General features: G+C 39.5%; 4 protein-coding genes across 7 annotated transcripts in view; 3 read left to right on the top strand and 1 right to left on the bottom strand.

Annotated features, from left to right (window-relative positions):
• Positions 1-61,803: 61,803 nt before the first annotated feature.
• Positions 61,804-179,973, top strand: ank2b (ankyrin 2b, neuronal). Its single transcript, XM_088015971.1, has 45 exons — positions 61,804-61,818; positions 63,057-63,158; positions 66,804-66,902; positions 70,536-70,634; positions 70,774-70,872; positions 71,021-71,206; positions 86,099-86,197; positions 86,904-87,002; positions 87,946-88,044; positions 88,695-88,892; positions 89,004-89,102; positions 99,612-99,710; positions 99,798-99,896; positions 100,005-100,202; positions 106,674-106,772; positions 107,139-107,237; positions 113,022-113,219; positions 113,302-113,400; positions 114,774-114,872; positions 114,950-115,048; positions 115,126-115,224; positions 115,942-116,014; positions 119,765-119,944; positions 121,217-121,422; positions 121,799-121,902; positions 126,517-126,555; positions 128,532-128,756; positions 135,051-135,205; positions 136,198-136,409; positions 136,488-136,692; positions 136,787-136,883; positions 136,979-137,207; positions 137,700-137,825; positions 137,941-138,063; positions 139,177-139,198; positions 145,882-145,959; positions 146,093-146,224; positions 148,700-148,852; positions 148,989-149,193; positions 158,727-158,787; positions 170,931-171,014; positions 171,104-171,268; positions 175,452-175,640; positions 175,785-175,909; positions 179,781-179,973. Exons 1-45 carry the CDS (start codon positions 61,804-61,806, stop codon positions 179,971-179,973), a joined length of 5,763 nt encoding a protein of 1,920 aa, XP_087872097.1.
• Positions 158,797-168,511, top strand: LOC148153840 (uncharacterized). The gene has a single exon (XM_088015983.1). It carries the CDS (start codon positions 159,094-159,096, stop codon positions 168,169-168,171), a length of 9,078 nt encoding a protein of 3,025 aa, XP_087872109.1. The 5' UTR covers positions 158,797-159,093; the 3' UTR covers positions 168,172-168,511.
• LOC106909019 (uncharacterized) lies at positions 168,351-170,146 on the top strand. Its single transcript, XM_088015404.1, has 2 exons — positions 168,351-168,395; positions 168,731-170,146. The coding sequence occupies exons 1-2, from the start codon at positions 168,351-168,353 to the stop codon at positions 169,685-169,687; spliced, it is 1,002 nt and encodes a 333-aa protein (XP_087871530.1). The 3' UTR covers positions 169,688-170,146.
• Positions 179,974-185,973: 6,000 nt separating the features above from the next.
• camk2d1 (calcium/calmodulin-dependent protein kinase (CaM kinase) II delta 1) overlaps positions 185,974-288,358 on the bottom strand; it is a 117,686-nt gene continuing 15,301 nt past the window's right edge. For 2 of the 4 annotated variants that reach the window (XM_088015985.1, XM_088015984.1), the window contains 16 exons: positions 266,002-266,061; positions 250,718-250,772; positions 246,568-246,633; positions 242,275-242,347; positions 232,687-232,789; positions 230,650-230,733; positions 229,304-229,398; positions 220,648-220,770; positions 220,449-220,532; positions 220,263-220,305; positions 216,102-216,142; positions 208,659-208,707; positions 190,103-190,178; positions 189,922-190,016; positions 187,176-187,404; positions 185,974-187,089 (listed from right to left, as the gene is read on the bottom strand). In XM_088015985.1, coding sequence (XP_087872111.1) covers positions 187,086-187,089; positions 187,176-187,404; positions 189,922-190,016; positions 190,103-190,178; positions 208,659-208,707; positions 216,102-216,142; positions 220,263-220,305; positions 220,449-220,532; positions 220,648-220,770; positions 229,304-229,398; positions 230,650-230,733; positions 232,687-232,789; positions 242,275-242,347; positions 246,568-246,633; positions 250,718-250,772; positions 266,002-266,061 — 1,280 coding nt within the window. In that variant the 3' untranslated portion in view covers positions 185,974-187,085. The remainder of the gene's footprint in view (positions 187,090-187,175; positions 187,405-189,921; positions 190,017-190,102; positions 190,179-208,658; positions 208,708-216,101; positions 216,143-220,262; positions 220,306-220,448; positions 220,533-220,647; positions 220,771-229,303; positions 229,399-230,649; positions 230,734-232,686; positions 232,790-242,274; positions 242,348-246,567; positions 246,634-250,717; positions 250,773-266,001; positions 266,062-288,358) is intronic. The other 2 variants (XR_015766206.1, XM_088015986.1) reach the window with 2 other exon arrangements.

Genomic DNA, 288,358 nt, shown 5'->3' on the forward strand with positions numbered 1-288,358 from the left:
CCGTTTCTTAATGTGATACTTCAAAATGAGCATAAACAACTTTGATTTCAGAAAGGCAGTAGCTATGTTTCCATCATGGACTGGATGGTTGAATCGAACTCTCAATGTGACTCCTGACACCACCGGTTATAAAGTTGTTTGCTGTTTTGATTCCTTAATTTCTAAGGTGCGATCTAATCAGAGAACTCTTGGTGTTATTTTTTTTTGTATTATTCTGAAAAGAATTTTGTTAAAGTGCAGAGATTGAAAACAGAAGTTTGCATACACCTAATAGAGACTTATTAGACGGCTAAATTAGCTAATTTATCCTGACATAGAGTTGCTGGAGCTCAGAGACAGTTCTGTGTTGTGACAAATCAGAAGAAGAAGCAGTGAGTTTACTCTGAATATCTTTTTGCATGACTCTTAGACTGAGGGAAAGCAAGGCCTCTGGCTGAGACAGGTAAGCAAGACAATAATGCTGAAACTACAAATTAAATTGTTGGCGAAAGCAGAGGCAAAGCATTTGGCAGCAGGGAGCATTCAAGATCAATGAATTAATTATTGATATACTCTCCTCCCCCATGCTTATGTAGGCTCACTGCATCTCACAAACACACCATTATGGTGACCTACTGCATTCACTTCCCTGTCTGCTTTACATTGGGACACAAAGTGTGCTCAGGTTCCTGTTGTCAGAAAGCAGGAAGTTGGAGGTTAATACAGTGTTTTCTTCCTGACAGTTCAGTAATCTTAAGCTATTTCAGTTAAAACTCATTTCCCTCTACCGCTGATCCAAAATACGTTTACAACACAGCCTGCAGTATCTCTGCTCCTTCGCTGGATAAGAGACAAGGAGAAGTCAGGAGAGATCTTTAATTTTTCTGATGAGAATAGGGAGGTTTTAGGTTAATTAACTGTCCAGGTAGGTTAAGACCATCTGAAAAACACAGATCAGTGCTGTTTTTCAGCAGAAATTGGATTTTGAGACTTGTCAGGGTGACATTTATCTGTAACTTAGCAGTGTCTGTTTCAAAACCTGTACAGTCATAATCCATCACATGAGACCTCTGGGAGTGATGCTTCTCTTTTTTCTACTTTGGGTTGAAAAGCAGCCCCTAGAAAAATTGATTGATTGTTTTGAGCGACAAACTTTTTTTTCTTGAGAACATCTAAAATATTCAAAAGAAATTGCAGCTTTGGTAGATGACACCCTTTGGCAAAATTCTTCTTGACCATACTATTGGTGGCGCTCGGAAAGCAACCAATCCAAGAGTGCCATTTATTTTCTTTGGTGCTGATTGAATGTGCCACCAAGAGCAGACATAAGGATAATCATGGATACTAGCTACTGCAGTAGCGCCAAGACAGTTTCCACTTAAAATACATATTAATACATTTTCATGTAAATTTGGTGTTTAAATTATTAAGGTAGGAAGTTATGAGTGTTTTTAATTGGAATCTCAAGTATTTTGGGATTTTTGCTATTTGAAGGTGATTGTACTTCCTAACCTACTACGCCAATACAGAGGCTATAATATTTACGTTGTTTTTATGTTACCATTAGGTCTTATTAAAGATTGATATTAAGAACAGATGTTGCTACTCAAGTGTGTGAGAGAGATTACTTTAAATCAGGGTTTTACTGATTTACTGCTCGGTGTTTGCGGAAGTAATGTGTACTTTTCTCGTCTGGAAGTGAGAACAGCCTGTTGAATGTGACAGGTGGCCAATCAGAAAGCACAGATTCTCCTCCATGCTTTCCCCTCAGAAAGCACGGAGGAGAATCCCAAACAGCTGACAAGGCGGAGTGGACATCGGAGGTGATATGTAGAAACAACATGACTGTTCATTCAACATTTCCTGCAAAGAATATCCACAGAAATGACAAGGAGAGGAGTTGGAGCGAAGTTGCTGCAGTTGATAAATCCAGTAACTTTTCAGCTGTTCATCATTAACATGACATAAATAGGCTATAATGATAAGGTTATTCATTCAGTCAGGGCTTGAAGCTGACACTAGCCACGTATTGCAGGTAAATTGTAATTGTCACTAGTAAAACATTGATTAATGCCTGGTTTTAAAATTATTTAACTGGACTTGTAGCCATTATTTTGTGCCTATTGTTCTCAATGTAATTGTAAACATTAAAATAGCAAATACTAATTAACTGAAGCTTAAGCAATCTAACAGAAAACAATCTAAACACACAAATGGTATAAACAAAAAAACACAACTCGCCTCCATAGCATTGTGCACCAAATAGAGTCGCCACTCTATTTGCTGTGGCTCTTTTATCCACTCTATTGTCCAACACCTTTTCCTTTCGTTACATCACAGTGTGTTGGCCCGTCTGACTCAGTCAGCTAACACGGTTGTCAAGCACAATAAAACCATCAACTTCGGTCTCTTCAACAACTGCTTGTTCACAAGTAAGGGGTGTCTTGTGCAGGATATAATCTCTGACCAAAAGTTTGATTTTTTGTGCTTAACTGAAACGTGACAACAGCTGAATGACTTTGCTCCACTGAATGACACTACTCCTCCAGGGTTTGCTTACATCGCTCAACCTTGTGATATCTCACGATTATCACGGAATAATCACAGTAGATTATCTTTTGATAATCTACTGTGAGAAGTGGAGGGTAGAGCCTGTAAACTGTTCCTGTCTGTCATTCATTTGAAGCAACGATGTGACAGCTCTCTGGACCAACTCCCACTACAATTGCCGCCTTGTATCGCCCTCCTAAATATAATAGATATTTTATTACTGAGCTTGCTGGATTCCTTTCACATCTTTCTACAATCTCACCAAACATAATACTACTTGGGGATTTTAACATGTGAATAAATGAACAGACTCCTCTTACCAAAGCCTTCATATCCTGCTTGGAGAGTTTTGGACTCCAGCAATACATCAATTTCCCCACACCTTTTAAATGAGATGTCTTGGATTTAATTTGTTGCTCAGGAGATATTACCCATTGACTGCAAAGCAGATTCCTTGCTCTTTTCAGATCACATGTTTCTATCATTTGGAGTTAATATTTCTCATTCTAAATCTAACCTCCCATGCAATATAACCTTTCATACTATTAAGGACATCAACCTGGACAATTTATCTTATTGTATTAATAGTCTACCCAATGTTGACCGTTTTCCTTCCCCAGATGAATTGATTGCACACTACAACAAAAACCTTCATAGCCTTCTAAAGAATCTTGTTCCACTTAAAACCAGATCTGTCTCATTCACTCATACTGCACCTTGGTTTACTTCCACTTTTAGACAGTTGAAAGCAAAAGGACGTCAACTCAAAAGACTACAGGAAAACTGGTATTAGGTTTATAATCTCTGAAAAGATCACAAGGACACAAAGACTTGTCTTTTGCAAAAGCGGAGAAATGTGTCAGACTTAGCAGTTCAGCCAACTCCAACTAGCTAACTCCAACGAGGCTTGCAACCCTTCAGTATTTTTTTCCTCTTCAGATCATAGTGATAAGTTTCAGCACAGGTAAGTGCAAACAATGCATTGCACACATGACAGCCTTTTAAAACAACTTGCAAATCAGGCCTTTTACACAAGATGTTTTTCAGGTCTCTTATCTTGACACAGCTGCAGAAACATCTGCACATTATCCAGGTGCCCAATATGTCAATCGAGGAAAGGTTTTGAGTTGATCTCGGCAATAGGTGACAAACTGAACGCCGCCAGGATGCCGAGACCAGCACTTCATCTTCTGACAGGCTTATCAAAAATATTCACTAAGATCCTAAACATTTGTAGCTTCATTAAAAACGAATAATTATAAAATATCAACGAACCGTGTTAAAATTAATAATCTCAGTAATTATTGTTTCAACAAGGTGTTGCGTAATTCAGTGCGTTTTGGTTCCATTAACAAAAAAAAAGCGACTCAAAGACTGACTGACGAGCAGAGCAGGAGTTTAAATTAGTTACTCAACTACCGCTGTGTTCATGAGAGGCTTATTAATAATCGAGAAATAAATATCAAGCCTAGAAACCTGATATCGTAACGGACTGAATGTTGTGTTTTTAAAGTAATCTCTGCTCGACCTGAATGGGGGCGGTTGCCACGGCAACGGGTGTGACAGAGAGTAAAAAGGTAGGAGTGGTTTTGAGTAGATCGTTTGTTCGGGTTGTTTTACCTTTATTTACCTTTGCTGTGGCTCATCACACCTGCTGTAGTTTCTGAACATTCAATAAATGACAAACTTGGACTAATTATGTCTTTCGTTTGTGAGTCTATGTCACAACAAACATCAAATAGGACAAATATATGTCATTAAGATTTAACAAATTCTACCGCAATAATTATGTGAAATTAAATTAATTATATCCCGACTTCAGAAGATTTGCCTTTACTGGGCTCTTTGGTTCCTCCCATCAGTCTGTAGTTTCTCATATTTCAGTCATCAAACCAAATTTCAGATCTACCATGACTGACTGACACCTGTTGGTGTCAGGTTTGAAACCAGCTTCTGACTGAGAAACCAGTAACCTCCTCCCAGTGTCAGAATCTCACTGAGGAAGAAACTGCATTAAGTTTTCTGTCACTTTATTATTTCTGCTATAACTGATGTATATTTGCATATAAAATAAGTCAATAGAGTTTAATTTGCAATTTTTATGTCTTTGTGTCGTGAGGTAGATCTCAGGCGGCTGGTGAGAGAAAAAGTAGATCTTGGACTCAAAAAGTTTGGGAACCCCTGACGTAGGTGGTTTTGACTACAACACTAGTTAATGGTTAAGCGACTGAATATATATAATACTGGAAGCTGGAATTGAACTTGCAAAATCTTGAAATCAGAAAGTAGTTCAACTTGACCTGTTGAACTACAGTCAAGTTGGGTTCCAGCAATTAGTCTCAGTGAATTAGGTCTTGATGCTTCAGCATGCCTAGAACTTTTAAATGATTTCATGCTCCCAACATTGTGGGAACAGTTTGTGGCAGAACTTGACTTTTCTGCACAGACTCCTGACCTCAACCCAGAAGTCAGAATTAGAGCAAAACAATGACTCCATGTCCAACATCACTTTGTAGATGATCTCCTGACAGAATGGTCAGATATTCCCATAGCTCACCACTTTGCGTGACCACACCCAGATGGATGTGTAATAAATAGACAGAATAATGCAGGACAGAAGATGAGCAGCAGCTACTATGGCAGGTTGGACTTCCTGAGTTGCTGCAGGAAGTCCAGTCTGCTGGATTTTTGTCTCTGTTTGAGGATCAGCTCAGCCTTGCTGAACTGAGTTTAAATTCAAATGAAATATTTGTGCAAATTAGTGAAAAGGCAAACTGACCAACAGACAGGAAATATTATGCTCCAACTATTCATTCTAAATGTTATTTTTTTGTGACAGGCTCTACAATGACTGCTTCGGTTGAGATAAAAACATGTTTGCTTTCACTCTTTAGCCAGGTCCTCCCTTCACTTAATCTTCCCTTTAATCCCTCATCCCCACTACTCCATCTCTATCCTAACATCTCAGTCATACGGCTCCTTCCATGTCATCTTTTTACACTTTCCCTTTCTGGCACCAGAGTCCATATGTGGGTTTGTAGGCATGAAGCCATGAGGCCTTAATGACAGTCTGCTTGCAGTGGTTGAGGCTAATCCAGTTAGCTCAGCTCTGTAGTGGATGTGCTCATTGTGCCCTGCCGCCCAGCATAATTTTGTTCCCACTAATCCCATTGGCACACCTCATGCAAGCAAGAATCTGAAAGTAACTGCCCCTTTCACAGAACACCATCCTTCCTGATCTTTTGCTTGCTAATAAAACCTGCTTATTTTCCTTGTGGATAAAGGATAATTTAAGTAAAACCCTGTGTCTGTTTTAAATATTTGATCATATCATAAAACCATCTGTTAGTCAGTCATAAAGGAAGACTGATGTTCTAGAATAGACTTTTTCGTACTATAATTTAGTTATATTGGTCTACTTTTGCATTAATGTTGATTTAAGATCAACCATTGTCAATTCTATTCATTTGAATATTGTATAAATGTCAGGATCCGTGTTTTTGTGTGTTTATTTTTGAGTTTTTCCTGTGTAGTCCTGTTCCTGTGAGTCTCGGTCCTGTCCTCCCCGTTGATTGCTCCCCATGTGTGTCTCATTTCCCCTGATTACCCGTGTGTATTTAAACCCACCTGTGTCTGTGTTCGTTGTCGGATCCTTGTCGTAGCCAGTGTCGTCGTCAGAGTCTAGTGTGGTCATGCGTGTGTCGCTCACAGTTGAACTGATAAGTCCTGTGTCGACTCAGCTCTCGTTTTCAGTCTTATATTCAGTTGCTACTAGTGACGGGTAAATGAGGCGTCATGAGGCGTTTCGAGTCATAGCAACACTGTATTGATACTGTGTCGCTCAATACTGACACCTGCTGGACATTAAAAATTCCTACAGGCAACGTAGTGATTTGATGACCTAGTCTATACAATAAGATTTAAGTCTTTGTATTTTATTGAATATTATATGTTGTATTATGTCATATCTTCAGTTACATTTAAAATATATTTGATATACAGTCAATAAAGAATGTGAATATGTACCATAAAGTGAAAATTTAAGTGAATGTGTTTGGAATATGGACTGTTTTTTCCCACACATTTTTATTTAAAAAAAAGTTTTTACAACATTTTTGAAATTTAGCCTGTTACGCTTTTTTGACAAAACTTCTGCTGTAGAAAAAAATTAAGTAAACATTACATAACATTACATTTACAGCGAATATTTTTCTTAGGGGTTGTGTTCCGAAAATAACCCGTGATAGGCGAAATCCGTGAAGTAGTTATAAAGGAATTTAAATGTGCTATACTCATGAAATGAGTTCCTTTCTGACTTCTAGGTCAGATTGACCCAGCACATTTGACACAGTACATTTATTTTCAGTCTAAACATATCTTAATGTGAATCAACCAACAACATGCCTTTTAACTATTAGTAGAATTATATTCGTCTACATAATTACCTTCATTTTTACAGTTATTACACAGCATAAATAAATACTTTACATTGAAACCAAAGAACAAAACCTGTTTTCAGGTCAGCGGATGTGCGTGTGCATCAATCGGGCCTTAATGTGATCCGCAGTCATGTCATTAAAGCGTCTCCTCCAAGCTGCCCCGCGAGATTCACAGCTGTATCTACAGCAGAGCGATGGAGCTCATCAAACGAGCCTCCGGTCGGGTTTTGCGCTGCCTCTGGCCACAGTTTTTTTTTTTTTCCAGGAGACATCGAAAGTTTCAGTTTCCATCTCCTGAGTGGCCAATCTGTATTAAACACCGTAACGTTATTGGCACTCAGGTAGCGCGGAGACTGTTTTTAACAATCATATGGTCAATCAGGATGAAGAACACTGTGGGAAAAAAAACTGCACAAAAAAATCTGCGAAGCAGCGATACCGTGAAAAGTGAACCGCGTTATAGCGAAGGATCACTGTATATGAAATAATTTATAAAACGCAACTGAGTAATTTGTAGAATGGCTGTATATCAGAGTTTATTCTAGGTGTATCTGGGACTTCATTCTCATGCCTCATGATACCTCAGCATTGAGGAGGAGGATTTATTTAAATAAGACAGCTTAGTTAAACAAATGCGACACTTAACCTGCAGAACATAATATGAAAGTAAACTAAGAGTCAGTTTCAGCTGAATTTGGGTTCAGATAGATCAAGTAGAAACTGACAAGAACCGGATGAAACGACAAAAACGAAAACAAATTTATTTTCCAGTATAAGATCAAAATGGTCCCACTCTGCGGAAACCTTTTCTTTGAAGCTGCTCCGTAGTTGATGCTGTAAAAGATCAAGAATTTGTTTGGCAAATGCTTTTGACAGATTCGCTTCCTTATAAACACAGTTTGGCATCCAGCGTCATTTTGAAACAGTTCCTGTATTGGTCACGTGACTTGCTGAAACCAATACGCGCACCGACACGAGTGTTGGTCTGTGAGGCTTGATACATGCGCCGACGCGTCGGTGTTGCTGGACCCATCACCAGTTGCTACCGGTATTAGCTGCGTGCTACTTGCTACCGTGCTGCCTGTGTTTCTGGACTGTAGAGCTCCATCCATTCATTAAATTATTCACTTTCTTCAACATCCTGGGTCAACCTGCGTCGTCTCCTCACCACCAACAATCACACCTCATGACAGAAGGACCCGACCAGTAAAGGTGAGGATCGCAGCATACCATCATGGACCCAGCAGACCGGCGGTTAATGATGAGGAACATCCAGCGCTATGCTGACGAGGTGGCGAAACCGTATGTTCCGGTCAGCCGCCTCAACGCCGCCACCCGGATGCTAGTCTGGCTGGAGGAGTGGATTTCGCGTTGCCCTCATCCAGGTTTGGAGCTGCTGCGCCAGGAGGTCGAGTGGGAATTCTGGACGGCGAGAGCGGTGTTGAGAGCGGACCCGCTGCCGCCAAGGCCAGTCAACTCAATGTTCCCAGCGTCCAACCCAGCTCCGTCTTCCTCCGCGTCAGCTCCTGGTCCAGTCCTCACTCCACTCTCTGCTCCAGCTCCAGAGCCTCCTCCAGCTGTCACCGTTTCCTCGTTGCCGCCTAAAGCTGCCGCAGCTGCGCCGCCTGAACCTGCCGCAGCTGCGCCGCCTCCCAGTGTCCCTAGTGGTCAGTCCCAGCGCCGTGCCGGCCGGCCCCTCTGCCAGCCTTACGGGCCCGATCGCCTCCTACTGCGGCGGCGACCGCCTGAACCGCCGCCACGTCTCTGCTTCCTGCTGCTCCTGCGTCGCCGCCCACCGCGCGGCTCAAGCTCCGGCTCCTGCGACGCAGGAGCCACCGCGGCTCAAGCTCCGGCTCCCACGGGAGCTCTGCCTCCTGTGCCGTGGGCGGCCCCGGGCTGTTTTCTGTTCCTGTGAGGATTTAGTTTTGGACTCTAGCCTTGTCGCCCCTCCGCCCACCCTGTTGGGTTGTTTTTGGTTTGGTTTTGTTTCTGGACTCTTGCCCTCCTCCAGTCGCCCCTCCGCCCACCCTGTTGGGTCGTTTTGTGTTTATTGGGACTGTTTTCTTTTGGGGCGTCTAGTAGCCGCCCTTGAGGGGGGGGGTACTGTTATGATCTGTATTTTCTGTGTAGTTATATTTGAGGTTTTTCTGTGTTTTAGTCCATTTTCCCCCGTGAATCTGTCTTCCCTGTTGATTGCGCATAGCTGTATCCACTTCCCTGATTACGTTCCCTGTGTCTTTAACCCCACCTCTTGTCTTTGTCTCTTGTCGGGTCCTTGTCTAACATCCGTCTAATGTGGTACCAGTCTGTCTGAGCCATCTTGTATCTCGTCAGTCAAATAAGTCGTTTTTGTAGCTTAGTTTAAGTCTTCACAGTAGAACTGGAAAGTCCTGTGGCGGCAATGGCTCTTATTTTGTCAGTCTTTGTTTAGTTGCTGCCGGTGCTGAGTTTTTGTTTCCACTCTGCCGTGCTGCATGTTCTCGGACTGCTTTGAGCTGAATTTGATTATTAAAGACGTCAACTTCACTACATCCTGGGTCCTGCGTTCAACCTCACCACCCCTCATTCTCCGTACATGACAATAAAGAGGTGAGCAAACTGTCTAGCACTTTTTTATTTTACATTTTATTTAAAAGACTTCCTCAGGTATGATCGTAGGCTGGGAATCTCAGGCCTAAATTCCTAATCCAAGATTAGACTTGAAAAACTTGTTGGAATAAAGCTGAGAACCTTTACAATGGAGTACTAGAGAGAGATTTTGTTTTTAAAAATTACAGGAGTAAAGTCATAATATTCTATCAAAAAGTCATTCTATCAGAAAAGGGGAGGCGTGACCATGGTTTATGCTTCTGCATGTTGGTGTTCCCGGCCGCTAAACTCTTTTCTTTTCTTTTTTTTTTTTGCCCAGATTTTCCCTTTACGACAATCTTGCAGTGTCCTGCCGTATGTGATGTGTTACGTGGTGGTGTGTTGAATATGCCCAATCTAACATCGGGCATATTCAACATTGTCTTGGCCCGATTATCTCAGCCTGTGGGGTTTTCCCTGACTGGGAGCGAGAACGCAGCCTGTTGAATGTGACAGGTAGCCAATCAGAAAGCGCGGTGACGTAAGAACGGAGGGGAATCCCAAACAGCTGACATAACGCGCAACTGAGAGTCCGGGGGATATCAGACATATGTGGAAATGTTTATTATATGTAAAGGTCGTTATTATATGCTTATTAGTGGTTATGTTTATTCAGTTAAAAATGTTAACTATGAAAAAGCATATTCACCTCCAAATCATAGTGCAGTTTGCTGCACTAGAGCGGCTGCTCCCGCCGTCTTTTATCCAATACTTTTTCTTTTTGTTACATCTTTTATCGCTTAAAATGAGTCCACAAACTAACACTACTGCTTTCATATCATCTGTGTTTGGATATTCTAAATTCACGTATGGTAGGTTGGGGGTTTTACTGCATTATCCTCTGGAATCGGGATGTTGGTGACTGGAATCAGTTCCTGCCTTGCGGCTGGAGACACGTTGTACTGTTGTACTTTTACCAGCTCTGTGGTCACAGAGGTTTGGAGGATCGGCCGACAGTTCTTAAATCTTGCCGTCTAAACCAGACTTAAGACTCACAAGCTCTACTCATCTCCTCTCACCACTGCCCAAACGCTCTCTGACTCTGGTCGCTATGGTAACGTTTACATATCCCTTCAAAATTAGACACAGATGCGCCACAAAAACGAACATTTTACTTTTGTGAAAATTTTAACTCATGATAATGACTAACGGAGCCCTGAGCTTGTTTCTCTGCAACGAGACAGTCCCACCTGGGAGTGATGGAGACAATGACAATGACCCGAAGTGTTGCTTATATCCAAAGCCTGCTTGGTCTCTACGTGGCGAAGCAGTTTGAAGCTTCATTGACTCATTAGCAACGCGGCTTGTGATGTGGGGAGTCACCTACCGGGATATATCAATTCTCCTGTCTCTTCTCTGGGCCTTTCCCCCTTCGCAAAGAAACTTTCCAAAGACACCAGGAGCCTCATGCATAAAGTGTGCGTGCGCACAAAAATTGTGCGGAGCCATATTTTACACACAAGACTGCATGTACTTTGCGTCAAAGTTTGCGTAAATATAAGCACACTTTATCGCTGGCGTGAAAATGTGCGGCAGCCACACAAACTTTTTCTGTGGACAATATCAAACTACAAAGCGTCAAAACTCACCTAAATACACTGAAATCTGACTACATTCAGTTATTTAGACCAAGAAGCATCAAACCCGATGTTTTTCATGATTTTAATATTTTATTGTTTAAACATAAAAAACTGAACCGCATTTATACTCAGATAATAAGCTAACATGAACACAAAATAAAGAAAATAAAAATAAAAGTATGTGAATACCTCGCTCGAAAATAGTACTTTTCCTGTTTTTGTTTCATAAAGATGTAACGCGTCGGTCTGTGGCCGAAGCAGTTTGTTTTTCTTTAAAATGTATTTTTATATTGTGAGGTGACATTATGTGCCCATAAAGCACCTTTTAAATAAAATATATAATAATTATTATCAGGCACGTGCAGGGGGTGGGGGGGGGGAGGCTGGGGGTGCTTGAGCACCTGCCCCTTTTGCTCCTTGCCCCCAAGTGCCCTTTTGGTCAAACTTTTTATTTTTTTTGGTATTATTTTCTAAACCCTTTTCTGACACACAATAAAATGTACTAAAATTATTTGTTTTTTTGTAGGGTTTTTTTTTTTTTTTTTTTTTTGTAAAAACATAAGCCCTCCGGTCACCTTGTTACCTTTGACCTTTTGCCCGTGACGCATGACGCAGTTACCTCTCGCGCAGTGAGATAAGGCGGCTAACTGGATCTCAATGTAGAGAACGTTCCAGATTACAGAACAGTGTTTGGTGAATTAAAAAAAACGTTTTTGGTGAATAAAGTGGAGTAGACTTGCTACTTGTCAGATGACGGAAAACGTTGAAGTCTCGTTTCTGCTTCAGCGGTTTAAGCAGAGAGGTAATGAAATACAACAGACACTGACAGGCCTCTGTCTGCTTTTCTCTGAAGAACTACTGAGCGGGAGGAGACAGCCAGGTGAGAAAAAACTGTTCTTATCTATCGATTCAGTATTTTTATCATTCAGACATTAGGCTGTTGTTGTTGTGCTATTAGCTAGCTGCTAGCTAACGACTTTGCTAGCAAAGCTAGATAACAAAAAAGCTTCTTCCCTGTGTCTTTAATGATGGCAGTCATTCTTCAGTATCGCTTATGCAATAGGGGCACATCGACTGTCCAAAACCGATCATCTCCATAATGAATATATGTCTGATCTTCTAATTTCCTTTGCTGCATAATGTACATTGCATTTATTCTGGCGTTAGGTAAATGTATCTTGAAGGAGAATAGCACTTAAATAAAAGTCCAACAAGGATATTCATTTAGAATTAAAAATAACTCACCCTAAATTACCATGATAGATATAATGTATGTAATAAAATGAAGGGGAAAAAACTCAATCCAGACTTTAAGTTTAGGGTCTATTTCGCAGAGTATGAAGTTATTTTTTTTTCTCCCAATTATTCAATAAAAAAAAACTAACCTCAGTTAAGTAAAATAAAATTGTAATCAAAACTTTTGGAATTGTAATGATTTCTTTTTTAAAAACAAAATGTTTTGTTTAAAAAACCTTTTTTTTTTAAATTAAATAACTCATTTTTGTCTCATGAACTTAAAAAGTTATTTGCCAAACAAACTTTTATTTGCACACATCAGAAATTTTTTCATGTGAGAATCACAAGCAAAACTTTGAGTCACAAACAAAAAAAACCTTAGAATAGCAAGAAAATATTTCTGACATGCGCAAATAAGTTTGTTTTGCAAATAATTTTTTCACTTCATGATACAAAAATGTGTGATTTTAATTTTTAAAAAAGTTTTTTAAGCAAAACTCAGTAGGCTTTTCTCATGGTGACATGCATTAACAATTCAATTTTTGCTTTTGTTTTTTTTTCTTCCGTTTTTCTGAAGTTCCACGTTAAAGTTTGATGCAGCTCTGCTTTCCTGAATGGACCATCTTCATCTCCACTGCAAGTGTAGCAAACAGGCAGCTCTTTTTATAGATTACAGTCCACTAAAAGATTGTATTGTGCCCTTGTTTATATTTTTAATAGTGTAATTCTGTAAAGACAAAAAATGTCTGGTGGTCCAGCTCTGATTTACATATCTTGCTAAATTGTGGGTTTGAATATGACAATACTTTCCTATAACAAAATAGACCTGCAGAAAGAAATTACTAATAAAATATCTCACATATGCATAGTTGTATGCTCTATATAGAGATTTTCCTTAGCTTTGATTGTATATCTCACAATTTTGTAAATTATCATTGTTTATTAAACTCTGAAAGCTGTGTGGCTTTGTTCATACTTTGTCCTAGAATGTGGTTAGATGTGCCCTTTTTTTTGAGCACCTGCCCCTTTAGTGGTCTCTGCACGGCCCTGATCCCCAGAACAGAACCAGCCTTCTTTATCAGACTCTTGAGCCTTTTTAGGTCCCTGGTTCTGATGCTGCTGCCTCAGCAGATGACAGCAGAAGAGATGACGCTCTCAACAACAGACTGATAGATCTGCAGCATCTTGCTGCTAACCTTGAAGGATCTTTGCTTCCTCAAGAAGTTCAGTCTGCTCTGCTCCTTCTTATAGATTCTTCACTGTTGTGTCTCCAGTCCAGTCTGTTGTCAAGGCCAACACTGAGGTATTCATATTCCTCAACACCTTCACTTCTTCTCTCATGTTGGAAATATGATTTTATCTAACCCTGGTTGTTCTGACATCAACAATCATCTCCTTTGTTTTGTTTTCATTCAAGAAGAGATCATTGTTTCTACACTATGACACAAAGCAGCTCTCCATTCAGCTTCTTGTACGTCTGTGATACACCCAACATCCTTGGATCCAGCTGCAGAGTTATCTGAATATGTCTGTAGATGACAGAAGTCCAAACTTGTGCTGGAAGTCTGAATCAATCAATCAATCAATCAGTCAATCAAATTTTATTTGTATAGCACACTTCAGCAGCAAGGCATTTCAAAGTGCTTTACATAATTAAAATAAAAACAGCATGTGACATTGAAAAACAGTGAGAAAGAGAAATAAAAAAATTAAAGTAAAGATAAAGAGATTTAATAAAAAATTAAATAAAATAAGAAATAAAAACATTATCCACATGAGGACTTGCCCTTATGGTGTCTCCTCCAAAGTAAGAGGCTCTGCAAGCCTTTCCTTCTGTATGACTTTAGTCAAACCACCATTTGACAAGGACTCAAACCTTTAAAACTTCTTTACATAAAGAGATAAAAACAAAGATAAAAAGTAAAGATAAAAACATCAAAAACATTGAAGACATCAAAACCCACTCTCTAATTCTAATTTAGCCATAAGCAACTCTAAACAGGTGGGTTTTAAGTTGAGATTTAAAGGCTCTCAGTGTTTCTGTTGTTTTACAGTTTTCTGGAAGTTTGTTCCAAATTTGTGGTGCATAGAAACTGAATGCTGCTTCTCCTCCTTTGGTTCTGGTTCTGGGGATGCAGAGCAGAACCAGAACCAGAAGATCTGGGGGGTCTAGACGGTTGGTACAGCAATAACAGATCTTTAATGTATTGTGGTGCTTAACCTTTCAGTGATTTATAAACTAACAGTATTTTAAAGTCTATTCTTTGAGCTACAGGGAGCCAGTGTAGGGACTTTAAAACTGGTGCTATGTGCTCCATCTTCCTGGTTTTAGTGAGAACGCGAGCAGCAGCTTCTGGATCAGCTGCAGCTGTTTGATTGATTTATTAGTCAGACCTGTGAAGACGCGGTTGCAGTAATCAATGCGGCTAAAGATAAATGCATGGATGAGTTTCTCTAGATCTCGCTGAGACATCAGTCCTCTAATCCTGGAGATGTTCTTCAGGTGATAGAAGGCCGACTTTGTGACTGTCTTAATGTGGCTCTGGAGGTTCAGGTCAGAGTCCATCACTACTCCCAGGTTTCGGGCTGATCGCTGGTTTTCAGTTGTAATAACTGAAGCTGGGCATTGATTCTAGATCGCTCCTCTTTAGGTCCAAAGATAATAACTTCAGTTTTGTTTCTGTTCAGCTGGAGAAAGTTTTGGCACATCCACACATTTATCTGTTCTAACCATCTGTTAAGTGATTGGATGGGTTCAGAGTCACCTGGTGACATCGTGATGTAGAGCTGTGTATCATCCGCGTAGTTATGGTAGCTAATCTTATTTCCTGTTATAACCTGAGCCAGTGGGAGCATATAAATATTGAAAAGAAGGGGTTTCTGTACACTCTGAAGTGTACAGAGTGAAAAGGAATGGTGCAACTACAGTCCCCTGTGGTTCTCCTGTGTTGCTGATCCAGGTGGTTGGACACACAGTCCTTCAGTTTCACAAACTGTGGTCTGAGGTAGTCAGAGATCCAGGTGATTGTTGAGGCCTCCACCTGTGTCTTATAATCTTCATCCCTAGCTAATGGCCGGTGAGTGTATATGACAGTAGGGATTTGCCAGTAAGTTATCCCACAATGCATTGGGCCACCAGCCGCAGAAAATGATTAAACCACTTTTTTATCTGTCACAAAAAGTAATATATTTCAAATCCATAGCCGTGTCCAAATTCAGGGTCTGCAGCCTTCGAAAGACCTGGTCTACGTAGGACAGGTCCTTCGCAGACCGCAAATAAACAAAGACTGGAAGAGAAAGCTGTAAATTCAGACAGGTCTAGCCTTCAGTCAGTTGTCTAGCGTCCACCTCAGCGTAACTTATGTTGCCTAGCAACTGTGACAGCGTGAAGCACAGAACGGCGAAGGAAAAAAGCAGCTAAAGTTTGTTCTTTAGGGATGTATTACTCCTGATTTCTGTATTTTTATTCACCGGTTGTAGTAAAGGCTGTTCAAAGTAAAAAGGAAATCTGTTAGTTTGATTCTAAAATGTTCAAACATGTTTAGCACGTTTCTACAAGGAATCAATATAATCAAATTATTAATTTACAAATTTAATACTCTCCAGATCTCAGATAAGACATTATAGTTAAATAAAACTACTATATTTGAAGGCTTAAATTTAATCAGTCAAACCGATTTGCTCAGAAATAAATTAAATCCATTGGTATGGACCCGCAATGAATCATGGGATATGGTGGGTTGTGAAGGATACACCAGACCATTGTTCAAATCTGAGGAAAAGGAAGGCCGCATTTGAAAGAGTCTTTGAATTTGGACAGGACTTGTCACTGCACTGTCACATAAGCGGTCTACAAATTTGGCCTTTGAAGGATGCAGCCCTTGAATTTGGACATGGCTCATATGTGAACCTCCAAGAATAGCCAAATATATTTTCATAGTTGGTTGTAATAATCACTGTGGGCTCTAGAAGTTGATGTGACAGTTTCATCCAGCAAACCCAGGGGGGAAAAAAACTAAAGGTTTTCATTGGAGCCTGTTCCTCAGTATAAACTCCAAACGATGGTGTGACGCAATATAAATCCCATGATGCAGGATAGGCGGTTTTGATTAACATGTTCCCTGAACACTAATCTGGTCCTGAGATATGGAAGGGAATTAGACTCCACTTTGTGTTTGCTGTGGTTTAAAACATGAACATCTTTACTAGATGGAAGTAATCTCTGAATGGAGCAAAAAGAGCTTCAGATAAAGAAATTTGCTGTAAGGAACTTAAGTAAATTCACTTAGCTGTGTTGATTTAAGCGAATGATTTAAAAGTCAAATCAGTTACATACACAAAACCTTTGCCCCAGGTCTGAACATTTATTCTGATATTTTCACTTTTTTAAGACAGATAGAGATCTCCAACTATAAATATTTATTTCTATTGAATTTGCTCCTTCACTCGCTAACTATGAACATGTTTACATGGTCACTCTTCCCTTTATTGTTTCTCTGTCTCAATATTTGAATTCTAGGTCAGTTGAAAAGTCTTTTCTATTTTTATCCACCTAATCCCCTTTAAGAATGCACACACCCTCAGAGGTCGTGCATAGACATGTGTGTTTGTGTGTGAAGTCCACTGCAGTGTGTTAATACCTCCAGCATGTTGCGCACTAATCCACACACTACCGGCAATACTGTTCTTCCTACCCCCAAACCCATCACCAACACACACATCTCTCCATCTCACTCACATGTCAGTAGCGGCAGCCACACTTCCATGTTGGCTTGGAAACATTGGATATATTTGACCTGGGGGAGTTGGAGCCTGGTTGGGAGCATTTATGAGCGCAGCCATGGTGGTGGGAGCAACAGGCCAGGCAGGCTCTGACAGACAGGTTAGCAGCACATTTTCACTGTTATGGATAAAGTTGACTTGTGTGGCAGACTTCACTACAACTGTTCCCTTAGGTGTAGCAAAGACTGACACCATTCTTTCCCATTTAATATGTGACTTTTTTGTTAACTGAGAATGACTGCATATTTTCTGCAGTTTCCATTGAGCTCTTTGTTTGCTCTTGGCACTTCATGGTTTCTAATTATAAACAGCAGTTCAGATTTCTTTTTGTACCCTCTGGGTTTACAGCCCCTAATCTCTCATAGCTGTCTTTTTCCCCTGGATTAAAATCCTAGAAACTCATTAGCTGTGCAGCTAGTTAAGTAAGTCTTTGAATCACGTTTGAAACTGTAGTCTTTATGAGGTGTCGTAGAGCCAAACTGGCAGAAGAGTAGACATTCCAGTTACAGGTACAGAATGTGATTGCAGGACAAGTTTTTAATTTTTACCCTGTTCACGAAGAAGTCTGGGATAATTATCTGTCTCTTGTTCTTTTAAATCTGCATAATAGACTTAGTGACTTAGTGAAAGCAGGATTTTTTTTTACCAATATTTGCCGTGAATGTGGGTGATAAAACCTCCAAATTGCAGTGAAGCATTTTGCACTTAAGTCACTATGATGTCACCACAACTTTTATCATGTTGTAGTTGATCTTAAAAAATATGAAGTCATTCAATCCCTAATTCTGATACAGATCCCACTGTTATGATTCTGGCTCGTCTGCCTGCTCTGTTTTCTTCATCAGGTCTACCTGCATGCTGCTGCGCTGCAGCACAATTAGGCTCATGTCATCCACCTGTCCTTCAGCAGTTATATTCAGCACTCAGGCAGAGCTCATGCAAGGCCGTTTGAAAACCCTTGCGCGAGTTAACAATCCAAAAATCAAAGGACTGAATCAGTCTTTAGCAGATTTAGATCAGTGTTTCTCAATACCTGTCCACACCAGAAATCCAGTTGTGAAATTTCCTCGCTTCTAAATATTCCTCATTCAACTGTCAGCTTTATTATAAGAAAATGAAGTGTTTGGGAAAGACAGCAACTTTCTGCAGATCGGAGACTGAGAGCCAGGCCTTCTCATCCAACATTAGTATGTGACCTCACATATGCACTTCTGGAAGAATGGTCAAAAATCCCCATAAACACACTCTTAAACCTTGTGGACAGCCTTCCCAGAAGGGCTGAAGCTGTTCTAGCTGCAAAGGTGGACCAGCATCATATGGATTAGTCACTTATGCTCATATGTGAATAAAGGTGAATAAACATCGTGTGTTTTACCATGTGTACACTATGGTACACATGGTATATACATGCACATGTATATACATGTGAAAAGATATAAAACGTGACACACAAAAACTTGCATCTCATGTGACACACATGAGATGCACGTTTATCACATGTAAAATATGTGATACACATGTGAAAACATTGGAATTCCATAGATTTTTATCACTAGGCATTCCGAAATCATACTGATATTATGTTAAATTATGTAAGGTGACCACATTGCATTATTATTATTAGATACATGTGGTTTTATATGTGATTCACGTCTTTCACACATCGTTCATATGTGAAAATTTGTGAAAAACACATGCGGTTTTTATGTAGTACATGGTTTTCATGTGTATCTTTCACATATAAATGTCATGTGAAATGCACATCTAAGCCTTGCTTCGTCCAGAGGTTCTGGTCTCTCAACTAATGACAAACGATTTCTTTCTGGAGACGTGGACTGTATTGAGACTTTAAAATATACCCAGTCGCTAATGTTTGTCCATGACTTGTGTAATGTGCAGTTCAACTTTAGGAAGCTTACCTGAAATGTCTTGTGCTGCAATCAGCCGTCTTCCACTGTGGAAAAAAAAAGTGCTGATCAAAACAAGGCAATGTTAATTCAATATTTGGAAGTGTGACTGACATGGACTGATCAGTTTCCTTCACTTCCTTTGATGCAATTGCTAAAACTACAGGCAGAGAATCAATGTCATGGTTTACTACTACTCTTAAAGGGCCTTAAAGAAACTGCATATACTTCAGCTGAGCACAAACCCTGTATTTTGGAAACCTGATGATGGAATACTACATGAACACTGTAACTTTTATCTTTTTTTATTTTTAACCATTTTTTGGACAATACTAGCACTGCATGAAAAGTGGGATTTTTGACAGCTATTGACACGTAGTTCTGCCGTGCGCATGGAGATTTAGGGCTATCAGCAAGAGGTTTTTGTCAGAGTGGAAAATTGTAGAGGACTGCCAAGAGTGGTCAAAAACGCTGTGTGTCCGTGTTCCCCTATCACCCCCCTCCCCTTGTGCCTAGCAGAGGTTTTCGTATTTAAATGAAGTTGCTGGGAGCCATGCAAATGCAAATCAACTAAGCACCGGCCTTTTGACTCTCATTCCTGTTGTAGCTAAACCATTTTACCTTCTGTTCACCTGTTTACTAGACCCAGGATCTGGACAAAACCCCTCAGTGTTGTTAATTGAGAAATAATGAGATTTAAGTATAAAACAGGCATTAATGCTGAAAATGTTCTAATGTTACAAAGTCACACAAATGGAACAAATTTAGTGTGACATTCACCATCCAGCACTGAACACACTTAGCTCAACTTAGGGATGTAACCTTAACACTTAAGTGTTCATATCAAAGTAGAATTTTCAGGGTAAATCTGATGATATATTGTCAACATTGCATGTCTGTCAAGCTCATCCAAGATTGTGTGGTGGAATGCAGACAGAGCCACCGCTGTACACATTTCCAAGAGAAGTGTTTCTGCCAACGTGAAAACACTGAGCTTTACATAAAGCATCAGTTGTGTCATCATGACAAAGTTCCAATCATTTGCACATGTAAAATTTTGGTCATTATAGTATCACAGGCAGATGTTCATGGCATACTAAATTGATGTTGACTCTTCAGAAATTGTCTCCTAATCTGGACTTTGTGATTAAACATTCTGGAATACTGGCTCAAAAAAGCCTGTATTCCAACATCTACTCCTTCAAATGGAGATGTAAATACATGTTGGTGTTGCAGTGCAATGGGCCAAACAATTTAACACATTTTGAGACGTCTATAGGTATTGTTCATAGAAGTATGCCATGAAGAAGTATGTTTGGAGAAAGAATATTAAAACAATAATCTATCTTACTCATTAAAATATATTTTGCATGTGTGTTAGGACCACTGAAAAACTTAGTTTTGGTTGAATTGATATAAAAGAAGAATATGCATGAATACATACAATAGACTTTTGTTAAACGTGATCTTACTTTGACATTCCTCCCATTTGAAGATTTATCATTGCACAACTTAATCAAAAAGAATAATAAAAAACATGTTCCATAGTGGTTCATTGTACATAAAGTATTTTTGTGAATAATATTCAAACTAATGTTAATGTTCACTGATTGCTTTAAAGACCCAGCGTCATGCTATATTGGACCCAGAGTCATGCTACAGGACTTAAGAAACTACAGATGATTTATCAGTATTCAGTTGCTTAACTCTCAAGTTTAAATTGAAGAACAAAATGGTTGAAAGTATGCGATACCTTCTGATAGAGTATAAACATTTGTATTCTTTTTTTTAAAGTTTTGTTAGTTAAGTACTCAATATAACTCATGGATGATGAATCATTATATTCTATATAAACTAAAAAGGAGACAGCTCAAAGTAGAATTGAGTAAATAAACAGCTACACATTTAAAAACATTTTAGCAATTAATTGTCACGTAACTTTTGAAAAAATAACTTTTTAGAATGTTTTTTTCTGTCAACTTTCATTTAACACTCTAGTCCAGTTGGTGGCAGTAATGCGCTTTCATAGTCGGTCAAGCAACCGCCATTAAACTCCAGAGGAAGATTTGCACCGGTGCAAATGGCAATGTCGATCAGGTCACAAGGAAAGGAGCCACAGCCAAATACCTCCAACGAATAAGGCAAGTCCTGAGAAGCCAGCTCAATGGCAAGAACAAGATCCGTGCAATAAACAGCTATGCCTTACCAGTAATCAGATACCCTGCAGGAATAATTAGCTGGCCAATGGAGGAGATAAAGACCACGGATGTTAAGACTCGGAAGCTACTCACCATGCATGGAGGGTTCCACCCCAAATCCAGCACCCTGAGACTGTACACAAGCCGTAAGGAAGGAGGCAGAGGACTAGTGAGTGTGAGAGCCACTGTCCAGGATGAAACATCCAAGATCTATAAATACATCAAGGACAAAGCCTCAACGGACGATGTACTCAGCGAATGTCTCAGGCAATGGGGAACAGAGGACGAGGTGCTAGAGGTACCATCATGGGAGGACAAACCCCTACATGGGATGTACCACCGACAAATAACTGAAGTGGCTGATATCAGGAAATCCTACCAATGGCTGGAGAAAGCTGGACTCAAGGACAGCACAGAGGCTCTCATCCTGGCTGCACAGGAACAGGCCCTAAACACCAGAGCAATAGAGGCTCAGATCTACCACACCAGACAAGACCCAAGGTGTAGGTTGTGCAAGGAGGCCTCTGAGACAGTCCAGCACATAACAGCAGGGTGCAAGATGCTGGCAGGGAAAGCGTACATGGAACGACATAACCAAGTGGCAGGCATAGTGTACAGGAACATCTGTGCAGAATATGGACTGGAAGCCCTGAGGTCAAAGTGGGGAACACCCCCAAAGGTGGTGGAGAATGACCGAGCTAAGATCCTGTGGGACTTCCAGATCCAGACAGACAAGATGGTAATGGCGAACCAACCGGACATTGTGGTGGTGGATAAAGAACAGAGGAAAGCTGTTGTGGTGGATGTAGCAATACCAAGTGACTGCAACATCAGGAAAAAGGAGCACGAGAAACTGGAGAAATACCAGGGCCTCAGAGAGGAACTGGAGAAGGCCTGGAAGGTGAAGACCACAGTGGTGCCTGTGGTCATCGGGGGCCCTCGGGGCAGTCACCCCCAAACTGGAGCAGTGGCTCAAACAGATCCCAGGAACAACATCAGACATCTCAGTCCAGCCCGAGCTCAGAGGATGAAAGAGACCACCCGCGGAGGGTGAGAAGGGAATTTTTTTTATATGTAGGAAATATTTGTGTATTTAATGTTGATCTATTGGTATGATTTGTTCTTTAAATGGCCACTTATTATTTTGGCTAATGCTATTATATATTAAATGTCATACAAACTCAACATCCTAAGCAAATAATCAAACCACAATAGTCAACTAAAATCACAATAAGAAACTTAATCATAGCAAAATGTTCTGTACCATATCAGCCTCAGGAGATGTTTGAGGGATGAAGAAACTGATTTCTGATTCATTAGGTTCTAATGGATCTGCAGTTCCTCTCCTGATCCATTCTGCCTATTACAGCAGCACACTGCGCCATGATGGACAAATTTTTTGTCGATCAATGTACAGTATCCATCCTAACTGAAATTATTCAGCTTATAATGCACGTCTTTTCACTCACATCTATATTTTTAAAAGCGTTTGTGCTTCTAAGGACATGGAATCAGGTAGAGGACGTTTTAAAAAGACGCAGGTTAATAGCAGCTCACCGCAGCTGCGTAGTGTCCGTCTCTAGGCAACCGTGATGGCAGCGTCGGTCTGTAGCATTCAGAGGGTCCTGTTTAGCTCCCGCCATGAGAATTTAGCTCACCTCAATATTTCCTGTGTTTTATTTTGGTCATTATTGTTACACTTAGTGTTGATGTGTGTATGATAGGCATGTCTATCAGACAATTATGTATTGGTTCAATATGGGACGCACATTTAACGGTCAAATATGGGACGACTCCGTATTTTGCTTTAGCATCCCTAAAACAGGGCTAGAATCGCCACTGACTACTACAAGGGTTATGGTGATGATGGTGGTAGGAGTTCGCCCCACAATCGGTGAATTGCTGGTTCAATTTCCATTCCATCCTCCTGTATCGTTGTATCCTTGGGCAAGACACTTCACCCACCTTGGCTGCTGGTGGGGGTCAGAGGGCACATTGGCGCTGGTCCATGGCAGCCTTGCTTCTGTCAGACTTACTGAAGCCATTTACTACCAGTACCTAAACTAAACCATTACCAGTAGTACCGGTACTACCAGTACCCTAAACTCTATCATTATATCAAATACAAGAACACACCCACACAGGCACACACAGAGCTCATTAAGTGAGGAGAGGTTGTAGAACAGGGCTAATGAAAGCCATGAGACCAGGTTATCCAGCAGAGAACCTCTCCCCTGTTGCCGCTGGCAACACACTTTTGTTGCTAGGCGACAGGTGGAACACAGTCTATGTGTTAGAGATAAGTGGAGTATTTTGCTTCCTGAAAGTTTTGCTGTATTGTCTAATCTGTATCTCCATTCTAAGGAACCACAATGGCATAAACCCTTCATCATTGTCAATTATTAAAATTAAACGAGAGGATTGTTATGCCAGGAAATTGCAAACACCTTAAGAATATTGCTTTAACATGTTTCCTGGTGCACTGCACCAGGAAACATGTGGCGCAGTTGGTAGAGCTGTTGCCTTGCAGCAAGAAGGTCCTGGGTTTGATTCCCGGCCTGGTCTTTCTGCATGGAGTTTGCATGTTCTCCCTGTGCATGCATGGATTCATGACTCATGCGTGTCAACTCTCCCTTGGGTTGAGAGTGTGTGTGCTCGTTGTTCGTCCTGTCTGTCTCTGTGTTGCCCTGCGATGGACTGGCGACCTGTCCAGGGTGTACCCTGCCACTTGCCTGAAAAGTTCGCTGGAGATAGGTACCAGCAACCCTCCCAACCCCACTAGGAACAAAGGGTGTTAGAAAATGGATGGATGTTTCCTGGTCAGATTAATCTGTATTGGCCCCATGGGGCCCATCAGCCAACTGAGACAGCAACTATTGCTGCTGCTCTCTGTATTAGTAAGATGAAGTGGCTAAGACTCCACAGCAGTGGATTTAAATGTTATTGTTAATGAATAACCAATCATCAGCCCCAGAGCGAAGGGCAAAACACCAAAAGCTGGCTGTAAAATCTACATTTATACTTTACCCCCAACAGACCAGCTTCCCTCATGCATGTCATTGTGTGATGCATTGTGTTTTAACGGTGCAGATTAAAAGAGCATCACACATGAGAACATGTGACATAATCAGATTGTCACAGATGAAGATTTTAATAAATGGGTTAATGATGATGTTTTGCTGATGTTCAGCCTCCAAATTAATAGCTCCTCCTTGTCTGTTCTACAACCCCTGGCAAAAAGTATGGAATCACCAGTCTTGGATGAGCACTCATTCAGACATTTCATGCTGTAAAACAAACTCAGATCAAAAACATGATACAATATTAAGGTCGTTCCAAAGTGCAACTTGTTGGCTTTCAGGAACACTCAAAGAAATGAAGAGAAAATATTGTGGAAGTCAGTGAATGATACTTTTATTGACCAAGCACAGGGAAATAAATATGGAATCACTCAATTCTGAGGAAAAAAGTGTGGAATCACTCAAATTGGAGGTAGAAAAAAAAGGACACACCCAGTCTATTTCCTTTCCCTAAATGGACACCTGCCCCAGATTAGATGTGCCCGTTAGTGTGCAGTTCAAAACACCTGCAGTCATGACACCTTGGAGGGCTGCTGGACGAAGTGGAGTGGTGAGAACCATGGCTCCAACAAGAGAAATGTCCCTTGAAACAAAAGAGAGGATTGTGAAACTTCTTGAAGAAGGTAACCCGTCACGCATGGTTGCTAAAGATGTGGGCTGTTCACAGTCAGCTGTATCCAAGATATGGACCAAATACAAACAGCATGGAATGGTTGTTAAAGCCAAGCGTACTGGTAGACCAAGAAAGACATCAAAGCGTCAAGACAAACAACTTAAGGCCATTTGTCTTGAAAACCGAAAAAGTACAACTAAACAGATGAAGCATAAATGGGAGGAAGTTGGAGTCAATGTATGTGACCGAACCGTAAGAAATCGCCTAAAGGAGATGGGATTTCAATACAGGAAAGCTAAACGAAAACCAGCATTGACACCTAAACATAAAAGAACGAGACTCCAATGGGCTAAGGAGAGGCAATCATGGACTGTGGATGACTGGATGAAAGTTGTCTTCAGTGATGAGTCAAGAATCTGCATTGGACAAGGTGATGATGCTGGAACTTTTGTTTGGTGCCGATCCAGTGAGATTTATGAAGAGGCCTGCCTGAAGAAAACAACCAAATTTCCACAGTCCTTGATGATATGGGGCTGCATGTCAGGCAAAGGCACTGGGGAGATGACTGTGGTTAATTCTTCTATCAATGCACAAGTTTACATTGACATTTTGGACAGTTTTCTCATCCCTTCAATTGAACAGATGTTTGGTGATGATGAAATAATTTTCCAAGATGACAATGCATCGTGCCATCGGGCAAAAACAGTGAAGGCATTCCTTGAAGAAAGACACATTCAGTCGATGTCATGGCCTGCAAATAGTCCAGATCTCAACCCAATTGAAAACCTGTGGTGGAGATTGAAAAAAATGGTCCACAAGAAGGGTCCAACCAGCAAAGCTGATCTGGCAACTGCTATCAAAGAGAGTTGGCACCAAATTGATGCAGAATACTGTTTGTCACTCATCAAGTCCATGCCTCAAAGACTGAAAGCTGTTATAAAAGCCAAAGGTGGTGCAACTAAATACTAGTGATGTATTTTGAATGGTCTTTTGTTTATGCGTTTTTCATGATTCCATACTTTTTTCCTCAGAATTGAGTGATTCCATATTTATTTCCCTGTGTTTGGTCAATAAAAGTATCATTCACTGACTTCCACAATATTTTCTCTTCATTTCTTTGAGTGTTCCTGAAAGCCAACAAGTTGCACTTTGGAACGACCTTAATATTGTATCATGTTTTTGATCTGAGTTTGTTTTACAGCATGAAATGTCTGAATGAGTGCTCATCCAAGACTGGTGATTCCATACTTTTTGCCAGGGGTTGTACATCAGAGAAAACTCACCAACCCCCACAAGGACAGATATTTCCTCTGAGCAGGTCCCCACTCAGCGGCTGAAAGGATGTTTCTTTTTCCTGAGACATCTGTAGTTGGAGGAGGTGTGAAAGTTGCAAACAGGCAGAATCAAAACAATTACATTCCTTTTATATAGTTGTATGCAAAAATACTTGGTATTTTTGTTTGTACTTTTGAATACAGTAGAAATATATCGTCCAACTTGTTATACATCTAATATATCAAGATCAAATTGTTTTTGTGCATTTATCTTTAATGGGGTAATATTATGTAAAATCTTTTTTTTTTAGCTTTACATCATGTTATGTTATTCCTTCATCATAAACAAACCTGGAGTGTTGCTTTGATTATTTAATGTGTTTTTGAGAAATCCTTTAATAAACCATTCAGCTGAGCATAACGATTGACTGGACCTCTTCCCAATTTCAAGGCACAGCTCCTCCTCAATGCTGCAGTTTCCAAGCTTCTGAGCTTCTGCCTCACACAGCATCCCTGCACCACAACTGCCCATTCAGCTCCTTCAGACTAGTCAGCATCAAATAGCAAACATTTGTTGGAACTGCACATCAGTGTAAAAAGTAAACATTTTCCTTCATAGCAAAATATGAGTGAATCAATGCTGAAATATCGTTAGGCAGAAACACTGAATTCACGTTGAAGCCTGACATTGAAACGATACTGAAGGTGGTTGGTGACTTACATGTTGAATAAATGTTGGGGTTTCAACCATAACTGACACTATATCAATGTTGATTCAACCATCATCTACCTTTGGATCTAAATGCACATTTGTGTTCATTTTACATTGAATCAAAGTTAAAGAATCAATACTGATTCATGTAAATATTTTGGTCTGATAGGTTTACACATCATAACATAACATTAAAAGTTTCCTCCCTGATAAACACATAATTTTGTTGGCAGACAATGGTTGTCATTCAAAGTTATCTTAAATTACCATATTTCCAAAAATGTGTGCATATAAAGTTAAAAATGACAACATTGTATTAGTCTTGCATTTTATTTAAGAAAACAGGCATAGATCTTTAAACATATCTGACTCCTTTTTGAACAACAGTCTCTTGTTCATGGTAGAACAGCATCCATGAGGTTAAGCCTGGTACTGTATGAACCAAGGAAACAGTATGTGTTGAGGTAACCCAAGTTTGACTCTGGTTGGCGTCACTCTGGTTCCTCCCACTGTGGTGCATAACAAAGCCACTTCTTGACAGTTTCGCTGTAGTTCTTGTCGGTCAGCTTTGGCTCAAACTACCGAGCAGCAGCTGAAAAACACAAAAATAAGAGTGAGCAAGGCACTGGGCTGGTCAGAAAGACAATGAAAAACATTTGAAAAGTTTTGAAGCACATTGAAATATTAAATAATTTTCTGGTTATAGGTCTGAGAACAAACACAAACTGTACACAAAAATAGCTTGATAGCAACCTTGAATGGTCCAGTTCAACAGCCAAACGTTCATGCTAGCGTCTGCGTGAAGCTGAGTTTTAACTTTAAATGAGTTGATTCTCATGGTTGGCTCTTGATCCGTACTAAATTCAAAACCACAATTAGGCCATTTGAATCAAGACATGTTAAGTTTTAAAACTAGCTTATTTTAAATTTATTTTCTCAACACTCTGTATATTTCTGAGATTTTTTGGCTTCAAAATGCCGTGTTTGGTAATGTTTGACGACAATTAAAATTTCTCAATGTTTGATATTGTCTAGCAAAACATTTTTACATCAGGCTATATGGCTACTGCATTAAAAAAATCGATGAGCTACTCAATGCTGTAGTTGGCGATATGTTTTTTGCTGCTGATAATTTATGCATCTAAAACAAACAGGTTTTTTACGTCAACTTCTAAGTTATGTTAAACACCTGTTAAAATCATTTGAAGGCTGTCAGTCAGACTTCTCACTGTAGAGCAGAAGAGGACAGAAGCTGATTTTTTAATCTTTGCTGATGAAGATAAGATCAGTGGATAAGATTGGCTTCACATGTAAGTATCCAAAATTAAGAAAATCTGTGCTCAGAAATTCACTGACCAATAAATGTATCCTATATTATACATGCATAGGATATAATGCAAACAGTACTTTCAGAGATGCTTTAAGTTTATAGTAGGTGTGCTACTATAAACTGTTGAATTGATTTTAAAATCATCTAACTGTTGAATCCATCAATCCATACTGTTAGCAGAAATAGAGGGCCCCAAAACCAAATTTCACTTATGACCCCATGGAGGCTTGGGCCGGCCCTGATCCCTGCTGCCTTCGCTTCCAAGCATTTGTGTGGGAAATTGCAAAAATAATCAAAATTGGTTAAGATAAATGAAAAATAATTACTTCATTCTACAAACCACTGGGTGAATGTATCAATATAAATTATTTTACCATTCTATATTATTTTTCCATGGGGGGGGCGTGCGGTCGCCCCCCCCGGCGACCGCACGCCACTGGTTGACACATATAACGATACATTTACCTATCGTGAACAGCGGAGAAAAGTCTGAAAAGTTTCACAAAGTTGGGTATGAGGTATGAAAGGTTTGTTTTCCCCAAACACTGGCTGATACTGATGATCACTGGATAGCTGCACATGTAGGAGTCTAATTATTACACTGACCACAATGTGCTTTTTTACACACACACGTACAAGTACATACACACACGCACACACACACACACACACACACACATATATATATATATATATTATTGGTGCTCAGAAACCCTAACCCCTAATCCTTGACTGCTCCAAGATGCCTACCCTAAATCTCGCCAGTGACAATAGAGAAGAGTGGTCCATGAGGCCTCAACATACTCTCTGCTATATTATAAGGCTTTCAGTTAATATGTTGTTGTGAAATATGTAATATATTTTTTAACATAGAAATGTACCACAAACGTATGATATAAATACTTTCCGTAATTGCGAGGGGACGCAAAAGAAAACTTTTTCCCCATGTCCCCTAGAGCAGTGGTCCCCAAACCTCTTTATCACCACGGATCAGTCAAGGCTTGGCAATTTTACTGTGGCCGGGGGGTGAACCGTCAGAGAAGGCTTCTGCATGTCTGCATAATTAAATGTAAATGGTCATTTAATCTGTTTGCATAATTTGATCCTGAGTGGATTACATTTCAGTTCATTTTTCCCCCCCGATTTTCCCCTTACGACAATCTTAGAACGTTCCGAGTTCTAAGATTGTCGCTTGCGATAATCGTAACCGATCATCCTGCAGTGTGTGGTGTGTTACGTAGAACGTCGGACCTCTCCAATCTAAAATCAGGCATATTCAACATGTTGGATTGTCTTTGTCCAGCGTGTGGGGTTTTCCCCAACTAACACAGTAAACTCATGATTATACATCAATGTAGCATTCAACAACGATCATTTCATAATATTATCTCCACACCAATCACAACTCTCTCTCCCCCATTTGTTTCCAGTTCTCTTTTTGATCCAGCCATTGTTTCATGTAGAGATTAAGACTATAAACAGAATTTATGTATCAGAATCACAAACATTTACTTGTTTATTCATCGTCAGGCTTCATGTTGTTTTCACATTGCCTATTTTACATGCATTGTCCATTTGATGTGCATTAGTTCATGAGTTGAACAGTTGGATGGAATGCCGATTCCATCCAACTGCTTTATGCTTCATAAAGCTTCATCTCACCATCACTACTCTTCACCCCCCGCCCCCCACACTCGGCCGTGTCCATTGACTCCGCCCACTTTGCTGGAATTTTCAGCTTTCAGAGGGGAGATTATTTAGATTTTAAAGAATCATGACATGCTTTCAAAAGAATGCTGTTGATTTTTATCAGTTTAATGGTTTTGTAATAATAGATATCTATCTAATAATCCAGGTAGATTGACAGATCATTGTAGCACATGCTCTTTCAGTGCAGGAAGAGCATGTGCTAAAATCAATAGTAGTCACACCCACTAGAAAGAAACAAATGCACCCTAGAGAAAGCTCCCAACCTCATGGGACAGTTGCCAGGCAACGGTACTTTTTGTTCTGCCAGAAAGTAGAAAAGAATTTGCAAGCCAGCAAAGAGGTTTACAAGTGGAGAGTTAATCTGTGCAGAATGAGGAGAAAATCTGAGAGTGAACACAAAGATTTGAGAGAGCACAGAGAATATTTGAAAGAGACCAGAAATTTTGAGTCCAAGCATTACAAGTTTTGAGAACAAAGAGATGAAATGCTGCTTGCAACTGAAAATGTGTGCTCTTGACTTATGGCAGTAAAATTTCCCCATACATATCTAGGAAGGATACCCAGGCACGCCTGTCCCTTCAGACACTCTTTGAAAAGCAAAGAAATGATTGAACAGATAAATGAAAGAACAGAAGGAATAATAGATTGATTATTTTTCTGAGGGTTCACTGAAAAGAGAAATAATAAAGTGAAGTAATGTACAGACCAGAAACAGAAGCCTCTTTCAAACCCAAAAGAGTTACTTAGAAGTTAAATGAATTTGCATTCATCTATTTGCAATGTGTATTACAAAAAGATCTGTACCGCTCCACAGGTGAGGCGCCACAATCTTGTAATGTTTGTACTGACCAGTAGATGGCAGCATTGAATAAGAACTAACAAGGGTGGCGCCATCAAGAAAAGAGCAGTAAATGACTTCACAAAAACACTAATGACTTGCTAGAGCAGCACATAAAGGCCATGTTCGCACCATTAGTATAATGCTAACATTGTAATGGTAGTTATAACAATAATAACAATGCAGGTTTAGGCTTCATAGAGGTCATTTGCAAACAGTTTCGCTGTTTAATGTTGCTCACAATAATTTTGTCACTGCATTACACTGTTGTCTTAAACTGAGCCAAACTAACCCAAATCACACATTTCTTCTGGTGATGGTGGTTTCAGCATAATGGACAGGGACTGGCTGATGAGTCTGTGATGTGAAAAACATTCATGTCTATTGGATGCTTTTTGCAGCAGCACTTCATCCTGTTTTCCTTTTAAATTTAAACAATGTGTGACCTTTCACCACATCCGCAGACATGTGTGGATAAGCCTTTAGAGTAAAGGGATTGATGTATTTTTCTTTGTGTTTGCTCCGGAGCTGTGAGATCTCCAGAGCAGCCAGCAATCAGACGATACCATGATTGGTTTTAGTAACAGGGGAGATCTCAGAAACAACAGAGCTCATCTTATCCCCTCTGTCTTCTGTCAGAGTGGCACCTCCCTACCTAGCTTTCCAAAGGACAGACGCTGATACTCCCTTGTCCTCTGGCTCCTCCCACTTGCTGTTTCCTCTGGCATCTCCCTCTACTGTCTCCTTACCATTTTTCATACCGTGCCGACTCGTGCCTGATCAGAGATCAGAAGGGAATAAATAAAAGGTTTCCTACGTTTCCATGGCACCCTCTCCTTTCTCTGCAGACTGAGCTGGGAGGGAGAGGTGGAGTTCCCCCTTCCTTTCTGTCTCTTCCGAGCTTCTGGATTGGTTGTTGGGCTTACCTCTCTGTGATGTGTGCCAGAGCAGCATTCTTCCTTTTCTGACCTTGTCTCAGATGCAGTTGCCCAGGCACCAGGGAGGGAGGCTTTCAGCACACACTCACACTTTGTGCCTGGGTGAGGAGATCTGCTGGGTTAGAGGACTAAGCCGGACAGTTTGTCCTTGGAAACTGCCCCGGTGAGGTGAGGCTGATATCCGTGGACTGGCAGGTCCTTGGAGCTATTCAGACAAGGTTTCTGAGAAGACTTCTGAAAGTAATCTAAAGGTCTTGTCTCTGTGGGAAGAGTGAGAGGCCATGGCTCATGCTGCAGCTCAACTTAAGAAGGCCAGGTCCGAGATGGACCAGCCTCCGGACCTGAAGGCTCTGGAGAAAGCTAGAGAGAAGAGGCGCCGTTCCCGGGAACGGGCTGAACGCAAGCGGAAGGTAGCGCACTTAGAACCATCCACCCCTTCCCACTCTTATGGACAGTCAGTGCTTCCATGTCAGTGGTCATTAGTTCAAGTCTTATCATCATCAAATGTCACCTCACCCTTTGAAACCAAAGGAATCTTTGACAAAGTCATATATAAAAGACTTAACATGAGTTCTCATCATTTTCTGTATTCTGGCTGAAAATGTCCATTTCCACCCTCATGATTCTGTCATCATCCAGGTAATTGTTGGGGAATTCATGGGGATGTAAACCTGAACATAGTCAAGGGTCTACTGATCAGGAAAAAAGCAATATCCAAATGCTGCAAACTGTTCAGTGATGAAAACCATTTGCCAACCATTAAACCTCATCCAACACACATCACTGTCAGCTTAGATTCCAGCTCAAGTAAAACAACTGAATCAAGCTGCGTGAACCTTGATGCTAATATTGTGGCTCTTTCTCTGGTGTCAGCTATAGCCTGTTTTGATCAAACCCTGTTCATCTGTAGGCATATTTACGCCGGGAGGTTTGTGGTCCATCATACACTTTGAATGCAGGTTCATTGTTGATGTCTGCATTTTTGCAGGCGAACAGAATAGGTTCCCTGCTGTGCTTTCATTGGTAAAGGTTCACCTCTGACATCATTTTAATGCAGTGTTTCCTCCAATATGCCAATTCAGGCAATATGGTCTTTTTCTGTGTTTTGACAGGACAAGGCATGTTGTCGTTAAATATAAACTATAATCAGCCTGGATCACTGCATGCTGAGCTTGTTTGATAAAAGGAAGAACAGCAAAGTTTGCTTCATTTTCTTAGCCTAACATCTGATTGAATAGAACTACCTGAATGAGCTACACTTTTGAATAGGAACCAGTTAAATTGAAGTAAGGTAGCCTTTCTTTTTGCCAGAACTGAATCACCTTTATCATCTCTGTTTGAATGGACTGAGATGGCAGGGTTTCTCCCAGAAAACTTGCTCAGCGCGGTGGTCGGGGTGCAGAGGTGGTCCACCGTGGTTTTGTATTAAAAGATGTTAAGTAGACAGGAAATGTAAAAGTATTACTGGGTAATTATATGTTACGGGAAAACATTGCCAGCGAACCACTATTTAAGCCCATAACTACTCTTAAAAACAATAAATAAATAAAAATACAACTAAAATGAATATCAATTATTTGCATTTGTGTTTAATCCAAATTACGTCAGTGACTCTACAAGGACCCTCGGGGATCCAGGGACCCCATAAATGCTAATATTTTAACACAGACTACAGCTTCATGATTGTAAAAAATTTTTTATTGAGATGATCAATGCTGCTAAATTTGATTTAGCAGCATACATAGATTAAAATATTTTAAATCGTTTAACATTAAAATGTAAGATTTTAAGGAGCTGGCAAGTTTACTTTGTAAAAGTTCAAAGAACAATATTCATAGTTAGATTGTTTTGTTACCATAGTAACAATCTGATGCTTTGAGTTTAATCTTTGAGATCTGTTTGTTCACAAATACAAATTTGTAAACTGCAATTATAACTTATTGTTTTTCATGTTGGCCAGTTAAACTACTCCCCGTCTCCCAGATTTCACTAAATCTAACACAGAAGCTGTTAGAGGTGCTGATGATTTTAGCAGCAAGAGGGGCCCCTAAGTCAAATTCTGTTCAAGGCCTCATACAGCCTTGGACCGGCCCTGCATGATGAGTTAAATCTGCTGTACTACGCAGAGATGCGCAACAAATGGGAGGTTTGTTTTAATGCTGCTAAAGTGGCGTTAGTAGCTCTTCCATGAGTTTTTAATAAATCACAGAAACTGTTTTGGTTATGGGACCAGTTTTTCTGATCTCTGCGCGCTGCATGCATTGACTCTGTCTGACTAAGTGGACAAAGCTTTTGATATGGTTTGATTATTCGTGTAACCGGGAAAAATAATAATAAAAATAATAATAAAGTAATATAAAACCAGAGTGAAGGGTGACTACGAGGAGAGTGCGGAAGCTCCTCACTGGGCTGAACCTGCATGATGAGGTTAGCGCTGGTTGGTTAACCGCTAACGTTCCGGACAACCGGGAACATATACATAAAGTTTATAGCGTAGACAGCCAGAGCCACATCCTGGGCAGCGTGTTAAGATGTCACAAATATAAATCATTCTCACTGCTCCCTCAACCCTCACCTCTGAAAGCGCGATTAAAAGTTAGTCCTGCGGTTCACATTGAGCTGCGCAACCAGAGCTAACGTGGTTAGTTTTAAACTCCTACCTTGATGCAGAGTGCTCCAAAGAAACATAATTCCTTGCAGGAGGTTGATGTAAATATCCTCACAGGTCAGCTTGTGTCGAGTTTGAGTGAAAGGAGGCGCGTGATCCACGCTGAGATAAACTTTAGACATTCAGCTGCTGCAGCGCGCGAGGCAACGCGCAGAGGCGCCAACGGTGTGATTGGCCCGCTATGCCAGCTTTAAATGCATAAACTATAAACCTATCTTCTATAAACTTATCTTTTAGGAATAAATCTGCTTTGCCAATGAAACATTTAGAGCAACAGAGACGCTTGCAATCTGACTTTAAAAAAAAGAAGTGATTATTATTATTAGTTTTTTAATTATTATTTTCCTAAAAACAAAAGCAAGCAAGCAAGGGTGCTAGTAAAACATGGCTTGCCGCCAGGCTTATAATACACTGGATGGTATTAAGAAAATACATTTAAAATATGCTAGTTTTAAAACTTAGCAACATGTCTTGATTGAAATAGCCTAATTATAGTCTTCAGATTAATAACTTATTCTGCCCTATTGACCTTTATGTTACATGTAGTTACAGCAGATTGTTTGCTAAGATCCTCTGATCTGCCCTTTGTCTGTTTGGGAAATAATCAGGAGAAGTTCCAGCTTTCACACTGATCTGTGAAAAGCCATAAAACAGTATGAGTTCAGGCCAGTAGAGGAGAAGCTCTGCTTCCACTTTGTTTACATAAAGGAGACAACTGGTGTTTGATCTTGAAAACAAATTGCAGGGAGTTTCTAACTTTTAAGAGGGTCCGAGATAGCTCCTGGTTGGATGAACAAAAATATGCCTTATTTGAATAAATTAAAGAGAAGAATACGCCTTTACTATAAAAGTTTGTACACAGGAGTAACAAATCAGATTTTCCTCTTTGCAATTTCTCCAAAGACGTCTTTGCTTTTTGTTTGTCGTTTCCATCTTTTGTCTTTTTCCCTCTCAGGTAAATTCATGTGTTTGTGCTCTGAGTTTTCTGATGTTTTGTGATGTGTTTGTCTGGTGATAGTATCCATCTGTCTTGAATAAATGCTGATTATTGTGACGCTGTTATCTCTGCGTGATCTCAGTCTTTGCGCACAGCATTTTCTGAATCCGGGCATAAGAGAGGATTTAACGAGTAAAAAGGTTTTAAAAAGGGTTAATAAGTTTTAGAAATTTTCCTCTTAATAGTATGCAGGGCTAAATGAGTTTCAGTCAGGTTTTGGAGCTCCTCATAGCACCTGGTGGAAGGGTAGGGTAATTGGGAAGTATGGGCCTCCCTTCTGAAGCTGCTGCCCCCATGACCCGACCCTGGATAAGCGGAAGAAAATGGATGGATGGATGGATCAGGAAGTCTACAAAAAACAGCTGATCCAAAAACCTGCAGATTTCTCTTGAAAATTAAAAAGAGGGATCATATTTTCCCTCTTTTAGCTTCATTGGTTCTCTGTTAAATCCAGAATACAATTTAAGATTTTACTTCTTACATATAAAAGCCATTTATCTGAGTAATCATCTGAGTGTCTCGGAAAATTTTAGAAATATGAAGGACAATGCACTTGAGTGCTGCAAATTATTTTATCAGTTTACTGGTGGACATTGTAGTGGTCTTTGAAATCTACATATTTTAAACTTTCAACATCATGGATCAAAATCAGAATCACTTATATTGCCATTGCCAATAAACAAGTTCACAGGCTAGGAAACAGTTTTAATGTATTGATGCAAAAATAAATAATGAAATAAAACATGACTATGAAAAAGAAAAATATGTATGCATGTGCAGAGTAGCACGTGGATAAAGTGACTGTGTTAATTAACTATTATTTATCAATCTAATGGCTGAGAAAAAGAAACTGTTCTTGTGGTGGGAAGTTCTGGTCTGGCTGGACCGTAGTCTTCTACCTGAGGGCAGGAGGTTACACAGGCTGTGTTCAAGGTGAGAAGGACCGATCCTTCTCACCTTGAACACAGCCTGTTTAACCTCCTCCGCAGTCCAACCTGCATGACCTAAAGTCCTGGAGGAATACAGGTTCTGTAAAGGTCAGAGGTTGTAGCTGATCACCTTCTCAGAAGTGTGCATGTTTGTCCCTCGTTGTGTCATGAATTGCGGTTTGTAGTGATGAGGATGATAAAGGATAAGAAAATGGTTGGTTTAATGATCAGATAATACAGAGAACAACAGGGAAGAACAACAGAGGATCCAACAAGGAACAGGAGGTACAGGTGAACTTAAATACACACGGGGGAAAATAAGGGAACAAGGGACAGCTGGGAACAATAAGGGGCTAGACACGGCAGCACAGGGACTAATTTAACTAACGCACACAAAAACCCACATCCTTGCAGGTTGTGGACCCAGTGTACCATGTGGTGATGGAGTAGGTGAGGATGGATTTAATGATGATTGTATAACACTGCACTTAATGCTAAAGTTCTTTTTTTTTGTTGAAATTAAACAATGGCAATTTACATTTAAATTTAATGTAGCCTTCATTAGATGTCAGTGTGAACAGTTTATTACTCTGACAGAAGTGCATTCACAGAAGAGATGACATCACATGCAGCATGCTGTGGCATAAGAAAGTCCCCCTTCACCTTATTTAGTCCCACTGGATTATCAGTTTCTGAAATTGTATTCCTTGTCTTAAATAAAAAAAAATAGGCCAGCAATGGAAAACATTGGCTAGAGCGATTTTGACACATCTGATGAGCTTCCACATAGACTTTGATTGCAAACCAGTTAAGTGTGCACACCCATCGAACTTGAAATGTCGGAGGCGTTTTTGACGCGCGTAACGCGTTTAGTGTGAGCGCACCATTACAGTAAAGTCTTCCTCTGGCTGCCTTGGGTTCACATTTTGTCACCATCTCCAGAAGAACAGCAGGCTGCTTAGCTGTGACATGTTCTTTCGCTGTTAACCTGTCAAAATGAGCTTTACAACACATATAGTTTGGACTATGGAGTAGAGCATAGGTGAATTATCAGGAAAAACTACTTTAACAAGTAAACTACAGCTATGAATCCTGAAGGCATCGTTCATATGGCAGATTCAAACTCTGTTGCTTGTCTGCAGAAAACATCTTATCCAGAGTAAGTCACCTTGACAACAGAGCTAGCTGTTACATTACAAACTTGTCTGACTCTCATGTTGTGCCTACTTGGTTCATCATACCCCCAAAGGAACTGTTATGAAGCTCCTTCCTTCTAATTGAAATGGATCGAACGATTACATAATACCCCCGTTTAATCTTTCCCTCCCCTACTTCTTTTTCCTGTCACTATCTCTAAATGATAGCAGCAGATTGAACGTGTGGTATAAATCTGCTACAGGGCCCCGTTTGTGGTAGTAATCCATTTGCTTTTTCTTCAGCACAGCTTCTGTGCCATTTGTGCTTTTCAGTTTTAACCTCCTCACATTACTCATTTAGTAAATACACTTCAACTAAAACATTGGAGTTATTTTTAGGGAGCTTGAGAAACAGATTGACACAAGAGATTCATAATGGATGTTTTACATAACACCTGCCCCAGAGAGCTTTGAAGGCTGAATGACAAGAGTTTTGAAGGGCAGAGACTGGCAGATCATTCTAATGAAATGGCCTGTCTGTTCAACATTATGCTGCAAGGGGTACTTGGTATAGAACCTGTGGTTAAAGTGTTTCTCCTTCCTTCCTCTGTTTCCTATTGCTCTGTTACACCAGAGTGGAAGCTTTTCTGTTACAGTGAAGAGACAGCAGGATTTATGAGATCTCTAAGAGATGAATGTGTACATATTCAAATCAGCTAAAGAATCCTGATTCAGAGTGAGATTGAAGACAATGCTTTGGTCCAGTGACATGACTGGTACACAACTTTATATGAAACCTAAAATAGATGCTTACGTTTCGATTTTGACGTGTAGATGTTTTGAAAGTTTTTAATTGTGCTTTCATAAATTGCATGTTGCTCCACTGTAATTTGAAGCAATCTGCTGGGTTTCTTTAGATAAAAAACTAATTGGAATAATTAATTTGAGCATACTGTACTGTTTGATAACTAGGATCAATGGGAATATGTGCATAATTAACATGAAATTATTTTTTGTAAAGTGCCTGGAGACATTTGTTTGTGAATTGGTCCTATTTTTATTATGTCAATATAGTTTTCTATTAAAATGTCATTAATTGCAACTAATTAATTAAAGACCCTGCAATTAACTCAATTAAATATGTTAAAGGAGCCCCACCACTAATGATTTTAGGTGGAGTTTTGGGCTCTCTTGTTGTAGTTAAAATTGAAAATAGTTTAGCTTACTTTGAATTTATATGTGAAATCAATGTGCCTATCTTTCTCCATGAATATGTCTGTCACTCTGTTGTTAGAATCATCCTTGTTTTCATTCATTTTTAAAAGGGTCTGCTTCATTGGATCATCTTCAGGATGATCCTGGAGATCATCCATTGCCAGTTGAAACATAATCACCCATGCAGTAATTATCCAATAGGAGGCTCGTACCTATTTCCTTAGTTAAATCCAGGCGGCCGCTGTCTTTTTGGCCAGGGAATGTAATGTCCCCATAAGAGGCTAAATTTAGATGTAATATTGCACCTGTTGTGGCTTTATTGTCGGTTCTAATCCATGTGGAAAGGTATTACAAAGTTGATGGCTTTGCAGTGATTGGATCAAACAATGTATCAATAAAATTGAGGGTTGTTTATCAGGCCCCAAGTATGTTGTCTCTGTACTGGTTTGTATGGCACATTAAACCTTCCACCCACTTCCATTCCATTCCAATATTGTGTTATCCCAGTGGCAAAGCCTCTGTACCTCTGGTCTAATCTGTGGCCATGGTTGACCGCACAGCTGATAGTCTTCATAATAGATGTTAATCTCTGCTGTTTACTCGGCCCCGCACCTCCCTGCGTTCTTTTACAGCACCTGTCTTGTGCTACATGGTCCGTCTTACAATTTACCTTTTGGTCTTCATAAGGCATTATTCAAAAACCTAAAACAGTTTGAATGTTCCAGAAGTTAATTTACATTAATGAACAACTTGAACTTGTTCTGCAATAAAAGAGTAAAATTTTCACCCTAGCTACCCATGCATGCAAACCACTTCACTGAGTGGTACGTGGATGCTGGTCATGTACCACAGTGTGATGCTGAACTGGGATTGGGAAAATCCCGGATTAGAGCATTTATAATCTGGCTGCTGTGGCACTGTGGGACCCTGCAGCTCAACAAAAATAAAATACCAATCCCATCACTATTAGAAACGTGTGGGGGAAAGGGGTTCTGCCGTGGACATATGTTGAGACAAACTAGTTAACAGCACTATACGTAGCAGCATCAGAAGGAGGAGTAGAGGTGTCACTTTAGCTCTATTCTGGGATATTTCAATATTTTCTCATGTTTCCCATGTGATGTCTGCCGCCTACCCTACATTAATGCAATCTGTGCTTATTTGTGAAATGGCTTAGTAATTTTGCTCATTATTATTATGCCATCTGGGTATCTGGAAGATCTGAAAAAACAAGGTTCAGTGAGAATTTGCATAAAACTGGTCTGATGTTGGGATCTAACAGTGGCAGAACAGTTGATGATGATGATGATGATATGATGCATAATAAAAGTGGAAAAGATAACCCAAAAGTGCTTAGTTGAAGAGAAAACTGTTAGGAAATATGTCTGCCTTGCAGTCTTTCAGTCAAAATGTTATTTGGGGTCTTCTCTACTTAGTTCTGCATTTTGGGGGCATTTGTCCAATTTTGGTTTTGCATTAAATACATACAGCTGTCTAAATTCCAACTGAAGGTACATAGTCTTTCTGTTTGGTAAATTTAACAATGACTGTATTGAAAGGTTGAAGTCCATGACAGTTGTGACACCAGAGGAGCCTCTGACAGTCATAATAGTCTGTTGGGCTTTATGGATGAACAATAATCAGCTGGCTAGAAACTGAAAAATTCTATCTTTTTCCAAACAGTGAAGTCATCAGTATGCTCAGTATGGAAGTTCTTTCAAGAAAACTTGAAGATAGCAATTTTCATTAAAGGTGAGTTCTGTAAAAATTAAGTCAGAGGTAGCACAGCTGTAAGACTAAAAAAAAAGAACTCCCCACATATCAGCAAATTGGTGGGTATCTGATGTTTTTTCCACATATCTAACCAATCCTCATTTGTAATTGTAACGTCAAGCTCTGATTTCCATTTTTCTTTTATAAGCTTAGTTGATCACTTACTCATGATCAATTTTGATATAAAGTAAGTATAATTTAAATTTTTATTCCATTGAATGAATTCATCACAGTTTGAATCACACCACTCATTTCCACAGAGGGATCCCATCAGATTTCTGTCATGGTAGTCTCTCAGTTGTAGGTGTCTGTCAAATTTGTGTTCATCTAAATTATACTTGAGCTGGAGAGTTTTCTGAAAACTCACCAGCTCCTTGTTCTTCTGTAGAGTATACCATGCTGTGACCCCCTTGTTTACTCATTGTTTGAATTATATTGCTGGCTTAAAATTGCTATTATATGCTACCCATCTGAGCACTTTTATGTCCTTCTTTATCCTGTTGTTTTAGTATTTTGAACCATAGTTCCAGTGTAAATGCTCTAATTTTATCCATGTACTTTTTAATCTTCTCATGTCTCTCATAGTCTCAAATAACACACTGAATTTGGTATTCTCCATACTTTCTTCATATCCTTCCACGTTGCTGTGTGATCTGCTTTGTCCCAACATATAAGTTGTCTGAGCTGAGTTGCATTGAAGTACTCCTTTAATTTTGGGAGATCCATACCCTCTTTGTCTTTTGATAGCTGGAGAGTTTCATATCTAACTCTAGGCTTTTTGACATCCAAATGAATATCTTGTATTATCTTGTCCCAGGTCACAAAATTTGTGTCCCAGGTCACAAATTTTGTTTGAGGGACCTCTATTGGTAATGGCTGGAACAAATACAGAAGTCTTGGCTGCACATTCATTTTGATAGTTTCAATTCTTAAGGTCAGATCTAGAATTAGAGTATATGTTTTTTGTTTTGTTTTTTTTTTGTTTTTTGTATCTCATGGCTTATTTTATCATAATTTGCTTTGTAAAATGTAGATAACCCTTCAGTGATAACTCCCAGGTTATCATATTCCATTTGATTGGAAACAATTCCTGAATTTCTTTTGATGGAGTATTATTGAGTGTTAAAAGGTGTGTTTTGGTTTAATTAATTTTGTATTTTCTCTATGAAGAGAGCAAACAGTGTAGGTGATAGACAGTGCCCCTGTCTGGTTGATCTCTGTCAACTGAATTTGTCAGGCTTCCATTTATGTTGATTCTCGCAATGGGATGGTGGTATAATGTCTTTCTACTGTTGCGTCCACCAGGCTCTATTAATTAAAGGAGACCACACAAGGATTTTCTGATTTCAAGAAAAATGATTTTATTAAATTACACTAAAGACATAAAATCTGAAAAGGGAATACCTGAAATGAGAAATCAAATTAAATTAATGCAAAACCCATAAATAACCAAAAATAAGCAAAGCCAAAACAACGCTAACAAAAACCAACCAGAAGATACGATACAAACCAAACCAAACAAGGTTCTGAGGAGGGAGAGGGAAAAGCCTTCCTCTATGCTGCATGCATTGCAGCAGCTTTAAAGCAGCAAAGCAGCAAATCAGCAATCGGCGCAAAACACAAGACTTGCAAAAGGCCTGTCTCCAGAACCCTGCAAGAAAAAAGGTCAGAGACCCACTGCAACCATAAGAACTCCCCCTTTTAAACAGAGGGGGACCTCTGCAGCCATTAAGCTTGTTAGTCTGGTACATCAATGGCACGAGACAATGCATCAGGCAGCACGTTTTCAGTGCCTCGAATGTGCCGAATCTCAAGGTTGTAAGGTTGAAGGAATAAGACCCATCACATCAACCGCTGATATGGACTCTGTAAGGAGTGCGGAAAGGTCAAGGGGTTATGATCTGAATACACCACAACAGGAAAAGCAACCCTGCCCACAGCAAAATGTTGCAGTGCCCAAATAAGAGCCAAGGCCTCTTTCTCAATGGTCGAATATGTTGATTGAATTTCTTTGAAAAGAAACACAGTGGATGGTCAACCCCTTCTTCATCAGTCTGCAACAAAATGGCTCCTTCACTCACTTGACTTGTGTCAACCTGTACTTGGAATGGCTGATCTAATCTTGGAGCAGACAAAATAGGCACAGTGCTTAAGAGGAGCTTGACATTTTCAAACGCCTTCTGACAGGCCAAGAACCACTTAAATTGGACTTTACCCTTTGATAGGTCAGTTAATGGAGCCACTTCAGTAGAAAAATTCCCACAAAAGTTTCTATAGTAACCCACCATCCCCAGAAACCTCATCAATTTCTTTTTTGAGGTAGAAGGTAGAAAGCTATTAATGGCTTGGACTTTAGCTCTTACTGGTTTCACTTGTCCTTGCCCAACAACTTTTCCCAAATAAGTCACCGTAGCTCTTGCAAACTCACATTTAGCTAAGTTCACAGTTAGACAAGCATCCTGAAGACGCTGAAACAACTTCCGGATACGTAGCATGTGTTCAGTCCAGGTGTCACTGACCACTACAGACCACTACATCATCTAAGTATACAGCACAACCTTCCAGCCCGGCAACCACTTGGTTCATCAACCGCTGGAAAGAGGCAGGTGCATTCCGAAGGCCAAAACTCATTACAGTGTAAGAGTATAATCCAGATGGTACAATAAAGGAAGACAGGTGTCTTCCTTTAGGTGGAAGACAGGTGGGCTCGAGCAGACAAGGGTACTTGATAGTAACCTTTGAGCAAATTGAATTTACTCACATTTACTCACATACTCAGCAGTTCCAACCCAATCAACACAATCTTCCATCTGAGGAAGTGGGTAGGAGTCAGGCTTTGTAATGCTGTTCAGTTTCCTATAATCAGTACAGAATCTATAAGTACCCTCAGGTTTTTTAACCAACAAACATTTACCCCATTATGGGCGCAAGGTGAAGGAGCCTAAGGAGCGCAAGGGCATGATCTGCGCTCTGTTGATGACAGTGGGTGAAAAAAGGCTCAACTCCGGTGGTCTCCACTGACCCTCCCTGCCTCATTTCCTTAGTGTAATGCCCAGCTCACACTACACGATTTTGGAATTGTCGGCCGATTGTCCGACCATTTTCAAAACATGAGACCACACACTAGTCGACAAAAAATCGTAGGTATAACGGCCGTGCCTTGTGGTGTTCAGCCACAGGACAAGAGCAACACACCACACATGAACCTATTTCTCTCTCCGACATTCAGATTTCAGACAGAAAATCCTGTAAAAGTCAACTGTATCACATGTAAATTTATAATAAACAAACATGGCTGATGATGTAGAAGCAATAGCGATAGTTCACAAGCTTATGTTAAGCAATTAAAGATATAACAAAAAGGAAAGGAGTTGGATAAGAGTGGAGGACGGGGCTTTATTTACTGCACTATGATATGAGGTTATTCTGTTTTTTTCATCTTTACCAGTCGTGTGTTTAAACTTCATCAGTTAATTAGTATTGATTTAATGTTTATTGTGAACAATAGGCACAAAATAATTGCTATAAGTCCAGTTAACTCATTTTAAAACCAGGCATTAATCAATGTTTTACTACAATCTACCAGCAATGCATGTGGCTAGTGCCAGCATAAAGTCCTGAATGAAAATCATTATAACCTATTTATGTCACGTTAACGATGAACAGCTGAAAAGTTACCAGGTATATCAACTGTGGCACCAGTTTCGCTCCAACTCCTCCCCTGGTCATTTCTATATTCTTTGCACGAAATGTTGAATAAACATTAATGTTGTCCACTGGACTTGGGGTTGCGCTGTGTCAGCTGTGTGGGATTCCTCTCCATCCCTTCCCCTCAGAAAGCACGGAGGGGAATCCGCACTTTCTGATTGGCTACCGGTCACATTCAACAGGCTGCGATCTCGTTCCCAGTAGGGGAAAACCCCACACACTGCAGTGATAAACTGGCCAGGACAATCCAACATGTTGAACATGCCTGATTTAGATCAGAGCGGCCACGAGACTCTACCGACTGGACCTGATCAGTCACACACTACAGGATGATCGGTTACGATTATCACAAGCGACAATCTTTGAACGTTGGATGTTCTAAGATTATTGTAAGGGGAAAATCAGGGCAAAAAATGTGTAGTGTGAACTGGGCTAAAGGGAGGAGTGAACTATTGCATCAGGTAGTCGGATATGCCCATCTTCTCTATCTGAATCTAATGATTATTGAAGGGCAATATAGGATTCAAGGACTTTTTATTGTCATACCAGCTTGGTGATGTGGTACAACATTTGTACTCAGGTCCCAGATTAAGAAATTTTCAACACAAAAAAATAGATAAATAAAAAAATAAATGAATAATAAAGTAATTTAAGTTATGTGTCTGGGTAGCAAATCTATGTGCAGAAGCTGCATTTGGTGCAGCTTGAGTTCAGCAGTCTGATGGCTGAAGGGAAGTTCCTCAACCTGGTGGTTTTGTTCTGGATGCTCCTCAGCCTCCTGCCTGAGGGGGACAGCTGGAACAGTCTGTGTGCAGGATGGGTGGAGTCCTTCATGATGCAGACCACATTCCTCCTGCATCTTGATGTGTGGAAGTCTATCGTAAAGGAAAGGCTGCTCCCCACAGCCCTCTGTACAGCCTTAACCACCCTCTGCAGAGCCGTCCTCTTAGCAGCAGTGCAGGTGCAGAGAACGCTCTCCACCACACAGCGATAGAAGCTCCTCAGGACTGAGTTCCCAAGTCCAGCTCTCCGTAGCTTCCTGAGCAAGTAGAGACACTGGTGGGCCTTCCTGACCAGACAGGAGGTGTTGGTACTGCAGGTGAGGTTACTGGATATGTGCACTCCCAGGTACCTGTAGCTGGAGACCACCTCCACAGCTGCTCCTCTGATGTACAGGGGCTGAAGAGGATCCTTGTCCCTCCTGAAATACAACACCATCTCTTTGGCGGGTGGAGAAGAAATCCTGATGTCTATTGAGGGCCCCTTCCTAGATCTGGTACTACTCTCATTTTGTGGGGTACCAATCCATCTAGACATGCCCAATCTCAATATCTTCACCTCTCAGTCAAATATAACGAAATAAAGAAGCCTGAATGATTTCAAATATTTTCTCTGTGAGTCTCTTCTTCTTCCAGTCTCTTTATCCATTCTATGCGCATAGTATCATACAGTGTTTAATAACTAGTCTTTGGTGAATTCTTACCTCTTTTCTTGCAGTTTTGTAGCTTTTCTCTCTGAGTGTCGTGTCTGGTTTTGGTTCTTCCCTCTTTGCTCGCTGCCTCTCCTCTGCTGCCATGGTGTCTTCTCCTGGCTCAGCAGTGTATCCCCTTTCCTTCGTGTCCTGTGCTGCTGTTCTGGCACTTTTGTATGTCTTTGTTTCGTTATCCCAGTGTATCCGGATTTTAGCAAGAGGTGTCTGGAAACATATTCCTTTCTCCTTCAATCCTATTTTTTTAATACTCACATATGCTTTTTGTTTCAGAACAATTTCTGTTGGTTAATCATGATCAAAGTAGATTTGTTTGCTCTTTACCTGAATCTTTTTCTGCCAGGCTTTCTTCAAGATTGTTTCTTTCGTCTCTAATTGTAGGAAGTTGACCACGATTGATCTGGTTGCCTCTCTTAGGCTTGGTTTCTGGGTGAGGTCTCGGTGGCTCGTTAAATCTGGAGATTGGCCCCGTCTGAAAGCTCGAGTTCCTTTTTTTAAAAGTTTCTCTAGATATCTAGCTGTGGAGCTCTACATCCGTTGGTAGACTGAAGACTTGGATATTGTTCCTCCTTTTTCCGAAAGGTTAGAGTCCTTGTCAAACGGCGTTTTGACTAAAGTCCAAAGGGTTGGAGTCCCAGTTGACGGTGTCTCAACTAAAGTTATACAGCTTTTTATTTCTCTTTCTCACTATTTACATTTTAATTATGTTTTTTAAATCTCTCTCACATGCTCTTTTTATTTTAATTATGTAAAGCACTTTGAAATGCCTTGCTGCTGAAATGTGCTATCAAATAAAATTTGATTGATTGATTTGATTGATTGATCTCCCTTCGAGGTCGATTAGTTTTTCACGCATTCACTGTGTTTGCTCCAACATCTTTGTTAGTATCTCATTATTGTCCATCTTTCACACCTCCACCTCAACTATGCATGTCTGGGCCTTGCTGATGTTCATTTCCTGTGCCTGTAGCTATTGGTTGTTCTGGAAACAAGAAATAGACTTAAGTAGTTAAGTCTATTTCTTATCTCAGACAAGAAATAGACTTAAATACTTAAGTCTATTTCTTGTCTGAGATTTGTTATTTCTTTCTTCATTTCTTTCTTCAGCTCATCCTTAAGTACGGTTATCTCCAGGCATAGCTCTTTTTTAAGGGCTCTAATATGTCCTCTAATAGTAGCAAGCTCATTTTTGCAGTCTCCTTGCTATTGTGTTCTTCCATTTTCTTGTCTCTTGCTTTTTATAATTTTTTTTCTTCTCTTTTTTTATCCCACTCATGCTTTAGTTTTGTCTATTGAGTTACTATTTCACTGTGGGTATTTTTTTTACCCGATCTATAAAAGTCAACAACACAGAAAAAGAGTCACTAGAATTATCACAATTCTGTACAAATATTGCTGGAGGAGCCTTAAAAATCAGTAAACAATAGCAACGAAGTGAATTAGTTGACAACAGTGCTTCTTTCGTCCTTATCACACCCCCTCCGCTTAGCCCCATGTTTAGCTTTGCCCACTGTTGTGACAAAAAAGAAAGTTTGGCTTATTCACTGGGGAAAACAAAACCTGATCACAGAAGTTTTCTAAGAAGTTATTATCTTTTTGAACTCTTGAACTGTTGTACCAGGTCACACAGCTGCTGTGCCAGAGATGTGAAAAGACATCTTAGTTAAACTGACGGAAAGTCCCATGCTTACGTAACTGGTGGATATTAAAAAGCGACGTGTCTATTTGTTTCTTTTCTCCTGGATTTGACGAAAGTTTCAATGGTCATTTTATTTTACTTGACCCTTGAATAAAATAATGATAGAATATATTCTGTGTTATTCTTGATAAATTTTTAATTAGAACAGTGTCATATATCAAAATAAGATTATTTAATAAATCTCCTTACACCCACTTTGCTGGAATCTTTCAAAATTTGCCCTAGGGTGAGGTTTAGCTATCAGAGGGGAATTTGTTAAACTGTTAGCTGCTTCTGCATACTCCTTAATAATTCCCTGTCTACCTTCTGGAAGGCAATTTTTTTTCTTAGCAACTCCTTCAGGTTACCAGTGGTAAGGCAGGACCACCAGGCTTTACTTCCATCCCCACCAGGCTAAGCATTGTTTATTTATTTATTATAAGATTTTTTTTCTTATACACTGCTTGTAACAGTGATAGCAAAGATGGGTTAAAGAATCTTTTTGGTGAAAGGGTTGAAAGCACAATGGCAACAATATAGTCAGTATGTGAACACACAAGGAGACTGAGGTCAGGTGTTTTTTAGTCACTGGAACTCTGTAACCACAGACTTTTACTGGTTTACACACTAACAACTTCAGTGAATAAACTAACAAGTAAGAGCCAAAAATTTTCAGATACATGAAACAACTGAAGTGCAAAATTCTAATAATTATTTTCATTGTATTTTTTATGGTTGTCTTTTTTAAGATTTTATAGTTGGTGCTTGGGTATCGGAATGTCTTCCAATAACACATAATAACGTAGTTATTATTTCCTGTCAACTTTCAAAGTTTTATTAACTGGAAAACATGGTAGATTTATTAAATAAGATTGTTTAATAAATCCATTGCATGACTGACATAGCGCCCCCATCATTGGGCTTAGAGAGTTCTCGGGTAAACCCTGATAAAAACTTTGTTAGGGAAACATTTAACAGTTCTGGTGGGGATGATCTTGTTCTCATAGAGGTTTATATCACCGGTCACTCTTTTAGTCCATTTTGCTGGCACAGAGCCTCCCAGTCTGTACCCTCAAGATAACCCTGCAGGCCTTCTTCAATTTCCTTTAAACATCTGTTATTTAGTGACAGTTTACCTCTGACCAACAGGTTTATAGCCTGAGCAGAAAAAAACAAGGCTGTCATCTTATTTGCCAAGAGGAGCTCATGCCTTGGAGGAGTTTGGATTGCTGAAATTTAAATTAAACAAATAGTGTTTTGTTTTCCCTGGCAGAACAGCTGACAAACTGTTGAAAAGTTGAAAGTGTAGCTGAGAGCATGGCATGATCAAGATCACCAGAACCACCACAAACACACTGATATGTTGTGTTAGCAACAACGCAGCCGATGGCATCACATGCATAGTCAGCAACTGCTGTAAGCGGTTGCTGAAATAACACAGCTGAACCACTGCCCATATTATTGGCAAGTAATGTGGACAAAACTTGCTATAGTTCAATATCCAGCCTACATAGATGACACTTTACTTGTATTACACAGTCTCTTAATGACAAGCACAACAATTTGTGTTTTCTGCTGATGCTGTCAGATTAAGAGGTCAGGCCTTTCGCTGGGAATGGTGAGACATCTGGTAATTCATCCAGGCATGAAAAATCTCTGTTTCCATGGTAACAGTTTTCAAGTTTATATAATTCATGTTTTTATTTTTCATTTAGTTCTTGTTCATAGTGCTGCAGAAACCTCTAAGTGAGATTTACTGAGTTTAATACTGATTGTTGCAAACATCTGAATGTTTCTCAGCGGGAAGACTTTAAATCCCAGATTTTAAGCTTGATTGGATGTTGAACTACTGTATCATATTACTTTACACCTCTGTGGGTTGCAACTCCTTCCGTGTCTCAGTTCAGCTACTATTAGAACTAGGTATTGCCTGATGTTTTGTGTTAAAGTAAATGCAAAACAAACCAGACTGCCTCTTTTGGGACATAATTCATTGTGTTTTCTGTTAGGGTAGGGGTTGTGGGCTAATCCCAGCTTTACTTATTGAGGCAGAAATGTAACAACATCATGATGTTTTTTCATGTCAGAAAAGCACAGCATTTTACCTTAATATAAGAAGGGCATTGGGTTGTAGCTAACATCTCTCCCTCATCTCTTAGCCATCAAGCCATATGGCCCGTACAGATTAAAAGGCATTTGTTGTCTGCGCCTGCCCCGCCTGGTGGATTACCCACTGGGTTGGGCGTGTTTGTGTGTTGGATGTAAGGAAAGATGAAGGGCTGTGTTGGCAAACTAATGAGCAAAAAAAGGATAGAAACATTCTTGTTCAGACTGCGTGTTGAAGGACTGCATGACCTCTGAGTTAAATGTGAAGTGTGACCTTTAATCAGCATATATTATACTGGCTACTTTATCTGAATGAAGATATTGGCAAAGAGGGTTCTTGCAAGATTGGCTTGGACATTAATGAAATTACATGGATTGGAAGTGAATGAAATTGAAAAGGGTTGTGCTTGTCAGAACTGGTTAATCTGGCTATATATTAAATCTGACAGAGGATTAAGGATTTTGTGAGGATTCCGCTTGATTCTCATCTCCCTTCAGTGCTCCATCTGGGATTTTTCCCATTGAGCTAGATTTCTTTGTTTGATTTTCAACAGGACCAATCAGTGAACAGAAGGAGTTGTGAAGGATTACGTTGGTTTTCTGCATTATTTTAGAATTCCAGTCTGGCTAAATAGGGTTGTAGTGTGGTAATAGCAGTGGCCCATTTACTTGGTCTGGTGAGATGACTTTGCTGCAGAGCACTGTGAACAGCTTGAAGAAGGATTTGGTGGAATTAAAGGAAAAATGCAAGGATATGGAAAGACAAATGATTAGGTGCAACATCAGAATCCTTAGTGTCCCCGAAACAACTGGCTCCAGCTCTGCAGCAGTGATTGCTAAGTTATTAGCCAAGGTGCAGGGTTTCCCACCCAAAACTTGCTAAGCCCGGTGGTCGGGGCACAGAGGTGGTCCTCCAGTGGCCCACGTGTTTTTGTATTAAAGATGCTAAATAGACAGGAAAAGTAAAAATATTACTGGGTAATTAAATGTTACGGGAAAACATCTCCAGTGAAATGCTATCTAAGCCCACAACTAGTCTTAATAACAACAAATCAAAATATACAGTTAAAATTAATATCAGTTATTTGCACTTGTGTTTAATCCAAATTCAGTCAGGGTTCCAGGGGCCCATAAATGCTAATATTTTAACACAGACCACAGATACATAAATGTAACATTTGTTTGAGATTATCAATGCTGCTAAATTTAATTTTATGGTTTCAGCATACAGGCTGCGCAGTTGGTAGAGCTGTTGCCTTGCAGCAAGAAGGTTCTGGGTTCGATTCCCAGCCTGGGGTCTTTCTGCATGGAGTTTACATGTTCTCCCTGTGTATAACGGGTACCAGGGTTCCGGACCCGTTAGCAGCAGATGCTGAAGCTGAAAAGCAGCAATTAAATGAGCAAATGGGAGATGCAGTCTGTGTTACTCCAATTTCTCTCAGCTTATTTATTGAACAAACCAGCTCATTTTACTATCAATACATCCCAATTTATAGTTCAGTAATTTACTGTATATATAGTCTATGTAGACATATTCCATCATAAACATTAGCTTTTCTTAAACCAGAAATAATCACATCATATTTTGTCACAATTTCCTCAGGTAACATGCACCTTCAATTGACTGCACTTTATATGCATAATTAAACACACAGTGACATTTAATGGGCATGTATGTTAAGCTATTGTAAACTGGTATAACCATCTTTGAAGACAAACTACTTTAAGTGAATGCATTAAATCACAGCTTAACTTTCCAAAACTATGGAGGACCAAAACCAACATAATAAGAAATAAAAGAATAAATATATATTTTTGATAAGAATTAAAAGCATAAATATATATTTAGTTTTTCCTTTTACTTACACATGAGTTTCTGTCAAGAAAAATAGATATTTTGCTTTGTCTTTTTTCCCTCGATAACAACAGCTCTATCGGACTCTGCCAGGGGCGTTCCTTTGTGGTTCCTTGTGGCCCTTTAACGTCACCGCCTTCACTCGTATTTGTTTTGCCCCTTTGTTTTGTCTGAATGTTGCCACCTGCCCTAATGTGTCCTTTCCTCTTTTTTGTTAGAAACGGTGGAGTACTCCCTATTTAACCCAGAAAAGGATTATTTTAGTATATTAGTACCGTATTTTCCGCACTATAAGGTGCACCTACAAACCTTCAATTTCCTCAAAAGCCGACAGTGCGCCTTATAATCCGGTGCGTCTTATATATGAACCAATATTGAGCCACAACAGGTCTAGCAACTACGGTAACCAGCTGCCGAGTTCATTTTCGCCCACAGAAGAAGAAGTGCGCGGTGCATGCTGGGATAGTTGTCAGAACACTGGTTTGTTAATAAAGTTTGACTGACTTATCTACCTACCGACCGTCTAGAATCAGGTCGCCTGCAGGTCATTTAGCACCACTTTCTCCATGAACATGCTCTTCGCCAACGGAGAAGGGTCACCATCGTCCAACCACGCCCCGGCCCAGTCGCGGAAGGCTCTCCTCGCCAACCTGAGTCGGACTGTTTTGTTGATATTCCGTTTAGTCCAGCTCCATCTAGTGGATGGATAACATAACTCCAGCCTCTACTGTAGCGTCTATTCTATGCGCCTTATAATGCACATAGAATAGCCTAACCCTTATATATGAAAAAAGTTTTAAAATAGGCCATTCATTGAAGGTGCGTCTTATAATCCGGTGCGCCTTATAGTGCGGAAAATACGGTAATATCAGAAATTGTGGAGTACGCACTATTTAGATCAATATTATACAGCCCAGAAATGGAATCAGAATCAGAATTAGAATAACTACGAACTTGGAATCCAGAAATACTAAACAGGAACAGTCACTGCTTAGTTTATATTACTTTTAACCCAGAAAAGGATTTAGATCAGTCATTCTTTAGCTTATTTGATCAGAAACTGTAGAGTACTCACTATTTAGAAATGGAATTAGATACTTAGCAACACTGAACAGGAGCACTTAGTTTACATACTTTAGAACATTAGATTAGTTTTCTTTCCTCTTTTTTCTTTCCTTTGGTTTGCTATTTTGTTTGTATTTCATTTTAACTCATGTAAAACACTTTGAATTGCCTTGTTGCTGAAAAAGTGCTACATAAATAAAATTACTTTACCTTATGAGAAATGGCAGAGCAACAGGCAGCTCAGAGACCCAATGCGCCACCTACCGGTGAAACACCATTACTCCACCCATCGTCATTAAGCTCTGTTAAATAAAATATCTTCTTATCATAACCCCATAAACGTTTAAAGAAATGCATGCTCTTTTTTCATTTTTGTGGGTACACACCAGTGGGCATTACATGTGGGTTCTCTCTGGGTACTCCAGCTTCCTCCCACAGTCCAAATTTGGCCTCTCGAAATTCTCCCTAGGTGTGTGTGTGTGTGTGTGTGTGTGTGTCTGCGTGCGTGCGTGTGCGCGTGAGTGTGTGTGCATGGTTGTTTGTCCTGCCTGTCTCTATGTTGCCCCTTCAACAGACTGGCAACCTGTTCAGAGTGAACCCCGCCTCTCATTACCTGGAGATAGGCACCGCCAACCCTCCCGATCCCACTAAGGGATAAGGGTGTACAGAAAAGGGATGGATGGTTTCAGCATACATAAATTAAAAGATTTAAAATTGTTCAACATTTAAGTGTAAAATTTTAAGGAGCTGACAAGTTTATTTTTTAAAAGTTCAAAGAACCATCTTAGGTAACACTTTATTTGAAGGGGGTTGAATAAGACTGACATGACACTGTCATAAACATGACATAACTCCTGTCATGAACATGAATAAGCCTTCATGAATATTTATGACTGTTGTCATAAAGCGTCATTCGGTAAATTATGACACTTTTAATACAAAGTTGACATTATTCAAAATGTCTTTGCTATGACAGCTTGTCATTAACCAAGAAATCATCAATGAACATAATACTTTGAACATACCTTTAAAAAGTTTAAATCTACATTTGTTTACAATGATTGCATTTTTTTCACACATTTCAATGTTGGCACAATGTTCATTGTATTATTTGATAATCATAATGCATCTCCAATACATTATTGAACCTTCAGACAGAATGTCAAAAAGCATTAATTGCCCAACATAGTACCAGAAAACCATAATGGTTCTTCATTGAGCATCTTACTCTTCAAATTATCTTTGCATTTGAGTCCTCATTAGACTGCATCATGCCAAATTATGCATAACAGTGGCAACACGATTTTTTGTATCAGGGTACAGTGTATTAGCATCTCAAAAAACGTATTGCTATGGCGGTGCTCAGAGGTGTGTTGGCTTCTCCAGCTCCTGGAATTAAGCCTTATTTTAATTCATAAATGGCTGATTTAGACACTGATTCAATGCCATATTCAAGGCTAAAATAGAGCTCGATTGGACTGATAGCTTTTGGAGACAGTTTGGCTGTTAATGTCACCGAGGCTGAAATCCACACTTGGCAGACCGCAGCTCTTAAGGACTGGTGCAGAGTGTGAGGAACAACGGTAAAAAAAAACATTGTCCCCGAAAACTAAAGAGGGGGAAGTGGGTGGGCACGTTGGCCCAACTGAAGGCTAGTAAGCCACAGATTCCAGCTCTCTTTCTGGCCAATGTCCACTCATTGGATAACAAAGTGGATTTGTTACATATGAGGCTGCATGTTTCTACATAGATAAAGAGCTGTGCTGTCCTTAGTCTAATAGAAACCCGGCTTCTACTATCAACCAGCCTTCCAGATCAACGGTCTTCAGTTATTCTGAACGACCCGAGATCGTTGGTCGCAGGCCGTTCAGATTAGACCAATGAAGAAGACAGGTCTCCTGTAGCTGTCAGTATTACAGTGAATTTGAAGAAGCCTTTGACTGAAGATGCCTCAATGTTTTCCACCCGGCTCTTAAACCATATGCCCAGGCAGAGTTTTAAAAAGGAGCAGGAAAAGCAAATGAGGAAGATTAGCAGTGCTTGTCATCAACTGTTGGTGTCATCTGGGACATGTTCCTGTGGAATATCTGTTCTGCTAGCCAGAAATTGAGTTGTTTGCAAGACATAAGTCACGAGACTGTCCTGAAGTCTTCAGTCAGAGCCCTCTTCAAATTTATTGGAAGACTGACTGCTACCAGAGATTCCCTCTTGCTCCTCAGCATCACCATCTAAAACGACTATTTGAAAATACTTGGTTGAAAGGAGCATAAATATTGCATAAATATTCAATTTCACTTTGGGAAATACTTCTTTAAATTGAATTGAGGAATCCCAGACGGAATTCAAAGTTGATTTTTAATTTGCTTTTTTTTTTACTTGATATACCAGCAAGCACGCACACAACTTCATGTTGCATAGTTTGTTAGTCATGTTTCATTGAGTACGAACACACCAGCTGTTTTTCAGTCGTAGTATAGGCTGTATAGGTGACAGCTAAAAAATCAGTGCTATCTGGAAATAAAGAGACCAGAATGCCAAATTTCATTGCCTATATATTATACAGTATTGAAGCATTTGGGTCTCATATACTGTTGCAGATTTAGGCTGTCTGTGGTGCCACCTCCCCCTGGGTTGGCTGGCTGCTATGTGGACTACCCTCTCTCCCTTCTCTCTACATACACAGTTTGGCCTGTGGGTGTAAAAATAGCCAGTCACATAGTTGGTGGGGAATGGGGGAGGGGAAGGTAGAGGTTGTTAGTCAATGGTCAGAGTAGGAATCAGCATCGAGGAAAAGCTTGCACTGCTGGCTGTACAGTGTCATTTGACTTGATTCCAGTTACGTGGTACATCAGGGAAAGGCAAGTTGAGTTCTGCTAAGACTGAGGGGTTTACCCCCTGGATGGCAACTTGTAGGGCTTTAAGGGAGAGCCAGGGTAAATGAGTGGATAATCCGAATGATTAAATGCACTCTCATAGATTCTTCTACTTTTGGTTGGGAACGATCTGAATGTCGTACACCATGGGCAACACAGCCTTGTGTAAGGTGTGTGGTACAGACAAGGGCCTAAGAACTGCTGGGAACCAGTTCAACCTGGACAAGAACACTTTGCCAGAATACTACTGCCCTGAACATTTTCCTGTGCAGCCTTCACTAATGCTGGTAAGAGCTTGCATTAACAGGTGCAGCACAGAGAAATGCATGTTTGAGGTATTTTAAGACATTTGTGCAGACAACATTTCAACTGTTTTTTTCTGCTTTGAACGCTTAGAAGTTACCGTCAGCTCTTCTTTTAAAATGTTAATGCTATTTTTACTTTGCCTGCTTGCAATCTTTCATTTCTCATAAAAGTCCTGTGGTCTTCAGCCCTTTGATGAAAACACTAATAATAACATCTAGAATATCTACAGTACACTCATCTATTGTCTTGTGCTCATCAAACCTCACAGACAGAGCAGCAGTTATTAAAGCCATTGCCAGAAGTGTTTGTTCCAGCCTTGGTGTGTAAAAGTGTGTATGGGTTGGGGTGGGTAGTTTTATCTACAGCAGCATGCGGACTCCAAATGCTGCTGTTTGTTGACTGTTTGTGCTATGGAGCTTAATCTCAAATGCACCAAACATGATTCACAAACAGAACAACATTTTTACTTGTATTTTTGATGCAAGCACAAATAAATTTGATTTACAAGCTGCTTCTGGCCTGTGGGCTTCACTGCATTTGTGTGACTTTTGAGACTCCCCGATCCAGAAATGTCTTTTATTTAACAAGGAATGATCAGTAGCCAATCAGATATCTTCCTTGTTTCACCTAATCATATGAACAGAGCCCACGTTGGAGAAACTTACCCAATCACATTAACCCATTTCAACTGTGCTGTAACCATGTGATGCATCTTGATGTGTGGAAGTCTATCGTAAAGGAAAGGCTGCTCCCCACAGCCCTCTGTACAGCCTTAACCACCCTCTGCAGAGCCGTCCTCTTAGCAGCAGTGCAGGTGCAGAGAACGCTCTCCACCACACAGCGATAGAAGCTCCTCAGGACTGAGTTCCCAAGTCCAGCTTTCTGTAGCTTCCTGAGCAAGTAGAGACACTGGTGGGCCTTCCTGACCAGACAGGAGGTGTTGGTACTGCAGGTGAGGTTACTGGATATGTGCACTCCCAGGTACCTGTAGCTGGAGACCACCTCCACAGCTGCTCCTCTGATGTACAGGGGCTGAAGAGGATCCTTGTCCCTCCTGAAATCCAACAGAATCTCCTTGGTCATCTTCACGTTGATGCAGAGATTATTTTCTCTACACTACTGCACCAGGTGTTCCACAGGAAGAACCGCTCCACTGCTGACGCCATTTCATCGGTGATCCACACAGCCCTCACCCACCTGTAGAGCTGAAATCCTTACATCTCTCTGCTCTTCCTGGATTCCTTCTCAACCTTCAACACCATCAACCCACAGACCCTGGTGCAGAAGCTCTCCTCTCTTGGACTGAGTTTCACACTAGGGAACTGGATTCTGGACTTCGTTCCTTGAATGCAAAGTTGCTTTAAAAGTACATTAAAAGTGCCAACTTTGCATGATTTTGTAAATAATGACAATTTAATGCAACGTTGGCACTTTTAATGGACTTTCAATGCAACTTTTAGAGCAACTTTGCAATAAAAGTGTCATTACTTACCGAATGACACTTCATGACAATAGTCATAGACATTCATAAATACTCGTTCATGTTCATGACAGATGTTTATTTATATATATATATATATATATATATATATATATATATATATATATATATATATATATATATATATATTAGAGATGTGCCGATCAGGTTTTTTCCTGCTGATTCTGATTCCGATCACCCATGAGAGCTGATCACCGATACCAATCATATCATTTTTTTATTTTTTTTTATCATAAACACTACCGGTTACATTATGTGGAAAAATGAACCATGAATTCACCTTAATTTAGACAAAAACTTGTTTTTAATAACTTTTTTCCCAAGAAAAAAAAAAAAACAGGCATTGTGCAAATTGTACTGCTATCAATAATACTATCTTTAACAGACTGATAACATATGAAGGCTCTGAAGAGGCTAAATAAATCAAAAAGTCAAAATAAAACCTCTCAACATTGCCAAAGAATTAAAGTATAAAACATTCAAAGGCAAAAACAGGTTCCATAAAATTGATTATTTTAAGTTAGATGCTGCAGCTTTAAACAGGTTCGGTGTGAGAGTCACTACCAGGTGGAGCAGAACCAGTATCTAGGCACAGCCAAGATACTGGAGGAGAACCTCAAGCTCCCAGGCCTCTGGTAGAGGACCTGAGCTCAGAGGATGAAAGAGAGAGAGAGAGAGGCAACCCGTGGAGGGTGAGAAAGGAATTTATATATATATATATATATATATATATATATATATATATATATATATATATATATATATATATATATATTGTTAAGGAAGAATTTCTAAATTGGTTAACTTTGGTAAAAGTTTGGCTCTCTCTCTTCCTTTAGATCCCAGGTCCTCTCGGCAGGCCACGTGTAGCCACAAGGAAAACAACAATGCGTGTTGACGTCACAGAATTACAGAATTTAATCCAATAAGAAACAACTTATGAATTAACAACAAAACTGCAGAACAACAGAAACATACATTCATTACCTGAGACAAAAAGATAGAAAAGGCAAAGACGCGTCTTTGGAGAGAGCTGGTGCAAAAAAGGCAAAATAGTGGCAGCTATCTGACTCATTACTCCTGGGCACGAGCTTTTATAATGTAGGTGTGTCTTTCCTTTTTAATATATTCAATTAAGGCGTACCTCCGCTTGACCAACTGGAAACTACCTTGGACACTCAGAAAAACTTAGAACTTCCCCTAATTTACTGCTGTGAACAAAGGCCATTTGCTCTTTTGTTTAACAAACGAAGAGGAGAGCCTCATCCTGAACTCCTGCGGTTTTAAAACCATCTAAATAAAAGATATACTGAGAAAAGGATTTCACAGATATGTGTGAAAGCCGGAGTCTCTCCCGCTATCTCTCCCTACAAACTTAAATTTTGTAATTAATTTAAGGAAAGTTCATGTTAACAAACTCAGTTTTGCTCTTCCGCACTCAGCATCCCAAAAGATTGAGTCCTGCCTTAAACCAAAAATAACACATAAAATCAACAGAACAAAATGAGGTACAATTCCTTTTTTCTAACCTATGAAACATAATATTCAATCCTAAGTATACAAGTTAACACAATCATTCTTCAAAACCCCATTTAGCATAAATCCTGAGTAATTTTCTAATACTAAACAAAACATTTTCATTTAATTCTAACAGTCAGAAATAATACAATTTTCAAATCCATTCACCATCGTCTAAATTAATTCTAAAACTAAGTAATGCAATTTCCATCAGAGAATGCTATCTATAACTAAAAGAAATATCTTGTAAATTAACTGTTAGTGGTTCAAAATCTTCACACAACCCTGATGTTCACAGAAGGATTCTGATCTCCTGTGAACTCGGTAAGTTCCTGTTTCCCAAGGTAATGTAAATGATACTGGCCTCTACCTTCCTGCATATGTTAATCCATGGCCTCCTGTCCTATGTGTTACAACCACAGGGGTCCAAGGAGAAGCTCTGCAGATCACCCCATTTTCCTTGGTATTTTTGAATACTTACCCAGCCATAGTTTAATTTTAAATCACTAACAGAAACCTGTTCAAAGTTTAAAGATTTGTTGAAAAAGATTAAACTGTATTAAACACTAAAAATAATCATTTTTCTCAACAATATATATATATATATATATATATATATATATATATATATATATATATATATATATATATATATATATATATATATATATATATTAGTAACTAGTAATGTAGATTTTAAAGTTGCCATGAAGATCACAATTTGAAATTGAAAGGTCATCTTGTTCATGTTCAACCGTTCTGTTGGAGTCATGTGATACCTGTGGACAAACTGTTGTGTTGATTGAATTGCTGTCATAATCTCAATTTATGGAACTATAATCACAGACTAATGTGCGCTACCCAAAGGAGCTTTTAATATCATAAATGCAGAATGGGGTGACAAGAGACACTGTTATTCTGTCCAGATCCCTCTGATCTTGTTTTTATGCAACTGTCTATGTGAGCTAAATCCTGAAATAGTTTTGGTTTAAATGATCAGGCCGATTAAAGATAAACTTGGATATTCAGGCTTTAACTTAACTGCCAACTCATTTGTCGATTTATTCAATAATTTAGCTGGAGCAAGGTTGCTTTGCATTGAAAATGTTGCTTCTTTTCTTTATACACAGTTTTTTGATTAAAGTTCAACTAATTACAGCCCCTGCAATTAATGGAATTATATCATTCTATGGAGTCCCACCACAATTCTTTTATGTACATATTTAGATGTAAAAATATGTAATAATCGGTTTGATGTGACATCTTTCCATACAGACTGGAAGAGAGCTCTGACCTTCCATGTTTTCTGTGCTTACTCTGCAGGCTTCTCTGACAGACAGAAAAGCCAGTTGTCATGGTTACCTCGTTAGAAGGCAATGCTTGTCTCTGTGTTAAGTGGGTGGGGGTAAGATGCTCCCAGGCTGAACACTGGTCTCTGAGAATGGATATGCTGGTGACGACTAAGGCGGTGGCTTTGCATTATTGATGCATTCCACAGAAACAGACAGTGACTTTGTAAATGAATGTTTGATGGAAAATGTTCATGCTCAAGCTTAAGAACAGAGATTTGTCACACTTGGCAGGTTTAATTAAGCCAGAAGGTAAAACGTCCAGACACAAGATGAAACATAAGCAGGAACAAAGAAAGGGCATGTTGGAGGAGTTGTGAAGGACGCCGGGGTGCGAATGTTTCCTATGTACCTCATTGTAAATGCCTTTAAAGTGTTTGTATTTTCATTCAGCCCAGTCGTGATCTTCAGGACGACCTGATCAAATACATCTACATTTTATCTAGAGAGGCAAACTAAGCCACATTTCATCTATTACTTATGAAACATTTTCTGTAGGATTCAGTTTATCTCCATTTATCTGCATTACCATATAGTTTTTATTTAAAGACATTGCTTGAGGGTTCTCTTGGTCACTATAGCAACCAGTCTGTTACACAAGGATGATTAAAACAAGGTTTCATAAACCGACTCTGCTGCTATGAAGAGGAAGTATGTATTCAGCCAGGTTAAGCTGTTTTTACAGTCATTCTATGGTAACTATGTGACTCTTTTTTCTCGATACTAGAATGAGTTTTTTTAACATGTTTTTTTCTGGTCAAGAAGAAGATGAGCATCCTAGAAAATAAAATATATTTTTGCACCTGTATTTTAGAAATGCTAGTCGAAATGATATTTTCAATGCATTTACTGAATACTGCAGTTAACTGCATAATTTAAAAAGTTTGATGGAGATGCATGTTTACCAGTCATGTTATGAAATTAAAATGACTACTTATTTTACTTTAGACCAGTGGTGCCCAAAGTCGGTCCTCGAGGGCCGGCGTCCTGCGTGTTTTAGTTCTCTCCCTGGTTTAACACACATGGATCAAATGATGGCTCATTAGAGGCCTAAAGACAACAATGACTTGCTGAAGAGGTTGTTACTACTAACACCAGGGAGAGAACTAAAACATGCCGGACGGCGGCCCTTGAGGACCAACTTCGGGCACCACTGCTATAGAATAATTTAAATTCTTGTTTCAAATGACATGAATGTAATTTCTGATCTGACAATGAATTTTATTAAACATGAGTGAATTCTGCTCAAAAATATTTAGTGTGAACAGGACATTATCCCCACGCTTTGCATTTTCTGTGTAAAATGAACACACAGAAGAGTCTGATCAATGTAACACACTTCCATCTCACTCACGATGTAACCCAAGATACACAAACATGCCGCTAAGCACTCTGGGAAATAGTTCCTGCTCCTGTCTTTTTCTTCTTCCAGTTTTTTTAAGTGCTAACCTAAAAATTGGTGTATTCAATTCTTGGAGGTTTGACAAAATTCATAAAGTTAACGCAACTTACTACTTTAAGATTATCTTTCACGAACTCACAAATTTAGGTTCAAAATCTAACACTCACTACATTCATTTGCCCTAAAGAGTAGAAGATGGTAGACACAACTAAATGCAGCTCAAATGTTTTACAGTGCATAAATAGCAAGATAGATTAACTATGAACCTACACTATAGATAAATGACTAAGCACAACTGATGGTTATTGTCAGATTGAGCTGATGCATATTCATTTACTGCATATGGGTTTATTAACTTCAAAAGTTTACTTTATAACAAAAAACTATTTAAAATGTATGTTGCCTGAACTGGTCAGCTAACTTCATTTGAAGTTATCTGCCATGTCACCAGCACAGGTATAGCTGTGAAAAAGTCCATTTAAAATCACTCAGTCTCATTACCAGACTTATATTTAAAAAAAAGGTACACTTAGTGCATTTATGTTAATTAAATTTACAGCTTCTCCTACATTGGTGTTCAATTTATGGCTGTGGCAGCAAAACCACATTTACATTAAAACCTCCTAACCTGCAGCAGAATGCTGGGGGTGAGTGTAAAGGGGTTTTAAAGTAGACATATTTATCTCCATATTTAACCATATTTAAAAGTTCTAGTAGTATAGAAAACATCAAGGGTAATTTTTTCCATGAGAAAGAAAAGAGAAAAGTTTGTGAAGTATAGAGAAGTACATATATTATTAGTTCAAAGTTGCTGATTTTTTGTGATGCAGTGCAGTTTTCTGCAGCAAGCAAACAATAGCTGACTGCGGGTCAACTTGAAAAGTCAGATCACTGCTGTTTGTATGTGTGTGATGTAGACATCAGTGCTGCAGTGTCAGTACTGCATCCTTTTCTCTGATATCAGACTGCAGTATTGTGGACAGCCTAGGATAAAGAAGATGGTTACATGTTTCATGCAATCCTTAACCTTTATTAGAGACAATGTTTGTGTTCAGATACCATTGGCGATGCAAAACCTATCTGCTCAGCCTAAGTGAGGTGTTTCAGGACGTCTGTAGCTGACTCTGGGCTCTCTGGTCAAAGCAGCATGAATGCGGTAAAAATAAGCATCACACAGTGCTTTTCCACAGGAGGAGGAGAGTTCTGGGAGCTTTGAACAAGCTGTGTGTAAGCCAGGATTTAGCTTGGATGAAGACACAGAAAGGACAAAACTGCTGAATCATTCTGGACAGTTTCCAACTGTAGCTCACCCAGCATCCAAAAAGAGACAGGAGACATGTCCTTCCCAGTTGGGGATGCACATACATTGATAGGCTCATAGGATGATTTACTCATAGTGCATGTACAAGCATACATTTGCTATACATGAATTGTACAGAAGTATATTTGATGTACAATACATCAAATAAAGCCTCTAATGCTGTCAAAACTGTTTTAAAAAACTTGTACTTAGTCAAACCATCACTCAACATTGTGATGCATGTTAATGCCCTGTGAAGTAACTAGCACCAATATAGATTATTCATGTCTGTTGCAAAGCTTTGATAAAAAGTGACTAAAATTTGTACAGCATCTAAATTAACTAAATCTGTGACCTAAATATGTTCTGTATGTTTTTTTGGTGTCTCTTTCAGTCGGATAGCAACACCAGTTTTCTGCGAGCAGCAAGAGCAGGGAACATTGACAAAGTTTTGGAATATCTCAAAGGAGGTGTGGACATCAGTACCTGTAACCAGGTAGGAAATAGAACTCTGTCTGTCCGTCCGTCCGTCCGTCCATCCATCCATCCACCAGTGTATTTATGGCAACTTTAAGGGCACTGTCATCTGAGCCTAAATTCCTTCATACCTACACAGTACCGACTACATACATTATTTCTGTTTACAGAATTGTTTCTACTCCTCTAATGATGAGAAGTTTGGTAGACTCAGAGAGATTCTTTATTTAGGCCCGGTCATTATCTAGTCTCCTCTAAGCCCATTAACATTCCCAGGAAGGAGAGAGATGAAACCTGATGGCGTGTAAACAGGCCTGGCCTAGCAACAGCTATAATGAGTAGCCAAGTAAACAACGGTCACATGAAATGGAAGTGTAAAATCTGTCATTGGCTCTGTGGTGTGTGGAAGATTTTTTTATTATCAGCTAATGTAGTAGGAATGATGTTGGCACTGCTCGTTCTTACCCTTGAAGATATTTTAAACTGTAGTTTTGTTGCATCATTCAGCAACAAGGCAATACAAAGTGCTTAGAACATGCTTTAGACAAAGTTGACCTGATAGAAAATTGCAAAGTACAACTGAGGTACACAGAAGTAAATACATAACAGGTCAGTTTGCAGCTGCAGGAGATGCAGCAAGAACTTACATTGTTTTTGAAATGGCCTACTGAAACACTACAAAGAATTGTAGTATGTTGCTGTTTTATAACTTCATGACTGACTGTGGAATTAAAACTATGTCCAAAAATAGTTTTAACAACAAGAACTGTATTGATGTGTTATGTTGTTGTTGTTGTTACACAGCATTGTTAGTGTCAACATTATCATTATTATCATTGCTAATACTATTAGAGCTGTTACTAGCATATCATTTTATTGTATTAAGCAAGAATCTGAAAGTAGAATGAAAGTATACTGATACAATACATATAAATAGGATGAGATCATTTTGTGATGTTTCTGGAGAAGGAGTGGTTTTTAATAAGTATATATTTCTTCCCACTCCTTTGAATGTTTATTGTGTATTGCATTGCTGTAATTTTATTTGTAACTTGCCGTATTCAATAAATTTCAAAATACGAAAGTCACTGTTGTGATTTCCTACTAATCCATCATTACTGTTTTCTTCAAAAAAAAAAAAAAATATATGTATGCTGAAAAACATCATAACTGACAAACTTCTGTTAATTGTTTAGTACTTCCAACTTCACTGAGATAAGAACTATTTAAGTCCAGGACAATAATACCTATAATACAGGCATTAGTCAGTTTTGTGGTAGTACATGCTAGGATACAAACAGTTGTGTGATAATTGAGTTCTGTGTTAGTATGTCATTATTTCAGTGATGCCCCAATGTGACTGTGATAGTGTGAGTCTCTGTACAATCCATCTTTCTAGGGAAATGAGGAAGATCAGTTCAATGAGCCTGGTTGGCATAAGGCTGAATTAGCCAACTTAGCTAAATCCATCAAAAGCTTTTTTTTTAGCGTTACCAATGTTACAAATCTCTGACTTGGTAAGTTTTTTGGTAACACTTTATTTGATGGGGTGTGAATAAGTCTGACATAACACCTGTCATGAACATCAATAAGCCTTCATGAATATTTATGAATGTTGTCATAAAGTGTCATTTGGTAAATTATGACACTTTTAATACAAAGTTGACATTATTCAAAATGTCTTTGTTATGACAACTTGACATTAACCAAGAAATCATGATCTGTCATAAATATGTTATAAAAGTATTACTGATTAAACTTTAAAAATTATGTAGATAAGAGATAATATTATTGACATTATAATGACACTTAATGACATCGTCATAACTGGTGCCACTTGTTTCACTTGATGTAAGATGAATTTGTAATGACTGTTTTTAAAGCTTAATGAAATCTTTATTGTTGGTCCTACTTGTTCCGCTTTATTTCAGGTAGGGGGAAATAAGTACTGTTTTGTTAATGTTTTTGACAGTGTAATAACACTTAATGACGTTATTATGACTACTATTATGACATATTTATGACAAATGATGTTTATTGGTTAATGTCAAGTTGTCGTAACAAAGACATTTTGAATAATGTCAACTTTGTATTAAAAGTGTCATAATTTACCAACTGACGCTTTATGACAACAGTCATAAATATTCATGAAGACTTATTCATGTTCATGACAGGTGTCATGTCATGTTTATGACAGTGTCATGTCAGACTTATTCACACCCTGTCAAATAAAGTGTTACCATATTTTTTATGGAATTTATATACCCAAAGGAGAAACATGAAGATAACTTACCCCAGTTGGAGCTTCTTGAAGTCCATTGGAAATGTAACTGTTAAGCATTTACTTAACCTTTCCACATCATGATTCTACACCATCCATGTTTCACTGTAGGGGTTGTGGTGATGTGCAGCAGAGGTGGATATAGTAGACATAAATTGTTCTCAAGCTTAAGTAGCATTTCCTCAAAGAATATAGACTAGACAAGTAGACATAGCAGTCAGGTCCAGTAAGACTATTTCTATAGTTTTTCACAAAGTTACTAAAGTAAATATTCCTAGTTAGTAGTTTTGGGCACAACTGACAAAGAAGTTAGATTCTCTAACCCCATGCAGTAATCATAAATGTTAGTTCTGCAAAAGTGTGAAATCAACGTAGTATTTAGAAGAAACTAATACTAAAGAGCTAAAGTGCTAACTTCAGTTCATATTATATTTTTCTTAGAGGTGTCTTTGAAAAACTATTATCCTCAAGTACAATATAATTTTGACATAATTTACATGTTCTATAATGGTCTTAGATATTCTCTTTATGATTATATCTCGGTCTCTACTGTCCATGTTTTATTTTGTTCTTGTGGGTTTCTAACTACCTGAATAATTCTTAACAGTCAATAACAAAAGTTTACAGATTTTATTCAACTGAAACTTTACACCTCAGAATTTATCTGAAAAAAAAAAAAAATCAGGGGAAGCTAGGTGTGCTAATTGTTTTCAAAATGAGCAGATACTCTAAAGCACTAAGCAAAAACGACACACAAATAGATCTTCTGAATTAGGTGGATTCAGAAGAAATCACATTAATGTTGTATCACACATCACAATCAGACTTTTTTTAATCACACTCCCTTTTCCTTATCCTTAGTATCATTCTTGTGTTTGTGTCATTTGTGAGCTGCTCCAACATCACATGACACTGCTGTGCCCACGGAAGATACTAACAGAGGTCTTAAAAACTACTACAAGGTTGAAATCAGTAGGATTTGCCCATTTCATTCTTTGTTTAAAGCTTTACAGGTCACAGATCAGTGCCAGTGCAATAACATTACAGTTCAGATATTATAGCTAGTGCGTAACTGTGTGTGTGTGTGTGTGTGTGTGTGTATCTGCACACACAGAATCACAAACACAGTCAACTATTTATAGCTTCATTCCCAGTAATCGCTCTGGTCCACTGCAGCATTACAAGGTTCCACATGTAATCTAACGTTGATAAGCAGCTCTTCACACTGCTCCTGTGCCCTAGAAAGATGGACACAGATGACAATCATGCTTCTTTAATGATAGACTTAGAAGATAAGGTTGTAACTATTTTGTCCAAATGTGACAGTTTGTCTTTGCCTTGTCTTCGAACCTCAGCTCTGATATTTCTTTCTTTTATCCCCAGAATGGTCTGAATGCTTTGCATCTGGCTGCCAAGGAAGGTCATGTGGATCTGGTCCAGGAGCTGTTAGATCGGGGTGCATCTGTGGATTCATCCACAAAGGTAAGATATAATATATCCATGCATAACATCCAACATCAGCTGTAGTCGTTGTACATGTTTACATATCCAGTCTTAACATGTAATATTGTTCTATAGATAAACCACCTGTTTTCATTCACTGTTTCAACATAGCAGTAAACACGTTGTTGTCGGCTTGTGTCAGAAGCTCAGTTCTTTAGCCGAGCTTGACCTATAGCTCCATGACCGCTGATCTTTCCTCTGTGAGTCTGAAATCTGACACCAGACAGAAAAGTCAGTCTTTATCGAGCTTCCTTTTTAAAAAACTTCTAGTGATGTTTAAACCAACTTATTAATTTAAAAGAGATTTCCTCTGCAGTTATGACAGATGTTATTCATTGAGAAAAACAAGTTCTGCATGTTTTTACTCCCGAAACAGAGCTCCAGAGTAAAGGTGGAGGGTTAAAGGAAAATGATACGTAAAGTGGGGTCAGTGCCATGGGGCCAGGCCCCTCCTCAGAGAATACCGGTCTTGCCATAAGCTGCAATAAGAGAAGGAGTTACTTCCAGTTTGTCATGTTGCAACTAACCTTGGTGATGCTCCAAAGTGCAAGTGTTAGCAAACATTATGCCGGAAAGTATTTTTAAATGGACGAAGAATGTTAAAGTTACACAAAAGATTACTGTGAGTATGTAGTCTTTTGTATATTCAACTGCAAACTTTTTGCCATTGTATCTTATGACATTGACTGTGTTTGTGAGACATACTGTAAGTGGATTCTCTCCTTTTGGATTTGGTGAAGGTGTCATGGGAGTTTAATTTCCTATTCAGTTGTTGTGGTGACCTGGCAAAGACTATGTCAGGGCCGTGCAGAGGCCACTGAAGGGGCAGGTGCTAAAGCCCGCCTAGTCCCCCCCTCTGCACGTGCCTAGTCCTGTGTGACATTCTGTGTGTTGTGCCACAGTCAGTTTAAAAGTTGTGCAGTCCCTGTTTAAAACAATTATTTTAGTAATCAAGTAATCTATTCATTATTCTGATGATTAATCAAGTAATCGACAAAAATATTTAGTAAAATAAAATACTGACAAATATTCGCATAACAGCAGTATTAATATTGGATGTCAATATCGGCACAAATTCTCATATTTATGCATTCCTAACAATTATTTTTCTGAAGTTTAGAAAAAATAACCTGTACAGCTTATGTACTCACCAGCCAATTTAATAGGTACGCCTTGCTAGAACTGGGTTTGACCCCCTTTTGCCTTCAGAACTGCCTTAATCCTTTGAGACATGCACTGTAAAAAAATAAACGGCCTCAATTTATGGTAAAAAACTGGCAGCTGAGTTGCCAGAATTTTATCGTCTTTGTACGGTAAAATTCTGGCAACCAAAACTGACAGTTTTTTACCGTGTTTTCCAAATACGGTAAAATACCGTATTTCCTAAAATATTTTTAAAAAAAATTAAAATGTCGTTTTGCCGTAGTAATTATGCCTGAGGCATAATATCTACATAAGTGAAAAACACGGCCAGACTGTATGATATATTGACACTTTATTGTAAGAAAAAAACAACAACCGAAAACCTTATGGTAAATTACTGGTCACTGTTTTTACCAGAATTTTACCATAAAAATTACAGTACAACACACAAGGAAGTGTAAATTGTCAGCATTTCTATACAGAAAGTTATAAAGAAAATACATTCAAATTAAACAAAAATACAGATTACGAGTAATCCACTTAAAGAAACAATTTCTATTTAAAAATTCAGATAAAAAAAGAACCAATTCTATGTTCTGTCCAGTTTCCTCACGGTATTACTGAGATCTGGAAAACAAAACAAACAAAAAAAAACAGCATGTGTCCACATAAGAGAACCTGTTGTAGAAGAAAAACCGGTGATAAAACGATTCTTGTTCTGGGTTGAAAGTCACTGAGTTCAGACTTTGCTCAGGATGGTTTTCTTCCCAGTCACAGGTTGAAATTGAGACTCACATGTTGTCAATCAGGTGTTTCCTCTCTGCTGGAAAACAAACAAAGCAAAAGTTAGAAAGATGCACTACATGAACATCATATAAATGCACCATTCGCTTAAATGTTTGTTTCATCTTTGTTGACTTGCGTATGGAGACTGGTACTTCAACCAGGAGGTGTGATCATTTCTGACTGAAAAGCCAGTAGTTCTTAAACCTGTTTGTTGTCGACAGGTGTGATCCTCTCTGGAACCAGACAAAATACACAAACAAAAACCACAAATAAAAACAAATATAACAGTTTACGCAATTTATGGAATAGATACTCACCATTTATCTGAGTCTCATGAAGGCCAATAAGTTGTCTTCAACCATTTATGTAAGTTACAATTCCTGCAAGCTAGCAGAAATAAAGCTGTAAACGTGAACATGTTTCATAGAGGCAAACAAAGGAGTAGGAGTTTGCTTTGAGGAAGGGGACCACTTCATTATTCTTTTATCTTTAAGGCCTTCCATAGTGGAGTACTTTGATGCATGCGATGGAGCATTGTCCTGCATAAAAATCATGGTCTTCTTGAAAGATGCAGACTTTTTCCTGGACCACAGCTTGAAGAAAGTGTCTTCTAAAAACTGGCAGTAGGTTTAGGACTTGATTTTGAGTCCAACTTCAACCCGAAAAGGTCCAACCAGCTCATCTCTAATAATACCAGCCTATACCAGCGCCCTGCCTCCACCTTGCTCGTGTCTGATGTGAAGTGGAACTCTGTGCCTAGTACTGATCCAGCCACAGGTCCATCCATCTGGTCCGTCAAGACTCATTCTCATCTCATCAATCCATAGAACCTTTGAAAAATCTGTTCAGATCTGTCTTGGCCCAGGCTTGATGTTCCAACTTATGTGTCTTGCTCGATGGGGGTCGGGTTTCAGCGTTCCTCATCTTGGCCATGTCTCTGAACATCTTGTACTTCTGGGCACTGCAGGTAGGTTGCAGTTCTGGAAAATGACAGGATGGGTTCCTGTAGCTTCACGTTTGATTCTTCTCAACTCTTTGGCATTTAATTTACATCTTTTTTCCTCAACACGTTTCTTGTAAACCTGTTAGCTATTTGCAGCAAAACGTTTGATGGTTGTGTGATCACGCCCCAATATCTTAGTAATTTCAAGCGTGCTGCATCCCTCTGAAAGACCTTTTACAATTTTGGACTTTTCAGAGTCACTTAAATGTCTTTATTGGCCCATTTTGCCTGAGGAAAAGAAGCTGCCTAATAATTATACACATCTTGATATTGGATGTTGATCTTCTTAGCCCCACCCTCCCTCACTAAACAAATACACATCAGCTGATATGTTTAGATTCAACAAGCATTCAAGTTTATGCAGCCTGGAATTGGAAAATATGCATACAAATGATGATATCATCAAAACTAAGTTATAATTGTGCACACAGTGTACTTACAGAGCATACAGTTTTGCCTTTTGGCTGTTAAAATAACGAAAAATAATTTGAAGAATAGAACTTAAGAAGAGGCATCTAACTGTGTGGAAGAGAAAACCTTCTCTGCATCCTACTCTTGTTGCCTTGACCAGTACTCATTGATGTGCTTCTTATTAACATTTGCTGCATTCAACAGTTAATGTTAATTTGAAGTCAGGAAAAAATATCCTTCTCACCTGAACCTATTTCCTGTTTTTTCAGAAAGGAAACACAGCCCTGCACATATCCTCTCTGGCTGGTCAGGCAGAAGTTGTGAAGATCCTGACCAAACGAGGAGCTGACATCAATTCACAGTCTCAGGTAAACCCCTGTTCTCATCTTCCACAGCTGTTGATTACATTTCTCTCTCGAGCCAGGACCTTACTGCTGTAACTTTTTGAGAATTACTAAATAATGGTGTAAGACCTTACGAGTAACCATTAGGTTTGGGATGTTCCAGAATGGATTCACTCCTCTCTACATGGCGGCCCAGGAGAATCACATGGATGTAGTGCGCTACTTGCTTGAGAATGGAGGCAACCAGAGCATTGCAACAGAAGTGAGTAATCTGAGGCTCCTCCTTTTGCCAAATGTTAAAACCACCATCACTTTTTGTGGATATTTTATTAATCATATTCCTTGTAAGTATTGGGCATGGATATGTGGTAAGTAACCATTCCATTTTTTCTCCGTCTTCTCTCATCTAGGATGGTTTTACACCCCTAGCAATTGCCCTCCAGCAGGGACACAACCAGGTGGTTTCCATCTTACTGGAAAACGATACCAAAGGCAAGGTTCGCCTGCCCGCCTTGCACATTGCCGCACGCAAGGATGATACCAAATCAGCCGCCCTGCTACTTCAGAATGATCACAATGCCGATGTCCAGTCAAAGGTATGGCCGTTGTTCATTGTGATGGGTTAGGCTTGGCATGTGTGGAAGTATAGTAGCTCATGTGGTACTTGGTGCGTTGTCAGTGTTTTATATGGAGGGTAGATAGAGCTAAGTAAAATATGCAGAGCTATTATGATGAAATGAGTTGTTTGAGACGTTCCAGGCTTTACATCTGGTAGCCAATAGGGAAATCATTGGACAATTGTGAGGTAGCGCTAGCAGCTTTAGCTCACTAACTGTAGGAATTCACCACATAAGTGATAACTATTTTCCTTCATCTATCAAACTGTGGTCGGTATCTGGATAAGCTCTGCTGATGGTCAATAATCTTATTGTTCTGTTGTCTTAAAAAAAACTCTTCAGAATCAAATTCAATCATTCACTTTATTTTGGTAAATTGTCCACATTAAACACAGGACACAAACAAACAAACAAACAAACAAACAAACAAACAATAAACAAACCCATAATTTACCAAAAAGGGAATAGGCTGAAGCCAAGCTTATTCTTGCCTACCCTATTTTGTACCCAACAACCTACCAAGATATCTTCGCAATACACATATAAGATTTTATCATTTTACATTTTAGAGCTCTTTTAAAGCTCACCAAGAAAGGACATAACTTAAAATCATCATTCAATTCATTCCATAGTTTCACACCAATAACTGAAACACATCTAGACTTTATCTGGCTTTTCTTTTTTGCACATTCAAATTATATTTATTCTCTCTCAATTTAAATAATTTCTGAATACCAGAAGGAAGACTTTTGTTCAATGCTTTATACATTATTTCTAGTATTTTTACATAAACAATATCTTTAAATGTTAAACTCTTCATTCAAAATAATATATTATCAGTTGGTTCACAGTATCCCACCGTATTAAAAAGCCTTATAGGTTATTTTTGCAACTTAACTAATACATCAGTGTTGGTTTTACTTGCATTTCCCCAGATTCCTGAGCAATAAGACAAAGAAGGCATAACCAAAGAAGAATATATAGTATGAGGGTCTTTAACATTTACTAGATCTATAAATCTTTGTTATACTGAAGATTTGATTAACGTTTGTGGGTGCATCATAGCTGAATAGTGATCACAATACCCATGTTTTCCTTCTTACCCACAGTGATGCTGCAGAAATTACCCTTTATAGGGGCTTGATAGTTTCATTAAAAGTGTAAAAGATCACCCAAATTTTCTACCAGGGCTTAATTAGGTCTAACCCAGTTTTGTTTGGGATCACAGTAATGAGATTACTTGTACCTACAGTGATCATTATCTACAGTCTTGATCATATATAGTTGTAGCCAGAGGGAAATGCGTATCATGCTATAGTTTGTTTGATGCTTTTGTATGAATGTAATCTCTCATCTTAAAAAAATATTTTCATAAGAACGTAAATATAACTGCAAAAGCAAGCCTGTCTTTAATCCATCTCGTCCTTCCACAACTCTACCAACTGAGCTGGTTATGTCTCGTGTCAGTGTGTACTTCTATCAGTGAAGCTGACATTGCAGACACAGATTCAGATTTGATTTGCTCTTCATCCCTGGATGGATCATTCAGCATGCTAAAAACATGAACAAATTAAGTTTCATTCGCAGGTCTAGCATAATGCAATTCTAAAATTACTATTAAAAAGGTGTAACTACCAATAACATTAAAACCAAGTGAAACAAATAAAAATAGGTTTTAGAGTTCCTGAGTCGAGGAGTTGAGAATTAGCTTTACCGAGAGCAACAGCAGCGGGGCTGGTTATAATGCTAACATCATCCCCTACTTCACACCTACTCACAAACTCCACTCAGTGGCAAACTCTTGGCACCTTTCAGAGATACTTCAACTTTCCACAGCATATTATTGCCTTCCATTAATAATGAGGCTTGCACAACTCACACAGATCCTGACATAAAGGTGTCTTTTAAAAAGTACACTCATCTCTAATGGGGTCATACAAGGGAACTTTTAAAGTGTCACTCAAGACTCACAATCAGCTCTGTTTGCACCTATTAGTTGCAAATAAGATCTTTGGTACATGAGTTGGTACGCACATGACTGCAGGCCATCTAAGAGGGAAAACAACTTTGATCTAAAAGGTTCTTGTTTCTTACAACTGCAGTGGGTTTGAGCAGCATTCATTCAGTCATTACAGCTTAAATGAAACCACAGGACGTAATCAGACTGAAGATATTTAGCAATCATTGTTTCTTGTCGTTGCAAGCACATTTCTTTTTCCTTTCAGATTAGTTCAACCCAGGCCGAACGTGAACTGATATTCTTTCTCTTATGACAAAGTGTTGAATCATAAACAGAATGTATTTGAAATTAGCATATTATCCAGATACTAATCACAGTATGTTTATGACCAAGGTTTCTATACTTAGTTAATGCCAGCACCTCTAATTTGTTGTGATGTAGTTTTTGACACAAATCTGCTTAAATGTGTGTAGCGTCTGGTTTCCCATCAGTCTCTATGCATCTCTTTCTCCGTTTCTGTCATTCAGTGTCGCTGTGCCTGCCACGTCACTCCTGGTCCTGCCACTAACCGGGTCTCTCCTTCTTTTCCTTTTTCTCTCTTTAAATGCTCCCTTTCACACATTTCCCCTCATCACCTCTTCCTCCCTTTCCTCGCTGCACCGATGTCTAAGTGTAGCAATGTCCAGTGCATGGAGTGTGCCACTGTCTGCAGGTTGTATCTAAGGCTGCATGCTAACAGCTGGGGACAGATGATCCTAACGAATGTTTTGGACCATCAGCTAGGGGTGGGAGGGGTTAGGAAGACAACCTGAAGTTGATGGGGCTTTACTTACCAGTTGATGAAACAAGAATGTAATATTCTTTTAGTTGGGACTTTTTTCTGACATAGTTTTGTGGTTTTAAGTCACGTGGCTAGAAGAGGGTTTATATCAGTCCCCACATGTCCATTCAGTCTTTCTACATTGAAGCGCCTTATAAATTCCTGCTGAAACTCAAGTTCTTTACATTACAGTTATTGACGGTAATCATAAAAAACTTTAATTGCTCTATTTACTTCAGTTACCAAAAAAATTCTAAGATAATTCATTTATTTTGTTTGAAAAAACAAATTTAACAATTAGTTACTAAAGTTAAAAATAAAAACAAACTAAAAACAAATTAAAACAAAAGAAATAAATTCAATTTAAAAAATCTATTTGTAAATATGTATGTTTTCTTTATTATTTGTTTTAATAGCCTCTTTGAAATATTGACCACAGCTTAGAAAACAGTCTGAAAGGAAATCAATGTGATGTTTCCTTTTAGTGGGTTGAAAAATCTACTTTTTTCTACTTTGTTTCAGTATTTATTTTAGCCCAAATTCAAAGAAATGAGAACATGTACATCACCCCTTTAATACATGCATATTAATACAATATGCATGTATTAAAAAACTTGTTCTGAAAAAAGTTCACAAAAAACATAGAGTCTCATCTTACAGTTTGAAATCGATCCTACATTTATAGTTTTAGTCTACAAAGATATTGTTATGGATAACCAGCAGAAACTTTTATAGAATAAATTTATTTTCAGTTACATTTTTATCATACGTTTTCATGTGTAAACAGATATTTGTGTTACTTCTCATCTTGAAGTTGTAGAACCTTTTTATCCAAAGCCATTGTAGTAACCAGAGTGATACCAGCCAGGTTGCTTATTTAGCAACTCAACACTAATTGTAGATGCTTTTCTATCACATCCTGTCAGTGTTGTGTTTTAGTAATAATACTTCATAAAGCCACAGTTATTTCCCAGAATTTATCATTTACTTTAGTGAACGTTCTCTCCTGTAACACAGAGAATTCACAGGATAGAATAGAATAGAAATAGCCTTTATTCTGTCTTAGATGGCAAATTCAGGTATAACAGGAGCAAAGATATAGGCAAGTCAAATCATGTAGGTTCACAAAAAGATTAAAAAATAGATAGACAAATAGTAAGTACAATAGATTGTAAAGTAAGGACAAGTTTACAGCATAAAAAATAACATATTGACCCTTTGCATCTACGTCACTTAATTATTCGAGGCGCCATGACTTACACATTGGAAGTGAGAGATGGGAGTATTGAACAGAGCAACTGAACTTGTTTTTCCAAGTTGTTTTTGCCAGTTTATTCATGGCTTCTACTGGTTCAAGTCAAGCTATTTTGTCTGTAAACATAGCACACCTACTAGGGGCTTGTAGATTGCAATATTTACAAAAGTTGAAAATAGCTGGCTTAGAAATCGACCCATGCCTCCTCCCTCCTGACGTGTTGATCAAATGACTGACTTTGCCTGAATTCATACTGCATGATTTACAGTGGGAACAGAAAGTATTCAGCCCCCTTTAAATTTTCCACTTTTTGTTTCATTGCAGCCGTTTGCTAAAATCAAAACAGTTCATATTATTTCTCTTGTATGTACACTCAATATCCCATCTTGACAGAAAAAACACAAATTTATTAAAAAAGAAAAAGTGAAATATCACATGGTCATAAGTATTCAGACCCTTTGCTGTGACACTCATATTTAACTCATGCTGTCCATTTGTTCTGATCCTCCTTGAGATGGTTCTACTCCTTCATTGGAGTCTAGCAGTGTTTAATTAATCTGAATGGGCTTGATTAGGAAAAGCACACAGCTGTCTATACAAGACCTCACAGCTCACAGCACAGGTCAGAGCAAATGAGAATCATGAGGTGGAAGGAACCACCCAAGGAGCTCAGAGACAGAATTGTGGAAAGGCACAGATCAGGCCAAGGTTATAAAAGAATTTTTGCAGCACTCAAGGTTCCCAAGAGCCCAGTGGCCTCCATTTTCCTTGAATGGAAGAAGTTTGGGACGAGCAGAACTCTTCCTTAACCTGGCTGTCCAACTAAACGGAACAATCGCAGGAGAAGAGCATTGATGAGAGAGATAAAGAAGAACCCAAAGATCACCACTGAGCTCCAGAGATGCAGTGGGGAGATGGTCAACAATAACTGCAGCTCTCCAGTCGAGCCTTTATGGCAGAGTGGCCTGACGGAAGCCTCTCCTCAGTGCAGACATAGGAAAGCCTGCATAAAGTTTGCCAAAAAACACATGAAAGACTCCCAGACTATGAGATTTTCTGGTTTGATGAGACAAAGATTGAACTTTTTGGTGGTAATTTTAAGCGGTATGTGTGGAGGAAACCAGGCACTGCTCATCACCTGCCCAATACAATCCCAACAGCGAAACTATGGGGGTGTTTTTCAGCTGCAGGGACAGGACGACCGGTTACAGTTGAAGCAAAGATGAATGTGCCAAGTACAGAGATATCCTGGAAGAAAACCTCTTCCAGGAAGCTCGGGACCTCAAATGGGTCGAAGGTTCACTTTCCAACAAGACAATGACCCGAAGCACACAGCTAAAATAACAAAGGAGTGGCTTCGGAACAACTCTGTGAACATTCTTGACTGGCCCAGACAGAGCCCTGACCTAAACCCAATGGCTTCACAAACATTCACCATCCAACCTTACAGAACTGGAGAAGATCTGAAGAAAGAAAGGCAGAGGATCCCCAAATCCAGGTGTAAAAAAGGGTGCTTCTAATCAACACTGAGCAAAGGGTCTGAATACTTAAGACCATGTGATATTTCAGTTTTTCTTTTTTAATAAATTTGTAAAAATGTCTACATTTTAGGTTTTTTTTTTGTCAAGATATGAACTTTTTTGATTTTAGCAAATGGTTGCAATGAAACAGAGTGAAAAATGTAAAGGGGTCTGAATACTTTCCATAGTGACTGTATGTCATAAATGGCCTTTTCCCTTACACCAGAGCAGCCTTAAAAACGTACAAAAGACTAGATGCTAACCTTTTTTTTTTTTTTCTTTTGACGGTGCGGCATTGTCTCCATATTATTAAAGGTTAGACGCATACCTTCTCCATAAAGCAATATTTGGGATCTTTCTAATCATACTCACTTCTAAAGTATATGAATGTTTGTTTTCTCTGCGATTACACCGAGAGCTGACACTCCTTAAGACTGACAGCTCCTATCCATCAACATGTCATTCCTCATTCAAAGTTATGCAATAAAATCACAAGATTGGTTTGCATCCTTGTCTGTTTGTGCAGCAAACTGCACAGCATCCTTTGACCATTTTTAAAGTGAAATCACCAAAAAAGCGATATTAAATTACAGATGTGTGTTCTTTTGACAGGCTTTTCATGAGTGCATGGGTTGTTTTGACGTCTATCATGGCGCAGTGGCCAGAGTTCTGAAGAGCGTAACATCACATGCAAAAGGTCAATAGGTTAAATATTCCAGGAACCAGGGTATAATGAGTTGACCTCTAAACTGGTAGGAACTGCTGCATAGACAATCTTCACCCACTTTAATATAAGAGCATGAATATAAAGAAGTAAAAAATTCTTAACAGTCGATAAGCAACACAGATGTCAAACTTTATTCAGCTGAAAGTTTGCAAAACAGCTAAATAAATTAGTGCTTTCAAATTTATCCAGAAAAATTGATTTAGGGGAAGTTAAGTGCACTAAATCTTTTCAAAGTTAGCAAAAATGCTAAACAAAAAATTAGCGTTGCTAATAGTGCATTAGCAAAGAGTACCTACAACTGGGCTGCCTTGGTCCTTGAAGGTACACTGCAAGTTTGAGGAAAATCATCTTTGAGATGTGGGAAAGCAACCTGTAATTTAAAATAGTTAATATATTATATTAATATTCTTTATTGTATTATATATATTATATTATTCTATATTTAACTATTTTGTAGCATTTCAATGTAGTACTTAAGTCTTTTCACTATAATATGTGTTGGTGAGATAAATTTTGACTTAATGTCAATGAATTTGAAAGACAAACCACAGGATGTATCTGAGACAGGGAATAAAATAAGCCACTCTAGCCACGTCACTGCCCAGATTAGAATATGGCTGCACAGCCTCCTCTGCTGTGCATGGACTATAGTGGAGTTATGTGTAAAACAAAGCTAACTGAACTGGTCTTTCCCTCCCTCATTCCCTCTGCAACAGATGATGGTCAATAGGACTACTGAGGTATACACATCCCCCTTTAATTCACACAGATTTATTTCTTTATCATCCCCTTTTCTTTCTGTCCACCACCGTACCTTGTCTTGCAAAGTAACCATCGTTTGGGTCATTTTATACTTTCTCTGTTTCAGTTGATTTGGTACGGTTTATTCAGATTCCACCCTGTATGGCTGACAGGAATGGCTAAAGTTGCTGTCCCCTGCACAGTCCACAAATTTCATTACGTTGCATTAATATCACTGAATCTTTATTTTCCTTTATTATGTTCATTCCCCTGAGAAATTCATTTTCCATCTGGAATCCTCAGTGCATTTTTAAATATCATAAGCATCTCTGAGTAGCATAATGAATTGAAATGAATGCACTTTCCTTCTGTGATATCCTAATTTGATGCATACTGTGCTGATGCCTTCCCGAGAAAGCTGTCTGTTAGTCTGTTATATAAAGTAATAATGTCTGTTTGGTGTTGCATGGTCTCTCTTGTCTCTCTTGTCGCACTATTAACTAGTTGCTGAAGTTAAAGTAGAAGCAATGTACTGACACATGTCTGATATAATATTACACAAGTGCTTTAAATGAATGACCAAGGCTGCCAAAATGAAACTGAAATATTTTAAATTCAAACTATTTCCCAGCAGGGTTTGGTGAAAGATCATTTTAACTTGAGGTTAAAATGAAGAGTGAAGGGTCAGTTTCCCCTTCAAAGAATGAGAGTTTGTTCCAATAACTAGAGAAAGATTAATCTTTGTCTTTATTTTTTATTCAAAGGCAAAAGCGTTCGAAGACCCATTTCACTGAACACAGTAGAAGAGTCCCAAACAACAAAGACCACATGATTATATAGTCACAGCAAAAAAGAACACACCCAAAGTCTGAACTTATCTCCATTACTAGGTGGACAACAGAGCCACATCTTTATCCACTGTCATGCAACTGCCCAATTTTTAGTTAAGACTTTTCATTGGAAACCCACACCCTACCTGTATGGCAGGAAATGATGGCTGACAAGGATTCCAACCCCAACTTCTAGTTCTTCATCAGTAACTCATAGTTAATGTAATGTAATTTTATTTATATAGCACATTTTCTGCAACAAGTCAATACAAAGTGCTTTACAGGAATTAAATTGAAATGCAAACAAAATAACAAACCAAAGGAAAAAGCAAAAAAAAAAAAAAGTAAAGAAAAATAATCTAATGTTGATCTAAAGAATGAAAACTAAGTGCTCAAGTTCAGGGTTGCTAAGTATCCTCTGGTCTAATTCCATTTCTGGGGTGGAAGAACAGGAGTCTAAAAAGTAGTCTCGATCCAAAAGAGTCTCTGGGCTTCTGGTCTCTGGATCTAAATAGTGAGAACTCCACAGTTTCTGAAAAAAATAAGCTAAAGAGTGACTAATCTAATTCATTTTGGTTAAAAGCGAGTACTCCTCCGTTTCTAAATAACTGATAATAATCTAAAGATGAATAGCTAAATTCTAAGTTTGTTCTAAGTCCTTTTCTGGATTAAAAGTGAGTAGAAACAGTTTCTAACAAGTAGTAGTATAAAAAGTAACTAAATAGTGACTGTTCCTGTATTTCTGGATTCTAAGTTCGATGTAATTCTAATTCTAATTTTAATTCCTTTTCTAAGCTGTAGTAGAATGAGTCTCTCTGCATAAAAGTTATCTAGGAAGCATAATGTTGATCTAAATCATGTGTACTCCACAATTTCTAATATTACTAATAAACTAAAATAATCTAAAATTATCTTTTTCTGGGTTAAAAGTGAGTACTCCACAGTTTCTAACAAAATAAAAAAATAAAAAAGAGGAAAGGACACATTAGGGCAGATGGCAACATTCAGACAAAACAAAGACATGAGTGAAGGCGGTGACGGGCCATGAAATCACGTTGCTCAGCCTCCTGGCAAAGTCCGATAAAGGTGTTTGTTATCGAGGAATGATGTCCTTGGGAGCGCTCAGCTCCACAGCTCCATGGAAACAGGAGGGGGTGAGGAGGGAAGGAGCGTTGTGTTTACATATCTTCAAGGAGATTAGAGATGCGCAGCCCTTCAAAGGCCACATGGGGAAAGCCAATTCATAAACAGAATGTCTTAGGTCGGGAAGATTATAAATTTCAATCTTCCCTAAAGTCTCTCCGATACATCTCAGTTCCCAATCATCCAAATTAGTTTGGTGGTTCCACTGAACCAAAACTAGCAACTTCTCCAAGATCGATTTCAACTCTTTAGTGAGTTTTAGAGTCCTCGTCTCTGTCCACACCAACAGTCCGAGTGTTCGCTTGTTCGGCCAAGTCTGTCATAAATTTGTAGATAATCCAGGTATCTGTAAACTCCAAACAGCAGAAATCCTGTTATCATGAATAAATCCAGGGTGAATCCCGCCGGGTGTGTCCCCACAGGACAAGAGGGCTATCCTGTGCCCAGACTTCTCGTCCAGAAAATTTTATCAATTGCTTTGAGATCGATTGACCAGATCCATAATTTGTAGATTTGGATGATGTGCAAAGAAAGGCTCCAAAAATATAGAAAAAGACAAAACAGAGCAAGCAGGGCAGACAAGGGCAGGGAGGGAGCAGAGGAAAAAAGTGTCCGCCTTCATCGAGAACAAGAGAGAAAGTATTCAGGCTCTCTCACACTTATAGTGTAACAAACATTAAAGAAAAACATTTATATACACAAAGCACTACTTATCCTTACTGAGATAAAATTAAAATGAAATAGGGGGTGCTGTGGTGGTCCAGGGGCAAAGCACAACCCACGTATTGAGGCCTTATTCCTCGTGTCGGTGGTTGTAGGTTCAATTCCTGGCCTGGCAACATTTGCCGCATGTCTTCCCCCTCTCTCATTACCCTGTTTCGTGTCAATCTACTTTCAAATAAAGGCCACTAGAACCAACAAAACCTTAAAAAAAGAAAAAAAAAGAAAATGAAAGAGTTAAAATCAAATTTTCTATTACTCTTAAGTTCATCCACACAACAATGAACTTTGTTTGATTCAGTATTTCAAAACACCAAATACTACCCATAAACCATCAGAGTTCCCAGGCACCAACAGACCAGTTGTCACTTGAAGTAAAGGCAATTTTCAGCTAGCAGAAGTCATTAACGTGACTTTTTAGTTTATGTACAGCTAAACAAAATCTATAAAGTTATTTGTAATATTTAAATTTTAAATTACACAACATGAATTCATTTGTTTTTATGGGTTGCAATAATTGATATTTTTAGGACATTGATTTATATGTGACAGTAGGGATTGGCCAGCAAAGTATCCCACAATGCATTGTGCCAGCAGCAGCAATTTATTAAACCACTTTTTTATTGGTCACCAAAATTATTTTTAAGATGTTTAAGGCGAAAACGTGAGTTCATCAAGTATGAGGCTACTTTCAGCGCAGCAGAGCACTTATTGGCTAGTTTTTAGCATTTACATTTGTATGAAACATCACAATGAGTGTATACTCATTCTTATTCAAGGATATTTTTTTTCATTGTCATACCACCTTACTTGTTTGTGGTACGAAATACGGATTTGTGGTACAAAATTTGGACTTTTATGATATATGATTCAATTAAATTTAAATTTATGACCACCCCACTCTGCCTGATGGTGTAAGCCTTGCAAATGTTCTATTGAAAAAAGTGAAAAAATTATCACTGCTTTCCATATTTTCTGCCAAGTTTTGAGCAGAGAAACAAAAACCAAGCAGTAGCCAGGAACTGTTTCAATCAAGTATTTTTTTAGGTAGTTTCTAGTTCATAAAAACTTGACTTTGGTTGTTCATTATATAATCACAACACACTAAGATTTATTAAATTAAACATAAATAAATTATGCAAGTAGTTGCCTTATTCTAAGGCCAATCTTAGTTGGTGGTTTCCATGGTAACAGTAGGACTTTAGCATTCTTTAGGTTCCAGTGGAAGACATTCTTGTAGCATAAAGTCTGTCCACTCAAGATGTCTCTGGGTAATCTGTGATCAACATGTCCCACTTCATTTGTGTTGATGCTCTGGAAAGGATAGCAGAGTTAAAGTCCTGTTAGCATTTTGCTATTCTCATTATGTCTCACAAACTACAGTGGATTGTGTCTGCTGACTTTGTCATCTGGAGGTATTCTAATCTCGCTATTTGTTCTTTTGTTATTTTTTTGTGTTTAGCTGAGTACATTTTAGGATATAGGCCTAACCCCAGCCATCATCAAGTTTAAAGCATAATAACAAGAGATTGGCTTTAAAGGTACAGTATACAGTACAGTATCATTGAAAGTGTAAAAATGTACTCCATTACATAGGATGTAAAACTACTCTTTGTTCTGCATCACTGCAGTCTGGAAACTAGAAAAGATCCTGTTCTTTTTCACAGATTAATGCACAGCAACATTCAAAACTCAACCCTGTTGTTATATTGGCAGCCCTGGTCATTCACATTTAAAAGATTACTGATAGAACCTCTTTTTAAAATACTTTTTACTTATTATTTTCTACTTTTTAAAGAAAATGAGAAAATAACAGGTTGTTATTGTTTTCTGAATAGGAGACATGTGACACTTAATGTGAATAAAGCATTTACACTTAAATGGATCCACAATTAGTTGAACATGTTGGCCTAAATATGTTGCAATTTTGCTATTAGCTAAAAAAATGCTATTTATGATGTGTCAAAACTCACAATTACCTGAAAATATTTATGTTTTCCATTATATTTTCACCCATGGAGGTCACCATTTTTTCATCTGTGCCATGCATGGTGGGCTGGTGACCTGGTTTGGTCTGGAAACGCAGGAAGCTCTGTCTTTACTGTAGTTATTTTTTATCACTAGTTTTATCACTATATTTATGATTGGTGTAAGTTAAAATTCACAGCGTCGCTGTTGGCTGTAATTAAAATAGAGAAAAAATAGTGAGGTGAAGTCTGGACTGCTTCCCACATGAAAAAAAAAAGAAGAGCACAGTGGGAAAGAGCTGAGCACAACTTCCGAAGGACTCGCATTTGTGCTCTCAACATTTCTCTCCAGAAGAGTTTGAATCATGTCTACAAGCAAAATTTATGAAAGATTTAACAGGTGGTTGTTACCCTTGCAAGCTAAAAACATATGTCGTCCTGACAGTTTTTATCCACAAAATGTCTAAACTCTGGCACCGGCTAGCAAGACAAAAATACTGGGAGAAACATCAGAAACAGGCAGCACTGCAAGCTCCTTTAAACAGTAAAGAAGCTATCGCCACTGCCACCAGTACCGAATGTGAAACCACAGACCCAACACCGAACCAAAGACCAGAGCCTAACCAGGTGTTACTGGACTGAAGACTGGATCCAACACAGAGCTACTTAGTACCACTTACTGGATCACACAGTCTGGACCAGAGAGTCATGTAATTCATTGTTTCATTTATGAAGCTGAAGGCAGCATCACAAACACCAACTTTTCTGGCTAACTGCCTCTTCATCCGTTTGGTCCTCCTCATCTTCACTGTGATTTCTACATTCCCATCAATTTCAATGTGCTCTGGTTCAAATTGAAAAGGGTCAACAAGGTTACTTGTTGCTGTTTTGACTGGATGGAGTTAGCAAAATTGGAGCTAGCATATGTCATTTACCCAGAATGCATTGCAGCGTAAACACCATGGCAACATCCGTGTGACAATATTTTATTAAAATTCATAACAGTCTACAGTATTATTACTGTATTGATTTAACATCTAAAATAAATGTTTTTCAAATAGTCTATTGTTACAACTAATCGTGGATCCCTTTAAAACCTGATGTTTACATACACTGCGTGCAACAACAACACCGTTTTTTTCACAATAAATTTTTCCTGAAATTGTATCTATTTGCTAAATGCCAGAAAAATAACAGCAATTTAAAATTTCTTTACATTTGGCTAAATGGTTAGTCACTGTCCAATTGGAAGACACATTTGTATCCAACCTTTAACTGCCTGGCTGATATCTTCAGATGTTGCTTAACCCTTGTATGTATAAATGGGGTCCAACTGACCCCACACACGTAAAACGTGTATCATTTGCCATAGTCCTCTACGTTTGCCTCAGTCCTCACACACACAAGGGTTAAGTATTTCCATATAATCTTCTTCATCTTGTTCAATTTCTAAACCCTCCTGTTTTTTCTTCCAAATTTAACTTTTGCTATAATGAAAAAACACTTCAACTTTTGTTTTCAAGACATGTCTTGTGGTCTGATGAAACTAAAGGTTTGTCTGAGTGAATTTGCAAATCTGACTTTTTATGCTGCTTTTTGAGCAATGGCTTCTTCCTGTCTGAGTGACATTTCAGCTGAGGTTGCTACAGGTCTCTCTTAACAGCCTCATTAGCAGTTTTACTACCTTTTGTTCTGGAGTTGATTTGTACATTTCCCACCAGAATCCGTTCATCTGTGGAACAGAACTCCTCTCCTTTCTGAAAGACCTTGTGGTTGAATGTCCGCATGATGTTTATTCTCGCATATATTTGTTTAAAACTGACTTTCCACTGAAATCTAATTTTGTGAAATGAAGCCTAGGCAGAAATTCAAACTGGAAGTCTCTCTTCAGCCTCACCTGCATCATCCAGTCACTGGATCATGCGCTTCTACCACAGCCTATCAGCAACGGACCACTCCTCATTGTAACCAATCATCGAGCAAGTCTCCATTTATAAGGCCCTCCATCCGTGGCTCTCTCTGCCCACCAGCTGAGCTTCAACCCAACTCCACCCCTTCTCCACTCTTGTGCCTCATTCAGGCTTTCATCCCCTCTTTGGCTTCCACCACCAGTGTCCCGGCCTCGGGGGGGAAGACGTCTCTGGTTCTCATCCTGAGCTGCTTATCCAGGCTTATTGCGGTTCACATTTACAAGAAGTCAACTGCTGGGATCAGAGCGGCAAAACTTTAATTTATTCATGGCAAATAAAACTTTCTAATTGGAGATTTTTGGAGAGACTCACAAGTTAATTGAACTTGTGAGTCCATAAATAACATCATCATCCAGGTTTGCATTAACAATTTAGAGGCACATAAGATTTCGACCTTGAAGAATGTAATGACAATCTCATGTTCTGGAATTTATCAAATACAAATGATGTTGGTAACCCTAATTGACAATAACATTTAAATGTATCCAGTGTATGTAAATACCCGGCTTCATTTATTTTGCCTAACAGCATTGCACTGAGGAGCATGATGCATCCACAGTTTTTTAATTTGCACCATTCTAAGCTTTTAACTGTGTAATGTTTGAAACCATCTCGTTAGTCACTGTTTTCTCCACACTCTTGTAAACAACTTTTTCATATTAAATCGGACCAACACTTACAGAATGGCAAGGTAAGGCAAGAATTTCACAACTCCTCCAACCTGCTCTGCAATCTCTAACTTTCCCCATGTATTTCTCATTGCTAGCTCTAATCACTCTATGATGTACTGTCAACATAGTGCACTGGTGTTAATGGGAACCATAAATTTTGCTTTGTGCCATCTATTAAGTTTTATTATTAGCTGCTTGTAATTTTGACTAGATAATATTTTTGTCCATCTTCATCTCAGTCTGGATGACAATCTGTTTAGCTTTTTGGAGGAGGAGGTCTTAATTTCTATAATGTTCACCTTGCATGAAAAATGAGTTTGTCTTTCCAAATTATTTGTAGTTGTTACATGTGTGACTTGTATATATTTTTTGGGGGGTGTTCTCTTTTCCAGTTTACTTTTTGTTGATAACTGATGCTTGAAGTGACCACTGCATGCTGGGAAGCCTGAAGCCACTCAGGGTCAATATTGCAGAACCTGGAAGCAGAACTGATGTTTACTTTTGTTTTCCTTTTTGTCTTTTTCTATTCTTCATGTCTCTGTCCCAGAGTGGATTTACCCCGCTGCACATTGCTGCCCACTATGGAAATGTCAATGTGGCCACTCTCCTACTCAACCGTGGAGCGGCTGTGGATTTCACAGCCAGGGTGAGATCTTACACCACCGAGTTTTTACTCAAACAAAACAGTTTAAAAATCATTTTAGTTTGGTATCAATTCACATACTGTACACCGCAAAAAATCAAATTTCATTTCAATGCAGACAAGCAGGTCCAATTAATATGAAATTACATTGAAATATAATAAAATCCATACGAAGACAGCATGGTCATAGACATACTCAGATTAAGTTTACTTTATATATACTGCTCAAAAAAATAAAGGGAACATTTCACTTGAATTTTGTGTGTGGCTCCAAATCCAGGCCTCCATTGGTTAATAAATTTGATTTCCATTGATGATTTTTGTGTGATTTTGTTGTCAGCACATTCAACTTTGTACAGAACAAAGTATTCAATGAGAATATTTCATTCATTCAGATCTAGGATGTGTTATTTGAGTGTTCCCTTTATTTATTTTTTGAGCAGTGTACAATAAATACAGTTATATTTAACAAAAATGCTTTCTGTTGAGATTCATTTATCATTTAAAAATTGACAACATTTAGGCGGCTATTAAACATACGTTTTATTAAGGCTACATTTCTGTGTTAATTAAAATCTAAAAAAGTTTAGATTTTAATTAGTTTTATTTTAATACAGTTTTGATAATAAAATTTGAAAATTTTTGGCACCCTTAAGCCCTTAATTTTTCTGTCAGATTCTCCTTCTTTAACCTGTCCTCTCTCCTGCAGAATGGAATAACTCCTTTACATGTGGCGTCTAAACGTGGCAACACCAACATGGTTCGCCTATTGCTGGATCGGGGCTCTCAGATCGATGCTAAAACACGGGTTGGTACCACAGACACAGAACCAAAGACAAAGTTGTTTCCTTCCTGACTGTATCACCAGTCAGATGAACATCCTTTCCTTACTGCTCTCTAGCTTTTCAGGTTCATTCCTTCTCTCAGAATTCCAGGGAACTCCAGTAACATTTTAGCAGTAGTAAACAAAGTTTAGTATTTAGAGCAGATGTGAAAAATGTTGGGGGATTGGGGGTGTGCTGTGGTGGCGCAGGGGTTAAGCACAACCCACATATGGAGGCCCTAGTCCTCGACGCAGCTGTTGCAGGTTCGATTCCCGGCCTTGGTGACCTTTGCCACATGTCTTCCCCCTTCTCTCATTACCCACTTTCCTGTCAATTAAAGGCCACTAGAGCCAAAAAAATGTTGTTGTTTTTTTCAGTCTGTCTGGACAGCAGTGGATTAAATTTTGAATCTTAACCCAGCTGGTGTTTGGTTGGATGCCAGATGGCTGGCGTCCAACCATGTTATTAGCTCTTTTTGGTTTGTAATATGTAGAAACATCATGCAGTCTCTGGCAGCATCTGAACTGAACCACCTGACAATTTTATAGCAGCTGTTTTAGGTTAAGTCATTATCCATAGTTGGACTGAGTTGATAATCCTAAGCTAACATCTCTGCAGCATTTTGTATGCTGATGTAACAGACCCAGTATCTGAGCCTGTCAAACAGATTAAATGTTTCTGTAAAACACAGGGAAATGATGAGACAGGCAACTCTTAAAGTTTATCAATGCCTGGCTTCTGCCATATTGGAGAGGGACAGCCTTTGACCTCTCTAGACTCTTACAGAGCACAGTCTAGTACAGCGGTGGAACTACAACTTAAAAAGTCATTCCCAAAGTGACTTGCTGTACTTTTGTCTGTTTTAAATAAACACAAATATTTTATGTGATGTCACACTGAGACATTTCTGTCCAATGTGTGATGCAGGATGGTCTGACCCCCCTCCACTGTGCAGCTCGAAGTGGACATGAGACAGCTGTGGAGCTACTGCTGGAGAGAGGAGCCCCTTTACTGGCCAGGACCAAGGTGGGTCACACTGTATTTACGCTTATCTTTCGGGTCTGTTGTGATCACACAGAATCAAATATCAACCTAAACCTCTCCAAATAAAGTCTTTGGGATTTCATCAAAAATGATAAAAAGCCATGAAGCTGCTGTGGAACAGGAGAGCTTCTTCACTCCAACTGTGTTTCTGTCAACATTTTTGTATGCACAAACAGCAAAATTCAAAATAACTTCCTTAATTTCACAAAAAAAGTATATATGCATGATTTAAGAGCATTTAACTCACCTCTTTTTGACTTTTCCAAAAAATAGTTAATGTTCTAAAGGGGAGATGGAAACAAGTGTTGAATTAACCCACTGTCGAACAATAATTTCAATCTTCTATCTAAAAAGGATCAACAATGCTGTATTGCCCAAGTCACAGTCCCAGGTGGCAATAATGTCCACAAAATAAGAGTAAAATTCAATAGAAGAAGATCTTAAAGACATCAAAGCAATGCTAAGTCAAGAAAAGAGTTATTGCTCGTGCTGTAAGTTGATGAAGCCTGATAGTAGAAAGGAGCCCCTGGTTCTACGCTTTGCTCCATCCAGAAGGTCTGGACTCTTGGCTGCTGAGAAACGATTCACCTCATGACATTTCTTTTCTATTTAATCACTTGTTCATCTCTCAGAATGGGCTGTCCCCACTGCACATGGCGGCACAAGGTGACCATGTCGAATGCGTCAAACACCTTCTGCAGCACAAGGCTCCTGTTGATGACGTCACACTGGACTACCTGACAGCGTTGCATGTGGCAGCTCACTGTGGTCACTACAGAGTCACCAAACTGCTGCTGGATAAAAGAGCCAACCCTAACGCCAGGGCTCTGGTAGGTTAGAAAGACAGAGAGGAAAGATTCAGCAGGTAGCAGATTTACAATGTATGGGTGAAATGTACCTCATGGCTGTATGTACTGTTGCTTGTCACACTTCCTCCACAGAATGGCTTCACTCCACTGCACATAGCCTGTAAAAAGAACCGGGTAAAAGTGATGGAGCTGCTGGTTAAATATGGAGCGTCAATCCAGGCAATTACAGAGGTGATTTAAACAACATCCAGCTTTATATTTTATATATTAGCTCATTTCTAGTGATATTAATTTTTAGGTTTCACTGCCAGCTTGCAGTTGTAAATAAATATGCAGTATGTTCTTATGTGCTTAATGGAAACACGCCAATTTTGAAAAAACTTGTTTTTTGATAAAAAAGGTTTTGTGGCCAGGTTGTAGTGTTTTTGTGGCAATATAAAAATTGGTTTATTTCACAAAACTGTAATGGAAACACTCTTTTTGCATCACGAGTCACACAATCAGCAACTGGATGTTGCTACTAGAGAAAACGACAGGAAGAAATTGGAATATTATGGCACAGCATGTTTTTTAATGACTTATGTGAACAAACTTATTCACATGTGATTTTAATTGCATTTCTTCTTTAATGGAAACACCACAATTGCTTAGTTGTCTTTCTTTGACATTAATCAATCAATCAATCAAATTTTATTTGTATAGCACATTTCAGCAGCAAGGCATTTCAAAGTGCTTCACATAATTAAAATAAAAGCAGCATGTGACATTGAAAAAACAGTGAGAAAGAGAAAGACATTTTGAAAAAGATCAAAAAAGATAAAAACATTAAAACCCCTTTTAGGACTTCAGTTAAATGTCGTTTAACTGGGGCTCTAACCCTCTGGGACTTTAGTCAAAAACACCGTTTGACAAGGACTCCAACCTCTAGGTTTTTAGTTGAAATGCCATCAACTGGGACTCTGAACCCCGTAGGACTTTAGTTAAACGTCATTTAACAAGGATTCTCACACCCCTAGATATAGATTCGTTGAACTGGGACGTTTTAAGGGGGGGCTTTACATAGACAGTGTGAAAGAGAAATAAAAAGAAGTTAATAACTAGATGAAAAGTAAAGATAAAAACATTAAAAACATCGAAAACATAAAAACTAAAGATAAAAACATTAAAAACATCGAAGACATCAAAACCCGCAATTTAGCCATAAGCAACTCTAAACAGGTGGGTCTTTAGTTGAGATTTAAAGGCTCTCAGTGTTTCTGTTGTTTTACAGTTTTCTGGAAGTTTGTTCCAAATTTGTGGTGCATAGAAACTGAATGCTGCTTCTCCTCCTTTGGTTCTGGTTCTGGGGATGCAGAGCAGAACCAGAACCAGAAGATCTGGGGGGTCTAGACGGTTGGTACAGCAATAACAGATCTTTAATGTATTGTGGTGCTTAACCTTTCAGTGATTTATAAACTAACAGTATTTTAAAGTCTATTCTTTGAGCTACAGGGAGCCAGTGTAGGGACTTTAAAACTGGTGCTATGTGCTCCATCTTCCTGGTTTTAGTGAGAACGCGAGCAGCAGCTTCTGGATCAGCTGCAGCTGTTTGATTGATTTATTAGTCAGACCTGTGAAGACGCTGTTGCAGTAATCAATGCGGCTAAAGATAAATGCATGGATGAGTTTCTCTAGATCTCACTGAGACATCAGTCCTCTGATCCTGGAGATGTTCCTCAGGTGATAGAAGGCCGACTTTGTGACTGTCTTAATGTGGCTCTGAAGGTTCAGGTCAGAGTCCATCACTACTCCCAGGTTTCGGGCTGATCGCTGGTTTTCAGTTGTAATAACTGAAGCTGGGCATTGATTCTAGATCGCTCCTCTTGAGGTCCAAAGATAATAACTTCAGTTTTGTTTCTGTTCAGCTGGAGAAAGTTTTGGCACATCCACACATTTATCTGTTCTAAGCATCTGTTCAGTGATTGGATGGGTTCAGAGTCACCTGGTGACATCGTGATGTAGAGCTGTGTATCATCCGCGTAGTTATGGTGGCTGATCTTATTTCCTGTTATAACCTGAGCCAGTGGGAGCATATAAATATTGAAAAGAAGGGGTCCTAGGATTGAACCTTGGGGTACCCCACATGTGACCTTTGACCTCTTTGATGAGAAGTTTCCGATTGAAACAAAGAAATCCCTGTTCTTTATGTAAGATTCAAACCAGTTGAGCACTGGACCGGAGAGTCCGACCCAACTCTCCAGTCGATTCAGTAAAATGTTGTGGTCAACAGTGTCAAAAGCTGCACTGAGGTCCAACAGAACCAGCACTGTGGTTCTCCCACAGTCTGTATTTACATGGATGTCATTGAACACTTTTACAAGGGCCGTCTCAGTGTTGTGGTCAGACCGGAAACCAGACTGGAAGGAGTCAAAGTGATTCATTATTGTTAGGAAGTTATTTAATTGTTTAAAAACTGCTTTTTCAATAATTTTGCTGATGAATGGGAGGTTGGAGATTGGCCTGTAATTCTGCAGTAGTGATTTGTCCAGGTTGTTCTTTTTTATCAGTGGTTTGATAACTGCTGTTTTCAAAGCCTGGGGGAAAACACCTGAAGACAGCGATGAGTTACTATTTGGATCATCAGATCATTTGCAACGACAGGCAGGACTTTCTTAAAGAAATGTGTGGATAGGACATCCAGACAGCAGGAACTGGAGCTTAATTGACTTATAATTTCTTCTAGGGTTTTATAGTCAAGTAGTTGAAATTGGGTCATTTTTCCTCCATTTCTTTTGTTTGGGCACAGCATTGGTACTGGCTTTGGAGTGGAACGTTGACAAAGTTTTGCGTACATTTGTAATGGAAACGCATCCAGTGTTTCACAGCCCTGTTGTTAAACATTTAACAATTACTTTTACACACAGGTAGATTAATTCAGTTGTCTTTTAATTCAGAAATGTTTTAAGTTGTCATAGACTACTATTAAGAATGATCAGCATAAATAAATACGTTCACTTTAGAAGCTTTTTATATGCTTCTTCTGACAGCTAACTTTGCTCAGTGACAACTTTTAAAACAAAGAGTAGCTATTGTTGTCAATGTGGCAGCAATTATCGTACACTCACTGACCAAAGGCAAATCGTAAAATAGGCCAGCTTTGATCATTAGCTGATTTCTCAGAGCTTCTCTGCTTCGTAATTATATTAATATCTGAAATATTTATATTTTTTATATGCATATGCAGTGGTGAGCACACTTCTAATAATAGCAGAGCAAGATTTTTGTTTAGTACTTTAGCATTTTGCAAACTTTGAATAACTGTAAAGCTGTAACTTACTTGACTGTTTTGTAAACATTCAGTTTACTAAAGCTTACCTAAACAAAAAAAAAGTGTAAGACCAGACATGATATAACCACAAAAAGTGATCTGAGAACTTCCGGTTGGACCATAGATATAATATAAGGATAGACCCTCATGGATCGCTCTCGCCTATTGTCGCTGACGAGATTTAGGGCGGCCATCTTGGAGCGGTCCACCACTCCACTCAGCGTTATGTGTCTAGTAGGCATAATGATGTATCAGCGCATTTAATCGATCATACCACGCTTTTCTTTTACTGGAAACCATATTCAAACATCTATCAAAGCTACATTTATAACCAATTGTATTTTTAATACATAGATCATCATATTTAAATATGCTTAGTGGCTATAACAATAGAATAGGAATGGAATATTCTGATATTGATGTATGAAGATCATATTAAAAAGCACACAGCCGTTCATAATTTATTTAATAAATTATTTAGTAATATCAATACATATTTATATAACTATACAAACACAAATTAATAAAGATTAATAATGGCACAAATAGATAATGATTCATACTGAATAATACATACATGTTATATATATATATATATATATATATATATATATATATATATATATATATATATATAATTTTTTTTTTTTTTTTTTTTTTTTCAGCCGACGAGATGAGATTCATCTGTGCTGCAGTGAATCCGTCTCTCTTTGAAGATATCTCCCACTTATTCCTCTCATCGTGTCTTTAGGAAATTTTCAAAACAAAAACGGAAGATTTGGGATGTATCTTACTTTTGACAGTGTGAAAGAATTACATATAAATAATAGTCTTTACCACCTGTGTAAACTTTGCCGGTGAATGTTATAACACATAATATAAGTTTTATAATATGTGTTATATTGTTTCATTTCTAATATAGGCCCTTGTGTCAGATAATCTAAGTCAATGTTAGAGAATAATTAATTTTTTTAGATTTACGGAATCTCAGTTAGCCTTCATAGAGGGGCTGAAACCGTATTACACAAAGCACTGTAGCTAATATTAGCTGGTATCTCGCCGGTGCACATAAATACAGTAAAGTAATATTATAATCACAATATATACACAATAATATGTCCATCTTACTTGTGAAATGTTGTCTGTGGAGCCCTCACATCAATAATCCATCGACCAGAACAACAATATCCCTCAGTGCTGAGTCATCTTCTACTGTTTTGATTGAGCAAAGTAGGAGGGTATACCGCTCCAAGATGGCCGCCGTATTTCCTGCGCCGGAGCAACCAATGCGGGGTCTACTCTTATATTATGTCTATGGGTTGGACTACAAAATGGAGCAGACGCTTTTTCTGAAATTCCGCTTCGAGTTAGTTAATTCAACATTGACTGTAGTGTGGTATTGGAACCGCGACCAGTTATGACCAGCAGAGCCATAACTGGTCGCTAACGGCTGTGCTAACGTAGCCGTTAGCTACGTTAGCTGACCACAAGAAATCTCTCAGCGGAGTTCAATGCGGCGTTCACTAAACTTGAATCAAAACTGGAGCGCTTTGAATCTATCATTTCTACCCACCACCAGCGTATTTCATTACTGGAAACTGTGGCCACTACCATGAGCGACGACATACAGGCAATGCAAGTTGAGTTAGCTACGGTGACCGGAGAGAACAACAGGCTGAAAGCTAAGCTAATGGACTTGGAAAGTAGGAGCCGCCCCAACAACGCTAGGTTGGTGGGACTTCCTGAGGGCATAGAAGGTTCGCATCCGACAGCATTTTTCTCTCAACTACTTCTGGAGATCTTCGGGGAAGATACGTTGAAAAGGGCTCCGGAGCTGGATCGAGCACACCAGATGCTAACGGCGAAACCGGGCCCCGGTGAGAAACTCAGAGCCGTAATTGTGTGTTTCCACAACTATCAGGAGCTCGTTTCACGCAAAGCCAGAGAGTTGCGAGGCAAGTTGAAGTATAAGGGTACCCCGTTTCATATTTTTGGAGATTACTGCCCGGAGGTTTTACAGCAGCACTCAGCTTACCGCGGGATCATGGAAGAACTGTATGATCGGGGACTCAAGCTTGCATTGCGCTACCCAGCCAAACTGTTCATCATGACCGAGAATGGGAGTCGAAGTTTCTGGATTCACCTGACGACGCCAAGCGCTAACATGGACTCTCTTCATCCATCCAGCTCAAGCACGCCAGGAGGATAAATTTTTAGTTGGATCCAAGCGGTTTACTAGTAGTGTTAATCATTCCACTTGCAGAACTCAGACGGTTCTTTATAGTTTGTTTAATGCAAAGTTGTCTCTAGATTTGTTTTACTTTATTATTCATCTGATTAACAATTAAAACTAGCCCTGAACTTGATTACTTCTACAGATACTGGAGTAGAATGCTGTGATGACCAATGGACTACTCATTCAGAGCCAGCAAATCTGTCTTGATGTGTATTATGCTACTAGGTTGATTTAACTCAGTTATGGAGATTTTCAGAAGTTCTTCTTACAGTTACATTGGTTGAATTTGTAGTTGACTGGTTTGAGCTGATTGCCTTCTGACAAGTGACCATTCTGATTTTGGGAGGAAGAAAATGTTAGTCTATAATGAAGGAAGTCTCACAGGGGATAGAAGATGGCCTGCTGTGCGATGGACACTTAGATTTTTGTTTTTGCTTTAAAGGGGGTCTGGGTCTAGATGTGTGTTTTTAGTGGAATTGTGTATGTGTGTGTCTTTTCCCGTGTTTTTTCTCTCTCTCTCTCTCTCTCCTTTCTCTACAGCTGCCGGCCAACAATATGCCAAGTACCAGTCTCCTTTCAGTCAAAACCGGACTGCCTTACTTCAATGTATATACTTCTTCGGGAATAGTAAGATATGGCCAGCACAGGTAATAATTTGAGGGTTGTTTCGTGGAACGTGAGAGGTTTGGGGAATGCCACCAAGACATCAAGATTGCTAAGGTTATGGCTCATTTGCAGCAACTTAAAGGGGACATACTCTTTTTACAAGAAACACAACTTTGTAATAAAGAGATAATGTGACGTAAAAGAAGTTGGATTATCCATGTATTTCATTCTAGATTCAATGCTAAGGCTCGAGGAACAGCCATACTTATTCGTAATAATATTATGTTTGAACAGCACAAAATGATAGCAGACGCGGAGGGCCGTTTCATAACTGTGTTTGGTAAATTGCAAAACTCTCTGGTGATACTAGCTTGTGTCTATGGTCTAAATTGGGATGACGATGCCTTTGTGTCCAGACTCTTCAACTATGCCTGATATTGAAAACTATTATTTAATTTTAGGGGGAGACTTTAATATGATCCAGGATACTCGCTTAGACAGATCCTCAAAAAAACAATATCATTATCTAATGCTGCTAAATGTTTTTAAAACTCAGTTGGGACTGGTGGATTAGTGGAGACATGGGAACCCAGGACTTAAGCAGTTTTCCTTCTTTTCCCATGCCCATCGTATCTATACACGCATAGATTTTTGTCCTTATTGATATCAGACTGCTTTCTAAAATAAAAGCCTGTGATTATCACACTATAGCGATATCTGACCATGCACCAGCCTCCTTAGATTTAGATTTGGTCTGTCAAGCCCACTGTTTTAAATTTTGGAGATGTAATTCTATACTGCTTACCAAGGAGGACTATAAACAGGTTTTAAAAAATCAGCTTTCACTTTACTTTGATCTTCATGACTCACCTCTGGGAAGCCTCAAAAGCGTATATAAGAGGTCAGCTCATCAGCTTTATTTCCAATTTGACAAGGAAGAGGTTACGTCACACTGACTTACTGAACCAGATTAAAGAAGTGGATTCTAAACATGCATCCATCCCGGATCCTGGCCTTTATAATGAGTTTGTTAAACTCCAAACTGATTTCAATTTAACTATGTCGACGACTGCTCTACTTCAACTAACCAAGACAAGGCAGTGCTCTTTTGAATCTGGCGACAAAACGGGGAAGCTTTTAGCTTTCCAAGCACGAGCTCGGGGAACCTTCAAATTAATCCCATTCATCAGATCAGCTACTGGGGAGATTCTTTCTGGTCCCAGAAAGATAAATGATAGATTTGTGTCATTCTATTCAGAATTGTATACCTCCCTAACTCCACCCTCGTCACATGATATACTTAATGATATCAGCTTTCCACTGATAGATAATGAATTGATGAGAGGTTTAGGTGGGCCTATCACTATATAGGAGGTGCAAGAATCTATCAAGTCCTTAAATTCGGGCAAATCCCCTGGCCCTGACGGTTTCTCTTCGGAATATTATAAGGCTAATGTGGATCTTCTGGTGCCAGTCTTGACAGAGGTGTATAATGAGACCTTCTCAAACAGGCGCCTGCCTAGCACCTTATCAGAGGCTACAATATCTCTGATTCTTACAAACGATAAAGACCCCTCATTGTGTAGTAGCTATAGACCTATTTCCCTCCTAAACGTAGATCTGAAAATTGTATCTAAAATTCTTGCAACCCGACTCTAGCAAGTACTTCCCCTCATTATTTCATTAGATCAGACTGGCTTTATGACTGGGTGACAGTCATTCCAACACCAGACGTCTTCTCTATGTTATCCATATGCCAGGTACTCTGTCACCTGAAATAATTGCATCTCTCGACACCGAGAAGGCATTTGACCGGGTCGAATGGGGGTTTTATATGAAGTAATGGAAAGATTTGGCTTTGATAACAATTTTATCCTTTGGGCTAAGCTGTTGTATTCATCACCTGTAGCCTCAATTAAAGCAAATGATATGGTGTTTCCACTTGGAAAGGGCACTAGGCAGGTATGCCATCTGTCCCCCCTGCTATTTGCTATCACAATAGAGTCTCTAGCCATCTGGTTATGTGCCAAAGAAGGTTTTAAGGGTATTCTAAGATCTGGTGCAACTCATAAGGTGTACCTATACGCGGATGACTTGCTCTTATACATTTCTGATCCTCGTACATCTCTCCCAGTTCTCTTTAACATTCTAGAACAATATACCAAGCTTTCCGGTTACAAGCTCAACTACCAGAAGAGCCAATTATTTCCCTTGAACTCTCTGGCAAGGAACCTTCCACGTTCAGTCTCACCTTTTAAATGGGCAGAAGGAGGTTTTCGTTATTTAGGAATATTCATCTGTTCTTATATGTCTAACACAGTGCTTCTCAATTCCAGTCCTCACCGCCCCCCTGCTCTGCATGTTTTAGATGTACCTCTATACCAGAACAGCTGATTCAAATGATTGCATGACCTTCAAGTACTGCAGAAGCCTGTTAATCACCCAGAGATTCAATCCAGGAGTGGCAGAAGGGAAATACCTAAAACATGTAGGGCAGGGGGGCCTGAGGACCAGAATTGAGAAACACTGATCTAACATGATGAATAAGAACTTTTTACTGTTATTAGAGAGCATGGAGAAAGATTTTGACCGGTGGTCCCCATTACCATTATCTTTGGTGGGATGGGTGAATCTGGTTAAAATAGTTATTTTCCCCAATTTTTTTTTACCTTTTCCAGCATGTTCCTATATTAATTACAAAAACATTTTTTTACAAATTGGACAGGAAGATATCTCAACTCTTATGGCTTAAAAAACCTGCCAGACTTCGTAAATCGGTGCTACAGTCCCCAACTTATGAGGGTGGACTTGCTCTTCCCAACTTCAGGCAATAATACTACTCTGCAGCTAATGTACAGAAATTGTTGTATTGGAGGTGTGATGCTGATGTTTCACCGGCCTGGGTGCAGATTGAAAGGGCATCTAGCCATTATTCGTTGTCCTCTCTGCTTTGTTTCAGAACAAAGCAGAGAGGACTAGAGATGCCTCAGTTTTCCCTGCCCCTCCCCCTGGTAGAGGGCAATCCGCATAGTCAGGGCTACATTAACTATCTGGAACCAATTCAGGAAACAGTTTGGCCTGCATGGACCCTCGATACAAATTCCTTTAACCAAATTTGTAACTTTATGCCTTCAGTCACTGATTTAGTTTTTAACTTGTGGCATGACAAAGGGATCAAGACTGTAAAGGAACTTTATTGCAACAATACCTTTTCATCCTTTGCTGAACTTTCATGTAAATTCTAATAGCCCAATAATCATCTCTCTCAGTTCTTTCAGGCCAGGGATTATGTTAAAAAGGTGTTTCTGCACTTTCCTAATCAACCCCCTGAAACACTTTTGGATACTCTCATGCAAGTAGACCCACAACAGAAATTTTTTTTAAATTTTTATATAATTCTATTAATAATAACACCTCAAGATTTGCAGCTCTTGTTAAAACAGCATGGGAGGGGGAGCAGTGGGAGGCCGCCAAGAATTTAATTAATAAATCCTCGATTTGTGCCTGGCATGCCTTAATCCAGTCCAAAATATTCTTTAAAGTACATTACACAAATGCAAAACTAGCAAGAATTTACTCATCAGTCAGTGATGTTTGCAATAGGTGTGGACAGTCGCCATACCCACATGTTTTGGGCCTGCCCAAAGCTAAGCGAGTTTGGGGTAAGATTTTTAAAATACTTAGTCAAGCATATAATCAGACAATTCTGCCCAATCCATTCTCGGCGATATTTGGCTTTCCTCCAGACCAGGGCCTTTGGAGTTCTTTGAAACAGGCCCTGGCTTTCACTATCCTTTTAGCCCAAAGACTTATTCTACTCAAGTGGAAACTAAGCGCCCCCCCCCCCCGTCTCTTGACCAATGGGTTAGAGAAGCTCTTTACAACCTGAAGCTGGCAAAACTCAGATTTTCACTTGAGGGTTTCACCAACAAATTTATGGAGACTAGGAGACTTTTCCTGTCTTTAGTGGGTACCATGACTTTGCTCCCTGACACAGAAGGAAATTAAATTATCTGTAGGCCTTCTCACCTATATCTAGTTCTTTTGTTTTTAACCAATATATATTCTTCTTATTATAATTTTTCTATTCTTTGTCATTTATTTATATATTTGTTTAATTTACAATTAACATTACTGTCATTATGTATGTATGTGTATATATAAACATATTTTTTATTTTATTTATTTTTTTATTTACTTATTAATGTATTTTTTTATTTTCTCTTTTCTTCTCTCTGCCTCCTTTGAAATGTGTGTGAGTGGATGGGTGTGTGTATGTCTTGTTGCTAGAAGTTGCTGCAGGGATTGTGTCTCTGTTGGCTGTTTGTCTTGTGCTTGGACCTAGAAGGGGGTGTTCAGGGTGCGTTGGGTTTTGGGATAAATCAGCTTGCACTGCTTTTTCTCTGTTATCTATACTGTGTTTTTATTGTCCTAATGATTGATGCATGTCAAGCTGTTAAATTAAATAAAGAAAGTTGGAATAAAAAGTGATCTGAGTTTATCATTGTTTTGCCTCTTAACTAGTCTTTTGCAACACTAGAGCACTGATCTTTTATTCACACCATGTGTCTGCATTCTGCTCCCTGTTTAGTCTGGCCTGACTCCCATCCACGTAGCAGCTTTTATGGGTCACCTGAACATTGTACTGCTCTTGCTGCAGAACGGAGCCTCAGCGGATGTCAGCAATATAGTGAGTAATGGGGAAGGGCAGGGGCAGGAGGGAGCTGACACAGCGTTTCAGTTACATCTGACACGGTGCGTTACCTACTGTACACAGCGTGGAGAAACAGCGTTACACATGGCAGCCAGGGCTGGCCAGGTGGAGGTGGTCAGATGTCTGCTGAGAAACGGAGCCATGGTGGATGCTCGGGCACGGGTGAGATTCCTTTTGTCACATGTCTTGCACTCATCAATACCCGTGTCATCAATATCAGGTCTGCTGTTTGATTAAAAACTGTCCTGCTCCCCTCCTCATCCTGTCCAGGAGGACCAGACTCCTCTTCACATCGCGTCCCGTCTCGGGAAAACAGAGATTGTGCAGCTGTTGCTACAGCACATGGCCCATCCTGATGCTGCCACAACCAATGGCTACACCCCGCTCCACATCTCTGCTAGGGAGGGGCAGGTGGAGACCGCCTCGGTGCTGCTGGAGGCTGGGGCTTCCCATTCGTTGGCTACGAAGGTGGGTGGTGGGGGAGGCATTTAATCTTTGTCTAACTTGATGAGTTGGTCAAAAAATCAGTGTGGATGTCCAGTCTTACCAAATGAATCTACTCTGTCACTTAGGACATGTGTGCTGCTAACGGATTTGACCCAAAACACATTAGCTGTTATTATGGGCAAAAACAACAATCTATTTTAAATGCAACAAGCTAACTTTAAATAAAGTTCATGAAAAGGTCTTACAACACAACCTTAGATACACAACACATGGCTTTATCTTAATTTGTATTTTAAATGCAGTTTTACTGTGTGAACTGCCTTCGAAGAAATTACTAATGCAACTGTAAGAAATTGGCTGTAGGGGTGTTCATGGATCTAAAGAAAGCTTTTGACACAATAACTCATGATATCATAATTAAAAAATTAGAACTCTATGGAATTCCGGGACGAGTTTTGAACTGAATGAGGAGTTATTTAAAGAGCAAAAAACAATTTGTGAAGATGGGAGAGATTGAATCTGATTCTGGAGGTTGTGTGTGGGAAACCTCAAGGGTCAGAACTGGGACCAGTTTTATTTAATTTGTATATAAATGACATAAGCAAAGTGTCTAATGTATTAAAATTTGTGTTATTTGCTGATGACACAAATGTTCTAGTCTCTGGTGAAAACTTACAACAACTTCTCTCCATAGTCGCCTCAGAAATCAGTAAATTAAATAAAATGTTTGACGATAATAAATTATCACTAAATTTGGACAAGACTAAAATCATGGTTTTTGGAAACTGTTACAAAAAAGCACAAACTTAAATCCAGCTAGAGGGTGTGACTCTAGAAAGGATATATGTTAAGTTTCTCGGTGTAGTAATAGATGACAAAATCAATAGGAAACCTCATATTAAACATTTACAGAATAAACTAAGCAAAAGCATATCAGTCCTGACTAAAACTAGACATATTCTGAATAATAAATCACTTCATATTCTATACAACTCTCTGATTTTGCCATATTGTCCAGAAGTGTGGGGATTAATTCCAAAAGCTCTTTACATCCACTAAGTATCCTACAGAAATGTAGGATACTTAGTACCTACATTACTTACCGTTTAGTCTGAACCGCTACAAGAACAAATTTGTTCCACTTTATCAAAACCTTTAATAGCAACAAACACTAAAATGTGGCTGTAGGTGAAGATCTTAAAGATTTTAAACGGTGTTATTATGTTTCTGTTATGTACTGGTATTTTTTCTTTTGTTTTAGAATGTATCCAGTGCAAAGTGTTAAGTTAAGATTAAGGGTGCTGTGGTGGCGCAGGGGCAAAGCACAACCCACTTATTGAGGCCTTAGTCCTCATGTCAGTGATCGCAGGTTCAATTCCTGGCCTGGTGACATTTGCCACATATCTTCCCCCTCCCTCATAACTCTCCTCCCTGTCAAACTACTTTCAGATAAAGGCCACTAGAGCCAACAAAACCTTTAAAAAAAAGTGTTAAGTTAAGCATGTGAACCTAACATGTGTATGGATTTTAGACTATGCAGTTGCCAGTGTCTGCAACTGCATAGTTGCAGACACTGCAACTATGCAGTGTCTGCATAGTTGCAGTGTCTATGCACTGCAACTATATACCAGTACAAATTTCCTTTGTACTGGTCCAAAGGAAATTTGTCCAGTACAAATTTCCTTTGGACAATAAAGCTTATCTTAGTTTATTGTATCTTAGTTTATAACTGGGTTCTGCTTCACTCCACTGAACCGGGTTGGCCAAAGTAACCCCTCGACTCTGCGTTGTGTAGTTCTTAATGAAGATGAGGAGTTTCTAGGTGATAGGGTATTTTATTTCCTGAATGAGAACATATCAGATATGAATCAGTTCAATCAGCTCAGCTTCACTCAGCACACTACAATATTGTTATATTAGCATTTAACTTTAGCACATAGTGTTTTACAGTATTAAAAACACTAAAAGTACAAAAGCTGTTGCCAGGCAATCTAGTAAGTATTCATTACTCTCTATGTGTCTAAATTAATAAAGATAATGTCTTATGTATTGTGGACGCTTTTCTATGCTGTGTGCTGAAAAATGCAACTCACCTGTCGTGCAGCTGTCACAGACTGGCACTGAGTACAGGAGCCAGCAGCATATAACCAGCCACACAGAGAGGGGGCACAAGGACCATGAACTGCAGGAGAAGAGATAAAGCCAGGCTTGACATAGTGCCATCAGTTCGCTCTGGCTTTATCCGTTTCACAAAGACCAAACCAGACACAGGAGGTGCGACTATGGTTGTTTTTGTATTAGTTTTCCAATGAAAACTAATAGTGCAGAGTGCCATTAGATGCCTGTTCTTTATCTGAGTGATTTTACATGAGTCAGACCAAAGATCTTTCTTCCATTTGATAGTGGAGTCTTCCACACGTTTCCCATCTCAGCTTCTGAAGCTTGGAACTCCTTTGATGTAGTCAAAGGTGTTTGGATCCCCTCACTCTGTCCTTCTTGCATGGTCTCTTAGTTTGTGAGGACTAATAGACAAAATTACACATATGTCATATACCTTCTGTATCTTGGTGATGGATTTAACTGAACTCCATGGGATGTTCATTTGTTCAGTGCTTGAGAGATATTTTTATATCAGTGACTAGTTCTCTGCTGTACTCTGAGTGCTCTTTTGTCTTCATGCTGTAATGGTAGCCAGTATTACTAATTAGCAATTGAATGGACCTTCCTTACAAAGTTGTCTCTCAGGCCGTCTCCATTCCACTCTTTGTCAGACAGCCAACACCAGTTGGCTGAACTTCCGTTGAGTTAGGTCAGTAACTTTAAATGGGATGAATATTTATTCAATCACTTATTGTCCGTCCATTCATCTGTCTATCCATCGCTCGCTTGCAGTGGGGTCACGAGGGTGCTGCTGCCTATCTGCAGCCATCAGTGGGTGACTGGACAGCCTATCACAGAATCACTTATTGTATTTTACATATTTTATTCCATATCAGTTTTCACATTGGCATTAAAGAGTAGGTTTAGGTTTTTTTTTGTTTTTGTTAAAAACTTCAATCATGATCAGATTTTGTTGATCATGATTGATTTGTAAATGCCATAAAAAGGGTAAAATATCCAATAGTGTAAATACTTTCTATAGGTACTGTGTGAAGGATCCTTAGATAGCATTCTTACTGCGTCTCCAAATCTACATCACTTCTGATGAATGATTGATGGGACCACAAAAAGTTGAAGATGTGAATTGTGTTTGAACCCTGACTTGTTCATCACCATGAAACTTCACCCTGTGTCCAGAACCTTAAGATCTAATAATCAGCTGCTATTGAGAGTTACTCAGACTGCACTTATGGGCTAAGGGGATTGGGCTTTCTCCGTTGCCGCTCCTGTTCTCTGGAATAGGCTATCTTTCCAGATTAGATCTGCCCACAGCCTGGATCATTTTAAATTGCATCTTAAAACTTATTTGTATTTGCTGGCATTTAATTTAGGCCTGATACTGTTGTGATGTTTAAATTTATTTAATTTAATTATTATTATTATTATTATTATTTTTTTTTTTTGGTATGATTTTTTTCTCTTTTCATCAATTTATTCTATTGTGTTACCGTCTTGGTACAGCACTTTGGTGCAGTTTTAAACCTATTTATAAAAGTGATATATAAGTACACTTGACATTAACATGACAGAGGAGATGTCTTGCTGTTATAATCCTGACTGCATCCTCCTCTGTGGACTACAGTCTGTCGCTTCATGCTCATTTCAGGGGAGGGAGGAGGGTGTGGCTGTCACTATGGAAACCAATCTGTAGTTTTCATCATTTCACACAAGTGTAAATGGTCATTTCCAAAACTTCTCCTAACAATTCTTGCATTTTTATTTTATTTTATTATTTATTGCTTGTTGTGACCAGAAAGAAGAGTGTTTCTGGTCACCAGTACATGTGACAGAATCCATGGCCTAACAAAGGTCTGCTCCCAACACGGGCAGGGCTTGCTCATAAACACACTGATCATGTGGTGTCTTCCAACATTGACCTTGTTTGCTTCTTCATACTAAATACATCAGGGCTCCCTCTGCAGGCTGTACAATCAAACTGATTAATATTCCTAAGAATCGAGTCAAGGTGCAAGTTTACCAGCTGAAAGCTAATTTTAATGTAACAGAATCGTCACGCTATATGATCTCAGTTTTATGTAGCTTCCTGTTCTATTCATTCTATCTGAATCTCATCTTTCAGTTTATTCTATTAACATGCTGATATAATATCTGAACATGTCAGAGAGAAGGTAAACAAGAGAAAATCAATGCATCATTAACAGTATTTGGAAAATCCCAAACCTTCCGTTGTTGGAGACACAGAAGACGAGTCATCATAGAACGAGTATTTGGCTGGACAATATGGACCGTTGTATCTCTAAGCTATAACTTTTGGTTTCTTTCTAGGATGATTAAAAATAGCCTTTGACATGTTATATATGTGTTTTTAAGAGAAATTCACAATCATAAATCACGTTTTACTTTTTGACTTGCTCACAAGGTTCAACCAAGAATCTTTTTTTCATTTTTGTTATTTACCTTGAAGAAATTGATGGACAATTAGTATTTGACAACAGTCATTTAAACTTAACTCCTTAGGTTACTCTGAATTCTTTAATGTTATTTATTAGTAACAGTTTGCTTATTTATAATAGAAAGATATCCCATGTGAGCACAGTCTTCAATGCTGCTGAACAACTTGTAGTTTCTTTTGGTGGAGTTGGAGCGTGCTGGCAAGATGTAGTTAACGAGGCAGACTTGGAAAGCCGTCAGATTTCACAAGATTACTTCACAGAGGAACATGCCTCTTCTGAAATTATAGACTTCTTAGCTTCCAGTGCTTAGAGATATATTTTTTAAACTATTAACTTGTAACAAAAAGTAAGAATAGAATTGTCACTATGGTTTCCCAGTTCTGTTTTTTGTCCTCTCTGCCTGAAGGTTTAGAGGCAGACTTCTAGAGTATTGTCTTCTATTTTCACTGTCCTTCTTTCTCTCCTCTACTCATCTCTTATAAAGGGAATTGCATTTTTTCTCCCTAAGTGAACTGTAATGTATGTATATTGCCAAAAGTATTTGCTCACCCATCCAAATTGTCGGCATCAGGTGTTCCTATCACTTCCATGGCCACTATGGAAGTGATTGGAACACAGGTGTTGTGGCTGGTCTTGCATCATAATAATGTCCAAAGAACAAAAATGCCAGAGTAGTTTCTCAGGAGGTTTTTGACTCACTCAAAATAAAAAGTACTCACAGAGAGTTTTCTGGTTTCAAACAGAGTATTTTCTTTACTTACAAAAATAACAGAAATATTCTCTAAGTTGACTTTATACAAAAATTTTTTTAATTTAAACCTTAATTTTGTGGTACAAAAACTGTTTCACTCCTTCACCAAATCAGATCAACCACAGCAGCTGATCCTGCTTGTTAATCACAGCAGGAGGCTGACTGACGAGGAGGAGGGTGTAAGAAAAACAAATAAATAAATAACAATAGATCTACCATTTGTATAATCTTGGATCTGTAACATTAATAGTTTAGCAAAAATAAATTAATCTAATTCTTAATAGGCTCCAACAACAGGTGTATAAAATCAAGCACCTAGGCATGCAGTCTGTTTTTTACAAACGTTTGTGAAAGAATGGATCACTCTCAGGAGCTCAGTGAATTCCAGTGATAAGATGCCATCTGTGCAACAACAAAAAGTGTGTAATTTTCTCGCTCCTAAATGTTCCAGTGTCAACTGTCAGCAGTATTATAAGACGATGGAAGTGTTTGGGAACAACAGCAACTCAGCCACAAAGTGGTAGGCCACGTAAACTGACAGAATGGGGTCAGTGGATGCTGAAGTGCATAGTGCCAAGAGGCCGCCAACTTTCTACAGAGTCAATCACTGCAGACGTCCAAACTTCTTGTGGTCTTCAGATTGGATCAGGACCAGTGCACAGAGAGCTCAATGGAATGAGTGCATGGTTGAGCAGTTGCATCCAAGCCATACATCATCAAGTGCAATGCAAAGAGACGGATGCAGTAATGTAAAGCACGCCGCTGTGTATATATAAATAGTGTATCACAAAAGTGAGTACATCGCTCACATTTCTGCAGATATTTAAGTACATCTTTTCATGGGACAACACTGACAAAATGACACTTTGACAAAATGTCGCTGATTGAGGGTGAACTCCTGCCACCGTCACCACCATTGCCCCTAAATAAATCAAGTGAAGTATCATAGTGAAAGATGTAATCCTCCACTTGTGAAATGAAATCTGTTGGGCTTCACCTTGGCACTCTGACAACATGTCTGAGTGGCATGCTGCCGAACAGAACACAGTTTTAAAAAAAAATTCACCAATCCTTTAAAGTATATATTTCTACAGTATTTTTCTGATTTTATGTATAGATCTTTCAACATCTCTTGGTCTTACTGTCTCTGCTTCCTTCTCTCTACAGAAAGGGTTTACTCCTCTGCATGTGGCTGCCAAGTATGGAAACCTAGATGTGGTCAAACTGCTGATGCAGCGCTGTGCGCCTCCTGATTCTGCTGGAAAGGTAAACATCCAAAATAGACCCATTCTGCTTGGATTCCCCTAGCAAACACTGGATTGTCAGATAAATATGTATAGTATGTTCATGTGTCTTGCATGTGAATATAAAATTGGTGGTTTTCTGTATTAAGGACCTGTTTACTGCCAGAGAACTGGTAAGGTTATGTGGTACTTGAAGCCAGGTATTCCTTGATCTGCCTTACCAAGACAGACATTAATCAGAAAGGTCAACAGGAGTTATTTTTTCTTCTTCATATTGACTCATTCTGTTGTCCTCTAGTCAACCTGTCTAACAGTGAGTGAGTGTTTGGTTTCCCTGCTTCACCAGGCGCTCCTTAATCCTCATGCACTCACCATTCCTCCCCAACAGAATGGCCTCACTCCCCTCCATGTTGCAGCACATTATGACAACCAAAAGGTGGCGCTCCTGCTTTTGGACAAAGGAGCGTCTCCCCACGCAATGGCTAAGGTGAGGGTCTATAGCAGTGGTCCCAACCCTGGTCCTCAGAGCCCACTGCCCTGCATGTTTTAGGTGTTTCCCTGCTACTGCACACCTGGGTTAAATGAAAGTGATTAACTGACTTCTATAGCAATTGCAGGAATCCAAAGGAAGTTATACAGTCATATGAATCAGCTGTGCTGGAGTCCCAACTCATTAAAAACATGCAGGACAGTGTTCCCTGAGGACCAGGGTTGGGGACCACTGGTCTATAGCACACAGTTCATGATGAGGAGAATCACTTGGTTCACACCAAAAGTCTTTCTCTTCTTTTGCTGGCACTAAAATCATCTGCTTTGATTCTGTTTTCCAACCAGACTGGTTTATTAAATATCATACAAGGTCAAATTTTAAGATTTTGTCAAAAGTTTTAGGCAGTGTTTACACATGTTTTTTTTGTTTTCAATAATAAACTTTTATTGACCTAAACCATTCAATAAAAGTTTGAATGGCTTTTTATCAGACATTAAAGTTTATCAATTCAGTCGATCAAGTCAGTCAATTTCTGTACCCATTTATTCATACAGCAGTGTTTGCATAAATGTGTTGGACTGTCGGACATTACTGCCATATTTAGTACAATTTAGTATTGTACGATGAAATGTGAACAAGTCTGCAGTAGCTGTGTCAGTTTTGGAGCACAGACTTCAGGTGACAGATGAGTGCTAAAACATTTAGGGTTTAAATGGTACACTTTTCTTCAACAGATGCATTTCCATCAGCTGCTATAGTGACAGAGATAGGAGGTTCATGGGTTACACCCTGGATAGATCTGCAGTGCTTCACATGGCAACACAGAAACACAGGGCAAACACGCATACACACACACGCACGCAGCCACCCACCCACACATGCAACCAGTCCTAAAGGAAATTGAGATAACACCAAAAATGTATACTTTTGAACTGTACGGGGTAAGTTACCAATATATTATCATTTGTATATTTATTCATGTATTTTTAGGCACACTTGTGATCTTTCTGTGTGCTTTGGTGGCCAGTCGACAACATTTTATCAATTTCACTGTTTCTTTCTGCAACGACAATAAAAGGTAACACTTTATTTGAAGGGGTGTGAATAAGACTGTCATGACACTGTCATAAACATGACATAACACCTGTCATCAACATGAATAAGCCTTCATGAATATTTATGACTGTTGTCATAAAGCATCATTCGGTAAATAATGACACTTTTAATACAAAGTTGACATTATTCAAAATGTCTTTGACAACTTGACATTAACCAAGAAATCATTACTGTTTAAACTTTACCTTTAATAGCATAAAGTTACCTCATTTTTAAAGTGCAATCAGTAATACTTTTATAACAAATTTATATCAGTAATGATTTCTTGGTTAATGTCAAGTTGTCATAACAAAGACATTTTGAATAATGTCAACTTTGTATTAAAAGTGTCATAATTTACCGAATGATGTTTTATGACAACAGTCATAAATATTCATGAAGGCTTATTGATGTTCATGACAGGAGTTATGTCATGTTTATGACAGTGTCATGTCAGTCTTATTCAACCCCCTTCAAATAAAGTGTTACCCAATAAAATAAGTATAAGTTTCTATGTCTGAGTTTAAGATAGCCTTAGTACATGGAAAATAATCTTATTACTGCAAAGCATCAAGCACTGCCAGTTGCAGCCCTACTAGATTTATGTAAAGAGTCAACATCTCTGGGGTTCTAACAGTTAATGTGAATGTCAACAAACGTTTAGTGCTTGTTGTGTTAGTTTAGGCTACACTGAGAAAATGATTCTGTGGTGAAATAAATTTAACATAGCTGAACCTATAAAATCAGCAATAGAGATTCAAATTAGTACCTTTACACAAATAGCACTGAGTTCAAAAATATTTGTTCAACATGCAAGAACAAATATGAAGTTTTTTCAGAAAATAAATTGTTTCAGTGCTAAGAGCCTATCTTTTCAACATCATCCACCCACAGTTCCTGTCCTGGGCGAGATCCAACCCCAGAGAGATTGTCTCAAAATGCTTTGGAGTTGGCGCCATACCTTTGGCATGTGCCTTTCAAAAAAAAAAAAATCTAAATCAAATTTTATTTGTATAGCACATTTTAGCAGCAAGGCATTTCAAAGTGCTTTACATAATTAAAATAAAAACAGCATGTGGGAAAGAGAGAGATAAAATAAAAACATTAAAACCCGCACCTCTAGATATAGCTCTTTTAAAATTCACTTACGTTTCTGTTGTTATCGTGTATATCATTAAAATGTGAACAGTGAGAAAGAGAAATAAAAAGAAATTATTAAATAGATAAAAAGAAAAGATAAAAACATTGAAGACATCAAAACCCACACTCTAACCCTAATTTAGCCATAAGCAACTCTAAACAGGTGGGTTTTAAGTTGAGATTTAAAGGCACCCAGTGTTTCAGCTGTTTTACAGTTTTCTGGAAGTTTGTTCCAAATTTGTGGTGCATAGAAACTGAATGCTGCTTCTCCTCCTTTGGTTCTGGTTCTGGGGATGCAGAGCAGAACCAGAACCAGAAGATCTGAGGGGTCTAGACGGTTGGTACAGCAATAACAGATCTTTAATGTATTGTGGTGCTTAACCTTTCAGTGATTTATAAACTAACAGTATTTTAAAGTCTATTCTTTGAGCTACAGGGAGCCAGTGTAGGGACTTTAATACTGGTGTTATGTGCTCCATCTTCCTGGTTTTAGTGAGAACGCGAGCAGCAGCTTCTGGATCAGCTGCAGCTGTTTGATTGATTTATTAGTCAGACCTGTGAAGACGCGGTTGCAGTAATCAATGCGGCTAAAGATAAATGCATGGATGAGTTTCTCTAGATCTCGCTGAGACATCAGTCCTTTAATCCTGGAGATGTTCTTCAGGTGATAGAAGGCCGACTTTGTGACTGTCTTAATGTGGCTCTGGAGGTTCAGGTCAGAGTCCATCACTACTCCCAGGTTTCGGGCTGATCGCTGGTTTTCAGTTGTAATAACTGAAGCTGGGCATTGATTCTAGATCACTCCTCTTTAGGTCCAAAGATAATAACTTCAGTTTTGTTTCTGTTCAGCTGGAGAAAGTTTTGACACATCCACACATTTATCTGTTCTAAGCATCTGTTCAGTGATTGGATGGGTTCAGAGTCACCTGGTGACATCGTGATGTAGAGCTGTGTATCATCTGCATAGCTATGGTGGCTGATCTTATTTCCTGTTATAACCTGAGCCAGTGGGAGCATATAAATATTGAAAAGAAGGGGTCCTAGGATTGAACCTTGTGGGTCCTAGGATTGAACCTTGTGGGTCACATGTGGGTACCCCACATGTGACCTTTGACCTCTTTGATGAGAAGTTTCCGATTGAAACAAAGAAATCCCTGTTCTTTAAACCAGTTGAGCACTGGACCGGAGAGTCCGACCCAACTCTCCAGTCGATTCAGTAAAATGTCGTGGTCAACAGTGTCAAAAGCTGCACTGAGGTCCAACAGAACCAGCACTGTGGTTCTCCCACAGTCTGTATTTATATGAATGTCATTGAACACTTTTACAAGGGCCGTCTCCGTGCTGTGGTCAGACCGGAAACCAGGGTTAGGCAGGGGATCAGTCTGAGGTTTGAATTAAGACCGCTGCTTTTTGTATTTCTGTTTTTTATAACTTTTCTTGTAGTGATCCGGACAGGTAATGTCCTGTTTTGCGGTGCCAGGGGACCAGGCACATTCTGGAGGAAGACTGGTGTAAAGATAATATCTGGACCCCGGTCTCAGACCTCAGAAATTCAGAGTGCTGGATCCTCTGGGAGGTCAGAGGCAGGTGGCTTAGATGAAGTGAGGTCTGCTATGTTAGCGCTAAGGAGAGTCGTGCCGAGGCGAACCTGTTCATTCATTCCATCCGTAAATTTGAGAAACTCTGGTCCGGAGGACATCTCTTCAAAGGTGTCAAGGGAGGAGCAGGAAGGGAGGGGGTAAGGAGAAGGAAAGGAGGAAGGGGGAGGGAAGGGGGAGAGATGAGTGAGGGAGGAATGAGGAGGAGAACCAGTCATTCTGTCCCCAGTCGATGTTTTATAAGTTTGTTTTGGGACACTTTGCTTCTGATACATGGAAGCAAAGTGTATCAGACATCCTCACATTGTTGTTCTTATTGATAAAATGAAAAATGTTTGCAGTGAGCAGCCTTATCCCATGTTTGTTCAGATTGCGTCCTCCTCTTCCAAAGAGGTGAAAGCGCTGCCAGTAGATCCAGAGGTTATCGATGAAGGTCACTAAGCTGGTAGAGCAGGTTTTAATCAGCCATTTGTTTATCATGTCCAGCCTGGAATGTTTTTCGTCTCCTCATTGAGGCGATGGAATTGGACCGCTGAGAAATAACTTCGTTTTTAATTTTCCCATAGCGTCCAGAAGAATATTAAAGTCCTATTTCAGGATTTCCGATTTTTGCTTTGCCAGATCGTTGGCTCCAATATGCACAACTAAAGTCTCCATGTTTGGCTGATCAGTGGTTAGAGGGAGCACTTTGCGAGTCAAATCAGATACAGTGTCACCAAGAAAAGAAATCACTCTCGTTTTCTTGGGATTACAAACATGACTGATTCCATAATTTACTGTCTCATCTCCAACAAGAAGCACTCTTGGCATACCTTTCGTTTTCCTGGTGGTCACTTTTTCCTTTGGAGCTTTGTGGGTTGGATGTGATGGTTTTGCCTCACTGTTGATGTTTGAAGGTGAGGTTTTCACTCAGAGGCTCAGGCTGGAGTGCAGAAAATCTGGAATGTTTTGAGGCTTGGGCTGGTCGCATTGTCCTTGGGAGCGGGGTCGGTGGGGCCGTTTTGGTTCCAGCTGCTTGTTTGCTATTCTTTGGCGGAGCAGGTGTTGAAGTTGAAGGTGAGTTTCGGTTCAGAGCCGGCCACACTGTTTCGTCCAGGTGAGGGGTTCTCCCCGTTAGTCGTCTCATGGGATCTGCAGTGTGAAGCTTTTGTTTCAGCTTGGCGCCCTGAGCGATCCAGGGTGAGCTGCTTGGTGCGGGGTGTACGACCTCTCCGCTGGTTTGAGGAAGAGTTGTTTTATATCCACAGGTAGCGTTGATCTCAAAGTTCAGCTCCAGCCTTTGAATCTTCGTTTCTAAAAACTGAAGTCGTTGTAGAATACTGCTGATGTCCTTGGGGCCGGAGGGGGACATTTTGCCCTAGTTCAACTTGGAGGTAAAAAATAAAAGTGAGAAAATCTCCCAGTCCTTAGGTTTGAAGTAATCCAGTTATGATGTTGATAATGTAAATATAACTATAAAAGTTGTGACTTTAAAAATAATTCACAGGCAAAGTTATCAGTAAGGACGAGAGAGAGCAGGATGAGCTGTTCCTCCTTCAGCTGCCAGACATGGCCTTTGCCCTCACATACCAGCCTCTGGGTTGTGGATCATCTGAAGCCTCCTATACTGTTAAGCTTTCCTTTAACACAAGACAAATTGACTAATTACAGGATTCATCACATCTTGATGAGATGCCTGCATTAACAGAAAATGAGCTGATCATTCAGTGCAGAAATTGCAATAAAATTAGTCTTTTAATATACATTTTCCAAAAAGTTATTTCCAAAGAACTGACATGAGTCTTTAATGAAATACATTTCCACACATTGCACCCTAATAGACCTGACGTCTTAAAGGTTTGTAGCTTTAATACTACAATTTATTTAAAGCTTGACAAATGGCCAATGCTGTAGTTTGGGTCAGAACAGTTGAAAACATCCAGCCTAATGTCTGCCTCTCATGAACCAGAATGGCTACACTCCTCTGCATATTGTGGCTAAGAAGAACCAGATGGACATTGCCACAGTGCTGCTGCAATATGGCGCAGAGACCAACATTCTGACCAACCAGGGGGTCACACCGCTCCATCTGGCTTCCCAGGAGGGTCACACACACATGACATCTCTGTTAATCAGCAAAGGAGCCCAGATCAATGTCTCCACCAAGGTAATGTTGACCTGATATAAGACAAAGTTAGCCATTTGTATTGTGTCACTTCTGTATGTTACTTCTCTGTTTGCTCAAGCAGAGTGGCCTAACCGCACTCCATCTGGCAGCCCAAGAAGACAGAGTATCGGTTGCTGAGATTCTCTCCAAGAACGGTGCCAACTTGGACCACCAGACTAAAGTATGAGAAAGGAGTTCCTGTTTCATTTCTCCTCTTTTGTCAATTAGGCACTAATGCCCCACTTCAGATTTCATGTCTCTGATACAGACTGAAGTCATTTAAGATAAGTATTGACTGTTACTGATCATAGTCCAGTACCTTTTGGTTACTGATCTTTGTTCGGTTATTTTTACCCCCACAAGATTAATCAAATCATACAGATTAATAGATATGGTCATGCAGAACATAGCTGTAAAGTGTGATCTTTCCCTTCTGCTGCCTCTCCTGGTGTTTTTTTTTATTTTTTTTTTATCACCAATGGCTTCTATGGTTTGAGACAAGAACAGGAATAATCAAAACAGCCAAAACAGTTTATTTTTTTATTTATTTGTACACTCAACAAATCTGAGATTATTTAACTTCAACAACATTCCTGTCTCTTTTGGACAATTGTTCATGAATTCACCAGAACAATATCTAAAAAAATGGTATATCATTGTACTTGTTTTATGTCTGTGGATATTGTGTTCACTGTTGTCATTGATATGCAGCTGCTGGTTGTCAGTCAAATGTGCTGGTTTTCCTTCTGATGTATCTGACTGTGCTGACAGTTAAGTCCGACATCCGGTATGGACTTTGTTCTCAGGCTTTTTCCCATATGTTTGTCCCAAGAGTTAGGGAAGACCTGGGAAAGAAAGCAGTTAAATATGCTGCCCAAATGATTGGAATAATTTTCAGAAAGATTTTAAATTGACAGAGAAAGTGACACTCAGTGAACTAAAGATTAAAGACCACGAAGAAGAGAGTTTAGCTGGCTTTTTTTTTTTTTTTGATAATTTTGTTTTCCATTAGCTGTTTTTATTATTTTATGCTTTGATACTTTTAAGAGTAAAACATATTGATTTTTCTGATTTAATGTAAATCAGTCTGCTGCGGGTGGTCAGTCTGCTCTCTCTCACTGCAGAAAAAAAAGGGACAGTGGCTGATTTTTAGAGATCAGTACATAAAATTGGTTCTTCATGTTAGTATCTCTCTCCTAAAATGAAGGAATAAGGGCCGATTTATCAGTGCAGTTAAAGTCAAAGGTGTTCTAAGGACTTTTAGATTCTGACAACAACTCGTGATATTATTTAATAACAATCAGACTAGTTTTTACATTATTTGAATGTCACTGAGTTTACAGCCTTTACATGCACTTTTTGTGGCCCCACTGATTTCTGGTGTCCCCCTGGACATTAAGTGTTGTTCAAAATTAGGTAATCTATTAAAATTAAGATAGTGAGGTTTGGACTTTTGAATTGTCCATATCAGCATCCAAAATGTGTTTTAATCCTTACACTCATGTTTCCATGATTCCTGATTGGAGAAATAAGATGTTTTTATTTTTTCCATAGCTGGGCTACACCCCACTAATTGTAGCGTGTCACTATGGTAATGTCAAGATGGTGAACTTCCTTCTTCAAAACGGGGCCAGTGTTAACGCCAAGACAAAGGTACTGATGCAACTGAAGTTATTGCAGAGCATTCAGCGTCAGTCGTTTCTCAATCATCATTCAATTTCCCTTCCCAGAGTGGATACACTCCGCTTCATCAAGCTGCCCAGCAAGGAAACACACACATCATCAATGTTTTGCTTCAGTATGGGGCCAAGCCCAACGCCATTACTGTGGTTTGTATATACTCACTGAAAGCAGATGCAAACTTGAATGCAAATACAGGCATCTGGAGTCTACTTCCTGTCCCCAGAATGGAAACACTGCGCTGGGTATAGCTCGGAGGCTGGGCTATATCTCTGTGGTGGACACATTGCGAGTCGTCACTGAGGAGACCATCACCACCACTACGGTATGGCACAAACACTGCAGAAATCTCTGAGTGAATTTACACTTAAACAAACATGATGTTAAAAGGAAGAAAAATGATACAGGGTTCTCAAAGTCTTTAAAGCTGTTGAAGAATGGCACACCGTGGTGGCGCACAACGCACACATCGAGGTCTTAGTCCTCAACGCGGCTGTCACATGTTCAAGTCCTGGCCCTAACCCTAACCCATAAAAAAGACTTGCAGCTTCATTTGCTATGTAATACTAATGCATGAAAATCCTTTCCAAATTTTAATTTGTTAAAAAGAAAAACCAACAACATGAAAACCATATGTCATTTTCCGTCCACTTCACAGTTATTCTCTACTTTGTGCCGATCTGTCACCTTCATCCCAAGACATACACTGAAGTCTGTGGTTGTAATATGACCAAAAATGGAGAACTTCTTAGGTGTGAAGATTTTATTCTGTAAGGTCAAAATATTTTAGATTCTGTTTCAGCTTCAGCATCTTTATTTCATCAGTTTTTATTCCAATTACCAAAAGTTGGATTGAGGGAAGTTTAGGGTCTACTCCAGACTCTGTGGAGTTGTATCAGTGTAATTAATATAAGTCAATTTATGCTGTAGCAGTATACTGAGATGGGATTGATGTTCAAATTTAAGCAGTTTTATCTAATAAACCATGAGGCTTATGGCTGTTATGTGTCAACAACAATAAATGTTTCCCCTCTGTGGGCAGACGGTGACAGAGAAACACAAGCTGAATGTGCCTGAAACCATGACTGAAGTACTGGATGTATCAGATGAAGAAGGTAAGTCCCCAGGCACTTTGCTATCTGTTGCTATAGAAACTGGGGTGACAACTTTTAAAACAAATTCAGTCCCAAATCCAGTAGAATAATTACACTAAAATCAAGATTACTGATTTTATGGTGCTACTTTTAATATTTTACAGTATTTTTCTAAAAGAATTAGTAAAAGTTTAATTGTAAGAATGAAAGTATTGCAAGGTATGCACAATAATTTCCCCTCTGTTTCGTAAAGAATTTTTCTGTTTATGTATGACAGTATATGTTACTTTTTGTTATTCGGCATATTGATTACAGGCTATTGCAAGTATGTCACTTAATGACATAGTAAGTTGCATAGTGTCATTAGGTGACATAGTACTATGTCACCTAATGAGGCACTGACAGACGTTGGAAGTGAGGGACGGAAGTATTGAACCGAATGACTGTTTATTCATGGTTTCTACTTATCACTGTGTCATAAACAGGGTTTCTCTTACATCTTACAAAACTTGAAGGAAACACACAGGGAGCCAGGAAACAGACAGAGACCTACCTAGTGGCATAGGGTTAATGGAAGAAACTAGTGAGGAATGTGTGAAAGAGAATAGGTTAAATACTGGGAGCTTGATTGCTAGAACAATGGAGCAGTGCTAAGTAGAAACCAGGTGCAGCTGTGAGAAGACGGTAGAAGGCAGGCTGAGGGAGAGAGAGAGAGAGAGATGGCATAGAAGGGCAAGGAAAACAAACTGGGGAGCAGGCAGAACATAATTCTAAAAGGAATGAATATAAAGAATATTAATAAAGGTGATCTAACATAAATAGCTAAGAAAAGTTTAATGTGAAGTATGAAAGAAGCAAAGGCTGATCTAAATCAAAACATGAAAAGAGAGAACAAGAAATAACTTGTTCTCTCTTGCAGTCTGTGTTTTGCAGCCAAACATAGAAACAGAAACAGTACAAGAGCCAGACACTGTCTGCTTATAGTACTTCATTTGTTGGAAAAAAAAGTCAACCAAATCTTCAATCAGGTCTTTACTTTCAACTTTTTTTTGATTAGTTTTTAAGTTTTAAAACTTAATGAAATAAATTCCTTTGAAGCTTCCTAAATATTTCTCAACACAAGCCATGATTTTTGTGTGTTGTTACACCCCAATGCATATCATTATACAATTAAGGGTTCTGTATGATTTGCATGATATTTTCTCATCACTGTTCACTGATGTTCCACTAACTGAACATTTAAATTATTTAGGTTTCTTTTTTCATTGCAGCAAATATCCAACCATAAATTTGCCCCCAAATCACAAACCAGCAGAAGAAAGCAATCTCTATTTCCTGTTTACATCAATATAACATTTGATCAACTGCTGTATTTATTCTAACTGCAGATTTTAGATTTCTTTAGAGTGTTTTTGACATGTTATGCCTTCTGATACTTTTGCCTTTCAGGAAGCTGGCATACTATGGGCAGGGGAACATCTGGGTCTTATTTCAGTATGTTTCTTTTTTGTTCCGTTGGCCTGATGTGCTTTCAGGCAGACCTGGACCTGTAGTCTGATTCCTCTCTATTGCAGCAGCTTCCCTCTTAGGCCTTACCTGCTTAAACAAAAGAAAAAGAAAAAAACCCCAAAAAAAACAATGAGCAGCAGCTGCGTTTCCATTACCAACCTATGCAAATTTTCTTTTTTTTTCTGTTAATATAGAAAAAAAACATAATTATGGTGTTTCCATTAAATAAGAAATTAAAATCATGTGTGAATAAGCTTTTCACATAAGTCCATAAAATTCTTGGCAGCGATCAATAAGATATATTCGATCATGAGATATATTCATAATTCAGCCATGGTGCTAGCGCTCATCATCTATCAGCCATCAGAGGAGACGTCGGCATCTTAGTCAGTCTTTGAGTGACAAGCCCCGCCTACTAGGGGATGTTTACGTGTGCAGCGTTTTGGGGAAACGCTGCATATGTTTCCCCAAACATATGCAGCGTTATTTTAGAGAAGAGCTATGGATTCAACATGTTCAAATGACACGCAACTTTTTATGAGCTGTGTGATGCTGTGAGAGCTCTAATGGAGCCAGCTGGACATTGTCTGAAAAAACAAAAACAAACTGTCATCCTCCTACCACTTCCTGTTGTCTTCTTTGTCATTTTCCCCAGTGGTAATGTAGAGCTGTTGATCACATGACTTGTGTGTGATGTGAAAAGAGGGTTTCCATTGCAGTTATGCGAAATACATCCACTTGTATGTGGCTGGAAAACCACCTTATCTTAGCACAAAAACTCCTTATTAAAGAACGGGAGTTTTTCAATTTGAGCAATTTTATGGTTAATGGAAATGCAGCTAGTGATTTTGAGATTCTAATCATGCTTTATTTAGTTATGTGGAAGTCAAAATCACTAGTATTCAGACACATTTCTAGAAACTTTGTGTTAATTAAGGTCTGGTCAAATCAGTTCAAGTTTCATTAATTGTACTATTTTAAACAAGCACAAACGTCATCAAGGTTCTCTACAAAACAAACAGCTCTGATTCCTACCCACAGTTATTACATTAAAAACACCTACGTACCCATGGTCACTCTAAATGTGTATTACAGTATTATTTTCTATTAATATTTTATCTCAGCATCATCCTAAAACAATAATGACTATTTTATGTCTATTGTAAAGGGGTTAAGAGGTCTCCACCAGAGAACCTGAGAAAGACCAAATCACTTTGTCTACAGATCCAAACTTATTTAGTCCAATTGCTTGATGTCTGTCCAGTTGGTTTATCAATTCCATCAATACAGTAAGAGTAATACCAGTTAGTTAACATCCAGTGTAAGCCCTCATCATAAAAAGAACAAATTCTAGATACTAGATATTAATTATAGATAATTCTTCAACATTCAAACACTAGCCTTTTTAATTACTTTAAGCCTGAATGTCAAGAAATGAATATTTATGAATAAGAAAATTCTCACAGTCTTTAGTTTCTATACTAAATGGTGGCCCTTAAGCTTTTGATGCTTGTCACTTATTATTGTTTGCTGTAAACCGCAGCCCCATTTTAGGCTAGTGAAACTTTTCCCTGAAGTCTTTAACTTAGTGATGATGCCTGAATCCTTATCTTGTGGACCTTGCAGTGTAGTAGTAGAGCTTTGCGTCAGTGTTGCAGATGACACAAGGTGCATGAGCTGCTGCGATTTGTTTGGTGTAAGACAGCCAATATAGTTGATTAGGGAAGGAATTCAGTAAATTCTAACAGTCCTACTGTATTTTCATAAGATGAAGTTAAACATTGAGAGTACTGAGTTTAAATGGGTTAGAGTCCCAGTTGATGGTGTTTCACCTAAAGTCCTAAAGGGTTAGAAAAGGGGTGCTAGTTTTAATATTTTTAAAATTTTATTTTATTCATTTATTTTATTTTATTTTTTGATTGTTTATTTAATGTTATATGACTCTGTGTTTTTGTTTTTAATGACACTTTGAAATGCCTTGCTGCTGAAATGTGCTATACATATTAAATTTGATTGATTGATTGATTGAAATGATATACTCATCACAAAAGTCAAACTGAACTCATTTCATCTTTTAATTATCAATGTATATAATCGTTATTTAACCAGATAAGTTGCAAACAGTTTCTCATTTTCAACAATGACCTGTTCAGGAAAAATTGAAACATCATGCAACATCATATAATTTTTGACCCGCAGATGTTTACTCCTCCTAAAAGCAGTTTTGATTTAAAATGACTCTCTTTTTTTTTTTTTCTGAAGGTGATGACACAATGACAGGTGACGGCGGAGAGTATCTGAGGCCTGAAGACCTCAAGGAACTGGGAGACGATTCCCTGCCAGGACAATACCTGGATGGGATGAACTACCTCCGTTTCAGCCTAGAGGGGGCGCGCACTGAGAGGTACCAAATGCTTCACCACACAACCTCACTGATCTACAGCTAGAACAACATACCTCAGACAAAAACTATTATACAGTGAAGTGAAAATCCATTGGTGAAATACAGAAATCTGTGCTCAGAGGTTCATACACGTTTTTACCGTTGTCCCTTATGTAGTACCCTGCTAGAGAACATGTGTTATTTAATGTTTTTTCTGCATTATTTTTCCTTTGTTGTGATGCACTACACTCAATGAATAATACCTACATCTCCATAACTTTATTAAGTTAACAGAATTGTTCTACCACGTCAATGCAGCTATGGATGACATGTAAAAGAATAGCCTTTTTGCTCTCCAGTATTGTGTGCGTGCATGAAATTTCCACATATAGACAATAATATTGAAAGGAGTCAGGTAAAGTGGTCATGCATCTGATCTGATGCGTAACTGCCTGCTATTTAGACACAACAGTGTTGAATGAGATATTGTAAGTCTCATGGCTAAAAAAATACATCCTCTAAATCAGGGGTGCCCAAAGTCGGTTCTCGAGGGCCGACATCCTGCATGTTTTAGTTCTCTCCCTGGTGGTAGTAATAACCTTTTCAGCATGTCAATTGTTCTTCTTAGGCCTTCTAATGATCCAGGTTTAACACACCTGGATCCTTTGAGCCAGGTGTGCTAAACCAGGGAGAGAACTAAAACATGCAGGATGCCGGCCCTCGAGGACCGACTTTGGGCACACCTAAATAAATCATTCACATGGTCAGGTTAGGGTTTCTATTTGACCATAAGCCAATACACAAAAATACAAGTTGGGGTTTTCATTCTCAGCTATTTTCACCTCAAAGTTGTACTTCATTTTTGCCCATTTTGGTTAAAATGGGCTGAAAAGGAGAACAAAACCAGACAATGCCCAGAAGTTAGGTCAGCTGATTAAACTTCACTAAAATATAAACATATGAGTGATGGCTGAAGAATTTTGTACAGAGCTTTATGAAAAACTCCATTCTTCCTGAGCTTGAGAGAACTAACACTCTATCCTTTTGTGTCTCTCTCCTCTTCATGTATCCCTTCTCACTCATCCATAGTGGAGTCCAAAGGTATGTTCTGACTCAGGCCTGATGCATTAGCATAGGGTCTCTCTAACATCAGTATTTCAAACAGAGGAACATCCAGTCCTACACTCTGTCTGGTCTTGCTGAGACCTTTCATCGAATGACATTTGTTTCTAAATGTGATATTCATTGAATTTAGGAGCTCAGGTCAGAAATAACTAACTCTCAGCTGCACAAACTGATCTAGTCAGTTATTGGACACTGATGGCTGTTTGTGTTGGAAATGATTAGTGTTAAATGTTGGGTTAGTTACCAATTCTGTTCAGCTAAATTAATTTCCCTGTTCTTGACCTTCACTGGTTTGATGGTTTATTCTGATATTTTGTGCTCCAGTTCAGACAGGTCCTTCACACCCACCCATCATAGCTACTATTCTCCAAGACATGATGGTATGATGGACGAGATGCTCACCTGTCACAAGGTACTCCCACTGGTTAAAAGTATTTCAGACAAAACCTTTCTGCTTTTCATAAAATAAACTAATCAGGACAAAGAAAAGTTTGCTAAAGGTTAGACTTTGACTGTGACAGCCAGGAGTCCATGTCCTGTGTCTGTCACACCAACTCTAACGTAACTGTCTCAAAATTAACAGCTACCAAAGAGCCAATTATGGTGCAGCACATTCTGGCTAAATGTCTTGAATTTGGTGTTGCCCAAAGGACATTGTTCTACAAGTCTTGTGGTTCAGGTCCAACTCTGACAAACACAAGTCTTAGTGAAGGAATGTGCCATGGGTGGCTCATGAGAAATTTTCCAAATGTTCTGAGTAATTTTTAATTATACTTATTTGATTCTAGGTTTCATCACTTGCAAGGGAGAATGAGAGGGATTCCTACAGACTGAGTTGGGGAACAGAGAACCTGGATAATATTGCTTTGTCCTCCAGTCCCATTCATTCAGGGTAGGCGAAGTTCCAGTGTTGGACAATATTGTTAACAATGACACAAACATTCCATGTTAAATACAAGTGTGCAGGCCAAAGCTTAAATATGCAGAGTTTTCTACAAAGCTTAAGTCGGAAGTTGGTTTCCAATTCTAACTTCCAATTCGGGAAATGGCTAAAGGGCGATTCCATCTAGTTTTTCACTACCTTCCGCATCTTTAATCGACTCTAGTTTAAAAACTACAACACCTATACTCTTCAAACCTGGACTGGATTATTCTGCTCTAATAGCAGAATATTTAAAACCATGTTTGTGATTTGTGAAACCTTTTTCTGATTTGTGAAACTTCAAAAAAGGGCGATTTCACCACTTATTTTTTTTAAACTTGGACACATGAGGACTGCTCTAATTCCAAATCTACAACACCTAGACTCTTCAAACCTGGACTGGATTATTAGAATACCATAACAATGTCCGGTTGGTTCGCCATTATCATTTTGTCTGTCTGGATCTGGAAGTCCCACAGGATCTTAGCTCGGTCATTCTCCACCACCTTTGGGGGTGTTCCCCACTTTGATCTCTGGTCTTCCAGTCCATATTCTGCACAGATGTTTCTGTACTCTATGCCCGCCACTTGGTTATGTCGTTCCATGTACGCTTTCCCTGCCAGCATCTTGCACCCTACTGTTATGTGCTGGACTGTCTCAGAGGCCTCCTTGCACAACCTACACCTTGGGTCTTGTCTGGTGTGGTAGATCTGAGCCTCTATGAGGCTTTGTCGTCTATGTATTTATGTATCTTGGATGTTTCATCCTGGACAGTGGCTCTCACACTCACTAGTCCTCTGCCTCCTTCCTTACGGCTTGTGTACAGTCTCAGGGTGCTGGATTTGGGGTGGAACCCTCCATGCATGGTGAGTAGCTTCCGAGTCTTAACATCCGTGGCCTTCATCTCTTCCATTGGCCAGCTAATTATTCCGGCAGGGTATCTGATTACTGGTAAGGCATAGCTGTTTATTGCACGGATCTTGTTCTTGTCATTGAGCTGGCTTCTCAGGACTTGCCTTATTCGTTGGAGGTATTTGGCTGTGGCTCCTTTCCTTGTGACCTCATCAAGGTTGCCATTTTCTTGTGGTATTTCCAGGTACTTGTAGCTGTTCTCTATGTCTGCTATTGTTCCCTCTTGGACTGAGACCCCTTCTGTGCGGACGACCTTCCCTCTCTTTGTAACCATCCAACCACACTTCTCTAGTCCGAATGACATCCCAATGTCAGTGCTGTAGATCCTGGTGGTGTGGATCAGTGAGTCGATGTCTCGCTCACTCTTGGCGTACAGCTTGATGTCATCCATGTAGAGGAGGTGACTGATCGTGGCCCCATTCTTGAGTCGGTATCCGTAGCCAGTCTTGTTGATGATTTGGGGTTCAGGCCTATGCAGAACAGCAGTGGGGACAGAGCATCTCCTTGGTATATGCCACATTTGATGGACACTTGTGCAAGTGGTTTGCAGTTAGCTTCAAGGGTGGTTTTCCACAGCCCCATCAAGTTTGCAATGAAGGCTCTTAGAGTCCTATTGATGTTCAGTGATCCAAGTGTGTGGCATTGAATCATAGGCTTTCTTGTAATCAATCCAAGCCGTGCACAGGTTGGTGTGTCGGGTTGTGACAGCTGACCCTACTGTCACACCGACCTGAAGGGTAATCATTTTTTGTTTTATCCTTTACATTAATTTAGACATTAATTAGTGAATAGTTTAGATTTTTATTAATTATTTTCATTAGTCTGACTTTTTTGGTTAACTGTTTGGAGTGCACACATTTAGTTAACCTTATTTGTCAGTTCTTTATATTTTTGTTGAAAGCAACAAATTAATTTGTTTTGAGTTCCCAGTTTCCTTTGGAGCTGCTCCTGGAGGGTCACAGAAAAGCTCCAGCTAATTGATGTCCTTATATGGCTGGCAAACCTCCTCAGCGGGCCGTTCCATTTGTTTGCCAGGGAATGGGGAAATTTGGTTTTCTTTAATATAATTTGACTATTTCTTTAATGCTTTTTCTATTTGGTAGTTTCAGTCTAATGTTTGTTTAATTTAAAGATTTGGTATTGTATTTGTTTAAGTTTTTGCATGTTTAAATTACCCCTTGTGTGTCAGCAGTGGTCTGATCAGCCACTATTTAAGTTCCCCTCATGTCTTGTTAGTTAGGTCAGTTTTGTGCTTGAGTTTTTTGTGTTAACACCTGAGTTGTAGTTTGTTATGTTGACCTCAGTTTTGGGCCCAATTCTTCATTGTTTGATTATTTTTGAACTTTTTTGTAATAAATTAAGATTATTTTTGAATTCCATTCAGCGTCTCTCTGGCTGGTTACTGTGAGAACCCTCACACGGGTCTACAAGGAGTTGGTGTTTGGCTCCTCTGCTATTTATGCCGATGCCCTTCTGTGCCTTGCTCATGTATTTATCCATGTGCCCACTTATATTAGCCGCTACGATGTCTGATATGAGCTTCCATATGGTGTAGAGAGACAGGTTATTGGTCAGTAGTTGGATGGGACTGAACCCTTTGATGGATTCTTCTGGATCAGGATTGTGCACCCTTCAGTTAACCATTCAGGGTGAGTCCCATTTTATAGCAGCTGGACTGAGCTGCCAGTTGCTCATAGAGGGCAGTGAGTTTCTTCAGCCAGTAGGCATGAATCATGTCAGGTCCTGGTGCTGTCCAGTTTTTCATACCTGAGACTCTTTCCTGGACATCTGCCACAGTGATGGTTACCGGGGCTTGTTCAGGGAGGTTGCTGTGGTCCTCTCGTAGAGAGGTTAGCCACTGTGCATTGTTGTTGTTGTTTTCCAGTATTGTTCAGTCTCCAGCCTTGGTGGGTCTGTTCGGTTATTACCCTGCCATTGAGAGTAAACTTTAGCTGGTTGGGTGCTTTGATTGTTCGTTCATTACTGTGGCTACATACGCAATCTCTGGACAGGGAGTTGTACTTAACTCCCCTCTGACCTGGCATCCTGGCTTCTCCCTCTTGCCGTAGCATCTGCGTTGTACCTCGTCAATCTCAAGTTGTGACAGCAGTTGCCATTTGTGGATGTTGGAACACTGAGCTACTAGTTGCTTGGCTGTTAATGTTTACTGGGGATGTCATTACCATTCCTTCCACATTCTTTGCATGTAGCCCCTCTGCCTAGGGTTACTTTAGTAGTAGAATTCCAACAGATGCTACTACTGACCATGTTTTCACCTCTTGCTCATACATACATATATATATATATATATATATATATATATATATATATATATATATATATATATATATATCAGTGACGTGCGGTCAGGGGAGGCAGGTGAGGCAGAGCCTCACCTATCGTCATGGAAAAATAATATATAATAATAAAATCATTTATATTGCTATTTTCACCCTGTGGTTTGTACTATAAAGTATCTATTTTTTACTTAGCTTAACCAATTCTGATTAGTTTTTTCTTCAAAATCGCTGGATTTTCGCATTTTCCCATTCAAATGCTCAGAAGCGAAGCAGGTGAGGCAGCAGGAAGCTGAGCCTCACCTGGGATTGCGCAACCTCTCGCTAACTGCACTAGCTGCCACTTCACTGAGTTAATGTGGCTATGGATGACATGTAAAAGATTAGTCTTTTTGCCGTCCAGCATTGTATGCATGCGCGAAATTTCCGTAGGTTCAATAACATGCATGGTGTCTAAGTCATAAGTCAGTGCCTCACCAGCAATGAACCTCACCACACGTCACTGATATACACACACACACACCCACACACACACACACACACACACACACACACACACACACACACACACACACACACACATTTAAAGTGGTAAAATCAACCTTTCTTGAAGTTTCACAAATGATATAAAAGTTTCACAAATCACAGACATGGTTCTAAATATTCACTATTAACAGAGGAAAGCCGTTGTGGTGGATGTAGCAATACCAAGTGACTACAACATCAGGAAAAAGGAGCACGAGAAACTGGAGAAATACCAGGGCCTCAGAGAGGAACTGGAAAAGACCTGGAAGGTGAAGACCACAGTGGTGCCTGTGGTCATCGGGGGCCTCGGGGCAGTCACCCCCAAACTGGAGCAGTGGCTACAACAGATCCCAGGAACAACATCAGACATCTCAGTCCAGAAATGTGCAGTTCTAGGCACAGCCAAGATACTGGAGGAGAACCTGAAGCTCCCAGGCCTCTGGTAGAGGACCTGAGCTCAGAGGATGAGAGAGGGAGAGAGAGAGAAAGAGAGAGAGAGAGATATTACTGTGCTGGCTCCGGTCAGACAACAGTTGCTAATGTGTAAGCTATGCTCCACCATTAGCATCCACGCTTACGTCTGCTAATGGTAGCAGTTGTTCAGACTCATCATTAACATCTTATATTTGGAAGTGTGAACAACCACCCAAAAAAATCCAATTTGACAAAAAATTGGAATTGGGTCACTTCAGATTAGTTTGCACATAAAGACTGAAAACATGCTTTTTAATTCTATAACAACAATCTTTTCCTTCCTTGCTCTGATTTTCCTCTCACGGTTTTTTTTTTTTTTTTTTCAAACTGATTCTGCTCAACTTTTAATGCCTCCCAATGTGATTGTTGTTTTTAGCCGTTCCTCTCCGTGCCATGATCATGGAGACCACAGCAGGTGACCCTCTGCATCTTGGTTTAATCACATTTTCCTTCATCATCATCACCACTGTTTCTCCACTCATGTGTTCTCCTCTTGGAGAGGTGCATGTTTGTGTGTCTGTCCTCAGTAAACATTGCCTCACATGTTCTCAGGCTCACAGTATAGAAAGCTGTGTGAATGGAACTAAAACCTCCAAGTTTTAAACCTGTGTTGTTCTGCAGACCTCATGTCTCTTCATTTCCCCTCCACATAAGGTGGGAAGCTACAAGTTAAAACAGCAAAAGTCTGAAAAACCTGAGGCGTTGAAGGTTGAGGACACATCCGCTGATTTCATTCACTGTCTCATGAAGTCTGCATTTCCACTAACATGGCCTCCATGTTTCGTCTCACAGCGAAATGAGCATCACACCATATTTTGGGGACACATTATTCTGAGCGTTGTAACTCTGTTGCAGAATCAAACAATGGATTAAGTTGATCAATAGAACATCTGTTGATGTGATGTGGAACATCATTCCAGCCAGTTTCTCCCAACTTAAAATGTTTGATGTGTGCACCAATTCCATTTTGCATGAAAGAGTCCCAGGCTTTATGTTCCATGAGTGGTGAGAAAACAGACACCAGACTCTGCTCTAAATTTATATGTGGATATTGGTTTTGAACATTCTATTTATTGAACATTTTCAACCTCAGCACATATAATTTGCCAAAACCATTTAACCTTTTTGCACTGGACTTTTATCTGATTGGAGAGAGGAAATTTCACAGAAATCGAAAGTATTTTAACATCTTTCTGTTAAAAAAAACATCCAACAGGGAAGTATTTTAACAGTTTAGCTCGTTCATCTGTTAACTTAGACTTTTCTCTCTCCCTGAAGGATAAGCCCTTTTTTGAGATATTGTTTTGCTAACTTATCTTCCACCAGAGCTTTGGATGTTTGGATGCAAGGCAGTTCATATTACTGGTGAAGTGTCCATGACCTGCCGTGGCCACCAGGGGGCCCCCAAAAGCAATTTTATTTCTTTTTCTCCATAAAATACTGACTTCTACATACATTATCAAATGTATATTATTGTAAAAACAAATCACTTCATAATGAAATTGTGTGTTTTTGTTGTTATGACATAGAAATTGTTACTAAAAAAAATCAGTTCCACTGAGGGGGCTTCTTTTTGTATGTGTTCTCTGGTATTTTGATGATGAACTTCAGACCTGGGGTTAGAACACCTCCTCACCATCACCCTAATCTTTAGTTTCCTCCACAGACATTTGGAGTCACCATCTGACTCCAAAGCTGGAGTCAGATGGTGACTCGTCTGGGAAATATGCTCTTATCAGCTTGTAAAACTTTAGCGCCTTCTCCTTGGGTGTAACTTTAGCCGGTTCCTCTTCCTTCAGCTCCAGTCAGATTTGTCTCCATTTCTAGATCCTGCGGGACCCTCCTCGCTTTTTGGAACAAGTCGGGCCAACCTGGGTATTGCGTGCAAACAATTTGATTGGAAGTAGACTGCATTCATTGATTGGTCATTGGATTTACATCACAATATGAGTGAAAGCGATATTTGCAAACTCTTCAAACATCAATATCTCAACCACTATTTTCAATCCATAGTATTTGGCAAGATTGCTGCATATTGATAATTCCAGGGTCAGACCTTGAGGTCCAAATCTTTCTATCAAATGTGGCAAAAGAGCACACGCAGCATCAACTGGACAGAGCAACCCTATGCGCTCACAGCTTGCTCATGTTCCCACATTCCCACTTATTCACGCCCTCTAACAGGAACACACTGCCAGTGGAGATGCACTCAACTTGGCCAGAACTGAACCAGATATTAACTGGATAGAGTTAGACTTGACAATGGAGAGGGGGCTTTGAGATATTAACGAAAACAACTTACTCTATTAGTTTTGGTGTCTGTGGCCTCATCACCAAATGCTATCAGTGACATATGTTTTCATTTGTGAAAAATGTCCTGTTCCGCTTTAGCTTCCTGGTCAGCTTCATGGTGGACGCCAGGGGTGGAGCCATGCGTGGTTGCCGACATAATGGCCTCCGCATCATTATTCCACCCAAGAAATGCAGCGCCCCAACAAGGGTCACCTGTCGACTGGTGAAACGGCACCGTCTGGCCACCATGCCCCCCATGGTGGAGGGCGAGGGTCTGGCCAGCAGGCTTATTGAAGTGGGGCCATCTGGAGCCCAGTTTCTTGGGTAAGGCTACAGGTAGAAACTTAAAGTAGACACAGAATATTGGAAGAGTTATGCCAGCAGACAAATATAGTATTTCTACAGAAATATGTAGTATCATGCTTGTCACTCTTGGAAGCACACTTGGAATGACAGGAAGTGCTCATCATTTAAAGTGCATATTTCACTTTAAATGCATGTTGAAGCCTTTGTGTCATAACAGGTCCGAAATTTACGTTTTTGGTGCAAAAATGGCCCATATTTCAAAATAGAAGGTATTGGTACCTACTCTACCTATCCTGCTTACTGCTCCACCTAGTGACCACCGTTAATGACATAGATGGAGGAGAACGTTCCGGACTGTGCAGCTAAAAACACTGAGTAAGACCTGGAGGAGGTGACTAATCCTGAACATTAAATCAGCTACATGTTTAAGATTGAAGGCTCACAGGTGAGCCAGAAGCTAGAACTGTTGACAGCACAGTAAACAGATCATATAAATTGTAGAAGAGCAGATATTGGAATGGAAAACAACATGCACAAACCAGGGATGCCACCTTTCAGATATGAAAATAAGGTATGTTCACCACAGTGAGTTGCCCACAGAAGTGGTGGACTTAATTTTATGGACGTTTTTTTTTCTTTTGTAAAAACAAAAACTCAGTAGTGCAATCATTACAAATGTGGGTTGGAGTGTAACGAAAAGCGAAATCAGCCAGAACCCAAAACGCAGCCAACACCAGAGTTGGTTCACCAAATGTCTTTATTACAAAAATAAAGGTAAGGGGCTAAGCAGGGAGTGGTGACGCTGGTGGGTCAGGAAGGGGGAAGTCCACCGGGGTCTGGGATCCTGCCAGGGAGGGGTAAGGTGGATGGGCAAAGGGAGGACTAGAGGGCTCAGGGGACAAACGGATGACGGGGACAAATTCCACCAACCAGAGGCTGTCAGGGGACAATCCAGGTTCATTCACGGGAGGGCCACAGGCAATGAAGATCCAGAAATCAGAAAAACTTGAGGCAAGGTCGGAGTCAGGCGGGGTTCATCAGCAGTAGGTCAGAACTCCTCCAGCAGCCGAAGGACAAGGCAAAGTCTGTGGTCCACCAAGCAGTCATTTTTTCACACCATCACTATCAAAATCCCTAAGAAATTTTTTAATGTAGGACAAATAAATGGTTTCTCTTCACAATATTTATGTATTTACTGTTAATCTATTTGTTTGATTTATTCCATAAATTGACATTTATATTATTTTGGCTTATGAGAACCTATCATCCAAGATGAACATCCTAAGTAAATAATCAAACCATAACAGTTAACTAAAAGCATAATAAGAAACTTAACCCATCATGGCAAAATGTTCTGTGCTATATCAGCCTCAGGAGATGATTGAGGGATGAAGAAATTCTGAAGTCTGGTTCTTAAGGTTCTGACGGGTCTCCTGATCCATTCTGTCTGATATTATACAGCAGCACACTGCGCCACTGAATATCACCAATACATTTTAAGTTATTTTTTTAATGCCTGTGCCTGTATTCATCCTCAGTGAAATTGCTGAGCTTGGGATGGGCGTCTTCCCACTCTATCTGTACTTTTGCAAGAGTTTTTGCTTTGAAGGACATGGTGGAGTACATTTTAAAACGACGCAGGTTGATAGACGCTCACTTTGGCTTTGTAGTGTTTGTCTCTAAGCAACCGTAACAACAGTGTTGGACCGTAGTGTTCTCTAAGGTCCTTTGTACATACAATTAGTCAAAAATGTTCATATTCCTGTAAAATTGAATAACTCTCTCCACACCCACCTTCTTCCAGGTCAAAGCTGCGACTCTGGTTTGTTGTTGTCTCTTCTCCCCATCATCTTCTGTCTTCCCCTCGCTGCTTCTGCTGTTATGGTGATACTGCAGTGGATTTCAGCCTGATTTTGTAATTTCTTCTGGACCAGACCAGTTGCACACCTGAGCAAACAAAACCTCCTTGAGCTCAGCAATCAGACAGCAGGGCTCCGTTCTCCTCCAGTTACGTCATGCAAACCACACGGTTTTTCTAGAAGTAGAGCTTTTTTGGTGACTCAATACTTTAAAACTTTTGCTAGCTAGTTACAGACCAAATACAGCAGCCATATTTACAGTTTGACATTAGAAAATACTTTTTTACCATTTAAAAGAACCTTAAATATGCACTTTAAGATGCATTAACAGTGTGAGAAAGGTAGGGGGACCTTCTGTATTCTTGATTGCCTGAGACTTACGATTTGCTGCCCTCTTTCTTTCAGACTGATTTTCCCCAGCTTCTGCCTAACTTCAGCTGTTTGTGTATCTGCTCTTGCTTCCTGCCAGTGCCAGGGTCTGCCAGTCTTTGCTCTCCAGCATGCCCAGTTTGATTTCATAACAGCTCCTGTCTAACTATTTTTAACTGTTAATCCTTAACCTTAACTATGGATTTTCTTATGAATTCCACCTACAAATATGGACCATGATTGGTTTTATATGTGGCTGGTTATGTCCTCCAATGGTAATATGTGGGAATATATCACAATATACTGTAAGTTACAATGTTAGGCTATCCACTGGACAGTTAGCCTTTATGCGCAGACAAGCTGGAAGTTCTCTAGCACAGATATGATATTCTAATTAACGTTTTATTATATTGATGGTTACACAGCACCATCCTGGTAAGGATATGTTAAAGGTCTGAGAATTTATTTCATTAGAAATAAATGGCATGTGCTGTTGTCTTTCCAATTTTCAAGTGTGTAAGATAAGCAGACCTTTGTGTCATATCGTATTCACACCCCAGGATAACAGAGAGTCATGGATACCATTTAGGTTCCTTGGAACACAAACCAATGCAATAATGCTTTAGTTATTAAATCACTTCTGCAACATATCAAAAACTATACTGTGCCATTTGTAAACTTTCACATCAAAAATTAACAGCAATTACTTGAGTTACTTAGCCTTTCATAAGGGGAAGAAATAAGGGTTGAGGAATATGAATACCTCAGTGTTGGCCTTGACAACAGACTGGACTGGAGACACAACAGTGAAGAATCTATAAGAAGGAGCAGAGCAGACTGAACTTCTTGAGGAAGCAAAGATCCTTCAAGGTTAGCAGCAAGATGCTGCAGATCTATCAGTCTGTTGTTGAGAGCGTCATCTCTTCCGCTGTCATCTGCTGAGGCAGCAGCATCAGAACCAGGGACCTAAAAAGGCTCAAGAGTCTGATAAAGAAGGCTGGTTCTGTTCTGGTTCTGTTCTGGGGACGACTGTGGAACCTCTGGAAATGATGATGCAAAGAAGGATTCTTCATAAAATCAAGAAAATTATGGACAATCTTGACCATGCTCTTCACGAGACTGTCTTGAGAGAACAGTGTCTTTAGTCAGAGTCTTCTTCAGAGTCCCTGTAATACAGACCTCTACAGTAGATTTTTCCTGGCATCAAAACTCTTTGAAGAATAACAACATTTAAATTCCCTTCGGGATCAATAAAGTATTTTTGATTCTGAATTGACTTTTCAAAATTATATTTTCACAATGTCATTCTTTAATTTATAGATGTCACATTTTCTAACTAAATATTTCCTAAACAAAATATTTTGCTTCAAGCTAACTATTTACCTTATAAAAAAATTTAGTTAGCAAGCTAATATTTAGTTTGAAACAAAATATTTAGTTTGCAGTTAAATGTTTAACTCCAAAGTGAATTCTTAGTTTGAAGCCTAATATTTAGTTTGAAAGCAATATTTTTATAGGGGCGAACTAAATTTTGGCTTGCTAGCTGGATATTTGGTTAGCAGGCTAAATATTCAGCTTCAGGCTAACTGATGTTTACCTTGCACAGAAAAGTGGGTAACACTTTATTTGAAGGGGTGTGCATAAGACAGACATGACACTGTCATAAACATTCATACAGACTTCTTTATGTTCCTGACAGGTGTTATGTCATGTTTATGACAGTGTTCTGTCAGTCTTATGCACACCCCTTCAAATAAAGTGTTACCCATAGATTAGTTAGCCGGCTAAACATTTAGCCCCCAAATCGTTGGCTATTTAGCCTGTCATGAGGGAGAAAAATAGCGATTCATTTTTCAAAGTCATATTTTCACCATGTTATACATTTGAGAGTTTAAACTAAATATGTAATTAGTAAGCTAAGCTGCTAAATATTCTGTTTGGAGTTAAACATGTAGTGGCAAACTAAATATTATCTTCCTAACTACAATTTTTTTTATAAGGCAAATAGTTGGCTTGGAGCAAAATATTATGACCTTGAAAAATGAGCCCCATTTCTTCCCCTTATGATAGGCTGCAAAAACTCAAATTATCGCTGTAAAGTTTTGACTGCACAACTTTACAAATGGCACACCAAAAAAAAAACACCCATAATATAGTATTTTTCCATAGTGAAATCTGGTTGATTATGCTACTGCAGTAACAAGTGCAGATGTTAATGTTTTTTTGTGCAGGATGCTGTATCCTTCAATAGTCTTTTTAAATTTTGTGTCTTTGTATTTCTTTCTTTCTTGAGAGAATAATCACATGCTTACAAAACAATCAGATTTTCCATTCAACCAAAACATTGTGTGCTTTCTCCTCCACTCTGCTGCGGATGGATGCTTGGCGTATCACACAGTAAACTCCACCTCCCTACTGCCCCTCCACCTTTAAATGAGGGAGAGAGTTTGGTTAGCAGAATCCTCCAGCTTGGTCCACCGGGGACTAAATTTCTTGGGTAGGGTGATAAGGCCTCATAAAGCATAGAATATTGCATAGGAAACAATCTATGGATGCCAGCCTCAGTTTCTGCCTTTCACTTCATATATTATTTCTGCATGTTTTTTTATATTTTGTAACCCCTTCTCTAATGTCTGGGACCTCACTTTATGTGTCACTTCTGTTTGTTCTTGCTTTGCCTTACCCTCTTTATGCTTTATTCTTTAGTTTTTTCATAGAAACTGTTCTTGTCACTTGTAATCCCCACCACATTGGACAAAAAAGTCAGGTACCCAGAAGGATTGGTTGATGTTAGATATAACTTAGTATGAGTGGCATATAGAAGGCTCTGATGGGCCAACCACAGTTTGATGGACATGCACACCTTGCATATGTATAGAACAGATCTGAGCAACCAGAACGACATTAGAGAGCGTAACAATGACCAAAGAGCAAAATATTCTGTCTGAAAAACATCTAACCAATGAGGTCACCCTGTCTTTTTTCAGCCCAACTTGTATTAGGACAGTTCCAGCAGCTGTTTGCAACATGCTGTTGGAGAAAATAACAGCCTTTACTCTGATAGTACTATCGATATGCTTGTTCTGCCACCCTTTATACTGGTAGCACAATAAAATAGGTTATATTTATAACCTATATATATATATATATATATATAAATATAGTAACCACTGCAGTCACATGACCCTCAGTCAGTTTCACTGCATTTTTGCCATTCTGTCTGGGTACTTAGCTTTTTGTCACTAAGTGTGCAGCTCTCTTTATCAGTTTGTGAAATTGAAATGGTTGTTTGGCCACAGTGAACTGACTAGAGAGTTGTTTTGCTGCATTTTAGCACAGTTTATAATATGTATCAAAAATGTTTTGCTACATATTTTACTGAGTCAGCATGATCCATACAGTTTGCAGTAGGAAAGCATTGCATTTAATGACAGATCCCTTGATGTATTCATCAGCAACAGTGTCAATTTAAAAAATAGGACTGCCAGGCCAAAGAACCATTTCACATGAAAATGAGCTCTTGCATTTTTAGTTTTATATTTGTGGTCTTTTCTTTCTAGATGCTGAAGGAATATTTCACTTTTGTATATATTTGGGCAGTGAAGTATCGTAACTGATCTTAATTCAGTTATATAAATGTGAACGTGTAAGAAGTACTTCAGCTAATATTGTAATAATATTCAGCTATTAAATATCTGCTTTGCATTCCAATAGAATTCATAAACAGTGACTTAAGGCAATGCCTATCAATAAAGCTCAGTGTAACTTTTGCACTTTGCTACATAGTTTAGCCAGTTTGACACTAATTTGAACATGTCAAAGAATTCTATGACAAATTACATCCCTGCTCTGAGATTTCTTGTATGTTGCACATATTTACCACTGCAATGGAATTTATGCAGTTTACTCTCAAATATTTCAGCAATGAACCCATTCCACTAGTCAGTCACTCCGTCTGCATTGATAAAACTTCAGTTACCTCAGCCTCACTGAGGCCGAAGCACCAAACATTTGCAGGCACGACGTTATCTTCCATCAGACCATAATCTGAGTGATATACTTTATCTTCCCTCGTCTCCTCTAGTCCTGTGATTGTTGAAATCCCCCACTTTGCCTCACTCCGAGGGAAGGAGCGGGAGTTGGTGATCCTCAGAAGTGAGACAGGAGAGAGCTGGAAGGAGCATCAATGTGAATACACACCAGAGGAACTCAATCGGATTCTGAATGGCATGGATGAGGGTCAGTGTCTGGGTGCTAGAGACCTGAAACAAGCAGGAACAAAAACACAACTTAATCATACATATGGGGAGTTTGTGAAGGTCCAATAATCTGGGTTATTTAGCCTGTCGTAAGAAAAAGAAATGGGGGGTTCATTTTCCAAAATTAGAATTACACCATGCTATTCATTAATGTATAAATGTCACAATTTCAAAGTATTGAATTAAATTATTTAGTTTACAAACTAAATATTGGTTAACTAAAACTAAATATTTAGTTAACAAGCTAAATATTTAGATTACAAAGTAAACATTTAGCTCCAAACTAAATGTTTAACTAAAGTAATTATTTACCCTTAATTTAAATATTCAGCTAACATGCTAAATATTTAGCTCTTAGCTAAATGTTGACCTCCAACGCTGGTGAAATCATGGCTTCCATTAGTAAACGTCTGTGTTGTCAACTAAAGGGCTCATCCTCTGTTATAAGCTGAAATGTTGGATCTGATGAGAGAAGAAACAACGGAGACATGACATGAGCTACGACGGGAGCCAATCGAATCGGAGCTTTTATTTTGGTACTCCACTTCTGCGTATCGGCAAGTGACTTTGCATAATAGCTAAAGATTTAACTAAATATTTTGGTTGAAACTAAGGAAGCTTTAAACTAAATATTTAGGTTAAGTTTAAAACAAAATATACAAAATATTTAATTAAAAACTACATTCATAGTCAAGAATATTTAAACACATTTAGTTCCAAAATAAATACTAGTTTGAAACTAAACATTTAGCTTGCTGACTAAATATTTAATTCAGTATTTACTTTCATTTATGAATGAATGAATGAATAACATAGTAAATATATGACTTTGAAAAATAAACCCCCAATCTTTTCTGTTATAATAGGCTAAATAATCGAAATTATTGCTGTTAATTTTTAAGGGTTTAACTTTGCAAGCAGCACCCCATTCATAGAAGTCCTGACATGTCCTGTTTCACCTCCTGCCTTTAGAACTGGACCCTCCAGAGGAGCTGGAAAAGAAACGCCTTTGCAGAATTATTACAAAAGACTTCCCCCAGTATTTTGCAGTGGTGTCACGCATCAAGCAGGACAATAATTTGATTGGTCCTGAAGGAGGCATCCTAAGCAGTACTGTTGTGCCTCAAGTGCAGGCAGTTTTTCCAGAGGGGGCGCTCACCAAGAGGATTAGAGTTGGACTTCAGGTAACTCATTGAACCTGCAGTCACACTTTGCTACCAAACCACCTGGTTTTCTTCATTTTTTATCATCTTCTTTTACAGGCGCAGCCAGTGAATGTAAGTGTGGTGAGAAAGATCCTTGGAAACAAGGCCTCCTTCAGTCCCATTGTCACCCTGGAGCCTCGCAGGAGAAAGTTCCATAAACCCATTACCATGACCATCCCTGTCCCCAAGAGCAACTCTGACCCAAATCTTAATGGCTTTGGAGGGGACACGCCCACATTACGACTGCTCTGTAGCATAACTGGTCAGAAAATGCTCATGCATACTTTTGATAAACTAAGCAGTGCTAATTAAGACCCTTTCTTACTCTAAGCAAATAATTTTGTGTCAATGTTCAGGAGGAACAACACCTGCACAGTGGGAGGATATAACAGGGACAACACCATTAACATTTATTAATGATTGTGTCTCCTTCACCACCAACGTTTCTGCAAGGTAAGAATGTTGAGTCCTGTCTATGACAAGTTATTTGTTCAATTCTGGGTGTCTGAGTTCCCACCATGTTGATTTCTGCTGCTTCTTATTTCAAGGTTCTGGTTGATAGACTGTCAACAAGTCCAGGAATCTGTCAACTTCTCCACTCAAGTGTATCGAGAGATCATCTGCGTTCCCTACATGGCCAAGTTTGTGATCTTTGCCAAGACCCATGACCCAATTGAGGCCCGGTTGCGCTGTTTTTGCATGACTGATGACAAGATTGATAAAACACTGGAACAGCAGGAGAACTTCACTGAGGTGGCTCGGAGCCGGGATGTAGAGGTGAGATCGAAGGTTGGACCTGGAATTTACCAGAGCCTCTTACTGTGGGAAGCCATTGCAGACTACTGAGAAAATGAAGCCGACAAGATATCTTTATTTATTTAGTTTATGTTACATATTTGCTATGCTTTTTTATAGCCTCGGCACCACCAGTAACAAATGCATTTTTTTTTTCTTTTTACTTAAATTGACTTGTGAGAGGGTTTATAAGAAAGAAGGACTGGAATTAATCCATGGTCCATGGTGAACACCACAAGTCATCATTGGCACCTTCACATAGGCAGTAGATAAGTCAAATACAATAAAGAGCTGTATCCTGTCATCTTTCTATAATAATGGCTTTTTTGTCAAAAGTGATTTTTGGATCTGCCAAAGGATAACAGATGCAACGCCCCCCCCCCCCCCAACTTTTGGCAAAAAAATGAGAGGCCATTTATTTCAGGAAGGTGATTTGGTGGGCTATTTACACACTCTACTGACTAATTTTGTCAGGTACTGGAAGGGAAACCTATATATGCAGACTGTTTTGGAAACCTGGTTCCACTCACCAAAAGTGGCCAACATCATCTGTTCAGCTTCTATGCCTTTAAGGAGAACAGGCTAGCACTCTTCATCAAAGTAAGAATGGTTCCTTGCTACATTACACCAGAACATAAAGCTGTTTTTATGTCATTTACATGGTCTTATACATATTAAAGCATTAACCAGTTCTGTGATCTGCTTGCTTATGTAGATCCGAGACAACACCCAGGAGCCATGTGGTCGACTGTCATTCATGAAGGAACCTAGGAACTACAGGTCACTTCACCAAAATGCCATATGCAACCTCAACATCACGCTTCCATCTTATAGCAAAGTAAGAACTCTACAAAAATGTATTCTCCATCTATGCATTCCTGTGTTAAAACTGGCATCCAGTGAGCCAGTTTATTAATAATGCTGGATTTTGTCGCAATTTTTGCTGATAATATGGCAAAGGTTACATTATTATTTGATGTTCAATAGTGGTATGAAAACACAAATGACAATGATGACCTGAATAAATGTAGAACAGAAAAACTATCCATCTCAACCTGGTCCTTTGTAAAAACATAAATCTTTGGTTAGATAATCAATAAATTAATAATAATCAATTATCTGTAAATGACCAGATTTCCCTTTGGTTCAGTTTCACTTGCCACATCCCACTCTGATTCATATCTGCCCTGTAGAATCAGCAGAACCTGCATGACGTCAGTTAAAACATCTGAAATGCCAACACATAATGCTCCATCGAAGGAAACACGGGAACCAATGGCCTTTAAAACCTGCTTTTTGTGTTTGATATAAAAACATTTAAGTATGATTTTTCAAAAATGCCAAAGCAGAAGAAATATGTAAGGGGTAAATGGTTTGTATGGCACTATATGTAAATTTGAACATACCAAGTGGCAAACAATCATTGCTAGCATTATTATATTACTGTTGCACCAGGCAACGCCATCTCTAGGTATGAAGACAGAGGGTTGTGAAAGTAATGGTGTGTTTGTAGTGCACTAGATCATGTCTAGTTCAGAGTCCAGACTTTGAACTAGACATGATCAGTGTTTTTATCCATGTCTGTCAGTTGAAGTTTGACAGATTGTTACTATATTGAGCATGCATTTCCACCTGTCTTTACTGTTCCTGTGTTTATATCTACACTCCCTTCTGCTTCCTGCTACTTTTTGCTCTCATAAGGACTCAGATTCAGACCAAGAGCATGAGGAACAGGTAAAAGCAGCCACTGCTTCCTCTTCCCCTTTCTTCCCAGTTGATCATCTGTTCCACTAGCTTGTTTGTGACATAGTTGATAAGATTAGAATTTATTTAAGATGCATTAATGAATGTGATGTACAGTATCTGTTGAGTGTAGTTTTTACTAAGTAGTTGTGTTGGTGCTTTTTACACAGCCATGGTCATCTAAGCCATTCTATGTGTTCTCTTTCAGACCGGCAGAACCTTTGAGAAATGTAAGCTATTCCTTTTATTTATTCTATTCTTAATGAAATTCTGGACACAAAACACATTTTATACTTATTAATGTGTAATGTCTAATTTAATCTCATTATTCTAACCAAAGCAATGGTGTGAGGAATATGTCCAATGTACATAAAAATAACTAAAAACATACATTAACACATCCAACCTGCTCTCGACTATTTCCTCATAATTCAAGCCTTTATGAACTCTTCATCAATTTTTCACTCCAATTCAAAGCCTTTCTCCACTCATCCCCATGTTGTCGCTCTGTTTCTCCTGAGGCTTAGCTACTTCTCTTGCATTTTCTCCTAGTTTCACCTTTACGATTGTCATTAGTTGAACAATTTCACCTTCAATTTTGAACTTCAGAGTTCAAAATTGTTCATTTAATGGACAATTTTGACCAGAGAGAAGTATTTGTGATGGTATTTGTTCTTATGCAGGTCTAATAAAATATTCCCTCTGCAGCATTTGTCAATTAGAAGAAGGGCCCACGTGCATCTTGTTTTGTATAATTGTTTTAATAAGTTCAATATAAATAGGTAAAATTCTCCCAAAAACAATTTATGCTTTTAATGTAGTGCTTGCTGTAGCTGGTATTGTAGTAAATCAAGCAGCAGTTCTCCACCCAACCACCTCCCAAGCCTTGCCATCCAACACTAAAACATTTAAGTATTTAGTATAGTTAAAGCTCAAACCATAACTCATGTTACACGTGAAGCATACTTAATGCTCAGGAATTACATAGTGCTGCATGCATGTGCACATATTGACAGATGGAGGGTTTTTCTAAACGAACCACAAGCAAAATTGTGGTTTTGCTTGGTTTTGCATTTACACCCTTCCATGTCCTTACCCTTTGCACTTCCCTTTGTTTTGCATGGAAATAACTTGCCTAACATTACTTTGTGTGTTTCTATGTGTGTGTATGAATGTTTATTTCTATATCATTACTGAGAACTCATTTCTTCAGTTAGGTTTTTGTCTTTTTATTTAGAAGTCGCTCATTAATGTATTTTCTCGTGATTCTTTTAAACATTGTTGCAGATTTTTATATTCCTAAAGGATCAAGCATGTTTTAAGAATACATTGGTGCAGTTCATAGCTGTTTTAAAGTGCTTTATAATAAATTAACATTAACATGATAATCGTCATCAGTAGCATTTCACTGGCTTTCTTCAGCAGTCAATCGTTTTCTTTTTTTAAAAGCCATTTTGTCCATCATCACATGACATATGTCCTACTTCTGAGCAATCTTGAGATCCTTCAGCATCATTATGTCTTGTGTTGTCCATTTTTATGTTGTACATATTGACTGATAGGCTCTTCCTTATACTTGGCATATTTTGTTTTGCTTAATGGTCTGGTCTTGCGAGTGTGGGTGTGACAGCTTAAGCAAGTTATTTCCTGCTCATATCCTTTCTCATTGTTTTTTTTTGTTTGTTTTGTTTTTGTTGGAATTAGCTCAATCATAATTTCCTGAAACATGAGAAAGTATAAGCCTAATTCCTCTGATACCTACTGTAGAACCCATTGTGAATATAATGTCCTATGATCCCTGCAGCCTGTTCCAATCTTATCCTGACCACCTTCTCCAATGTTTGTCTCCTTTCATTTGAATTTTTGCTTTTCTTTACTCCTTACTTGATCTTCTTCCAAATGGAAGATGAAGAGACGGAGACTTCAGTCCTGAAATCTGAGCTGATTCGAGAACCAGATCTTCTGTCCGACGTGTCAGAGATGAAACAGGATTTGATCAAAATGACTGCCATCTTGACCGCAGACTCGACAGAGAAATCCCCTTCCTTAGGAAGGTGTGGTCCAGAGAAGGGGACAGAGGAAGTTTCTGGAGAACCTTTAGAAATAATGGAAAAGGACCTGGAAAAAGTCAAGGAGGACCTTGAGAAAGTCAGTGAGATACTGAGAAGTGGAACATATGAGGGTGAGGTGGGAGAGGAGGCAGCTAACGCAACTAGAATAGCTGAAGAGTGGGTACTCCTCTCAGACACTGAAATAGAAGAGGCAAGAAAAATGGCTGCCCTAGGAGTTCAGGAGCCCATGTTGCGTGACAGTAAGGCTAAGAGAGGGGCTCCTAGACCAAAAGCCATCAAGAGCAGTGGTGACCTTAAAGAATACCTCCTGGATGCACCAGTGAGTGCCAAAGTAAAGACTAAAAAGGATACAGGTGTCCAAGAAAAATTCACTGATGTTGTACTACGGAAAAGTGCAAGACCATCAGCTCAAGTCAAATCCCATGAAAGAAGCATAACTGGTGATGTTAAAAAACCAGTTAGAAGGAAGGGGAAAGATCAGGAGCAGGCAGAGGGATTAACAGAGGCAGGAGCTCTTCTTAGCGTACCAACAGCTCCCGCTTCTGCATCACCTGTGTCCCCAGTTATTGAAGAAACCCCTATAGGATCAATAAAGGACAAAGTCAAAGCCTTACAACAAAAAGTTGAGGCTGAGCAAAAGAGTCAAAAAGCCACTGGAAGCAAACCCTCCCATTTGCCTTTTATAAGTAAATCATCACCAAAAGCCAAAGAATTATCTAAATCCAAACTTTCTAAATCCCCAAAAGCTGAATCAGAAAAGCTTGAGGAAACAATGTCAGTTAAAGAACTGATGCAAGCATTCCAGACAGGACAGGATCCCTCAAAGAGAAAGTCTGGGTTATTTGAGGTTAAAACAGCTACATCAAGATTAGAAAAAGCCACACCATCTCATTCTGTTCAATCAAAATCTATGACGAAAGCAATGACCTCACATGCCTCACAAGGTCAAGAAGTACTGTTGGATCCCAAAAATGCCATAAAACAGACCACTTTGCAGGAAAAATATAAAGAAATCAAATCTAGCACTCACTCAGAACCATCTGAAACACTGGACTTTGGAAATGGTGGTGTTGACAATAGCTCTGACAACTGTAAGCATGAGGGTGTGGCCAAATCACTAAGTGGCAGTTCTGGAGATCACCTTATCTCAGAGGACCGTTACAAACATGAGGGACTGACCAGTTCAGGCACAAGCCCTGAGAGTCCGTCTGGACTACAGTCAACTACAACATTGTCATCAACTTCCACAAAAGTTAAAGACCTTACAGACAAGGACAAGTCTGGAGACTCTGGTGTAGGGACTTCTGGTGACCAGGTATCTACAGAATTGACACTCCGTGTCTCTTCCAGCGAGGCTGCAGATGACCACACAACAAGTGAGTCAATGTCTGTTAGGAGGGCTGAATCTAAGCCAACTAGACCTCAAAACCTTATTAAGAGAGTTTCAGAAACTGTAGAAACATTTCTCAGTGATGATGATAGCCCTGATGATGAGATAGTATTGCCGTTAGTTGGTTCTCCAGTCTTTAGATCCCCATGTAAGTATGATGAAAGCTTTGACCTACCATTAAAGCAAGAATCGGATGCCCTCAGTCCATTAGCTGATGACTCTTTGACAGTAAGCCACAGAGACTCTCTAGAGGGTAGCCCTCTGATTGAAGAAAATTCTTCCCATAAATCCCCAGACTCTATTGAGCCCAGTCCAACCACAGAATCATCCCCTCGTGATTCCCTGGAGAGCAGTCCTGTACAGCAAAAAAGCCACCCATCATTCCTACCAGTACGCAATGCTAATAAATCGTCTAACCACACATCACCCTCTAAGGCCAAAGACCTCCCCCAAGATGTTTTTCATGTTAGGCTGCTTGGAGACCCTGAACCTAGTGCTGATGATGACAGTTGTGAGCAGACATCTCAGATGACAAGTTCGGGTAAGAGTCTCCTCTCCCCTGATACACCTAGTTCTGAAGAGGTAAGTTATGAGGTAAACCCCAGACTCCTTGATAATGCATTCCTGTGCATTTCATTCAATCCGGCTGCTATCCCTGAAGACCCAGCAGAGGATGATGCAACATACAACTATGAAGCTAAGAAAAAAATCACTCCAGAGGAGGAAATGTTTAAGATGGCTACCAAAATAAAAACATTTAATCAAATGGAACAAGACCCAAAGAGCAACAGGAGGTTTAGCAAAGATCTGTTTTTCTCAGGAGATGACAAGACAGGGGATAACAGTTATGAAACATTAAAGCCCAGCAGTGAAAAGCTTTCGCAAAGTGAATGTCAACTCAATAGACACACAGAAGATTCAAAACTAGCTAATTTTATTGGTCCAGATATTAAAGTACAACCTCCCTCTCCTTTTTCAGCAGGTGTGCATGATGGAACCCAGAGCAAAGAGGTCAAGAATACATCAGCCACTGTAACTTCAGAGGGATCTCATTCTGTCTCAGACCAGCATCATTCAAAATCCAATCTGAAAACTTCATGGGAAGAAGTCCCATCGTCTACTGAAGCTGTTAACCATGTTTGTAACACAACATCAGCAACTTCAAGCATTGAAAACAGGACAGATGAACAAAAACGGGAGAGTTTGAAAAGGTCAAGTGATAATGTAGATAATAGAGGTCATATGTTAGATGTTAGCAAGGTACAGACAGGTATGCAAAAACCAAATTGCAATGTAACAGATGAGGTGAAAGAGGATAGATGGGGTCATGCAGGAGGACCAAAAGCTGGGCTTTGTCCTGAAGTTGCTACAAGTCAAACAAAATATGAGGTCTTTATCTACAATGATGGTGAAGAAGAGAATGAGGCATCAAATCTTCCTAGAACTGAATCAAAAGGAGTAACTGCAAGAGTGGAGACTGAGTCATGGTCTGCCATGCGAGAAGATGATGTCACTTTTGCAGCACGTGTAAAAGACGAAGAACAGAAGATCCTGAATCTGGTGATGGACCGTCAGTCTGTGCAAGCAACTCCAGATACCACACCTGGTAGAACACCAACAGAAGAGAGCACTCCTACAAGTGAGCCCAACCCTTTTCTTTTCCAGGAAGGGAAGCTCTTTGAAATGACACGGAGTGGTGCGATTGATATGACTAAGAGAAGCTATGAGGAGGAGGGGGGTGGCTTTGCTTTTTTTCAGATAGGTGACCAGTTTTTAGAGGAGCCTACCGTAAATGAGCCCAGGCAAGAAAATAGATCACCTGGAGAATCAGCAGTAGGTCTCAATTTAACACTGGAGTTTAAAATTGGGGAAGATGTAATACTAAAAGATATTACTGATTCACAGCTTCAGTCCCCATCTGAGGGAGATCAGTTAGGCTGTAAAGCTGATACATCTAAGTCTAAAATCCCTAAAATGGGCATTTCAGCTTCTACCAAAACTTCAAAGAAAGATCTGGTATGCCCTGAACCTCTTGAGACTAAAACAGAAAACAACATAAGTGAAGGATCATTAGATTTAGAATCAACTGAACAACCAATAACAAATGTACAGACTGCAGAAACTACTGTAACTAGATCGGTTTACTCTGAGCAAGGCCAAGAGTCCTCTGATTCCTCCCCAGAAGAAACAAAGTCAGTGGTAGAAGCCCACAAAACAACAGGCAAGCAGCCACTTAAAGGTGCTTCCCAAAATGGTAAAAAGATACAAAGCACAGCCAAAGCACAAGCTAGGTCTGTTCCACAGAGTCGAGCAAAGTCTATAATTCCCTCACCCTCTCATGTATCAACCCCCCCAACAGCTGTTAAAAAAGACACCTACTTTACTTTAGACTCTAAATCCAGGATAGGTATCAAGGCTAGCTCTGCCAAACCTGATTCTCATGCCAAACATGTGGAATCCGCTCAAGAGAAAAAGCTTAAAGTTCCTGTAAAAAAGGGTACTAGGAGAAAATCTGAGACGGATGCAGGTCCTTCTGTGGATTTTAAAACTAAGACACAATCTTCTAAAGCCAAAAGCTTCTGTGAGGGGGAGTCTACCAGATCACCTATTAAAAAGGAGCAGGATTGTCCCGTGAGCGTTGAGTCTGCAAGATCTAAAGGTTTTCAGTCCAGGTTGCCAGTCCGTGGAAAAACTACTCATTCATCTCATTCAACAACATCCACTAAACCAAAAAGCAAACTACAGAAACAGACTATTGAGTTCTTTGAAGAGATCAGTGATGAAGCAGCAAAAGTCGTGGCAAGGTTGGCACAGGCTGAGACAGATAAAGATGAAGAAGCTGTGACTGCTCTCTCAGATGACGAGAGCAGTCTTATTGATCCATCCATTATTGAAAGAGAACCCTTCCCAGATCTGCGGTTCCCACCCTCAGGAGACGTCTTTCCCATTAGACCACTGTGGGACGACCCTGTTGAGACACAGATGCAGCGAATTCCAGATGATAAAGTCCAAAGTCAAGGTATCCCCCAGTTACAGGGGCTATTCTCTATCTCTTCTACCTCATTAGTGCTCTAGCTGTAAAGGTGCTGCCTCTCTGTCTCTTGTAGTTTTGTCCCGTTGTAGCTGAAGATCCCTTGTTGCTGTGTTACTGGAGATCTATTGTCTATGTATTGCCATCTCTCTTTCCTTCTATGTATTTTGAACATCTCAAGACTGATCTAAAGGCTTTATAAAACCACTGAAAAATATTTTACTTGCTAGAAAATTGGAAACAAACATTAAGTTCATTTTTGGAAAAAAAAAAAAAAAAGATTTCTATAAAGCACTTAGGAAGCCAAACTGGTAACTTGAATTAAAAAAAGAAAGCCAGTGAACCCTTTTTAGATCATGTTTGTTAATGTAATTTATCTTGTGACTTTGACCGTTCATGAATGTCTGGTGATGTTTGCAGTAGATCCACAGGATGAAGCAGAAAGAAATGAGCAACAGTTGGCCATTATAGCTGATCACCTGGGCTTCAGTTGGACGGGTGAGTCACACTATATAGCACACGTCAAGCTAAAACTTTCAAAATGTGTATTCTTTCTTATTAAAAGAAAATCTGGATGCTTTGTTCTTGGAACCACAGATTGAATTTAACTTATCTTCTTCCCTACCAACAGAGTTAGCACGAGAATTGGACTTCAGTGAGGAGAAAATCAACCTGATAAGAACTGAAAACCCAAACTCTCTGCAAGATCAAAGCCATGCCCTTCTGAACCTTTGGACTGTGACAGAAGGACACAGTACCTCAGGTCAATATTTTCAGCACTGAGCTGAAACCAGATGAACTGTATAAAAAGGCACTTTGTCATTGTTTTGTTTGCTAAAATTCTAGCCCTAACCCCTTGTGTGATATGTAAAGTAGTCCAGATATCAGGAAGAATACTGTGGATCTCTTAAAGTCTGGTGCATCTTTCAGTCCGATTTCAAGAAACCTCAAGAGCAGTCCAAATTTATCTGTTGAATTACATTATTGCACTTCACGAAATAGATGGTTTCATGAAGGAACCTCTCAAGATATTGGGGAAGTTTAAGCTTGACATCAAAGTCAGCATTTCAAAGGCCAGGAGGAATGGGCTAGATTTCTGGCTATTCAGTTATGAGCAACTTATGATAGGGCATCCAAAACATTTGGCCCAATTCATACCACTTAAAAAGTTAATTCTACCAAAGACTAAGTAACTATATAGGGTTAGTGTGTTGGAGGTGTTGCCTTAAATACACCCTTTCCACTGATTTTGAATTAATCTCTCTCAAGCTTAAAAGAATATCCAGTTGTGTCTTTTCGTACAGTACATGTATATACCAGGCTGAAAGTTTATTTTGCCTAGCAGCATTGCACTGAGAAGCGTGATGCATCTTCAGGCCTTTAAATTTGCACCATTTTGAACCTTAAGTAAAATTTTAACAGTCAAAACTGATGACCTGAAATTTCAGTCAAAATACAAAAGTGATGCACTGAAAGGTTTATGGAGAACAGGAGCCCACCAAAAACACAGTGGCAGTTGGCGGTCCTGGATTGCACCTCCAACATTCTGGTCATGATTTTTCTACAGACTCGTTGACACTTCATAGTAACAACATGAGCACAGGGAACTTTGGCCTTAAACTGAACACCAGCTGGAATCCCTGGACGATGTATAGGGGTGAAAGACTAGTGGTGCTAGTCTCGTAGTGTGTTCCACCCACGCTAAGTTGTGCGACCACCTGGAACAGGTGCATAACATGACCCTGATTACACAGCAGCGTGCAGGTGGATCAGATGAGTTTGACTGCAAAAGGAATTATTACATTTTTAAAGGAAACAAGATTGTGTATAAGAATTTAGGTTAGGTTAAAAAAGGAAAATACTCTGGCCCACACTCAAGCACAGTAGATGGCGATAATGCATCTTAACGTTGGATGTCACCCGCCATTAAGACCAAGAAGAAGATGAGCTTAACTGTAGAAAGGGAACGCTGAGGAGGAAAACCGAGAAGGCAGACGGGCCAGAATCATAACAGTAATGTTTGAAACCATCTTATTAGTCGTAGTTTTCTTCAAGCTTTTGTAAACAATTGTACGTTCAAACACATCTACATACATAAATTAACTCCACCACCACTAGCTCAGGATGTTGGAGGGAATTTTCTTGGAAGAATATTGTTAGGTTTTTCATTACCCCCAAAAGAACATTTTCCCAGACCGGCAGAGCTGAATCTGGGCTTTGTTGGAGACGATGTAATAATGTGATGGCTGACCACTTTCATATTTTCTGGGACTGCCCATTGATTTATTCCTATTAGTCAAAGGTATCCAGAGAGATAAGTGTAATTCTTGGTTTTGAAATTGAACACAACTTTAAAACTATATATTTAAGTAATCTACCAAAAGAACTCAACACTCAGGATAAGTACCTGTTGAAAATACTACTGATGGCAGGGAAAAAATCAATTACAAGAAAATGGCTTAGTAGGACCTCACTGACATTGAGAGACTGGTCAGCGATCGTTGAAGAAATTTGGGAATTGGAAATGCTCACCTTCTCCATAAGACTTCAGGAAAACAAAATTAAAAAATATTGGTTGAAATGGTTAACATATAGGAACTCGAGAGTAAATTGAGCACCATTATTTTATCATCAGGTGTGATAAGAGGAGTCAGGTGTTGAGTAGCCTGGTGTTGGTAAATATGGAAAGAAACTCCCACCTGTCTGACTCTTCACAGAACTTTACATACACTGTAACCCGTTTATCAGTTATCTGTCAGTTTAGTTTTATCTTTTTGTATGGTATAGCCATCTCCCTCCCTTGGTGACCTCTCTGTTTTTTTTGAGTACCGTTTATTGTCCTGGTTGTGATATTTTATTTATTTGTATTTTATTTGTATCTTTTCCTTCTTGTTATTGTTATGGCTTGCCCTGTATAAAAATCTCTTCAAAAATAAAGTAAAACAAACAAACAAAAAAAACACATCTACATACACTTTGTATGTACTTTTTTGACTTCTATTTTAATTCCAATAATTATCTCTCACTGTTTTGGCATGTGGCAAGTACAAATTATTTTGGTAATTGTAACTGATCTGAAACAGGAAAATCTTTTTCTGATTGAATGTCTGAGGAAAATAGTTCTGTGTAGTTTTACACAGTAGGTGTAAATATCTTGTTTCAACTGAATAGGAAAGATCCAAATTTCTTCTTTTTCAGAGTTATTTTATTTTTGAATTGTCTTTTTTTGGTGTTTCAGCAGAATCAACACTTATAAAGAGATTGACAAAGATCAACCGGATGGACATTGTTCATCTTATTGAAACCAAGATAAACAAATCTGCTGAAGAGGAGACATCTTCACATACCTACGCAGAGATTGAACAAACCCTCATGCTGGACCACAGCGAAGGTGTGAAAAGTTGCAATATTTTTTTCTTTATTTCATACAGACTAGTGATTTCAATGTTATAAAACTGGTTGTGGAGCTTTTTAATATTTAAACAAACAGGCTTTTGTGTTTCATCCTCACCCAAATGCTCCAACAGGTTTTGGCACCATTCATGAAGATATTGACTGTCCAAGGTCAGGCAGATGTGAAGAAGCTGCTGGCAGAAGCCCAGTTTTAGTTCAAGAAGTTCCTGTGGTATCAGCAGAGGAGCTATCTACTAGTTTATCATCGCTTCATGAAACATCAGGACGATTTGAGGCAGCCCAGAGAGAAAAACTACAAAGAGAGTTGGAAACAACAAAGTAAGTTGAAATTTTGTGAATTAACAAAGGTGCAAGGCCTTCAGAGGCCCCATAACTGCTAATTTTAACATAGACCACATTTATAGATGTGTAACATTTGTTAATTGAAAATATGCCTGCTGCTAAATTGGATTTAATGGTTTCAGCATACATAAAATATTTTTAATTAACATTTAAATTTTGTATTTTAACTAGTGGGCAAGTTTACTTTGTAAAAGTTCAAAGAACAATCTTCATAGTTAGATTGCTGTTACCATAGCTACAACCTGATGCTGTCAGTTTGAACTTTAAGTTTCAAGTCTATTTGTTCAGATACATCTCAGTAAAATACAATTATCACTGATTGCTTTTAAGGTTGGCCAATTAAACAAAGCTCCTGTCACATATTTATCCAAATCCATGGTGAAATGCTGTTCGTGGTGCTGATGGGGCCCCTAAATCAAATTCTGCACAAAGCCTCATTCAACCTTGGATCGGCCCTGCATGATGAGCTAGATCTGCTGCACTGCAGCGACAGCGTCTCTGCATCCATGTGTAACATATACATTTAGGAAAATTAGAATGATTAAGTACCGTATTTTCCGCACTATAAGGCGCACCTTCAATGAATGGCCTATTTTAGGACTTTTTTCATACATTAGGCGCACCGCATTATAAGGCGCATAGAATAGACGCTTCATACTCTATTATTACACATCCACATTAATAAAGAAATGGTCCCCGAGTACTTTATATAGTAGGCTGGCCCAGCCGTTGTTTCACTCACGGTGTTGGTGTTGCGATATTATGCCCAACTGCTTTCTGGGTAACACAGACCAACCGACACGCTGCCGCTGCAGTCTCTGTCTCTCTTCCCCTGCCCCTCCCCCCCTTTAAATGTATTATCAAACTTTATTAACAAACCAGTGTTCTGACAACTATCCCAGCATGCACCGCGCACTACTTCTTCTACGGGGGAAAAAGAAGTTGGCGGCTGCTTACCGTAGTGGACCAACTACGTAAGCAGCCTACTGCATGTCTGTGTAAACACGACGTCTTTCATTTCGATCTGAGTTAATTAGCGTAGCATTTCTGCCGGATTTTCACAACATATCAGCCACGACAATGGACAGGGGAACCAACAGGTTCATGTCATCTTTTTTGGACGACATCAAGGTGTTTGAGCCACTGGATGCCTCCAACATTGTGCGCGTCACAGCTAAAAGCTACCGATAGATGAGGAAAACAGCAGATCCTCACAGCCTCAGCATAAATATAGCTGTGGACAAGATCACTGATGCCTATTGTTCTTGCAAGGCTGGGTAAGTCGGCATTCATGGTTTTGAATGTACATTAGCATATGTTTACTACTGTAGCTTGTGTTTGTGAGACGGTCACGCACGTGGTAGCTGCACTGTGACCTAAAATGGGCATTAGCCAATGAAACGCGGCCCCTGTGGTAAGGTCCGTTGCTGGACCTGTTGTGGCTCAATATTGGTCCATATATAAGGCGCACCGGATTATAAGGCGCACTGTCGGCTTTTGAGGAAATTGAAGGTTTTTAGGTGCGTCTTATAGTGCGGAAAATACGGTAAATAAAGTTAAATCAAATCAGAATAATTCTTAGATTAGGTTGGACTGCTGGAGGAAGTGGGAATTTGTAAACACACAGACAACCAAATGGTCCAAAACTAGTGAAATGTAATATTTACAATATATACATACAGGTTATTCAAAACAGTTGAAGTCCAGAATGTTTTCCTTTGTCAAGGAGTTCAACTAGTTTCTTGCTGGAGATGAATGAAATAATGAAAAACAAAAAAAATAATCCAGTTCCCTTCTTTGTGGTCCAGTCCAGAGTGAAGATTGTTGGAAGAAGTTGATAGGATGTGATGTTTCTGTGATCCGCTGTTTGGGTTAGCTTGCCAGTCTGGACGCTATGGTAACCAGACGATCTAGGACTGAACCTAGATCCAGAGTCCTGGAATGGGAATCTGAAACAGTACCTGGCCTGTATAAAACAGGCCTGAATGATCAATTCCACATGTACACGTCTTTCCAATTACTGCAGTAAAATGAGTTTACATTACATTAGTTAAACTCATGCAAATACTCATTCAGTTCTCTTTACACAATGATAGTATTTTATAATTCAAAGAATTTCAGTTTAAATGTTTCATCCAAGTGATGAAACATACTCAGATCAGTGTTCATATTGACCGAACTCAAACGATGGTGGGAGGCTAGTGCTAGCATGCTAGCTCCCGAACAAACAAAAAACTCACCAGTTCCCACTTCAAACCGTGTGATCGCTAGAACGTTTGGCTCAACAATCGCACGTCTGCAGGTAAAAAGGCATACGAGTGGTGGCGCAGGGGCAAAGCACAACCCATGTATCGAGGCCTTAGTCCTCATGCCGGTGGTCGCAGGTTCGATTCCAGGTCTTGTGAGAAATTCTGTTCCCCTGTGAAAATCTGTTCCCCCTGTGTCGGGAGCGCGCATTGCAGCCAGAGAAGTGGATTCGGCGGATCTGACCATTTTCACGGCGCTTCTGATCGATTTCTCGGTAAAAACTACTCATATAATCATGTTAATGTTGTAACTTTCAGTTTAATCGGCAGCTATCAAAATAAAAATACATAAATAAACGAGGTCCTGTGTGGAGGTCTTTTTACGCTGTTTTGTGTTATTTTAAACGCGAAGAGAATCGATCTTTTTTTTTTTCAGCTTTTCTCTCGTAAGCCTCACAAATAAAAGTCAGTCAACAAACACAGGTTTCCAACACGAAGTGTGCATTTATAATTTTTCATTTCTGATAAAGGAGGAGGGAAGCTGGCCGATAGCAGGGCACAAAAATAAAGACTTCCTGAAAAGATCAGAGTGTAAACTTTTTGGTCAATCCCGTTCTAATGATAAGGAAAATAAGGAAATGTCTAGTATGCTATCACACATAATAATTTTTGAGAATTTGGAAACAGTTACTTTTTATTTCCCAAAGTTATGGGGGAGAAGAGGACAGAATGGATATTTCACCAGCCTGATAAAATCTGTTCCCCCTACTTAAAATGGAAACAAATTAATTTACCTGCAAGTCTTCTACTGTGTTAATTCCACTCATCAACAACAAATCCTGTGATTTTCATAACATTTGCTCTTTATTTGCCAAAGTTAGGATGGGGGAACAAAATATTTTAAGCGCCTGATAAAATCTGTTCCCCCCCTTAAAATGGAAACAAATTAATTTACCTTCAAAGTCTTTTACTGTGTTATTTCCCCTTATGATCAATAAGAAATCTAGTCCAGATTTGAAGTGTCGCATTTTTAATTTTTTCTAATAATGTACATTTGCAGGATGTTGGTGGTTTTCTTGACCCTCAACCGCATCTACTTTTAATAACTACAGGAAATGAAATTATTAGGTTATAGACAAACAATTTTGTTAAATAACTGTTTTCACATGTTGATGTATTAAGTTTTGGCTAAGTACATATTTTTTTATCAAAACATACAAATTATAGTCATGATAAAAATTTTCATTAACACTCAAAATAAGAATATTAATGTTATAATCACCACTGTTAAGAATAAGTCTCACAGCAATGTAAACCTCATGCTGTAGACGCCGCAGTGGAAACAGGAAAATCCACAACCTCTTTTGCTAGGAGATTTTTCTGCAAACTGAAATAAACAGCTTCATTTAATGATTCACATTTTAGGTAACAGAAAATAATTCACTGTACATGTCCATTTTATGTAGGGGGAACATATTTCAGGTGGCTGAAAGAGCTAAAATATTTTGTTCCCCCATCCTAACTTTGGCAAATAAAGAGCAAATGTTATGAAAATCACAGGATTTCTTATTGATCATAAGGGGAAATAACACAGTAAAAGACTTTGTGGGTAAATTAATTTGTTTCCATTTTAAGGGGGGGGGAACAGATTTTATCAGGGGCTTAAAATATTTTGTTCCTCCATCCTAACTTTGGCAAAAATAGAGCAAATGTTATGAAAATCACAGGATTTGTTGTTGATGATGAGTGGAATCAACACAGTAAAAGACTTGCAGGTAAATTAATTTGTTTCCATTTTAAGTAGGGGGAACAGATTTTATCAGGCTGGTGAAACTTTAGGTTACTTTCGTAACCCCGGTTCTCTGAGTAGCATGAGTGAGTGTCTCACAATGGGAACGCCCCTGGCGTAACCTCATCAGAAGCTCCTATTACATTACGCCAGCCAGGATTGGCTGGAGATAAGCCTGTCTGCGTCAGAGAGGGCAGGGACCCTCCCCCTATAAATAGGGCTGACGCTGAGCAGACATCTTATTCAAAAACGTTCACCTCTTCCTCGCAACATCAGAGCAAGGAGGGTGACTTGGTGAGACACTCACTCATGCTACTCAGAGAACCGGGGTTACGAAGGTAACCTAAAGTTCTCTTTCATAGCATTCGTTTCGTGTCTCACAATGGGAACGAGAATATACTGACTCCCGAATTGCTCAGCAGAAACCACACCTTGTGTGTCAGATGTTCACTTAATCATTATTATTTACCAGGCACAGGTAGTTTTAGTGATTGGTGCTTACACTGAGAACTGAATGAGCCAGTGATGATGCTGTGACATCAAGCTTGTAAAACTGAGCAAATGTGTGAGAGGAGGCCCAACTTGCTGCGGCACAAATTTCTTGCAGAGGTACTCCTCTGAGCAAGGCCCATGAAGAGCTTAAGCCCCTAGTAGAATGGGCACGCAGCCCCTCAGGAGGTGTTGAAGCCCTTGATCTATAGGCTAAGGAAATCGCTGTGGTGATCCAATGGGCAAGCCGTTGCTTGGACACCGGTTTTCCATAATGGTTCTTAGCCCAAGAGACAAACAACTGATCACTTTTCCTGACCTGTTTTGTTTTCTCTAAATAAATATCCAAGGCACGTAGAGGGCAAAGGTTGTGCAGTTTCTCCTGCTCCAGTGAAGAAAAGGGAGGGGGATAAAAAGCCACCAACTCAATTGGAGAGTATGACCCCAACACCTTAGGCTCAAAAGCAGGGTTGGGGAGCAAAGTCACCTTAGTTTTGTCTGGAGAAAACCTCATACAAGATGGGTTAACAGACAAAGCATGGATTTCACCCACACGCTTTGTAGAGACCAATGCCAACAGAAGTGCTGTTTTCAAGGTTACAATTTTCAATTCAACCCGATCTAGAGGCTCAAAGGGTGAGGCAGAGAGAGCATCCAGCACCAGGGGTAAATCCCACGATGGAGCCATGGGTCTCGAAACAGGGAGCTTCCTGCGAGCCCCCCGCATGAACCGGCACACTAAGGGATGCTGCCCTGCAGTCTTCCCCTCAAAACCCACATGGCAAGCTGAAATAGCAGCCAAGTACACCTTGACAGTAGAAAAAGCTTAAAAGCACGGCCACAGAACACTGAAAGGGGATTTCCTGAATTCCAGAGCACCATTTCTCAAAAACAGACCATTTGTATTCGTACAAAGATCTTGTTGCTGGAGCTCTAGCATTCTGGATTGTCTCAATAACACTCTGTGGGAGACCTACAGATTGTAGATTGAACCACTCACGGGCCAAGCCCACAAAGCCAGCCTTTCTATGAAAAATTTGTCCTCGGGCCTGAGACAGCAGATCCCTGCGTGCAGGCAGAGGCCACGGATCCTTCCACAGGAGCTGCGTTATCTCTGCTAACCAGTGTTTCGACGGCCAGTGGGGTGCAATGAGGATCATTGTCAGCCCTTCTGTTCGTACCCTGGCTAGCGTTGGTGAAATTAGAGCTATGGGGGGAAAGGCATAGAGCAGAATCCGAGGCCACCTGTGGGCCAGTGCGTCCACCCCCAGAGGTGCGTTCTGATCGTGCGGGGAGAAATACAGATGACACTGTTTGTTCTCCTGCGAGGCAAAAAGGTCCACGGATGGTTGCCCGTACCTCTGCCAGACCAGCCTGGCCACTTCCGGATGGAGTTTCCACTCTGCATACAGGGGATTCCCTCTGGAGAGGAGGTCCGCTCCACAGTTCAGTACTCCTGGGACATGAGTTGCCCTCAGTGACAGAAAATGTTTGCTGCTCCAAATGATCAGTTTGTGAGCCAACATGTGCAGTTTTAGTGATCTCAGACCACCCTGCCTGTTGATGTAAGCCACCACGGTGGTGTTGTCTGTTCTGACCAGCACATGGTGACCTCTTAGAAGTGGAAGGAAATGTTTCAGTGTCAAGTGAACAGCCAGCAGCTCCAAGAAATTGATGTGGGCTGACCTCATATTTGGGCCCCAAGACCCATTCACCATATTTTGTCCGTATAAACCTCCCCAGCCTGTCAGGGAGGCATCTGTCGTGACAACTTTCCTGTTCTGCACTACTCCCATTGGAACGCCCTGTGTCAGCACACTGGGGTTCCACCAAGGGTGTAGTGCTGCCCTGCAGGCTGCGGAAACCCTCACTCTGTGAGAAACATGTGGATTCAGCTTCTGCTGAGAGGCAACCCAGCGCTGGACTCCTTTCATATGGAGTCGCCCAAGGGGAACTACTGCTAATGATGAGGCCATCAAGCCCAAAAGCCTTCTGCAGAGTCTGATGGACACCAGATTTCCTCTGTGAAACATGGACAAGCAGTCCAGCATCGTTTTCACTCTGTCCTCTGTTAGTCTCACTCTGGCCTGAACTGAGTCCAGGGAGAGACCTATGAAGGAAATGGATTGAGTGGGGAGTAGTACACTCTTCTCCATGTTTATTTCGAATCCCAGATCCATCGCGTGTTGCATTAATGTAGCTGTGTGATCTGCAGCCTCCTGGCGGGAAGACGAAGCGATCAGCCAATCATCTATGTACATCGCCACCCGGATGCCCCGCCTCCTGAGCGGGCCCACAGCCGCCTTGGTGCATTTTACAAACACTCTCGGGCTCAGTGAGAGACCGAAAGGGAGTACGAGGTATTCGTAACACGCTCCCTGAAATGCAAATCTGAGGAATTTTCTGTGCGGCAGATAAATGGGGATGTGAAAATGAGCATCCTTGAGGTCGATTGAAGTAAACCAATCGCTGGGACGTAGGAAGCGCAGCAGGGAGTCGTGTGTCAGCATCCTGAATTTGTATTTTCTCAGGTGCTTGTTTAGCGCCCGGAGGTCTAATATAGCACGCATCCCCCTTCTGCCTTTCTTTGGCACGAGGAAATAACGTGAATAAAACCCCTCGTGGCAGTGCTTGTGAGGTATTAGCCTTATTGCTCTTTTCACTAACAACGAGGATATTTCCTCTTGTAGGACAAGAGCAGCTTCTCCCTCTGCTTGCGACTGAATCACCCCCCTGAAACGTGGAGGGGTCATTGCGAATTGCCACAAAGAAGGGAACTGGATTATTTTTTTTGTTTTTCATTATTTCATTCATCTCCAGCAAGAAACTAGTTGAACTCCTTGACAAAGGAAAACATTCTGGACTTCAACTGTTTTGAATAACCTGTATGTATATATTGTAAATATTACATTTCACTAGTTTTGGACCATTTGGTTGTCTGTGTGTTTACAAATTCCCACTTCCTCCAGCAGTCCAACCTAATCTAAGAATTATTCTGATTTGATTTAACTTTATTTACTTAATCATTCTAATTTTCCTAAATGTATATGTTACACATGGATGCAGAGACGCTGTCGCTGCAGTGCAGCAGATCTAGCTCATCATGCAGGGCCGATCCAAGGTTGAATGAGGCTTTGTGCAGAATTTGATTTAGGGGCCCCATCAGCACCACGAACAGCATTTCACCATGGATTTGGATAAATATGTGACAGGAGCTTTGTTTAATTGGCCAACCTTAAAAGCAATCAGTGATAATTGTATTTTACTGAGATGTATCTGTGAACAAATAGACTTGAAACTTAAAGTTCAAACTGACAGCATCAGGTTGTAGCTATGGTAACAGCAATCTAACTATGAAGATTGTTCTTTGAACTTTTACAAAGTAAACTTGCCCACAGGGGAACAGAATTTCTCACAACCGGTCTGGCGACATTTGCCGCATGTCTTCCTCCTCTCTTTCCTGTCAAACTACTTTCAAAGAGCCAACAAAACCTTAAAAAAAAGGCATACGAGTGAATGATGGCACAGTAAACATTTGATAAAGGCTTTGACAACAACGTCTGACAACGTCTCCTACCAGCAGCAGCTGGTAGGAGACGCGAGAACGGTAGCGAGAACGAAACAGAGTGTTTCGTTCTCGCTTGGTTTATTTTGTGCTGAATAAATTAAGGAAAAGAGGATTTTAATTTTTAAATACATCTTCAAATAAAAATAAGCATATTTTTACAAAGGGAAACTGTTTTGGTTGCCTGAGCTTTATAGGTTTTTCAGATTTCTGCGCTGAGGTAAACTTCAGAAATCAAGCAGCGACAGCATGAGGGAACGCCCAGAGGCATCAGTGCTGTGATTGGTCCGCGCGCCCAGCTTTGTGGCCTGTTTAATGCATCAACTATAAACCATCTTTTAGGAATAATTCTGCTACGCCAGTGAAACGCTCAGCGCAACAGAGACTCTTACAGTCCGACTCATTTTTTTAAAAATTAATAAAACAATAATTATTTTATATATATATATATATATATATATATATATATAATTTATTTATTTTTTCAAAAAACAAACAACGCTTAGCCTGGTGGGGGGGCAAGTATAGTTTGACTGGCCGCCATGCTTATAATACACTGGGGAAACCCTGCAGTTACTGTATGTTAAGCGTGAGTCCCAGTCAATTCATCCTTAGTTTGTGAAACTACATTGAGTTTTTCCCACTCAAGTCTAATGGTGCATTCACATCATCCCTGTTTAGTCTACTTTTACTTGAACTCTAGTCAAAGTAGACTACCACTGGACTTTCTGGGTCAAGAAAGTCCAATTTGAATGGGAAGTTGTGAATGTGTAATTTAACTTTGATGTGGCCCAAAAAATGAAACTCTGGTTAGGTCTCTGTTTGGTTGAAGTGAACTCTGGTGAGGTTCAAATGCATTTTTGAAAGCCAAGTAGGCTGACTGTAAGGGATGGGTAAATACAACTAAAGCAAACGTGTGTCATGCACTAAAAGGAGCAATGGTTTGTGCTCTTTAGCTGAAAACAAAAGAGAAATCCTACAACTGCTAAAATCTGACACAACTCCCTTACTTTAAGCTATTTTGGGAGGAAGTTGCACTATGTGTCTTGTTCAGAGGTTTTTGTGTAATTTCCCCTAGTGGTTTTTGGTGCAGCGACACCACAGGCAAGTGGATAAACAAGTTTTTCAAAGCTTTTTGTTTGTTTGACACAGTGCAGTGTAAAGACAATGCACCAGCTGAAATGTAACAAGTCTGCCGGACTACTAGGTGTGAAAACACTAAGTTACAAACTCAAGTTCCCATTTCTGAAACTATGACCGAGCAGGATCATAACATTTTCCCTTAAGAACAAAAAACATTTTGACATCCACAAGAAATTTATGTTTACCTTTTAATATGCATGATGTATTTCTACAGATTCCTTTTGGGTTTTTCTAATCTCACTGCATGAACAAATATGACATTTTTGTTTTCTTGCAGCTCATCACAAAGTATATATGAAGAAGTGACAGACCTGGTACATGTTGGGAGTTACAAGCAAGTAAGTCCTTTCTTCACTTTGTACCGCACCTCTCCCTACAACCTCCGTTCCCACGTGATAGACCCTGTGTACAAAGGGGGGCCTAAGTTGTGTGCCCAGGTCACCCCACCTCCCAAATCCACTTTTGAACCATGTGAAGATGAAGGAGCTGTTGACAGTGAAGGGGCGGAGGGGGGCGAGGAGTGGAGTTTGGAGTGTCTACGAACTACTCTTACAGGAGACATCACAGATTACCTATCCCCATCAGCGCTGCGAGAGACTTTCAACAGCTCACGAACTGGTGTTTGTGAAGACCGACCGCTGTCCATGACTGATTTTGGTGACAGCTTGTTTGAGTATGAGCAAGCTGAACAGGACTTTAAAAAACTTTCTATGGAACTCACAAAACCTGATGAGGCTTCTGAAAAAGGATCAGCAGCACAACAAACTAAGAGTGAACAGCTTGCTTTGCCCACATCAGGGTTCACAATCAGGACAGAATGCACGCATTCCAAGCAAATGGCCACAGTAAGTGTGGATGAAGTGTCACCCCGACTTTATAAAGTCCTGTATGGGTATGGTGTTGAATCCATGGATTCAGAGGCTCAGGATCTCTCTGTAATAGCTGAGAATTCACCCCTTCAAGCAGTCAGAAAAGATGAAGTTCAGGCAACTCATAGCCTCACAAAGGGTAGCATAGAATTAGAGAGAGAACATTTTCACTCAGTAGATTTTGTTTCAGGCATATCCAGGGTTGAGTATAGCTTTGAAAAAGCAAAGTCACTCAGAGCACCATCTCTGCCTGAGTATGAATCAATGCCTGGAATAATTTCTGACCTTCAAAGCTCACCTGAGTGTTCTCCAGATACTGTAATACTCCTAAGCGAGTCCAGGGCCTCCTCACCCGAGTCCGTCTCATCGGTAAATGAGCTGAATTTACTTTCCCCAGATTCTCCAGTGCCACAGTTTAGACCCTTATCCCCGCTTCCACCACCTCTCTTATCATGGGAGCTTGGAGAGGATGGGACTGCAGCCCCAAGGTCAAACCATACTCCTTTGCTCTTAACATCAGATGCGGAAGAAAGACCATTAAGATCAATGGTTTCAAACAGAAGACCAATCGGAAGTGCAGTATCATCAGTCAGTGTCTATAGTGGTGAGCAGTCCATGTCACCGCATTCATTAACTTTTAACATGGAGGACAGAGTATCGTCTCCTGAGTCCATTATTTCTGAAACGGTGTATTCGCTTTTTGAACCTGATTATGGTTTCCATAAGGTCACCTCATTATCTCCACCAGACTCTCCTGCCCAACATTTTAGACAATCTCCTTGTGAGCCTTTTCAGTATGATGGTATGTCATCTTCACCAGAGTCAGAAAACTGGCCTGATCCAGTTTTTCTTGGAGACCACAGTTCCAGATTATCTGGCCCTGGCACAGAAACCAGCTCAATGTCTTCAGTGCTGTTTCATCATAAAGACCAAGCTTTATCACCTTCTCTTGTTAAATCTGGAGATGAATCTGTGTCAGCAGAATTATCAGAGTTGTACACAACTTCCTCCTTTAAACCAACAAATATAACTTTGGCTTCCAAAACTGATGATCACCTGCTAAAATCATTGTTATGTGATGCACAGAAAAATCAACAATCACTAACAAAGTTACAATGTGAAAATGAAGATGACTGGGTTATTTCTCTGCATAATGTTGAAGAGAGATCTGTTTCTTCAGATTCAGTGCCTGAATACAGGCCGATGTCACCACAGTCCACACTGTTAGACATTAGAAGGCATTCTCCTGAATCAGACACAGTTGATGAGTGTCTGTACCCTGATTCTCCAATACCACAGTATATGTCCTCTGCACATCATGCAGTTCTAGGAAATTATTACGCATCCTCAACAGAATCTGTATTGTCAGTTGTTGAGTACAAAGCCATGCCTTTGTTGTCATGTTTTGAGGATAGGCCACTATCTCCTGAATCTTGTGGCTCTGAGACTGATTATAGATTATTGACTTCTCCTGAAACAGACCAAATTCTTCACAAAGAGTTTGCACTTGAATTTGCACAAACTGTTGTTATTCCACAAGAATCGGGTCTTGGTAAATTTGAAATAACACAAAGAACAGAGACGGAAGAAAGGTCGGTAGTACAACAAAAATCATCCCAAGCAGAGTCGCTACAAGCTGACGGTACAGAGTCAGACCAAAACATTGCTCCACCCCTGGAAAAAACAAAGCTTCTGTCAACTGATGGCAGTAAAACACAACTATCTCCAGTTTATTCAGAGGCAAAAAAATCAAATGTGAATGTTAAATGTGTTACATCAGTTAGAATGAAAATGTTCGGTGAGACATCCTTACCGTCTTTGTCTCAACAACCTACATCTGAGGATCTTAAATGCTCATTACTATCAACTTCAGACACACTTGAAGAGTTTTCAGCTTTCTGGCCTGCAGTCAAAACAGAAGAGCCTCCATTAGGCTACAGTTTAGCTTATGATGCAGAGCCTTCCAGGATAATTTCTCAAATCCATGATCCTCAATATTCAAGAGAAACATTTAGAAGCAAAGAAGGAAACCATCAATTTTATGACACATTGTTAGACTATAATCAGGAAAATTCAGGAGAAGCTATTGATGATCAAACCAATTATTTGTCAGTAGAAATATACAAAAGGTCATTATCACCTGACTCTGAAGCGCAATCCCAGCCATCGTCACCTGAATCGCTAATGCTGCTAGAAATGGTAAGGCCAGACTCTTCTCTGTCAGGCAGATCTGCAGGTAGTCACCAAGCCTTAACACTAGACTCCCCTATTCCTCAGTTCCAGACCTCCTTCACAGATGCTTCAATACGTGGTGTCAGATCAGTGTCACCAGAATCAAGTTTGTCAGATCTGGAAATAGAATTAGGTTTAAACATTTTATTTTTTGAGGACAGACCATCATCTCCTGATTCAGTATCATCTGTCAGTGCAAATAAGACACGATCAATCGACTCTCCTGTTCCCAGTTTTGAAATGTTATCAGAATCTTTTATAAGAGAGATATCTGACCGATCTTCATTCAATGATTCTGTCTACTCAGCTGATGAGTATGGATGTGTCTCTTTGGCAACAATACCCTTTGAGAACAGACCCCCATCTTTGAATTCTGTTGATAAAAACAAACCTCATTCACATGAATCTCCTGTACCAGAGTTTGGACAAAGCTCATTAGAAACTCATTTAACACTATGGGAGAGATCCTTTTCACCTGTTTCATTGTGTTCAGATGCAGAGGACAGTTTTGCGTCAATGGAATCATTATATGGTGACAGGTGGCCTTCATCTGTAGATTCTGTTGACAGAAACTATCCTCTCTCAACAGAATCCCCCATTCCTGAGTTTAGCCTATTTTTAACAGACCTCCATCCTCAAACCACCCTGCAGGGATCTGTGTTTACTGTTTCAAGTTCCTCAGACATGCATTATGGGTCTGCTTCTCTGGAATCATTATTTGGTGAGAGCCGACCTCCATCCATATGTTCCTTTGAGGAAGATGGGTCACTTTCAGCTGAGTCACCCATACCAAAGTTTGAACGAGTTGTGCAAGACTATGATCTGTCTGCACAAGGTAGATATTCTTTACCCGTTTCTGTTACCTCAGATATAGAGTATGGCTGTGTCTCTTTAGAATTGCTATTCAATGCCAGTAGATCTTCTTCAGTAGATTCTGTTAATGAAACATACCTCTTGTTACCAGAATCCCCTATCCCAGAGTTTAGCCAGGTTTTACTGGACCCCCATGTCTCAACCACTCTGGATGGATGCCTGTCTCCTGTTTCAGTGGCTTCAGACATGCAGTCTCGATCTGTCTCTTTGGAATCATTATTTGGTGAGAGCCGACCTCCATCTATCGACTCCATGGATGAACACGGGCCACTTTCACATGAGTCACCCATTGCAGAGTTCGGAGAAATTCTTGTAGAATCTGATCTGGCTTCACTTGAAGGGCATTCATCGCCTGTTTCTGCTATGTCAGATATTGAATTTGGGTTTGTGTCTATAACATCAGCATTTAATGAGAGCAGACAGTCTGTTATAGATTCTGCTAAGAAAAGCTGTTCTGCTTCACTAGACTCATGCATTCCAGAGTTTGAACACACTTTAGTAAAAGTTAATATGAACACACAACAGAGATCCTTATTACCCGGTTCAGTTCTTTCAGATCTAGACTGTGTGATGTCAGATATTGAATATGCACAATCAGATGTAGACTTATCTATTTCAGAACAGAGACCTGACTCACCAGAATCACAAGCATCTGGGACCATGATGATAGTACAGACCAATACTTCTACTTCTTTAAAGGAAATCAGGGTACCAGTCTACAGACTTGTTTTTGATGCAGAATTTTGGAAGCTTATCTCTCAAGTACGAGATCCTCAGTACAGTGGGGAGACATTCTTTAGTAAAACAGGAGTTTTTGAATATGTTCGCACCAGAACTGAGTATTTTCCAGAATCCCCTGTAGTAAGAACAAGCGAGTTGGAGGATAATATAAGGTCAGGCGATGCAGAATTAGAATCCAGATCTTTGTCTCTTTTGGAAATGACTACAAGTGCTAAAACATCAGATTCCAACTTGTGTCTAGATTCTCAAGATCCCATATTTTCCTTTCAACACCTCAACATTTCTCAGTCTCTGCTAGATTTACCAGCATCAACTGTGTCAGATGAAGATTCAGAATATTGCATGCTCACAACTTTCAGTGAAAGCACACATCATTCAATGACTTCAGCAATATCTGTTGATGACAGGAGTGCAATATCACATGATTCACCCTTCCCAGATTTCAGGCCTGCAGTATCAGAGTCAATTACAGCTTATTCAGTAATACCAAAAGGTGAATGTCAGACCTCATTACTTGATTCAACTGTAAGTCAGTTCAAAGCAGAAGAAACTGAACGTTTTCCCTCATTTGTTGGATTCAGGTCAGAATCTCCTTCTTCACACTTGGAGTGTGCTCCTCTAATGAGTATTTCGAGGCAAACTGAAAGCATACCAGATGCATTTGAGTCAGAAGCCAAGCATGAAAGGAGACCTTTGTCATCTGATTCTGAGTCAGAGTGTAGGTCTATATCACCTGTGTCTCTGACTTTCATTTTCAAATCAACATTCCCTGAATCTGTTGGTTCTCCAAATGAATTCAGAGCGCTCTCCCCAGATTCTCCAATTCCAGAGTTTAGGAAAGCACTACAGGAATCCATAAATAGATGCTATGAGCTTAGATCTTCTTCCCCAGAGACAGTGTCATCAGATTTGGAGGTGGAAATGAATTGGGGGGTGATGTGGTTTGAGGAACAGTGTCTATCTCCTGACTCTGTAGCCTTAGGTAGTGAATACAAAAATCTTCCAGCTGATTCTCCAGTACCTGACTTTAGACAACTTTTCTCAGTTGCTCATGTTGATTACAGTTACAGGGCATCATCACCTGAATCCAATCATTCAGATTTGGATTTTGCTCCCTTCATTTCTCAGCTGTTTGAAGATGAAGTTAAAGAAAGACCAAATTCCCCAGAGTCAAATCTGTCTTTGCATGAATACCAACATTTATTCCCAGACTCACCAATACATCAATACACACACACGGAGGAAAACACATTAATATGTGGCTCTGCATCTCCTGTGTATTCAGATGAGAAGTTAGAGATAGAGTTTTGTAAGTCCTGGCTTATTGAGGATAGAGGAGCATCTTCTGGTTCACCATCTGAATCTGAATTCAGACCAGACTCCCCCATTCCTGATTTTACTCAGGTGCTACAAGAGTCCTTCAATTCACACTTAGCTTTAAGTTTTTCATCCCTAACCTCACTATCTTCAGACAAAGAAACCAATTTAGAATTGGACATATCTGTGCCTTGTCTTTTTGAAGGCCGAGCAGTAACTCCTGGTTCTTCAATATCACAAGACGAATTGAGGCCAGACTCGCCCATTCCTGAATTTACACGTAATCGTGCTGAAATATGTCACATGAATGTAATGTTTTCATCTTCTGAGTCATTGGCTTCAGACAAAAATTTGGAGATTGATTTGTGTACAACTTGGCTTTTTGAAGACAGAGCGACATCTCCTGGTTCAACAACATCCAAAGAAGAGTTTGATGCTCTTTCATCAGATTCTCCCATTTTCACACTTACTCAAATACCAGAAAAATCCATAGTTTCACTCTTTGTTTCAAGGTCTACTTCACCAGAATCAGTGTATTCAGATTTGGAAATGGAATTATCTTCCTCTCTGATGATAGATGATTGCCCCCTATCACCTCTATCCCTAACACCTCAAAGTCAATATGGATTGCTTTCTCCAGATTCACCTGTTCCTGACTTTACTTTTCTGGACTTTTCTGACAGTCATCATAAGATAAGTTACAACAGGTCATCATCAATTGAATCAGAGGCGTCAGAAGTTGAATATGCCCCTTTAATTTCACAGACTTTAGATTTTGAGGACAGTGTAGAATACTTCCCATCAGGACAGTCAGATGATGAGCTTGGATGTTTGTCTCCCAACTCTCCTTTACCTCTGTACCCCATAGCCTTATCTTCTAATGTAACGGTCAGATACAGGTCCACTTCTCCTGAGTTTGAGTTCTTGGAGGAAGATGTGGAGACTGATTTGTGTATGACTTGGCTTTTTGGAGTCCGAGCAGAATCTCCTTGTTCAAGAATATCCAAAGAAGAGCTGAGACCACTTTCGCCAGATTCACCTATTCCCATATTTAGGCAACAGGACTCCATAATACCTAACTTGGAACTAAGGTCCACGTCACCTGAATCAGTGTTTTCAGATTTAGAAATGCCTTCAGAGTTTCCAAGCTTAACTGAAAGTAGATCTTCTTCCCCAGAATCTTTAACATCAATCAGGCTTTCACCTGATTCTCCTCTACATGACCTTGTGCAGCCAGTGTTTGAACTACCCAAGGCAATTTTTAGAAGTAGGTCGATATCCCCTGAGTCAACTTGTTCAGAGGTTGAATATATTGTTTTAAGCCTGGGGTCATTATTGTATGACAACAGACAATCTTCTCCAAGTTCAGGAGGTGTTTCATCTGGTGATGAAAACCGGGCACAGTCTCCAGACTTGAGAAGATCTGATTACAAAGAAGCAGTGCGAGAACATGTTATAGTAAATGTTGGCTATAGATCACCGTCCCCTGAGTCTGTTGACTCAGATGTTGAGTACGCTTTAGGTGAACTTTTGATAACAATGGGATTTGATGTTGAACATAGGAAAGATTCTCTTCTGTCGATAGAGTCACAGATTCAAGACAGGTCATTTTCAACTGAGTCCATACCAGAATTCAAATCCATGTCACCTGGTGAATTGATGTCACTTACAAGCAATAGAAGTGAATCTCCAGAGTCAATTGAGGAAAACACAAGATTATCACCAGACTCACCACTTCCTTCTTTTACTCAGAATGTACTTGAGACTGTAATACAGGAAACATACACTAGGGCTTCATCCCCCGAGTCTCTGCTGTCAGATACTGAATATTACTTGGTATATTATTCATTTGACAAAGGGCTTGAAGACAAAAGAACAGTATCACCTCAGTCAGAAAGATCAGATATTGAATATCCTCCTGAATCTCCAGTATCTGATTTTACTCAGACATTTGTGGAATCTGCTGTGATTATAACAAGCTATCCATCAATAGAATTTTCATATTCTGATGAAATGTCACAGTTATCAATACCATTTTATGCAGAAGCGAGGACATATTCACCAGAATCATTGGAGTCAGAGAAAGAAGAGCATTTAGCACCCAAATCATCACTGGTTGAAACCAGTGATTGCACTGTTTCAAAAACATCAGTTGAGCCTCTCCCACCTGCCACTGTACCTCAGTACAGTCTTGTTTATGACGCTGAGCTATGGAAGTTGATTTCTCAGGTACGAGATCCTCAGTATGCAGGAGAAACCTTTATTAGTAAAACAGCTTTCATGCAGTTTATTCGTAACAAAGATACACGTGAAAGGAATGTTACAAATAATCAACATGACAATAGAATAAAAAACAAAAATGACAAAGATCGATCATCTTTATTAAAACATTCAGAAGTTACTCATCAGTTCTCTGCTACAGAAACAAAAAGAGCAATGAACAACACACGACTGACAGAATCACCACGTCCAATGATTGAACACATTTTGTTATCAGGAACAGCTCTTTACAAGCAGCTAGAGCTTGAATCATCAGAGACACAGTTGTGGTATAATCCTTTGCTATCTACCTCAGTATCTGACAAAGAGAGCAATAATCTCTACAGATCTCCAGAATGTCTCAGTCCAAATTTACCGGAGGTGGAAGACACTAGAGTATCACCCGAATCTGCAAAATCTGTCAGTGAATTTGGGCCCCTCTCACCAGATGCCACATTACCAGAACAGAGGTTGGTATTCTCCGAATGTGTCAAGTATCTCAGAACTACATCATCTCCTAAATCTAAAGCTTCAGATCTTGATTTATTGCAACTGAATCCAGACTTTTTAGAATTCAGGCCTTCATCTCCAGAATTTGCTCTGTCTGAGAATCAGGATGAGAGTCAGAGGCCTTTGTCATCTCAGTCACTGCCTGAGTACAGACCTGTGTCTTTCCAGTTAGCCATGTCTGACCAAAGAGCATCAACTCCAGAAACCGTTTCAGAATGGGTTCAGAATAGGTCACTTTCTCCAGACTCTCCCATCCCTCAGTTTGCTCCAATACCGCAGGTGTACCCCGTGAGACATCTTATCTTAAGCTCATCCTCAGATTCTGAATCCAGTGATTCTGCTGATATGTCAGATGGAAACACTAGTCGACCCTCCTCACCTGAATCCATTTCATCCATCAATGAGTTCAGTTGGTTATTGCCTGATTCACCAGTTCCTGAATTTATGAGAATTTTATCTTCTTATTTTATGGATCCTACTTCCTATGATAGATCACCCTCACCTGTGTCTTTGTCATCAGACTCTGAGTTTGTAGCCTTACCCGTTGAATGTTGGACTGATGATAACCCCAGACCTCTGAGCCCTGCAAGCTTTGAATCTGAGAAGACATTTTGTTTTGATGATGAGCTCAGTTCAGAGGTTTCACCCCACATGAGTGATGATGTGTCATCATCACTCATTAAATCTGCTAAAGAACATTGCCCTCATCTGCAACAAATGACAGAATCCAAGTCAAAATTCTGGATATGCAAAGAAGAAATTTTCCACAGATCAAAAGCAGATGAAGATGCCAGAGAATACTTGTCTCCAAAGCCATCAACAGCTAAAGATGCAAAACAAAAGGAAACAAAGACCCAACAAAAAAGTGGTGAAGAACTACAGGGCAAACCAGCCCATCATAGGGTAAGACATAGAGCATGAGAATGAACCAATAACCTTTTGATAACTCAAAAACAACACACTGCTTTTAACTCAGGACATGCCGGGCTAACACTTTAGGAACAGAGGCCTTTGATACTTTGAAGGAGTTTTGGATCTTTTTTGGGTTGCTAATATTACTAACCACTTCCTATTTTCCTCTGGTTCATTTTTGTTTGATGATGAAATACTGCAACATTTTCTTACACCAGGATAACCAAGTCCAGGTCTGGAGAACTAATATTCTTTAACTTAAATAAATCCCCTCTCCATCACACCTGAACCAAATGACTGAATTGCCATTTGGTTCAGTAATGACTCTTTCCTTTGCTTCAGATGTGTTAGAAAAGGGATGTATCTAAAGGTTGCAAGTCCTCAAGGACTGGATTTGGGCCCCCCTGGCTTAGATATAAATTATATAGGTCTAACTGACTGATGGGTGATGGAAACAATACAAGTTTAATTTAAATTGTGCAGTGGCACTAATGAGTTAAAAGGCTTTCAGAGGTTCACATAACCTCTGTGCAGATGTAATAAACTTACATAAATCATTTCATTCCAGGTTCCCCCAGACTTTCGAACATTTGATACCCAGAGCAACCAGTTTCCTGTCACATCAGCAACAAATGGTGGCAGTAAAACTACAGAGCTGTTCTTTGATGATAAGCCAATCACATCAGATCCCATACTCCCACCTGACCAGACTTCATACAAAACACACCGAACTGTTCCTCCTGTACTGTCTGTGATTGAGAAAGCTTCAAGTTTAAAGTCCCATGTGTCCAGACAGAATCCAGACACATGTGACTTTATGCAAGTTCAGTCCAATCAACCTTTTTCACCCAAGTCAGATGAGTTTTTGCTACCAACTGATTATAAGACAATATTTTCAAGTCAACAAGCCTTGGGAGTTTCTGAATGTGGCCAAGCATTCTCCGATGATTTGAGTCCAGTGTCTCGGGTGTTTAGTGGTCCCAGCTCAGCACAATTTGCCTCTCAAGATACCGTCAGCGAAGAGTCAGAAGTCACCAAAGACTTTGCATTTTCTCTAGGCTTTAGGAGAGTCCTCTCTGAATTCGAGAGAACAGCATCAGAATTTGAACCAAACACTACAACCAACCGACAAAAGATATCAAGTGAGGTTGCCAAGTCTCCACATCCATCAGATTCAGAGCTAGAATTCTTTGACTGCCAACAAGACTTTTTTGAACCAGAAGATGTGATGCCAGAAGATGAGATAACTTATTATTCTGAGCACTCTCCAATAAACCCAAGAAGTAGTTCAGATATGGGCCTACTGAAAGTCCACCCTGAGCACACCACTCAACGTTTTCTTCAAGTAGAACCTAAAAGGCAACTGTCTTCTGGCAGTGAAAGTCTTGGTGAATTTACTTATGATTCAGATGTTTCACGGGAGTGTGCTGCAGAGGGTGGCTTTCCCATTTGTGAGCAGCTTCTATCTAGAGATCAAGCTGGGTTTTACGATGATGATGACTTCCTGGGAATGGTAAGAGGATGAGCATGAGCACTGGTTTCTGACTTGCCTAGTTTCAAATTGCTGCTGCACACAAGATGTAGAAAAAAAACCTAGATTGATTTTATGAAACTGATGTGCACAAGAGCATAAACTTAAAAGGCAAATATGTTTATGCTGTGAAGAAGTATTTGCAGTTGTTCACTTTGATGCACAGTTGAGATTAACAAGCTGCTCTGAAGAGTTCTACTACATGCACCACTGTTTGCATCAATTGGTGTGTGCGCATGTTGTTTCCCCCCATAGTGTCAAAAATGAAAACACTGAACAGTTCTATATTTCTTTCTCCCATTTGACATTTCAATTCATCCTCATGAGCAGTAGATAAGCTGGCTCTTATTGCTGCATGTTTGTTTTAGTTGAACATTGTTGCTTTATTGTGCCTTCTCTTCATCTCACATCACTTTTATGTACAGCATTTTGAATTTATTTCCCTTACAAGGACAGAAGAGTGTGAGGTTAAGAGAAAAGCCTAAGCATGGGTTGCCTGTAGCAGTTTGTTGTAGTACTACTGCAGAACACATGACATTCACCCATGCTGGTTGTGTGCTGTCTCCAGGAGATAGCAGAGGAGCTAGGAGCACTGTCCTCTGATAGCTCAGAGGAGGAGGTGCTGACCACCAGAGTGGTCCGACGCAGAATAATCATTCAGGTAACATAAAAGATGATGCAACAACACAAGGAGGTGGAGTGGGTGGTCGGGTTTCACAGGTTCTTAAAAGTTTTATATAGTGAAACTGAACTTTCAAGACAAAACATTTATTGTAACAATAACTAGTACAACATTCCTCTTAAGAAAAGCTTCTGTCTTTTAAAATATAAAAATGTTTTCAGTGAGGGTAAGTTCACTGGAAACCATAAGCATACTCTCATAACTTTTCAGTTTAAAGAATAAACAGTTTTCCACTCACTAAAGAGGTAATTAAAATGTAACGAGTGATGAGAGCTGATTACCAATAAAACCAAGGGTTTATTATCCACTATCAAATAACTGCTGAATAACTAAAGCAGATAAAAAAAAATTTCACTACCAAGAAAAAAAAATTAACACATGAACTATAATTTAAAGAAATATTATTGACCAGGAAATTAACCACCAAATCCAATTGCTGTTTTAACTTTCATAGAAACTGCATGAGTCTGTCAGCCTTGCCTGAACCCAGGTGGGACAAGATCATCTTAGGTAGACTGCCACCAATGGTATTCTGCAACTGATTTGTTTGTGCAGGCGGATATACTGCCAGACATTCCACCACAGACTGTGACTGAAGAGAAGTACACAGATGAACATGGCAACATGGTAGTGAAGAAGGTAAGAAATACAAGACAATAACAGAGGCTCCAAACAGTAGGGTGCCGACCCTCTCACCGTAATTGTCCATTTGCATTCATCATCACTAGATCACGCGGAAGGTGATTCGTAAATGTATGTCTCCGGATGGGTCAGAAACACAGGAAGTGAGCATTGATGGCTCCCACCAGGAGATGGTGAAGATAGAGGAGGGAGATGCTGTGTCCAGAGTGGCAAAGAGAACTGTGCTTCACAGCAGGGGAGACCAGAAAGAGGTGGGTCCCATTTCCTGGGCCTATATCTACAGTTGGAATAGGATCCTTGCATACACCAAATAAAACAACGTTTTTTCTGAAATTAAATCAGATTAAACTTTGTGTTTTGGGCTTGTTCCAATGAACAAATTGTTTTTATTATCTATCCACCTTATTCCTGGGAGGCTTACTGGGGAAACGATTATGGGTCTTACTTCCGGCGCCCACCGGAAGTAGCAGTATTTCACTGTAACTTGTTGGGTTTTTTGCTAATCTACATACATGATAGAAGTTACAGCTCTCTTTTCGGTTAAACTTGTTCACAGACACACCGTCTGCTATCAGAGAGCTGCTCAGTACAGAGGATCGTAATTGTGAGTTTAATCTCGGGGAGCGACAGAAACATGATCATTACATTTTGTAACAGAATGACTTAGCAGAGCTGCTAGCAGCTCGTTTCTCTGAAGAACTGACAGTAATAAAGAGAAAAGCAGAGAAGCTGGTCAGAGATCTGAGCTGCCATTAGCGCCGACAGTGTAAAACACCAGAACTACATAATATTAGCTTGGTGTGATATAAATTTTATTTTTGTCTGTATATAAAAAATAATAAAGTTCATGATCTGAGTCTTGTTAAGGAAGATTTTTCTGAATTAGTTAATTTTGGAAAAAGTTTGGCTGTTTCTCTCTTCCTTTATGATCCCGGGTCGTCTCGCGACGGCCACGTGTTGGCACAGAGAAAAACAATGCGTATCGACGTCACAGAATTACAGCGTTTAATCAAATAGAAGACAACACATAAAATGACAACAGAACAACAGAGACATACATTCATTTACCTGAGACAAAGAGGATAGTAAGAAAAAAGGCAAAGACGCGTCTTTGGAGAGTGCTGATGCAAAAAAAGCAAAATAAGGCAGCAATCTGATTTGTTACTCCTGTGTACAAACTTTTATATTAAAGGCGTGTTTTCCCTCTTTAATATGTTCAAATAAGGCGTATCTCTGCTTGACCAACTGGAAGCTGTCTTGGACCCTCTTAAAAGTTAGAGCCTCCTTACAATTTGCTTCCAAGATCAAAAGCCATTTTGTCCCCTTTGTTTAACAAAAGGAGAGCAGAGCTTGTCCTGAACTCCTGTGGTTTTAAGGCCATCTGGGCAAAGAAGAACATAAGAAAAGTATCATAGTTATCATAGATAACTGTGAAATCTGAAGTCTCTCCCGCTCTTCTCCTTACATAGATTCTCAGGAACAAACTTAAATTCGGTAATTTAGTTCAGGGTTATCTCCACAAACCCAGTTTTGCTCTTCTGCACTCAGCACCTCAAAAGATCGAGTCCTGCCTTAAACTAAAAAGTGGTTCATACAATCAACAGAATAGAATGGAGTAAAATTCCTTTTTTAACCTATCCAATATAACATTCAATCCTAAGTATAAAAGTTAACACAATCATTTTCCAAAACCCCTTTCACCATAAACCTGAGCAATTTTCTAATACTAAACAAAACATTTTCCATCACACCATTTCCATTTGAATCTGATATAGTCACAAATAATACAATTTTCAAATACATTCATCATTTACTAGATTAGTAATTCTAAAACTAGATAATACAATTTTCATTAAAAGCATGCTATTAGTAACTAAGAAAAATGTCTTACAAATTAAATGTTAGTGGTTTTAAACATTCTATGTTGTATTCAGTTTTACACCGTCCCAGATGTTAGTTTTGGAAGACTTTTGAAGTGAACCGAGCAAACTTCTCTCTCCCGCTCATCCAAGTGATGCTGCCTCCCTGCAGATGCTAATTTTATGACCTCCTGTCCTCTGATAACAACAAGAGCCTCAGTGAGAGTTCCCTTTTTGATCTCTATTTTCCTTCTGTACTTTGAATACTTACCCATCAATAGGTTAGTTTTTAAATCATTAACACAAACCTGTTCAAAATTAAGAAATTTGATCAAAATGACTCAATATACCTTTTACACATGCCATACAGTGTTTAACTGTATTAAACACTAAAATAATCATTTTTCCTCAACAGTCTTTATCATTATGTTTGAGCCAGGAACATTTTTTATAAGACAAAATAAAATATCTGGGCTCATTTAGTCCATCACAACCAGAATCTCAAGGTTCTCCTGCTGAGTGTCGCTGCAAATGAGTGGAGAAATGACCGCAGCTGCTGCGCTCGGTTCTGGTTCCCACTGGACCAGAACCGAACCGAATCCCACATTAACCTGTTATAGAGAGCAACCTGCCACTGGAAAGTGTCTGCCCTTTCGAAGCTTGGGTAGCCGTTGTTCTGTTCGTGGCTGTACTTCAATAATCAGACCAAGTTAAATTTGTGGCTGCAACAACAGGTGTGTCTTGAACGTGCTTCCATAACAAAGGCAGTAGTTTTCATCACTTACTGACAAATAAGGAAACAAAAAGAATTTGGTTAAAAATTGTAAACTTGAAGAGAGAACCCAAAATGCTTTATGTGTGCTCATTTCACTGTGTGGATAGAAAGCCAAGGGAAGAAAACCCGCATCTGCAACTGAGTCAGTGAAGTAGCTAACTTTGCTAGTGTGGGTTATTTACGGCCATTTCTTCAAGTCACCATCCCTCCCCGCATTAGCTGTAGCTAGCGGTAAAATAATATTGCTACGTGTAAGCTGTGATAGCTGGAGTTCCCACATATTTTATAGCATAAAACCTCTGTGGACAGCCGGTTAGCGAGTTGCTAACATGTAAACAAATCGCGGTTCCGGTTAGCAGCGGAAGTCGCGCCTATAAATCACGCAAAGCCTCATGGGGTCTAGGAATAAGGTGGGTAGAATTGAGTGGTGCCAAAACATGGGACTGTGTTTTAAGCCACTTTGGCTGGTTAGGGTTAGACAACAAGAGGAGACCCCTTGTCTCATTGGGAGAGCCATTTGGACCCTTTGTCCTTAGATGTCTTTAGATGTTGATTCAATATTTTTACATAATGGTCTTCCCATCATGATGGCATCTATTTTATGAAGTACACCAGTTCCCCTGGGACAAAACAGGTCCACACCATGATGCTGCCACTCTCTTGAAAACACACACGTCTGTTTTTGTTAAGCAGACGTGTGTTGACTGGTTCCTCTCTGGACTTTTATTTTGAGGAATCAAGGCGGATGGTCCATGCTCAAACAAAGACAATGACAATAAGAATCTGTAGCAAGACTTCAAAATTTCTCTTCACAGACACTCTCATCCAATCTGACAGACTTTAAACTAAAGGATGTCCAATAATGTCAGTCTGTAGACCAGGGTGTCAAACTCCAGTCCTCAAGGGCCGCTGTCCTGCAGTTTTTAGATGTGTTACAGGTACAAAACACTGGAATGAAATGGTTTAATTACCTCCTTCTTGTGTAGATCAGTTCTCCAGAGCCTTGCTAATGACCTAATTATTCTATTCAGGTGGTGCAGCAGAGGCTCATCTAAAGGCTGCAGGGAGCCTTTAGACTCCAGGACTGGAGTTTGACACCTGTAGAAAGAAACCCTAAAAGAGCTGCAGTCAAAGGTGTTTCTACAAAGTTTTGACTCAGGGGGGCTCAAAAAGAAAAGCACACAATGTTTCTTAGATTTTTACATAGGAAATTTACTGACAGTGAAGTTCCATTTTCGTTAAATTGTCATAATGGTGGCCAACCATTATGCATATAATGGTTGGTCACTATAGCCAACCATTATATACATAATGGTTAGGGTTAAGGGAGGGGCGGGGCAAGGAGTACCGAGGGATTTTATTGGATAAGCCCAATGTCCATCAATAAAATCAACCAGTGGGCCTTTGCGGTCGATAAAAATATTTAATATACTTAAAAAAAAAAAATTATGACACCCTAGGGCCGCCCCATATACAGACTGATGTCCATCAGTCTGCACTCCAGACGGCCAGTCCTCCCCTGGACAGAAGTTCAAACAGATGCAGTTTTTTTTCCTGTTCAAATTGTCAACCCGCCACGGTGGCGGTGCTTACGCGCCACTTCAGACTTTTACGCGGGTAAAAGTCTGAAGGCGCTGCAGGCTTCTCTGAGCGCCTTCAGAGAAGCCACCATTTGGAGAGAAAGGGTTGTTAATTTCCACCCTTGGCTGTGTCCCACAGAAATTCGATCTATTACTGTGTTTAACTATCACATGTTGAAGTTCCCCAACAGTTCTTGGTGTGTTTTTGTTCTGTCTCCAGCTGACCTTTTCCGAACCCCTGGCTCTGGGTGCCACCACAGTGTCAGAGTTTGAGGTGGAACCTGTTCAGGGTCGAAAAGTCAGCAAAGTTGTCAAGACGACCGTAGTCAGGGGTGAGAGGATGGAGAAGCAGAGAGGAGACCCCTTGTTGTCTGCAGACCTCCCCTCAGCCCAGGAAGACTTTGAAAAGGTCAGCGTGTTCAGATGGAAAAGTTGAGATTCTGATCTGCTTGTTTTCTTATCTGTGCAAGGTGTGATGTTTTTCAGTTACCTTTTTGCTGAGCAGAAGTTTCTCTACCTGATGTGTCTCCTCTCCCTCACTCTTCCCCTCCAGGCATTGAGTTATGCTGGAGGTTTTGGCAAAGTGCTGCTGCCTCATGTGGTAGAGAAGGAGATGGTACAGGAGGACGGTTCTGTGGTTAAAAGGTTGGGCTATGAGCAATACTGTGAAGACAAGCTGTTAGTCACAGGCATGGTGTGACTTCCCCTTCATACCTTCAGTGCTTAAACTTGGCTCAAAAATGCAAAGAGTAAAGTTTTGGCTCTTGATCTTACCATTTGTTCCAGTTTTGAACTAACTGATCACCAATAGCTCTTGGCTCAAGATACAAATTCTATGAAAAACTAAACTCACTTATAGGCACATTCTAAAGGTTTTGCTGTAAGTCTGCTGTTCTGTCAGAGCTTCTACCAAGGAGGTGTGTTACTGCATACTGGAGCCAGTATTACATGTCACGAAATGTGTCCGATTTTGAAGAGAGCCGGAAAACCATAATATTTAAATGTGGCAAGTGTGGTGAGTAATTTGGTCCTTGGTCTACTTGTTCAAGACAAATAATGGCAAATAATTCTGCTCCTCAAAGAAGGAAAGCAGGGTTTGTTCCAAGCTTGGTTTGATCTGAGTGGAGAACTTTCCAAAGGAGCACTTAGCCGTCAGAGCCTTAAGATTGTTAGAAGCACCTTGTTGGTCAGCAAGGTACATTTTCTTTGAGATCCAGAAGACCCAGTCCTCCTGGGTTGTTGTGGTTGACACGTATCTTCAGTGTTACAAGCAGGACTGATGGTCACAATTTGTAATAATCCCAAAGGAAAATAAATGTAATTCAAACTATTAAAGATTCATCAAGAAGTTGTTATAGATGTTGATGACTATTGCAAGGATCAGTAGGGTGTACCTGAAGAATCTTCAGAGGTTCCGTCACAAAACCAGCCTTCTTTATCTGCTTATTGGACTTTTTTAAGTCTCTGATGCTGCTAAACTAACCCAACAGATGATGGCAGAAGAGAATGCGCTCTCCACAGGAGGCAATTTTTCTGTAATCATTGAAGGATCTAAGCTTCCTCAAACTCCAATCTGCTCTGTCCCTTTCCACTCTTAACCCTAACCCCAACGCAATGTTGGACTCCATCAAAGCTGACTCAACAATTCTCTTCATGGTGTTCATAGAGGGGATCTTAAGATGCAAGTTGTGGAGAGAAATTTATCTCATGAACCTTCTCCAGTAATTCATGGCTGTGCATCAATACACAATCTTTGTGGTTGAAGTTGGGTTTTATGGTTGGCTTTTGGGGCAAAGGTTGGGTTCATAAGAGACCATCATTCGATGAATTCAGTTAATCAATCCATCAGTATTGATCCCAGAATCTTCATTTCAGCATGAAAATCAGCAATGCTCTGCATAAGATGGGACTTTAGTTCCATTAAAAATAATATAGTAATGGTTTATCTATATTAGAAACATAAAATAGAGGAAAACTGCTTTGGAATATATAATCAGTTAATTCCTGCTATGTGTGTATCAAGACATTTTCTAAAATGTCAGCAGTATTGTCTGTACTCCAGCCTACCTTTAGTCTCCATGGTAACCAATGAGAGGTAATGTGCAGTATGTCCAGTGCAGTAATGAGAGGTCATTACTGCACTAAGTCGGATGTTCATCACAGGCAGACTTCCACTACTCGGCTAAAGCGGAGTTGACTTTTCATTTACCGCTTTTTCCAACTTTGAGAATGTTTAGTGCACTTAGTTTTTACTAAATTAATGTTTCTGGTTGATTTCTCAAGCACTTGGCTCTTTTAGAAATTATCAGTTGAATAAAGTTTGACATCTTGTGTTGAAGTTTTAGTTAATGACTTAAGAATTCTTCAAGCAGTTAGACATTTACTGTGGTTTGCAAAAGTATTCATACCCCTTGAACTTTTTCCATTTTTTGTCAAGCCAAGCCCATGTCAAAACTTGATGAAACTTGGCGTACAAGAATAAAAGAACAAAATAAAATACAGGCAGTTAGAACAAGATATAAATTCAATGTGTAAGGACATGTAAATTATAATATCAAAATTAGAATGAGGAAAATAAGTACTTGAACACCCTGCGACTTTGCAAGTTCTCCCACTTAGAAATCATGGAGAGGTTTGAAGTTTTCATCTTGGGTGCTTGTCCACTGTGAGAGACATAATCTAAAACTCCAGAACCTTGATACGCTCTTCGTGGAGCCATTCCTTGGTTATCCTGGCTGTGTGCTTTGGAAGATCCAGCCACAAACAATGAGCATCTTCAATACTCTACCTGAGGGAAGGAGGTTGTTCCCCACAATTTCCCCCCGTCGAGACATGGCCCCAGTCAGTGTAGTCGTCCTGTCCCATGTACAGAAAAACACCCCAAAGTATGATGCTTCACAGTAGGAATGGTGTTTTTGGGATGGTACTCATCATTCTCCGTCCTCCAAACACGGCGAGTGGGATTAAGACCAAAAAGTTCTATTTTGGTCTCATCTGACCATTGAACTTTCTCCCAGGATTCCTCTGAATCATCCAAATGGTCATGATTCAGAGGATCATGATCCAGAAAGATTATAACCCTGAATATTCAGGGTTTGAGTTTTATTGCAGGGGGGAGTTTAATTTGAATTTAACTTGGCACTTTATAAATTAACTTCCACTTGGTGTAGCATTAACTTACGCTAAGTAGTGTTGGTTAGTGGAGCTACTGTTTAGGATTAGCGGCGGCTGGATGGAATGATGGCAACAGTGGTTGCCATCATTCCTCTGGTCTAAGGACATGTAGTGTGAAACACTTTGAGGTCTTCAGGACTTAAAGCTTTATACAATTTCATACTTTAGGGTTAACACAACTAACGTTTTAGTTTGTGGTGTCCCCACTGATCACATGATGTATGGCAGCAGATTAATCAAGTGAACTTTTTAGTTTTGTTGGAAATCAGAATTCTGAAAACCAAAAATTTTGTACCAACCTCAAATGGTAGAATCAAGATTGTTGGGAATCCGAACTCGCATCTGTGTTTGGTTTATGTAATTATTAGTAATTGTAACCAATAACTTCTTGTCAATTAAATTATTAATGAAATTAAATATTCTTTAGTTTTTAACTTATGATTCCAGGAACTCTGGAGCTATAAGTCAAACTCATTCTTTCGCAAAGGAATGAATTCAGACCAGCAGAAGATCACTGACGCACTGATTTCTTATCAAGTCTGAGGATTTATTAATACAATAGCACAACTTTGCAGCTGAATTATTCAGCAAATAACCAATTTCTTTAACTGGCATGCAATTTAGCTAAAAGATAAAAAAGGATACTTTGGTCTACAGCACTGTTGTGCTGCATTTGTGGTTCTGCAAAATTGATTTTTCTTTTTTAGGGAGCTTTGAAGTTATTTTCCAGTATTCCATGTCATTTTGCCATAGTTTATTCATTAATCTGAATTGATTCCTATTTTATTGGCACGACACAATCAGGTCAAGCAAGCATACAAAAGCTTGCTTGAGCTTTTGTATGTTTTACAAAAGTATCCAAAAGCCTTATTTTAAACGCCTAATTCATGCCAAAAATGGAACAGTCTCACTTTGAATCGATTGTCAATCAGGCCAAAGCAAATGTCCCAAAAGGCAAAAATTGATGGAACAAAAAAAATGGAGAGGCCGCTTTTCTGTCAGTTCTCCAGTGAACACTGTGAAGGTTTTGAAATAAATGTTAGAAGAAAGAGTCAGAGCTTTTGTGTCTCAGCTGCAGGTTGACTGTTATCTGATCAGCCCAGAGTTTTATGACAGAATTTTGGTAGTGATGTCTTCAGCACAAGAAATGCTTAGGACTTAGTTCTGATCAGTTTTTGAATAAAATTGGATCAGACCAGTTGTCGTTCATTTAGTTCCACTCAGTTGTGGTAAAAAAAATATTTCCAATTCCATTTCTGCTCACTGAATCAGAGAAATAACATGCCGTTCCATGTTTCCCTCCAGGTCTGTGTGTTTTCAGGGCCTGACCTGATCTATCGGTCTCACTCCTCCTCATGTTTGCTTGCTCCTGCAGAAGCCAGATGTATAAGTCACGCACCCAGAAGAGGACCGTGGTGAGGGATGCCCAGGGGAAGCATGTACACCTGGAACGTCTGGACGACACCCCGGACGCTCTGCAGCCCGATGCCCTGCAGCAGCACTTGCACCACCTGCTCCAAAGGTACTGTGAGGATGACGAGGAAGAGGAGCAGGAGAGCCATGACTGAACCCTTACTACATCTTCCAGTGAAACTTTTGGTGACGTTCTTTCTCAGAGCCAGATGTTCTCCTCTCCAGTTGTTGGTTTGTAGATTTCAGAACAGGATTTGTCTTTAACAATATTTTTTTCCATTTGCTCTAATTTTGACCAAAGAAAGCACCTCTCAAAGTTTTAGATCTTTTATTTCATGGTGTTCAGCTGCTCCGACGTGTTGGAGGTACAACTCACCAACATGATGTTCAAGGGAGCTTCATGGGCCTCTTCTTCAAGAACTCTTGTAAAGATTTATACATAAAGAAGATGAAAGGAATCAACCCTAACCCTAGCATTTAATACAGCATGAAAACCTGCTGTACATGTCCTCATATATCTGGAGAAATTACTCATAAAATTACTGTTCCATGGAGATAATAAAATGGTGATGGTGTGTTTCAGAACCAAACCTATATGATCATAGCTTTTATCTTCATGCATCAACCCTTATTTCAGTTTAAGTCCACTGTGTCACATTGTAGCGTTGTAGAGCCTCGTCTGGCATGTGACTGTAAATAGTGTGTTTATTGAAAAAGAAAGTAGTGATGAGGAATGTGTCAACGCACCTGGAGCACCTCTCCCCACCCCAAGGTTCTACTACCCATTACTGAGAACTGTTGCATGTTCTCAGCACTTAAAAGTTAGATTTCCAAACTTTTAACAGAGAAAAATCTAAGTCAGATTTCTCTGAAGACAAGTTTATGAAGAATCTGCTGAATGGAATGTTGAAGGGTTGTGTGAGGTAGTAATCAGTGGTCATTACTACATGTGCAGTAAAGTGATGTTTTATTAGCCTGGCCATCGCTTTTGATTCTTATTTCCCTTCAGTGCTCATTTTCATTTCTCCCATAGACCAATCAGCAAACAGCAGAAATAGTGACACTGTTTTAGAATTGTAGTCCATCTGTAGTTTCAGCAATGGCAGCGGAGGAAGAGAAGGAAGCCGTTCAGTCTGTCTTGATCAGCTTTCACATATTAAATTAACATTAACAGCTGTATTGTTCAGCTCTTCTCTCTTCACAGTGGAATATGGTTGTTCACAGCACTAGCTGGAAAGCTTCTTAGCATAGAACTGACACACGTCACGGGCAAACATTAGCAGTTGGGTAAAATTGAAAACTTCAACACAGTCCAGGAAGCAGTCGTGTCTCAATGGCCAGTCAAGAGCCTCTGAACGAAGCGAAGCATAGTTTTTTTTTTGTTTGTTTTTTTTTTTTACCAGGATAGCAATTTATCAACATGAGTTTGCTTAGAAAGACAAATTAACAAAAGCAAATAATTGACAACAAAGCAGATTTCAACTTCTAGGTTCTGGTGTTCCTCTCAGTTTCTGCAAACCCAAGATGCTTAAACCCTGAGGAAAAATCTTTAAATATAGGATTTTTAGAAATGCTTGTCTGAACAAGAATTTCTAAAAATCCTATATTTAAAGATTTTTCCTCTTCAGCTTCTTTGGGAAGGAATTCTTCCCAAAGAAGCATCGTTAACTCAGATTTTAAATCCCTTCTATCTTGAAGGCAATGAAGAGGGCTGTGATTCCAACGAGCTGCAGGTAATCTGTTGACGTTCTCCTGAGTAGTCCTGGGCCAGGCTGTACACCTCACTCACCTCCAGCAGCCAGTCCAACAGTTTATGCAGCCTTTTACCTTATTTTACATAATATTATCACCACAACAGTGGGTAGTGGAATTCTTTAAAACTAGCTTTGTTTTTGTCTTCTGATCAACATCGGCTTCTTTATCTGCTGTGTGTTTGGCGCCCCCCTCTGCCTGGGAGCATTACAGGCACCCTGCGACAAAATGCATGTTATGCATTGTGTTGAAGTGGACAGCAGAGCAGACTGGGGAGGTTTGAATCAGGTTCTCTGAAGCAAGTTGAGCTCAGACGTCACTAGGTGCCATTGTAATAATTATAAAATGTGACCCATTTCACTGCTTGCAAAGCTGAACATCTGCTTTTCCATAGAAAATAGTTACAAGCAGCTGGTATCAGTCCGACTGATCAGCTGAGACTCATTTTTCAATCTATATAATCACGCAGAGGGACGTAGGGGGCTAAATTGTTAGTTTGACACTAAATAGATTTAATTTTGACTGAAGAACAGTTTTGATTTTAGTTGGTCTTCTTTATATTTATTTATTTGATTGTCCTGAAATGGCCTTTGTGACCTCCTCAGGTCACAAAGGTGAGGCACTGTTTGTTCACTCAAAAAGCAGCTGATGTCCAGGCTCTTTCCAGCACTCCTGCATGTCATCACAAATCTTTCCTTTCTTATTTATTCCCATCATTTTTAGACGTGCAGCGCCTCGAGCTGACAGTGTGTGTTTGGATGTGTGTTTGAAAGGGTTCAAAAGCTGAATGTAAATACTGAAAATTGACATGGTGTGTTTTTCGTGCTCTGGTTTTGTTGACCAGACTGATTAGGTGCAGTTTTCACTTCATGTTTTACTTTACCACTGAGTGTGATAGAATGGCAGAACAAAACTTGGTGTCCAAAGCAATTTGATAGAAGCATCTTGTTTCCATGGTGATCTCAATATATCCATATTAACAATGCAAGTATCTATGCGGGCATGTCTGACTGAATTATTCTTAAAATAAATGCACCTGAAACATCAAAAGGCATAGCAGCTGCAGTGTGTACGTGGCAAAACAATAAACTGTACGTGTGCCCAACAGGAAGTGATGTCATTATTTTTTAACAGCAGGATGCAGGTCATTATAGAAGGAAATTTACTTCTTTAAATGTTATCCACTCTTATGACAGAAAAGTACTAGAAAGGTCTGAATTATATCTTGTTTCTAATTGAGGAGCATTCAACTTGACATATTTCCATTTTGTAAGACTGGAAGCCTGACCTGCCAATTCCAATTTTGGCAAATACAAGGGTGTGTGGAGGGACGTGTTTTAGAGCTTCTGCTCACTCACTAATCTGTTAAGTGGTAAAAGGCACAGGGAACAAGTTAAATATATGAATATGCTGGTAATTTCTTTTCCTTAATTCATTAAATGCTAGTGAAATGGAGGTAATCAGTAGTCTGTTGCTAAGCTAATTATGCTAAATTAAAAAACAGTCTACCCACCTCTCTTGGAGAAAAACTGGGTTATAAATTAACACTCTTGCCTTTTTCTCTTTCCTTCTCTATTTTGTTTTTGAAAACCTGATTTTATAACTTTTCTTAGCAGCATATGGGACTATGCTGTATTCAACTGCAGCTTCTACTGACTGTAGAAGTCACAGCTCCAAGCAGGAACGAACCATTTAACCCAGATAGGGGGGTTCAAGGCAAAAACGGATGTGTGTTTTTTGGTCTGGGAGGGGTAACATTAAATGTTTACTGCTAAAACCAATCTTCGAAAATACAATATGATTAATTTTGTAATTGACAGGATCTCAATTATTTTTTTATTTCTATGAACAATAAATAAATAAATAGTGGAGGGCCCCCTGTAGGTCAGGGCCCCTAGAAAAGTCATCACTTTTTGCCCCTTTACCCTGATTGAACTAATATGCAAATAACTAATATTGACTTTCAGGATTAAAACACACACACACACATCCTCTCCTGACCTATAATCTCCTGAGTGAAATTAAAGCTGCAGTATGTAACAAAAAATGTTTTTTTTTTCACATATTTTTAAAAATTGTCATTATGTTGTGACAGTATGGTATGAGAGGTAATCTGTGAAAAATCTATTTCCTCTGCCTTCTCCCAGTGCTAGAAACAACCAGTCAGTGGCAGGAGAGTTTTAGTGCTGTCAATCACAATCTCATGTGGTGCTGCTCATCCTTCCTCCTAGATTTGTATCGCGCTGCAGCTAGCATAGTACAGAGCTCTGCAGATTCAAACTGTGAATGCTCAGTTTAGTTAGCATAGCTACCAATGACAGCAGATAAACGGTTTCTTGAAATGATAAGTTGTTTCTCCACTATTAGCACATTTAGCAGTGAGTGAATGAAGTTGATTGACAGCGCTTAAGAGCGTCCTGCTAGTTCTGATTGGTCATTTTGGTCAGAACGGTGCATTACTTTAACCAGTAATAGTAATTCAGGGAGGAGATGGAGGAGATTTATTGTTTTCACAGATTATCTGTCTCATAACAAACTGCTACAACATGATGACAGCTTTAACAAATGTGGAGAAAACATTTTTTTTTTTATTAAAGTTATGTACTGCAGCTTGAATAAAATGCAGCTACGTAGCATTTTTGAGAAGTCTGGATTGCTTTATGTGTAGTTGCACGTTGCTTTTGACTGTTGCTCATGGAGAGACATTTCAGTATCTAAAACTAATAGAAAAAATTTAAGCAACCTACTTGCATACTGTATGTGGACTGTTGGATGTTAAATTCATGAGCAGTAAATATTGTGCTAATTATCAGTATTGAACCAAAGAAAGCAAGGCAGTTGCAAGCCTTTAAAATTGTGACGCTTTTAATGGGTCAAATAGACTCAAAAAATTGTAACAGCAGCTATGCAGGGGGGCCCAAACAAATTTTTTGTCAGGGGCCCAAGATTCCTGGCAGCGCCCCCGAGTTCAATAGTCACTTTGAAGCTAAGTATTTAGCTTCATTATAATTAGATCAGTAAAGCTCAGAGCTAAATATCTAAGTAAATATATGAACATGGTGAAAAAAAAGATGACTTTGAAAAATAAACTAGTTTCCACTTTGGGTTAATAACCCAAAATTATTGTAGTTAACTTTTGACTGTGACTTTACACTATTGCTAGGTGTTAAGTTACACCCAGCAATAGTGGGTGTGACTGGGTGTGTAAAGTCACCCATTGGGTGTATTTGCATTGGGTGACATCGATTCTACGTCATCTGACACCCAGCATTAGTGTAAAGTCACAGTCAAAAGTTAACTACAATAATTTGGGTGCAGAAACTAACAATGCCACATTTTGCAGCGACCACTTTCTAACACTTTATTTTATATTAGCACTTTCTAATAGAAAGTGCTAATATAAAATATTACCTGATATTTTATATTTATTTTGGATATTTTTGGATACCATTCATATGTAAGGTAAACTATATTATTTTTATGCCCTTGGTTGATAGTCTGCAGAGTGCTAATGTTAGCAGCTAGCTCAGTCCCGAGTCCCAGACAGAAAATATGTTTATTCAGTGGGACTTTAATGCTAAAAAAAAGTAAATAAATAAAAATTAAGCTAAATAACTTAAATATAGCCTACCCATACAGTCGCAGTGAGCTGTGACTATTCAACCACATAGTTCATGTCTGGACACAAAGTATATGGGATATATGAACATGGAATTTCTGTAGATGGCAGTGAATGGTTGACCTACGTTGGACCTGAATCCTACGACTCAACATTAACTCCAGCATGAATTTGGGTTTACAGAAGCTAAATAAATTATCAGGAGATTCAAGCATAACAACATGGGTTAACTTATTAGAATCATTATATAGACTAATTACTTAAAATAGCACAACTCACCAGGCAGAAATGGTTGACCTAACCTGAAACTAGAATGCTATTCTCCAGGCTTTTGAAAACTTTCACCCAGCTCATCATATATGAGGTTTGCAGCTCCAGATAGTTATGTGGATCATCTCGACACCAGGTAAATCCTTAAGATTATAAGATAAGTCTCTTATAATCTGATATTATATGGATATGATATTTATGATCATATCCTAAATATACACATATTTTTTCTCAATGTGTGCAAGCCCATTTAGAGTATTGTTGTACTCGCTGTGATCCATTTTGCTCTGTTTTGAATTGAAGAAATCCACTTCTGGACCTCCATCTGAATTTCACACGTCATCCGAGGCTAAATATTTAACTCTAAACCAAAATAACTAGGTCAAAGGTTGAGCCCATATTGGAAAGTGGATCATAGTTAGTTATAAACCACATAACTGTCTGAAACCCAGCAATATCTGCAGGTGGGTTTGAATAGTAAATACAAACACTTAAATTGATTAAAAAATGCATATTTCGTCTAAATGACATTTTATTTGATAGGCTTGGCCCATCAGTATATTGTAGAACGCGTGACGTGATTATACCAAATATCTCCTTGAAGCTGTATAGACAAAAAAAAAAAAATCCAAAAATGAAGAAAATGATCAAAGGCCCTGAACACCTCACATTTTGAGCCCATTTCCCTTTAATCCCATGGCATGACAAGAATTAAGCATAATGAGAGCACTGGTGATGATACTCATTTCCCATTAAATGAATAACTAAATGATGAGTGAAGACCTTAACCAAAAGTTGTCATGAACTTGTACTTTGGACCAGGTGGGCAAACAGTGGGAATCACAAAAACCGAAGCCTAAAAGAGGAAGTTATCAAGAGGAACATGCATCAATATCACAATATAAAATGTAACAAATTCGAACAGAGAAAATTTTCATCAAGAGCTGTGGCATGTATGAGAATATGTAAGACTCTAGAAATTCCATGTCCGCTTACATTCTCACAGAACAGGCTCCCCCTACACAAGTTGAAGCTGACAAAATATCAGGTTTTACTTGACTTTCCTTTTAAACACCTAATACTCTTGGTGGCACTAGCAAACCAGAGAGCTGAATGGATTTTCAATGAAAAAATGGATTAATCACTGAAACTTATCAAAACAAAACAAAGCAAACATGAGTCTGAACATAATAGATGGCAGTACTGAAAAGATACATGAGCAAGAAGGAGGTACAGTGTGTGACATTTTGGTCATTGTGCCTCAGCGTTTCATAATATATACATGGAATGCTAAAAAAATGATAAAGTTTCACATCTTAACACAGCCTATAAAAATAACCAGGCAGCACCTGAAAGCACTCCTGTTAAAACATACAGATCCTAAAAGGGGTGAAACCGAAGCTCAGGTAATAACAACAGCACACATTCTCACTACAAAATCATAAATCCCTTGATTAATTTGTTGACTTTTTAACATGAGTGCAGCAGCAGCTACAATATGTAAACAACACACTGAGGGGGGAGCATTAGCAAAGGATAGCAAGGATTGGCTTTGGGATGTTGTGTCCACATGGTGGGTGGGGTTTGGTCAGCTGTCTTGCTGGAGGCTGTTTGTGGTCCAAGAACTCAACTGCAACACAGGTCACATGACCGTTAGATAAAACATGGTTTCACTTGATTCTTCACCATATGGTTGTGCTTTGGGGTTGATCGTACTTGGTGGGGACGGTGAGTGAGCCGGAGCGGTGGAAGTGGATGTTCTGCCACTTGCTATCACGGCGGTGCCAGATGCGGGTCTCCTCGGACTGCATGGTACGCGGCATGCCGTTGCTGTCGATGTACTGTGTGAGGCGGATGTAGGCAATGCAGGCCGCCTCGTCCCCGATCAGGTGGACGTGGGGGTTCAGCAGGATGGTGTGGATGGGCAGTTTCCCCTTAGACAGAGCTGCGGAGAACAAAAGAAAACCAACCGGGACCCCTGAGAACACCGATGAACATACAGGCGATCTTAATTTTTGAGCAGTGATGTGATAAAATGGAGATCTGAGATTGGATAAAATGCAGGTAGACTTTTCATCAGAAAATTTGAAAATGCAAATATGAACATCCAGTCTTCAACCCGACGCTGAACTCCGAGTAACCAGATAACAAAGGGTACAGAAGCTGCAGTAGCACTACAGATGGAAGCTAATTCTGTGAAATTCGGTCCAGTCCAGACTGTAAACCAGCTGACCAGGTCTTTCTTTTTATGGCAGTTCAGCCATGTTTGCCTTCACTTTTACCACTTGAATAAGTTGGGCAGGCCATGAAATTAGCATTTCACAATAAAGTTCATTTTCCAGAGCAGGAGTTTTATACCCATATTACCATGAATGATGTGATATGTGCCACAGCGTACTTTTAGTGGGCCGTGTTCATGCAGTTATACAGAAATACTTGTTTTGGGTCATCAGCATGCACAGAAAAAGATGTTGTAATACCTGAGCAAAGGAAACAATATAACTATTGAATAATTTAAAGTGTATCAATACTTTTTATACGAAATGGTATGCAAACACATATTAGCAGCATATACACTCACCGGCCACGCTATTAGGTCCAACTGCTCATTAACGCAAATGTTGAATCAGCCAATCACATGACAGCAACCAGATAACCCAACCTTTAGGCAAGTAGACATGGCCAGACACCAACAACTCAGTTTCTGAATATTTCAGAAACTACTGATTTACTGAGATTTTCACGCACAACCATCTCTAGGGTTTAGTTCTGTGGACGCAAATGCCTTGTTGATGTCACAGGTCAGAGGAGAATGGCCAGACTGGTTCGAGCTGATAGAACAGCAACAGTAACTCAAGTTGCCACTCGTTACAACCGAGAAGAGCATCTGTGAATGGACAATATGTGTGCCCGGCCACTGAGGCTACAATTCGCACAGGCTCACCACAATTGGACAATGGAAGATTGGAAAAACGTTGCCTGGTCTGATGAATCTCGAATTCTGCTGCAACATTCGGATAATAGGGTCAGAATTTGGTGTCAACATCATGAAAGCATGGATGCATCATGCCTTGTATCAACAGTTCAGGCTGGTAGTGGTGGTGTGATGCTGTGGGGGGACATTTTCCTGGCACACTTTGGGTCCATTACTACCAACTGACTGATGGACCCAAAGTGTCAATACCACGGCCTACCTGAGTACTGTGGTAATAAAGTATCTCCATCCCTTTATTACCACAGTGTTCTGATCTTCTGATGGCTACATTCAGCAGGATACTGTGCTATGATATGAACTGTGAACCATCTCAGACTGGTTTCTTGAACACGACAATTAGTTCACTGAACTCAAATGGCTTCCACAGTCACCAGATGTGGTGGAACGGGAGATTTTCATCATGGATGTGCAGCTGACAAATCTGCAGTAACTGCATGATGCTATCATATCAATATGGACCAGAGTCTGAGGGATGTTTTCAGAACCTTGTTGAATCTACAAAGGATTAACTAAAGACAGTTCTGATGGGGGTCCTACTAGCAAGGTGTACCTAATAAAGTGGCCGGTGATTGTAGACCGCGCAAAAACTTGACTTGTGAAAGATTTTTGAGGTATTCTTCGGATACCTAAAAAATCAGTTTTTTACTGGATGTCCATGTCTGACCAGCTTTTCATTTCACAGCTACATGAATTTATCTCCTCTTCTGCACACTTACTTTCATAAAAGCTCAATCTACTAGAGGTTTCTGCCTACAGCAATGGATAATTGTTTATTTGCTGCTCAGTAGTCATGGATTCACCTATTTTTATAGAGCATGGAGCTTGGGTCATTGAAATACAATGACAAAATGCTACGTGGCATGCGATTGGCTGCCGTTTGCAAAGCATTCAATCCATTTATTGATTGTAACTTCAAAGAGCCGCTAATGTAGATAGACTGTTTCCATTATGCATATCAGTGTATGATATATTATTTGTTGTTTGAACTATTAAAATAGGCAGTCATAGGAGTTTATAGAGGGGGTCTCAAATATTTCCAGATTTTAGCTATTTACGGCCAGTTGTTGTGTTCAACAACTGGCCGTAAATTCCAGGGGTCTCCTGTATTACCAACCTAAACAAAATAAATATAGAAAAATAGAAGCTAGAATGCAGACTCATTTATTTTGAACAGACAATAAAAAGTAAAAACAGAAAAATATAGGAAATAATCATGCCACCTGACATGCCAATTTGCTTCAAAAGGAGCATAAGATGCAAGAATTTATGATTTCCTGCCCCTCACATCAACATGCAAACATTTAAATCTCCCAATATCAGAAAACCAGAAAAATAAGAAAACATATTATATGAGTAACAAGAAAAAAAAAGAGTATATTACCAACCAAGTGTGTGCGTGTATTTTTGAATTGGCTTTCCAACAAGAAACCTTGAACTTTGACCCCAGAATTTCCAGAAAATCTTTACCGTTTTCAAAATAGAAGCGGTGGAACTCTGTGCCTTCGACCAGGTTTCCCAAAGCCTCAGGTTCAAATGATGTGAGACCAGGGTCACAAATCTTCCTGAAACAGACAATCACATTAGAGTTGCCTGAAGAGAGAAAGTTACAGAAACACATGTAGAGACGTATGAAGCTAGCTGAACTCACGTGTAGGCCTCAAAGTCTCCGTTGTTGATGGCCTCAATCAGCTGCTCTGTCACTTTGATGATCTCCTGCTTACGGGCTGCAAAAGACACATCCAAGAAAGTTACTGTTTGTTGTAAATGGTGAACTGAAACACAAGTTGGAATTTTGAGCTTTATGAGAGCACTGATGATAATCATGTTCAGGAAGGGAAGCTCACAGTTTGAGGCATGGCTCACACACAGTCAAATGGAGAAGAATGAATTAGAGGCTGGTTGGAGGTGAAGGGGATAGAACTCAATGCAACATCAACATTACCTTTCATGCTAAAGAGGTAAGCTAGGAGACAATGAATGCAAATAGTAAGTAGTGCATCCTTCACACAGAAACCTTTGTACCTTGGACAGCTTCAGTGTTGTTTCCAGCTAACTGAACACTGACACTCTGCTGGCCGGTCACATGTCCAAGAATGGTCACCAAGACCAGGATACCACCTACTGATGACTGACATATACTTCTGCTGAGAAGGTCCAAAAACAAGCCGCTCCGCTGTCAGAGAACAGACAAAAATAAGGCAGGGGAAGCGTCCTGCATCCAACACCACCACCTAGTTCTTATTGACCATTTGTGACACTACTGAAACACTGCCTCATGGACTTTACTTTGCAAGTAAAGATAAGGTTGCTGATGCACATCCAGCTCAAAAAAATAGCAAAAATAAAAAAAAAAACAGCTCATTACAAAACTCAAAGTCTTTAACTTTTAGACAGATGAAGACATTATGAGTTGTGGGAATAAGAGTCGTTTCCCAGTGAAAGAGGGTGGGCGATATGAAAGTATGTAACTTTTATAAAAGCCCTCTTGTCCTACGTGGACACACCCGGCGGATTCACCCTGGATTTATTCATGATAACAGGATTTCTGCTGTTTGGAGTTTACGGATACCTGGATTATCGATAAATTTATGAGACTTGGTCAAACTAGCGAACACTCGGACTGTTGGTGTGGACAGAGATGCAAGTCGGTTCAGTGGAACGACCAAACTAATTTGGATGATTGGGAACTGAGATGTATCGGAGAGACTTTAGGGAAGATTGAAATTTATAATCTTCCCGACCTAAGACATTCTGTTTATGAATTGGCTTTCCCCATGTGGCCTTTGAAGGGCTGCGTATCTCTAATCTCCTTGAAGATATGTAAACTCAACGCTCCTTCCCTCCTCACCCCCTCCTGTTTCCATGGAGCTGTGGAGCTGAGCGCTCCCAAGGACATCATGCCTTGATAACAAACACCTTTATCGGACTTCTGCCAGGAGGCTGAGCAACGTGATTTCATGGCCCGTCACCGCCTTCACTCATGTCTTTGTTTTGCCCTTTGTTTTGTCTGAGTGTTGCCATTTGCCTTAATGTGTCCTTTCCTCTTTTTATTTTATTCTGTTAGAAACTGTGGAGTACTCACTTTTAACCCAGAAAAGGAATTACAACAAACTTGGAATCCAGAGACTCTCGTTTAGTCTCTTTAGCTTATTTTTTAGAAAATGTAGAGTACTCACTATTTAGACCAATTTTTAGATTAATTTTTAGATTATTATGCAGAGACTCCAATTATTGCCACCCAGAAAAGTAATTAGAACAAACTTTGAATCCAGAAAAAATTCTTCCAGAATTTAGTTTTTATTATTACTTAGAAACTTTTTACTTTTACAAATTTAGGGCATGCTTAGAAAGTCCAGAGTATTTACTTATACTTACTTATCTAGCAACCCAGAGGATAATACGTGTAAGTAAGAGGATACTTACTTACACTTACTTAGCAACCCAAAACTTGGAATCCAGAAAAACTACCTTAGGAACTACTTTTTAGTCTCTTATTCTTAAAAACCAGAAAAGGAATTAGATCAGAGGATACTTACTTATACTTATCTACCAACCTTGAATAGGAGTATCTAGTTTATTTACTTTGGATCAACATTATTAGCTTTTTCTTTTGCTCTTTCCTTTGGTTTGTTATTTTGTTTGTATTTCCTTTGAATTCATGTAGAGCACTTTGTATTGCATTGTTGCTGAAAATGTGCTAAATAAATAAAATTACCTTTACTTTTAAATACCTAAAATTTTAGAATGGAAGCGATCATTATTCCATTGCTCCCATTAAAGTGAAAGGCATGTCTCATAGAAACAAGTCTCCATGGACATACAGCATGGAGACTCACATTTCTGCAGATATTTAAGTATATCTTTTCATGGGACAACACTGACAAAATGACACTTTGACACAATGAAAAGTAATCTGTGTGCAGCTTATATAACAGTGTAAATTTATTCTTCCCTCAATAACTCTATATACAGCCATTAATGTCTAAACTGCTGGCAAAAAAAGTGCCGGCAGTTTAGACACCCTATGAGACTACTCCCCTAAATGTCCAAATTGAACACTGCTTGTCATTTTCCCTCCAAAATGTCATGTGGACATTTTGGAGTAACACCTTAGATCTAAGGTGTGTATAGGGAGCAGGTATGTTCAGTTTTCTAGTACAGCTCTCACACCGTCTCATACTGATCACTGAAAGTTCCAACATGGCACCTCATGGCAAAGAACTCTCTGAGGATCTTAAAAGATGAATTGTTCCTACATAAACATGGCCGAGGTTACAAGAGGATTGCTAACACCCTGAAATGAGCTGCAGCACAGTGGCAAAGATCATTCAGCTTTCTAAAGAGTAGGGTCCACTCAGAATAGACTTCACGTTGGTCAACCAAAGAAGGTCAGTGAATGTACAAGATAAGTGCAGGAGTGCTGTCAGCATTGCTGCAGAGATTGAAGAGGTGGGAGGTCAGCCTGTCTGTAGGTAAGCCTGTCAGTGTTCAGGCCATAGGCCACACACTACAACTTAAACTGCATGGCTGTCACTGCAGAAGGAAGCCTCTTCTGAAGTCTGTACACAAGAAAGCCCGCAAATAGTTTGCTGAAGACATGTCAACAAAATACATGGAACCAGGTCCTGTGGTCTGATGAGACCAAGATTACCATATTTTCCGCACTATAAGGTGCACCTAAAAACCTTCAATTTCCTCAAAAGCCGACAGTGCGCCTTATAATCCGGTGCGTCTTATATATGGACCACAACAGGTCTAGCAACTACGGTAAGCATCAGCCAACTTCATTTTCGCCCGTAGAAGAAGAAGCGCACGGTGCATGCTGGGATAGCTGTCAGAATGCTGGTATGTTAATAAACCTACCTACCAACCGTCTAGAATCAGGTCGCCTGCAGGTCACTTAGCACCACGTTCTCCATGAACATGCTGTGTGCCAACGGAGAAGGGTCACCATCGTCCGGCCACGCCCCGGCCCAGTCGCGGAAGGCTCTCCTCGCCAACCGGAGTTGGACTGTTCTGTTGATATTCTCTTTAGTGCAGCTCCATCTAGTGGATGTATATAACTCCAGCCTCTACTGTAGCGTCTATTCTATGCGCCTTATATATGAAAAAAGTTTTAAAATAGGCAATTCATTGAAGGTTCGCCTTATAATCCGGTGCACCTTATAGTGCGGAAAATACGGTAATTTGTTTGGTTCAGATGGTCTCCAGCATGCGTGGCTGCAATCAGGTGAGGAGTACAAAGATACGTGTGTGATGGTGGTGGGAATGCCATGGTCTGGGGGCTGCATGAGTCCAGCAAGTGTTGGGGAGTTGCATGTCTTGAACTCTGTAATCTGTACCGTGAAATAGAGAAACAGAGCATGATCCCCTCCCTCTGGAAAATGGGTCGCAGGCCAGCGTTCCAGCATGATAATGACCCCAAACACACCTCTAAGATGACCACTGCTTTATTGAAGAGGCTGAGGGTGAAGGTGATGGACTGGCCAAGCATGTCTCCAGACCATCATGTTTGACCCAATAGAACATGTTTGGGGCATCCTCAAGCGAAAGGTGGAAGAGGGGAAAGTCTTGAACATCCTCCATGATGTCATCATGGAGGAGTGGAAAAGCATTCCAATGGCAACCTGTGAAGCTCTGGTGAACTCCATGCCCAGGACAATTAAGGCAATTTTGGTAAATAATGGTGGCCACGCAAAATAAAAGTGTCATTTTGTTAGTGTTGTCTCATGAAAAGCTGCAGGAATGTGCGCGAACGGAGAAGGGTGACCATCGTCCGGCCACACCCCAGCCCAGTCGCGGGCTGGGCTGGGGCAGTCAAACTGTTGTCTGACCGGAGCCAGCACAGTAACAACTTGATCCTCATGACGGTCTGCCATGGTTGTTTTTCTTCCCGCTCGCACATATCACAATGCAGAATAGGGACATTTGTTGAGTGTCAGTGACGTTCAGTTTGGAGGAATTCAACATAGCCGTTAAGATTCATGTCATGTTTGAAAAGATTGGATAGTTATCCAAGTGGTCACATTCGAAAAAAAATCAGATGTCTGTTGTTGGCAAACAAAAAACCTGAATTGGGTCACTTTGGGGTGCAGTGTGAACCCAGCCAAAGACTCATGTTGATTTTAAGATTCTTTTACTTGTTTTTAAATATCTTTTTATTTTAAAGGTTTTGTGGGCTCTAGTGGTCTTTATTTGAAAGTATTTCAACAGGAAAGAGGGTAATCAGAGACGGGGAAGACATGCGGCATATGTCACCAGGCCGGGAATCAAACCTGTGACCACCGCCATAAGGACCAAGGCCTTATGGCAGTGGGTTGTGCTTTGCCCCTGCGCCACCACAGCAACCCCAAGGTTTTTAAATATCTTAATGGTCTTGCACTATCTTATCTTGCAGAGTTGCCTTATGAACCCATGTGGACTGCATTTTCCATGCAGTTGTGTGTTTTTCCATGTGGGGTTGGGGTGGGTAATTGTTTTTATTGATCTGTACAGCACTTTGAGCTGATTTTAGTATGAAGGGTGCTTTATTATAACAAGATTGATTGATTGATTATGTTGTTCCATCCAATCCAGAAGCACCTGGTTATAACCAGGTTATAACCTGGTTACCAGTAAGGGTGTGAATATTTCCAATGTCTCTGTAACTGATGTCGCCTGTCGGATCACTTTGCTTTTATCTTTGACAGTTCTTTATCTGTTAACCCACTTGGACAAAACGTTCTCCCCCAGAAAACACAGCAGAAATTTTTCATCAAATCTACTCTCCTTCCTTGCCCTTAAGCTGTAATGATGTAGATAAGTTGATAGATGATTTTCAGTCTAAAGTTTCAGTTATCATTGATTACATTGCCCCCATTAAAGTGAAGGTTGTGTCTGGTAGGAAGAAATCCCCATGGAGAAATGCACAAACAGTTCAATCTGCAAGACAACTCCGCTGCAGGGCTGAACAGAAATGGCGTAAAGCTCAACTTCATGCTTATTATGAAATTTATAAAGAAAGACGATGTAACGATCACTCAACACTAAAACATGCAAGAGAGGTTTTCTTTGCAGATGTCATAAACAAAAACATTAACAATGCTCGAGCTTTATTTGCTACTGTTGACAGGCTCACAAACCCTCCTATGACGTTACCACGTTATCTAATCCCGCCTGCAACAAGTTTTCCAGCTTATTTTCAGAGAAAATTCAAGAGATAGGATTAATCTGCACATCCACTCTAAAGCCAGTACCTACACTCTGCCCACACAAAACAAGTACAGGAAAAATGACCAGTTTAATTACTTAATTATAAAACCATAGAAGAAATTATAAGTCAATTAAGCTCAAGTTCCTGGTGTCTGGATGTCCTATCCACACATTTCTTTAAGAAAGTCCTGCCTGTCATTAATGATCTGAACCAAATGTAAACTCATCACTCTCATCAGATGTTCTCACCCAGGCTTTGAAAACAGCAGTTATCAAACCACTGGTAAATAAGAACAATCTGGACAAATCACTACTGGAGAATTACAGGCTGACCTCTGACCTCCCATTCATCAGCAAAGTTATTGAAAAAGCTGTTTAAACAATTAAATAACTTCCTAATGATAACAAACCTCTTTGACTCCTTCCAGTCTGGTTTCCGGTCTCACCACAGCACGGAGACGGCCCTTGTAAAAGTGTTCAATGACATCCATATAAATACAGACTGTGGGAGAACCACAGTGCTGGTTCTGTTGGACCTCAGTGGAGCTTTCGACACTGTTGACCACAACATTTTACTGAATCGACTGGAGAGTCGAGTCGGACTCTCCGGTCCAACTGGTTTGAATCTTACATAAAGAACAGGGATTTCTTTGTTTCAATCGGAAACTTCTGATCAGAGAGGTCAAAGGTCCCAAGGTTCAATCCTAGGACCCCTCTAATTCAATATTTATATGCTCCCACTGGCTCAGGTTATAACAGGAAATAAGATCAGCTACCATAACTATGCAGATGATACACAGCTCTACATCACGATGTCACCAGGTGACTCTGAACCCATCCAATCACTGAACAGATGCTTAGAACAGATAAATGTGTGGATGTGTCAAAACTTTCTCCAGCTGAACAGAAACAAAACTGAAGTTATTATTTTTGGACCTAAAGAGGAGCGATCTAGAGCAGGAGTGTCCAAAGTCGGTCCTTGAGGTCTGGCATCCTGCATGTTTTAGTTCTCTCCCTGGATTAACGCACCTGGATCAAATGATGGTTCATTAGAGGCCTAAGGAGAGCATTGACAAGCTGAGGAGGTTGTTACTACCACCAGGGAGAGAACTAAAACATGCAGGATGCCAGATCTAGAGAAACTCATCCATGCATTTATCTTTAGCCGCATTGATTACTGCAACCGCGTCTTCACAGGTCTGACTAATAAATCAAACAAACAGCTGCAGCTGATCCAGAAGCTGCTGCTCGCATTCTCACTAAAACCAGGAAGAAGGAGCACATAACACCAGTATTAAAGTCCCTACACTGGCTCCCCGTAGCTCAAAGAATAGACTTTAGTAATAGTTTATAAATCACTGAACGGTTTAGCACCACAATACCTTAAAGATCTGCTTTTGCTGTACCAACCGTCTAGACCCCTCAGATCTTCTGGTTCTGATTCTGCTCTGCATCCCCAGAACCAGAACCAAACGAGGAGAAGCAGCATTCAGCTTCTATGCACCATAAATTTGGAACAAATTTCCAGAAAACTGTAAAACAGCTGCCTTTAAACCTCAACTTAAAACCCACCTGTTTAGAGTTGCTTATGGAACATAAACAACAATTGGGATTTGAATCCCAACCCAGGTTCAAGCACTAGGAAGAAAAGGGATGAGGGTTTAGTGTCTTCCCCCAGTGTTGAAAAGGGGAGTCCTCCCACCCCCCTTTTTTATGTGATGTACCCATAAAGACAGAACTTCAACTTGGCAGGAAATTTAATGTTTTTGATTGTTGATTCAATGTTGCATGACTCTGTGTTTTTGTGTTTATTGATGTAAAGCACTTTGAAATGCCTTGCTGCTGAAATGTGATATACAAATAAAATTTGATTAATTGATTGACTGATTGATCCTTATCTGATCCATGTGAGACGTTCCTTTTTATCTAAGGTGATGGGCTTGCACCCACTTCTACTCAAAGACACTGAGAGGGATCACATCATCCTGCAAAAGCAACTTCTTCCAACAATCCAGCAACAATTTGATGATTGTTTATGGATTTCTACCATGATGGAACACCATGCCAAGAGGTAGAAATGAACAGTATTGAATTGGTCCAAAAGTTGAAATTCAGAATACCAGTGTGAATTGCATAAGTTATTAAATTTAATAAGTTTTACTATAAATTTCATCCATTTGCTAATGAAAACTTTTAAAATATTCTTCAGTGCATCATACATGTTTATATAAGCACTATAAATATTTGTTCCAATGCTAAAAAATGTGCAGGTAATTCCACAGATAATTATTGGTATTTGTAGAGTGGAAATATTACATTGTGAGCCATCAGCTGGAAATCATCTTTTTCTCTGAGAAAAGTTGCTACATATATCATACTCCAGGACAACACATGGACAGGCACACTGTAATACATTAGATTTATTGGATCAATTAAAGGATTTTCAGACAAGGCAAGATTCATTTAGTAATCAGCTGTTTAATGATGTAAAGTATCATTAATCATGTGGTTTTCAATGTGTTACCTTCTGCAGCTGAAACTATATAAAATCTGTCATTAGATGTTCAAATCTGTGTTTGAATAGTTTCTGAATTATTATATTTTAGATTGAATTTTTCAACAGGGCTTGGCTCTGTTTAGCAATTGTTCTAAAGGTTGCCAAAGGTAGTTTTGAAAACATGAACATGAGTGTTTAATGTGTTTTCTTCAGTATTCAAGAATTAATGCATTAGGCTGGTAAATGCATCATTACCAACTCTGACCAGTAGATGGCACTGTCCCTGAATTTATGCACTAATTTAGATCAGTGAAGTGTGACTTTATTGAGATCTGACACACTGAAAGGTCTTTCAACTCCAAAATCCCATTTAATTGTTACATCAATATGTAACAATTAAAACATCCATGTGCACTGAAAGCAGTTATCCAGCTTTAACTTGAATACCTCTGATACCCTGCAAATAAACAGAGCTAAGATCAGAAACACATTCACAGTGTTTGGATCAAATAAGCACATTCCTAGCTCAACAAATGTGCCAATGCTGTTAAAGATTCTTTATCTACATTTATCTACATTTTGTTATAAAGGACATGAACTATAATGAGTTCTTTTAGACTGCTGTCCAAGAAGGTGTAGTTTGGCTTTTAGCCAAAGTAGTTTGGCTAAAAGTTTGACAGTCCCATTGACTGTCAAGAACAATTATTTGTAAAGCTGGTAACTTTAATCAAATTTACCAAGTTGGGGCACCACCTGATTATCAGAAATTCAGAAATTAGAAAAACAGCTCTCGGTCTGTATCAGTTATTGTTTGATGAATGGCTGCCTGGTGAGTATTGTAAGGCTACAATTCCACAGTATTGTGGAATTACACACAACCAGGGGTGAAAGTAAGGGGGTACGGTCGGGTACTGCATACCCCTAAAAGATTTAGAGGGGGTACGGAGTACCTGCAAGAGAGGGGAGCGGCTGTCTGCTGTAAAGAATCAACAGGTTCACTGTGCAGCCGTGACTGATACTTTTTTCCCCATTTCATATTGTTTCTGAACTCTTAATGCTTTACTAGAGCAGCGGTGCAAAACGTCGATCGCGGAAGGTTTTGAGTCGATCTCAGCATTAGGTGACAAACTGAACGCCGCCAGGAGGCTGAGACCAGCAGGTCCTCATCTGATTGGCTTATCAAAACGTTCATAACTTTATTAAAGAACAACAACAAAAAAATCAACAAAACGTGTTCAAATTAATGACCCAACAACAATAATAATCTCAGTGATTATTGTTTCAACAAGGTGTTGCGCAATTCTGTGCGTTTCGGTTCCATTATTAAAATAACGAGCAGAGCAGGAGTTTAAAATTAACTCATCAACCACCGCTGTGTTCATGAGGGGCTTATTAATGATCATAAAATAAATATCAAGCCTGCAACCCTGATATTGTAACGGACTGAATGTTATGTTTTTAACGTAATCTCTGGTCGGCTTGGGGAGCGCAGGAGGTTGCCATGGTAACGGGTATGCTTAAATGACAGAGAGAGACGAAGAGTAAAAAGGTGCCAGTGGTTTAGAGTTGATCACCTGTTCAGGTTGTTTTACCTTTGTTTACCTTTGCTGTGGCTCTTCACAGCCGCTGTAGTTTCTGAAACACGGTAAATATGTTTCATTAAGTATCTAACAAACAAATGGCTTCTACCGCGATAATTATGTGAAATTAAATTAATTGTCTAATATAAAAAAATAGTTTGGTGCTGTCAGGCTCAGAGTCTGAGAGGCTTTTCCTTTATCAAACAATTTGGTTTTTTTTGCCTCTTATTTAGTGGAAATATTAATGTTGATGAGACTTTCTCCAAAATGATAACCTTTTTCAACCTTTATAGCTCCACTGTTGAAAATGAGGCTCTTAATATTCACAAATGACAGTGAAATAAAATCCAGTCCAGCATCTGGTTTGAGGTGATTCCTCTGGAACCTGTTGGAGGAAAAATATCCCAACTTCAGAAGATGAGCTTTAACCTAACAGAGCTCTGTGGTTCCTCCTGTCAGTATGAGAGTCAGGGTGAGGAGGAGCCATGTTAGGAAGAGAAGTGGAAGCTGGAGGATCTTCAGAACAAACAGGTCATGATGCTGGGCTACTGATTATCCCTCTGTCTGGACACAGGATCAATAGAACCAGTTTAAAAGCTAAAATGAATGGTTATATGCCAGACATGGAAAACTGGGATGCTCTCCATGCCATGATGTTCAGGATTTAGGTCTCATGGCATCTCAAGGTGTCAACATTGCAGCCAGTGGGCTGAAGGAGGAAAGACAGCTTTATTTTGTAGCAGTTCAAGAGCTACTTAAAAAAATTAATCAGCATCATAGAAGCTCCATATATATATATATATTGTCATAGTACCCTCAAGAATTTAAAACTGCTTTCACCCCTGCACACAACACAACATTGGTATGTGTTTAAACAACCAGGTCACAATACAAAGCAAAAGTGAAAATAAGACAATTAATTATTTGTTAATTAATTACCTCTTCTCAGACAGGTTGTTTTACCTTTGTTTACCTTTGCTGTGGCTCTTCACAGCCGCTGTAGTTTCTGAAACACGGTAAATATGTTTCATTAAGTATCTAACAAACAAATGGCTTCTACCGCCATTTGTTAGGCGGTAGAAGCCTAACAAAAAACTGTTATATCAACAGTTTTTTAAGTACATCATGAAGTATAATGTTAGAGAAGGTTGATGAAAATGGCAAAAATTCAAAATAACTTCTTCAATTTCGTAAAAAAGGTGTTTTGCTCACTTGAGGTGGTTTTGGGTTTTCTGAAAGAGTTAATGTCCTAAAGGGGGGATGGAAATCCATTTGCAGAGTAAGTTCTGACACACCAAACTGTCCCATTGACTGTAGGCTCTGTGCCTTACCAGGGCCACCAAACTAATAAAAGTGCCTAAGTCTAACCTTGCAAGTCCAGACTAATTCACTTTTTTTTTCCCTTTTCTGCGATATTTTCGCATACAATTCACACGACAGTTGGAAGAAAAAATAGCTAATGATGTAGTACTTGGCACACTCACAGAAAATTCCAAAACAATGTACCGAAGTGTGTGGTTGAAATGAAACGATATAAAAAGGTTCAAGAGTTGTGAATAATTTTGTACCGTGAAATGGTTAAACTTATTTAGACATCCAATTGTTGAAACCAGCAGTTTATCTGAATAATTGCTGATTTTCTTCTTTAAAGCCAATGGATAAGGAACTGTATTTATTTACACTTGGAAAATATCTGGAGTAGCATCCAGGGTTTATTCAAGGATTCAAGGTTTTTTTTTATTGCTTTGCTTGTTTGTGGTATGAAATTTATAGAACCTGAATAGAGGACCAAGGACATCATGTAGGTTTCTTGATTAATTTTAAAATCACAGAAACTGCAGCAGTTTACTTAGAACTGGAACTCTGTGTCTGTAGAACTTGAGTTCACTTTTTCAATGAAAACTGACCTGGAAAGGACAGTCTGTTGTCTGTCACGGTCTAAAACAGTGTTTCTCAACCCTGGTCCTCACCACCCCCCTGCTCTGCATGTTTTAGATGAGCCTCTATTCCAGAACAGCTGATTCAAATGATTGCATGACCTTCAAGTACTGCAGAAGCCTGTTAATCACCCAGAGATACAATTCAGGTGTGGCAGAAGGGAAACACCTAAAACATGCAGGACAGGGGGGGTGAGGACCAGGATGGAGAAACACTGATCTAAAACATTGAATGTAAAAAAATCTTGATAAGTAAAAATATAATCCTAGTTACCACCAATATTTGTAAGCAGCATGAATCAAAGTTAGCAAATGGACTTTAGCTCAGCTCAAGATTGTAGCTTCCTTCCAGCTACCATGACACTTACAGTGGGAGTCGGTGGGATCTTGGTCAGCCAGTGGTGCTCTGTGCTGGGTGTCAGTGCCCTGTGTGGGGGCGTACTGGGGACCGCAGTGGGATGCAGTGGAATGGTCAGAGAAAAGGACCAGGAGGACAGATGTGATGAAAAGGAGCAGGTAGGCAGCCATCAGTGACCATAGGATGAACTGGCTGCACTCTTCACCACTAGGCCAAATGCTTGGAGAATACCAGCAGGAGGAAAAGGAAGAGGAGGAGGAGGACGAAGAATGTGAGAGCAAAGGGGGAGAGGCTGAGTACTTTAGGTGCTTCAGGTGGAAAATTTGGTGACTAGAGTACGGAGAGTGTGCTGAGGATGATGGGAAATGAGATGGAAATGCAGCAGGGATGACAAAGAAAATGAGATGGAAATACAGTAAACATGAAGAAATGCATGCAGTATGAGCAGAAAATGACCATTTGTTCTTCACTCTTTAACCAGCAAGGAACAAATCACACAAACAGAAGACAGTAATCTTTCTCTCCAAAATGGTGGCTCCGAGAAGCCTGCAGCGCCGTAATGCTACATCACGTCATGTGATGGGAGGAGCCCCAAAAGAACAATCTAGGAACGCCTGTTCAGAAATGGTACAGATCTGGCAACCCACTGCTGATGCACTGTACTGGCTGATGCAAATGACACCGTCAGTTTTTAGGGCAACATTTCCCCTGACAATTGCAACTTCATCTAAACCTCCTTCAAAAAAAAAAAAATCACAAAGTATTCATATAAATGCACAGTAGGCAGGACCAGAAACATTCAGAGAAAAGCCAAGTTGGGAACACCCATTCATTCCTTCATCATTTCATACAGAAAGTTTTTCTCTAATAAATAGTGGCACATCCAGTTTTTGTTAATAGAAAAAAAAAGTTTTCCATCCATCCATTCTTAGTGCAGCGTCTCAAAAAGGCTGGTTCCTTTCTCCAGGAGTTGGATGGGAGGCGAGGTACAACTCCATGCAGAAACATCCTGGATTCAAACCCAGACCTTCTAAGAACAGCTCCGCTTTGCAGCCCAAATCTTTTTCAAGTCCAATTAAAACAGAAGATTAAAGAATAGTAATATGGCTTTTTTTTTACACATCTACAAAAGCCAGACTGTTTGTATTCTTATGTTGTTGCTCTGCCATTTTAAGTCTGCCACATATTAGATATTGTCTCAGTCCAGAACAATTGAATCCAGTGCCGCTAGAATTAATTGGCTCTCTCTTGGTCAATTTCTCTTCTTTCCTTGATTTCAAAGTCAGATGTACTTCATGGTCATAAGACCACATTTTCTTTATCTAGCCCAGTGTTTCTCAACCTTTTTTCGGCCCAGCGCCCCCCAAGCATCCAGGTCCCTCACCGCCCCCACCAAAGAATTTGTAGGCTACTTTGCACTGATTATTATTTTATTATTAATATTACTGTCACTATTGTAGATGTTTTGGTTTTTATGCTTGTTTCTGTTTTTATCATCAAAAATAATTTCCCAGAGAGCAAAAAAGCCATGGGAATAGAAATCATTTTCACAGGCGTCTATGAAAAATGCAATGAACATTCAAGTTAAAATTGGTAGGCCTAACAGCAAAACGACTGAGCTCTGCAACATTAAACCATGGATAGAACTGTAACTACATTAATCATAACTTTTCTTCTCTTCAGTGTTTCTGTGAGTTTCTGGTGGTGCAGCTCTGTGCTGCCTTCAGGAGAATGGGACATCAGAGTATCACCCATAAAATTTCACCCACATGGCATTTATTGTGCAAACCAGAGCTTTCAGTGGAAAAACAAAAGTTCCAGGTCCTTTTAATGCCATACAAATATGAGACAGAAACATGGATTATATCTTTATATAGACCTGTCTATTGATTATAGATTAATAGTTTTACTGGACAGAAATTACAAAGAACAAATCTGGTTCTTAAACAAATCCTAATGAGACAAATTGAAAGTGTCATGGAATCACTGAACACCACCATGACATTAACATGAAATATATTGAAGAAATAAATATATCAAATCTAATTAAAAACATGAATAAGTGATAAGTTCTTTACTGTTATGGTCTGTAAGATATTTATTCTCAGTACTAGATATGGTCTAATCAAACCCATGGCACTTCAACAATATTATTTTACCTTTTATCTGGAAATAGTGTCTGTTTATTCTTGCCATACAGTCTCTCTGTATTAATTATTGCTCTAAAGGTCTTGCCATACCAGTCTATTCCTCTGTATTTACTTTAGTTTCTTAGTTTATTCTTGCATTTTGTTTTTCATTCAGTTCCATTTAGTTTCCTTTGATTATTATCCTCTCTTGGTTTATTGCTATGTCCTCTTTAGTCTCTTTCCTGTTGTTAGATTTATTTTATCATTTATTGACCATCATTAATCTTCACTCATCACCTGCTGCGCCGCCTAATCGTCATGTTTCACATCATGTGTTGATTTTTTACTGTTCAGCGTCGGATTCTCTGTTTTTATGCCATAATTCACATCTAGTTCGTTGCTCCGTTTTATGTCCCGCTTCTCCTGTTTCAGAGTTTTGCGCGATGTGCGCGTCATTTTTTTTTTAACCCCCTAAGGTGGTCGGGAAACGTATCGATGGGGAAAAGGCAGACTGACATAAACCTTTAAAACAACGGAAACAATTTCGGTATTCTGATTATTGAAATTTTAAAGTGCTGTGTTGTTCCGTCACCCCAGTTTCATACCGGACCACTTACAGCACCGGTGTTAACGCTATAAAATGAACACTCTCTGTCGTGGTATCACTATGGAGAGATTTCTTTATTTAAATTGGTTCATTTTTCAGAGGGATACAAAGTGAGGGTATCGTGATTTTAGCTACCAGTAGCAGGAGAACGGAGCTGCGCCAAGAAGCTAACAGAAGCTAACAAACACTGAATAGAAGAAGAGCTGCCATGTATATTGTTGCAGCCAGACATGATTTAATGTTACACAATGCAGTTTTACCAAGTTGCTTAAAGTCTAAACTGGTATTGTTGTGACTGTAAGGTGTAACGTTTACCTTCGACCAAACGCCCCCCAAAGGAATCCCAGCGTTCTGGAGGAGCGATGTTAGCGCCATGCTCTTGTTAATGTTTTGCATTGTACCATTTCAATACATCAATCCCACTTGAGATTTGATATAATTTCATATCCGCCATTTATATTGAGAAGGGTGGAGAAAGTAGCTGGTTGTTCTTCTAGATTTAGACCGCATTTTCCAATACTTAATTTTATTTATTGTGAGAGGGCCCTGAAAGGGGGCACTACTATATTTTAAAAGTGAAAAAACTGCAAAAAAAAAAAAAAAACAGCAACAAAAAAAAAACCGAACAAACTTGTGTTGTAAACAAATATTTTAGTAGTCGAGTAATCTATTGATTATTCTGACAATTAATCGAGTAATCGGATAAAAAAATTGATAAAATTAAATATTGGTAAATCTGGCATAACACCAGTGTTACTATTGGATATCAACATCAGTCCAATTTTTCATATTTGAGCATGCCTAGCAGTTACTTTTTTGTAGTTTAGAAAATTAACCTGTAACAATAACAGCTCACTTTCTAAGTTAACCTGAAGAAAATTTATACAAAAATCTGAAATTCTATTCAATTTAAAGAGGCAGGCTCACAAATACGCTTATAAAAAATGTCTATACTCCAGCTTTTAGTTTATGTATTCATCTTGGAACGAACAAATGTAAGATGGGCGTTTGAGGTAGGAAATGGACCAGAAGACAGACGGTAGGTCTGGGAAAGACAGATGTACGAATGAACGTAATGTGGGGGGGAGAAACCACCGGTAGACCAGGGTACGAACGTAAGACCCAGGAAGAGAGCAATACGGGATATTTACAGAAAAATTATTTTAAACAATTGCAGGGAAGGGGGGTAAAAAACGGTAGTTTCCCTGCCAAAACGGGAGGCTTGACACCCGTTTTGGCCTTGCCCAGCTTTTGTGTTTATGTTAGCAACGGGATTTGACACCTTCGTTCGTCACACTCAGATGATTTCCGCCAGGTTCGTCCGTGAAGCTACATTTACACAGTAAGCATTAGCTACTCAGCTGCCCGCCATGTTCAGTCTACCTGCCTGATTTTGTAAATTATGATCATTTAATGCAAAGTTGGCATTTTTAATGGACTGTCAATGCAACTTTTAGAGCAACTTTGCATTAAAAGTGTCATTATTTCCTGAATGACATTTCATGACAACTGTCAATCATAAAGACTTCTTTATGTTCATGATAGATGCTATGTCATGTTTATGACAGTGTTATGTCAGTCTTATGCACACCCCTTCAAATAAAGTGTTACCCAAAAGTCTATATGCAGATGATATACTGTTATTTTTACATGATGCACATAATTCTCTCCAAGAAACTTTTAATATAATTAACTTATCTTTTCCAAAATTTTACACTACACCAGGGGTGGCCAAGTCCAGTCCTCGAGAGCTACCATCCTGCAAGTTTTAGAAGTATCCTTACTCCAACAGACCGGGATCAGCTCTACAGAGGCCTGATAACGAGCCAGTCATTTGATTCAGGTGTGTTGAAGCAGGGATGCATCTGAAACTTGCAGGATGGCGGCTCTCGAGGACTGGACTTGGCCACCCCTGCACTACACCGTAAACTGGGGAAAATCCATTATCCTTCCACTCTCCGTTAGAGCATGGGACTCTGCAGCTCAAAATACTGCATGACCTCTCACTATGGGAATATCAATTTCCTCAGGCTGTCGGAATTATTTGTTCATACCCCAAGGTGTCCCTCAGAAAACTTGCTAAGCCTGGTGGCTGGGCACTAGGGCAGTCATTCATCCAGTGGCCTGTCATTTTTTTGAGTTAAAAAATGTTTAAAGTTTACAGAAAATTTGAATACATCACTTGATAATTATGTTTTATTAATAGATTGGAAGATGAATATCTGAACACCAGCTATAAAATCTTAAAAATGCAAACATTTAAAAAGACTTAGAAACATAAGCAACGCTTAGCCTGGTAGGGGCACAAGTAAAGCCTGGTGGTCCGCCAGGCCTATGATTCACTGGGGCAAACCTCACTACCTAAAAAGATTGAAAATTACCTTAAATACTAGACAAACCTTCCATTTTCACCATCAATTAATCCACAATTAAAACGAAGATACTCCCACAACTTAATTATCTATTCTCAGTCCTCTCAATTACCCCTACACAAAACTGGTTTAAATCAACTGACACATGTATCTCTCGGTTCTATTGGAAAAATAAAAAAAACAAAATATCACTAACAACTTTGCAAAAAAATAAAAATTCTTGGAGGATTAGAGGCAGCCAACTTTCAATTTTATTTTCTAGCAAATCAATTGCAATATCTAGTAAAATTGATTTAATTTGACAGTCAAAATAACTCATGGTTAAACATAAAGCAAAACCAATACAACACCTCGATACCAGAATTGCCATTTTCTATGCAAACAAAAATAATTAAGTACTTTCAATAAAGTACTACAATAAAGTCTACTCTAATAGCCTGATGAAAAGTTACAAGAATCCAAGCACCAGGCAAAATTCCAGGTACAAGCTGTGGAAAGAGGCCCCAAAAACAATCCAGAAACTCACAGAAGGGTGTAAGATGGCTGGATGCATCTTGATTCTGTACGTTTGTATTTCCACGCAGAATGATCTGCATGGAAAACAAACTGGAGACCATTGGATTAAAGTGGGAATTCCCTTCCAAGGTGGTGGAAAATGGCCGAGCTAAGATCCTGTGGAACTTCCAGATACAAATTAATGAAATGGTAATGGCCATTGGACAATCAGGCATTGTGATTACTGAAAAGCAGAAGAGAACAGCCGATGTGATCCATGTGGCCATCACAAGCAACACAAATATTAGGAAAATGAGAGAGAAGAGAAATAACAAGGGCTCAGTCCTAAAGAAAGCCTGGCATCTGAAAGCATGATCACTGGAGAACCAGGGGCAGTGACCCCCACAAAATAGAAAAAAAAATGTTCTAAAATATGCCTGAAGAAACAGAGATCTCAGTCTAGAAGAGAGTAGTCCCAGAAACACAAAACATACTACAAAGAGCCCTGAAGCTTCCAGGACTCTAGTAGAAGACCAAGCTGAAGACGAACAGCTACCCCACCCAACATGGGGGAACCAGGAATGGGCGAGAGAAGATCTATGTATGATGCGTTCAATACTTATCATACTTGGCAGGTCAACTGCTGTATGATTATCTACAATGGCCAAACTCATACAAAACTGTCCTTTTAATAAACTGAAGCTAAATTATCTTTCTTCTCTTTCTGTTTTGCTTGCCCCTCAGGGACCCAACATTTAGTGAAACAATTTCTTTCTGGAACATCCAAATGATAAGGTCAGTTAAACAGTCCATCACTATGCACAAAGCTCATTTTAACTGCAGTTAAAAGACTCATTAATACAGCATCTATATCAATTACTCCACATTCCTGTATGTGTCAGCTAAGACATATAAACTGACTAAAATGCAACGACAAAAAGATAACATTTGAGAATACACAATGATTGAACACACAAGTCAGAGTTAGAGAAAAACCAAACCAAGTTTTAAGCAAAAGAAATGTCCATAGTCTCTTACCTCTTACATCCTCATCCTCAATGGTAGTGTTGGCACTCTCGCTGGACTCCTGTAAAAAGCACAAATATGAACATATGTTCTTCGTATATACAGTAAATAGTAGCCATCACAAAGAAACGGTAAGGACAGGCACCAGGCTTAGACAGATGTCAGATTGGTCATCTTAAAATAATCTACTGGAGCACTAAACAAAGAGGGTGTAAAGAAATGGTATTGTATGATGGTGGTTTAGCTTCAAGTGATGAAAGGATAGGTCTGATAGTCAGAGTTTCGTGGTATCCAAATCTTACTAATTGCATTGAGAAATATTGTTTAAATTTGACACGCAATAAATGATAGGACAGTTAAAATTTAACCTACACTTGCCATTTCTCATTTTTGTCAAGTTTAGTTTTCTCTTCCAAACAAGTCTGCTTTAGGTTGAGTTTGTGTGATGTTTCCAGATCATGGTGAAGCTTGGGCTGTCCAAATGCAATCCAAAATATCAGCGTTGACGAAGCTGAACTTCTGATACCCCTTTATGGTGTGCTACCAATGTGCCGTGCTGCACAGACCACTCCCCAACCACAGAATAAATTATTGTCTATTTATGTGTGTGGCTTTCATAACTGATTTTTTACCCTTCACAGCAACATTCAGTGAAACCGTATTGACTGTTTCAGCTTCCTTTCTATACGTTTCATGTGATCTGCTCTGCACTGTACAAACAGCTGATGAAGTAGCAGAAAAAGCTGCACAGAAAGCAGTTAAACACTACTTTTTAGATGCTATACAGAGCCTCCTAGACCAGTGTTTTTCAACCTTTTTTTAGCCAAGGTACATTGTTTTAATTGGAAAAAATCACGGGCACACCACCAACCAAAAATGTACAAAGATACTCTGTAGTCATTTTATTACAATAGTCATTCTTATCAAAGTGTCTTGAATAGGAATCGAATAAACACAAAAATTTATTTTTATCATATTTTATATTTCTTATTTCAAATTGCACTTAACATGTCCACTTCAAAAATACACCTGAACAGGGCCACAACACTGTCGTGTGTGATGCATGAATGTAGTAACACACTAATTCTCTTGTTTTAATGTAAAATGCTCTGTACCTACTGCCATCTAGTGGTAAAAAAATTACATGATTACGCCGCTAGTCACTATTACAACAAAGACACTCAAAGATGGCGTTATTTGCAGATAATTAATTCGTTTTCAAAAAATCTTTTAAGACCAATTACCGTATTTTCCGGACTATGGGCACACCATACCGTACCTTCAAATTTTTTTAACCCCTCTCCTGGAAACTTACATATATCAGCCGCACCGGGCTACAGGCCGCTGGTATCTCTGCTGCTCTCGGTTTCCCATAAGGACCCAGCAGAGGGCAGCAGAGGGCTGCGTCCTAATAACTGCTGGATATATTAAGGACGCAGTTCTCCGTCTCCAAATCCGGTTTTGTTCACGCCGAGTTTACGTGCAGCGGCTTTATGTCCCTCCTCTAGTGCCAGATCGATACTCATCTTAGAAGCTGCATCATCTGAGTTTGAAAACATTTCTCCATCCTGCCTGCTGCTAGCATGTGCTTGTTCTAAATGAAAATTAGCGCCTTCTTCTTTGATTTACAATTTTGACTTCCAATGATTCACTTCCTGCTAAAGAGCCCCCTGGTGGTTGAAGAAAAATCCACAGAAAAGCCGCATGTTCAAAGTGTAGGAAAAAAGTAGCAGCTTATAGTCTGGAAAATACGGTAGGTGAAATTGGATAATTTCCACGGCACACCTGACGATTACTCACGGTACACTAGTGTGCCGCAACACAGTGGTTGAAAAACACTGTCCTAGGGGACATAGAGGATTTTTTTTTTCTTTTGTGAGGGAACACAATACTTTTGCGTTACCTCACAACAGGTTTTGCATTCCCTTGCAATAATGTACTGATCAGTTTACGCGGCATAATTGAATACTGTAGAGTCTTTCTTATGGTGCCCATCATATTTTCTGCTATACAAAGCTTTTGTAAGATTCTCCATGTTTGTTAATATCTCATTGTGAAATATCTGAAGCTTTATATTGTTTTCTTTAGGATAAAAATGCACTACAAACCTATGATATACACAGAAACTTTCTGTAAGTAGGAAAAAAATTAAACCATTTGGACTATTTCTGAATTTCTGAGTTATTATCATGGGGTAATGAGTCATCAGTTTTGATTGTGTCTCGTATTGGTCTGGATGGTTTAAGGGCTGTTTTCATGTGCAGTTCCATCTCAACCGTACACGAACAGGTACAAACAGGCAGTGAATAAATCGATTTTCTATTGTTTTTTTTTTGTTGCACCAAAGAGTTAAGAATAAACGTGTTTTCACTGAGGTCTTAAAAATTTTTAATTGACATTTGTGACTGTATACAAAGTAGATGAGCAAATATTGCAGTAAGCGTATTGTGACGGAATGCAAAAATTTCCTATTTATTAATGAGTCATATCAAACTATAGTCCATTTGCTAATGTTAGCCTAGCCTATCAATCCCATATAAACATGGGACTGATGTTCATGACTATGTGAAGCATCGAACTGGAACTGCCTTTTCCTCAATGACTGACCAATATCATAAAACAAATCCTGATCAGGTCATCATAAGAATACTATACAGCACTTTGGTACAGTTAATAGTCGTTTTTAAAGTGCTTTGTGAATAGATTGACAATGACATCTATAGTTTAGTTTCATACTTTTTTTTCATGCAAGATATTAACATGTAAATAGAGCAATTTGAATGAAACAGTAAGTAATGGGTGTTTCAACCAGCCTTCTTAAAACAAGGTCTACTGAAGAGTTCGTATTAGTTGAATGTTTGACTAAATATAATAAAGTTACTTCAAAAGCATGAAAAGAAAATTGTATCACCTGTTCAGGCATGCACATTAGGTGGTTTTAATGAAGTAAAAAATAAAAGATGATTTTATTAATCTAGTGATAGATGTGATATGTGTCGAGCTTTTATTTGGTATAGTCACTTAACACTCATACTATGCACAACATTTAATGTATACTTCACTATGACCTAGCACACACACCATCAGATAACAGCGTAGCACAAAGCTTGAAAACAAGCATGCATGTGTTCCCACAATGTCAGTTTATGACTTTATGAATTATATGTGATGACATTGATCCAAATGTCTGCACAAGCTCACGATCAACACATGGTAGATGTGCTTGTGCTGACCTGAAAGGGATTTGAACAGGAAGTTTGGTACTCATGCCGTTGCATGGTTCCCAGGTTATTCCAAGCATGCATAATCCTTTAGTCTCAACACTGTAATGTCATAATGATAGAGCTTTATATCGTTTAAACACACTGAAATGGGAAGCGAGAATCATTCTGTGATATAGACAATAAAATTAATGAATGAATTATTTTTGGAAATATAATCCATTTTATAATTGGGGAAAAAAAACATGCAACAGTTTTGCGTGCAGACATTATTTTCTCACATGATGGTAAGTTTTCACAACCAACAGAACAGAAAAATGTTCAGAAGCAACAGTAAAGCTTGGCTCTAAGCAGCAGGGCAGAAGTAAACTACAGCTTCAGATCAGCTGGATACCTTGTTTCCATCAGCTGGATTGTGGATAACAGTGGTTTGAGGCTCCTATTTTGAAAGGACCCACAGCAGGACAAAAGCAGCAGGTTGGTGCAAAGTGACAGTGTTAGGAGGCAATATTAATATACAGATGTGATGGTAGGCAAAGAGATATATATGAAAAAGAAAATAATGCAAAGAAAAAACTGATTTACAACAGCAGCAGAACTGATAGATGGAACCATGTGAGAGTAGAAACAGTTTCACCTCACGTGTAATTAGCTTGTACTACTAAAGACGATTTGAAACGAGGAAATCACAGTAGAATAACACACATCACATGAGGCAGCAAACAACAGCAAACTAACAGTCCACCACACACAACTTCACAAACATGTCACTACAAACTTAGAAAGGTCATACAGATAATAAAAGGAGAACCTGATGGCAGTCCAGTCCATGGTACTGCTGAACTACTCCCTGTTCACTGCGGCTGCATTTTTATACCACACCTGAGACAAAATAACCTCTTGCAAAGTTGGCTCACTATGCCTGGAGAGTTTGTCAGACAGATCAGCATCTAAACTTTCTGTTCCAAGATGTTCAGACCCATGATGACACCATGTACTGTATCTGAGTGAAACATACAGATTTTTTCAGCAGATTACTGCAGAGAGTATTCTTGGATGTCTCAACTGGACCTCATTGTTTCTCGAGGTAAGGTGCTGACAAGTAAAGGATGCTCACAAGCCAACTCTGAGTGGACTTAGGGGTAGAAAAGTAACAGATTCAGACTAAGCCACCATATTGTTCTATGCTATAGTTCTAAGCTGAACGAATAATTGTAGATGGATGCATCCATCATCAACAGCAACCTGGACTGCAGGTGTTCTGAATGTGTTTACAGTCTCTGGCTGACAGAAGACCTTTTTCAAGATTCCAACAAATTACAAGCAAGCCTCCTATCTTCACACACAACAATGACCATCCATGATCCTGTTGCCAGATCAATCTGAAAGAAAGCATCTTTCCATGGGATGCTTTTAGTACTAGTCCACCACTGCAGACTGAGACCATCACCTCTACAAATGTCAGACTCTGTGTCGGACATTTTTGTGTCATACACTTTATCATTGGTCGAAACCAATGTGTTTCGACCTTTATAGCAGTAGACCAGCTGGATATTTGCAAAAGAACACTTGAGGACTGTTCTTTGGCCACCCATTTATGAACAGTCAAAGGGAGCTTAGACAAGGATTCATCTTTGCAGCTTTAAGGTTGACATGTTGGTCAAAAATGCCCAAATTCATGGCTTGACTTTTACTTTCTTTTTTTCTTTCTTTCTTTTTTGACACCTAAAGATAGTCAAGATTTTTCACTTCAGATATTGGTGGTCAGAGCAATTTGACTGGCTGTTGTAAGACTGGCATGGGAACTCAGTAAAGGTTAGAATCATTCATTCTTTGCAAGGCAGAATAATGTGCATATACTACATTTAGACAAGTGGTCTCCAATGCTAGATCTACTGACCTGCAAGTTTTAGTTGTATCCCTGCTTCAACACCTCAGTCAAATTATTGAATTACCTCTTGAACATGCCATCAAGTTTGGCAAAGGTCTGGTTACAGCTCATTCACCTGATTTGGCTATGATGAAGCAGGGATGCATCTAAAACCTGCGGGACAAAATATGTTGAGGACAAGGGTTAAAGACCCCTGATTTAGACAAAAATCAAATGACCACTAGGGCTGCATAATATATTGCAAATGTATTATTACTGTGACATCACTGAATGGAAATATACCTGTTATTAGGAAGAGCCTAGACTGCTTTAAGTGTCAGTTAACTATTGAAGTAGCATACATTCAAAATGGCTTTTTATTTGGTGACAAATAAAAAAGCTTTAGAAGACATAAACCAAAATTTTCTTCACTTAAATCCAAATAAAACTGAAGTTATATTAATTTTTACAAACGAGTCTCATTAGTAAACCTGATAAAATTCTTGGTTGCCTTGCTCCTTTTTATCAGTCTTCTGTTTAGGAATCTTGGTGTCATTTTTGACGGTTGTTGTAATTTGGAGAAGCAGGTGAGCTCTGTCGTGAAATCAATCTTTTTTTTTGTCTGTGCCTTCTAGCAAACGTTAAATCAATGTTCTGTATCAAAGACTTTGAGAAATGTATGCATGCCTACATTACTACATGTTGAGACTCCTACAACTCATTAAATCTTCTTTACAGCATCTCTACATTTTTTAAAATGCTGCAGTTAAAAACGAGAGCTTGTAACTGCATTACTGGTTTCTATGCATTGGCTGCCAGTTTCTTATTGGATTGATTTTTAAAGCTCTAAATGGTTTAGCCTCAGCTCATCTCCAAGACCTTCTTCACGGTCTTTGGCATTTCCATAAGGCCTGACTTTGTAATTTACTTGTCCTGTGTTTTAATTTGTGTTTTGATGTGTAGTTTAATCAATACTGTACAGCATTTTGGTGTAGTTAATATCTGTTGTTGAGTGTTTTATAAATAAATGTTTTATAAATAAATTGACATTGAATTTAATTATTTCCAGCAGGTGGATAGTCTACTTACAACCTGGGTTATGAGTTTAGTATGAACACAAAAGCATTAAGTTTTGTAAATTATCGCAAGTCATTTATTTATTGCAAGTCATATCAGATTCCCCAAACCCTAAAAACCCTAACCCAGCATCAACAACAATGGAGCCAATGTACAGCAATGTAACAAAATATGGCGAGTATATGGGTGGTCCATGTCGCACATAATGAAACTGCTAAAATGAAGAGATGAGCATGAATCAAAAGAAATCAGAACACAGAGGACTGGTGTTATGGTGGACTGTAACAGTCAACAGCCATGCAGCAACCGAGGCAGAAAGGCAGGCAGGATACCAGAGCAGGAGAGGGGACAGGCTCTTTGGTGCTGGTCACCACATTAGCCTTGTTGTTGATCTGGAGGACAGTGGACAGAAAGACAGGCAGGACAGGGCAGAGGTGACAAGGCTTAGTGTCCAAACATTCACTGCTGTGGGTGGAAGGGAGGAAGGAAGGAAGGAAGATTGGGATATTGGGTTTGGACTGGAAACTGACAGATCAGGCAACCCTCGTGAACTGTCTTCACTTTCCTCAAAATAAGAGCATAGGTGTCTAACTACTTGAAGAATTCTTAGCAGTCAATAGCAAAAAAAACTTCAACACAAATGTTTAACTTTATTCAACTGAAAAGCTTCAAAACGGCAAATAAAATTAGTGCTTTAGAATTTATCTGGGAAGATTCATTTAGGAGAAGCCTAGTGTGCTCAGTGTCATCAAAGTGATCAAAAGCAGTAAACAAGAAATGAGCTCCACTATAAGGATCAGTTTAAAGCAGACCATCTACAACAAGATGTTTTTAAATTGAGCTCATTGCACAAGGAAAAATAAGGTTGCCGTTCTGATTGGACAAAGAGAAGCTCTGCTGGATCATCACAATCCCAAATGGATGAAATCAAGTCTGGTTTAGAAGCAGCCGTGTGAGAAAAACACACTATCTCAGCATGAGTGGAGGGTTTTCCTTTCCTGTCAGGACAGCAGAGAGAACGGTGACAGAAATGAAGACGTCACTCATCAGTTCTTCATTCCCAGATGTCTTCCTCAGTGCTCACTGTAGATGCGTTTCCTTTGCTGACACACAGTGACCATGTGGAGGCAAATCTTCAGTGGGAAAAGGTTTCACAGCCACTCAGACAGATTTAACCAAGGAAACCCAAACGTCCATTTCATTAACACCATCATAAAAATATCAGAGCCAAACAGCAGTGAATGAGTGCTAAGGGTCAAGTGTGAGATGGAGACGGAGGGCACTTACTTTGACGCCATCTGTTTTTTTGTTCAGCAGGCTCTTGGCTGCTGTGAAGACAAAAACAACAATATGAGAAAATCAGTGACCAGCTGGAATTAATAATCACACAGTAGCATCAACATACACACAAACATTCATGCAAAGTCTGTTCAATGTTGGCCAATTACGGCCTGCATCAGGGTGGGCACCCTGCTACTTTTGGAAAAAGGGAAGAAATGCAGATGGAGTTCAGGATTTCCCCCAGTATAAGTCTGGCGAGCCGCTAAGCTTTGTTTGTTTTATAAAAACAAATAGTTTAAAATTTTAAATTTTTATACACCAGTAACCCTGAACTGCAGGGTCTTTGCTGCATTGAGCATTTCACCAGCAGAATCAGAACAGAATCATTCCCGAAAAGGATTTATATAGCCGATACATTGAACAAGGCATGAGGCTAATGCAGCTGAATCTCTCAAAGTTTACCCCAGCGCAGTTTGCACCTAACTTCTCACTCAAACTGGAAAGGTGTTCTTGGAGAAAAACTTCACCTGTATCACTATTCATATTTAACCCCCTGTGAAGAATCATTTTTCAAGCTAGGAGTCAAGTTTAAATGTTACAGCGTTTGCTCTTCTTGCGCAGGACAATGTGAACTGCAGGTATACCCTGTAGTTGCGTTTTAGAGGTGTGCATTGAGCATGCTGTGAGAATGACATATATTTGTGAACAAACAATTATGTAGGGGTGTGTTTACATCTCAACCCACTGGCCCATCGTCTGGCTCTGGGTCTGCGCTCATAAAGTTTATGTATGTGTTCCTCAGAGGAACATGTGTCAGAGTGTCGTCGTCACGCAGCACGCCGTTTTTAATGTTGATCTTTTTTTTATGGCATCACAATTCCTCAAACTGCAGCATGTCAAATGTTTTTTCTGCTTCCTGTTAGGCAGATTCTAGCACATGTGCAAAAAAATTGATATTTATTTTAATAGTATGTTTTTTGTCTGTCGTTCTTAAGAATATATAGTTGGTGCTTAAGCATTGTCAACAACATCTTCCAGTAATAGGTTTACCTTTCCCGTTAATGTAACATTTTTTAATACAAAAACATGGTGGCCCACTGGTGGGGCATCCTGGCTCCCCAAACAATAGACTTAGCAAGTTTTCTGGGGGAAACCCTGGAGTTCAAACCAAACTTACAGAATCATCAGTCTGGAACATGTAAGGATTCATCCAATGAGTCTGTTAGAATCTGCTGTATTCAGCTCTTCAATTTGTATCCCAGCTTTCAGTAATCTACCTATATCTTGCCTCAATCATACCAGGAACAGAACGTGCATTTATTAAGGGGCTGGAATCATCAAAATCAATTTCTAGTTTATGTTGCCAATCAATGACAGACGGAGACATGGAGCAGATGATTAGAAGTCGCAGTAAGGGCAGAGTAGGGGCAAAGGTCATCTGTGTATCCTTTACAAAAACAGGAGGTTACCATAGACTTGTCCATTTTAAGAATTGAATATAGACAATTCTTGTCGCTGCAGAGTGGCAACAGATTTTCTCAAGCCATGGAAGAAGAGCACTTTTTGTTTGAAATTACTAACAAGTGTCAGATCATAGTGTAAAAATGTGTTGGATAACATAGTTGGTTCAACCCCAATCAGAAGTATTAGTTGTACTAAAAAAGTGTTACATCAACAGTGTCTTTAATAGAAGTTAATGCTAAAGTATCAACTTTAATTTAAATTATATCTGGTCTTGAAGGACTATAACCCTCCAGCTCCAATTTCATTTTGACATTACAATTTATATGTTCTATAATGCCCTTAGAGATACTGTGTTCCTGTTTTAGTCTTGTTCTCCATTGTCTGCATTTTTATTTTGCTCATTTATGTTTATTTTTTTAAATAAAGTTATTAGGGAAAATAAGAGAGACTTCATCCACTTGAAAATAAGAACATGAACATAAATGTCCATCTACTTAACGGTCGATAACCAAAACAAAACGTCATCACAGCTTTCATTTCAATCTTCATTCAACTGAAAGTTTACAAAACAGCCAAGTAAATTACCGCTTTAGAATTTATCCAGAGAAATTTATTTAGGGGGAGCAAAGTGAGCTATGTGCTTTTAAGTTAGCAAAAACGCTAAAGCACTAACTGATAGGTTAACTCAGTGTTTCTCCATCCTGGTCCTCAGGCCCCCCTGCCCTGCATGTTTTAGGTGTTTCCCTTCTGCCACTCCTGGATTGAATCTCTGGGTGATTAACAGGCTTCTGTGGTACTTGGTGGTCATGGAATCATTTGAATCAGCTGTTCTGGTATAGAGGCTCATCTAAAACATGGAGAGTAGGGGGCCTGAGGACCAGGGTTGAGAAACACTGGGTTAACTCTTATTAGCGCATTAGCATTAGCATACCACTGGCACTGCCATAGAACAATGAAAGAGTAAAACAACTGTAGACCAGGATTAGTTTGAAACAGAACATTACAGCAGAACAATTGACTGTTTTTGGTGCACTGTGGTTGGAATGGACCACAATGTCTTTGTTACACCCACAGCAACAAAAACTATCATGAAAAAGATGGCACCAAATTCATGAGTAAAATTATAAGAACAGGAACAGAGAAAAAAACAGTTTTTAATTTACAGAATAGAGAGATTAAAACTGCTGCTGTGAGAAATCACTATTTTTTTTTATTCTTTTTCCCTGAATAAGTGGAATATTTCCACAGTAGGAACTTTTCCCTGGAACCAGGGAAATTTTTAGGGCAATTATTATTCCCACTTCATTTCCCCTGTATTTACCAGAGTAGAAATTTACCCCAGAAAAATATCAAAGTAAGGAGGCATTAAGAGTCAATTTCCTTCTTCTGCTAATAGTCTGACTTTTTTCCAGATGGAAGTTTTACTGTTGCCGTCAGTGAGCATGGTTGCAAAACTTTGGAAATGTTGCAGATTTGGGAATGTTGCAAATGTTAAAGTTTGCAGAGGTCCTCAAAGGTCAGCTGCATCACTTCAACAAATGATTTAAATCAACAATATTTTTGACGTTAACTGGAAGTTTTGATAGAGAAAAGTCTAACTTTGTCTAACTTATATTTATACGTATAAATATTATGTATAAATACACGTAATATTTATATGTATATACTTATATATGTGTAAATACATTGGAATTTATATGTATGTTCCAAATATTACTACACTCATTTCTATCCAATTAATTAAAACTTAGAAATGTAGATTTTAGTGGTATATTTTCCTTTCTTTTTCCTCTTGATATGGTGAACAACAGAATTACTGTGCCACATGAAAGCCCTGTGGAGTTACTCCAACAGACATGCCTCGGAACCAAACAGTGCTAGTTAGAATAAAGACTCTTACCTTCCAGAGAAATGTTACCAGACAAGACAAGGGAAGAAAAGCAAAAGTCATTGCTAAGAAGATTGAACACAGTTATTTTGGCTACAGATCACAAATATTTCATTCAAATTCATCTAGTTTAGACATAAGAGACATATTTTAATATACAACTAAAATCTTTTTTTTTTCTTAAGTTACATGCTGTAGCTTTGAGCAGACGTTCTCTATGAGAGTTCACTGCCAGGTGGAGGTTGAGCAGCGCTCCATATATGAAATATTACTACCAGTAGCGTGTAGTGGTGGTTCAACAGCGGGAGAAGAACCAGAGTCTTCCACCCCCAGCTCGAAGACTAGAATTATTTTTCGGGTTACTTGTTTAGCTTTCTGACCGTCATGCTAATCCAGGTGAGTGTTGGTGGCTGTGCGCTGCTTTACTTGCTGTCTGGCCGTTCTGGATGTCCTTTCTTTTCTACAGTGAGCCTTGATGTAGCCAAACTCTGTAAAGTGTTTGTTTTTTAAATTCCATACTAGATTCGTTGTGTTGATGCATTGTGACGTGCTTCATCCCCGAGGTAATTTTCCGCCCCAACATGCAAACGTCCCCACTCACTCTCAGACCGTTAAAGTATGGTTAGTAGGTAAGTAGGGATCTGTAAATTAGATTGTAATGATTTGCTCAGAGTTTGTAGCAATTGAATGGAGGACAGATGGGGCTCAATAGACCTAAAAGACCATCTCCTTTGCATTTCAGGGGAATCAATATTACAGGTAGGGCAGAGAAGAAGCGTCATTTTACACTTTACTCTGAACTCTTTCAGTCCTACCTGAGAAGTTGCGAGTAGCAAGCATAGTCGTCAGGATGGCACCCTTCAGAAAATATTGGGTGAGAAAAAACTTAGTTGGACAAGATCTGGAAAATATCTAAACATCTATTTCAGGAAAAACAACACTTCTGATTTCAAGCAGCAAAGTGAACAGTGCCTGTTCAGAAGTTCAGAGCAGACTTTTACCTTCAGTTTCCTTCTGGCATTGAATTTCTTGAGGCACTCCACTGTTTCCTGTCTGTGCACCATGGAGGCCACGGTGGAGCGTTGCTATGAATAGAGAGACAGCACGGCATCAAAAATGGCTCTTGGGGAAATCAAATAAGCTCCACTTCAGTCATGGAAGTTGAGGACTAAGGAAGTGGTATATGTGTATGATACTTACACAGATCCAGGGGTGTTTGAGAGCATCTGCAGCAGTTACTCTCTTAGCTGGATTGATGGTTAGCATCTTATTGATCAGGTCTTTGGCCTCAGCGGTCACTGTGTCCCACTCTGGAGAGGGGAACTGTTAGGGAGAAGACATAAAGGTCAGCTATGCACACTTAATCCCTGTCTTCAGTTAATTTCTTAGGTTGCACACTTGGAAAAACTAATCAGAAAAAATTTACGTTATGGAGCCCCTAAGCCAGAGGTCTCAAAGGACTCAAGGACTGGAGTAAGGTAAGGTGAGGTAAGGTAATTTTATTTATATAGCACATTTTCAGCAACAAGGCAATTCAAAGTGCTTTACATGAATTAAAAGGAAATACAAACTAGATGTCTCTGCTCCAATGTTCGCTCAGTAGCAGAGCTATGTAGAGCTGGACTGCAAGCTAGTGAAGTACTGTAGCCATTTAATTCAAGTGTGAAGGACAAGGGACACATCTAAAAGTTTCACAGCTCTGGTCTTCAAGGACTGCAGCTTGAGACCATTGCCCAAGGGGTGTTAGCTTCAAAATTTTATGCGCTTATTTCGAATGAGAACACACAAGTCAGCTGATTCCTCTCTGGACTTTTACCATGAACATTCAAGGCAGGTGGTACAGGTCAAGAGTTCACTTTTTGGTTTGCTTGCAACAACTTGTTATGTAACATGCACAGCAGCAGATTCCTGTTGCCTCAACATACTCGGGTGTCCTTCACTCCCTCAAAGGCCCACGTGTTCTCAATGTGGAGTCAAAGTGGAGATCCACTGGATATGTTTGCAAGTAAGTTTGTGCCTTTTTCCAAAAATCACAGGCTGACTTTTACAGGGAACTGCTTGGCAGGAAGCAGTCTTCACATCAAGCTGATTTGTCTGAGACCCCAAGCTGGTAAGGTTGAGTCAGCGCACAGTTGCAGGAATACTTGGCGTGACTGCCACTCTCCCTGCAGCTCTGGCAGTTGTGCAGTGGCTGCCCTGATGGAGAAAAAAATCGCGCTAGGCACCCAACTGGCTCATCAAACTTGCTGGTATCCATTGTGATTGTGGGAAATGAAAAAATTTAGTCATGAGAAATTTTGACAATAAAATCTCAACCGTCCAGACAGAGCCCAGTTCACAGAACACACAGAGGTCCAATGAAATAGTGCTCTTGATTTATCGCACATTCATAATTCAATAATCTTTATAAATCCAATAGTGCCTGCAACTGTACACACTGTCAGTACCTTAAGATTTTTCTTTAAATTAGAAAATAAAAGTTACTATTTATTTTTTACCGTCTTTACTACTACTACTACTAAAAAAAAGGCATTTTGTGTCAAAATATTTTATGTAGCCCACATCTGTGTGGATCTGTGGGGTGAGTACATGTCCGTCCTAAACCTAAATGTTATTGGTCAGTGTGACAGGGTTCTATTATTATGACTTGGACAACCAAAAAAATGACTGCCCAAGGCCAGAGGTCACTTTAGTGAAATTTATTATGCTTTTCTTCACATGAACAAAGATGGCAGGTGCAAAATATATACAAAGGATGTCCAAGGCAGGTTAAAATCAGAAAATCAGCAGCACCTTCAATGTGACTTCTCAGGAGTCTAGCCACAGACTGACTCCCTGTGGCGCAGAGCTCTGCTTTTAAAGTCACAGGCTCCGCCCACAGAAAGACCAAACAAGCAAAAACAACTAAACAATTACTTCTAACTCAAATAATATTTTTATACAAAATAAATAATAATAATAAGAAGAAGAAGAAGAAAAAGAAGATAAATAAATAAACTTGTAATCAAAAATACAATACTCAATTGAGAAGGACCTCGCTGCAGCAAACAGAAAGGGGAGGGGACCGACCGCTGTCAGTTTCATACCTTATTTGGAAATGGGACCATTGCAATCCGGAAGTGAAGGGGGCGCTATTTCCTATACTTCCTCTTTTAATTTCTTTTGAAATCTGTGATGTATTTTCACCTTTAGGAAGGAGTTTCACTCTCAGAATGTATTTGAACTTCTCTCTTTTATTTACATCAGCACAGCTCACAGTTTTTAGCTAATTCTGTAGCTTTCAGTGTACTTCTAAATCTGCTCCTTGGTCGCATCTTTTCGGACTTGCGACTGCCTCCAGTGGCGTGGGGGTGGTAACACAACTAATATAATTACATTACTAAATCAGAATACACAACGTCTTTATTATTTACTATTAATTCTGGCATTACTGGCACCGTAAAAGATAAATGATCTTATAAAACAACATATTTTTTCATTTTCTTATGGATGTAGAGTTAATTAAATGACAAACAATACTTTTGTACATTACAAATAATATCTGTATAGCTCCATCAATTATGGGAGGAACAAAAGACATAAGGAGACATGAAAAACAACATGATCAACTATAGTAAAAATACCATTCGCAGTGAATACGTAAGAAATTTAATTGAGCAAAAGTCAATAACAAACAAATGAAGGTACAGAAGAATAACAACCCAGGTTGTTAAACAGATATAAGCAAAAATTCAATTTTTTGTTTTTACAGTGCCATGTATATTATTGAGAGACTTTTTGTTGGTAGAGTCTTATATATAGAAAAAAATAAGATGAAACTATTTCATCTATGAACAAGGAAATTTTCCTTTGACTCTAAATCGATAAATCATATTCATGAATCACATTATTACACGGTCCATCTGTGGCGACAATACAAAAAAAAGTAGCCTACAGAAACTTTATGTGGCATACAACGATGGCATGAGGCTCCTACTCAAAGTTGGAGCAGTACTAGCCATATGTTTGTACATAATGCTGTTCCCACATGTGCAGCTGTGCTCAGAAATCTTACGTATAAATGCATGTGTAGATTATCTGTGTCATTAATATAATTGCAATTTTAGTAAATCCTGTTTTTAGTACTATGAGATTCTCTTCAAGATTATGGAATCATTGGCGTCACCATTTATTTGTGACTTGGTGAATAATATGTCATGTTTGTTTTTATTTTTCTCTTTCAATGTCACATGCTGTTTTTATTTTAATTATGTAAAGCACTTTGAAATGCCTTGCTGCTGAAATGTGCTATACAAATAAAATTTGAGTGATTGATTTCTTTGCTTGTTTTTACCTTTTTTCTGGACCTTTTTTTGTGTCTGGAATAAAGATATGATTGACTGATTGATATGATTGATTATCAACAATTTGTGAATAGACCAAAACACTTAGCATGTTATAGATAAATATTATTTAGTTTGGTTAAGAATAATTGTTGCACTGTCATGACTTCTAATAGATGTTCTTAGTTGCCAGAGGAACACAGAAACACCTTTATGAGCTCAGAGGTTCAAACTGATAAATAATGAGGATGGATGCTCCCTGCTAAAGTATTCTTGCCATCTTTCATGTTCTTTCAGCAACCAGTTGAGCCAGAGATGTTTTTAGTTTCACCACTATTTACCTACTATTTTACCTGCCATTCAAAGTATTCTTAAAAGATTGTTAGTCTGCAGCTCATGTGACCAAACCAGCTGAGGAGGTGAAAAGTTAAAACTCAAGTTAAAATGTTGTTTTAACTTGAGATGAGTTGAAACTCAAGTTAAAATGTTAAGTTTTAACCTCTAGCTCTACCTAACTAGAGGTTGTACACAACCTCAAGTTGGGTAACCCCAAGGTCTTTGAGAACGGTTCTTAAAAATATAGTCAGTGTTTTCAGCAAAGTTGAGCTGACTGTCCAGGAATGACTCAAGGTATTTAAAATTTGCCACAGTTTCAACAGGTTGGCCATTAAGTGAAACTGGAATCACTTTCAGTTCTTGTTTATCTCATTTAATTAGCTCTACTTCCTTAAGAAAATGAAAAAGTATGTTCTTTTGTGAGGGAATTTATCTTTTACTGTTCCAGTAATGCCAGAATTAATAATAAGAAATAAAGACGTTGTGCTATCCTGATTTAACAATGTAATTAATTAGTTGTGTTACCACCCCCACCCCACTAGAGGCAGTCGTAAGCCCGAAAAGATGCGACCAAGGAGCAGATTTAGAAGTACACTGAAAGCTACAGAATTAGCTAAAAACTGTGAGCTGTTGTGAAGTAAATAAAAGAGAGAAGTTCAAATACATTCTGAGAATGAAACTTCTTCCTAAAGGTGAAAATATCACAGATTTCAAAAGACAATAAAAACGGAAGTATAGGATGTAGCGCTTCCGGAGTGCAATGGTCCCATTTCCAAATAAGGTATGAAACTGACAGCGGTCTCCCCGTCAGTCTCGTACCCTTTCTGTTTGCTGCAGTGAGGTGTACTTGCTGCAGCAAACAGAAATGGGCAGGAACGGACCACTGTCAGTCTCTTACCTTATTTGGAAATGGAGCCATTGCACTCAGGAAGTGAAGGGGGCGCCATTTCGTATATTATCCGCGTTCTCCCGTTTTAATTTTCTTTTGAAATCTGTGATATAGTTTCATTTGTAGGAAACAAACAAACAAGGAATGTATTTCAACTTCTCTATTATTTACTTCAGCGCAGCTCACAGTAGCTTTTTGTGTACTTCCAAATCTGCTCCTTAGTCGCATCTTTTTCTCCTACTGCCTCTAGTGGCATGGGGGTGGTAACACAACTAATATAATTAAGCCACCCCTTTCTGTTTGCTGCAGCGAGGTCCTTCTCGTTCTAAGAGGAGTCTAGTGAACTCCCCCTGACGTGTGCATGGTTATGGCGGGGTCGTGGGTTTGGCAGCTTTTTTTTTAATGTGGTTTTGCAAACTGAAGAGCTGATGGGTCACCCGATTGGCCGACCATGACATCTTCCACACTTTTCCTGAACGTTGCGCTAAGACTGCAGATTAAATACTTAAATTTAGTTGAAACTTATGCAAAACAGTAGAAATCTCGCAAACATTGTTGTTTCACCTCCCCTTTGTCTGGAAGTCTCCGATGCGTTTGTGAACCGTGTGCATATGGTCTGCATTTGTGTGGTCTAGGTTTGTGCTGTTTTTGTGCGACAGCGACATGCACATGACCCACACAACCCGTTGGGATGTGGTTGTGCTCTTGTGGGTCAGGTGCAGTGGTGGGTTCCCCTGAGAGGAGTTCATTCCCTGAAAAGCATTACGGTTCCAGCAGCGTCGAGTGAGCATTGCAATATAATTTGTGTTTCTGATACGTACGTATATTTAAAGGTAGCTGTGCTACAGGCACAAAAAGCATTTGCAATATGTATTTGTTTATGTATTTGTTTATGTTACCATACAGATTAAATTTAAAAATCCTCAAGTGTAATTAGGGGTTGCACAAACTAGTCGATTCTTTACTCTAGTGTGACTTCTTACTGGGCCAGTCGACTAGTCGCAATCACGTGACAAAACTGATTTTTCCAAGAAAATGAACTAGGTGAGCCTTTGGACAAAGACAGCATAAAATCACCCTATATGCTGATGATGTGCTGGTGGCATTGCTTCAGCTTGAAACATCCATACCCTCTCTCATTGAGACCATCAAATTCAGTGACATTTCAGGTTACAAAATCCATTTCAACAAATAAGAAGTAAAGCCATTAAGCATCTGGAAACAAAAACCCCAGACTCCCTCTCCTTTCCTCTTTAAGTGGTCCCCAGAGGCTTTTGTGTATTTAGGGATCCAGATCACTCCTGCTTTTGACCAGATGTATTAAAAGTAATTTCACCCCCCTGTTTGAGTGTGTTAGGTAGGACCTGGAGAGATGGAGGACTTTACCATTATCTTGGCTTGGCCGTGTTGCTCTTCTGAAAATGAGCGTCCTACCCAGGCTACTACATCTGATACAGATAGTTCCAATCCTTTTTACACATCAGACCATTAAAACTTTAAATAGTTTGGTTCCTTTATATGGGCAGGGAGAAAACCTAGTCTCAAAAAATTTCTACACTTTGTCGTCCATCCACAGAAGGCAGTCTTGACCTCCCAGACATAAGAAAGCATCAGCTTAGCGTTCATATGTGGGTAGCTGCTGACTGGATACAGAAACCAGTTTCTCTCTGGCTTGATATAGAGAGTTCCATGTCTAACATCCCTTTGAAAAACGTACTATTCTTTAATAAACTTAAAAATGTAAAAATGTGTTGTAGTAATTGTTGAGGAAAATAAATATTCTTAGTGTTTAATACAGTTAATCTTACCACATGTGAAAAAGGTAGATTGAGCAGGGTTAGTTGGAGTAAGGGGGCTTTAAGTTAGCCCTGCTGAAAAGAATGTCTGTTATCAGGAAGGAACCACGTCATAAATGAACTCTGGCACACAGGCAGTGAGACGACTTGTCAAGTCATCTCCCACAGGGAAAAGACACCAAAACTTAAGGAAAAACAAACTAACAACACATAATAATTTTAATAATTGCAATTTAATTAGTAGAACATTTTAAACACCGGAATGCCTCAAAAAATACCATTTAGTTAAAATTAACATGACTGGAACTAGTTTAATTTGTAGTTTTATATTAACAACTACATGGAGTCTCTAACCTAGGCCAAACATAATATCAGTTAGTTAAATATAATCAAAACTAGTATAACATTAATTAGAAAATGTCTAGAATGAATGTGTTTATATTGAAAATGCTCAGGTATATTCTATAAGTGTTTTATTCTTAAAATCTGCACTTTGATCTAAGAGGATGCAGAAGTTCTGAACCACTTTGCCTATCAGGCTTCATGTCGATTTACAATTACTGCACTGATCTGGATTTGTAGGAATTACACGACAGGGAAATAAAATAGGTCTAAGACAGGTTAACTTTTGGTTGAACTCTGGTAAAACTAGAGGCTTTTTTCCAACCAGGAATTAGGAGTAACATCACATTTCAAACTGGCATGAGAAGAGCTGGCTCTAAATGACCTTTGGTCTCCCTTGTCTAGATTGAGAAGCGCCGTAGCCCTGAATTAAACAGGTCTCAGAAGGTAATAAAATTGCCCAAACTGAGTAATTTGAAACTGAGTCTATCCATACAAGGAGAACAACACGCCTTAATTGTATAATTGCATAAATTAAAACAAAGAAAACACCCTTTTTGAATAAAAGTATGGTCCCCAGAGCAACGAATCAGATTTGCTATTTGCAGCCGCATGGCAATCTCCAAAAAACACATTTTTTGCCTTTTTCCTGTTTTTCTATTTTCCTACTTTTCTACTTGTCTCAGGTAAATGAATGTCTGTTTTAGTGTTTGAAGTGTCTGTGTTGTCGATGTGTAAATGTTGGAATAAACTCTGAAAATGTATGACGTAGAGCTCTGATTATCTCTGTGTGGTTTTTGTTTCCACGCATGGGATCATTGAAGACTGGAGGACGAGAGAATATAATACAAGAGACGTTAATGATTTTATTCTCTTACATAACCCTCTCACCTTATCTACTGTTAATGCTTGGCAAATAATTCAAAAGCTTCAAGGAAGGTCTTACCTAACATCCCTTTTCACTCCATTATGTGATAATCCCCTTTTTCCACCTGGGATTTCTGATGTATGGGCAACAAAATGTATTTCTGTTCTTTCTGATTTAATGGACGGACCAAACTTGATGTCCTTTGATCAGATAATTACCAAATATAATGTTCACAGACATGACTTCTTTCGGTATTTACAGGTGAGGGACTACATTTTGAAGAACACAGTGATGCTCAGCAACCAAAATGTCTCTGATTGTGAAAATCAGTTATTTAAGCCAAAAATTATAAGCTCTATTAAGACCTGTTATACCTTATTAAAAAAACTGGGGGTTACGAAACTGACTGTCTTAAAGGAGACAGTCCTTTAAGACGTGGGAGATGTGGGAAAAAGAGCTATGGAGATCAGCAATGAGGCTTGGGATGAAGATTGGGAAAATGCTAAATATTTGAGTGTTTGTAATAAGGTTAAAGCTATTCAACTTTCGTGCCCATGTATCTCCACATCTACGTCACCGATTTAATCCAGACCTTTCTCCACTTTGCCTCAACTGTAAAATAGAGGTGGGTAATGTAACTCACTGTCTTTGGTCCTGTAGGAAAATTCAACAATTTTGGTTCAGTATAAAGGAAGAGTTGGACAAGAACGTTTCCATTAGCACTGAGTGTAACCCAATGTATCTGTTACTGGGAGTGAGGAGCAACAGCCTAAAGAAGAACTGCTTAAAACACCTGCACAGGATGCTGACATTCTGTGCCAGGAAATGCGTCCTCTTGAACTGGATACCAGATGAGGCTCCATCCAAAACACAATGGTAACGGACTGTCTTTGAATATGTCTTGCTGGACTTTCTAAATAGTAAATTACACAATAAAAAAACTATGTTTCATAATATTTGGGACCCCTTTATACTGGTGTAGATATTTCTGTTATTTTTTCACGTAGCCTCACATAATATGTTGCAATAATGTGTCTTCATTTCTTTCCTTTTTTTTGTCTGAGCCGGGGTAATGTTAAAGTTACTGTATGATTGCTTGTTTGTCTGTATTAAAATACAGACATAACCAATAAACATGTGTTGGAAAAAAAAGAAGTCCTCCATTAGATCAACTTCCTTTCAGGCCATGACTCAACATCACTGACTGGCTGAGAGGAAGAACACGATGCGGTCCAGGCTCTGGACCTCGGCTTGGCCATTACAATACACACAAGCAGACACACCCCCCCAAAGTAAAACTCACATCATAAGCTCCAGCTTTAATCTGCTGGTACAGTCTATGCTGGTCCTCATCCCAGAACGGAGGGTATCCTACCAGCAGAATATAGAGGATCACCCCTAAAAACACAAAAACAAACGAGATAGTGGAAATAGAGCTTTATAACAATGATAATCTGCACATGAAAGCATAAATTAAAAGTAATTCAGGATAAGGTGTGATTAAAGGAGACTTCACTGCATGCACAATTAGAAGGAAACAAGAAAAAAAACAAATCATACATAATTCATGTTCAAACATACATTTTATTGCAGAATTGTTCATATTTTCTGCTTATTGTTTGATCCGTTGATTCTGACAAATGTTTACACACAGTGCTAATTATTGAGTAGCCATAGTGAAAGGAACCAAGCAGGAAACAGCTGAACAGTGTATAATGAAAGGACAACACGCTCAACGATTGTGTTTGCTGGTGCTACCAGGAGTGGTGTTTCTGATTGGTCGGCTGATTGCCAGGAAAAGATGAAAGGCTATTGATGCTGTGGATTCAGTTGGTCAGCACAAGTGTGTCCTACAGAGTGTGTGCGCATGTGTGAGTGAGTGGTACATCTCAGGCCCAGGTAGCCTGGCCCATCAGACATGTGTGGTGTGGCTGTCAGCACCCATTAATTCAAGAGCTTACTGGCATACACACACACACACACAAATCTACAGAGCAGAAAGAAACTGTGGATATGAGCAACTATTTTAAATGTAATGCTCATTCAATCTAATTTATGAACATATTTATTGTGATATTTGCATTCAGCTGTCCAACACAGTCATCTGCTGTTCCACTGCAATACATGAGCTGTGTTGTATCTTTGAAACTGTAAATTATGGAAATTATTGCAGTGATAATGCACGACCACCTTCTAAGCTGGATATGGCTGTATTTTATCATTACAGTGCAGAAAATCTCAGTTGTATTTTGATCCATTTACTGTCAATGGCTACTTTCACACATCAGCTGCTCTTGATGTTCAATTCCATGTTATTTGCTGAAATATTTTCTGTGTGGTCGTTTATACTTGAATGATGGGACTGCAATTAGACTTCTGTGAGAACGACCCCAAAAAGACTCACGTGACCAGAAGAACAGACATACATAATAGACATACAGAAGCAGGGCCGGCCCAAAGCATAAGTAAACTAAGCAGCAGCTTAGGGCCCGAGGGGCCACTGGAGAGCCAAGTGCAATTGATTTTTTGTTATTACTTTTTCTAGTAATGATATGATTCTATTACACACAATTTCACTATAAAATTGTAAATATGCATGTGTGTGTGTGTGTGTGTGTGTGTGTGTGTGAAATGTGCAGAAAACCTTACCACAGGCCCACATATCCACAGGCTTGCCATATGGATCTTTCCTCAGGACCTCTGGAGACAAATACCCTGGTGTCCCAGCAAAACCTGAAACACACACACACACACACACACACACTAACATTAAACTGGGCCATCTGCTATGTGAGAAAGTCCATTAAAAACTTGTCAGTAACAAGTAGTTCACAGGACCCAGGGATTAATGTCCCCATAAAGCCAGGTGTGTGAGTGGAGCTCAACAAGCACGAAGAAAGAAACACACTGAGCACCATGTAGAGCTCAGCATCCGTACCATGCAGTCTAGTTTGAAACTGGATTCAGAGTACTGTCACATCCTTAGGCAAAGAGAAGGAACACAACTTACAGTAAAGTCAGAACACACCATGAAATGGTTCCAGTTAGAAACTGATGCTCAGGGATTGGATTAATTATTTCTCTATGGGGAGAGAGAAATTGTTCTGAAGTGAAGCCAAAAGGAATCTGAGATGAGAGTTAGGAGCTGTGGCATACCTATGTCCTTCAGAAAGCTAAATAAACTAATACTGTGGTATAGGAATAAGCCAAGAACTGGCATAGGTTGCTATCAAAAGCATCTGATGGAGGAAAACCAGATACTTTTCCATATGTGCAGCACTGATGTACAATTCCATGTCCATGTACCCTAGCCAATGATGATCATTCCCACATATTCAAATCCACCTAATTCCTAGGGGTGACGCTGTTGGATTGATTTGTTTTTTTGCAACTTCCTGTGATCAATCTGAGTGTATTTTTATACCTACTCATATGTAGCAAGTTCTCTTTTTTCAATAACTGATTTTCTTTTACGTCAGGTTTCTTAGTCTTTATCCAGTTTCAATAATCTACCAATGTCTTTTAAATAGTCAGTATTATGCATTTCCCAGGCACACAATGTCGTTTTATAGCATTAGCATTGCATCGAGTGAGTGGGTGGGTGGGTGGGTGGATGGATGGATGGATGGATGGATGGATGGATGGATGGATGGATGGATGGATGGATGGATGGATGGATGGATCTTAAACTCTGAAAGCATCAAATAAAGTAAAATCAGATCTAGTCATTTGTATAATATAATCCTTGGGTGACATTGTGGTCCACACTACATACCAGTTGGTGGCGGCGACATAACAGCGGTAAAGCAAAAATTTTGATATTTGGAGCAAAATGGGGGCAGTTGATGACGTCATTGGTCAAAATTATAACTTTTAATATCTCATAAGGGACAGCTGCACAAACAAAAATTTTAATGGCACAAACCTGCACAAACGGAGCACTAACCATTCAGACTATTTGCTGGATTTTTTGACGTGGGTGGGATGTCAGCTTCACACAGCTCAAATAATCAGCTTTCTAAAATAATGACCTAAATCTTACTTAACAAAAAGTGTTTTTTTACATTGCCTAAATCATCTTTTGGCAAGAAAGAGGTGGTCATGTTTTGCTTAAAGCAATTTTTGAAAAAAAATTACTTGGGCTGTTACATTAGGAACGTGACAAAATGGCAAACTTCTGACAGCTATAGCTTGTTAGGAGCTGCGCCTAGCAATAGAGTTGACGAAGCACCTAAATGCACTGAGATAGTCGGAGGTAATTTTTCAGGCTGTCCTCCCACTGTATGGAAGAAAAAAGCTTGGATATGACTATATTATTCTGTTTAAGATATAAAAGGTTCCATCTGTACATGTTCTGTAGAGAACTTGTTTGTATGTGCAAGAATTCTTGACCAGAAGTCATAACTTCAGCAAAGTTAATAATATGAAAAGATGGATCTTTCTAACGAACGGTTTTCACTTAGAGACGTACAGTTTTCTCTACTTTTGGTGCTTATTGTCCCTCAGGAATTAATTTTGGAAATGTGGTTAGCAACTATTTAATTCAAAGTCAATTTCATCTAAACTTCCTTATGGTTTTCTTGGACTGGGAGGTATGATTAATTTAACTGCATAGATATATGGAAGAAGCAGGAAAAAAATAAGTACTACCGATCTCACTCAAATTAAGAAAAAGCTTGTACTTACCAAACCATGCCTGCTGGTCTCCCTGCACTTCTATAGCCAGGCCAAAATCAGCCAGCTTAACTGCTGCTCCCTTCAGTTTACTGGCTAGCAGCAGGTTCTCTGGCTTGGATTGGAGAAACAAAATATACCTTTAATATTTCACAGCAGCACAGTCACGTAACAATAAGTTGAAAAGTTGAAACCAAAGGTAAAGGCGGAAAAGTTGTGAAGGGTTTCCCCCAGTGTATTATAAGCCAGGCAGACCGTGTTGATGCCATGAGCACTGGACTCAGTAAGTTTTCTGGGGGAAACCCTGCTATCGTTTCATGATGACATGAACGACTAAAGTTAGAGCTCAGCTGAGCTAGAATCCAAACTGCTAAATAACCAACTCATGCCTGGAGTCATAAGCTGACTTCAGGAAGGGGAAGTGGGCGCCGCGTCTGATCTCCAAACAGCTGAGTGGGGAGATGCTGATGGATTCTGCTTAAACCAGACAGAAGCAGATACTTGGAAGAATGGGACTAATGCTGAGATGGAAAAGGCTTCAGAGAAGGTGAATCACACACACTTTGTGACATTTACAAAAGAAAAGTGCAATTTCTAATCCCAGAAATTGCAACATTTTTTGTCTAACAGTAAAGTAACAACAAAGGAAGAAAGTGATTATCTACTCCCATTAATTTATTCAATAAATGTTCAGAAATGAAGGTCTTACATTAAGTTCTTCACATAAATGAGTTATATGGAGGACGAGTGGATATGGATGGTGAATCTGAGAGGAAGTTGATAACATGACTTGTTTTTCATCTACAGCAGCAATCACTGTTAAACCAGCAAGATGCTGGTCCCAAAACTGAGAAAACATTTCAATGATATGCAGGATGTGGTGCTCATTTCCAGCTCATATCACTTCCTGCTAGCTGCTGAAATGAAGTTGGATCCAATATGAAAAGTCATACCATGCATACTGACTGAAGAGCTGAATGCCCAGCACACACTGTGCTCTTTGTAATCAAGATATTTGAAGGTTGGAGCTGGGTTAAGGTGAAATTAGCACGTATGAAAACATAAGATAACGCTCTCTGGAATGACCTGGTTCATAGTAGGGTTGCACTTGTAACATAACCACTATGTTTGTTTTTTTCTATATAAAATACATTTAAGAGAAAATGTAACAGTGATTTGGATAACAGTTGCTGTTATTTCTGTATAAAAATTATTCCATATTTCCACTTGTAAAACTGATTTTTTTTGGGCAGGTCATGCTGATTTTAGGTGTGACTGAGATTTGGCGTATAAAAGGGGGCGTGTGCGTCGGCGCGGGGCGGCGCAATCAGAGAGGAAGACGCTCACCGTCAGTCCGTGCAGCGGGAGACTTGATGTGATTTAAAAGTTTGGATAAGTGATCGATCAAAGGAAAATAAGATAACAGCAATCAGAAGTCGCCCCAGCGCCACGGATCGTGCGCTGTCGGAGCTAAATTGGAGCTTGTACTCAGAAACTGCCGCCAGCTGCAAGTGGACGCCAATTTGCCGGAGGACGCCGACGGTGCGAGAAGACGCCACCGGGGAGGGAAAGGAAAGATTTCCCGGTGAGATCTGGACTTTACTTTTCTTTTTGGGGATTTTTTTGGTGGTACCACATTCTTATTTCTCATTTTGGGGGGCGGGGGTTGACGAGCTGGATTTCGTTTGGATTGGGGCTATGAATTAAAGCGGAGAAATTCTCCCCGCATATGGAACTCGATTGTGGACAATAATCACATTAAGAAAGGGACGGAAAAGTTTGGACATTTACATGGACTGAGTGAATTAAAGAGAAACTAACCTCATTTTTGAAGGATTTTTTGGGTTATTTGATCTGTATCAAACTAACTATTATTATTTCTTAGTGGGTGGTTCCTGCAATAAATCACTGTTGCTAAACATCAACAAAACTTATATTGGATGGTTGTTTTTTTTTATTCTATTTCTCAATTAACCAGTGTAACGTATTTTCCCTGAGGCCTGTGACGAAACCCCCTTGCGTGTATTTGTAAGTTCCACTTTAAGTAGAAGTTGAATTTTACAAAATGGTGGCCAGTATGGGGACCATGATCAGGAAGAAGCGATTGACAACAGAGGAGGAGAAGCCTGGGTTACAAGGAGAAATCCTGTAGGTGAAATAACTTCTCTGATTAGCTCCCTTTATGTATCAGATAATGAAGTTGAAGACAGAGAGGATGATGAGGAAGAATATCTCACTATGTCAGACATTAAAGGCATTAGGGGTGATTTAACTAACATGGGGGTTAGGATTACATCACTGGAAGAAGATTTCCGGGCCTCTGTAGATAGTGCTTTGAATAGGGAGCAAAACATCAGGACATATATAGATAGGAATGTCGAGGCCATGGAGCAATGCATGAACACAGCTTTTAAGGAATTTGAAGCTAAGGTTGTAGACTGTTTGCTGCGACGAGATGAGAAGTGGAGGGCTGAAATAGAGAGGCTGAAGCGCGCTAGACTCTCTACAGCTATTCACGCTTTTGATAGTGTTAGACCAGGTCTCCCTGTGCCATCTGAGCATCTCTCCTCCACCATGAGACCTACTTTACCCGAAATCTCATCTCCACCTTTAGCCCTACCTGTACAAAGTCTACCACAAGGAAGTCTTGGACCTTCACACGCACCAAGGAAGGATCAAACTACTGCCTACATCACTCCAGGAATGGTTCCAGTTATGCCATCAATAAACAGTGGGATGACAGACTTTCCGGCATCAACCTCCCATTTGACCGTTCCTACATCAAGCAGAACACCTGTGATTTATTCCAAACCTCCCGTGCTCTTGGAGTTTCCCACATTTGAAGGTTCAGGAGAAGTTTCTGATGTTTTAAACTTCATTGATCAGTGTGAGACATATCTAACAGTAAGACCCCTGTCTGATCCTGAATTATTAGGAGCTTTAACAGCTGTCTTAAAAGGCTCTGCACGGAGTTGGTGGAGTGTGGCTAAAAACAAGATACACAACTGGCTTGAATTTAAGAACGCCTTTTGTGCTGCTTTTTTACCTCCAGACTACCTTTCAGAGGTAGAAGAGAAGTTAAGAGACATGGTCCAGTTGCCAGAACAATGTCTGAGAGACTTTGCCTTTGAGTATCAAGCACTGTGTCTAAGATGGAAGCCGGACATCAGTGAGGCAGAGCTTGTGAGGAGGATTTTAAACAATTGCAACCCGAAAATAGCAGGCTGTTTGAGGGGCACAGTCACATCCATGGATCAATTAATAAAGGTGGGGTCCCAGGTTGAAAAAGACTGTGCTGGTGTTAAAATCTACTGGGGCAAAGTGGATCAGCACAAAGCCAAAGAGAAAGGCCCAGCAAGAGGACAACCTAAGGGAAATCCCAGAAGGTCAACCAACTCTGTATCTGTTGTTCAGCGTGGCCCTGCATCCTCCCTCCTTCATGTTCCCATAGAGGTGCGCGACAGGATGTATAATGCTGTACTGGATACAGCCTGCACCTATTCCCTGATGAGAAATAGTCAGTGGAAAAGGATTGCTCGAGAAGGGGAGGTTTTGAAGCCAGCCGACAATCAACAGTTTGCACTTGCCAATGGCAAAACATATAGTGCTTTGGGGAAAGCCACAATCATTTATGGGTGGCATGGGATGATGTGGTCTTTAGAGACCTTTGTGGTGGAGGATAATAACCTCACCTTTCCCATCATCTTAGGTCTCGATTTTCTGACCAAAACTTCTGCTATTATTAACCTAGGCGACTACACATATGGGGTAAAAGGGCCAAAAGGTTATACCTTTTACCCTTTTTCATCTTCAGCTGTGGCCGCAACATCTGTGCCTGCTAGATTTTCTCCAATTCATCTGATCGTGGCTCTGCCCATGGAGGAGAACAAGGCATCAACCACAGAGTCATATCCTTGGATGACAAAGCAACCACCGGAAGTCCAGACGCTTTTAAAGTCCTGGCCATCTGTATGCTCAGATGCATTGGGTAGGACATCTGTGGAAGAACACAGAATAATGACCACAGATGAAATACCCATTCGCTGCAGAGCTTACCGGGTGTCTCCTTTCAAGCGGCAAATAATCAAAGAACAGATTGATGCAATGCTTAAAGATGATATTATAGAGCCATCACAGTCCTCCTGGGGGTCGCCTGTTGTCCTTGTTCCCAAACCAGACAAATCCTTTCGATTTTGTGTGGACTATAGAGCTTTGAACACCAAAACTCTTCAGGATGCCTATCCTATGCCCATCATCCATGAGTTGTTGGAGTCAATGTCTGGAGCAAAATTTTTCAGCACCCTGGATTTAAAGTCTGGCTATTGGCAGATGGCGGTGGCAGAGGACAGCAAAGCAAAAACTGCTGTTATTACCCCATTTGGACTTTATCAATTTAAGTGCATGCCATTTGGATTGAAAAATGCTGGAGCATCCTTTCAACGCTTAATGGAGAAGGTTTTAGGAGAGCTACGGGGAAAGATCTGCTGTGTGTACATCGATGATGTGATTGTCTTCTCAGCCTCTCCTGAGCAACACCTGAAGGACCTGGACACAGTATTTGCAAAGCTACACCACGCCAATTTGTCCCTCAATCTTAATAAATGCAACTTTTTCCAGCAAGAACTCAAGTTTCTGGGACATATTGTGTCAGCGGAAGGTGTTCAAGTGGATCCAGAGAAAACCCACGCCATTACGGTTTATCCAACTCCAACTAACCATAAGACTCTCCAGAGATTCCTTGGGATGGTTGGTTGGTACCACAAGTTCATCTCACATTTTGCAGACATAGCTACGCCTCTTTATCAGCTGCTCAAAAAAGATGCAAGGTGGGAGTGGACAGGGGACTGTCAACGCGCTTTCATGACGCTGAAGAAGGCTTTGGTGGAGTCACCCATACTGGGGCAGCCAGATTTCGAGTTACCATTCGAAATTCATACAGATGCCAGTGATGTTGGTCTGGGGGCTGTCCTGGTCCAACCAATCCCTGATGGAGAAAAGGTCATTGCTTTTGCTTCAAGATCATTGAAAGGAGCAGAGCACAACTACTCCACCTCTGAGAAGGAATGTTTGGCGGTTGTTTGGGCCGTGGAAAAGTGGAGACATTTTGTAGAGGGTACAAAGTTCACCGTTTACACTGACCATGCTGCTTTAACCTGGGCATTCAATTGCCCCAGAACCAGTTCTAGGTTAACGCGCTGGGTGTTGAGGTTGCAAGACTTCAATTTTGAAGTACGATATAGAAAAGGAATGCACAATGTAGTGCCTGACGCGCTGTCCCGAGCGATGCCCACTGATTCAGCTGGACCAGCACATGTGGCCCTGAATTCTGCTAAAGCCATGTTAGGCTTACCCTTATCATTAGTAGAAATCAAGGAAGCTCAAGAAAAAGACTCAGACATCATGGATATGGTCCAAGGCCCGAGATACCGGAGACCTGACAGGATCCTCTTCGACAAAGTTCACGATCTCTGGTATAGGAAAACCCCACTAAAAGATGGCATGAAATACCAGCTGGTGGTTCCCAAGTCCTTGGTTCCTCAGTTTCTCCAGTACTTCCATGATCGTCCATTGAGTGGACATCTGGGCAGGCTAAAGACACTTCTCCGGCTGTTGGAGGTTGCATGGTGGCCGTCAGTCCGTAAGGATGTGTGGACTCATGTAAAGAACTGTGCAGTTTGTCAGAAGTACAAACCCGACAATCAAGCTCCAGCTGGTTTTCTGCAACCCACTCCTCTAACTGAACCCTGGGCAAAACTTGGGGTGGACTTGATGGGACCTTTTCCACGCAGCAAAAAAGGAAATGTTTTCCTTTTTGTCGTGATCGACTACTTCACAAAGTGGGTGGAAATGTTTCCTATAAGAGACAGCAAGACACAGAAACTTATCACTATCCTCCGGGAGGAGATATTCACTCGCTTTGGCGTTCCACAAAGCCTGGTGTCTGATCGGGGGCCCCAGTTTACCAGTCAAGAGATGTCCAGTTTTTGTGCTGCGTGGGGGGTAAAACACCATTTTACCACCAGCTATCATCCCCAATCTAACTTGACTGAACGGGCTAACAGAACCATCAAAACAATGATAGCCTCATTTGTTGGACAACATCACAATCTATGGGACCACCATATCTGGGAGTTCCGTTTCGCCATCAATGGTGCTCAACATGAAACCACAGGGAAATCCCCTGCAGAGCTAATGTTGGGACGTCAACTTCAAGGGCCATTGGAAAGGATGATAGCCAAACCACCATCCCCGCAGCAAACTGTATATAAATTGTTGGAGCGACACAATGAGATGAAAGAAGAAGTCAAACGGAAAGTTGGGATAAGTCAAACCCGACAAGCCAAATACTATAATGCCCGGAGGAGGGGTGCACAGTTCCGGCCGGGAGATTTGGTCTGGGTAAGGTCTCACCCCCTTTCCAAAGCCATAGATAATTTTTCCGCAAAGCTAGCGCCAAAGTGGTCAGGACCAGCTACAGTGAGGAAACAGTTAGGCCCAGTAAATTATCAGCTCCAGTGGAAAGACCAGTGCCAGGAAACAGACACGGTTAATGTGGTTAACCTAAAGCCTTATTTTGGGGTTCAGCCTCCCTTGCCTCCGGCTGGGGGGGGGGGGATTGTAACATAACCACTATGTTTGTTTTTTTCTATATAAAATACATTTAAGAGAAAATGTAACAGTGATTTGGATAACAGTTGCTGTTATTTCTGTATAAAAATTATTCCATATTTCCACTTGTAAAACTGATTTTTTTTGGGCAGGTCATGCTGATTTTAGGTGTGACTGAGATTTGGCGTATAAAAGGGGGCGTGTGCGTCGGCGCGGGGCGGCGCAATCAGAGAGGAAGACGCTCACCGTCAGTCCGTGCAGCGGGAGACTTGATGTGATTTAAAAGTTTGGATAAGTGATCGATCAAAGGAAAATAAGATAACAGCAATCAGAAGTCGCCCCAGCGCCACGGATCGTGCGCTGTCGGAGCTAAATTGGAGCTTGTACTCAGAAACTGCCGCCAGCTGCAAGTGGACGCCAATTTGCCGGAGGACGCCGACGGTGCGAGAAGACGCCACCGGGGAGGGAAAGGAAAGATTTCCCGGTGAGATCTGGACTTTACTTTTCTTTTTGGGGATTTTTTGGTGGTACCACATTCTTATTTCTCATTTTGGGGGGCGGGGGTTGACGAGCTGGATTTCGTTTGGATTGGGGCTATGAATTAAAGCGGAGAAATTCTCCCCGCATATGGAACTCGATTGTGGACAATAATCACATTAAGAAAGGGACGGAAAAGTTTGGACATTTACATGGACTGAGTGAATTAAAGAGAAACTAACCTCATTTTTGAAGGATTTTTTGGGTTATTTGATCTGTATCAAACTAACTATTATTATTTCTTAGTGGGTGGTTCCTGTAATAAATCACTGTTGCTAAACATCAACAAAACTTATATTGGATGGTTGTTTTTTTTTATTCTATTTCTCAATTAACCAGTGTAACGTATTTTCCCTGAGGCCTGTGACGAAACCCCCTTGCGTGTATTTGTAAGTTCCACTTTAAGTAGAAGTTGAATTTTACACACTGAAAGCAGCAGGCCAATAAATCGGTGCCGATTTTTGGGTTTTGGGTTGTTGACCTAAACTTGCATGAAAAATTTATCTTATCCACCAATCTACTAAACCTCCACAAAGGACTGAAAATCAGTTAATGTCCCTTTGTAAGAGTGGGTTGACCCACCAAGTCACATCTGTACATGTGGTTAAAAATAGTATAGTGAGAAGCACCCCAAAGTGCTTCACGCTACATTTTAGTCATTTACACATTCATGCACACACTGATGATGATAAGCTACAAGCCTGCAATCTGACAGAGGTGAGACTGCCAAGCACAGTCGCTACTGGGTCCTCTGACCTCCACAAGCAAGCAAGGTGGGTGAAGTGTCTTGCCCAAGGGCACAACGACAGAGGGGATCGAACCAGAAACCTGTCGATCGCAGAGCGAACTCCTACCACTGTCGACCCTATGAAATATGGTAAATGGTAAAGGGCTTTGTACTTGTATTGCGCTTTATCAAGTCCAGAGGATCCCAAAGCAATTCACACTACAGTCATTCACCCATCCCCAAAACACTCTGATGGTGCCAAGCTACAAGATGGTAGCCACAGTTGCCCTGGGGAAGTCTGACAGAAGTGAAGCTGCCATGCACCGGAGCGGGGTGAAGTCCTACCCTGATGTCGCCCCACAATCGATGTCAAAATAAGGCAACCAATTTGGCTTTAGTACATTTTGGTATGCAGAGGAGCTCATGGATGTGACTATATTATTCACATCCATGAATAATATCACTAACCCTTTGAAGCTTTAAAACAAGTCAACATCATCAGCCCTACACCATAGAACTTCTCAGCTATTAAGTGCTTGTGCTGATATGCTACTTGTGGTCTTTGTCATATTCAGCACATTCACAGTATCTGGAGGTCTGTACTCGGTTCCTAATAACACAAGGACAGTCAAATACATATTAATGAAACTATGAAACATTTTCTAACTGCTCTGCCCTTAATTTTTTTTTTTTTTTACTATGGACCTCTTTTGTGTCTGAAATAAAGATTGATTGATTGATTGATTGAATACAGACAGCAGTTAAGATTTCAAGAGTCTGAGTTGGAGCTCTTCATTTCTTTAGGCATATCTTTGGATCTTAATATCCATTACTGAAGAGAATTTAATGTGATAAAATGGAAACCAAGTTTCTCAACGTGTCCAGGTGATAGATGCTGAGAAACAGATTGAAAGGTTCCGTTCTAAGTCACTTCCATCATGGTTCATATGATGGAACCGTGATGGAAGCTCCATCATGGTTCCAGAGAAGTTCTATTTAAGAACATATCTGGTATATCCATTTATGCTTTAAAAACCAAAGGGCATTATGGGGGTCAAAGGCCGGTCCTAATGTGGTGGACCCTATTTCTTGGGTAAGGGTAAGGTGTTAATATGGGTAGAAATACAAACCTACGTGTGTGTGTGTGTGTGTGTGTGTGTGTGTGTGTGTGTGTGTGTGTGTGTGTGTGTGTGTGTGTGTGTGTGTGTGTGTGTGTGTGTGTGTGTGTGTGTGCGTGTGTGTGCGTGCGTGTGCGTGTGTTTTCCCCCTTATTTGTTGATGGGCTGATTTGTTTCCTGTAGTTGTTTGTCTTAGAGTTTGCCAACAAGCCATTCCAGCTGCCTGGCAACAGCCAATCAGGTCACTAAGAGGCAGCAGTCATCCAATGCAAAATGGCAGCTTATTATTGTTGAAAGTAAACAAAACCTTGCGTGCACACACACCTGCTGCATTTGGTTGCCAAATGAGATCTTTCTGAACAAACCACGTTCAGAAAAATCTGCTTTAGAAATTTAGAAGAAAAAAAAAGTTGAATGTAACATGATTTGAATTCAAATTGTTCACAAGAAATGTATTCTAAATATACATGAGCTTAATTTTAAAACCAAATAGTTTGGTGATTAAGTTAGAAAAAGATGGTTTGGATTTAGAAGGGAAGAATCAGCCAAAAGTAGAACAAAAGGCAGAGTGAGGTCACAGAACAGGGATGTAAACATATGTCCACTTACCTTGAGGTCACGGTGAACCACACCCATCTGGTGGCAGTGGAGCACAGCCTCTAGGATCTGCTGAATGCAATGACTGCATGCAAACACCAGGGGGCCTCGGGTTAGTGACAAGCTCTTACCTACAACACATCCCTGTGCTTGCTTTAACACTTGGGCAGCTGCTGGCCGTGTTAGTGGTGAGCCTGTGCAGGAAGGTTAAGTCTGACTGACCACAAGAGCCATTCATGAAAGTGATCTACATACTAAACGGGATTCTGGAGACGTTTCTCTGTGGCTGTAATAGCTGAACTAACAGCCGATTTTCTGCTCAGGTGTCAAAACAAAAGTGGGTTTCAACCCTGACCAACCAGAGGAAGGACCACGGATGAGAGGAGGGAGACAGTGGTCCACCTTTTCCTGCTTCCATTCTGTTCCCCCATAAATCTCTTTCTCCTTACAAAGATGTTAGTTGGAGCCACCATGCAGACTTTCTGGATTTTATTAACAGTGAAAATTATTTCCTCTGGTGCTAATGAAGACACTGAAAAGTATTAATTTAACCAGTGGTGGGCGCTGCTAACTAAAAAAGCTAGTTGTGCTAAACCTACAGAACTAATTTAGTTTCAATAACTAATGCTTAAAGGCTATGCTGAAATGGTGTTCAGTGGAAGCTAATGCTAGCCAGTTTCTGGTTCTGCTGGGGTTTCGTCATGCTGCTGTTGGGGAGTTTTCCTTTCCACTGTTGCTACATCCTGGTCCAGGAGGAGTGAATCCTGCCAGTCGATGACTTGATACAACCTCCAAGGTTTCCCAAGATGGAAAACTTTTTAAAGTAATTTTAATGTTAAACAGAGCTTGACTGATAACTAGGATACATTTGGAAAATACATATGATTTGACTTTTTTTGTTTGCCATGTCCCTTTAGATGGCATGTGTTGTGGATTGGTGCTATTTATATAAAGTGATGCTTTTGTTCCTCAGGTTTTCTGTCATTATCATTCTCTCTTTATCACATTTAACATCAACAGCAGCATGCTGTGCAACCACAGTAACCATCCCCCTATACGCTTGAGATGCACCAATCGGGTATTAATATCCGTTTCAGTCCAGACATTGAAAAAAATTCTAAATCGAAATTGATGGCATAAATGTGATGCATACATGTGCGTGAAGGCCTTTAAAATGTATGGACATTTTTTTTCAGTGTGCTTCAATACAATGTAAAACGTGAGGGAAAAAAAAGCTTTTTATGACAGAAAAATTACATTTTTAATTTCTACAGCTATGTCACAGTAGCCCCTCATTACTATTTGATACTGTTATGATGTTAAAACAGCAAGCTGTCCCTCCTCCTCTGCCTCATCACCTGTTTGGTCCCCACCTGTGTCAGAGTGTGGCTTTAACATTGGCCTACATGCATTATGTGCTCTGTATAAAACTGAAGCAAGCAATGATGATGTCTAGCGGGCTGAAAGCACTACTCCATCCATCACCTCCTTCTCTGCCAACCTGTCTCCATCTTCCTGCCACAGGTGGGCAGTGAAGCAATCTGGCAGGGCAGATGAGCAAGCAAAGGGCAGGTTGAGGGTGTGCCAGAGGCGACCCTCAGAGGAGCAGTAATTGGTCGACTGATCAGGCACTTTAGAAGCAAGGCAAGGTGCCACAGGTGGACAGATTGGTCACTCACTGACCTTCAGGTCCCTGTGTATGATGCCATTTATGTGGCAAAGATTTATACTTTCTAGAATCTGCTGTATGCAGTGACCGCAGAGGAGACAAAGACACCGGCCCAGAAGCAAAAAGGAGAGGAAAAGGGAGAGTTTAGGTGATATCAGGCTGACAGAATACAGAAGCACAGAAATCGGCACAGACAGTGAACAGTTCAGCTTTCAGTGGAACTGCTGGGACTGTGGCCCCAAAGTCTTTTCTATAGTGTGCTAATTATGGGGCTTAAATAACAAAAATGTGTGACGTTTATGTTAAATATACTTCACTTACAAGTGCAAATATATTTTATATAAATAATCAAAACTGGCCTTTACATTGGTTTTCAAAGCAGATAAATCATTTTAAACACTTTTCTCAGGCAGGAAGCCAAAAAATGTGAATATTTAGGTGAATTTGTAGATGTAGCGGTTTTCTGGAGCCAGGCCACTTGCTGCCTGCTTTACAGGTAAAGGATGAACTACAACACTTATAACACATGCATGTTGTCATGACACAAAACAAACCGGCAGCTGTCATTTTTAAAACCTTTTAAATCAACTGAATCCACACCAGAACAGAATGTTATCAAATCAAAGTTACTAAGGTCAGTATAAGGCCATCATCTGTTGATGGTGATAAACTCTAAAGCTCCTCAATGAGACAGCATCTGAAATGACTGAAGTTTGAACTATGAAATTAAACTCTAGTAAGATGAATCTCTGTTAGATCATCAGATCATAAAGATTCTGTTTTCAGGTGGATCCATTCCATAAATCACACCGAGACGGAGATTACACCGTGTTCCAAATTATTATGCAAGTGATATTTTCTCAGATTTTCTTAAATGGTCAATGCAAATGATGGTCAGTATAATTTTCAAGTCATGAACTATTACAGTATGAAGCAAATTTTACTGAACAAACCTCCCAATGAGAACCGTATTTTTTTCAAAAATAAACTCAAACTGCACTGTTCCAAATTATTATTGCACAGCAGATTTTATAAACATCTTTTGGAATATAAAGAACTGCAAACGGTCACTCTTTGAATGTGCAGCATTAAGTGGTCACAGGTACTAAAATCAAAAGTTATTTCAATGTAAAACATCTTAACACACCGAGTTACATGTTAACATAGGACCCCTTCTTTGATATCACCTGCACAATTCTTACATCCATTGAACGTGTGAGTTTGTGGATAGTTTCTGCTTTCTTTCCAGGATGTCAGAATACCTTCCCAGAGCAGTTGTTTAGATATGAATTGCATCTTGATATGAACCATTAGATCTTCTGCTTGAGGATACTCCAAAGGTTCTCAATAGGGTTGAGGTCAGAGGAGGATGGTGACCACATCATGAGTTTCTCCCCTTTTATGCCCAATAAAAGGGGCACACAGGAATTCCTTGCGGCATTCCTGTGTCATGCTGCAAGGAATGACACAGTGGTATTACTTGCAGCATGCATTGTCATGCATGAATATGATTTTGCTACTGAAGGTACGGCTCTTCCTTTTGAACCATGAAAGAAAGTGATCAGTCCGAAAGTCCATATACGTTGCTGAGGTCATTTTCACACCTTTGGGGACTCTGAAGGGGCCAACCAGCTCTCTCCCCATGATTTCGGCCCAAAAAAATGACTCCACCACCTCCTTGCTGACATCACAGCCGTGTTGGGACGTGGTGGCCATCCACCACCAGTCCTCTACTGTGTCCTTCTGGACCATCCATGGTTGCACAGCAGTCATCAGTGAACAAGTCTTTGAAAATTAATCTTCATGTACGGCTGGGCCCACTGCGACCGTTTCTGCTTGTGAGCACTGGCTAGGGGTAGCCAAATAGTAGGTTCATGCACCGCAAGCCTCTGAAGGATCCGACACCTTGAGGTTCGACAGGCACCAGCAGCTTCAAATAACTGTTTGCTGCTTTTTAACGGCATTTTAACAGCTGCTCTCTTAATCCGATTAATTTGTCTAACAGAAACCTTCCTGATTGTGTCTTTTTCTGTACAAACTCATCTTTGAATCAGCCACAAATCTCTTCATAGTACGATATCGCTTTAGTTTTTGTTAAATATCTAATGTTTTCTTCATACCTTGTCATATGGCACTACACTATCTCATAATTTTCATCAGCAGAGAGATCCTTTTTCTTTCCAATATTGCTGGAAACCTGTGGCCTGCTTAATAATGTGGAACATCCTTCTTATTTAGATTTCCTTTAATTGAGCTCACCAGACAAACTAATCAACCCAGCTCTCTGAAATTAGTTATAGTGATTCAAAGACCCCTGACACACAATACCATCTATAAATTTAATGGCACAATAAAAGAATTAATCTTTATGACACTTAAATCCAATTTGCACAAAAATTTGGAACACGATGTAAAAGAGGACTGACCGTAATGAAAGAAGAGATTACTTTTGATATTAAAAGCATATGAAACACATAGGAACAAAAATTCTTGTGATGCGTTTTTAATGATTCATACTGATACATCGGATTGTTCCATCTCTAAAGTGTGTGCTTCCCTATGCCTTCAAGGTCCAAAGTATAACACATCTCACCAACATGTTATCCAAATATCATAAGATCAGACTCAACACTGACCTGGCATCAGCTTCGCTGTAGTACTCCCTGGCAACAATGTCCTCAAACAGCTCTCCACCAGTGACTCTGGTATAAGAAAACATGTGACATAGTTTGATAAAGAGTAAAATCAGATGGTTCTTCCCATGTCTGCAGAAGAAAACCCCCTCACATTTCATCAAATTCTACATGTAAACTGATTCTGTCCTGAAATTAGGAGTGCACAAATACATCATCCCAGATTTCCTTCATTTTGAAAAACTGACAAATGGCTGATTCAGTCTTGCCTACCAAGCTCATCTCTCGTGGCATGGGCGGGCACTGGGGGACAGTGCCCATCCACAGAGTCAGCTGTGCCCCCTCTGCACAGGAAGTTTTTTTTATTTTGTTTTCCTCAGAGTCTCCAACTTTCTGTTATTCTATCTCGATTTGATACAATAGGAGTTTCCACACCTCATATATATATATATATATATATATCTCAGTGACTTGCGGTCCGGGTAGAATAGTAATAAAATCATTTATATTGCTATTTTCACCCTGTGGTTTGTACTATAAAGTATCTATTTTTTACTTAGCTTAACCAATTCTGATTAGTTTTTTCTTCAAAATCGCTGGATTTTTGCATTTTCCCATTCAAATGCTCAGAAGCGAAGCAGGTGAGGCAGCAGCAAGCTGAGCCTCACCTGGGATTGCGCAACCTCTCGCTAACTGCACTAGCTGCCATTCTATGAGAGCATGTTGGTCCTGTCTGTACGCCGGCAATGAAATGGCTAAAAAACATTTAATATATAGACTGATTTTCCATAATTTAGCTTATGTATATAATGTACAGTGTTTTCTGTGTACCCTGCCACTAACTACACACACTAATTGTGTGTGTATTGTGTTTTTTGTGCGGAGGAGCGATCAGAAACAGCAGAGAACAGACTCGAGGTGAGGCAGGCAGTTCTCTTGCCTCATGGCAGGGGGCGCTCATGATCCCAGATATTGTGACTGCACAACTGCAGAGTAAGACACAGTAAGCTAGCCATGGAGCTAGCCACACAGTAAATAAGTAAAGTACAGCGATATATTTGTTTTCTCATCTCTTCAGACATCAACATGAAAGACTACATTTCTACACTTAAGCAGTTTTCTAAAGTGGATTTTCAGTTGAACCAGGAGATAATAACTAAAGGAAGACCAACACCGGAGCTGAAAGTTTTGCTTCGAGACAGTTTGATGATTCTTAAATGGAGTAGAAAAGACATGCCGAAGATAGACTTGGCTTTGGATGAACGGATATTTTTGTGCAGAATTAGCGGTGAATGGATTTCATTGATACGTAAAGGTAAGACAGCAATAAGATGTTTTTGTTTAGTTTTTTAATGAAATGTGCATTTTTTGGGCTACAGTTTGTATGTCTAAATAATTCAGTAAATTAGAAGCGGTAGCTAATCTACCACAGCAATTATTTATTAATTAAACATTAAGCCTAAAACGTCCTACAACAACAGACTGAATATTCTGTTCGGTGTGCAAAATTCTTGAATGTTTTTTGGTAAATCCTAAAACACAAGTGGCATTGTTGTCAGTTGCTATGGCAACGAGTCTGCGTGCAGCGTGGAGAATACCTGTTTCCCTTTGCTGTGGATCATAGCACAAAATTAATACCTACATTTCAATGTTTCACTGAGTTAACGAGGCTATAGATGACATGTAAAATATTAGTCTTTTTGGCTCCCAGCGTTGTATGCATGCGCGAAATTTCCGTACGTCCAATAACATGCATGGTGTCTATATAAGTCGTAAGTCAGTGCCTCACCAGCAATGAACCTCACCGCACGTCACTGATATATACTGCTCAAAAAAATAAAGGGAACATTTCACTTGAATTTTGCGTGTGGCTCCAAATCCAGGCCTCCATTGGTTAATAAATTTGATTTCCATTGATGATTTTTGTGTGATTTTGTTGTCAGCAGATTCAACTTTGTACAGAACAAAGTATTCAATGAGAATATTTCATTCATTCAGATCTAGGATGTGTTTTTTGAGTTTTTTGTGTTTTTTGAGTGTTCCCTTTATTTTTTTGAGCAGTGTATATATATATATATATATATATATATATATATAGATACTGCGCAGAACCCTCAAGCTCCCAGGCCTCTGGTAGAGGACCCGAGCTCAGAGGATGAAAGAGACCACCCACGGAGGGTGAGAGGGGAATTTTTTTTTTTTTTTTATTCAGCCGTTACAGTTTAATCCATTGTTAACATGTCATAGCATGTTTTTCCAAGCCACCTTTAAATGCAACATGAGCGCCAAGATGCTCATGCTGGGTTTACACCTGTGCAGCAGCAACAAAAACATGCTGCTGCTGTGCAGAGCTGTTCAGGTGTACAGGGGTGTCCAAAGTCGGTCCTCGAGGGCCGGCATCCTGCATGTTTTAGTTCTCTCCCTGGTTTAATGCACCTGGATCAAATGATGGATCGTTAGAAGGCCTAAGAATAACATTGACAAGCTGAAAAGGTTGTTACTACAACCAGAGAGAGAACTAAAACATGCAGGATGTCGGCCCTCGAGGACCGACTTTGGACATCCCTGCCTTAAGCTAACAGAGTGAGTTGAGTAATGCTGTTGGATGCAGGTAATAGACTAGCTGATGCCAATACATCACGTTAAGTTTGTTAACAAGAATAGGCAATAGCATAGTTGCCATCTATACTAGGGCTGGTTAGATTAACATGAGTAACTTTTTGGGAAAAACTGTACTTATATGAGTAGTTTTACGGCACTGTACTGTTTTCTTTTAATTGAGCAATATTATTATTGCTGCTGATTTTGCATTTAAAGAAATTCAGAGATTAGAAACATTAGATTCTTAGATTTGTGCAACATATAAGCTAATGTTTATGTAAATTTGAGCATAATTACATAAATACATGTCACTGTTTACATCCTTGCTTATTTTGTATTGATAAACATGATTATTTTATTCGAAAGGTTACACAAGAGTTGTTTATGTATTTATATTAAAGTCAAAGCTGCACCCCCCCATTCCCTCGCATATAAACCAATGACCCCCCAACTAAACTCCTCTGGAGCCAGGCTGCTAAAAGGTCTGAAAATGAACCACTCTCCTTCTCATAAAAAAAGAGGGCTGAAAAACAGGTATTGGTCTAAATCGGCATCAGTAGAAAGACTGGTCAGGAATCTGCAGTTGGTACACCACTAGCAGAAATTCCATATTTCCCTTCCAACAAGCTATGCCTAGAAATACAGGTAGGAATGTGTACAGTTGAGGTCAGCATTATTAGCCCCCCGTGATGAAGCCACACAAACTTATTGCCATTGAAATAACCTGAATTAAAAAGTGTTCATACTTGTATTGCTTTCAAAAGAAGAGATAAAATCTCCATAAAGTTTATATCTGTATGTTTTTTTATATGTTGAATTGTAACCAGACAACTGAATATCCACCTAAACCCCCTGGCCATTTTTTATGGGAGTTCATCTCCAAGCTAGCCTGGTCATTGCCTTCCTGTGTCTTCCCTTGACTCAGATCGTCTGTGGCTGATTTTTTTTATCAGGCGAACAGAAGAAGTAGTGAACAATGACAATTTTCTGTGCTGTTTTAGAATTGTCGTCTATCTGCAGTTTTAGCAATGGCAGCAGAAGAAGTGAAGGAAGCTGTTCAGTCCATGTTGGCCACGCTTCCAAGTATCAAATTAACATTAAAGCTCGCTCGGATTGGCTCTTCTCTCTTCACAGTGGAGGACGGTTGTTAACAGCACAGGCAACTTCCAGTAAGCTTCTTAGCATCAAAGTGGTGCATTACATACCATCACAGACAAATGTTAGCAGTTAGGGTTAAAATTTAAAATCTCAGCACAATCCAAACCTCCAGGAAGCAATCATTTCTCGACAGCTGAGAGCCTAGAGCCTCTGGACAAAGCAAACGGTGTAAAACAAGGGGCTGCTTTCTACCAGGCTATTTCCAAGCAAAGATTTTTGGACAACCGACTAAAATCCTGTAGGAAGAACAAGGATGGATTAATGTACACCCCCTCAACTCTCATGAGGATATGGATGCAACATGTTTTTGTCATCCCCAAAACATGTAACAGCTAAGGGTTAACTGTCTGATTGGGACATTAATATGACTTGGAAAAAAAGAAGCAGCACTTACAGATCAAAGACCAGATAGTGGAATCCTTCTTCTGATATGCTGTCGTGGAGCCGAACTGTGAGGAAAGACAAAGACAGACATGTCAGAGCGAGAAGTCAACTAACACAGACTTCTTCATGATACACTTAACTACCTTGAAGTGACACTAGCTTTAGGCACTTTTCCAATAGCCCGCCTCTAACCAGTTTGGTCGTGGTCCACCTCAGTCAGATTCATTTTCCATCAGCAGATCCAGCGAGGCTCTGGCTGGCTGTTCTCAGATTTTTGCACCTACTTCCGGGGTAGTGCTAGCAGGACTGAGCTGAGTACTGCATCGAAGTGATTTGATTGACAGCTGACCACATTCATTGATTGGCTCGTGATTGACATCACTGAAAACTGCTAACAACATTTAGTGTTTTTAGCTGTGGACTGCAGACTTGCCGTCTGCTATCAGAGAGCTGCTCAGTATGGAGGAGTTTAATTATGAGTTTAATCAGGAGCAGCAGCAGGAACACATGCCGTAACCTTTGCAGCAGAATGACCGTGATTAGCAGCATTGCTAGCAGTTTGCCACTATGAAATACAGAAATAAATAAGAGAGAAGCAGTAAAGCTGTTGGTCAGCTTTCTGACAGAGCTGCTGTTTTGCGTCGACTGTGAAACACAGGAACTACATGATATTAGCTTGAGATATGAATTTTATTTTTCATTAGGTTAAAAAGTAATAATAAAATTTATGCATGGCTACTGGTTTACATTTTTTGACTGCATTACATTACATGAATCCAAAAGGTTGCACATTTTTAAAAAAGAAACACCAGAAGGTAATTATATGTACAGCAAAATAATCAGCTGATCTCAGTCTTTATCATTATGTTTGGGCCAGGAATGAATTTCAATAAGACAAAAGCAAATATCTGGGTATATTTTGGTCCATCACAACCAGAACCTCGAGGTTCTCTATTGCTAAGTGTTGCTGCAAACAGAGGAGAGTCGACCACAGCTGCTGTTGCTCATGTCCTGCCCACATTAGTAAGGTACAGAGGAGATAATGGAAAAGCTCACTAGGTAGAACCAAATTGCACTTTAACCGGTTATTTTTCATTGCTGCAAACTGCCAGTGGAAACGAACCAACAGACTCAGTGAGACTGGGTCTAAAAACTGACATCTATGACCAAAACAGAAAAGATATGAAGGAAGAGAACAGCTTCTACTACATATGTAGCATTGTACCACACACTTCTGTGACATAACTATTGAGCAAAAGAAAAAACAGAAAGAAAATTATTTAGAATTATTCCTAATTATGAGTAATTCAGAAAATATCTAATCTTAGTTTAACATGGTGATAAAAGTCTAGCTAAACTATGAAATATGCCAAAATAAGTAAATTGATTTCCTCCATTTTCCCAGTGACCTCTTTCCTTTACAATTCTTTCAACTGAAAGTTTTCTGATTTGATTGCAAGTTTCATTAGTTCAGCAGGCTGTGGGTCCGGCGTAGCAGAACCTAGCAGCAGGTTGAGGAGAAAACCATAGAAACCAGTGGATGGAGAAGCACACAGGATGCTGATCCACCTCTGCAGTTTCCTTCATTTACCACAGATTCCTTCAGACAGATCAGTGTTTAACTTCTTGTTTTCTCTCCACAGAAGCTAAGCATCGGCTGCCATCAACTAATTGTTCTCATTCTTTTGTCATTAAGTTTTGACTTTCATGAACATCAAAATTAATCCTACATCAGTTCATCCGTTTCCTTTTGTACATTCTACTCCGTCTTCTCAAATCTCCAGTCGGTCGTAGCAGATGGCCACCTGTACAGAGCCAGGTTCTGGTTCAGCTGCAGGTTTCTTCCTGTTAAAGGGGATGTTTTCCTCTCTACTGCCGTTACATGCAACCATGGTATGAAGGATTGATGTAAAGTCAACAACAAAACAAGCAATTGCCACTACATGCTAGTCCAGAAGGAGTGAATGCTGCAAGTCAATGACTTGATGCAGTCTGCTGGGTTTCCTTGAACAGAAAAAGCTTTGCACAATTTCAAACACACTTTAACAAAACTGCAGACATATTGTGAATAATGTTGAATTCATACACATTACAGTGGACCAGCTGTGTTCACAGGGCTTAGGGATCACAACTGTCTGCAAATAGCTAAAATCAATGAATACATGTGATTACAAAGTATTGAAAGGGAAATGGAATAAATATATATCAGTAAATATCAGTTCTCAGCCATAACAATATTAATAATATCAGATATAAACACCGGCACAAATCTTCACATCACTGCATGCCAAGTGAATATTCATTAATACACAAGGTGGAAACCATCTTATCTTGACCGCAGAAGTCAACATCCAAAACCTTCCATATCTCCCCAGATAGCAAGTGATAGTACTGTCAATTTTGAATTATGGTCAGACAGGTTGATTTTTGGTTAAGGTCAACGATTGATGGTGAATCAACCATCAAACAATCATCCGATTCCAGCCAAGTAACCAATGTTGAAGAGATGTCATTGAATCAATGTTTTGTGGTCAAATTCTAATGATTGAAATGCCAACATCTTATCAATGTTGAATCAATGTATGCCGTTTGTCTCACTCCTTCTCTTTGAGCTGTGGCTTAGAGCATTTTATTATTGGGCAGGGGATAATCACGTTTTAAATTAAGCATTACATGTTGAGAATAGGGTTGTGATTCCTTTCTGTACATTTTCTTACTTGTCCGTAAATATTATTGCTGGCTGTTTGTGCGTAATGTGTCGACACAAAAACATCTTCAAGTCACTACAAGGAGTGAAGCGGTCCACCGCCCCATTCACGAGTGGGACGTCCCAACCACACAGCCCCTTCACTGTTGGCTTGTTTGCAACCTGCTAAAGATGTTAATTCAATGTTGAATTATAATCAAAAAGGCTGAATTTATGGTTAAGGTCAACAATTGAAGGTGGATAAACCATCAAACAATCATCTAATTCTAGCCAAATAATTAATGTTGAAAATATGTCATTGAATCTATGTTTTGGGGTCAGTTCTAAGGACTGAAATGCCAGTGTCCTCAAAGGACAAAGACATGAGTGAAGGTGGTGATGTCAAAGGGCCACGAAACCAGGTGGCTGAGCCTCCTGGCAAAGTCCGATAAAGGTGTTTGTTATCGAGGAATGATGTCCTTGGGAGCGCTCAGCTCCACAGCTCCAAGGAAACAGGAGGGGGTGAGGAGGGAAGGAGCGTTGTGTTTACATATCTTCAAGGAGATTAGAGATACGCAGCCCTTCAAAGGCCACATGGGGAAAGCCAATTCATAAACAGAATGTCTTAGGTCGGGAAGATTATAAATTTCAATCTTCCCTAAAGTCTCTCCGATACATCTCAGTTCCCAATCATCCAAATTAGTTTGGTGGTTCCACTGAACCGAAACTAGCAACTTCTCCAAGATCGATTTCAACTCTTTAGTGAGTTTTAGAGTCCTCGTCTCTGTCCACACCAACAGTCCGAGTGTTCGCTTGTTCGGCCAAGTCTGTCATAAATTTGTCGATAATCCAGGAATCCACAAGCGCCAAACAGCAGAAATCCTGTTATGAATAAATCCAGGGTGAATCCCGCCGGGTGTGTCCCCACAGGACAAGAGGGCTATCCTGTGCCCAGACTTCTCATCAAAAATTTGATCACTTGCATTGAGAGATCGATTGACCAGATCCATAATTTGTAGATTTGGATCATCCAAATTTGTAGATTTGGATGATGTGCAAAGAAAGGCTCCAAAAATATAGAAAAAGACAAAAACAGAGCAAGCAGGGCAGACAAGGGCAGGGAGGTACACATAATTTCAACTGATGGCTGATTAAATGGGTTTGCTGAACTTCAATCATCTGAAAACATGCAGGTCAGTTTGCTTTGAGCACCAGGGTTGGGAAAAACTGGTCATTTTGAATCAAAGTATGCCGTTTGTCGCACTCCTTCCGCTTCTCTCTCCTCCTCTCCTCCAAACCCCCTCTTTTTCCCTGTTACCTGCTCCCGTTCTCCCCAATCCTCTCTCTCCCACTTCTCTTTTTTTTTTTTTTAGAACTTTTTTATTCAGATTTTCCAGTGCAGGTCACATCACATACATCTTACAGATAATACATTTTACAGGTTACATGTACAAACTCACATGTTATGTTTCATAAAATGTTTTGTTTGTCTGAAGTCTTAAAGAGGCAAATAATAATTATACAATCAGGGTGAAGAACACGAGGAGGAATCTCCTATTTATCAATCGTAGTTTCCATCAATTGTGATTCGAAATGAATGTTTGAATTAGGGACCATTTTTCTAAGAAGATATCACTTTTCATCTGAAGTTTTGCCGTAATTTGTTCCATATGGAAAACCTCCCTCACTCTATTCTTCCACTGGGAAATTGTTGGGGGCTGAGGCTTCAGCCATGAGACAGTGATCATTTTCTTTGCGAGGACAAGTAAAATCTTTAAGATATACCACTTCTCCTCTTTTATCTCTGGTTGAGAGCATTTTATTATTGAGTGGGGGTTTATCATGTTTAAAATTAAACACTATATGCTGAAAACAGTAGGATGCGATACAAGAAAAAGTATATGCATTTTCTTACTTGTCTGTAAATATTATTACTCACTGGCTGTGTATATGTCGACACAAAAACATTTACAAGTTACTACAAGCAGTGGAGTGGTCCAACTCTTATTTTTGTGTTTTTCAGCTGCTGCTCGGTAGTTTGAGCCAAAGCTGACCGACAAGAACTACAGCGAAACTGTCAAGAAGTGGCTTTGTTATGCACCACAGTGGGAGGAACCAGAGTGACGCCAACCAGAGTCAAACTTGGGTTACCTCAACACATACTGTTTCCTTGGTTCATACAGTACCAGGCTTAACCTCATGGATGCTGTTCTACCATGAACAAGAGACTGTTGTTCAAAAAGGAGTCAGATATGTTTAAAGATCTATGCCTGTTTTCTTAAATAAAATGCAAGACTAATACAATGTTGTCATTTTTAACTTTATATGCACACATTTTTGGAAATATGGTAATTTAAGATAACTTTGAATGACAACCATTGTCTGCCAACAAAATTATGTGTTTATCAGGGAGGAAACTTTTAATGTTATGTTATGATGTGTAAACCTATCAGACCAAAATATTTACATGAATCAGTATTGATTCTTTAACTTTGATTCAATGTAAAATGAACACAAATGTGCATTTAGATCCAAAGGTAGATGATGGTTGAATCAACATTGATATAGTGGCAGTTACTGATTCAACATGTAAGTCACCGACCACTTTCAATATCATTTCAATATCATGCTTCAACATGGATTCAATGTTTCTGCCCAACGTTGTTTCAACATTGTTTTACTTTGCTGTGTGGGTACGCAATTTGGGAACAGCCAATCAACAGCAAGGAAATGAATGGCGTTTCTGGATTGGCTGCTTTGTAAACACCAGTAGCAATGTGTCCAGGGATTTTATCATTGCAAGCTGCATTTTCTTTAGAATATTTTAGATATGCTCTATGAAAAAAGTCTCTGAATAGATTAATTTTCCACAAATAATTTGGATTTTCACAGATTTTCACAAGGTCCTTTACATAAAACTTTTCATATCATTCCATCTCTCTGATCAACGGCATTTTAAAATGTATATTTCAAAGTTTAGTCACAAATAGCTATAAACTATTACTGAGTAGAGGCAAACTACGCTTTTTAATTGGTGATCTCCTGAACATGAGCCATCTGCCAAGAAAACCTCCACATGTTGAAAGTATGATTTGATAATGATAGAAAACATGCAGAGAGTAGCATGCCTCTGCCTTGGAGTTAGCTGCCAGATGTCGCTCTGCTAAAAATAGATCAATGGGAGTGATGTGCTGACTGTTCTGGGGGTGGGAGGGCCTGGATGTCAGGCTGTCTCTTCCACTCAGTTGAATGAGATGACGAAGGAAGAAACTGTGCTAGTGGTGCAAAGCCAATTAGCTGGACAGGAAGCTGACATGAAGCAATGAGGTGTGAAGTTTGTCACATCAATGCCGGCCAATGGGATCCTGTAGCATCGGCTCAGGATTACGGAGGTTCTCTACAGTCTGCCCTCAGATCAGGTTCACTTTGACAGATTTACACAAAAACAGGTAAGGAGGGTTCACAATGCCTTGTTGAAGTATTCAACCTCCATAATCCTTCATACTTTGTCATCCTACCAAAGTATTTGATGAGAGTAGTATGTCATCTTTGTCATAGTATGTCAACTATGACAAAGATGACTTACTTTGTCATCCTACCAAATGACAAAGTATGTCATTTGGTAGGATGACATACTACCAAAGTAGGTAGTATGTCTACTTTGGTAGACATACTTTGAAAGTAGATAATCTTTCATACTTTGTCATCCTACCACTGCAAACCTCAACTAAATACAGCAGACGTCATTGTATGATTTGCTTCAGTCTGACACCACACTGGGCATGTGTTCAGTAAATTATTATAATGACAAAGTATCAACATTCCTACATGTTCTCAATAAAAATCATAAATACATGTCATAGACAGCCTCATCATAACTGTAATAAATAGTGGTGGGACTTGATTAAAATTTTTAATCAAGTTAACTGCAGGGTTGGTAATTAATTGAAATTAATTGCACTTTAATCAAAAAAACAAAATAAGCAACATTTTCAATTAAAAAATACTTTTTACAGTTAACTTATTGAATAAATAAACATAGCATCTACAATAACTCTGAAGAATTAATGAGTTACAACAACATTCAATTTGCCTTTGGGGTTAGTAAAGTATTTTTGAATTGAATTAAATAACAACAAGGATACTTGTTTTTAATTTGTTATTTAGGTTATCCAACCATCAGGTTGGTGCATAGTTGAAAAACTGCAGTGTAACTTTTATTTAAAAATATGTTTTTTTATGTTAAAAATATAGAAAAATAAGATTTTTTTTAAATAGAAAAATATGAGCTACAATCTGTGGAGAATTAAAAAAAAAAAAATAGAGCTCTGCCCTCTCCCTATGGTCCTGCTGTTATCTACAGAAAACCAGAGCCTGTTGGAGGGATTTAGCACTGCCAATCATCCACGTGTATGCACTGCTCATACCTTTCCCCTTGCTCTCTGCTACACTAAAGCTGGCTCACAACAACAAAGCCTGCCATGAATGCACAAGCTAGTTAACATGGCCAACAACGATTGTGGATAAATGGTTTTCCTGGAACAGCAAGTTGATTCTCCAACATTAGGATATATATATTACCTGTGCATATATACAATATGTAGACTACCGATTACTGCTTGTATATTCACCATAGTTATATATATTGTAGTCTTAATATTGCACCAATATTGTATTTTTAATAATACTGCAACATATGTATATTACTGCTTGTACATTCACCACAGTCATAGTTTGTAGGTATTTAGTCTGAACATTCGCACTAATACTGTATACTATTATAATACTGTATACTCTATATATACACTTGTACATACTTTTGTATATTTCTGTTCACAACTGTATATTTACCACAGATACTGTTTGATACGTGTGTCAAAATATAATATTCTTCTCTGGAGAGTTTGACACTTCTGAGGATGTTAGTATCTTCTAAATCTTGACACAGTGTTCTCTTCCAATACCAGTTACTAATATTCCCTTCCTCTGATTTGTGTGTGTGTGTGTGCGTGTGTGTGTGTGTGTGTGCGTGTGTGTGTGTGTGTGTGTGTGTGTGAAATATATTCTTCCCTCCTACTGGCATCTTGTATGCAGTGTGAACTTTTTTAACAATTATTTTTTATTGTTTCATACAGGCAGCTGTTCCACTATGAGAGAGGCCACAGCTCCAGGTTTGGATGCAGCTTCCCAGTGATCCTCTTCCTCCTCCTGACATCGTCTTCTTCACTGTCTCCTCATCTTTTATATACATAAATTATAGGAATATTTTGTCATGATTCCCCAAACACAGGCTGAATATCTACTTGTATGTAATTGTAATAAATACATTTTTATGAAAACATTGTATTTATTTTGCAAGATATGAGTTTGAAGCTCTGACTACATACAAGTTGATACTAAATAAATATGACAATTTTTTTAATGTTCCTTGCTTATAAATTCAGAGCTAAGAAATAATGGAAAGTATCAACTCAAAAGTTGTTCATTATGTTTAGTCAGTTGAGTCTAATAAGTTATAAGTAAATAATCTCATGAAGGGGACAAAGGTTTTCATTTCTAATTGGACAGTCATACTTCACTTATAAAAATTTGAAAAAATATTGTGTGTTGTTAAACCACAGAAGAGGATGAGGGGCCCATAACATCTTCCTAACACCAACTGATGTAAATGTAAATGAATGTATGTCTCTGTTGTTCTGCAGTTTCTGTTGTAATTTTATGAGTTGTCTTCTGTTGGATTAAACTCTGTAAGTCTGTGACGTCTCCACTTATTATTGTTTTCTGTGTGGCTACATGCAGTCCGCCGGGAGAACCTGGGATCGAAGAAGATTGAGCCAGAGAGTTTTCTTAAGAAATATTATAACCTAAAATCTTCAACAGGACGTAAGTTTGATTATATTAATTTTAGCAACAGTTAACATTGGTGCATGTGAAATATTAGATAGAGCATGAAAATATTTTGAGTAGATTTTAATTTAGGTAGATTTGGATAATGATTCAAGTTAAAATAAGGACTAATTTTCTTAACTTACATAAAATCACAAACGGTTTTGAAAAAGGACCTTCACTACAGAATGTCTGCTATCAGAGGAAACAGATGTGCTGTGCTCGGCAGTTCACAAAAACAAAAGTAATGGGGAAAAACAGGATGGGAGAGATAACTTCTGTTTAGGTCAAATTCTTTGGTGTTTTCTATGAGGTAAGAAAAACACTAAAATCTTGAGAAAACAAAACTAGTATTTGGGATATTATGGAATCGCTCAGGCAGGAAAACGACCAAAGGTCTAGGTGAAAAATAAATCTCTTTCTGGTAACTAGGGTCTTTGCTCAAATGTATAGAAAGGGAGGAACTGGGAGAGACTCCAGATGTAACTGGCATGAGAACATCCTGTTCTGAGAGTGACCTTTGCTCTCTCTTTCTCTTTATCTTTGGTTTTGAATAGGTCTCCCATCCTATCCAAGTCATTTGAAACTGCTTAGAGATTTAGAAGGAGAGGACACACCTTCAATGCATATATTAAAATTAGCAATACACCTCTTAATAAAAGTCTCCACTTCACAGCAGCAAGCCGAATTGCTTCGTTTTGCGGCCGCACGAGCCGTTCCCAAAGGCACCTTTGTTTTTCTCCTGCCTTTGCTTTTCTCCTATTTTTGCATTTTGTTCATTTTTCTACTTTTCTCAGGTAATTAATGTGTGTTTTATGGTTGTGATGCTGATTTGTTTTTTCTATGCATTTAATTGTCTGAATAAAACTCTAGATATGTATGAAGTTGAATGGCAACTGGTTGTTCTCTGTGTGGTTTCCACTGTGTACATGCGAAACTCTGGATTCGGGACACTAGAGGAAAACAACGAGCAAAGAAGTTTAACAATTTTAATCCTCCAGATTTAGCAAGTTCCACACAACATCACTTAGGATTTGTTGGTTTAATGGTTTACCAACCATTAAAGGTTGGTAGAAAATTGGGTGACTTGCCCTTTAGCCATTTACTGAATTGGAAGCTGCATTAGAAGCCTTTAGCTTCATATACAAAACAAAGTCTGAGTATAAGGCTTTCTGTGAGAAGGTATTATGATCAAATTATACATGCCGCTTTGGAAGAGTGTACAAAAGCACAGTGTGCAGAGCAGAGAGAACTTCCAGGCCAGACCATTTGTCAAAAAAGAAATAATGCAAATCGAAATTGAGCGCTGGTTATCTGTTTTTTCCATTTCCATTTTGTGCACTAAATGGGAAATCGGATAAGGAGCCGAACTGAGCCGTTAATCCGATTTCCGATTTTGGTTTAATAAACAAAAAACGAAAAAATGAATCTATTTTTATTTTTCATTTCAAACGAAAAAACAAACTGCCTGAGTGAAAATACATGGACCATGATCCTGATGTAAAGTGCCTGACAAATCTATTATTTGAGGGATCATATGCAAAGCTGCTCTGCAGTGAAGCTGATGAGCGAGAAGTCTGTTCGTCTTATCACCATGTCCATAATATGTGGAATGTGATCGTAAGAGAAGTCGCTCTTACAATAAGATCAAATTCAGTCTGTAAATCAATGCGTTGTTTAAGTAAACGTGGTGAGGGGGAAATAGCAATTTGTTGATCCAGATTGATATTAGTGGCAAGTTCTAGCAGTTTTGCTTTATGGAACTTATTCTCATGGGTGCAGTATGAAATAATTTGTCCACATAAGAATGCTTTAAGTGATTCCCAATGTAATGAATGTGAGATTGGATCCCTCTCATTCTGATTCATTGCAATAAAATCATCAATTTTAGCTATAATAAATGTATTAAACCTTTCATCTGAAAAAAGTAAAGGATGGAATCTCCAAGGTGTTACATATGGATGTTGAAAAGAAAACTTGATCTCTAATGAAAGAGGGGCATCGTGAGAAATGACAATAGAGTGATAATTAACAGCTGGAACGTCTGGAATTAGCTTAGTGTCGACAAAGAAGTAATCAATCCGAGATAAAGACCGATGCAAGTGGGAAAAGAAAGAAAATTCCTTGCTGAGGGGGTTGTAAAATTTCCAGGGATCAATGCAACCATTATTTTGACATGAAATCTGAGAGTGATCTAGACTTTCACGAAGGGACCAAATTACGAGGGTCAGAGTGATCTAGATTGGGATCGATGACGCAATTCATATCCTTGCCTACTATAAGGACATTATCATCTAAAGAGGGAAGGCATTCAAATAGCATATGCATAAAATTTGGATCATCAAAATTGGGGGCATATATATTCACGAACAGAATTGGGACATGAAATAATGCAACAGTGACAAACATCTGACATTTTTCGTTGATATAACTTTAGAAGCTGAAAACCAACTAAAATAGCAACCCCCTGGCTTAAGAGCTTTAAAGATTTTTGAAATTTGAGTGGAATACTTCAGAAACCCAAGCACATTTTAGTCTGACCTGATATCTGGTGTGCATGCGAGTTTCCTGCAAAAACACTAGGTCAGCTTTAAGACATTTCAAATGGGCAAAAGTCCTTGATCTCTTAAGTCGGCTGCCCATGCCTCTAATATTCCAGCTCAAAAATCTCACACAAGTCCAAGTTTGTGGGATATTCATATTATTATCATTAGTAGGCATTCAAGCTTTTTACAGAGAAAGGAAAAGAAAGCTGAATATGGACCACCGCCCCCCACCACTAAAAAAAGGGAATGAGAAAGAGAACAAAGAAAAAAAGAAAGAAAGAAGTGAGAAGGAAATAACTTTTTTGAAGTGAACAACTCCCTACCACCCTCCTTCCCATAACACTTACAACAACCCCATTCACAAACGATGGAGAACCCAGTGCAGACTCCAAAAGGAGTCAGATCCCTTGAACCTTTGCTTATGGTTTTAAGTTCGACAGTAGCAGTAAACCTGCAATTTGAGCTCCCAAAAACTTAGCAACATTCGCCACCATGGCACAACTTAAGTACAAAATTTAACAAACTACAAAATGTTAATTACAAAGAGAAAACAACCTCAGTGAAGCAAAGAGAGTAATAGGAGTCGGTAAATATGAAACATAGTGCGTAGAGTTATGTACCTTTACAAAGTCCTCTTATTGAGCAACCTTATGAACACGCTGGCCTCTTCTAGTGATTTAAACTCCTTCTCCATGGCATTGTGTGTGACCTGAAGGTGCACCAGATAGAGCAGTCCAAAACAGATACCCGGGATCTCGCAGAGCTAACAGCAGGCATCATTAAAGGAACCCTGGGCCTGGGCCGTCTTTGGCGTGTGGTCAGGAAAAACAGAGAAGTGTATGTCTCCAATCTTGATCCGCTGCTGGGTCGTAGCTCGGCACAATATGTCCAAACAGTCCAAGTGATAGTGCAGGTGGACCACTATAGGGCAAGGTCACTCTCCAGGTTACGGCTGGAGAGTACGATGGTCCACCAAGGGCTCCTCCTCCAACTGAAAACCCTCCTTAAGCAAAGTGGAGATGGCTGTAGAAGAAGTGGAAAAATTCTCTGGAATGCCTATCAACTGTATATTATTGTGGTGAGATCTGGCCTCCAGGTCATCACATTTAGTGTCTAATCTTTTCAGATCCACTGATGGTTGCTCAACCTTACCCTGTAACGGAGTGATGTCATCGGTGCATGTAGAGTGATGTCTCCAACTCGCCCATAGTATCCTTCAAGTGCACGCAACCAGCTGAATGATTGTAATACTGATAGTTAATTCTGACTTCATTGCCAGGAGCTCAGCCTTAGTCCTCGACAAGTTTTTGGTCAGAGTTTCTCTGAGTTCAGTTTTGATTTCAATCCAGAGTGCAGATAGCAGCTCGGTCTTAAAGGCCGAGGAAGGAGTGTAGCCAGTGAGTTCATCTGGGCAGGAGGGAGAGTCACTACAAGGTGGAGATGTAGCCTGAGAAGCAGGTCTCTATTGCTGTGCAGACAGTTTAACTTTTGAGCTGCCTGATTTATGCTGTAGACAGCGAAGTAGAGAAGATTTATAAATCATTCACGTTCGCTCAAAGGAGGACCGTGATTATCTTTCTATCGTTATGGAGAAGTTTGATGAATATGTCTTATCCCAGAGAAATATAAGAGAGAGATCCTGCTTTCACCAGCGTGTTCAGTGGCAGGGAGAAAAGACTCAGTGTTTCATCCGAGCGCTGTATGACCTAACAAACCTGTGAGTTCGGCGCATCGAGAGAGAACATCTAGGACCGCATTGTTGTCGGGATACAGGACAAAGAACTCTCCTGCCGGCTGTAGTTGATGGTGAGTCTGATGTTGGCACAAACGATACAGACCACCAGACAATCTGAAGAGGTGGCAGCTCAGGTGAGCCAACAGGGCAAATCGGTGAGATCAGTGGAGGAAGTCCACCATAAGAAGAGATACATGTATTGGAAACCAAAACACAGTAAGCAGCAAGGAAATAAAAAGGGACAAATGAAGATAAATGTGGGAAATGTGGATAAGTACAGCATTCTAGAAACAATATGTGCCCTGCAAAGAAAACTGTGTGTCACAACTGTCGTAAATAGGACTCTGGGCCAGGGTGTATAGGACCAGAAAAGCAGTAAATGGCATTACAGAGACTAAGGACAAAGCAACCTCATATTTCTTAGGTTTAGTGTGAGATAATCATGAGAAAAGCAAAACATGAACTGTTCAGCTGAAAGTGGATGAAAGTCCAATTGAGTTTAAAATCGACACCAGTACAGACGTCAATGTGATAAACGAAGAAACTTTTCACATACTTAACCCTGTTAGAGCTCTGAATCATCTGATCATGATCATGCTGACTATAGCACCAGACCTTGCCTTCTACAACACCACCAAACCAGTTTCAGCACATGCAAGCAGTTATGGGCTGGGAGCAATGCTGCTCCAGCTTCACAGAGAAGAGTGGAGGCTGATTTCCTACTGCTCCAGACTCTTCTCAGATGCTGAAACACGCTATGCACAAATAGAGAAAGAATGTCTAGCTAGTGTGTGGGGCTGCAGGGTTTCCCCCAGAAAACTTGCTCAGCCCGGTGGTCGGGGCGCCAAGGTGGTCCACCATGTTTTTGTATTAAAAGATGTTAAGTTGACAGGAAATGTAAAAATGTTACTAATTATATGTTACAGGAAAACATTGCCAGTGAAACGCTATTTAAACCCACAACTAGTCTTAAAAAAATAAAATAAAAAAATACAATTAAAATGAATATCAATTATTTGCACTTCTGTTTAATCCAAATTAAGTCAGCGGCTCCATCAGGCCCCCCAGGCCTTTGGGGCCCCATAAATGCTAATATTTTAACGCAGATTTGTTTATTGAGATGATCAATGCTGCTAAATTTCATCTAATGATTTCAGCATACATAAATTAAAAGATTTTAAATTGTTTAACATTTAAATGTAAGATTTTAAGGAGCTGGCAAGTTTACTTTGTAAAAGTTCAAAGAACAATATTCATAGTTAGATTGTTTTGTTACCATAGCAACAATCTGATGCTGTGAGTCTAATCTCTGAGTTTGTGCTCTGTTTGTTCACAAATATAAATTAGTAAATTATAACTTATTGTTTTTCATGTTGGCCAGTTAAACTACTCCCCGTCTCCCAGATTTCACTAAATCTAACACAGAAGCTGTTAGAGGCTCTGATGTTTTAAGCAGGAAGAGGGGCCCCTGCATGATGACTTAAATCATCATGCAGGATCCAAGGCTATATGAGGCCTTGAGCGCGAGGCAACGAGCAGAGGCACCGGCTGTGTGATTGGTCCGCTCTCCGGCTTTAAATGCATAAAGTATAAACGTATCTTTTAGAAATAAATCTGCTCTGTGGGTGAAACTATGAACAACAGAGACACAATCCGGCTTTAAGATTTAGGAGAAAAAAGAAATTGAGTATTTTTTTTTTTTTTCAATTATTAATTTTTCTAAAAATAAAAAGCAAAGCTTAGCATGGCGGGGAGCCTAGTAAAGCATGGCGGGCCGCCAGGCTTATAATACACTTTGGTAAACCCTGGACTTGTGAGAAGCTTGACAGATATCTGTGACCTAGATCAGTTCAGGCTGGAAGCTGATCAGAAACTACTGATACCATTAGTAAATAATCACAGCACAATAACGTTCCCTGGTGGTGTCAGCGTCTTAGCATGAGACTTATACTGTTTCAGGTTTGGATCTCATATGTACCAGGAAAATCCCTGTCGCCTCCGATGCTCTGTTTCGAAGCCCACTGTCACATGACAAAGACAAGAGTGACATGCACTCTGAGCTGGACAGTGATGTGGCGACTGTAATCTAAGGCATCCCTGCAACACCATCCAGGATGGATAGTCTTAGAATGGCAGCAGTTGATGGAGAGCTTCAGGCTGTCAAACATATATGACATAAGTGGCCAGAGTACAGCGACAATGTGCCATTGAAGATGAAGTGAAAAACAAACTTTCAGAAGCTTCAGCAGAAAGCTGAGATAAAAAAGATAAACTGAAGCTTTTCATTCTACAAGCATCAAATCAAACATTTAGCTACACAGATCAGAAACTAATGACTACAATGCTGCTGTCCATATCAACATCTACGTTGGTCATCAAGAGTACAACACAGAGTAAGGGAAGACAGAGAAATGCATTAAGCTGGAAAATAAATCAGTTACCAATGTTGGCGTGTTTGAGCAGGCGACAGATCCTGGCTTCACGCTCCAGCTTCTGGTGATCTGTGGGGAAGGAAAAAAAGTGTTACCCAAGTCCCCCTGAAATTTGGTGTCATCAGGTGTTATGTCATGTTTATGACAGTGTCATGTCAGTCTTATGCCCACCCCCTCAAATAAAGTGTTACCAATGATTTCTGTTAGTTTTAGTATTGACTCCAGATGTTTACATGACAGTCTCTAATATACATTAGAGTTTTAAGAGTGTTAAAGTACGATAACCAGTTACATCAAGTAGTGCAGCTGTACAGTTAAATGACACAGAATACCCGATTTAAGCTGGTTTTTGAACAGATCAAAATGTATTAATGCTCTCATGACACCAACAGTGGAAGAAGATAGCAAAAATAACAAACCCTATTGTATTATTACAGTTAATTATAATTATGATAGACAATTGTCCAGATAACAGTAAACCACAGGATCATCTTCCACCCCACTGTGGAGGACATAACTGCTGACTCAGATGTTTATGAGGAGTCACTGAGGACATTTGTTTTCCAATTCAAAAAACATAGGCAATGCTGACCCTACCCCTAACCACTGAAAGCACGGAGGGATTCCCCTCCGTGCTTTCTGAGGGGAAGGCACGGAGGGGAATCTCAAACAGCTGACAAAGTGCAACCCAGAGTCCAGCGGACATCGGAAATTATATGTGGAAACAACATTCACGTTTATTCAATATTCCGTGAAAAGAATATCCACAGAAATGACCAGGAGAGGAGTTGGAGCAAAGTTGCTACTGCAGTTGATAAACCCAGTAACTTTTCAGCTGTTCATCGTTAACGTGACATAAATAGGTTATAATGATTTTCAGTCAGGACTTCATGCTGGCACTAGCCACATGCATTGCAGGTAGATTGTAGTAAAACATTGATTAATGCCTGGTTTTAAAATGAGTTAACTGGACTTATAGTCATTATTTTGAGTCCATTGTTGGACGGCACGATCGAACCCGATTGAATCCGTTAAACATGGAATTTCTGTCGGATAGTGTGTGGTCTCAGGTTTTTTAAATGGGCCGACAATCAGCCGACAGTTCTAAGATCATGTAGTGAGAGCTGGGCATTACGCTAAAGAAATGAGGAAGGGAGGATCAGTGGAGAGCAGCAGAGTTGCTCTCCATTGATGACACTTTTTTCATCCAGTGTCATCAATGGAAAGAAAAAAAGGCAGGAAGAAACAATAAGCCGATAAAATAAAAGGAGGTCGTTAACTTTCATTTATCGCACGATTAATTGATTTATTGTTTATTGCGACAGGCCTAACAGAAATCTGCTTCTCATTTGCCTGCGCCAGCCATTGGGTTATCAATAATCAGATCAATATCCAGCTTCAGAATGGATCACAGGTGTGTAATAGTCTTAATTTTGGCTCTACTTCAGCACCACTGTTAAAGCATTGAGTTGCAGAGGAAGAGAGGCCACATTGCTGCTGAATTTTGTCCTTTATTATTAGTCCAAAAATCAAACCCTTTGTTACAGAAGTGAAGTAAAACTATTGATAAAAAGATTTTTGTTCACATTCTCTAAAACGTGATCATTTAAACTCTATTCAATAGGATGTATTTATAGAACAATTCACCACAAAGGCTGCCTCAAGGCACTTTACACAGAGAAATATGTAATCTATTCAATCCATAAATTCAGTCAAAAAGATTAGATTATCTGATTCCTGGTAAACAATGCAGTCTAGTACGGGTGCGCCAATGTATAGGCCCAGTCGATTTCTTTAATTTTGGGAGATTTGTGATGTGAAGCCGATCTTATCCCTCAATTTTATCTACCTCAGCAAAGATCTAAAAATCTATTACTGTCCTCTTTTACTCTGTTGTGACAAGGTTTGACTGAGACTGGCGCACCAGGTCATGTCTGCATGTTAGCAGTTAACAGTAGTGACCCCACTGTTACCAATTCAGCAACTTTCTTGCTATATTTTGCAGCATTTCAGACAAAAAAAAAAAAAAAGGTAAAAATTGAACTCGCAGGCCATGTTCTTAAAGAGCGCTAATCAGTGATTGGTCAGAAAACTGTAATCGGTGAACCCCTACACTCAAGTTTAGTTTATTACTGAAACTGCTTCAGATATTTTCTGTCCAATGAAACCCAGCAGATTGCTTCAAGTTACTGACTTGCAGTAGGCCGTCAGACTGATAATGCATGCAAATGCCAGAATCACAACTACAATCTACTGATTGACGAAGACATTTACTAATCAATGTCTATTATATCTCATCTGCTCATCTGTGCTCTCCGCAGTTCTTCAGATACAAATTCACTTGGAATGGGCTGAAATCATCAGAATACAGGACCTCACAGAATGTCCAAGAATTTTGCTGATGTTCATTATTAAGAAACAAAAACCAACAGTTTTAAAAACACTCAATGTCATTCTGGATGATGTTCATTTTTTTTTCTTTGTTTCGTCACACTTCGGACATGTCCTGCTGACCACATGGCTTTGGTTTCTGGGAAATCTAATTTTAGCCCTCTCACTCCCCCTCAACGGGTTATTCAAATTAGTTAAGCCAATGCCAGGCTCATGCAAATAGGAGTCAGCCTGCAGCTTTAAAAACAAAGAGAGGCACTAAATACAGGGTGTCCCATGTAAAAGTGGCCCACGTTACTATAGTATTACTGGCGGCCTTCCGTAAAGAAAGAAAGAACTTGAAATGCCAAAATCTTTACTCATGCTTTACAGAAAATTCTGGAAATGATCCCCTTGTGCATCAATGCAGTATTGGACGCGCCTCAACATATCGTCATATATGCGACAATATGTTGCTCTGAATTGCATTCCGAATGTCGTCTTTCAGCTGCTGTAAAGTTTTTGGGTTATTAGCGTACACTTTGAAAAGTGTACGAAAAAGTTTAAAAAAAGTTTTAAAAAGTAGTTTAAAAAAGTAGACTACTTTTTCGTGGGCCACCCTGTAGTACAACAGTTCATGAAATATGCTCCAACGCTGTAGGAACACATGTGAAGAGAGATCTAGGAGGACAGAGAGGGGACTGCATGGATCAAATTTGTGACCTCCCAGCCACTTCCAATGAGTTTTACCTTATGCATCAGCATCTAAAGTCTTATTGTCCAGCTTTAGTTGGAATGAAAACTTTTTGATCCACTCAATGTTTTTCCCAATACTCCTCAACGTATTCTCCATGTGTTTTGTCAACCAGTAGAAGGTTTCTCAGGCATCAAGGGCATCTTCAATCCACAGTATGCACCAGAGTGGTCAACAAGAAAGTGTGCATTCTAAACAACAGTGGAATGCACTATGAAGCAGCAGTTGTAATGGCTCGACACACTGGGAGCAGTAAAAGACAGCAACAGGACAAAGTCATTGCCACTCTGGATGAAATCTAACATACGGACACAATAGCAGTGACATAATCTAAACATTTTCCAGTGTTCATGTGAGTGTCACAAGTCAAGGTATACATGCCTAAATGCTTGAAATTTCACATGTACAAATTTCTCTGTTCGCTAGGCTAGAGGAAGGCAAGCAATTGTTGCCTCATCACGCAAGTTCCATAGGATATGAATGGAGAGGGAGTGAAATGGCCTCCCATGTGTCTCCCATACATCTTCAACAACACTGATGCAAGAAAGGAGAAAATAATCTGCAGTTATTAAGGCATTTGCTGCAGTCTGTCCAGCTGAATAAGTTCAGTCATTTTACTGCTCAATGTAGACTCCAACTCTCAGGACACCTATTTTAAAGGTTTCTGATATGTCCTACTGGAAGAAGATCCCTCTAGGCAGAACCTTACAGGGTCCAGTTCGCTGGTGGGTAGAAGAATTTACTCCTTCTTTCCCTCTTGAACTGTTTGCCTCTGTGACACTCTCTGCTTAACACCATGGCTAATTTTTTGTTGAGCAATATTTAAATTTGGAGCATTTCGGTTCAATTAACCACAAAAATAAGACGACCCACATACATGTTCTGATAGATAATCAGAAGTGCAGGTGTTTAAATTAGCTAATCAACCACCGCTAGTGTTCAGGCGATCACTTCATAATGATCGCAAAATGATGATTCAAAAACAAGTCTGCAATGGACAGAATGTTCTGTTTGGTGTTTTTATGTACTTTTATGTGTGGGAAATGTTTTTGTTTTTTTTTAGTGTTAAATCCTGATGCACTTGAACTAATCTTTGCTCTGAGCTCCCAGGGCTGTTGCCATGGCAACAAGTCTACCTGTGACGTTAAGCTAACAGACTGAGGGAAAAAAAAATACAGTCACCCGTTTTTCTACATTTTTCTCATGGACTAATTGCATCATTTGTTTGTAGAACGTGGTGATATTCAGATCAATCATCAAATAGGATGAAATATTTCATAAAGCATATAGGAGCCAAAGTTTGTTACATTCTAAACCATGACTCCTACAGCGACAATTAAACAAAATTAAATTATTGGCCAATATCAAAAGAGAAAGTTGTTTAGTTCTGTCTTGTGTCTTTACAGAACTGACAGAAACCAAACTATTTATAGATTTATATGCAGAGAGAATATATATTTTACATATCCAAACATCAGCATCTCAGCTTTAAGTCACATTTTATAGAATCCAGTAACATCAATGGTCAATCTACTCACCAACTGTTCCAACCAGACCCAAAAAAGGTTTTGCATCTTTAATATTTGCTAAATATTAAAGACACATCATGTCTCATCTACTGCATGTAAGTCAGCAGGACAAAAGGTTTTGCCAACCAACTGAAGGACAGCTGTGGAGTCAGAATCACATAACTGAAAAATACCAAGTTTTCACTGACAAGGATTCATTTGGTTACACAGAAGTTACCAATTCTGCTTTTGAAATGTTTAATAACATTTTGATTGTTATAGAAACTTGTGCTGTTGATGTTTTTAACACTTGAATAATCAGACAATAAAAGGCAAACGTGATAATTCTTCACAAAAAACATTACTGAATTATGACACTGTTTACATCTGTAGGCAGGCATTGAGCAAACACAGGCTGATTCCATAAATTAGAATATGACTGAAAAGTTCCTTTGTCAGCAGTTCCATCACCAAGTGAAAGACATTATTCAGATTGATTAGATGTTTTAACAGCTGCTAAAAGGTTATTTTCAAAAGGTACTATTAATCTGACAAGCCTGATTAGGACATATATCCTAATTTATTGAATAAGACTGTCTGGCATTCACATGTCAGTTTTGGGATTACTCTTAGAACTTAAAAAGAAAAAGTCATCCAGTAACTGTGGGTGCATCAGCGCCCCCTGGCTCCTCCTCGTCCCCACCAACTTGCAACATAAAGTTGCGCCCTTGAATATAACAATAGCAGATCTTTAATGTATTGTGGTGCATTGATTGATTTATAAACCATCGGTAGTATTTTAAAGTCTATTCTGTGAGCTATTTATCTCCTTTTAGTCTTCGATAACAACTAGATGACTTTATGTCCTGATACAAACCTCAAAAACCAAAATGGATGCACTTTTTTTCCTGAATGTACTGTGAACCCTTCAAGGATCATTTCTATTTTTCCATCTTTTAAACACAAAACTTGGTACTACATCATCTACTGCCCCATATTTGAAAGTGCAGCATATCCGCACTAGAAAGTGAATCCACTGACAGCTTTTGGCAACTTACGATGTGACGGCAGCAAATAAAAGTGAAGGAAGCCATAAAATCCCAGTCTTTCCTCACAGGCTAGTGCCTACAGAAGAGGGCCAGCCCTTAAATCCAATCTCCTCCCTCTAATCTGCTAAAGATCAGAATGAGAACTTCTCGGAGATAAAAGATAAGAGGGAAAATCTTTTCTCTTTCTCACCGACAGGACAGAGGGAAAAGAAATAAGAGGAACACATTAGTAGGGAACTAATAACTGAAGACTGTGGTGTGGTGATAATACTGGCCTGTTTAGCAGAAGCTTGGCAGATAACTGGGTTACATCTGATTCTGGATAGGTCTGGACACCCAAACTGCTCATTTATTCACAAAGAGCATCCATCCAGCCCAACAGATTTGATCCCCCCCAGAGCATAAAGAGGTCTGCACCTGCTTCACATATTCAAACATCATGCATCACTGATTTACACAATGCTGCAACACAAATCAACCCCATACGCTGAGGAAGGAAGCATGAAACCAGGCAGCAACATCATATTCACCCAAACAAGACGTGCTCTGCAGCTGACTGGGACGCCACTGCACTCTAATGAAAGAGTTGCAGCACCATGAGAGCTGCTCCCTTTTAGTAAGACCCTATTTGGGAGTAGCACAGATGTGAGCAGTGGCACAGGGTAAGCCAGGTTTTAACAGTTTCAACTCCTGGTGGTTAAGGGTTTTAGGCATTTTCAGACCTACAATGATGCTGTGTATGTGCTGGCTGAATGTTGTCACCATGAAAGCTTCCTTTGGGAACTCAGACACACTGGAACATACTGTAAACCCACTTCAGCAACTCCAGGTTAAAAGCAGACTGAACCTCCCTAGAGGCAGCAATAACTTCTTCCTCTGTTGTCTTTTGGTCTCTGCAAGCCAGCACTTGCAAAATTACCAACAACCCGGTGTGACAACATTCCAGTTCAACTCAAGGAACACAAATTCACTGGAAAATACACGGGCGTTTAGAAACACACACACACACACACACACACAATGTAGTAAGAGCTGAGGAAAAGTACTACAGTCAGCGAGGGTTTAAGAGATTAAGCCGAGATAAAACTGGAGTCTGCCCTCTAATTGAAAAGGGGGTCTATATATAAGCTTTGTCACTAATTTTTACATTTACATAAATGCACCAAATTCAGACTGAAATATGAGATTTAAAAGGTGAATAGTGAAGGTGGGTGACATCAGAAACGCCATTCACACCCCATCAACCTGTGGTGAAGAAAAGAACATTCCCTGCCAGCGACCTTTATTTAACACCACCCACCTGACTCGCACCTCTCGCTGTCACCCGTTTGCTCCATCTTGAGTTTTCCTTATGAAAAGCAGAACCACTTCATCTGGCCTGTCCATGTCACAGCGGGCAGCTTGCGTCTTACTAAAGCCATAAGCATTCATCAACATTTACCACCACTGCACTGTCCTTTTCCAGCAACAACAACATGTCTTCTCCAACCATCCAGCTATATTCTACTGGAATTGAGTAGTAGTGATATTGCAGGGTTTAAATTAGGGCTGTTGTAAACAAATATTTCAGTAATCAAGTAATCTATCGATTATTCTTACAATTAATTGAGTAATCGGATAAAAGAAAGATAAAGTAAAACACTGGTAAATCTAACATAACAGCCGTATTACTATCACATATCAACATCAGTCCTATTTTTCACAGTTGAGCTTCCCCAACAATTACTTTTCTGTAGTTTAGAAAATGAACTTGTAACAATAACAGCTCACTTTCTAAATTAACCTGAAGAAAAGTTATACAAAAATCTGAAATTATATTCAATTCAATAATAAAGAGTCAGGCTCACAAATACGCAAGTAATAACCTGGCCAGAACACGGTGCGCTAAATAATCAAATGTAATTTAAGAAAGCGTTAAGGCAGATAAATTTTCCTCGAAGAATTTTAATAATCGAGGTACTCGAATCACTCGAGGAATCATTTCAGCCCTACTCATCATCACTTGCTTGCTGATAAAGTCCTAACCCTCATGTAGTAAAACCACCATTCACCTTTTCTTGACAGAGAAGGGTTTCAGATATGACCATATTTCCCTTAGCTCCACTCAAAGCAGCCATAATCCACAGTGGATAGGCGGGTGGAGGAGGTTTACTTGATGTGATGCAGTGACAGTGGCACGAGACTGGGATTATAAACCCTGGATTACACATGCAAGCACAGAAAAACACAAATCCACCTCTGGACATGCTCCACATTTCACTCGCACTCACTTTGCCCTGAATAATGCTGTATCAACCCATCACACATATCTTTGGACCTTTATGAACCTGCCTCATACACCACTTTCTGAGAGACTATCAAACAAGTGATAAGTATTGGCTATTGATCTTGTTCAATTACCTTGAAGGACAGATCCTAAAACAAGGGTATAGAGTAATTTGCATTCGATGAAGTGTAACCCTGAACAACCGAAGACATTTTTCCCTCTCCTGTAGCTCATCAAGTCTGTATCTAAGAGTCAGTCACACTCAAGTGGAGGCGTTAAATCTCAGTGATGTGACACAACCTTAATTATCCACTGCTGAGGGCGCCATCAACACTAGCTCAGACAAATTCAAGACAGAATAGGAACTCTCTGTTTGTCCAATGAAAGCACTGAGGAAGTCTTGTATAGATTTCTAAATGGGGACTTTGAAGCTTTGGTATTGACTGCTATGAACATAGAACTAATAGATCCTAAAAAAATAAGATGTAAGAAATCAAAGGGAAAAAATAATTGATGGATGTTACCTTTTTTTTTTTACAATAACATACTGTAAGTGTTTCCCATATATGAGAAATGAACCTAGTTGTTTAAATGCTTCTTACATTAAAAGGAGCAGTATTCTGTGGTTTCCAAATACAGGGTCCCATTTTACAGCATAATGAAGTGACTATCATCTTCAGTTGTTATAAAAACGCTGTATCAAATATGACTTAAAAGAATTTTAACACCTAAATTGGGCCTCTGTCTCTTTAAAAACTCCTGCCCTTTTTCACATTCTGCCTTCAGGAAGACGCAGAGTGTTAGCTCCTCTAACCCTGTGAAAGAGTTTTTACCAGCATTGCACTGAGAAGTAAGCCTGTCACAATAAGCAATATATCAATTAATCACATGACAAATTAAAACCAGCTCAATACTTTTCATTTGCATGTTTTGGTGTTTTTCTCTTCTCTCTCTCTCTCTCTACCAAAAACTGGATCTCAAATATACGGAGCCCTCCAGGGGACATGGGGAATGTTTTTTCTTTTGCGTTCCCTCACAATAATCTACTGATCAGTTCATGTGGCATAATTGATACTGTAAGCCTTTCTTACGGTGGCTGCCGTACTTTCTGCTTTAATACAAGGTTATGTAAGGTTTTTCCATGTATGTTAATAGCTCCTGGTGAAATATCTGACATTTTATATCTTTTTCTTTAGTGTGGAAAGCCACAACAAACTTATATTTACAGAAACTTTCCGTAATTAGGAAAGAAATAAAAATACATCCAGACTATTTCTGAGTTATTATCGTGGGGCAATAAGTCATCCGACAGCTTTGATTATGTCTCTTATTGGTCTGAATGGTTTAAATGGCTGCTTTCTGTGCCGTTCCATCTGAGCCTTAGACATAAACATGCAGTAAATTAATTGATTTTCAATCAGTTTTTTGCACCACATAGTTCATAATAATAAACACGTTTTCACTGAGGCTCTGTAAGAGCTATATGAATGAAATAAGTAATTATTGATATGACAGGAGCAGCAGCTTTGACACCTGGTGGTGGGCGTGTCGATGTGGGCGTGATGTCACAGGTATGAATGGGAAAGAATGGTGTGCTGGATTTGTGTGTGTGAGGAAGCGGGTGAGCCGGGTGGTCAGTCCTCGCAAAGATTGGAGCATGATAATCAAAATGGAATAAATCAATAATTGTGACAGAACAAAGAGGAGGTTTGGAGTTGATTGATACACGGACAGAAAGTCTTTTTATTTACTGCATGTTTAAGCCTGCTAAGGCTAAGATGGAACGGCACTGAAAGCTGCCCTTTAAACCATTCAGACTAATAGGAGACACAATCAGAACTGTCAGATGACTTATTACCCCGCGATAACTCAGATTGGATGTATTTTTATTTCTTTCCTACTTACGGAACGTTTCTGTAAATATCATAAGTTTGTTGTGGCTTTCAACACTAAAGATATAAAACGTCAGATATTTCACCAGGAGCTATTAACATACATGGAAAAACCTTACATAACCTTGTATTAAAGCAGAAAGTATGGCAGCCACCGTAAGAAAGGCTTACAGTATCAATTATGCCGCATGAACTGATCAGTAGATTATTGTGAGGGAACGCAAAGGTTTTGCGAGGGAACGCCAAAGAAAAACCATTTCCCATGTCCCCTGAAGGGCTCTGTACAAATTTTTTTTAAAAGAACACTTCTGTTTACAGATACTTCATAATTCATTTTATTTTGTTGTCTGAAATGGAAAGAAATGTCCAAAATAAATAAAACGGTGTTAAATGTTCATTAACCAGAATCAAAATCCCTCTAAATATTCATTAGAATTTTAAGTTTGTTGATTTTTGATTGATTTATTACTTGAAAAATGTCTTAAAACATTATAATTTATTGAAATAACTTCTGGGACAAATTTTGTTATTGTAACAGGCCTACTGAGAAGTTGCTTGTATAATAAGCTCAGCAGATGCGCAGTTTTACCAGGTGTTTGCTAATTGCTGCTGGCTAGTCTGAAGGAAATGAGTGGGGCATCAACCTGTAAAGGATTCTAAGGTGATTTCCACATAGTTTCAGCTATCAGAGAGGGTGTTCTTTGAGGTGGAGCTTCATCGCTAAAGCAGCACTAGGTCCAACCAGGTGTTTTGAACAGTTGAATGGTTGCCATGGAGTTTAACAGATTTCTCAAACATGCATGAAAGAATTAAAGCAACTATTCCCTTGTCTTTTTAACAAGGGAATAACATCAGAACATCGAATTTAGTTTACATTTTATCTGTAAAAAAGATAAAACTAAACTAAAATAGGTTAGTAAGAGGGCACACTGTACACAAATTATTTTCTGTCAAGCAGATTTTAAAGTATTTAAATATGTGAGAGCTGTAATTTTAAACAGCCTTGTTATAATACAGATAATGGAGATCGACAGAAATGCCAAGATTTTTCTGCGGAACAGCGAACACAACTACAAATTATTCATGGAAAAGAGCATATCTAAAATATTTGAAAGAAAATGCATCTTGGGAGCCTGAAATACCAGGAAGCTGCTACTTGACAGACTGGCTGCTGTCTGCAAAGCAGCCAAACATGGACTGATGTTCATTTTCCTGGCTTGGCTGAACCTTCCAAGAACAGAGATAAGGAAGACCATAGCTTATATGGTAATGGCAAAATTGTTTCCACTGTGCGCATTGATGCATTAATAAAATAAACAAGTATAACCATTTTTAAAGGGTGTCTAAAGTATTCATGAATTTCAGCTAGTTATGGTCCTTTACTCCTATGAATACAGGCCCACAGTAGAATAACGAGCATACGTTCTGCCTGGAGAATGCTGGAAGTTGAAACTATGTGGAAATCACCTTAGAATCCTTTACAGGTTGATGCTCAATGCTGATGTCTTTCTTGCTTATTAGGAACACACATCTGTACAACTCAGGGGTAAATGAACTTTGGATAAGGGCCATGACCAACAGTAAAACTACAAAACATGTTCTGTAAATGCTTTCTGAATTATATTATAATTATATTGTTATTACAAACATATCGTTTTGCATTGTGGCCAGAAAGTTGGATTTTGGTTTCATCTGACCACAGCACCTTCTTCCACATGTTTGCTGTGTCTCCCAGGTGGCTTGTGGCAAACTTTAAATGAGACTTTTTATGGATATCTTTGAGAAATGGCTTTCTTCTTGTCACTCTTCCATAAAGGTCAGATTTTGTACGACTGTTGTCTTATGGACAGACTCTCCCACCTCAGCTGTAGATCTCTGCAGTTCATCCAGAGTGATCCTGGGCCTCTTGGCTGTATCACTGATCAGTTTTCTCCTTGTTCGAGGTGAAAGTTTAGAGGGACGGTCGGGTCTTGGTAGATTTGCAGTGGTCTGATACTCCTCCCATTTCAATATGATCACTTGTTCAGTGCTCCTTGAGATGTTTAAAGCTTGGGAAACATTTTTATATCCAAATCCAGCTTTAAATTTCTCCACAACAGTATCTGGGACCTGCCTGCTGTGTTCCTTAGTCTTCATGATGCTCTCTGTGCTTTGAACACAATCCTGAGAACATCATGGAGCAGGTGCATTTATACAGGGACTTGATTACACACAGGTAGATTCTACTTATAATCAGTCATTTAGGACTGATGATGTCCAAACTGAACTTCTGGAGTGAATTTGCTGCACTGACAGTAAGGGGGCCGAATAATATTGCACAACCCCACTTTGCAGTTTTTTGTTAAAAAAGTTGAAAATATCCAATAAATTTCGTTCCACCTCACGATTGTGTCCCACTTGTTGATTCTTCACAAAATAATAAAAATTTTTAGATCTTTATGTTTGAAGCCTGAAAAGTGGCAAACGGCTGAAAAGTTGAAGGGGCCCAATACTTTAATACAGTACTATGTATGCCAGGGGATTCCACAAAAAACATTTTAAAAATATCCTCAAATGTCATCAACATTTAATTATTTATCCAATACATGAACTTCAGGCTTTGGCTTTGACAAAGACATGATGAGGGTGTGACCAAATTTAGTTTATTCCTCTTGGCGTCGCTCTTGTTCTACGTTTTATAGAAGTCTTTAGCCAGCTAGCAACGTATGGAGAACATCTCAACGCGTGACGTCATTACCACTTCTACTTGTCACAACAGCGCAGCGGATGATGAGCAGCCCGGTAGCAGTCGCCTTTATCTGCGTTTGATCGTGGCATTTGTTAATGGTAGAAAGTACCGGAATGGCGACTGCAGGAAAGGGAAACTGGTACCGGACTGTTCCATCATCCGCCACACTATTGTTACAAGTGTAGCGTGCATGAAGTCGGCGTAGCTTAGCCTAGCACCAAATGTCAGGCCATGACGAGGAACGGCGGGCCGGACTAACTTTAGAGGTCCGCTCACCCTGTGGGCTGCACTAATGTTATACTTTCATACCACGGTGGGGGCCATGAGACATCGTCCTGTGGGCCGCAGTTGGCCCGCGAGAATGAGACCTCTGTTGTATGCTGAGGATAGTGGGTTGTGGTTCCTTTTTGTATATTTTCTTGTCTGTAAATATTATTGCTGACTGCTTGTGCACAATATGTTGACACAAAAACATCTACAAATCACTACAAGGAGTTGAGCAGTCCAACCTGTTGGCAAACAAGTAACAGGTTGCCAACATGTCAGCTTGCAATCATATTATGCAATTCTAATGATTGAAATGCCAATGTCTAATCCAGTGTTTTTCAACCCTGGCCCTCAAAACACAGGGTTGAAAAGTTTTACCTTTTCAACCCTGTTTAAGGCATTCCCCTAATTCAGCAGACATGATTTCAATTGATGACTGATTAAAAGGGTTTTGCTGAAATGCAGTCATCTGAATGGGGTGTGTTGAAGCAGGGGGAACATCTAAAACATGCAGGGCAGAATGAAACACCAAAAATAAACAGAGGCTTCAGGTCGCATCTTTCCAACTATGTAGCCCTGACTCAGCCCCCCAAAAGTGGTTTAATAAATTTTGCTTGGGACATGCAGCAAAAACAACTCATTTGAAATTGTTAGGGACATGTTTGGACCTCCAAATGACAGCAATCCAAATGTTGAAATTAATGTGATCAAGGTCAGTACCCAGGTGACCTTAATAGCCCAAGTAGTCACCAAAATGAAGCCAAAATGTGGTTACAACCTATAAGACCATCACTACTAACAGGAAACTGTGAGTTGAGTGTGAGACTCTGACTCGAGTTGCAAACATCAAAGTCTCAAGTCTCTGTAACAAATATTATCTCATGAGACGAAGATTGTAATATGTGAGGCTGTTAAAGTAGAAGCTGAAATTCAGTCAGACTTTTCATTTTTCTTGCACCACTAATGCCTATTCCTATATCCTATATCAAATGGGATAAATATTTAATCTGATCATTTTTAATATAATTTTCAACAGCATGGTGGCGTTAGCTTTTACAGTTTTTAAGCAGTTCAGAAGAACCACTAAAGTCTCTTATTTTTGGATTAGTTATAAATAGGAAAATCCATTTTGTTCATCACTGGTCAATACAAATTTTCTGTTTGACTTATTATTGTATTCTATATTTTTTAAATACAAGTTAGAACTGTGGTATATGCAGTACAGTGAAAGTGTACAGGCATTGAGACACGATGACCCAGTAATTAAATCATTTACCTCCTTTTATGGCTTCATATTCACCATTGTTTTTCTTTGCAGAAATGTATTGCGACAAATTGATGATGTTGAAACCTAATTCATGCTGAATCACACTAGACTGCAGATGGGGGCACATTATAGTGTTGAATTGGTTTTGCTGTTGTGCATTTTTAAAGGTAAAGGTAATTTTATTTATATAGCACATTTTCAGCAACAAGGCAATACAAAGTGCTTTGCAAGAATTAAAAGGAAATGCAAACAAAATAAAGGAAAGAGCAAAAAAAAAAAGAATCTAATGTTAATCTAAAGAATGTAAACTAAGTGCTCATGTTCAGGGTTGCTAAGTATTCTCTGGTCTAATTCCATTTCTGGGTTGGGAGAACAGGAGTCTAAAAAGTATTACATAACTGGGAGAATATACACTCCCAGTTAGACCAAATAAGACTCAACTACAGACAAAATTAAAAAGATTTCAAAATTTTTTTTTTTTTTTTTTTAGATAAAAACCACACATTTGTTAAATCAGGTTGAAAACTAAACCTTTCTAAACTATGTCAAACTGATAAGTAGAGAAAAAAAATGTATCAGTTTCTAAACATAGAATTTGAGTTGAGGGACAAATATTAAAGCATTAGCAATTATTATAGTGTGAAACAATTGGAGCTGATTTTACCCAGAGTCCACGCCACCAGCAAGCAATCGTTTCTCAATGGCCGATTGTCCACATCCTCTGGGCAAAGTAAAGCTTAGAACAAGGGGCTGCATTTTACCAGAAAAGAACCAACTACATGCCAAAGCACCAGCAGTTTCGCATAAAATTAAATCTGCTAGATGTTCAAATGATTAGACTCTCTAGCTAAATGTGTAGTTTGGTTTATTTTTAAAACATGTGACAACACATATAAATGAATATTGGCATATAAAAAAGGGATTATAGTCGTATGGTTCATTACCGTCTCTAGTCCCATCGGAAGGTTGGTATCAAACACAACATGGGACAAAAGAGAGTAAGTCACAATAACGGAAACCTAATATTAAAACAACAATGAGATAACTATGTCCTTTCAGTTCTGGGCTGTGCAGGGAGTTGGAGGTGGGAGTTTTGGTTTGTTCTAGAAATGAGCCGATCAGGTTTTTTCCTGCCGATTCTGATCACCCATGAGGGCCGATCACCGATACAGATCATATAATTTTTAATTTTTTTTAATCATAAGCACTACCGGTTACATTATGTGGAAAAAAGAACCATGAATTCACCTTAATTTAGACAAAAACTTGTTTTTAATAACTTAAAACCTCTCAACATTGCCAAAAAATTTAAGTATAAAACGTTACATTCAAAGGCAAATACAGGATCCATAAAATTGATTATTTAAAGTTAGATGCTGCAGCTTTAAGCAGAGGTTTGGTGTGAGAGTCACTACCAGGTGGAGCAGAAGCGAAGCTCCGTCTGTCAGATATTACTACCTGTAGCGTAGCAGCGGTTCAACAGGAGAGCAGAACCAGCGTCTGACATCGCAGCTCGAAGACTTAAATAATTTTGCGGGTTATTTGTTTAGCTTTCTGACCGTCATGCTAATCCGGTTGAGTATTTGTAGCTGTGCGCTGCTTTACCTGCTGTCTGATCCTCCGTATGTTTTTTTTTTTGTTTGTTTGTTTTTTTTTTTACTGCAGTGAGCCTCGATATAGCCAAACTCCGTCAAGTATGGCAGTGGTCCCCAACCTTTTTATTACCACGGACCGGTGAAGACTTAGAAAATTTTGCTGCGGCCCGGGGTGGGGGTGAACCGTCAGATAAGGCTTCTGCATGTTGGTGTTCCCGCTAAATCCTGAATATACCTAATTTGGGTTGTCTTGGGCTTTTTATCGCAGCCTGTGGGGTTTTCCCTGACAGAGAACGAGAATACAACCTGCTGAATGTGACAGGTAGCCAATCAGAAAGCGCGGTGACGTCAGAACAGAGGGGAATCCCAAACAGCTGACATATCGCGCAACTGAGAGTCCAGTGGATATCGGAGATATGTGGAAATGTTTATTATTTTATGTAAAGGTCGTTATTATATGTTTATGTTTATTCAGTTAAAAATGTTAACTATGAAAAAACATAGTCACCTCCAAATCATAGTGCAGCAAATAGAGCGGCTGCTCCCGTCGTCTTTTATCCACCGCCTTTTCTTTTTGTTACGTCTTTTATCTCTTAAAATGACTCCACAAACTGTCACTATTGAACTACATCGTCATTCGTGTTTGGTCATTCTAAATTCCCGTATGCTATGTTGGGGGTTTTACTGGATTATCCTCTGGAATCGGGATGTTCGTGTGGTTTGTTCCTCCTGCCTTGGACACACGAACCGATCGAACCTGTTGGACTTTTATCAGCTCTGTGGTCACAGAGATTTGGAGAATCGGCCGACAATTCTTAAGTCTTGCCGTCTAAACCAGACTTAAGACTCACAAGCTCTACTCATCTCCTCTCGACCACTGCCCAAATGCTCAGACTCTGGTCGCTATGGTAACTTTTACATATCCCTTCAAAATAAGATAGAGATGCGCCACCAAAACGAGCATTTTACTTTCGTGAACATTTTAACTCACGATAATGACTAACGGAGCCCTGAGCTTGTTTCTCTGCAACGAGACGGTCCCACCTGGGAGTGATGGGAGACAACGACACCCAAAGTGTTGCTTATATCCACAGCCTCCTTGGTCTCTACGTGGCAAAGCAGTTTGAAGCTTCATTGCTGGGCAGGCATGAGTTTCTGGGCATAACACCGGTGGAAACGCGGTCACTCCGAAATAGAGCCGAGCCGAACCGGGTTGTTTCTATTGCCGGTGGAAAAGTGGCAATTTAAAGTCATCAAGCAAATCAGAACAGCGGACAGAACTTAACAGAATGTCGCCAGTGAAAGTCCATGAGTAGGAGGAACAAAACAAGACCACCGATTTTTTTGCCGTAATGCGACCTGTATCCGATCTTTTCATGGCAGTGTGAACAGCACAGGTCGGATTCTTTTTCGAATGTGACCCATATCCGATACGTATCCGATTCAAATGCGACCTAACGTCCAGATCGCATTCATCCGAACTGAACGTCACTGATTCTCAACAAATCTCTCTATTCTGCGTCCTGATAAGCGCAAGTGGGAAGAAAAACAACAACCATGATGGATTATATGAGGATTAAGTTGTTAATATGCTGCTCCGGCCGGATAACAACTTCAAATATATAAGCTAAGCTCCACCGTTAGCCTCCATGTTTACTTCCACAAACACTGAGCACTTCTTTTTATGGCAGTTGGCAGAATACTTAGAACGCTGATGCTATGGCGCCCTCTAGTGCGCATGCGGAACACTTTCAGGTCGTTTGCCAGTTTACACTGCAGAACGCATACAGATCGCATTTACTGGCAGTGTGAACGGCCCCGGCAAAAAAATCGGAATTGCCAAAAAATCGGAATTGAGTCACTTCAGGCTGCAGTGTGAACGCACCCATAGTTCCACATCGCTTAGGATTTGTTGCTGCGCGTTTGCGCAGAGTGAAAGAAAGAGGAGACCAGCTGCACAGGCAGGCTGGGAAATGAGAAGCAGGTGATCAGTTTGTGTGGTCGGCAACAAGAGACCGTGATCGGCAATCACCGATCATACACTTTTTCACGGAAATCGGCCGATTACGATCGGTGGCCGATGGATCGGCACACCTCTAGTTTGTTCGTTTTTTTTTGTTTTTTGTTTTAAATAAGATTCCTAATGATATGCATACCAAGTAGGTTCCAATAAGAAAGGAAAAGAAAAGCAAGGCATTTTTTGTTTTGAAACAAACCATTTTTTGTTAATACACCATTTGGATGCAGACCTTTAGCCATTTCCAAGTTTGGAAGCCAACTTCAGCGTCTGATTCCTCCAAATTATGAAAAATCTGACAGCTGGCATCTGTGTCCAAGAGTGTAGCGAACTGAAACAAGTTCCGTTAGAGCAGGGGTGTGGAAAGTGGGTCCTCGAGGGCCGGCATGCTGCATGTTTTAGTTCTCTCCCTAGTGGTTGTAACAGCCTCCTCATCAAGTCAGTGTTCTGCTTAGGCCTTCTAATGAGCCATCATTTGATGCAGGTGTATAAAACCAGGGAGAAAACTAAAACATGCAGGATGCCGGCCCTCGAGGACCGACTTTGGACACCCCTGCATTAGAGCATCCACATGAAAAATAAAGTCAGAAGTTACAGCGCTGTTTTGCTAAATGCCTCCCCTACCTGAGCCTCCGCTGGATTTCGGTAACTGTCATTGTTGTGATTTGCCAGTAGCATAAAATATACAATGGCCTAAGTAACCACTTTCTTGTCGAAAGATGATTCAGGCAAAACAATTAATTACTTTTTTCAAAAAATTAAATCATTACTCTAGGAAGGTGACAATATATAATTCTATGTTACTCAGTGTACTGTGAACCAATCAATAGGCAGAAATTGCCATACCAGACAAATGGTGTTGTGTTTTCAGCTTGTCGTTAACACTTGACTTTTAGCTTCTAACTCCTGTAGATAGAATAAACCCACCTCCAATGTACCAAGTTCTCATGTTCCATATCAGAAGAGTTAAACTGAAGAGATTAAGTAGCACACAAAGCACAATAATATCCATTGTTTTTCTTGTTACCTGCCCTTGCATATAGAACAATCTAAGAGTCAATAGTGCACACGGTTTCAACTGCATGCTAAAAAAAAAAAAAATCACAGTGCCACCTAGTGGCCTGGCAAGACAAATACAGTGGATTTAAGATATCTTGCCGGTGCCGTCTCAGGGTAGAACTTTTTCTCCAATCAACATCCAAAAATACCGTCAGCTTCAAGACAGCACCCCTGTAGAAACATAGTCTAATTCAGGGGTCACCAACCTTTTGCAGCCTGGGAGCTACTTCACGGGTCCAGAGCAACACGAAGGGCTACTTTCCTTGGCTCACCCTTTATAACAATAATACATGCCGTCTAATCATATTAATGTTAGGGAGTATTCACAATAGTTATCAGTAATTATTACCATGGCAGCTATGGTTAATTTATTATGTGATCAGAAGTTCTTAGTTCAGTTTTAAGTTTGATTCCCTTTCTTAGCTTTTCTGTGTGATTCTAAATTTCCCACAAGTGACTGACAGTCAGGATTATTGCAGCTGTTGGACGCACTGTGAGATTTTCCTTTAAATAAAAAAAGAAAAGTTATTGTATATTTTTATCCAACCCTCTTTACTATTAACAAATTGTGCAGAGACATCTGCTGGCTTCTGCTGGCTGACACCAGATGTCGAGAAAAAAAATGTCCGACAGATTGTAAGGTAGCACAAAACGATCCCTGCACCTGACCTGTAAGAGCGCATCATGTGCGCATCGCACAAAACCAGCGCAAACTTAAACCACTAAAGCAGCGAAGCCTTTTTTTTTTTTTTAACACAAACGATGCTAAATACAAATAAAGACATGGAAGCGAAGCTGACCTGTGATCCATGGAAAGAGGAGGAGAAGGTGAAGCAACAATGTTTGTTCAGTTTTTACTCTTTTAGGAAACGTTTTAACTAGATTAAATTGTTTAGGAGCGGCAGATGTCAGCTAACGGGTGACCCGCTAACTCTCCGATTCGGGAAACATCAAAGAAGCTCAGAACCGGCGACCCGTCAGAACCGAACACGGTAAAAAGCTCAACCGGCATCCGAACCGCTCCTAGAACTACGGGAGGTTCCAACTGCGCTCATTCAGTTTTAGCTTACAGAAAAAGCGCCAAACCGCCAAATAAACAAAAGCAAACGGACCAATAAGATTTAAGCTTTGGGTGCCCTTTGACCCCCACAGACTCAGATGTGCGCCACGTACATGTTTTGACACTTAATATATTTTTTTTTTCTCCACAATTTTGTTAATTGCAAAGAGGGTTCGATAATTAAAATTTCAGAAATTCTTCTTCTTTTTTTTGTTTTACTTCAAGTAAAAAAATAAAAAAAAAACATTAGAGCTGCTGTCTGCTCTAAGGTCGGCAGAGAGGGAGCAGCAGGACTGCAGGCGCTGCTGCCCTCCGATAACATTTATGCATAAAAATTTACATTTAAATGTTTTTAATAATTAGCTTTTTTTTAAATTCTGAATATAAACAATTTTTACTACTTCAATGTAAAAATATTAAATTAAATAATTTATTTGGCAATGCTCCCTAATGACAATGGCTATTTTTAGAACTTGCCCCGCGGGCAACTAACAAGGGGCCCACGGGCGATAGGGGGCCCGCGGGCACCGCGTTGGTGGCCCCTGGTCTAATTGGTCCTGATAATATCAGAAGTATGGGAGACTGCAGTAGAGAAGAAATGTCAAGGTTTTGAGTGAGACGTCCATTAAAGAACACACACAGAACAACATCCGATCCCTCCTACCCTTCTCCCCCACTATTCAAATATTTTTCAACTGTACACTTGTGTGCAACAGAAGTTCACTTCCTCTATTAGTCACACATGCTCTGTCAGCTCCATCTACACTTGAAGTTAACCAGGAGGAATTTTTTTTAACAGAACTGTGACTAGAATTTGTTCACCATTTTTCTTAAAGGAAGCAATATACAATCTACAAAGCTGCTTCATATTTCAGGTTCAAAGGTGAGATATATGGGATAGAATGTGCAGCACTGGAGTTCTAAAACATTAATAGAATGTGGACAATGATTTGAAATGGTTAATAAAATGTCCCTGTGCTCCAGTCTGAACCTTAAAAACATAATAAAAAAGCAATACAAAACGAGGAAAAGGCAAAGCAATCTGTGTGGTTTCAACAAGGTGAAAAGATAATGATTCGATGCCCACTTTTCATTGTCATTCCCCTCTTCCAGGGCAAACATTGAGATAAACAAAAAGTAAGAGTCCATTACTCAAATTAAGAAAGGTGTCTAAAACATATAACAGCACACTTGTTTTTTATTGTACATGTCAATGCATTTACGGTCTACTTTTCTGTGAAAATCAACCCCATGAAAAACAAAAGCAATGAGACGAAAATGACATTTGTGAAGAATCCCAAAGCCTCAGAGATAGAACTGACCTTGTCATTTTCGTTCCAAAAGAGGTTTCATTAAAAGCAGATGAAAACACATCTGATAGATGCTGTAAGTAGACTACAGTAGCTAGACAGAGAGGCCCTAATTAAAGCAAGAAGTCTGTCCCTCAAGTGGTTGGCCTATTTTGCTTGATGAAAGCCCAAAGAGAATACTCCACTTTACATCAAAATCAGACACAAGGAGAAGGCGACATCTCAAGTTCTCTATTTCTGAGTTCTAAAACGGCAGCAATGTAAAAGCAAGAAACTGCTTATTACCGTGAGGTGGACGACACTAAACAAGTACCAAGTGAAAGTAAAGTAAAGCAAAGTACAAAGAAGGTCAAGTGTTGAATTTGCTGTTTCACAGATATCTGGTTCTAGGCGTGTGCCATGCCAGGAGATCATCATGTACAGTGGGGAGAACAAGTATTTGATACACTGTTGATTTTTCAGGTTTTCCCACTTGCAAAGCTTGTAGAAGACTGTAATTTTTATCATAGATACTCTTCAACTGTGAGTGATGGAATCTAAAACAAAAATCCAGAAAAATACAATGTATGATTTTTAAATAATTAATTTCCATTTTATTGTGTGAAATAAGTATTTGATACACCAGAAAAATGAAACTTAATATTTGGTACAGAAACCTTTGTTTGCAATTACAGAGATCAGACGTTTCCTGTAGTTCTTGACCAGGTTTGCACACACTGCAGCAGGGATTTTGGCCCACTCCTCCATACAGATCTCCTCCAGAGCCTTCAGGTTTCGGGGCTGTCGCTGGACCACACGGACTTTAAGCTCCCTCCAAAGATTTTCTATTGGATTCAGGTCTGGAGACTGGCTAGGCCACTCCAGGACCTTAAGATGTTTCCTACGGAGCCACTCTTTAGTTGCCCTGGCTGTGTGTTTTGGGTCGTTATCATGCTGGAAGACCCAGCCACGACCCATCTTCAGTGCTCTTACTGAGGGAAGGAGGTTGTTGGCCAAAATCTCACGATACATGGCCCCATCCATCCTTCCCACAATATGGTGCAGTCGTCCTGTCCCCTTTGCAGAAAAGCATCCCCAAAGAATGATGTTTCCACCGCCATGCTTCACGGTTGGGATGGTGTTCTTGGGGTTGTACTCATCATTCTTCTTCCTCCAAACATGACGAGTGGAGTTTAAACCAAAAAGTTCTATTTTTGTCTCATCAGACCACATGACCTTCTCCCA

Source organism: Poecilia mexicana, unplaced genomic scaffold (genome assembly GCF_051168715.1).
Source record: "Poecilia mexicana isolate PSO_F unplaced genomic scaffold, ASM5116871v1 scaffold_18, whole genome shotgun sequence".
Classification (NCBI taxonomy): domain Eukaryota; kingdom Metazoa; phylum Chordata; class Actinopteri; order Cyprinodontiformes; family Poeciliidae; genus Poecilia; species Poecilia mexicana.

Bases quoted from the DNA above. Each gene is read 5' to 3' on its own strand.
- ank2b (XM_088015971.1), top strand. The intron at 115,049-115,125 runs GTTTGTATATAC...TCCTGTCCCCAG, and splicing joins AGCCCAACGCCATTACTGTG to AATGGAAACACTGCGCTGGG. The intron at 135,206-136,197 runs GTCAGTGTCTGG...TCCTGCCTTTAG, and splicing joins TCTGAATGGCATGGATGAGG to AACTGGACCCTCCAGAGGAG.
- LOC148153840 (XM_088015983.1), top strand. From the start codon at position 159,094: ATGACTGATTTTGGTGACAGCTTGTTTGAGTATGAGCAAGCTGAACAG.
- LOC106909019 (XM_088015404.1), top strand. From the start codon at position 168,351: ATGAAATACTGCAACATTTTCTTACACCAGGATAACCAAGTCCAG. The intron at 168,396-168,730 runs GTCTGGAGAACT...ATTTCATTCCAG, and splicing joins ACCAGGATAACCAAGTCCAG to GTTCCCCCAGACTTTCGAAC.